Genomic DNA, 277,156 nt, shown 5'->3' with positions numbered 1-277,156 from the left:
TATGCAATAGGAAGAATCAATGTCGATATATATATATATATATATATATATATATATATATATATATATATATATATATATATATACACACACACACACACACACACACACACACACACACACACACCTGACAAGGAATCGGAATCAACAACAACTTCCATATCCATATTTCACAATCATTTATGTTTAAATTTAAGTTTAAAAAAAAATAATCATGCATCTTTAGAAAGTGTAACACTTCTTATGAGACAGATATATATGTTAAAATGTATTTGAATACAACCAATAGCTCAGATATATATGTAGCAATATATCTTCCTTAAAATATGTTAAAAGGCTGTTTCTCTATTTGAAACTAGGAGAATTAACTCCCACCCTACCCCCTCTTCATCAGCTAAGCTTTGCTCTCTCTCCACTGGGCCTAGAATTCCCAGGGGGGAAAAAGAAACAACATAGGTTCTGGCCCCTTTCTGAGCCACCAACAATAGGACAAACAATCATGAAACACAGGGTTGTCACGAGACACATGCACACATCCAATGAAAGAGAGAGTCGGAAAATGTCTCATAATTTCCCAAGAGAAACAACTTAATGCAAATGGAATTCTCGGCTACTGAATCAACAACCTGAAAGCTCAATTAGCCACAAAAACAAGAAATACCAGAGGGTTTTTATGGCTTCAGCGCCTTCTCTGTGACTCCATCAGTGGCATCTGTAATCAACCAGCCTGGCCTGCCATGCAAACATTTTTTTAAAAAAAGAACCATAGTTATTTTATCTTTTTATGTGGCAGGTATGCCAGGAAAATATCCTTTCTTTCATATAACCTCATTTTTTCCCTAACACTGTCCAAAGCCAGACTAGCCTTTTGTTAAGAAATGGCTGAGATGTCCATTTTGCTCCTTCCACTAGATAGACCGAGAGGGGGAAAGTTTGGTTATCTGTTTATAAAAAGTATCATAAAGTCCATACCTGGGTATTAAAATGACCTTTCAGCAGAGAAAGTCGGGAAGTTTCCAGAAATTTAATCCACAGCTTTAAAGGAAAGTAGGTAGTTCTTGTTTTCTCTCCCTAGATAGAAAAGCCGGGCTGGAAAGAAAGTTCTGTAGGCTGATGCAAGATGCCTTTGCGAGCAATTTAGCATTCTGAGGATTCCTGGAACCAGGCCAGAAATCCCACAATCCAACATATTTCACATTTGGTTTCAATTAGGAAATGAAAAAGGAGAAAGAAAATCGCCAATTGAAACTCAGTTCTGTTTGGAGGCTCTTTTCCCTCACTCAAGGGAACTGAAGCTAAACTATAATTTAGAACAAAGCTCATTCATTGGAGAGGGGAGAGCTATAGTGAACTGGCTCCAAGGATCTGTGTTTGCTTTTCAAACATGAAAAATATGACCCCTTGTTTTTATTTTTCTTCCAAGTTAGATAAACAATAAAAGCAAAAGAAATTCTGTTCAGTGTTGGAGAACAGGTCAGGAGGAAAGGTTTAAATTATGGAATTTAGTTTTAAGAAATACAGATATTGGCAAAAACTGGCTGGCTGAATTTTTCTCTTTGGTTTAAAGGCAGAAAGTTCACCCATTTGTTTTAAGATTACAAACTCCAACTCTGAGTAGCCGTTCCCCCCCCCCCTTTACCTACTTCCTAAAAATGAACAGAATAGAAACGGAAATAAACAGGAAGATACCAAAATAACAACAAAAGTATATCTTATAAATGTATTACATTTGAATTTGGTAGAGTGTTACATTTGGTTTGGTAGATTTAGTAAAGAAGGATCCAAATGAAACAGCCCTTGCCCTGACAAAATACTATTTGCCCTGGAAATTTTGGTATTCCTGAAAAAGTGAGTGAGTGAACATCAATTTAGGTAAAAGGGTTTCTCTAGAATGGTATTATGTCCCAGGAAGATCTGTGCCCCTAATGCTATAGTGACTCAGGGCAGTGCTATGCAAAATTCAAAGATTAGAAATTCTAATTATAAGCTACAACATTATGTTCTAGCTATCGATTATTGAGAAATAGCATTTGATGCAGTGAATATTGAATATTGTAATGCATTTACTGAATATTTGGCTGATATTGAAAGTGTTTCTGCCTTTTCAGAGATGCTTTTAGGGCATTGCCCTTAATTAAATAAATGAGAATGGCAATCAGGAAGGAAGCCTTTTTAAATTCATTGAAATCAGGCAATCTACTATTTAATTTTGACAGGATTGTACCCACCATTTTTTCAACTGCACTGGATTGATAAGATTGCAATATTTGCTCCAATTCTCACATTCACTTTGAAGGGATGATACTGTAAGATCCTCTATCTCAGGGTCACATTCTGTACAATGTGCACCCATCCTGGGACAGAGCAGAAATTTAGTCATCTGAATAAAGATGCAAAGATCAGTTGCTTTGATGTGGCATATATCAGCTGTTAGAGCGCCAATTTCATAGGAAATATTCTCTATAAATTGCCGGGGATGGATGGATGAAAGAAATGAATGCATATAAAAATCAACTGTGACTTTAACAAAGAGCTATTATCCTAACTATTTCACACATGCTGTCAGCTCTGCCATCTTCGGCTTGCTGCCTCACCAGCATCCTGCAATCAACTATTAGGGGGGAGGGGAAGGAGAGCAAATGGGCAATAAACATGTATGGGGCATTGATGGGAAAAAGGGAGGAGGGATGACAGTTTGATGGAAACCAGAGGTGCAGGAAACCAGCCTGTGCCAGTCTTCAAGGCTGAGCAGCTTGACAATGGAATCTGGATTGCTCCAAACATTGGCACGGTTCTCAAAACACCTATGAAGTTTACCATTGCCCAAAGGCAAATTAGTCAAGAGGAAAGGACCAGGACGAAGGGGAAAAGTTTGTAACCTTTTTGCATGGGAATTTTAGTTCTAGCCTGCTTTTACTGCAGCTAGCAATTCTTACTAATTAAGAACCTATCACTTTAACAAAATGGAGTCGAGGGTCTTTCTTTCCTAGAGACCTAGCTGGAGCAGGTCTGACAGATGCGTCCTCATTGTGGGATGTCTGTAACACTGCTAATTTGACATGACATAATTGCATATGGGCTTTAGTGGTGTAATATGGACACTCTGAGACATCTACAGTAAATTGAAAAAAGGTGGTGGTTAGAAGAACAAGAGATATCCCCAAAACAGTAGCAGTATACATATAGAGCAAAATTAAGAGTATTGTTAAAGAATGATCTCCATAGCCCATCTGAAGCAGCTCTTCTCAAGATGCCCTTCCATTTCCATTGTGCTCGAAATATTTTTAAGGAATTAACCTTATAACCAAAATAAGATTAAACGTCTATTATCAAATGTTTCATATATACTTACAATACTTGCATCTTCCTTTCTGAAATGGTTTTCTTTGTATTTTTAGGGAAATCCCTCAATTTATCCTCCTGCTACTTATTTTGCTTTCTGAAGTCTCTCAGGTTTGCTGCTCTGTAGAAATTGTGTGACTTGCCAGAAAATTGGGGTCTACCTCATTTGACTGACCTTCCAAGAAGTTTTATTGCCACTCTAACAACTTCAGGTTAGTCATTTCAAAACTCCTCAGATATCCTTTCCCATGTTCTAGTTCCGTGAAGAAATCTATGTTCTTTTATTTGTACATCTGTGGAACAGATGTGCTACAAAGGTTTTTTTCACTTTAGAGTGGATTTTCACCTATCGTTTATTTTTAAAAATGTCCACCACTATACTTATGGGTTCTAATAAAAGGAAATCTTCACTGTTGCCCTCTACAAAGCAAAAATATGTGTCTCAGATGTCACCCAAGTCCTTATTTGGGCTTGAATAAGACAAATAGCATATTGTGCATTGTAATATGCTCTCTCAAAATACAGCAGATTCTTCCAGGGTGGCTGCCTTGCTGGGAATAAAGAAGAAAACTACAACAGGTCTGCTTTGCATTTCTTGCAAATGGCAATGAGAACACACAAATGTCTTACATACTGGGAACAACTGGCTTCTTACGATCTGCCAACAAAAATTGTGCCTTGCAGTCTAATCAGCTGACTGGGAGGAAGGTGGATACATACTCACTTTTGCAGGCCAAGCAGGACGTTTTTGAGAGTCAGATAGAAACTGTCTACTCCAAGGATCCATCTGGGGTTGAATAAGCTACATTTACTTTCATTTCCTAATTTCAGCCTAGCTGGTTTCTTACCTCTGAAGGTAACATTTTAGCATGTGATTCCAAACAAACCAATGGATTTTTTTTTTTTTATTCTGCTTGCAACACCACAAATCCATGTCCACATATCAAATCTGCCTAACATTTCTACTATATCTATACATAGCAATTGAGAATAGTTTCCATTCCCCCCCCAAATTATTTATTCTTCCATATTTATTTAAAGAGTTTTCCGATTTCACAGGAAATGCAATTTTAAATATCCTTAATTCTTTACTCCAACGTTAAAGCAGATACGTTTTCACTCAGATAAGTTTCATTTGGCAAACATATCCCATGCAGGCTTGACCAAATTCTTCAGAACTGAATGAGCAATTCTGAACACTGCAATTTCATATTTTAATTACATGTCTGTGTAGATGAAATGGTTCTTGTCTGGTTTTTGCCCATCAAAATGTTTTGCCTGCCACTTGAATTCCATAATCATATCTTTGAATTGTAGATCCATATTCATATAATTGAATTGTTAATAAAAGTGCACAGAACCTGGCTATGTGAATTTATCTGCCATCAAACAAAACATTTTGGACATGAGATTTTATCACTAGCAGCAGGCAGAAAGTTAGAAGGACCAAGGAAGTTCATTTTAGGCCTATTGTCATGCAACCGAATGTATCAATCTTCATGGATGCATCACATCTAGTGTCCAAATTAACTAACTGACCATCCAACCCACCCATCCATCTTTTACAGAGTCTCAAAAGAGATCAGAAACTGTGTAAGGTCTGAGACTAACATAATTTTTGAAGTTTTGTAATTAAATTTCTTTTAAATGCAGCTCAAAATCAAACTGTAAAAATGAAAAGGGTTTTAACTTAACCGAACTGAATCATCATCATTTGCACAAATGCCAGCCTTATCTCTCTTTGGTATTTTTATGTCTGTCAGAGCAACCTCTGGAAATTAACATCCCACAAATAGCTGTCTATATTTTGGTTAAAATACCAAAATAATATTCCCAAGCATCTGGTGAAAGGAAATTTTCCAAAAAGAAATAGTTTTGGAGGGAGTGGGCAGAATATAGACTAGGCTTTCGGCACCCTCGTTATCTTTGCATTCTAACTCAGCTTGAGAAGACATTGAAGAAATAATGGTTGTTTCCTGCAATGATTCCTTAAACACAGTTTCAAGACAACGTTTGAGAGTCTGTTGTATCCTTGCTCTATATACAAATCTTGGGAGGAGAATGCATTCCTTATATTGAGTGCAGTGAGCACTTTTCACAGAAATACAGAAAAACATTTCAGTCTCTTGTTATCTTAGTATCTCATAGCCTCTGCCGTAACATAAATATAAGTCACGTATTAAAGAAGTTTCAAGAAACATTATGTTAGGAAAAACATTTTAATTCAATTGTATTACTTTTTTAGTGTTTCAATTGTGCAATTCCAGCAAGATATAATTATTCGTAAAGCATGGGTACCAAATGCAAAAATCAAACTTAAAAATAAGAATTCATGTAAGTGTCCCAACCTTCGTACCACTTAGACCATTTACAGGTGTAATAAAGAATTTGTCTTCAAACACTACAGCATGTAACAAAATAGGTGCTGCAATCTGAAACAGTAATCATTTAAAACATTAAAGAATTATATAAATAGTTATCTCCAAGATTCCAAGATAAAGTCATGTTTGCATTGTTTTCTTATTTGTAGCCTTCTACTGATTTTTAAGGAAACTCAATTTGAGTGAAGATTCTTCAAGGTGATAGTGAAACTTTTGTTTAAATACTCAGTCTGACAAGAAAGAATCATAAAATCCTGGACTAGAAAGATGATCTCTCCTGGACATTTCAGACACCATTCTTCACTAGCTCGTGGATCCCACTTTGGTCTATAATCAAAGGAGCATGGAATTCTTTGTCCTTGACCAACTCCACCAATCCCTAGGAAAAAGGAAACACTCAGAAACTTAGTCAGGATAAATTTAGTATCAGTACAGCAAATTTAACCATCAAATGTAATCTAATATACAATTTGGACTTTCCATTTGAGAGAATCAGTTTCAAGTTCCTGTTCAGATCGTACTGGCTGGCCTTAAATATAGCTTTCTAAATCCTACTTTTTAGGTATATGCTTTAAGGTATTATCATCCTCCATTAAGGATTATTATGGGGATGAAAGTCAAGTGTTAGGGGCACTTGATATATTCATGTTAAACCTTCAAGCTCACATGTCCAATTACTGTTGCATAATTATAGCATATGAGAACAGTTTTGATGAAAAATCCCTTATGATGGCTTGCAACAGTATTGTAATTAGCTGCTTCCCCAATTTTCTATGAGGCAGTTTTGTAAGAGTGATGTTCTAAAGCTGCATTTTTAGCTATTGGAGTAGGCTAGCAAGTTTAGCAGTCTAATTTACAATAGTATAAATATAATACAAATTCCAACATCAAGTAGGAATGAAGTAGTAATCCATAAATGTATTGTGTGCTATAAGTATATTAACACCAATGAGTCTATATGGGCCATTGAAATTTGTAATACAAGTGTTCAGCAACTAAACATCCCTGTCAACTCACAATTCAATGCTAGGGACTTTGCCATGAGCCTCAGGAATATCAACTTTCCCATTATTACATCACACTCCTTTCACAGAGGTTGCTTGTTTCAACTTTGCCTTATCATCTATATTCATATTTAGCAATAGCACTTAGACTTATATACTGCTCCACAGTGCTTTACAGCATTCTCTGTGTGGTTTACAGAATCAGCATATTGCCCCCAACAATCTGGGTCCATTTTACCAAGCTCGGAAGGATGGAAGGCTCAGGATCGAACTGCTGGCAGTGGGCAGAGTTAGCCTGCAATACTGTATTCTAACCACTGCACCACTAGGGCTTATTTATCTTACCATCGATAAAGCAGAATTTTTACTTTAGGGTGGGATGTTTAGGAGAAGGCAGGGGGCGGAGAAAAAGAATTCAGAATACCACAGCAACTTACTTCACCCCCATAGGAGACAAGAGGAGAAATCTCACACTGAATTGGTGAGTCATTTGCATCTTTCAAACTAAGGAACAATTATAAAGAAAAGGTGTTAGTTCACGATGAGAAATGCACCAATGCTCCTATAATACTTGTGCACATGGCAAACTCTTGTTGAGGCATGAATGTCTTTCTCTGCTCATCATGAAACTTGTTTTTAGTGCTGCAGAAATCTAACTAGTATTAACAGCATGTGAGGAGATGGAGTGGGGGAGGAGAGAGAGAGGGAGAGAGAGAGGGAGAGAGAGAGGGAGAGAGAGAGAGAGAGAGAGAAGCACTAGTAGAGAGGCAATATTTCAAGAAATAGCATTTTTTTCCAGCGAAAAAAGATAAAACATTGAAACCTAGGCAATTTTTAGTATCATACCTCAATTTTTAGTATCATACCGTATCTATACACTATTAAAACACTTGTGTCTGCTTGTAATCTTCAATTGTGCCAAGTGGTACATCATAAGGGCAACAATTTCTAAAACAGATTACCTCAATTTGGCTAATTTATAGATTGTGTCCAAAATTCAGGACCCATTATTCTTGTGGGATTGAAATTTGGCAGAGTTGTGGCCATTTCAGCACTACAACATTTTTTGCTAGCTTTCCATAAGAAAAGTCAATGGGGAAGCCGGTAGGAAGTTGGAAGTTCCAGGATGGCAGGCAGTTAAGCAGCTGCTGTTAGGTGGAGAAAGTGAGGGGTGGGTAGGGGTGCAGGGAAGGAACAATGTAAATTGGGGAGGATGCACAAGAGACACCATGTGGGCCAGGGAAGGTGCAAAAGGATACATGATGGTGCATGAGGCACCATGCAGGTTGGGCAGAGGCTCACAAGCATGTGTAAGAGGTACCATGAGAGCTGAAAAGGATGCGCAAGGTAGCATGAGAGATGCTATATGGGTCAGAGAGGGTTGCAGGGATGCACAGTAAATGTTGTGTGGGTCAATGAGTGTGTGAGAAGGAGTGAGAAGCATAGCATGAGTTTCAACTGCAAAAAGCAGTTTAGAAATCAGTACAAATACGGGGGAAGCAAAGAAGGTTTGCAGAGATACAAACTTAAAGTGTCAGTGTAAACCAATTTTCTTTTTTTTCCCTCTTATCATGTGCTTTTAATTTCTTTCACCCACTATTTCTCACTCTATTTCTGTTCTTTCATAAAGATGCTTGCCCATCAAGCTAGGTACATGTTTAAGAGTCAACTGATGAATTCCTAACAAGATAGTTGATTGAAAGGTGGATGTTCTATCCAGAGTTGCAGAGAACAGCGAGGTGGGTGGTATATAAATTTAATAAAAAATAAATGTCACTACAGAAAAAAGTTATAACCATTTCAGAAAATGCCAGCAGAAGTCTACCGTTGGGTCGAAACTTATTCAATACTCCCAAAAGAATATGTTATTGCTAGTGGTGGGTTGCTACCAGTTTGCCCCAGATTGGGCGAACCAGTAGTGGCGGCGGCAGGAGGCTCCACCTAACCGCCCGGACGCTTCTGCGCATGCTCTTTCAGTTTCTTTCAGTTTCCATCAAAAAACATCCATTGGGGAAAACTGATTCCTGAACAACCATGCCATTCGCTTAACAGCTGCAGCATTTGCTTAACAATTGTTGCAAAAAATATTAAAAAATCATGATCTGGTCATATGATGTCTTCGCTTATGACCACAGGGACCATTGACTGTAATTCCAGGTTCAATTAGACTCGTAAGTCGAGAACTACCTGTACCTAAAGATAGACCCTAGCTTAATTTTTACCCATATGCCTCGCACCACCCCATGCACCCTGGAGTGGTAGGGGTCTTAATTAGGGCTTATTTTTGGGGGGGGGGTTAGGATTTATATTGGGCGCACATGTAAAGATCAACTTTTACTTTGGGTTACTTATGGGATAGGTCTTTTTTTGGGGGGGGAACACGGTATTTGTACATTCCGGTAATTATACACATCTTTATAAAGTGATAAATAATGGGCCTGATTAGATCTCCAATGATCATAGATAGTGAAATTCACTTATTTACCAGGGAGCTTGGGTGGGATGAAAGAACACTATCTACCCTTTTCTTTTTTTGGTCCTGAGCAGTGCCAATTACCATACTTTTTGGAGTATAAGACACACTTTAGTTTTTGGGGAGGAAAATAAGAAAAAAGCTGACTGGCGGGTGGATCAGCCTCCCTGAATACCCCCGATCAGCTGTTCCTAGAGGTGAATTTTAGCAACAGGTTCGTTGGTTGTGAGCTCTGTGCCTTGCTTTTTTTTCTGCCTCTGAAACCCTCTGAAACAGAGCTTCAGAAAAAAAGCTTTTTTTCTGAAGTTCTGTTTCAGAGGCTATTTTTTCTGAAGCTTCCTTTCTGAAGCTTTTTTTCTGAAGCTCTGTTTCCTCAAGCTTCATTTCTGAGGCTTTTTTCAGCCTCTGACACCTCCATTTGAGCGGCTGGGTGGGGCTACATTCGGAGTATAAGACGCACCCAGATTTTCACCCTCTTTTTAGGGGGGAAAGGTGCATCTTATACTCTGAAAAATATGGTAACACTCAATGAATAACCAAGACAAAATGAGCTGCTTCTAAAGATATGGAACCTATACATTTGTTGACTAGAATTCTTGTATCTATTACCTCTTTCTGCAAGGCTGGCTTTCAGATAAGACAAAACAGTGCCATTTAGGATATATGTCAGAACAACTATAAATACAAAATAATCTCAAGGAATTATTAAATACCTATTCAATAACCTAATACCTATAAATAAGAAACCCCTCTATTTTGTCCTCAATCACCTTTGGATCGCCCCTTTACTCCCTCTTCATTCACTAATGCTCCTTTTCCTATGATCTCTTTTTCTTCATAATCTAGTCTGAAGATCTTTATATTTTCCATTCCCCCTGCTCCCAAGGTGAAAAGTAGAATTGAGTAGAATTTATGCAGTAAAAATAACATCCAAAGTCATACCTTTGCACAGACTTTCCTGCAAGCCCCAGATTTAAAAAAAAAAGAAGAACACTGCAGGTGCATCAATGGGGTGCCAGCATTATGCTTTAGCATCTCTTCTCTCTCCTATTCCAACAACAGTGTTATGTTTTCAGAGCAGTCCGCCAGCAAAGCTTGTTACTTAAATTTAGAAAGCCACAGATTTCATAGGCGTGAAAAAAGCTCTACACATGCAAACTAAGGTCTTCCAAGAAGTGAATCCAAGGTAGCCATTGGCCACTATTTCATAGGTCCCAAGAAATAAGTAAATAAGAATTGTTTGTTGTATTTAATACCAAATAAAAAGATGGAGTACCAAGACCCTACATGCTATGGAGAGGAGTGTTAGCCAGTACCCAAGCAGACCCATCACCATGCATTCCCAGCAGCCCGAGACAGTATATTTACTTGGGTTTGGCATCAGCTTGGATCACATCTGACCTTCCATTTGTGTTGCTGTCATATGGGGGAAAAAAAGGATTAATAAGCAGGGATAGAAAATTGAGGGGTGTGCCAAATCTAAAAAAGCATCTTTCTATGATATGGGAAGAATGGAGCGGTCATATTCTACCCATCTATTTAGAAGGAGGTTGGAAGCATACAGGTAGTCCTCAGTTTATGACCATTTGTTTAACAACAATCTGAAATTATCACAGCACTGAAAAGTGACTTATGAACTGTCCTTAAAGTTATAATTGTTGTTCCACTTTTATGGTCATGTGATCACAATTTGGGTTGCTTGGCAACCAGCTCACATTTACCATGGCTGCAGCATTCTTCAGTCACATGATTGCGATTTGCAACCTCCCAGCCCATTTTCTACAAAAATCAATAGCGGAAGCCAGATTTGCTTAATGACTGCACGATTTGCTTTACAAATGCAGTGATCTGCTCAACCATGGTAAAAATGGTTGTAAAATTGGGTCCACTCACATGATTCAGTTAACAATGACATTGCTTAGTGACTAAAATTCTGATCTCAGAATTTTGTGGTTCTAAGCTGAGGAATACCCAATTGAATGGCAGCTTTTTTTATCCAGAACTCTATTTTTAATGATTTTATTTTTATTTATAACCCAGTGTTATTTTTTATGAATAAGTTAAAGGGGCGAACACACACACAATACTCCTTCCTCCTCCTACTTTCCCCACAACAACCACCCTGTGAGATGAACTGGGCTGAGAAAGTGATTAGCCCAAGGTCACCCAGCTTAAGGTGGGAGTGGAGCTCACAGTCTCCTGATTTCTAGCCTGATGCCTGAACCACTAGACCAAACTGGATCTCTGATATCAATCTGATATCAGTATTGAGCAACATGTTGTTCTCTAGATGTTGTTAAAATGTCACTCCCAAAGTTGCACCCAGCCTAGCAATAATGAGGGAAGTTGCAAATTGTTATTTCACCAATATTTGAAGAGCAAAACACTGCCTTTCCTTGAATTTCAGAGATATTTCTTCAATCATGATCTTTTTTGACCTTGATACTCAACTCCAATATGTTTCCTGGGACATTTTTTAGAGCCGGATGAAAATTTGTATCACAAACATTCAACCTTTCTTGATATATAATAAAGGTGATGAGCCGTTTAACACTATACATGTCATCTGACATTTTCTTCTTCACTGTTCCTCCTACATCAAAATAAACAAACTACTGCCATCTCTCCCACAAAAGATAACTGAGGAGGCAAGATTCCAAAGTCAAATGCTTGGGAGCATTCAGGTACAAACAAATGGGGTTACTTTATACCACTTTAGTGGCCCATCTAGCTCAGCTCAGGAAGAGAAACCTTAAACTGAGACATAAACTTCCTGTAGTTCACATATACCAGTGATGGCGAACCTTTTCAGCACCGTGCCCAAACCGGAACGTGCATACATGTGTGTGCATGTACATGTTCCAAAGCACAGGAAACCCGAAGACCAGCTGGACAGTGCATGCATGCCTGGTTTTTCAGGCCATTTTTCAGGCTGTTTTCAGGCCATTTTCCAGGTCATTTTTCAGGCTGTTTTCAGGCCATTTTTCAGGCAAAAACCAGCCAAGAATGTCCTGAAAACGACCTGAAAAATGGCCCAAAAAAGGCCGGAAGTGGCACTCTGGCGCCCATGACGACCAGCTGACCACTGCGCATATGCATGCTGGAAACCAGAAAAGCAGCTGGTGATGGCACGCGTGCCCAGAGAGGGCTCTGCATGCCACCTCTGGCACGTGTGCCATAGGTTCGCCATCACGGACCTATACGGACATGCTATTTTGATTCTTCATTACTCTTTCATACACAAAGCTCCTTTTTTATTGTGATTTTGTTCTTCCAAAAATCTTTCTCTCTCCATGAGTACATGTTCAAACTCCGGTCTTGGACACGAAGCATACAGACTAGACCAGCGTTTTTCAAACTAAGAAATTTTAAGGTGTTGATCTTCAATTTCCAGAATTTCCCAACCAGCATTCTGGAACTTTGGTAACACAACTGTGTATGTTCTTTCAGTTGAATTGGAATTACATGCAGACTACACAAAGTGTTCTTATTAGAGATGGAAGGTAAAAATTAGGGGAAGGTCAAATTTTCTAACCGTGGAATAGCTGGCAGGCGTGTTCCATTTTCATCCACAAAGTGTCCACCAGCATTGAGAACCCAACAGTGATGCAGTGACATCAAGGAATGTCTCGCAGTGGTGGGATTGTCCTTGCCATTTTGGCTATCGGCATTTTTCAAAGGGGAGAATTCATCTTCTCGCAGCACTTCATAAACCACAAAGTTCCTGGATTCAAAATAAAGTTGAGATTGGTCAAGTGTAAAGATTTTAATCACTTTCTGCTTCTACTACCATGTTTTCCTGAAAATATGACCTACCCCGAAAGTAAGTTCTAGCTTGCTTTTTATACGTGCACCCAATATAAGCCCTATCCCCAAAATAAGCTCTAATTAATACCCGCTCACTCAAGGATGCACGAGTAAAAATTAAGCTAGGGTGGGGATGGCGGGGTGGAGCTGCCCTACTATTTACCTTTGGACAGTTGCAGCCAGGCCTCGCACACCCTGACACCTGCCTTGCCTGCCCATTTTTTCTGCAGCTGGCAAGGCTTTCCTGAAGGCCTCTGCAGCCGATAACAGAGCTCCAGTTATCGGGCTGCAGAGGCCTTCAGGACAGCCTTGCTGGCCTTGCCAGCTGCAGAAGAAGTTTCTGAAGGTCTCTGAAAGCGAAAAGGAGGCCTGGGACAATGCATGCAATTGAGGTGAGTAGGTGGACAACACCCACTCCCCAAAATAAGACTTGGTGCCTTTTTTGGTGGCAAAAAAATATAAGACAAGGTCTTATTTTTAGGGAAACACGGTACTATCAACTACAGATGGACATTACCAATAAACTCATATGCCAAGGAAAAGTCAACAGAGGGGAAGAAAACATTTCTACAATTATTTATATCTTCAGCCAAAACATTTTTTCAAAGCTTTCAAAACTAAAATGTATACCAACTTTATAGCAATTGCTGGAGCTAGCTATAGTCCTTCCTTTAGATAGGCACAAAGATAAATTGGCATTACAGACTCTTTGAAGAAGTTTGCCTTGAGCTTCAGTCTAAACAGAATGGCCACTGAGTATCTGCTTTCCCCTCTTTAAACCACATCTGTTCCTCCTGTTGCTTTTGACTGGTTCCCAAACCAGGGCAGGACAAATTATATTTCTCATTCTTCTGTAACACCATACACTTCCTACAAATGCCACAGAATCTAATCTGAATAATATATGTAGCATATCCCTTTTTGATCCATGTTTAACCGCACATCTTACTCTTCTATCTGCCAGCTTCTCATAATGTAGTGTATAATGTAGACAGCTCAGCTTCTTAGCTGCACTCAAAATGATAATCTCATACAATCAGGAATGGGGCCGGGAGGGGGGGAGAGAACTTTCAAAAGAAAAATAAAGCCAAGAGCCATACTAAGATGCACACAAAATAAGTCCGTCAGTCACTTGGGACTTACTTAGCAAACTGGAAGATATCAAATACAAATTTTTCCATTTTAATTCCATTTGGTTTGTCAGGCTTCAGAGCTTTTCCTGTGGTCACGTCTACATATGGGACTTTTTTCTGAGCTATGTGATGTTGCAGCCGAGGTTCATAATCACTGAAACATCAAGATAGGAGTCAGCAGAGTAAGAAACACACCGTGGTCTATAAATTGGTCTATCTTCATTTTTTAAATCCCATCATTCTGGCAGGCAAATAATAGCTATTTCAAAACTAGATACCTGAGCCACCTTTTTACTCCTGCAAGAAAGTAGCACTACTGTTAATTATTGTCAATTAGGGCTTACCACTCTTATAATCTCTTCCTGTCCCTTACCTTGTTTACAGCTCAGTGTAAACATCAATGCACTAAAATCTCTTGACACATTTTCTGAAAGAATCTAAGTTATTGTATGGATTTTGACCTTGAGCTCGGAACAATTCTGATTCTACATACCAGAGACTGTGCCACCTTATCACTTATCTTTTTCCTGTCAGGACATTACTAGCAATGTCCTATAATGTTAAACATATAGATGAATCAAGTGCCAAACTAGGAATCATTAATAAAACAAATAAACAAACAAACCCGAAAATTAAACTGAATATAAAAGCATCTTGGTTAAAACCTTGAAAATAAAACTGAATAAATACAATAACATCCTGATAAGTGCATCTCAGAAAGGACTAAGGAGAAAAAAGCAACCATGATCAGGAGACCAGAAGAAATCCTCAACAAAAAGAGACTACTACTTTGTACCTTAGAAAAAAATGGGTAAGGGGAAATACAGCAAAGGAAAATAAAATCACGTTCTATATATCCTAAAAGATTTTAAAAAGTTTTCTACCAGCAGCATTCTTTGCCTGTGCAATTTGTGAATGTTGCCTATATGATAAGTTTTATGGTATGCTAAACTTAAATAGTTTTTATTTCTTGGTTTGAACCATCCTGAGTATATAGGCTATGCCATAGCAAACATAATTAAAAAAAAGAACATATTTTAGCATGAAGAGCAGAAATGACCTTAGAACAGCATTTCATAGATCAGCATGATTTAAAAAAGTCCTTACTTGACAATATCTTTTAGAAACTCCATTGTGAAGTAGTGATTGGCAATGTTGCCTGCATTAAAAAGTAATCGGCCATCAGAACTTCTTTTCTGGGCTGTGGCCAGAGAAATCTCACTGTATTCCACCACTTTGTAAACACCATCTACTTGGCACACCACTCCAACTGGTTCTGTTGGATTAGTTTTTTCGACAACCTTGTAGTGGAGTAGGAAACAGAACTGTAATAACTTGAATTGACGTAAATAACTGTGATATACATTTTGATGGAATGTAATTCCTTCTTCAAATGCAATAACTGTTACCCTCAGTTTAATATATATTGGCATAAGGAAGAAAACTTTCAATGATGAGATCAAACTATGCAAATGATCTATAGCAATTCAACGAACATTGGCAAAACAAAATAATTTTTAAGTATTTTACCACATTGTTAAAATGCTTGAAATACAACAGATCTCGATAATGACAGAGTTTTCAATACCTTCAAATACTGTGTGTACTAATGGCAAAAGTATGTTTTAAAGCAAAACAGAGAGAGTTCCAAAACAGTTTAGTAGTTTTGGCTAATTCCACCACAAAAGTCATATTTTGATTGTCAGAGATGAATGTGGGTTGTGTTGAAATCTCTGCTTTAAGATGTGTAAGGGAAAACTGACCAAGAAACTCTTGAAATCCAATACTCATATTAACACCTCAAGTTTTCTGTTTAGCAGAGTTCAAACTGACTTTTATGACATTTCGTTTTAGCAACAGGAGCATGCATACCAACTGGCAGATGAAGAATATGATGGTTCTTCTGTCAGAAAGAACTCTTCTATCACATAAATAAAATTTCCAAACTGGCAAGCTGCATCAACCAAAAAAATCTCTGTAATATTACAAATGTTGCCAGCTCTAATTGCTTTATCTTTGAGATACTTTCTCTCTCACCACATGAGGGTGTTATAGCAAAGTAATCATAAAGGAATCCTCCTGCTAAACTTGGTCATTTCTGGTCATTGCATTTATGTGAATTTCTTATTACTATTATGGATATGGCTTCCAAATCTAACCGAGAAACTAATTTACAAAAAGAGCAGATATTGTATTACTAAATAGCTTGTGAATTACTAGTGAATCAAATCAACCAAACAAAACATAATTAAAACACACATCCATTCCTACTCTTATCTCAGAATAAAAAGTAAGCAACTCTGGATAAATTCTTTTTAAAAAGGTTATGAATTTACTATAATTCTATTCTACAGAATTCTGAAATCGGAAGGAAATTCTGACCCTGAATTGGTCTGCTAGGGGAAGGTAATAGATAGAAGGTAACTGATTTAAATAAAATCAAAGAAAGATGAAAAGAGAGATGTCAATATCCAAGATGATTCCTTGGAATACTTTAGAATATATTCCCCTTTAACAAGAACCTCTAAGATTAGAACTTGACAATTACCAAGTCAGAGAGCTACAGGAATGGATGAAATATCCACAGAAATATAGCAAAGAACAAAACAATAATCAATAAAACTTCTAACCAAAACGATGCCAGAAAATCTGGAGAATGATAGTGGCCAGCAGATTGGAAGAGGTCAATTTACATACCATTACCAAAGAAAGCCATTTTAACAATGTGTGCAAACTACTATACAATATCCTTAATTTCACATACCAGCAAAATAATGCCTAGGATAATCCAAAATGCGTACGATAATCCAAAATAGCTTTTGGATTAATTTTGCATCATCCAAAATTCCATACGTGGAAAGGAGATGCCAGATGCTCAAACTGAGCTTTAGAGAAAGCCAAGGAATACAAAACATTATAGCTGATGCTTGCTGAATAATTTAAAAAGCCAAAGAATACCAAAAATAAATCAATATGTGCTTCACAGATTACAAAAAAGTTTATGATCATGTCAATCATGTCAAGCTGTGAAATGCTCTTAAGAAAATGGGAATCCCAGAATATCTCATAATTCCTATGTGAAACCTGCAATCACAATCTGAATGGAATATGTGACAGATTGCTTCCAGGTCATCAAAGGAGTGAGACAATGCTGTATACTCTACCTTTATTCAATTTATATGCTGAATATACATATTGAGAGAGGTTGGATTAGGAAAATAAAAATGAGCTTTTAAAATTGGAGGAAGAAACATCCGTAGCCTGTGACATGTGGATGACATTTCCTGATAGACGAAAATATAGGTTCTATTAATGAAAATCAAGGAGCACAATGAAAAAAAAGGAATTAAGATTAAATACAAAGCCCAAACTAATGATAATAGGTACATCAACCAACATTAGAACGGACAATGAAAATATTGAAGTGGTAATTATGTTTTGCCTTTTAGGGGTAACTATCAGTAGTAAAGGAACCAGCAGTCAAGAAATATGTTTAAAATAATCGGCACAGTAGCAGCCTTGGTTATTTATTTTTTCCAATTTTTTTTAAATATAATAACTAAGAAAAGGAGGGGACAACTCATTCTCTTCAGTCACTTGTTACCTTTGCTCCACAGTCTGCTCCTTTCTGTATACAAAAACCAATGAACCGAGGGTCAGCAACTTTTACCAAAATGTTATCCACGCAATAGACATGTATGCTGCCAATTCCTCGCTGTTCCATGTCCTCTATAATATGATGAGTTCCTAAAGCTCGGTACAGACCCCCATTGCCATCTTTAGGGGAAAAAAGAAAATGCTACTTTATTGTTTCTTGGTTTGTTTTTAGCATTTCTGACTTTTTTCAAGCTAAATTTGATATACAGATGTAAAGGTTTGCAATACAGAATGGGGAACATTTTGTTCCTGGTTCTACAGGTAGCCCTCATTTAGTAACCTCTTCAGATAGTGACTCTTTGCAAATATGATAATAATAAACATGGTAAATGATAGTGAAAATTGATGTTTGCTTTAGTAAATGATAGTGATCATTTTCTGATCAATCTGCACGCTTATGTCCAAATTTTTGCACTTGACAACAACACATACTGTAGTAACAGTAATGCTGGCTTTGTTGCATGAGAATTTTATCTGAAGGAGATGGCAGCATCCAGCGATCTTCATAGCATCTCTCTGTCACATGGCTTAGTGACTATTTCTCTGGAACAAATTGTAATTGTTTGATGAGGACTACCTGTACTTGCTTACTATTGAATAAAGTTTTCAAATCAATATTATTTCCTATTTGTTTTTATGGAAAATTTTTAATACCGCTTTGTAGAGCTTATGGAGTTTTTCCTTATATATATAACTTTTTTGTTTTATCAATGTATAAAATGCAAATAAAAATAAAAATAGGAAATTAAGGAAAGAAAAAATAAAGGGGGAAAGAAAATATGGGGTACAGGGAAGAAAGAAAAAGGTGTTGACTTCCGACTTTTTAGCATAGTTCAAGATAACATTACAATCTCAACTTTTTATTTTTACACATTAGTATATAACTAGCCATTTCTATATGGGGACGTAGTGGCTCAGTGGCTAAGACGCTGAACTTGTCGAACAGAAGGTCGGCAGTTCAGTGGTTCAAATCCCTAGTGCCGTGTAACGTTACTTGTCCCAGCTTCTGCCAACCTGGCAGTTCAAAAGCACATAAAATGCAAGTAGAAAAATAGGGACCACCTTTGGTGGGAAGGTAACAGCACTCTGTAAGCCTTCGGCATTTAGTCATGCCGGCCAAATGACCACGGAGACGTCTTCGGACAGTGCTGGCTCTTTGGCTTAGAAACGGAAATGAGTACCGCCCCTAGAGCCAGAAACGACTAGCACGCATGTGTGGGGGAACCTTTACCTTTTAGCCATTTCTATAACAACAAATCTATCTAATCAGCAAAAGCAATTTATTTATGTATTTTATTTATGTATTTCTATTTGAACATAATGATCTTTATAAACTACAACCATTTATATTAACAAAATTCACTGTATTATTTCAGATGCTTTAACCTTAAAGGGGGGGAAATTCATTCATTTTAAAACACTAAGCTTTTCTTTAAAAACATTTCCAAAGTTAAAACATTCTAATACATCTTTTTTTTAAACTTTCTCTTAGCATACATACTTTAAAGTACTTTCAGACCAATAAAATTCCAACTAACTCCAATTAATTCATTAAATTTAGATGACTCCCTCCAAGTTACTCTCATAGAATATTTTTCTTCTTGTTGTATAAATCCTTTTTAAAGCTCTAGATTTTTCTTTAAGCTAACACATCTTTTTCGTTAACTTTCTCTTAAGGTAGTTTCAAATACACTTTCAATAATATTTTACAAACTTTAGGAATTACTTAAGCATTTTATATATAAGGGAAAAATACATTTTCAAACTTTAGATTAAGACTTTTTTTCAATTACAAATATCAAATCAATGAAAATTCATCTTAATTCCAATTGACTATGGAATGATATTTATTGCTCAAATAACTTTGTGTCCTGCTGATTTTATTATATAGATTGCTGCTAACTCCAATACGCAAAGATAATCAATCTTTTCAGAGCAATCTGATTAACTTTAAGTACCACAGGGCTCGGTACTCTCTCCAGTCCTGTTCAACATTTATATGAAGCCACTGGGTGAGATCATCTGTCATCATGGACTAAGATATTATCAATATGCTGATGATACTCAGCTGCATATCTCAGCTTGTGGTGAGTTAAGTGATGCCATGTCCTCCCTCTTGCAGTGCCTGGAGGCTGTTAGGGGCTAGATGGGGAGCAACGGGTTGAAACTAAACCCTGGCAAGACAGAGTGGCTCTGGATTTGGGGCTCATTGGCTCAGGGAGAATTACCATCTTTGGTCGTGGATGGGGTGGCACTACCACAAACAGACCCTGTGCGTAATCTGGGGATTCTCCTGGACTCACGAGCAGGTGACAGTCGTGGCCAGGAAGGCCTTTGCGCAACTCCGAGTTGTGTGCCGGTTATGCCCTTTCCTGGACCAGCAATCCCTACTCAAAATCACTCATGCCCTGGTCACTTCCCGTCTTGACTATTGCAACGCGCTCTACATAAGGCTGCCCTTGAAGAGCATCCAGAAGCTCCAGTTGGTGCAAAATGCAGCAGCCCACATGGTTTTGTACAGACTCCAGTGTGCACATCTATCACCTCTCCTGTGGGAGCTGCATTAACTGCCAATTTGCTTCCAGGTGCAATTCAAGGTACTGGTTGTGACCTTTAAAATCCTTCATGTCTTGGACCAGGTTATCTGAGGGGCCATTTCTTGCTGGTCACATCTATCTGACCCATTAGAGCGGGGAGGCAGGGAATGCTGCGTGTCCCATCCTCAAGGGAGATACACCTGGTGGGACCCAGAAGAATGGCCTTCTCCATGGCGGCTCCCTCTCTCTGGAACATCATTCCCCCAGAGATTAGAATGGCCCCCACTTTAATTCTCTTCCGGAAGGCACTGAAGACCTGGTTCTGCCAACGGGCCTAGGAAACCCAGAGTGGGAGATCGGCTGTTGTGGGGGTGGGAGGGATTTTATTACATTAATTTATTTGATTTTTTATTAGTTTTACTGTTTTTAAATGTGGTTTTTATATTCTGTAAGCTGCCTTGAGTTGCCATGGGCGAATAGTCGACAATATAAATTTAATAAATAAATAAACTGCCTATATCTCCATACTGTTAGCCTGTGGATAATTACCCAAAGAAGATTTTAAAGTTTGCTTCAATCCTGAGTTATTAATTCATTCCTATAAATCAAATAGATCTACATCTTACCTGGGGCCATAGAAACTTTGCCCTTTTCTTCCAGGAAAATTTTCCCACTGAAGTCCATGGCAGGCAGCATCCCTTGTTTGAAGAAGATCACATTTTCCTTCTTCAAACCAAAATATTTGTGTTTTAGAAAAAATTCTTTAGTCAGTTCTATTGTCCTGCCACTGGTCATTATATACCTGCCCAGACCAACAAGAGAGTCATAATTCATTAAAGTCAGACACATATACATCTAGGATATGCATTCATTTTGAAACGACAAAAAATTCTTACCATGGAATAACGCATTGAAGGCCATGTTGCTTTTCGGCTAGCTGCTGCAGTTTTAAAATACGCTCTGCTTGGATCTGAAACAGTGTTTTATGGGACAGTAACCCTACATCATACATTCCTTTGGGATACGAGACACCAAGCCTTGTCCCTTGTCCACCAGCTAACAGAAGAACAGCAACTTTGCTCTGAGAAATCTGTCGGAGACCTAAACCAAAGAGGAAAAATGAAGGAAATAATCTGATCCCTTCAAGTGCCACTTCATGGCAACAGACATTTTATTCTACTTTTGAATAGCATAAGAAATTGTACTGTAAGCACAGGGAAAAAAATCTGCATCTCTGAATGATATTACCATTATTGTTTCTAGATATTTGATCTCTCCCCCCCCCCCACCTTAATCACAATAAACTGGTTCTCAAGCAATATACTAGTTATATAAAGAACTCACTACAAGATAATATTTTATGCATAAACCTAAGTCAACATAGGATGGAAAACACCTGTTCTAAAACCAAAACTTTAATCTTTCTAACCACAGAATGCAAAAATAGATATTTGCCCAAATAACATATATATAAAGCTGTCAATAACACCTCTACAGTAAAATCTTCCTAGATAACTTCCTGCTTTCAACTGTGCCTGAAACTATTGAAGCATTTCAGTACAAGTGATTCCATAGGTAGATGTAAACAGATAAGCAACTGATATAATGAGACAGCAACCTTAAGTTTTTAACTTAATTTGTGCAGCACAGTAATATATATTGCAAGTGTTCAATGGCCTGAATGCTGTATTGTCAAAATCTCATTTTGTAGCATTTTAAATCTCTCTCAATTCAAACCATCAACTTGTTTGATCTGCTCTTATCCTGCAAGCAATGCAGGATTCTAATGGCTGGGGGGTGAGCTAAAGTTAAAGGTTTTGTTTATCAAGTTCAGTTGATTCAAGATGTAATACTAGTTTTTCTTCAAAGTTTCTTCAGTGTTATTGCTGATCATTCTTCAAAACACACTAAATTCACTAAATAATTATCATAAATCATAGAATATAAGGATCTTAGATATTATATAATCCAATGCTGTGATCAGTGCAAGAATCCACAGGCATAACATCTTCAGCAGATGGCCATTCAGTCTTGTTAACATCTCCAGCCAAAAACAGCCCACCCTTTTCCAGGGCAATCTGTTTCACTGTTAAATGGCTTTTGTCTTTAGGCTGATGTTCAAATAAAAACTGTTTCCCAATAATTTAAACATATTTCTTCTTGATTTCTGGAGCAACTCTGAAGAATTCTTCCTCTATGTGTTAGACTCTCAAATACTTGAAGACAGCTACTGTGTCACTGTACAATCTGCTCCTTTCTAGACTAATGATAGGCAGAACATTTTTCTTCCGTTTCTTATCATCTCATTTGCCCTTTCTCTAACATGCTCTAGTTTGCCAATGTCCTTTCCAAAATGTAATGTCCAAAAAGTATATAAAGTTGCAAGAAAAAGTATGTGAACCTCTTGGGATTACATGGAGTTTTGCATGAATTGGTCATAAAATGTGCTCTGAACTTCATCTAAGTCACAACAATAGAAAAACACAGTCTGCTTAAAATAATACTACACAAACATTAGATGTTGCCATGGTTTAATTGAACATAACATGTAAACATTCACAGTGCAGGGAGGAAAAAGTATGTGAGCCCCTAGCCTAATGACTTCTCCAAGAGCTAATTGGAGCCAGGAGTGAGCCAACCTTGACTCCAATCAGTGTGATGATATTGGATGTGTTGCGGACAGCTGTCCTGACCTTTAAAAACACACACCTGTTTTGGGTTTACTGGTTTCAAGAAGCACTGTCTGATGTGAACCATGCTTCGCAGAAAAGAGCTCTCAGAAGACCTACGATCAAGAATTGTTGACTTGCATGAAGCTGGAAAGGGTTACAAAAGTATCTCCAAAAGCCTTGATGTTCATGTGTCCACGGTAAGACAGACTGTCTACAAATGGAGAAAGTTTAGCACTGTTGCTACTCTCCCTAGGCGTGGTCGTCCTGTAAAAATGACTGCAAGAGCACAGCGCTGAATGCTTCATGAGGTAAAAAAGAATCCTAGAGTGTCAGCTAAAGACCTACAGAAATCTCTGGCACATGCTAACATTTTTGTTGACACATCTACAATAAGGAAAACATTAAACAAGAATGGAGTACATGGGAGGACACCACGGAGGAAGCCATTGCTGTCCAAAAAAAATATTGCAGCATGTTTGAAGTTTGCAAAAGAGCACCTGGATGTTCCACAGCACTACTGGCAAAATATACTGTGGGCAGATGAAACCAAAATTGAGTTGTTTGGGAAGAACACACAATACTATGTGTGGAGAAAAAAAGGCACAGCATACCAACATCAAAACCTCATCCCCACCGTAAAACATGGTGGACGGAGCATCATGCTTTGGGGCTGCTTTGCTGCCTGAGGGCCTGGACGGATTGTTGTCATTGATGGGAAAATGAATTCCAGAGTTTATCAAGACATTTTGCAGGAAAACGTACGACCATCTGTCCGCCAACTGAAGCTCTGCAGAGGATGGGTGATGCAACAGGACAATGACCCAAAGCATACAAGTAATTCAACAAAAAAATGGCTTCAACAGCACAGAATACGCCTTCTGGAGTGGCCCAGTCAGAGTCCTGACCAAAACCCAATTGAAATGCTGTGGCATGACCTTAAGAGAGCGATTCACACCAGACATCCCAAGAATATTGCTACACTGAAACAGTTTTGTGAAGAGGAGTGGTCCAAAATTACTCCAGATTGTTGTGCAGGTCTGATCTGCAACTACAGGAAACGTTTGGTTGAGGTTATTGCTGCCAAAGGAGGGTCAACCAGTTATTAAGTCCAAAGGTTCACATACTTTTTCCTCCCTGCACTGTGAATGTTTACATGTTATGTTCAATTAAACCATGGCAACATCTAATGTTTGTGTAGTATTATTTTAAGCAGACTGTTTTTCTATTGTTGTGACTTAGATGAAGTTCAGAGCACATTTTATGACCAATTCATGCAAAACTCCATGTAATCCCAAGGGGTTCACATACTTTTTCTTGCAACTGTAATATTCTAGATATAGCTTAAGCAATCAAAATAGAGAGGGAAAATTACTTCTTTTGACCTTGATTTAGTAATTCAGTTGGTATAGTCTAGATTGCATTTGCTTGTTTTTGCAGCTGCAACATGCTATTGGCTCATATTTAGCTTGTGATCTATTGAGAATCCAGATCCTTTTTGCATATACTGGTGCCCATTATGATCCCCCCATTATTCAAACCTTTGATTTTTTTCCTATCCAAATGCTGCAATTCATTTTGCTGGCTTCTGCACATTGTTCTGTTTATCAATCCCTAGCTACTGTAAAGAATTTAATAATAATAAGGAAAGCAATCACCTGATAATCAAGTGAAACTTATATCTAGAAGGTTAAATGTACAGCTTCATTAACCAGTTTATCTAGGCCAGCTTCTGCAAACTGGGTTTCTCCATGTGTGATAGACTAAAACATCTGGAGAACAGCTGATTGGGGAAGTCTTCTCTACACAATGTCATGTAATGCTGCAGGTTTACTTTCTTAAAATATCCTATGTGTCCTGTTGGATCCTTACACCTACCTTCTTTCTCCCATACTGGCAATTGAGCTTGGTCACGTGTTGTACTCCCAAGGACCTCACGTGGCACAGATTCCATCTTTGCATCAATGCTTTCCTGCCCTGGTAAATGGCTACTATCTAACATGGCTTTTTTGAAAGCCTGGTCCAGCTCCTTGAGATCCATGGTGTTTAATTCTTTATATAGTTCTTGTTTTTCTAGTTCATTTAATTCTTCCCAAAATTGAAGAAGATGGCTTTGTCCTGCTTCAGCCAAGCAGTGCTGGAGCATATGGATATTGATGTCCATGACCCTGCATAAGAGAGAAAAATGTATTTATGAAGCTCATTGTGCATGAGAGTTTTCTGCATTTTTTCCAGCATTCATTCATTTGTGGAGTTAACTCTAACATAACTTCATGGAGACCATGAGAAAAAAAAATTAGAAATTTGAACACTGCAGGACTCCTCCACTCCCATTACATAACAACAAGAATACTGAAAACAGTCTACAAGAGGAAAAGTAAATATAAATTCAAATATTGTACACTAAATTGTACAAAATACAGAATATAAATCTAAGGAATATTATGAATATATGATGTTAATTTATGAATTCCACTATTGTTTGCTTTAGTTCTGTCAGTGCCAACCATCTGCTGGAGAATGGATTCCTTTCCCTCCAAGAGATGTTGAGCACTCTTCAGAATGGTACCTGTGATAATTAAGTGAAAGGAGTATATAGGATTCTACAGGATTTCTCAAATCACAGCCAGAGCAATGATAGATTTTTCAAAGGCTTAGATTTGTACACAGAATTTTATCTTATCTCAGTTTCAGTACAAACAAAAATAAAAAACATAACCCATAAGCAAAAGAGACAAAAAAGAGATGGCTTTTTCAAGATATAAGCATTGGCAGTTTAGTGATTTCCCTTTGTCACTAGCATGAACATGTTCATTCATTTGTTAACAAAGCAAACTGAACATAATTTTACATATATATGGCATGGTGATCTGACAATCCAAAATTTAATCTTCCTCCACCCCAAATGTTCCTATTACCTCTACAATGGTTATGGTAGAACCATTCTTTCACATTTTTACATATGTAAAAATGGCAGAGATTCTACTGCACATTTTTTGACAAATAGTATAAAAATATTCTGGATATTTTGTTGTAATTCGCAGATCCATTGAAATGATCACATATACATTTGCTGGGTAGAAGCATCGAAATGATCTGGCTTTGCAACACCTGTGCATATAAATGTTTAACAGGGTTAAAGTCAGCTGTGCTGCAGCAACTTATCAGCATGGTCCTGTGTAAGTTCTACAGTATCCTAGTCGTATTCAATGCACCTTGCACTCAGGTAGAATTGCACTTGACTTATATATTTATTTATAAAGATGACATTTATATTAATGTTTAAGAAATACACAACCCTCAGGCTCAGTCATCTTTTCCTTAGGTTAGAATGCACGATACCATGTAATGACTTAAGTAAAATTAACTGGCGTAACCACAGGACATGTTTTAAAGACCAACTTTTAAACAGCATGCATAGAATTAGAAATGTAACACAATGACAGTATAATTCACCAGGCTCAACCCAAACGAACAATAAGAATTACAGACATTCTGGAAAGACACCTTTCGTCCACAATATAAATGTTCAATTAAAAAAATGCAACTCGCCCTCCCTTTTTCATAGGTCGCCCCAACGCTGGCTCTAGGAAAATAGCAAACCTCGCCTGTTTCGCCGGCCACTCAGTTGCGTCAGGCAGCCCCTTTTACAACCCCACTAAATCAGATCGGCTCGGCTTTTTCCTTCTTCTCACACCAACCTATCAAGAGCTCCTTCAGAACTCCGCCCCCCTCGGCTTAGATTAACCAATAACCAGGCAGGAGGAGGAACCCGCGGCTTCGGCCTCGTGCTCGCCCACTAACTGGGTGGGGTAATGACTCTGGAATGTGGCCACGTCATCCTTCAACGGAACGGACACGGAACGCTATTGGCTCAAAGCCAGGAGGAGAAAAGTTACCCCCCCTTAAAAAGGCAGGATGTGGGTAGAGGTGAGCTTGAAGCGGGAGACGAGCTCTATTTGTCGTGGCAAAAGCTTTCGCTGGCGTGGTGGTCACTGGGAGGAGGGGGGAGAGGCGGGCAAGTCTCATGCCTCCGCTTTCGTCATGTGATTGACATTGGCCCCGGCAATAGTCCCCATTACGTTCCGCTTCCTTAGGCGTGAGTGATGTGGCAGCGAACTTTGCTTTGTGGTTCCTTCTCTGCCCTTCAGTCAATCTCCCCTTTACCTTTTGCCTATGTTCGCTTAATGCTCTTTGCCCGTAGTTAACTGAACCAACCTCCTGAGTTCACACTTGTAACATAAGTGAGCCCCCAGACTAAACGGTGTATATAGTTCGCGGTAATTCTGTGGTCGTGTTAGGACAGCCTGACTTTGGAGAATCGCATAACCGAAATCCAAATTCTTTACACTGTAAGAAATAATGTATTGGTTTGGTGCAAAACGGCTTTCTAGTTTATTTTTGCTCAGAAGGAGTGTAGTTCTGAACTCCAGCCAGTGTTTTTTCTTGTTTGCTATTTTAACCTCACAATCCTTGCGAACTTGACAATGTACATACCGTTTCCTGCTTTTGTTTATTCTAATGAAGATACTGCCTGTGCAGATTTTTTAAAATGTCAGATACAGCTATCTTTGCTTTTCACATAATAAAAGCTATTTATCTGGACCAAAACTGCCAGCACAAAGAAACGAATGCTGGTTTTGGAGAGCTGGTCTCTTGAACAATTAACTTTTCCCTGCAAAGGAATATATTCTCTATAAATTAACATTCAGTCATGACCATATGAATTACAATAGTCTTCCCCCTTTTAAATTTGTCCAGGGACATTATTCCACCTCTAAAAAATTCGTTTTATCCAAGTTGCTTTATCAAATGTATGGTCTATAGTCTGTAGAACATTGGCTTTAAATACTAGCTTCATTACTTTTGCTGTCATACTTTGGGAACATAAAAGATGTAAATAACATGCTTAATTTCACTGATCAGGAAATAGGAATCATGTTAATTAAAATGAAGGTTATCTGACATGGCTGATGGGATTAGATTTCCTCTGAGGACCAATGTTGGCTTAGTAGTAAAAAGCATTTTGAGAGGGGAAAAGGTGATCATGGAGAAGCAATTTTTATTTTCAATGTGATCGAAACATTCTGAGGGTTGCACTTAAGAAATGGAACCATTCTATACGTTTATTCTATTAAAGTTCTGTCTTCAAAATATGTGATATTGGGCTTTAAAATTCCTTGCCGGAAATTACCATAATTTTTCGTACTATAAGATGCAATTGGGATCCTGAACCAAGAAACCCACCCGTGGCTGGTATTGCATGGCTATCACGTCTGCCCCCTTTGACAATGCAGTAAGGAACAGGGGAGTTGACTGCTTAGCAACAGAGGGGCTGGGTGCTTAGCAACACAGGTATTTTTCCGATGTAACTCTGCCAAACCATGACATGCCCTGCTTCTTGAGATATCCACCAGGCACTGAGTTATACAAAAAAACAAGATACCAGAAGTTAGATCACTGGTAGAAGCAAATGGCAGAGGCAATTCCAATTCTTAGCAAAGTAATTCTTACAGAAGCAAAACAGTAAGTCAAACCAATTCTACTGACTCTACCATTATATCCCACTAATTCTATCTATTCTATTATTATTATGTCTATTTTATTATGGATAATAGCTTAGAATGTAATGTGAACCCTGGCAAATTGTGGTTTTTATAATAAATTTAGTGTAATAAATAAATCCAGACATTGCAGTGATGGTGTTTTTTTCTTTAAGCAGTGTGAATATCACATTATTTAGTAATGGAAATGCATAGATTGTATTATTAGTGTATATGAATACAGGTAGTGCTCAATTTATGATCACAATTAACCTAAAATTTCTTTTGCTAAGCCTGACAGTAGCTAAGTGACTTTTCTTGCCACCATTGTTTTTTTGAACAATTTTTTTAAATTGTTTTTAAAATTCAAACAAATCAAACAAATCACTTATCTAATTAAACATTTGTGCAACCCCCCCTTCCCTCCCCCTCCCCCGACTTCCCAGAAGAAAAACAGGGTATAGGTTTTACCAAACATACGCTAAAATATGCTAAATTAATGCAAGACTTTAAAACTCTCTAGACCCCTTAACTCCCCTTCTACAGATTATTCATCAACCTCCCTTTAAACACAAAATAACATATAATCCTTTAGCCCTAAGAATTTTTTTAAAAAAAAAACAATAACAAACACTAGTAGATAATACATACTTAATCATTTGGCTATTCCTCCTGCTTTTGTTCTCAATATTCAAATATTTTTAACAATAACTAAACCTTAATTAATCATTAATTGAACTCTCAATTCATTTAGTTAATCATTGTAGTTAATCATTAATACATCAATAATTAGACCAGAAAAAAATAATCTTCCCTTCTTCCTTTCTTTCTGTATTTTTTCCAATCTTTCTTCCTCCCTCCTTCTTTTATTTTGAGGAGGTTTTGAATTTTAACTGGGGGTTGATGTATCTTTAAGACTTGTCCCTTTCTCAAAACCATTTCCTCTGGCTTAGAGCCCCCATATCGACTCTTCTTGCTTGTATAGACAGTCAGTTCATAGAACAAAGAATTAACTCGATCAGTTTGCAAAGAAAAATCCAGTTGCTGCATTTCAATTAATTGTGTGAAAGCCTCTGCCAAATCCTCCAAAACCTCGTAGAGCTGATCAGTTTCTTCTTCTTTCTGCTCCAAATTATATTTTTGAAAAGTTCTGTCAGTTAATTCCAAAAGGGCAGGAAGAAGGTTTGAAGATTCTTGAGGGTCAGCCAGTTCCAGCTTCTCTGTCTTGATCAAAATGTCTCCTGCATTGTCATTATGCTTTCCTTCAAAAACATCCTCAGTTGCTTTTTTATCTTCCACCACTTCTGTAAATTTTTGTTCCATGATTGCTGTAAAGTTATTAATAATTTCAATTTGGTTATTCATGGCTACCTTTATAAATTCTGCAAGGTCTCTAAAAAAAGCCTCCTGGCTCTGTGTTTCAGTTCTCTGTGTCATTTCTGACGCCATTAAGGAGCTTCCACTTTCAGAAACTCCTTCCTTGGAAGCAGGGCCGGATTTAGATGAAAAGAGACCCTAGGCTATTCCACTTATGAGGCCCTTTCACCAGTGGTGGGATTCAATTTTTTTAACAACAGGTTCTGTGGGCGTGGCTTAGTTGGGGGTGTGGCTTGGCAATCATGTGACTGGGTGGGCGTGGCTATGTGCATAGGGACTACTCAGAGGGCTGAAAAAAGTCATTTCTGACTGGGCCTCGCACTTTTGACCGGTCCTCACACTTATGACCATCCTCACATTTATGCCCGTGTAGCATTCTTAACAACCATGTCACTCATTTCACAACTGCTTCTCTTCACCATGGTGACAAGATAGGGCAAAAACGTAAATTGTGAGGACAGTCGTAAGTTCGAGGACTGGTCAAAAGTGCGAGGACCAGTCAAAAATAACTTTTTCAGCCCTCTGAGTAGTCCACATGCATAAAAGGATACAGCAATAGAGAGGGATGAAGGAAGGGAAGGGAAATTAGAGTAGGAGGGAGGGTAAGAGAGGGAGGAAGAGAGGAGGAGAAGGAGAAAGGAAGAGGAAGTAGGGAGGAGAAGAAGAGGGGGAGGAAGAGAAAGTAAGAAGGAAAGAAAAGAGAGAGGTGGTAGGTTTGAGGAGAAAGATTGCTGTACAATAAAAAAGATGAAAGGGAAGAAAGCCAACCCCAAACAAATATAAAGATATTAAGATAAAGAATGAATTGTTAAACTTTAAAGAATAAAAGAGAACAAATATGAAGAAATAACAATAATTAGAAACACACATACAAACATATAATGTATTTTCTTTGAACAGAGTATTTGGCCGGTTCACAAATTTAAACAGTGTTTAGTCATTTCAATTAAATTTACAATTTCTATATTTCCTTTTTGCCATATTTATTCCTCATCTATTTTTGTAAAAAACCAATATTACCCTTCATCCTCATCTCTAATCTTAATCAAATTCAATTTTTCCCTTCTATTCTATATTATACCCCTTCCCATTGTCATCTATTTTTATATCCATCCTCACATTGGTTAATTATGTAATATTAGTTGTTTAATATAAATTCAACATTTTAATATAAATCAATTAGTTATATAACTACCTTTTTTGTATATTAATCAATATGAACATGAATATTCCAATTATTTCCATGCAATCCAATTTCTTACAAATCAATTAATTATATTTACCAATAATAATAAACCAAATAATTTCCCCCATATATTCCTCCAAACCACAACTTAACCATTTCTGCTTTCAGAAATATGCAATTAATAATATCTCAATTATTACAATTCCCTAGTTAAATAGAGCTTTTTTTCTTTTGTGTTTTAAAATCCTGAACTCTCCTCTTTTTCCCTAAATTTCCCATTGTTTGCACCTACCTTTTTTGGTGAGGAAAAAGAAAAGAATTCTGCCTGCCTAATTTTCCAACCTTGCAGCAACAGCAAAGCAGTTTCAGTTTCGTTTCTCAGCAATGCTAGGGGGGAAACAATCAGCACTCTTTGCAAGGAAGCAGAAGAGCTCTGAGCAAAACAGCTGAGACAAATCAGCTGAGAGCCGGGAGGCTAATTAGCCTATGCTGAAGCTCCGTGGGCCAATAAAATTACAAAAAAAACACCGAACCCTTTGTTAAATTACTGGCTCCCCCGCCCCTCGCCCACCACTATTTATTGGCAATAAATAGTGGTGTGGAGGGGCGGGGCAAGCCAGCAATTTAACAAAGGGTTCGGCTGCACCACTGGCTCTAGGGCGGCCCTTTGAAGCCCCGTGGCAAGAATTTGAAGTTTTTTTTCCCTCTAGCCATCGGAGGCAGCAATAGATGGGGAGTGGGCGGGGTAAGCGAACGGCCGGCGATCCAACAGAGGAGAGAGTGAGGGTGAGTGAAGGCGTGGAAGCTGCTTTCTTCATCCTGCTCTCTTGCGTCTGGAGCCAGTGGGGAACCATGTGGCAGCCCACGTGGATCCCAGGCAGCGGAACTCAGGCTAGGGAAGGGGTGGGCAATTGTGGCTCTTTTACAACCTGTGGCCTTCAACTCCCAGAATTCCTCAGACAGCCAAGCTGTCTCAGGAATTCTGGAAGTTGAAGTCCACAGGTTGTAAAAGAGTTACAATTGCCTACCCCTGGCTACGGTAGACTGGCGCCGCACGGGTGGGAGGCGGAGCGGGGTGAGGGGCGGACGAGCCAGCAATTTAACAAAGGGTTCGGCCGAACCCCCTAGAACCACACCACTGTGTAGGCCCCTCTTGATCTTGAGGCCCTATGCTGAAGCCTAGTTAGCCTATAGGAAAATCCGGCCCTGCTTGGAAGCCATATTATTTTAAAAGAATTTTTCTTTTCAAAGCCATCAAGTCTCTCAAACAGCTTTCTCAGATTTATTTGTAGTTTATCAAGCAAGATAGTCTTTTCTGGACCCAGCTCTCAAATCCAGCAGTTTAAATCCAGTCTCTGAGCACAAGTCTATTAACAAGCACTTTCATTTCCTACTTTCACTTTCACACCCACAACAAAGACGCCATTTCCATTTCCAGCTCAGCAAAATCAAATAGAAACATTGTATCCCAGGAGTTAAGCATATACTTGCAAAAGCTTGTTCTCCTGCTTCTGTTCTGTCTGCTTTTTGAAATCAGTTGATCTTCTTGGCAGCAGAGTCGGTCACCGGCGTCTGGCTCCGTTTAAACGGAGTCGCCACGGATCTGGAGCTTCAGTGGGCTGAACGGGGAGCTCTCACCCTCCAAGCCCCTGGAATTGCTCCAGGGGCTTCCGGGGAGCTCTACCCTCGCCCACCGGCTCTCCTCTCCTTCTTCTCCCGAAGGAGAGGTTTTTAAGCCGTCTGACAGCTGATTAGCACTGTCAGAACGGCTCGAATGGAATCGTGGGGCTGGCGGTCCAAAAAGACCGTCCACGATGCTAGGCGGTGCCAACCGGAAGCCTCTTGCCACCATTGTTAAATGAATTACTGCAGTTGTTAAGTTAATAACACAGTTGTTAATCTTAAATTAATCGCCTGACTAGGTGGCTCAGTGGCTAAGACACTGAGCTTGTCGATCAGAAAGGTCGGCAGTTCAGAGGTTTGTATCTTTAGTACAGGTCTCCTGCGTAAGCAGGAGGTAGGACTAGATGACCTCCAAGGTCCCTTCCAACTCTGTTACTGTTAACCTGTTAATCTGGCTTCCCCATTGACTTTGCTCGTGAGAGTGTCACTAAAGGTGATCACGTTACCCCAGGACACTCAACCATCATAAATACATGCCAGTTGCCAAGTGTCTGAATTTTGACCATGTGACCAGGGGGGTGCTGCAATGGTCATAAATGAAAAGCAGTCATAAGCCACTTTTTTCAATGCTATTGTAACATCAGTCACTAAATTGATGGTTGTAAGTCGAGAACTGACTGTATATCATCTACATTTGCATAAAGAAGTCTAAAGAGGATAATATTTATAAAAATAAGTTATATCTTATTAGAAAATTTAATTAGTTTGTTTTCTTTCTTGCAAAGTTCATTTCTTTATTGCAAAACAGATTTGAGTTCTGAAGTAATGCTATCTCTGATGCTGAATAGGATGAGTCATTAAAAATCACTGCCAGTTCAGTCCAAAATAAAACAGAATACATCCATGAACCCTTAATGGAGAAAAGGACTGCGGCTTGACAGAGTTAACAGAACTAATCCTACTCTGCCAGTCAGATATTAGATGCATCACCAATAGAAACTGGAAGAATAGCAGGGAATCTTCTCCAACAAATCATATGGTTGAGCTGGCCAGAACAAATTCTAAAGTGATTTGGAGATCCATGGAGAGCTATGCTAGGAAACTTCAGTATTCATGTTATGATTGTTTATTGAGATCCAGCTCTGGTCTTCTTGCCTATTATGCCAACTATGTGGGCGGGGAGTTATCCTCAAGATTATAAACCTAAAATATTTTTCCATTTGCTTTCAATCAGTTAGTGAATGTTGCAATATTTTCAGGATCAGACTCAATAAAGATAATAAGAATTAGAGATTTAAATATATTTCTCTTTAATAATAATAGGCATTCTATATTCACTGAATATTCAAGATAGAAGAAAAGAAAATGGTGAGGGTGGCTCCTTATATATACAAGGGGTGGAGCCAGGAATGGGAGTGGTAAATTATGAATACATTAAAATCCAAAGAATAAGTTAACCCCTGATGTCCCATATATACATTATTTACACAATAGAGAATAAGGCATTTACATCTGACAAATCCCCCTCTAAATGCCGGTTCGCTATATAACACCAATTACATTCAGATTCAGGACAATATAATACATACAATTTAGAAGTTAAATATTTGTGCTGTTTAGAAGGTAAAGGCTTCGTTAATATGTCAGCTAATTGTTCAGAAGTATCACAATGTATTGCTTTGATGAACCCATCTTGAGATAATTGTCTCACGTGCTTAAATTTTATATCAATATGCCTGGACCTTTGTCCAATGGCATCGGATCTGGATATTTCAATGGCTGCTTTATTATCTTCATGCACAACAAAAGGTAATGCAGGTTTTTTCCAAACATCTGAGATCAAGTCATTGAACCATACAAGGTTATTTGCAGCTTTGGATAAACAAACATATTCCGCTTCTGTGGTTGAAGTGGCTACCAGTTCTTGTTTACCAGTGTACCAGTAAACTGGACAATCATTCAATAGAAAAATATAACCAGAAGTACTCTTTCTGCATGATGTATCACCAGCCCAATCTGCATCCGCATAACAGGTAATTTTTGGTTCTTTGTCATTATTAGGTTCTAATACTAAACAAAAATCTAATGTACTTTTCAAATATCTTAGAATTCTTTTGACAGCTTCCCAATGATACATGGTTGGTTTGCTAACATATCTTGACAATAAATTGAGAGGTAATGCAATATCTGGTCTGGTCCAATTAGATATATAAAGTAGTGAGCCTATAACTGATCTGTAAAATGTATTATCTTTAAATTCAGGGGAAGACTCATCAGTGTTTCTAAGGAAATCAGTTTGCATAGGAGTGTCACAGGTTTTGGCATTGTTTAAATTACATTTGTTTAGAAGTTCAATGATCTTATCTTTCTGAGTAAGTTTGAATCCCCTTCTAGTTTTGTTAATTTGTACACCAAGGTATTTATTCACTTTACCTAGAGATTTCAACGAGAAATGTTCGTTTAACTTATTTACAAAGATTTCTCTGCTCTCTTTGTGTTTTCCTATATATAAAATATCATCCACATAAATTAATACAAATTCAATGTGATCATCACTCTTTTTTACAAAGAAACAGTTATCAGCAGTGGTAGCGTTGAAATCCATGGTCTTTAGTACTTTTACCAAGCAATCGTACCATCTCTTGCCAGATTGCTTTAATCCGTATAGACTCTTATTTAATAACCAAATTTCATTCTTATTAGTGTATTGACTATGTGGTGCTCTTACATATATTTCCTTATCTAGTTTTGCGTGTAAATACGCAGTCTGTATGTCATATTGAAATACGTCCAGATTGAGTGCAGATGCTACTACTAGAGCTGTTTTAACACTCTCTGTCCTCACCGTGGGGGAGTATGTATCAGTATAGTCTTCTGGATATTTTTGTGCATAACCTTGTGCAACTAGTCTAGCCTTGTATAAAGTATTGCCTCCTTCTAGGTTCTTAATTTTATAAATCCACCTGGTACCTATAATTGTTTTATCCTTAGGTGCGATCGCAGGAGTGAATACATTTAATCCTTGCAAACTTTCCATCTCTTTTTTCATAGCTAGTTCCCATTTTTCTCTTTCTTCACGAGGGAGTTTTAATACTTCCTCATATGTATTAGGTGTTATTTGTTCTCCATTCATATGCATTATGTAATCTTTGTATTTACTTGGTATTTGATTTCTATTGTTTCTAATAGCTCTTTCAGGTTTGCTATGGTTGTCGTGCAAATATCTAGCTTCCTTTTTTGTTAATGTGTCTGTCTTTATTTTATGCTGACTATTTGTCCAAGTTTTGGTTTTGTTCTTATTTTTGTTAATGTTTTGATTTTCTATTGTCCCTTCCTCGCAAGATATCTCATCTTTGCATTTATTTGGAAATATTTCATTAAGGTGCAGTTTAGACCAATTGGCCTGCTCATGGAACACAGCTGTTCTGGAGACTATAAATTTGTTATTATTATCAATGAATCTGTACCCTTTGGTTCCAGTTTCATATCCCATAAATCTTAATCTTCTGGATACGTTTTCTCCCTTTCTCCTCAACTGCTTAGGTATGTGCACATCTGCAGTGACTCCAAATATGTGCATGTGTGCTAATTTAGGTTTCCTATTGTACATCACCTCATACGGTGTCTTATTCACAATACTGGACCAGGTTCTATTTTGAGTGTAATTTGAATAATGTAGGGCTTCTGACCAGAATTGTTTGCCTAAACCAGCATCCTCTAATGTGCATCTAATCATGGTTTGTAGTGTGGAATTCTTTCTCTCTGCAATCCCGTTTTGAAACGCAGAAAATGGATTGGACGTGAAATGTAGCATTCCCCTATCCTTTAACCATTGGGAGAATTCTTTAGACATGAATTCACATCCCCTATCTGTCATAATTTGTTTTATTTTGATATTATGTTGTGTTTCTATGCGTTTGTAGAATTCCTTAAATTTCTGAAAGGTTTCATCCTTGTGCTTTAATGTGTAAACAAAACCATAGCGACTATAATCATCCACTATTGTTAGAAAGTAACGTTTCCTATAGGTAATTGATGGAGTTAATGGACCAACTAAATCCATATGTATTAAGTCAAAAATATTGTTAGTTGATCTGTTAGATTTTTTTGGTCTGGGACTGGTTTTTAGTTTGGTGGATTTACATACTGAGCATTCCAAATAATTATTACAATTTTTTATTTTGATACCTTCTGCGTGTTCAGTCATTTTTTGAACTACAGGAAAGCTTGCATGTCCTAACTTCCTATGTAAGATGTGAGCACACTCATCATGAATTGGTTTACCTATTTTTGGTTTCTTCTCATTGTGTGTATTTTTGTGATCATGAGGTATTTTACATTCATCATTGTCACTGTTACTAACATTTTCATCATCTGCTTCAATACAATCTTCCATATTTGAATCAATGTTATGTAACCATCTTTCTTTTGTTATCAGATAGGGTAGACCTCCTTTTATCATCACAGTGCCTATATTTGTTTTGTCCTTCTCTAAAGTTGCTTTCCCCTTTGAGAAAACTATATTGATGTCAGAATCTCTGCTTAGTTTTATAGCACTTAGTATGTTATGAGGTATTTCTGGGATTAATAATACCCCCTCTATTTTACCTAAACCAGGCAAGGTCACATTTCCTCTGCCTAATACTTGAACCTTTTCTTGATTAGCTACTTTATCACAAACTTATCTTCTGTAAATGAAGATAATATACTTTTGTTGTTAGTGGTGTGATTGGTTGCACCAGAATCAATAAGCCAATTATTGTTCTCATTTTGTTGTGTTTTGGTGCTTTCTTGTTTGTTTAGTCCATTTAGTGACCCAGATTTTCTCTCTCTTGAATTTTCTCTACCCCCTCTACTTTCTCTGTAATTTGGTGGGCTTCTATATTTGTGTCTATCTGTGGAAGACTGTCTATAATTGTATTTGCTCCTATATTCTGGCCTATGTCTCTCCCTTGAGACTTTGGGACAGTCTCTTCTACTGTGTTCCCTGGATCCACAATTGTGGCATCTAAAGGCTTCATTATATTTTTCTTGGAAAGCTACTTTCCTAAAAGATTTGTGTTCTGTTTGATTATTGGAACGATTTTTTCTTGAATTGTCTTCTGCTATCAATTTGTTAGATAGATTTTCTATGGTTAAATATCCTAAATTAATAGTATCTAAGTGTGACATAAAGCTATCCCATGATGAATCAAGTGAATTGATAATAACACTTTTCATTGTTTGATCTGAAATCACTTCCCCCCTCAATTGCAGCTCAGCTCTTATTTTGTTTAGAGATATCAAATGCTCACTTATAGAAACCCCTGGTTTCACTCTAGAAGAAAAGAAATCCTTAGACATTCTTGTAGTTGTAGCTATGCTATCGCTGTGAAATAGATTAAACATGCATTGAATTATTTCTGACACAGTTAGGTTTGATTTGATGCTATGATACATTGCAGGAGACACGCTAGATATTATTATGAAAAATGCTCTATGATGTAAACAATCTATTTTTAAAGTCCAAGGTCTTCTTGGAGGACTAGTTATAAAGAATAGTAAATTTTCTTTCATAAAAACAACCTGAAGTTGTTGATACCACTCTTGTAAATTAATGCCATCAATTCTAAGTTTTGGGAAGTCACTGGGTAAGTTCCCCACATTATTTTGTCCATTACTTACAACCTGAGGCAGTCCGTGGTCTCGCAAGTGCAGGAAATTACAGAACGGCATGGGGATGCTCGCAACGAGTCTGCGCGGTTCTCTGGCCAGTTCAAGTCTTTCGGGGCCGTCTACGTAGCTTTGCACATGCGCGTTGCTCATTTCTTCCTTGGCGTCGTCGTGGAAGGTTCTCTCCATTTCAGCTCTCTCGTTCCGCTCCTCTTCAGATGAGTCGGTCTCTGGTTCGGTTTTAGGGGTTCTGGTGGTGGCGACAGCTCTTCTCTTTCTTTCGTGTGCGTTGGCACTTGATCCGGTCTGCGGTGTAGGACGGAATCGGCATGGCTCTCTGGGCTCAGGTGTCGTCGCCTTCGAAGTCAGGATGGGAGCGGGCAGGTCTCGAGTTGTCGGTTTGATCTCTTGCTTCTTCGTTGGTGCCTTGGAAATTTTCAATCTTGGCCCAAAAGCAGCAAAAAGCGTTTTTATTGCTGACTTTACTTGAGACTTTGTTAAATCGTCTTCACTTTCTGATTCTGGTTCTTCTGAAGAGTTTGAGTCTTCTTTTTCACTTTCGTCGTCTGATAGCGTTTTTCGCGCCAGAAATTTTGAACTGAGCGTTTTGATTGGCTCTGCTTTACTCTCTTTTGAAGTTCGTTGAAACCAAGATGGCTGCCATTCAAAATTTCGCGCGGGATCACATCTTTTCTTTTTCACAACGACTTTCTCAGTATTCATTTCACTCACAGTTTTTTGATCTTTGGGTTTTTCTTTAACGACGTTTTTCTCTCTCGCTGCTCCGTTGTTCTTCAGCATTTCTTGGAGGTTCGCGATGAGGCTTTCATCGTTCTTCTGGCTTTTTAGTATCTTCAATATCTCTGACCTGAGTTCGTTATTTTCTATTTCGATTTCTTCCTGGTCATTATTTTCATTTATCAGTTCTTCTTCTTCAGTGGTGTATTCTTCGGATTCTCTCGAAATCGCGTTAGTGGATTCGTTGATCATCTCTTGTTCAGTTTCTATTTCCTTGCTGTAGGCCCTGGTGTTGGGCCTATCTTTCTTAGACATTTTTAATTATTTATTGAGTCAATTAACCATCCTCTGCTACCAGCTTGTTGCAATATTTTCAGGATCAGACTCAATAAAGATAATAAGAATTAGAGATTTAAATATATTTCTCTTTAATAATAATAGGCATTCTATATTCACTGAATATTCAAGATAGAAGAAAAGAAAATGGTGAGGGTGGCTCCTTATATATACAAGGGGTGGAGCCAGGAATGGGAGTGGTAAATTATGAATACATTAAAATCCAAAGAATAAGTTAACCCCTGATGTCCCATATATACATTATTTACACAATAGAGAATAAGGCATTTACATCTGACAGTGAATACAAGTCATTGCATTATTTTGGATTGCTCAGTTCCTGCAGAGATACAGTCTATCCCCACAGGTGTCCTTTAAAGGTTTTCTACTGCACTTGATCAGTCTATGATGCCTGAGACCTGGGGTAAAACAAATCAGAGTTCTGCCAATTTTTTTCCCCTAGCTCAAGACCTTGACAACCATTACATTAATCATCTGGAAAACTGAAAAATTTCTTTCAAGATAAAAGATTGGGAAATCATAGGCAAAGTGATAAAAACTGCTGTCAGTGCATCACGCAAGGTCCTCCTGTTTCATCCTGCATCCCTCCTACCCAGAGGTGAAATCCAATTTTTTTTACTACCTATTCTGTGGGCGTGGTGTGGCTTGGTGGATGTGGCAGGTGAAGGATATTGCAAAATCTCCATTCCCACCCCACTCCAGGGGAAGGATACTGCAAAATCCCCATTCTCTCCCCACTCCTGGGGGAAAGATATTGCAAAAATCTCCATTCCCACCCCACTCGGGGGCCAGCCAGAAGTGGTATTTGCCGGTTCTCCGAACTACTCAAAATTTCCGCTACCGGTTCTCCAGAACCTGCTGGATTTCACCCTACCTGCCACCAGGGTTATTTTTTAATATGGCTCTGCTATATTTCCAGAAGAAAAGAATTAACTGTAGTGATTAATTTTCACTTGGATAATTTGAAAGGTGGCTAACGTTTGGATTCAAGCTGTGTGCCCATATTCATCCAAGATAGTCCCACCACTCTTCAAAGAGAGGGATTAGTAGTGTTTATTGCCACTGGTTGTGATGTTGGGTAGGAGGGAAAACAGAGCCTGGAAAAATCTACCAGGCACTGCCCTTAAATTGTCCTGCAATGGGCAAAAAATTTTGGATATACAATAGAGTTAGATAAATGGCAGCAACTATGGGAAAGAAACTATAAATTAACAATGACAACAGCATAGAAAGAGAATTTGCATAAAATGTTTTATAGATGGCATATGTCACCGGAAAGATTGGCAAAAATGTTTAAAGATAAATCAACTAAATGCCACCAGACACCGGGGTCGTAGTATCATATGTGGTGGACATGTACAGAAGCGAGAAACTATTGGCCAAAAATTCGGATTTGGTTAGAGAAAATGACTCAGCAACATATTGATTTAAAACCAGAGCTGTTTTTGTTGGGTATTTTACCTGAGAAAATTAGTAAAGAAAATGTATATTTGATTATTTATGTAATAATTGCAGTGAGAATTGTATTTGCACAAAATTGGAAAGCGGAAAAAATCCCTACAGAGGGAGAGGTAATTAAGAAAATATTAGAATGTGCAGAAATGAATCGATTAACATTAGCAATTCAAGGGAAGGATCGGAATATTATAACATATGGGGCAATTTTATCATTGGATAGAAAATGAATATGGATAAAAAGTGGTACAAAATTATATAAATTCGGAAGAAAAATGTCCTAATAGAAGATATATTAAATTGAAATGTAAAGAAATATATATATTATGATGATACACTAAATGATTAATGATATGTTTGTTTTAAAAGAAAAAATTAAAAACTATATTTAAAAAAAAAAATGTCCTGCAATAACTCTGTAAGGACAATACCATTTGCCAGCCTCATTATCGAAGCAGATTAGAGCTTGCATGTCAGGGCAGCGCAAGTTACCCCAGCATGTTTTTCTAGTGCCTCATAAACTGGAAAAAGCCCCTTACCTTAGCTGTGAAGAGGAGTTTTTCAAAAACAAATGATGAACACTGCAATCCAGTGGGGGGGAGGGGTGTCTATAAATGTGCCTATCTGTCCAGAAAAAAACCCACGATATTCTGGAGTCTTACAGAGCACAGTAAGGGGAAAAAACCTCACAGGGTTTTTTTTTTTTTTTTTACTAATTCATACCTAAAGTGGCAGCTATTTAATGAATAGACAAAGCCTCTTCATGACTAGGGTTGCCAGATCTGCTTCCAAAAAATAGCGGACAAGTGGGGTGTGGGGGTGTTAAGTAGTAAAAAAATTTAAAAAAAAATTTACAATTAAATTATATATTTTCTTACAAACATTTTAACACATATTAAAATAATCACTTCAAAACTTTACTTAAAATTCAAAACATCAAATATATTATAATAATATGTAAAATATTAAATTACATTTTACTTTGCTGTCGTGTGTATTTTTTATTTGAATGCGCAGCTTTGATCAATTCTTTGTGTTTAAGGAATAATTCCTTAATAATTTTAGGTCAGTCGACACAAGCTACAATACATTTTAAAAATGTGAACTGTACATAATTTTATAATATATTTTTATTTTAATCTCATCATTAATTTTTCCGGAGAATCGAGTTCAATGGATATTCGATCTTTGTCTCATTCTAACTTATGAAAAAAAAGACAAAACGCGATTCTCCTATCCTTATTCTTTTAGACTGTACAGCTTTAGATTACGTACCATTTCATCATAAAGCTTTTGAATAAAAAAAATGTCCACTATTTTGTGAAAAAAAAATAGTGAACATAATGTGAAAAAAGTGGACTGTCTGCTCAAATAGTGGACATCTGGCAAGCCTATTCATGACAGCTTCCCCCCCCCCATGTGTGTGTGTATAACATGCTCCTAAAATGGCTCAAGTAATTCTAAAAGGTTGATTGCCTCTGCATTAATACCATAGTATTTCTTATAGAACAAAGCCATCTCTTTCTATCTTATTCTCAGTCCCAGTTGAAGTACTGCTAACTTGTCAAAATCTGCTTACACTAAGATTCAGGTTGCAGGGGCCTCATTTCAACCACGGACTCAATCTTTATGTAAAGCTAAATCAACAAATTACTTGAAAGGCCAGTTTAGGGATAGATCATCTTGGAGAAGAAGATCCATCTATGTGGTCATTAGAAATCAAAAACAACATAATGGCACATAATCAAGAATAAATTATCTTAGAAAAAAAGTACTGGAAATTTCTCGCTAACTTCAGCATATGTTTCAAGCCTCAGCTTTGTAAATTTCTTAACAAGGATGTCGCATAAATTGGTGGTTAGTGAGTCAGTTCAGAGGGAGTAAAAACTGAATTTCCTAAATTTCACAGGGATTTCTTTTTTGTTATGGATACCACAAAACAGTCTTTGAGCTGGCTACTACATCAAATGTTCATTTTCCTTATTTGGATTGAGGTTGTTCTACTTACATACGTAGAGAATTGGGCCATCAGATGCTGTAACTTTTCTGAAGGAAGTATTTGAATCCAGATGCTTGAACATTTGCATCGTATTATGAATGACTGGGTTCAGCTGTAAAATAAGTAAAATGTTATTGATGCTTACTCATTACATGTAGGTACTTTTTATCCCCTTGGTAACTGCTATAAACACTTTGGAGAAAATAATATTAAGCAGAGTTTGGGAATAAGGCCAGATTATTCTTACTTTCACACCAAGCTTTTTTAAATTTTCAACAAATATTTTTAGACTGTTTAAAGAAATTATATAACTGGTCTGCAGCCATTTCAGCTATTGCCTATCCTCTAACCAGTTTTCCTGTGGGCTTCACATGAAGTCCTGAGAGTCCTTCTTGGCTCTAAGAGAAAAGAATTCAGGTGGGACAGCTAGAGAATTTTATTTCTTTGGCGGCAACTCTGCCTGAAAGATGCTTAACAATACTGTAAACAGAAAGGAAATCCTACCACTTCTTGGAAACTTTGAAGAATATGAAAAAAACTGATATTTTTTCTGCTGTTGCAATTGTAATCTTCTATCAGGATTTTAGGTTCTTTTTTGCATCCCGTTTTCCCAGATTACAGTATGCTTAGAGCTGTTTACACAATAGCTATTTAAATTCATATAGTATATCAAGTAACATTTGCCATATATTCAGAATAAATCAGATTATAAAAGAAGAAAAAAGTTGATTAATAATCTTAATTCCGAGACTCTCAACATAATCATAACACATTTTTGTTCAATGTATTATTAAATTGAATATTCCTGATCTGCCCCAAACAGGAAATGACTAAAAGATGCAGCAGAATAACCACAAAGCACAACTCCACCCGCTTTTTTGATGGATGTTGTTTATACTGGTTGTTCAGAAAACTGTTTTTTTAATTTGTACATCAGTGAAAAGGCAATTTTGTTTCTATAGCTAATAGACTAGTTTTTCCTCTCTGTCTCTGTTTGTTTTTGGGAAGTGTTTTTGTTCCTATGTTGAAGTAATTTTGCTTGCATGTGTATTAAATTACTTTGATTATTTCTAGAGCGTAGATATCTTATTCATCTTCCACAAATTTGATATTATGTTGCTTTTTGCGGCTTAGCCACCATCTTGGAATGTTTCTCGGTGTTGCTAGTTAGATAGTCAGTTAGTTATATACTACCTTTATTATTTTTACAAACAACTTGATGAATAAATCCAATATGCCTTCCTCCTATTTTTCCCACAACACAACCCCTTTGAAGTGGGTTCAACTAAGAGGGAGTGTCTGGCCCAAGGTCACGCAGTTGGCTTTCATGGCTAAGGTGGGACTTGAACTCGTCTTCTCGCTTGCTTTCTAGCCTGGTGCTGTAACCACCAAACTGGCAAGATCAAACATCATGATCAAACATCCTTTCTGACCAGACATGTTCTGGTGGCCATTATTTTGTAATGCCCATGTGAATTTGTCAGATTTCTAGTTGTTAGACTATTTTTTCTAACAAAAATCCCAGAACTACATATTTTCCATGTCAACCCTAAAGCTGGCCTGAGCGAGGCCATTTTCCAGCTTCAGTGTTGCCACACTGGAGCTGGGGATTAGAGAGGGGGGAATAGAGGGAGAGGGGATTGTAGCCAAAACAAAATACTTTCTCTTGGGAACCAAGAACATTCCCACAGGTGGTCAGAGAGAGGTGGAGTGACGTTACCAGGCAACTGGACAACACAATGATTGGACCATGTGACTGACTGTTTGGGGAAGGGGAAAAACTTTTACTTTTAACTTGGAGAAAACCGTGGGAATGTTCAGAGTCGGTTTTCACCAGCCTGTGCCAATATGATATTTCCAATAAATCAATTCTTTGAGGAATCTGCCTGCCTCAGAGTCCTATTTATCATGGGAGTATTACTTGGAACCCTGGCACTCCAATTATTCACATCTGTCCCCTAGGATTATTCATCATAAACCAAACTTTTGAACTGCAATGTTTCTAAAGTGTTATCTTTACCCTTTTATTTTATCCATAATTAGCCCTGTTATTGATTTAGGAACTAAAGTCTACAAAGAGGACCCTTGCGTAGGTCTTTGGAGATTCAAGATGTTGTAGGATGTAGTGCAGAAGAAGGCTGTGCACAGGAAAAGCCCTCCTAATCTCACAAATTTGGAGTATGTTTGCAAGGAAGAGTGGGTAAAGTTTCCCAAGGCAAGTCATGCCCTGCTGATAAACTCGTACCACAAAAGACTGAATGCTGTCATTAAATCAAAAAGTATTAGGTTAAGGGTGTACATCTTTATGTAGCAATGTTATTTTAAGTTTTTTTTGTTTATTTCCCCCCTAAAAGATTTCAGTTTGTTTTCAATTGAATTGTACAGCTTATATGTAATATTAAAGTGGAAAAAATCAGTCTGATTGATCTTGCATTTTAACAGGGGTGTGTAGACTTTCTGTATCCACTATATTAATACTACCAAGGCATATTTAGATGTCAAGACCTTTCTTTTATACATTCCACAAAAACACAAGGGAAAGAGGATGGAGAGGCTGTATAGGAAGGGAAAGGGAAGGGAGAAGGGAAGGAGAATGGGAAGGAAAATAAAGCCCTTCACCTTTCCTTTCCTTTCCTTTCCTTCTCTTTTGATTACTTAATAACTACAAAAAACTGAATAATTATCAGGCTGATGTACTGAAATCTTCAGGCATCAAACCAATCAGAATGCTGTCCTCTTCAGAAGGGATCCCATAAAGTTAGTTTTGTTTCCTTCCTTCCTTCCTTCCTTCCTTCCTTCCTTCCTTCCTTCCTTCCTTCCTTCCTTCCTAACTTAAAGCTTTGTCTAGATAATCATTATTGTTGATAATAAGTATTCATTGGTTGTGAATTACATGTTGCAATACCTTATTCCATTAGGTATGTCACTTGGTATGTCACTCAGTCCAAAATGGCACAAGAAGTTCTGCAAATCACAACTGAAGATACTTGCTGATATGTTTCTAGTTTGTTTATTTGATGAGTGTGATGCTAGTAGCACTAGAAGCAGCAGAAACAAAAGACAAGTCTACATGAAGGTTTTCCTGGGAAAATTGTATCCACCTCTGTATCCCCTTTAGCCGAAGAATTCAATTTAATTCAATATTTTATTATTACAGTTGTTGGGGGGGAAATGAAAGAACATTATCAACGTGCCACGTAGGAAACACTGTGGAAAATACATTTTTTTATTTGCAAGATGTGATCCAATTGAAGAGAATCTTTGTAGCTCAGGGTTGAAATGTGGAGTCCTTAGTGCTCTCTGAGCTAAGTTCTTTGCTTGAAGGCATTTCATTAACCAACATCATCATCACCACCATCAGTATGAGGATTTGATCCCTATTCATATACAGTACAAGTAGTCCTTGACTTATAACCATTTGTTTAATGACCATTCAAAGTTACAACAGCACTGGAAAAAGTTATTTATAATCAATACACTTACAACCATTGCATTATTCTCATGGTCATGTGATTAAAATTTGGGTGCTTGGCAATTGGCATGTCTTTATAGTGGTTGCAGTTCCCCAGGTCATATGATCTCCATTTCTAACAAGCAAAGTTAATGGGGGAAGCCATATTCGCTTGTTAATAACATTAAGTGTTGTCACTTAAGAACCATAGCAAAAAAGGTCATAAAATTGGGTGTGAATCACTTAACAACTGCCTTGCTTAACAATAGAAATTCGGGTCTGAATTATGGTCATAAATTGAGGGCTACTTATAATTTGTGGTGTTGGGGGTATAATTTTCTCCTTGGTAGTACCTTGGTTAGGACATTCTTTTCTGTTTGGTTGTTTGGTATTAATCCCTGCTTATCAGGGTGTAGGCTACTGGAGAGGATTCATTCTAGTCTTTTTGTTTCCTTCTTAGCCTTTTTTATTGTCTCTTTTGAATGATGTGTAAATATGATTTATCTCTATGTGTCTATTGCTGGCTGGCTCGATGTCTAGTGAAGAGAAGGACCAGGGAGACATGATAGCAGTGTTCCAATATTTTGAAGGGCTGCCACAGAGATGAGGGGGTCAAGCTATTTTTCCAAAGCACCTGAAGGCCAGACAAAGAATAATGGATGGAAACTGAACAAGGAGAGATTCAACCTGGAAATAAGGAGAAATTTTCTGACAGTGAGAGCAATCAACCAATGGAACAGCTTGTCTTCAGAAGTTGTGGGAGCTTCATCACTGGAAGCTTTCAAGAAGAGACTGGATTGACATCTGTCAGAAATGGTGTAGGGTCCCCTGCTTGGTGGGAGGGGGGTGGACGAGATGACCTACAAGGTCCCTTCCACCTCTGTTAATCTCTCAGAAAATCCCCTAGCATTTTTGGGTTTTGTTTGGCTTAGGATGGTCACAGTTTCTCAGTTGAAACTATAGTTGAGTCTGTGCATGTGTTGTATGATTAAGGACTTTTCGTGTGTATGTGTCTTCTGACTGCTAGTTGGTGTTTATGGATGCAGTCTGCCTATCTGTCCTACATAGTGGCTCGTGTTCCGCATGTTGTAGGTGACCTCTGGTTTGCCTTTTTAGGCTACTTACTTGGTTTGTGTTTTATGGTGATGCACCATAAACAATCTCAAGGAACAACTGGAACAAACTATGAACCCAGTAAATACAAAAATGTTGACACTGTCATGACTAAGCCAAAAAAATGAAAACAAAATTCCAAAGCAAACTACTCAAGCTAAACTCCAAAAACAAAGAGGCAAATGAGCCCAAATGAGTAGTTAACACATCCAGCTGATCATTCTCTACTGGAAACCACAATATGCCAGAAAGTCCTCAACTATAACATACATAATGCTAATCAGTCAAAGTTTTTTGCAGTTTTAGTACCAGTATTTGAAACCACAGAACTTTTTGCCATGGAGATCTATGCAAACAAAACGCAGGCAATTGTACCACAGACCAAAAGAACATAGAATCGGAACTTGTAGGAGTCTGCAGTCTGCATATGTGCAGGAATTTTCCTATCTTGGATGGCAAACCTCAGATAAGGAAGGTTATTTGCACGTAAGCGCCAGGAAATGGCATTAGAAGATAAGGCCCTAACTCTGTAAATAAGAGGAACAGGAGGAGAGGAAGTGGGATGTGTGTTAGATTTTAATTATAGCTAAATATTAGAAGTGCTTAAGCAAGCAGTAATGATTAACCTATGATTTAAGTTACCTGGAAGATTCTGTGAGCCAATGATATGCTGCCAAGTACGCTGTAACTTGAAAGTAACAAACTATATAATGTCACTATGTAAGGCAATAAAGTTACCACATATTTCCTCAACCCCTTTATGTGTGTGGTCATTTACAACAAGTGGCGCCTGAACAGGGACCCCTGCTTCGTCCAGCAAGGATTTGGTGCACCGTCAACCCATGTGGTATCTTCAACCTTTTAAAGGTTTCTGTAAGTACTCGTGGTTTCTTCAACCTTTTAAAGGTTTCTGTAAGTAATGGGGTCTTCGCTTTCTGGGGAACAAAGGAAGCATGCTGAAGAATTAAGCTATTTACTTAAGAAAAATCACACTGATGTATCACAATGCAGTCTCTTACGGCTGGTCCAGGAGATTGCGAATCCGTGTTTATGGTATCCTGAAAAGGGGTCTTTAAGATTATCTGACTGGGAAAAAAATTGGGAAAGTTTTACATACTAAATCAAGAGCTAAGGTAGAGATTTTGCAGGTATGGCATTTATGTCGCTATGCAGTGGAAAAATTTGGAAATACTGAACTGTCTCTTTTAACTTCTCCACCTCCATGTTACTCCAATGCTATTGTCTGTCCTCCTTCCCCCCCCGGCCTATCTGACTCTGCCTCCTTCAGCTCCTACTGACACAGGTCAGATTACTAAACCTTCTGATTCTGCTGTTCAATCCTCTTTTCAAAAAATGGTAGAATCCTGTAAACAGGATTCCTCCATACCTGGGGCAGAACTTGCTGAATTGTTGTCTGTATGTCCTGTACAATATCATCAGGGCCAATTGGCAGGACAGCAGATAGTGGAATGGGAAGGGTTACCTTATCAAATTTTGAGGGAACTAAAAAAGGCTGTTACAGAGTATGGCATCAGTGGTAATTTTACTAGAGGTTCTGTGAAATTTAAATTTCTCTTGGAGGTTAAATTGATTCCTTCTCAATTTAAAGGCCCTCTTCCCTCTGGTTTAGTGGGTCTTATCTTGCCTCGATCTTCAGTTCATAAAAAGGGGTGCTTTGTAGTCCCTGGTGTTATTGATTCTGATTACACTGGAACTCTTTTTATTCAGGCTTGGGTGAACCTTCCTTAAACTCTTCCTGCTCAATGTTCTATTGCTCAATTACTTTTGCTCCCTTATCAAGTCCCATGTTCTGGCACAAGGGCATGTGGGGATGCTGGTTTTGGTTCTACCTCTCCTGTGGCTGTACTTCAGTCTGTTACTTCCTTTCACCCTTTGTTAACTCTCTATTTGAATAAGCAACCTTTTCAAGGGTTGCTTGATACTGGAGCCGATGTTACTGTTATTTCATCTTTACAGTGGCCTGTGCAATGGCCTAAGAAAGCGGTTTCTTCTTTATGGGGATATCCAATTCTCTACCACGGCTGTTAAGTCCTTTGCCCTGCAACCTTATATTTTGGATATTCATACTAATACTAATTCATACTAATATTTGGGGTCGTGATTTACTTTCTTTTTTAATGCTCAATTGATTTTGGATGATGGCTCTTCCCCTTAAGTGGCTCTCTACTGTTCCCGTGTGGGTAGAGCAGTGGCCTCTTTCAATGGAAAAATTATCTGCTTTACAGCAACTTGTTCAGGAACAATTAGCTGCTGGTCATATTGAACCCTCTACTAGTCCCTGGAATACTCCTGTTTTTGCTATATTAACCTTTAAGTCCTTTTTGCAGAGACAGCTGCAGCATGAGTCTGGCCCATACCATTTGCGAAAGATTCAACATTTACTATCTGTTGCTTTGTTTACCTGGAATTATTTAACTCTTGTAGATTCCTTTTCAGATGTTCCTGTTAATGTTCATTTTCGTGCAATAGAACCATTGACAAGACCGCTAGTAAAGTATTGCCTTGCTCCTAATCCTGAGTGGCAAGGACCTGCCCGCCAATCACATGGGGGCAAGTGAAGGCCACAACATACCAAGCTCAACAGCAATTGGTTCAAGCTGATCTACCTCAAACTCCTGAAAATCTAGTTGCTGCTGTTTTTGCTATTATTACAGCTAATTCTGTCACAATTCTTTTTTGTATTCTCTTGTCTTCTCTTGGTTCTGTTACTGCTTTGAATGACACTGAGCCTATACAACTTAATCCTAATCTCTGGTTTCGTCATGCTCAATATATGTTTTTTATTCACGGTACTAATATCACCCTGTACTATGAGCCTCTTATGGCTTTTGGTCAAGTTGCTTTCATACCTGATTTAATATCTTCTTCTTCCTTTATTGTTTCACAATTGCAAACCATTCATTATTCTTGGTTGTTTTCTAAGCCACCAACTTAATTCTGTTTGTTGGCATTATCTTCGTACTAATCAATATACTAGAGGCTTATGTTTTTGCTGTTATGCTTGCCATACTTGGCTTAACAATTGGAATGATTATGCTAAGGCTCTACGCATTTTATCGAAAGTAGGGAATTATAGTTATTGTACTGATTATTATTGGCTCTGGGGAATCTTTAATTCTTCTTTGTATGGGCCTAATATTGTGCCTGAAATGTATCCTGATAATTTTCCTATTTTTAATGCTTTTGATATGACTGATACTGGATCCATTTGTGCTGGCTGGCAACTAAAGGACCCTAATATGTGGTTCTTTTTTGACAAATATGCAACCAACGTACACCCTCAGAACTATCAGTGTGCTGCTATTGGCTACTTTTCCCTACCTGTACAAATTGGCATTTCTTCATCTTCTTCATGACAACGACGTTCTCCATTAGGTCCTACATGTAATGATGAAGTTATCATTGATACACAACTGTCCTCTCTAAATACCTTTGGCCGTGCTGTAGCTAGAGCTATTACTGTAGTGATCACCTTAGGGGCTTACCCTAGAATAATAGCTCAAGAAAATAGACATTCTATCCTGGGCTTAACATGTCACCTGGAGAAATCAATTAATGCCACTGCTGCTATAGTTCATGATCTCCAACATGAAATTGAGGACCTGAATCAGGATGTGCTCCAGCAACGTTTTGCTATTGACTATTTGTTAGCACGACAAGGAGGTTTTTGTAAACTTGTTGGCCGTCGTGGATGTGCTGTTCATTTTCACTCTTTGAACAAAACCATTGAAGATGAACTTGCTAAACTCCAATCATATTTTCAGAATAATGTTCATGCTATTTCCTCTCCTTTTGACTGGTTGACCAATTGGCTTCCTGATTGGTCATGGCTTAAGCAGTTGTTTTTTTATGCTGTGATTATTATTGTCATGTTAGTTGCTTGCTGTTGTTTCATTCAGTGTATTCCCTCATTAATTACTATGTTTCAACCTGTCCCTCTCTCTCTGCCTCCTCCTCACCAAATGCAATATATACAAAAATCTTTGTTCCCTCAAAATTAAATAAAAAGAGAGGACATGTAGGAGTCTGCAGTCTGCATATGTGCAGGAATATCTTGGATGGCAAACCTCAGATAAGGAAGGTTACTTGCACCAGGAAATGGCATTAGAAGATAAGACCCTAACTCTGTAAATAAGAGGAACAGGAGGAGAGGAAGTGGGATGTGTGTTAGATTTTAATTATAGCTAAATATTAGAAGTGCTTAAGCAAGCAGTAATGATTAACCTATGATTTAAGTTACCTGGAAGATTCTGTGAGCCAATGATATGCTGCCAAGTATGCTGTAACTTGAAAGTAATAAACTATATAATGTCACTATGTAAGGCAATAAAGTTACCACATATTTCCTCAACCCCTTTGTGTGTGTGGTCATTTACAACAGGAACTCATTCAAAGTAGATGACAGAGCAGCCAAAAACATAAAGAAGGACCAAACTATTACCCTCCTCCCAACGAACTAAGGCTGAACCATGGGCATTGTACACAAAACACAATCCACATAAAACCCAAAGAATTACCAGCACCACTCTTGAGACTGCTTCTCTTTTTCTCTTTCTCCTTTTCTTTTGGATCTTTTTTATTTTGTTTCAGTTCATTCTTCCCAGCAAGTGCCTTTGTCTCTGCTTCCTGGCTGTTGTTGCTTCTCTTACTATTAGACTTTTTATTCCTAATATTTATGTCATTATGTCATGTCCTGTACTCTGAAACAATAGAGGTCTTGATTTTTTTTTTTTTTTTTGGTTTTAATGTTTTATTAAGAAATTATAATAATACAAGTTTTATCCATCCGGTTACATAGTATGGAAAAAGAAATAAATACAAATTACATATTGTACATATATAAATAATCTCTGCAGACCAGTTACATGGTATCAAAGAAATTGTGTTCTCATATCATTCTTGGTGTATATTTATATAATAATCTTTTACGATAAATTAGTAAATACATAAATCACGTCTTTTGCTTACCCATGTAACCTTTCCTTGCCTTATTATATTTCCTACCATCTGCAGTACATCTTCTCTTTCTTTTTCATTTAACTATTCGTTGTACTTGCTCTGGTCTTTTTCCTCTTTTTTTTTTTATTTCAACTTCCTCTTCTCTAACCACCCGTACCACTTGTCCCATACGCTATAATAATCAGAATCTTCTCTGTCATTAATTTCTAATGTTAATTTATTCATCTCGGCACATTCCATTATTTTGCCAATTACTTGTTCCTTAGTTGGTATTTTTTCCTCTTTCCATTGTTGAGCGAAAGCGATTCTTGCTGCTGTTATTATATGCACTGCCAAGTATTTCTTCTTTTTTGCCATTTCCGTCTTAAGAATTCCCAGGAGAAGTATTTTAGGATCTAATTCAAAGGTTTCACCTATTATTTCTGAAAGCCAATTGCAAATCATCTTCCAATATTTTTTTGCTTGAGAGCAGGTCCACCAGCAGTGGTAAAAAGTACCTTGCTGGTGTCCACACTTCCAGCACTTTGGGTTTGAGTTAGGGTAAATCTTGGCAATCCTAGCTGGTGCTAGGTGCCACCTATAAATCATCTTGTACTGGTTCTCCTTGTAAGTGGTTGCCTTAGTAAATCTTATATTGTTGTTCCATATTTGATCCCATTCTTCCAAATTTATATTCTTCCCAATATTTTTGGCCCATGCTAGCATTGGGTCTTTAACCACTTCTTCCATCAGGTCATATTCTACTAATATATTCTACTTCACTTAGTAGAAGAGGTCTTGATTTTTTAGATATAATTTTCCTTCAGGTATTTGAAAAGTATTATTATGTCTGCCTCCATTTCATCAATTTTTTAAAGACTGAATTATACTCAACTCTTTAAATTCTAAGAATCTGGAATCATGGTTTGAAAACAATGCTGCTGATGTAGGCTAAAATTACATTTTGCTTTATTTGGTGCCATATCATCTACACAGTCCCTTCCAACAGCCACAATGTGGGAGAAATCTCCCTGGAAGATCTAACTCAGGTCACATCACACGTAAACAAGGGCTGTCTGAATGCAGCAAGGTCCCAGGAGTTCCCTTCATTCATCATCTTCTGTTACACTCAAACTGTTACAATCAAAGAGATTTATTCCCCTTCCCAGTCAGATGACACAGACTGAATGCAAATTCCTCATTTATTGGGATCAGCTTGATTTTGTTGTTGGACAGCAGATCACACAGTAGTGATACCTTTTTATTTAAGAGACTGATGTGGACACCCATCTTTTACACAACATCCCTGGCAAGTCAGTGCATAATAATAAAATGTAAAAACTAACAAAATGATAGTAACCACAAACCGTACATCTGCAAATGTACAGTTTGGTATCTGCAAAACCATTCTTCCCCCACATCTTCTGGACTGTAGTCGCAACCTACTCCATTTATTGGGGAAAGAAAGAACCAGCTATTTGCGGTGTCCTTATCACCCAGTAAGGGGATGGAGGAAGGATGCTGGATCTCATCAATAATCTTCTTTCACAGGCAGGGCAGCTATGGGAAAGATGCACTCACTAGGTCTCACTGGGTGACAACATCTAAGTGAGGGAGCCTGGAGGGACCCACCCTATCTGACTTGGTCAGATGGGCATGTATCCTGGCTCTGTGCTATTTGTGGTTTGAAAAGTGATAACCAGCACTTTGTATTGTGCCTGAGAAAAAACCAGAAAGTCTGTGCAGCATGACTAGCTGTACAGCCTGTTACATGACTCCAACTGTGAAAGGACCAATTTGTGAGACTGTGAGCATTCCTCTTAGTCCAAGAATGGACACAGTTGATGCAGGAGATAGCTCTATACAAAGCCAGTTACCAGCCGCTCCTTGAGCAACAGTTGTGAGTCCAGAGAGAACCCAAATTGCACAGCAGCTGTCTCTCAGGGAGCGCTTACCCCACTTAGAGTCAGAGTTGAGATGGGTGGACACTATTTCTCCCTATCCTAAAATTCAAAGCCTTCAAGCACTGTGTAAGCACATAAATAGCATGGTCTGAGTGACCAGGGTTTGTTGCTGCTCCTTTTTAATACCAACAGTAGATGAAACCATTAGGTGAGGCCATTTGGCAGGATGTGGTGTACTACAATATTATGTGGTCCTTTGCATGCTCCTTTCTTTCTGTTACTAATTTCAAGGATCAGACCCAATAACGACATAGACTCATCAATGGTCAAACAGATTACTTTTTATTTACGTGGATCTTCTCTTTACAGGAATCATCAGCAAGAACATCTGGAGCAGCGTGGAACAACCTTAAATACCTGGGAGGTGGAGTCTGGGGTAAGGAGTGGTCTAGGGGGGAGGTAGATGGAGGGTGTGTGTGTGTTAACCCTTGCAGTCCTGAGTCATGAATGTCAGCTTGTATAGGTAAGGCATTTATATGTGACAAATCCCCCTCTGACCAGTGTGTGTGCGGTTTGTTGTCGGGGAAGAGTCCAGGGGTGAACGCATAGTTTGGACACTAGGTAGGCATGCTGTTTGCCCTGCAGAGGTTTTGTTAGGATGTCCGCTGTTTGTTCTTCAGTGTCGCAGTGTGTGGTTTTGATGAATCCTATTTTCGAAAGTTGCCTCACATGTTTGTGCTTGATATCTATGTGCCTGGATCTCTGGCCTATGGCATCTGCCCTAGATATCTCAATAGCAGCCTTGTTATCCTCGTGAATGATTATTGGGTATGCAGGTTTGGTCCAGATGCTGGTGAGTAGATCATCGAACCACGTCAGGTTATTGGCTGCCTTGGATAAACATATGTACTCCGCTTCGGTGGTTGATGTGGCTACTAGATTTTGTTTGCCCATGTACCAGTGTACAGGGCTGTTATTGAGGAAGAACACATATCCTGAAGTGCTTTTCCTGCTCTTTACATCCCCTGCCCAGTCAGCATCCACGTAACAGGTGAGGGTCGGTCCATCGAGTGTATCCGGCTCTAGGCATAAGCATGCGTCTGAACTGTACTTCAGGTACCTGAGTACCCTTTTGATTGCTTCCCAATGATATACGGTGGGTTTGCCTACGTGTCTGGACAGTAAATTGACCGGTAGGGCGATGTCGGGCCTGGTCCAGTTAGCAATATACAAAAGGGACCCTATGGTGGACCTGTAGAGTGTGTTGTCTTTGAATTCGGGTGCTTCGCCATACATGTTTTTCAAAAAGTCTGGTTGCATGGGAGTTTCACTTTGTTTGGCATCTGCCATGTTACATTTGTGTAAAAGTTCAATGATTTTTTCTTTTTGCGACAAGCGAAATCCCCTGAAGGTTTTACTGATTTGCACACCCAGATATTTGTTTATCTTCCCTAGAGATTTTAGGGAGAAATGTTCACCTAACTTGCTAGCGAAGGTGTTACATTTTTCTTTATGTTTGCCAATGTATAGGATGTCACACATGTAAATAAGCACGTATTCTAGAGAATCACCCTCCTTTCTGGTGAAAAAGCAGTTGTCTGCTGGTGTTGCAGCGAACCCCATTGCTTCGAGCACCTTGACCAGGCACTCGTACCACCGTTTCCCAGACTGCTTCAACCCATACAAGCTCTTGTTGAGTAGCCATGTGTCATGCCTATGTGTGTCCCTGCTGTGTGGTGCCTTAACGTAAATCTCCTTGTCCAGTTTGGCATGCAGGTATGCAGTCTGTACATCGAACTGGTACACTTCCAGACCTAGGATGGAGGCAATTACTAAGGCGCTTTTAACACTCTCTGCCCTCACTGTGGGTGAGTAGGTTTCGGTATAGTCCTCTGGGTATTTTTGGGCAAACCTTTGTGCCACCAACCAAGCCTTGTATAGTGTCTTGCCACCTTCTAGAGTTTTGATTTTAAAGATCCATCTGGTTCCTATTGGAGACTTATCTTCTGGAACTTTGGCAGGGGTGAACACATTTAGTTCTTTGAGGCTGCTCATTTCTTTTTCCATGGCTGACTCCCATTTTAACCTTTCTTCCTGGGGGAGTTTGAGCACTTCGTCGTAGGAGTTTGGGGTGATTGGGTTAGAGAGTATGTGCAGTACATAATCCTCAAGTTTTTTGGGTATCTGGTTCCTGCTTGCCCTAACTGGTCTGTTTGGTGTTGAGTTGGTGTCATGTAAGTACCTTGCCTCTTTCTGGGTGAGTGTGTCTATTCTTATCTTGGGGTGGTCTCCCTTCCACTCACTGATTCTGATTCCCTGGTGCTTAGGTTTGTGTCCCCTTTCTTTCTCGCTGTCTTGTGTGGTTTGTTTGTCCTGGTCCTGTATATTATGTTTTATTTCCTGCCTGGGGTGTATTTCATTGAGATGTATTTTGGACCAATTTGCCTGCTCATGGAACACTGCTGTCATAGATATGACGAATCTATTGTTGCTGTCTACAAATCTGAATCCTTTGGTGCCTGGTTCGTAACCCATAAACCTAAGCCTCCTGGATACCTTGTCCCCCTTGTGGCGTAGTTGTTTTGGTATGTGCACATCTGCAGTGACCCCAAACACATGTAAGTGTCCTATTTGTGGCTTCCTATTGTACATTAGCTCGTACGGGGTCTTATCAATCACGCTAGACCAAAGCCTGTTTAGCGTGTAGTTGGAATACACTAGGGCCTCTGACCAAAAATGTTGGCCAATCCCTGCATCCTCTAATGCGCACTTTACCATAGTTTGCAGGGTGGAATTCCTTCATTCCGCTACCCCATTTTGAAAGGCTGAGAACGGTGATGAGATGAAGTGTAGTATTCCCTTGGACTTGAGCCAGTGTGAGAAATCCCTCGAGAGGAATTCCGACCCTCTATCAGTCATTATTTGTTTTATTTTTGTGTTGTGTTGGACTTCTACTCTCTTGTAGAATTCCTTAAATTTCTGGTATACTTCGTTTTTGTGATTTAGTGTATATACGAAACCGTAGCGACTGTAGTCGTCCACGATGGTGAGGAAGTATCTTTTTTTGTATTTTATGGATGGCCTTAAGGGCCCCACTAAGTCCATGTGTACCAGATTGAAAATGTGGCTGGTGGTGCGCGTTGCCTTCTTTGGCCTGGGTTTGGTTTTTAGCTTTGAGCATTTACAGACTGAACACTCAAGGTAGTTTTCACAGTCCTTTACTTTTATACCTTCAGTACAGTTTGTCATTTTTTGAATAATAGGGAAGCTAGCATGCCCCAATTTCCGGTGTAACAGGTGGGCACAATCATCGTGGATGGGCTTGCCTATTGTGAGTTTCCTCTGACTGTGCGTGTTGTGTTCATGTGCGCTATCAGCTCTGTTTCCCTGTTCCTCTTCACCTACACTGTCAGTTTTGCCTTCTTCTAGTTTAGTGTCTGTCTTATCTGGTTCTGGTTCTATGCTGCCGTTTATGCTGGGTACGTTAGCATTTTTGGTGTATAGGTAGGGTAACCCTCTTCTAACTACAACCTTTCCTTTGTCTTTCCTGTTCCTATTCATAAAAACTTTTCCCCCCATGAAAGTTACTTCTATTCCAGATTCTTTGCTGAGTTTCAGTGCAGCTAGAATGTTGTGAGGTATCTCTGGGACTAGCAGTACCCCCTCTACTTTTCCTATTCCTGGTAAGCTTACGTTTCCTTTTCCTGTAACCCGAACATCATTTTGGTTGGCTACCTTGACTAAGTCCTCTTCTGTGAAAGAAGAGAGTAGTTGCCTGTTATACGTAGTGTGATTGGTGGCTCCCGAATCTATGAGCCACATGGTGTCCTCTCTGTCCTGGTTGGTCACTTGTGTGTGTTCTCCTATCCCATACAGCGACCCAGTTCGGCTGTCTCTGGAGCTGTCCCTGTTTCCCCTTCTATCCCTTGGATTGGGAGAGTCCCTGCGCCTGTATCTACTGTCTGGTGAGTGTCTCTCTGGATGTCTGACCCTGTGTTCATGTCTGTCCCTTTCTCTGAAATTTCTGGGGCAGTCCCTTTTATAGTGGTTCCTGGACCCACAATTGTAACATTCTGTTGTGTCCTGTTGCCTGTCCTGGAAACTTACTCTCTTTATGGGCCTGTGCTCTCTGCGTGGCAAGGGGCAGCTCTTCCTCAAATTGTCTTCCGCTATCAACCTGTTGGATAGGCTATCAAGCTGAGTGTATCTAGGTGTGTGACAAAGTTATCCCAGGTGGAATCCAAGGAGTTAATTATCACACTCTTCATGGTCTGATTGGATACAACCTCCCCTCTCAAGTGTAATTCGGCCCTAGTAGCATTTAACTCTAACAGGTGTTCGCTCATGGGAACCCCTGGTCTAATTCTTGCAGAATAGAAATCTTTAGAAATTCTGGTTGTGGTTGCCACGCTCTCACTTTAGAAAAGCCCAAACATTTTTTGCATTAGTTCTGACACTGTCAAGTAGTGTTTGATGCTGGGGTATATGGTGGGGGAAATACTGGAGATTAGTAGATAAAATGCGTTGTGGTGCAGGCAGTCCAGTTCAAAAGTCCAGGGTTTTTCTGGGGCATTAGTAATAAAAAACAAAATATTTTCTCTCAAAAAAACAACCTGGAGCTGTTGGCTCCACTCCAAGAGGTTAGACCCATCCATTTTTAACTTTGGGAAATCATTAGGTAAATTCCCTGTGCTATTTGTTAAGTTACTTACAGCAGGCGGCTGTCCATGGTTCTGAATGTGCAGATAGCCACAATACGGCATAGGAATACTTGCTGGGAGTTTAAAAAGCCCACTCTGCATTTTTTTTCCTTCTTTTCTTTCTAGGCGAATCTGCGCATGCGCGAGGTCCATTTCAGCCCTGTAGTCGTCAGTGGAGGTTCTCGTTGCTGCGGCTCCTGCGTAGAGGTCTCTCTCAGTCGGGTAGGCCTCAATTTCGGCTTTGTGTGTCCAGCGGTGAGTCGAAGGTGGTCAGGTCGTCGCGATCTCGTCCGGATGAAGATCCTGCCCACTCGGATAGACCTGTGATGTCGGTGAGTATCTGCTTCAGTCTCTGCGTTCTGGTGTTCGTGGCCTCTGCGATGGGTGGCGTTGCGCTCTCGAGGGGTGCTGCGATGTCGGTGGGTTTGCAGCGGCGTCCGCGTCCCTCGTGTGGGTGGCTCAGTGTCTCTCCATCCCTTGCCCCCCTTTGCGCTTTCGGTGTATTCTTGGAGATTTTTAGGTCGGAGCCGAAGGTGGCAGTGAGGGTCTTTATGGCTCGTTCAATCTGCCGCTCGGTTGGGGACATTTCGGGATCTGAGTCAGACCCCTCGTCCTCATAGAGTTCGTCTTCTCCGCCGGTTTGTGGGGTGCAAGCATTTCGCGCCGGCCATTTTGAATCCTGGCCTTCGATTGGTCGGTGGTCGGCCATCTTGGCGGGCTGCTCGGTCAAAGATGGCCACCATTCAAAATTTGGCACAAGATCGAGCTCTTCGGTGTCGGTTAGGAGTTCGGCTGGGGGTGAGTTTCTTACCGAGCCGTGGTCCTCAGGTTCTGGGTTTGGGTCGTGACCTCCTCTCGCTGCTCCATGGTCCTGGATCAGGCTTTGGAGGTTCGTGATGAGGTCCTCGTCGTCTGTTGGCGATCTCAGCAATCTTAGTATGTCCAGCCGTAGTTTGTTGCTCCCTTGAGCGTCGGTTTCTTGGCTGTTCTGGTCTCCGATCCCCTTTCCATCGTCCATCGTCGTGGTTTCAGGGTCGGTCTTGGTTTCGGATCTCTCTGGTGTTCCCGCTGGGAAGTTATCATGAGGGGACAACTGTGCTGCCATCCTTTTAGTGCGTGCTCGGGTGTTTGGTTTCTTCTTTTCTTCGGCTGCAAGTTGTCTTTCTGGCATATCTTCTTGTTATTGGGTCATTAAACCATCCTCTGCTACCATCTTGTTACTAATTTCAAGGATCGGACCCAATAACAGACATAGACTCATCGATGGTCAAACAGATTACTTTTTATTTACGTGGATCTTCTCTTTACAGGAATCATCAGCAAGAACATCTGGAGCAACGTGGGACAACCTTAAAGAAGAAGAGCTTGTAGTACAGTGGACTAAAGCACTGTTATTAACATCTGCTGCTTGCAATTACTGCAAGTTCAAATCTCACCAGGCTCAAGGATGACTCAGCCTTCCATCTTTTCAAAGGTAGGTGAAATGAGGACCCAGATTGTGGGGGCAATAAGCTGACTTTGTATAAATATACAAAAGTATGAAGGCTATTGCTTAACGCATTGTAAGCCGCCTTGAGTCTCCGGAGAAGGGTGGCATATAAATTAAAGCAAAAAAAAAAAAAAACCTGGGAGGCGGAGTCTGGGGTAAGGAGTGGTCTAGGGGGGAGGTAGATGGAGGGTGTGTGTGTGTGTGTGTGTTAGTTAACCCTTGCAGTCCTGGGTCATGGATGTCAGCTTGTATAGGTAAGGCATTTTTATGTGACACTTTCAGCTTAACCTTAATGGAAAGAACGGAAGGCTTTGCTGGTGCCCAAATACTAGCTGTCTTTGCTGTAGAATCAGTGAGCCTACCCAGAACTCTGGTTTCTAGAAAAATGTCTTGGGAGGAAGGCTGCTCCTGGCATGAAGATGATGTGCTCCAGTGGGGGGAGCAGAGTTTGGCTTCTTCCCTTACCCACAAAGTGGCAAGGGGCTCGTGCATCTCTCCAGCCTCTTTAATCAGGTGGGGAGATCACTGGGTAGAAAAGCAAACAAAGCTTCCTATCCTTGGCATGTGCCGCAATGTTGCTGGATGACTTGGTAGTGCTGCAGCCTGCTTTGGGCTGCCTATGCAAGGCCAGACCATTCTGGTGGTCCACCCCAGATATCTGATGGATACAGTTGATTTCTGGTGAGAGTCTGGTTTGCCAGTGATCTTGTTCTCTTGCCACAATTGCTTCTGAATAGTAAATTTGTTTAGGTGGCTCCTTTGTTTGATTGTAAATTTACTTTGTTATTGAAAGTAAATAAATCTGATATGATAAATCAGATACGTTTATGTGTCTCTGTGTGTGTGTTTTTCACCAAGTATCAGGCAATGGCCCAGTGGCTGGATAAATGGCTCTTTGGGAATCCAAATACAATGAACACCCCAATAAATGAGGAGATTTCAGGCTTTATTAAGTTCATGTAGAAGGCAAATTAAATAGAAGAAAACATCAAGACTTAGAAGATGTTTCCCTTCTCCTCCAAGAAGCTTCTTCAGCTCCGTTGGATGGTGGAAATGGAAGGAGACAGCTGGTCATTTGCATTCTGTTACAGAGTTGCTGAGGCCACTTGGAGGTTTGCCTGTGTCCTCAGCATCACCTGAGTTGTGACAATGGGTGTGGAGCCTTTTTGGAACTGCTGAAAGGGTTCTTGTAGTCTGCAATTTTTCTGGAAATCTGTTCATACTCCCACACCATCAAGTCCAGTGATCTCTCTTCAGCTGCTGGGAATCCCATTTCAAGCAATGGTGGTACTCTGAGGCCCTGGCTGTATAACCCAGACCGTGGACCAGACTATGATCCATAACTATCTGATGCACATGGAAGTCTTGAGAAGTTTCCTGATAAGGCATTCCTTCCCTTCCACATAGGCTGCATTGTTATGCTAGCAATGCTGCAGTCAGGGGAGCACTCCTGATTTTCGTTGATTCCTTTTCACTTTCAAAGCTTTGTTTGTCTGTACGCTACCATTGTCTATCCATTCTTGGCATTTTGGCACAATCATGCTTCCTGTTTGGCCCTTCTTTCCTTTTCTTCCTCTATATCAATGTCTCCTTTCCTTTTTCCTTCCACTCTCTTTCTTTTCTTCTCTCACCCAATTTAAGGCATCATCTAGATAACCACAATTGTTGAGGACAAGCGTTCATTGGTTATGAAGCTCATGTTGTAATACCATAGTCCATTAGGAAAACAGTATGTCACTCACTCCAAAAAGGCTCAAGAAGTTCTGGAAAACCAAAACAATAAATATTTGCTGATATATTTCCAGTTTGTTCATTTGGTCACCTTGATGCTAGTAACACTAGAAGCAGCAGAAATGAGAGACAAGTCTATACCAAAATGGGATGGATGTGAGGTTTCAGGCCCTTCCTCATGAAGGTGATTTAAGGCTATCTCAAGCTACTCATTCACATATCGCTTGGATTCTTCAGGACATTTTCTATGGATTCCTAGAGCCATTCCTCCAGATTGTTTCTGGCTTCTTCTGAGGATTCTCATCTGAGTTTTTTCAGAGATGTTTGTAGCCATGCTTGCATATCTGTTTTTGATGCAGTAGAACCATTCTTTCTGGAACTTGATAAAGATGTTTGAAGCTATCCATCCATTCATCGATCCATCCATCCATCCTTAAGTTTCTTTCAAGAGCAAGCAGGTTTTACCCAAATCACTCTCTCCTTCCTCTTTACTAGGGCCGGATTTAGATGAAAAGAGGCCCTAGGCTATTCCACTTATGAGGCCCTTTCACCAGTGGTGGGATTCAATTTTTTTAACAACAGGTTCTGTGGGCATGGCTTAGTTGAGGGTGTGGCTTGGCAATCATGTGACTGGGTGGGCGTGGCTAGCTGGTCACGTGACTGTGTAGGCGTGGGTAGCTCATCATGTGACCGGGTGGGCGTGGCTATGTGCATAGACTTTTTTCAGAGGACTGAAAAAAGTCATTTCTGACTGGGCCTCGCACTTTTGACCGGTCCTCACACTTATGACCATCCTCTCATTTATGCCCGTGCAGCTTTCTTAACAACCATGTCACTCATTTCACAACTGCTTCTCTTCACCATGGTGACAAGATAGGGCAAAAACGTAAAATGTGAGGACAGTCGTAAGTTCGAGGACTGGTCAAAAGTGCGAGGACCAGTCAAAAATAACTTTTTCAGCCCTCTGAGTAGTCCATATGCATAAAAGGATACAGCAATAGAGAGGGATGAAGGAAGGGAAGGGAAATTAGAGTAGGAGGGAGGGTAAGAGAGGGAGGAAGAGAGGAGGAGAAGGAGAAAGGAAGAGGAAGTAGGGAGGAGAAGAAGAGGGGGAGGAAGAGAAAGTAAGAAGGAAATAGAGAGGTGGTAGGTTTGAGGAGAAAGATTGCTGTACAATAAAAAAGATGAAAGGGAAGAAAGCCAACCCCAAACAAATATAAAGATATTAAGATAAAGAATGAATTGTTAAACTTTAAAGAATAAAAGAGAACAAATATGAAGAAATAACAATAATTAGAAACACACATACAAACATACAATGTATTTTCTTTGAACAGAGTATTTGGCCAGTTCACAAATTTAAACAGTGTTTAGTCATTTCAATTAAATTTACAATTTCTATATTTCCTTTTTGCCATATTTATTCCTCATCTATTTTTGTAAAAAACCAATATTACCCTTCATCCTCATCTCTAATCTTAATCAAATTCAATTTTTCCCTTCTATTCTATATTATACCCCTTCCCATTGTCATCTATTTTTATATCCATCCTCACATTGGTTAATTATGTAATATTAGTTGTTTAATATAAATTCAACATTTTAATATAAATCAATTAGTTATATAACTACCTTTTTTGTATATTAATCAATATGAACATGAATATTCCAATTATTTCCATGCAATCCAATTTCTTACAAATCCATTAATTATATTTACCAATAATAATAAAGCAAATAATTTCCCCCATATATTCCTCCAAACCACAACTTAACCATTTCTGCTTTCAGAAATATACAATTAATAGTATCTCAATTATTACAATTCCCTAGTTAAATAGAGCTTTTTTTCTTTTGTGTTTTAAAATCCTGAACTCTCCTCTTTTTCCCTAAATTTCCCATTGTTTGCACCTACCTTTTTTGGTGAGGAAAAAGAAAAGAATTCTGCCTGCCTAATTTTCCAACCTTGCAGCAACAGCAAAGCAGTTTCAGTTTCGTTTCTCAGCATAGTTAGGGGAAAAAAAATCAGCACTCTTTGCAAGGAAGCAGAAGAGCCCTGAGCAAAACAGCTGAGACAAATCAGTTGAGAGCCGGGAGGCTAATTAGCCTATGCTGAAGCTCCGTGGGCCAATAAAATTACAAAAAAACCACCGAACTCTTTGTTAAATTGCTGGCTCCCCCGCCCCTCGCCCACCACTATTTAATGGCAATAAATAGTGGTGCGGAGGGGCGGGGCAAGCCAGCAATTTAACAAAGGGTTCGGCTGCACCACTGGCTCTAGGGCGGCCCTTTGAAGCCCCGCGGCAAGAATTTGAAGTTTTTTTTTCCTCTAGCCATCGGAGGCAGCAATAGATGGGGAGTGGGCGGGGTAAGCGAACGGCCGGCAATCCAACAGAGCAGAGAGGGAGGGTGAGTGAAGGCGTGGAAGCTGCTTTCTCCATCCTGCTCTCTTGCGTCCAGAGCCCACGTGGATCTCAGGCAGCGGAACTCAGGCTAGGGAAGGGGTGGGCAATTGTGGCTCTTTTACAACCTGTGGCCTTCAACTCCCAGAATTCCTGAGACAGCCAAATTGTCTCAGGAATTCTGGAAGTTGAAGTCCACAGGTTGTAAAAGAGCTACAATTGCCTACCCCTGGCTACAGTAGACTGGCGCCATGCGGGTGGGAGGCGAGGGGCGGGCAAGCCAGCAATTTAACAAAGGGTTCGGCCGAACCCCCTAGAAGCCCCAGAATCCCACCACTGTGTAGGCCCCTCTTGATCTTGAGGCCCTAGGCTGAAGCCTAGTTAGCCTATAGGAAAATCCAGCCCTGCTCTTTACCATGCTTTGATTTCTTAGAGTATTTGAGATCCTGGATGCCCTTAATAGATGCTTCAAGCTATTCCTGAGTCCCTAGATGGGATGCTTCATGTCCTTCCTCTTTGAAGCTATTTACAGCTATTTCAAGCCATTTTTGGCATCTTGTTTGTATGTTTCAGGACCTTTTCCAAGTTTTTCAGGGATTGTTGAAGCCATTTCCCCAGAAGTGGTAGGGGTTCTTCAGAAAATGAAAAGCTTTCTAAGGATCCTTAAAGCCATTGTAATATATTTTCCACAGGTCCTTCAGAACATTGCTTCTTCAGGTTCTCTATTGATTTTTCAAACCATCTCTTCCTTAGAGTTCTTGTAATCTCTACAGTGGACTTCTGTAGATCCTGAATTCCTTTAATAGAGGCTTCAAGCCATTCCTGAGTATCTAGTTGTGGTGTTTTAGGTCCTTCCTCCTCACGATTTTTTATAGATATTTTGAGCCATTTTTTTGGCATCTTGTTTAGATACATCAGGGCCTTCCTCTTGCAGGTTTTTCAAGGATTGCAGGTTTTCGAAGCCATTTTTCAAGAACTGGTCTAGGTTCTCCAGAAAGTGACAGGCTTTCTAAGGATCCTTGAAGTCATTCTAATATATTCACCACAGATCCTTCAGGACATTGCTTCTTGAGGTTCTCTATTGGTTTTTCAAGCCATCCCTTTTTTCGGCTTCCTCGAAACTCTGACCTGGACTTTTGTAGATGTTGAATGCCTATAATAGATGCTTCAAGCCATCCCTGCACATCTAAATCACAGGTTTCTGGCCCTTCTTCTTCAAGATGATTTATCGATGCTTCTAGCCAACCGTTCACATCCCCCCTGGATGCCTCAGCACATTCCTGCGGGAGGTTGGTGGTGGATGCTTTAAGCCATTCTGGCAGGGTGTACAGTTCAGAGGAATCCTCTTTCAGGATTTTCAGCGATTGCTGAAGCCACCTCAGTATATTTGGCCCGGATTCCTTAGATGTTTTGATTTTGAGGCTGTCTACTGAAGCCTTAAGCCATTTGTTATTTAATTGATACCCCACCATTTGAGGCTTCATTTTGTCTTGAGCTTCTGTCTTGTTTTCCGCAGTGTCTGCACTTGTTTGGCAGACACTCACAGAGCTTCTTTTGCATTCACTACTGCTATGTCTCTGGTCCATCTGCTCTCTGCCTATCAATAAGGTGCAGCAGCCCTTCCTCAGTTGTGTCTCTCTGGAAAAAATCAGAATGTTAGCTGTAAATCTAGACCAACAACAAAGTATTGTTAGTTAAAAATGATGGGAATGGCTTTGATGTCAGGAAACTCTCACTCTGAAGGTATATAAATATTGTTGGGCCGTGGTGGTGAAAGTTGAAAGATCTCTCCTATACATATCTTCCCATTCACTTCCATGAGATTAACTCCTAGATTTCTATATGTAAAAGTATAATGAACCCATAATTCATTAATTTCTTTCTAAAGTAAGGAGAATGTCAGGTTTTTCCAAGCTTATTTCTCCAGCGTATTTCTGCACCTTGCAGCTGAGACTCTCATTCTCTCGTCTGAGTTTGTCCAGCTGCCCAGACTCATCTGAACTATTTTTTCTGTAAAATATCAAGAGCAGAGTGCGATTAACCCCCTTAGGTTTTTTTTTATTTTATTTTATTTGATTATTTGGGTTTTTTTAAACTTGTTTAAAATTAAAACTAATTAAACTAATTAAAATAGCTAAGAAAGAAAGGAAGAGAAAGGCAGGGTTGCTATCTAAAATTTTCTCACCTGCTCAGCTTTTCTTCATACTCTTCGCAGAGTTCCTCTTTTTCTTTGGCCAATTGGAGTGTCTTATTTATAAGCTCCTGAATTTTTAACTCCAGCTCCTCTTTTTCTGCCAACAGTTTTGACATTTCCATTGTCTTTCTGCAAATTATGAAGACCAGAGAGAAATTAGCCCCCTTAGGGGTTTTTAACTTGAATTATCAACCTTTTTATTCAATTTCAACACGTTAAAAATACCTCTGTGTGTGTGTGTGTGTGTGTGTGTGTGTGTGAATACACAGGAAATAATGCTTTAACCATTTATTTTTCTTTTTTTTATACATTCTACGAAAGGCACAAACAAATTCAAAATGATTTTCAAAAGCAAAGTAAAGTTATGGATGTAGAATAACTACAACTTCTCACAAATGCCTGTCAACATATCTCAACAAGTTGCTTCCTCAGTGATTAAGGCAGTACCTTAATCACTGAGGAATAGCATCCAACTGTTGCTATTCCCACCTTATTTCCCAAGCTTTACTAGAATATAATTTTCATCACTTGTTTGATAAAATGGCCAGTCCCATTGCCAATGTAGAAATTATGAATGTTGTATTGAAAGTATGAACTTAATAGGATTATGCAAAGATTTTGAAGGGAAACAATAATAAGGATATAATAAATAATGCTAGGATATGATATACTGGTATACTAGATTCTGTAACCATTAGGTTCTTGTAATACACATATGCCTTTGTATTTGTATCACATATATTATGCCTTTATATTTGTATCTCCTGTAACAAACATATTCTGTTATTAGGCCTGTAATGTATCTGGTATTTGTCAAACATATGTCCCTACCATTTGACCTGAACCCATATTAATCTTCTCCCTGTTTCTTTCTTGTGCCATCTAAGAGCATGGTACTATCTCAGTCTTAATTTATGTTGATCTGGATAGACTCCTACTTTCCAGGGCCAGGAGGCCTAAGTGGCCAATTGAGTAAACAAAGAAATGCTCAAGATGACTAATTGGGAAGTTTCTATTCCCCCTTGCAGGGCAACAAGGAATGCACTGGCCTGGATTGGGAGGCCAGAGTTGGGTACTAAGCTGACGTATCTGAGGGTATAAAAGGACGCCATACCTTCCCCAAGGTGTGGCTATCTCCTCGCATGCATTGTATCTGTATGTTCTGGACATAGTTCCACCCAGTATTTTGTTTTTGGCCATAAATAAAATCTGTTTTTTTGCAAGCCTCGTCTTGAGTCTCTCTCTTTGGCATTCTGGTGACTCAAGTGTATTTTGGGACCTTACATTTCGATGAACTATGCCAAGACTTACATATAACTCTGATCCCTCGCTCTCTTCAGATCTACTTCCAGTCTTTCAGTTTTTGTCTGAACAATCTAGAGAAGCCAAAATACATCACAAATCAGGAATATATTTCCTTTTTTTTTTTTAAGTTTTTATTAATAATAAAAAGAAAACAACAAAACCAACATAAATACATTGAAGCAACATACAAAACAAACACACATCAATTCAGTCCAATGACTGACTCTTAGAAGATATTTACAACGGTGGGTTATTTTTCATATTTCTATTTGTATCAATATTTACAGTCACCTATTTACTTAGTTGTATATATACATATATAATTGACTCCTTATTTACTTCTATGCATTTCTATTGAATACTCGAAAATCATCTTTATATTCCTATTTTTGCCTCCAGCCAGCTGTACCATCTTTGCCATACTAAATAGTAATCAGTATCATCTTTCTCTTGTATTTCTTTTGTGAGCTTATCCAATTCTGCACATTCTGTGATTTTAGCTATTATTTTGTCTTCTGTGGGTAACTGTTCAGATTTCCAATGTTGGGCAAAGAGTATACGTGCTGCTGTGAGGATATGGATGATCAAATATTTTATTTCTTTGGTATATTGTGTTGTGATTATTCCCAATAAAAAGGTTTCCGGCCTCATTTCCAGTTTTTGTTTCGTGATTTCTTCAATCATTGTTTTAATTTGTTGCCAGTATTGTTTTGCCCTTCAGCATAGCCACCAGAGATGATAATATGTCCCTTTCTGTGATTTGCATTTCCAACAAATCGGAGATGTATTTGGGAACATCTTGGCTAGGCGCGCCGGGGGGAGGTGCCATCGGTAGAACATTTTGTAAAGGTTTTCCTTGTAGGGTATAGACAATGTCATCTTGTAATTTATCTTCCACAGATTCTCCCACTTATCCAATTCAATAGTATATCCTATATTTTTGGCCCATATTATCATATTCTCTTTAACAACCTCCTCTTCTAATTTGTATTTTAATAGGTACTTATAAATTTTGGTAATCATTTTCTCATCTGTACTTTGTAATATTTTATCCAATTCATTTGGTTCATTTTGGAATCCGAATTGTGCCCGATCAATTTTATATCTTGATTCTATTTGCATGTATGGCCACCAATCAATGTCTATACCCTGATTTTGTAATTCTTGTCTTGTTTGTAATTTTCCTTCACTGTTCAATAATTCTTTGTAAGTCCTCATTTTCTCTATATCCATGGCGTTGGGATATATTAGTGCTTCCATTGTCGATAGCCATCGTGGGATCTTAGTATAGTGTTTCCTAATCTCTTGCCATGATTTGTACAATGATTCTCTGATAATGTGTTGCTGAAAGTATCTGTGATGCTTGTCCTTTCCCTCCCACAGAAAGGCGTGCCATCCGCGTTGTAAATCAAAGCCTTCTAGTGATAGCATTCTTTTATTCTTAAGGTCTATCCAGTCCCTTATCCAGTTCAGCAACGCTGCTTTATAGTATAACTCCCAGTCCGGTAGGCCTAAACCTCCTTTTTCCCGAATGTCTTGCATACATTTTATTTTGATTCTGGCCCTTTTCCCATTCCAAATAAATTTTGTTATTATTTTATTAAGGTCCTTAAAAAAGTTCTTTCCTGGCCAGATTGGGGTTACTTGAAAGAGGTAGAGTAATCTAGGCAGTATGTTCATTTTTATGGATGCAATTTTCCCTAGGAATGACAGTTGTAATTTGTTCCACATTTCCAGGTCTTTTCTAATTTGTTTCATTAATTTATTATAATTGTCTTCTCTAATTGTTATTGCTTTAGCAGTAAGCCAGATTCCTAGATATTTTATTCTCTTTACAATTTGTATTCCTAATTTGTCTTCTAGTATTGTCTCTTGTACCTTTGTCAAATTCTTTGTTAATATTTTAGTTTTTTGTTTGTTAATTTTAAGCCCTGCGACTCTTCCATATTCCTCTATCTTCGCTAAAAGTTTGGTTCCTGTTATTTCCGGTTGCTCCATTATAAATACCACGTCGTCAGCAAAGGCTTGCGATTTGTACTTGTTGCAATATTTTCAGGATCAGACTCAATAAATTTAGCAAGAGTTAAAGGTTTAAATATATCTTCTTTTATTTACATTAGGCATTCTATATTCACTGAATATTCACAGATAGAAGCGAGCAAATGGGTGCATACAGCTCCTTATATATACAATGGGTGGAGCTAGATATGGGAGTGGTGAATTATGAATACATTAAGAAGTGAAGAATAAGTTAACCCCTGATACCCCGTTCATATACTATTTACACATTAGAGAATAAGGCATTTACATCTGACAAATCCCCCTCTAAATGCCGATTCGTTATGCAACACCAATTACATTCAGATTCAGGACAGTACAAAATATACAACTTAGAAGTTAAGTATTTATGCTGCTTAGAAGGTAAAGGTTTTGTCAATATGTCAGCTAATTGTTCTGAAGTTTCACAATGCACTGCTTTAATAAATCCATCCTGAGATAATTGTCTCACATGTTTAAATTTTATATCTATGTGTCTGGACCTTTGTCCAATGGCGTCAGATCTAGATATTTCAATAGCTGCCTTATTGTCTTCATGCATAATAAAAGGCAAAGCAGGTTTTTTCCAAACATCTGAAATCAAATCATTAAACCATACAAGGTTACTTGCAGCTTTAGATAAACAAACATATTCTGCTTCTGTCGTTGAAGTGGCCACTGATTCTTGTTTACCAGTGTACCAGTAAACTGGACAGTCATTTAAGAGGAATATATAACCAGATGTGCTTTTTCTACATGAGGTGTCTCCAGCCCAGTCCGCATCTGCGTAACATGTAAGCTTTGGTTCTTTATTATCGTTAGGTTCCAACATTAAACAAAAGTCTAGTGTATTTTTCAGATATCTTAATATTCTTTTAACAGCTTCCCAGTAGTACATTGTTGGCTTGCTGACATGTCTGGATAATAAATTGAGGGGTAAAGCGATATCTGGTCTTGTCCAATTAGATATATAAAGAAGTGAACCTATGACTGATCTATAAAATGTGTTATCTTTAAATTCAGGAGATGATTCATCAGCATTTCTTAGAAAATCAGTCTGCATAGGAGTATCACAAGGTTTGGCATCACTTAGATTGCATTTGTTTAAGAGCTCTATGATCTTATCTCTCTGAGTAAGTTTGAATCCTCTTTTAGTCTTATTAATTTGAACACCAAGATATTTGTTTACTTTGCCTAAAGATTTCAATGAGAAATGTTCACTTAGCTTAGTCACAAAAGTTTCTCTTCTCTCTTTATGTTTTCCTATGTATAAAATGTCATCCACATAGATCAATACAAATTCTATGTAATCATCACCCTTTTTGACAAAGAAACAGTTATCAGCAGTGGTGGCATTAAAGTCCATGGTTTTAAGTACTTTTACTAAACAATCATACCATCGTTTACCAGATTGTTTTAACCCGTATAAACTCTTGTTTAACAACCAAGTCTCATTCTTGTTTGTGTATTGACTGTGAGGTGCTCTTACATATATTTCCTTATCTAGTTTTGCGTGTAGATACGCAGTCTGTATGTCATATTGGAATACATCGAGATTGAGTGCTGATGCTACCACTAGAGCTGTTTTGACACTCTCAGTTCTTACTGTGGGGGAATACGTGTCAGTATAGTCCTCCGGATATTTCTGTGCATAACCTTGTGCAACTAGTCTAGCTTTGTATAGGGTATTGCCTCCCTCTAAGTTCTTAATTTTATATATCCACCTGGTACCAATAATTGTTTTATCTTTTGGTGCAACTGCAGGTGTAAATACATTTAATCCTTGTAAGCTTTCCATCTCTTTTTTCATTGCTAATTCCCATTTTTCCTTTTCTTTACGAGGGAGCTTTAACACTTCCTCATATGTATTAGGTGTCGTTGACTCACCATCCATATGCATTATATAATCCTTGTATTTATTAGGCATCTGATTTCTGGTGTTTCTAATTGTTTTTTCAGGTTTACTATTGTTATCATGCAAATATCTTGCTTCCTTTTTTGTTAGTGTGTCTGTCTTTATTTTGTGTTGGCTATTTATCCATGTTTTGGTTTTGGTTTTATATTTGTTGATATTTTGCTTTTCTATAGTCCCTTTCTCTTGAGATTTTGTATCTTTGTTGTTACTTGGAAATATTTCATTAAGATGTATTTTAGACCAGTTGGCCTGTTCATAGAACACAGCTGTTCTGGAGACTATAAATTTGTTATTATTATCAATGAATCTGTACCCTTTAGTGCCTGTCTCATATCCCATAAATCTGAGTCTTCTGGACACGTTCTCTCCCTTTCTTCTTAATTGCTTAGGTATGTGTACGTCTGCAGTGACTCCGAATATGTGCATGTGTGCCAATTTTGGTTTCCTATTATACATCACTTCATATGGTGTCTTATTTACAATGCTGGACCAGGTTCTATTCTGTGTGTAATTGGAATAATGTAGGGCTTCTGACCAGAATTGTTTGCTTAAACCAGCATCTTCCAATGTGCATCTAATCATGGTTTGTAATGTTGAGTTCTTTCTCTCTGCAATCCCGTTCTGGAACGCAGAAAATGGACTAGATGTGTAATGTAACATTCCTCTGTCCTTTAACCATTGGGAGAATTCTTTAGACATGAATTCACATCCCCTATCTGTCATGATTTGTTTTATTTTGATATTGTGTTGTGTTTCTATGCGTTTATAAAATTCTTTAAATTTTTGAAAGGTTTCATCTTTGTGTTTTAATGTATAAACAAATCCATAGCGGCTATAATCGTCTACTATGGTCAAGAAGTAACGTTTTCTATAGGTGATTGATGGAGTTAGTGGACCAACTAAGTCCATGTGTACTAAATCAAAAATTTTGTTGGTTGATCTAGTAGATTTTCTTGGCCTGGGGCTGGTTTTTAGTTTTGTGGATTTACATACTGAGCATTCCAAATAGTTTTCACAATTTTTTATTTTAACACCTTCTGCGTGTTCAGTCATTTTTTGTACTACAGGAAAACTGGCATGTCCTAACTTCCTATGTAAGATGTGAGCACACTCATCATGAATTGGCTTACCTATTTTTGGTTTTTTTTCATTGTGTGCATCTTTGTGATCATGAGATATTTTACATTCATCATTGTCACTGTTGCTAATGTTTCCATCATCTACTTCAATACAATCTTCCATATTTGAATCAATGTTATGCAACCATTTTTCCTTTGTTATCAGATAAGGTAGGCCTCCTTTAATCATCACAGTGCCTATATCTATTTTATTTTTCTCCAAAGTCGCCTTTCCTTTAGAAAAAACAATGTTAATATCAGAATCTCTACTTAGTTTTATGGCACTTAGTATGTTATGAGGTATTTCAGGTATTAGCAATACCCCCTCTATTTTTCCTAGACCAGGCAAGGTTACATTCCCTCTACCTAATACTTGAACCTTTTCTTGGTTAGCTACCTTTATTACAAATTTATCTTCTACAAATGAAGACAATATATTTTTGTTATTAGTGGTGTGATTAGTTGCTCCAGAATCAATAAGCCAATTATTGTTCTCATTCTGCTGTATGTTAGTGTTGTCTTGTTTATTTAATCCATTCAGTGAACCAGATTTTCTATCCTTTGAATTATCTCTGCCCCCTCTATTCTCTTTGTAATTTGGTGGGCTTCTATATCTATGTCTATCCATGGAAGACTGTCTATAATTGTATTTGTTTCTATATTCAGACCTATGTCTTTCTTTTGAAGTTTTGGGGCAATCTCTTCTATTGTGTTCCCTGGATCCACAGTTATGACATTTAAATGTTTCATTATATTTTTCTTGGAAAGCTACTTTCCTATATGGTTTGTGTTCTATGTGTTTGTTAGAACGATCCCTTCTTGAATTGTCTTCTGCTATTAATTTATTGGATAGACTTTCTATGGATAAGTATCCTAGATTGATTGTGTCTAAATGTGACATATAATTGTCCCATGATGGATCAAGTGAGTTGATAATAACACTTTTCATTGTTTGGTCTGAAATCACCTCCCCCCTTAAATGCAGTTCAGCTCTTATTTTGTTTAAAGATATTAAGTGCTCACTTATGGAAACCCCTGGTTTTATCCTAGATGAAAAGAAATCTTTAGACATCCTTGTGGTGGTAGCTACACTGTCACTGTGAAACAAATTGAACATGCATTGAATAATTTCTGAAACAGTCAGATTTTGCTTAATGCTGTGATACATTGCAGGAGATACACTAGATATTAATAAGAAAAATGCTCTATGGTGTAAACAGTCTATTTTTAGAGTCCAAGGTCTTTTTGGGGGACTAGTGATAAAAAACAGTAAGTTTTCCTTCATAAAGACAACCTGGAGCTGCTGATACCATTCTTGTAAATTAATGCCATCTATCCTTAGCTTTGGGAAGTCACTGGGTAAATTTCCGACATTATTAGGTCCATTACTTACAACCTGAGATAGTCCGTGGTCTCGTAAATGCAGAAAGTCACAAAACGGCGTGGGGATGCTCGCAACGAGCCTGCATGGTCTTCTCGTCAATTCATGTCTTCCCGGACTGTCTGCGTAGTCTTGCGCATGCGCGTTGTTCATTTCTTCCCTGGAGTCATCGTGAGAGGTTCTCCTCGTTGCGGCTCGCTCGTTCTGCTCCTCCTCAGATGAATCGGTCTCTGGCTCGATCTTGGGAGTCCTGACGATGGCGGCTGCTCTTCCTCTTCTTTTGAGTGCGTTGGTGTTTGCTTCGGTCTGTGGCGTGGGGCGGTATCGGCAGGGCTCTCTGGGTTCGGGCGTCGGCGCTCTCGTAGTCAGGATGGGAGCGGGCAGGTCTTGAGGCATTGGCTTGCTCGTTCGCTTCTTCGTTAGCTTTTTAGTAATTCTTAGTTTTGGCCCAAATGCAGCAAAAAGCGTTTTCATTGCTGATTTTATTTGATTGTTTGTTGAATCATCTTCACTTTCTGATTCTGATTCTTCTGAGGTGTTTGAATCTTCTTTTTCGTTTTCGTTGTCTGATAATGTTTTTCGCGCCAGAAATTTTGAATTGAGTTTTCTGATTGGCTCTGCTTCGCTCACCCTGGAGGTCTGTTGAAACCAAGATGGCTGCCATTCAAAATTTCGCGCGGGATCACCGTTTTTCTTCTTCACAACAATTTTTTCTGCAGTCATATCACTCACTATTTTTGGGTCTTTTGATTTTTCATTAGTGATGTACTTCTCTCTCGCTGCTCCGCTGTTCTTCAGCATATCTTGGAGGTTCGCGATGAGGCTTTCATCATTCTTCTGGCTCTTCAATAGTTTTAATATCTCTGACCTGAGTTCGTTATTCTCTATTTCGATTTCCTCCTGATCATCATTTTCATCTATTATTTCTTCGTCTTCAGTGGTGTATTCTTCGGATTCTCTCGAAATCGCGTTTGTGGATTCGTTGATTATTTCTTGTTCTGTTTCCATTTCTTTGCTGTATGCCCTGGTGTTGGGCCTATCTTTCTTAGACATTTTTAAGTATTTATTGAGTCAATTAACCATCCTCTGCTACCAGCTTGTTGCAATATTTTCAGGATCAGACTCAATAAATTTAGCAAGAGTTAAAGGTTTAAATATATCTTCTTTTATTTACATTAGGCATTCTATATTCACTGAATATTCACAGATAGAAGCGAGCAAATGGGTGCATACAGCTCCTTATATATACAATGGGTGGAGCTAGATATGGGAGTGGTGAATTATGAATACATTAAGAAGTGAAGAATAAGTTAACCCCTGATACCCCGTTCATATACTATTTACACATTAGAGAATAAGGCATTTACATCTGACAGTACTCTTCTTTCCGTGTTCTCAAACCTTTTATTTCGGCATCTTTCCTGACTTCATTTAGTAATATTTCCAATGAAATTATGAACAATAGTGGGGATAAAGGGCAACCCTGTCTCACACCCTTTTGTATATCCAGATTTTCAGTCATATCTCCATTAATCATAATTTTGGCCGTTTGGAGGGAATATACTCTTCTAATCATATGTAAAAATTTAGCACCAAAGTCCATGGTTTCTAGTTGCAATATGAGGAAGTTCCAATTTAGATTATCAAAGGCCTTTTGTGCGTCTAAGAAGATTAAGGCTACTTGTTTGTCGATTCTTTTCTCGTAATATTCCAAGACGTTGATAATTGTTCTTATGTTGTTTTTGATCTGTCTTCTTGGAACAAAACCGTTCTGATCTGTATGTATGTATTTGTGAATAATTGTTTTCAGTCTTTGCGTTATAACCAACATGAAGAGTTTATAATCTACATTGAGCAATGAGATCGGCCTATAATTTTTAACTTGTGTAGGGTCTGTGTCTTCTTTAGGGATAAGTGTAATAATGGTTTCAGTCCAGGATTTGGGAATTTCTGCTTCTAACAGTGCATCATTGAGGACTTGGAGTAACAGTTCATCGATTGCGTTTTGACAGTTTTTATAAAACTCCGTTGGTATTCCATCCGGGCCTGGGACCTTGTTGTTTTTTTGCTTTTTCCTTGCTTCCACCAGCTCAGACATCGTAATTGGTCTATTTAATGCTTCTCTGTGGGACTCCTCTAATTTTGTAATGTTTGTTTTACATAAGTATTCCTTAATGTCTTCATCCCGAATCTCTTCTTCCTTGTAAGGATTTTGAAAAAAATCTTTGACTATACGTTTTTTGTCTAGGTTGTTATGGTATATTTGTCCTGTTTCATCCTGCAATTGAAATATTGTTCTCCTTTCTTTTTCTTTTTTCAATTTATACGCTAACCAGCGCCCCGTTTTGTTTGCATGCTCAAAATGTTTCTGTTTTGCTAATTTGATTTTCTGTGCGATTTCTGTCTGGGTAATCAGATTGATTTTATGTTTAGTAAGGTTTAATTTCTCTTTTATTGTTTTGTCCTGGGGCTCCTTCTGCAATTCTAATTCATATATTCTAAGTTCTTCTAACAACTTATTCCTTGACTGTCGTTTTTCTTTATTTTTTTTTGCCATATACGCAATTGTAAGACCTCTTATGTATGCTTTAATTGTGTCCCAAAGGTTTTGAAGCGATGTCTGTTCTTTAGTGTTTATTTGTAGGAACATTTTAACCTCTTTCTCAATCATCTGTATATATTCCTTATCTTTTATTATTCCGGTATCCATCATCCACCTCCTTTGCTTTCGATGTCCTTTCCATATTATTTCAATGGGGTTATGATCTGCCCAGGTATTCGCTGCTATTTCGATATTTTTTACCTCCTCTCTGAGGTCTGCAGTCATCCAGGCCATGTCGATCCTAGACCATGACTGGTGTGGGTTCGAATAATATGTATACTGTTTCGTTTGCATGTTTGCCTCTCTCCATACATCATGTAGGTGTAGTTCGTTGATCATATCTTTGAAAGGTTCCGGTAGAGTTTTCTTTCTGGTTTTACTTTGTTTATTACTCCAATAGTCTTTCTCTATGTCCATGATTGCGTTGAAATCTCCTACCATACAGATAGTTTCGTATTCCAGGTCTTTAATTATATTGTGTAGCTTTTTAAAAAAAACATTTTGGTTTCCGTTGGGTGCATATATGGATATTAATAATATTGTTTTGGATCCTGTTTGTATTTCTATTATTAAGAAACGTCCTTCTGTGTCTGCATATATTTGTTTTGTTTTTAGGTATTTCTTGACATATATTACGACTCCTCTCTTTTTTTGGTCTCCTAGAGCTGCATATAGTCTTCCTAATCTTTGGTTGTCCAATAGTTTTTGATGCTGTCTTTTGATGTGTACCTCTTGGAGTGTTATAATATCTATTTCTAGCTTTTGAAGTTTTGTAAATGTCTGTTTTCTTTTAGCTGGTGAGTTAAGTCCGTTTATATTGATTGAAATGAGTTTTAGCTCTTTTTCCATCTCTCTTTATTTATCTATCCGTTGTTTGCAGTCTTTTTGTGTTTCTAGTGATCATTTGCGTCTTTTCCCTCGCTCCCTCTCTCTCCGTTCTTTCTTTTTCCAATCTTCTCCCCTCTTCTTGGTCTCTTTCTTCTTTCTCTGTCCGCTGTTCCTCTTGCCTCTTAAGTTCCTCTTCTTTTCTGCTCTCCTGCTCCTCCTCCAGCACGAAGTGTTGGTCAAAGAAATCCTGTGCTTTTCCTACGCTATCGATTCTGTATTTTTTGTCTTCCCAGGAGATTAGTAGACCCTCCGGTATTAGCCAGCGGAACTTTATTTTAAATTTATTCAACTGTGCCGTTAAAAAGTTGTAGTTCCTTCTTTAGTCCCTTGTCCTTTTTGGTATCTGTTTGAGGGTTAAGATTTCTTTTCCTTTATACATAGCTGTATCCTCTCTCATCTTCCTATAGATCTCTTCTTTTAAAGATTTTTTTGTGAATCTGATGTGTATTTCTTTTGGTAACTTATTTCTCCGGGCGTAGTTCGTGTGAACTCTATAGATTTCGTCTATTCCACTTCGTATCTCTTCCTTGTCCCTCTGGGTCACTTCTGAAAGTATCTCGGTCATGATTTCTCCTAGATCCTCCTCCTTTTGCTCTTCTACGTTTTGAAACCTTAAGTAGAAGGATGCCTTCTCCATCTCAAGATATGATACCGTGTCCTCTAAATCCTTATTTGTGGCCGCTTGGTTGTATTCCATCTTCTCCATTCTCTTATTTGTATGTTCTATTCTCTCCTCCACCTTATAAATCCTCTGTTCATTTTCCTCTATTTTATGTTGTATCTTTCCTATCTTCTCATCCATGTTCCTAATATTATCCTTTATCTCTCCCACATCCATCCTAAGTTCCTCATGATTTTTCCTTGTCTCCTCATGGTTGTAGGCCATGGTCTCTTGCATTTTATTCATTCCTTCCTGGATCATTGTTAGTACGGAGTGTATGTTTTGCATACTAAGGGTGCGAGTTGCTTTATCTTTTTCCGTGGTTTCAACTGTTTTTTGTTGTGCTGGGGAGGCCATGAGTATCATCTGGCTTGATGGTATTTTCTTACTTAACTTAGAGATTGTTGTTGAACTTGTAGTTGCCATTTGTATTTCTTTTATTATCTTCTCCCAGAATCTCATATACTGATTACTATTTGGGCTGTTCTATTTCTTTTAGTATTTATGTTTGGTGGCTTTCAGTAATCCCAGTAATCCCAGTAATCCCAGGGAGATAAGTAACCAAATGAGTTCCCTTGTCACACTATCACTGTCTATATATAAATTTATCTATAAGTTCTATTTTTCACTTTTCAATATTTTACAGAGTTTTCCAATTCATGATGGCTATCTGGCCTATATTACTCTCTAAGCATGGGGTGAAATATAAGGGGAGGGAGTGAGGGAAAAGTCTAATACTTCAGCAATTCATCAGTTAGCTATCCTTATAATTAATTACTTACTATCTAATTTGAATTTATTATTAATTATTATTTATCAAATCAATTACTCTTAATTTCTATCCTAGATTCAATTAATCTATCTAATATAATTTTCCAAACCTAAACATACAAAACAATATAATATTTAACTACCGAGGTAAAATATAGCACTAAGATAAGTATAAATATATATTTAGAATAAATATGAAATTAAGTTAACAGTTATATATATAGTATATAGGATTATATATGAAATTTCACAAACAGTGCATTTAATATTAATGCTTTTTATGCTTTTTATGCTTCTTAATCACTAATTTGTTATCAGCTTTTAATACAATTAATTATACTTTACAGTTGATTCTTCTTCGTCTGGATCGCTCTCTTCTTCTCTTTTTTTTTTTTTTTTTCCAAATTTGTATCCTTCTTATTTATTGTTCAGAGTCTAGTGTCCCAATACTTTTAGATTGAATGTCCAATGTCCACCAAAGCTCCAAGACTCCCGAGTGTCCACCTTTCAACAACAACAAAAAAGAATAGAGGGTAGAATAATCCAAGTCCCAATGTCTAAGTCCAAACCTCCAAATATCCAAAGTCCAAAAGTCCAAAAGTCCAAGAGTCCAAGGAAAAATATTCCGCTTAGGTTGATTTGATTTGATTTAGCTCCAAAAGTCACTAACTTCCCCTTTAAACGGAGTTTTTCTGCCGCTCTCTCTTCCGGTATCAGCTGCTTGTTAATTGTCTCTTGTCGCCTCCACAAAGGGCAAAGTCCATCAAATTAATCCCTTTCTCTCCTTAAGTTCAGTCTCTCCTCTGTAGCAAAATATTCAAAATCCAAGTTTCTCTGGGATCACTTTCTCCTCCTGGGTTTCCCCTGGATTTCCTCCACTTTCGCCGGCTGCTAATTTATGCGCTGTCACTGTCAAAATGGAAGCCGTCTCCGCTTATTTCTCAGTCGCCGCTTGTCTAGCGAAGGTTCGCTTCTTAGTTGGAGTTTTATCTTCTTCCGCCTTCGATTCTCACGTTGTGGGTTGTAAATGTACCTTTTGAGCTCTTTTTCTTCCCGATCTTTCCACCGAAGTCTTCTTTATTTGATTTTCTTCCGGCGGTGACGTCAGCGTGTTAGGGACGAAAGGAACGGACCTCCGTTCACCTAGTCCCTAATATCTCCTATTTAGGAGCCGATTTAGGCACTATTGACCTCGGAGAGGTCAATAGAAAAAAGGGGAAACTCCGAGGACCTCGGGGAGGACAGCAATCCCCCCGAAGGTTCAGGAAATCCCCCTTAATCCTGATCGGGGAAAAACCAGCCACCCCGGCTGGCCAGAAACGTTGACAGCTGACTAAGAGGGAAGCGAAAATCAAATAAAGAAGGAATATATTTCCATATCAGCCCACTCACTATCCCCCACTACCCCATCACTCACACTGGGCTCCTTCACCTTTTGTTATGACATGAACTATTTCTCTTTAATGGACACTCAAAAGATTCCTCAGATAGGAGAGTGACAGATCTCTGTAGTGCTGTACTCTTGGGATGTGAAGATGGCCATAAATTGAGTGGATTGGAATTTTCTATTTTGGATTCTTTGACAAATGGATTACGTTTATGCTGAGCTATAAGGCAAGAGAACTATGGGATTGGGGCATGCAGAAGATCTGGCTGTTACCCCAACACGGTGATTGGAATTAATAATCTAGATGGAAGACATTATAGACGACACTATATGGAATATAAATATAAAGTCACTCGGGTGGTTTTTTTTATATATGAAAATATTTACTATTGATGGGGGCAGATGGTAATTGAAGATACCGAACATACTGTTGGAATTAGGATGTGATGTTATCCTAACATGGGTAATGGAATTAACAATCCATCTGTGAGACATTACAGAAGATATCATATGGATTACAAACTTAAAGTCAATTGAGGATTTTATATATATATGTAAATATTTTTTTTTTTTAGTGGAATGGGCAGAAGAATAAAGATATTGAAAATATTATGTATGTAGACCTGTAGGAAAGTGGGTGGAGATAGATTAGTTTACTGATTGTTTAGTTTAGGAGAAGGGATGTTATGTTATATCAATATACGTAAAAGATTTGAATTAAGAGATATATGTATGGGGGAGGAGGAAATGGATAGATTATGAGTTGAAATTGCTAAATTAGGATTTATTATATAGTTTTACAGCTGAAAGTTGCTTTGAAATGTATAGTATAAGGGGGATATAATGATATTGATAGAAGGATAGATTATGAATTGAATAGATGAAATTGCTAAATTAGAATTTATTATATAATTTTACATTTGAATGTTGTTTTTGAAATGTATAGTATAAGGGGGATATAATAATATTGTTAGAAAGAAAGGGTTAGTATATGGGGGGTGGTACAAAAGGATGGTAAAGTATTATATAATCTGTTATTAATTTGGGTTTTATTTTGGAGAAGCCACAGGGGGAGAGGAGAGGGAGGGGGGGTTAGGGTGGAGGGGGGGGGGAAAAGGGGGAAAAATTTGTATTTGAAAAACTTTTTCAATAAAAAAAAAAAAGATTCCTCAGATGCTAGTTTGCTTACCTGATGGGAACGCATCTTTAAACTTAAATCCTGGCCCATGCACATTTCTAGACGCCTGGAAACCTGGCAGTTCCGTGAAGAATGAAAAACATAAAATGAATTTTAGATGTTTGCTTGATAATTTTCTTCATTTCATGGTCATGAGAATAATTACATGAATTTGTTTTCCATAAATTCTCTGTCATGTATAAAGGAATGACTTTATATTTATGGACAATGTAATCACATTATACCATGGTGGCAGGATTGTATATTTTATTTGTGTATTTGTGTATAGAATATATTAATAAATTTTTTCTTTTAAAAAAAAAGAATTACATGAATTTGTTTTCCATAAATTCTCTGTCATGTCAGTGTAAAGAAGATATTAGTTGAAACTTCCTCTTTAGAAAAGAGTCTGGGGTGTAGACAAGCATATTTGTGCATATTAAAATCATGCATGTCAAGATGAGCACAAACATGTGCAACTCCCAATTTATTGCTGTAGATGTTCAATACAGGCAATAAAGATTATTCACGCTGGGATGGAAAAAAAATCTAGTTTTAGTTAATTTGTTTAGGAAATGTAAAACACAGTGGTTCAAACAAAATATATATTATCTAAATTTTATTTCACTGCTATTGGTATTGTATGTGGCCTAAGAAAGTAGCTAATGTGGCAAAGAAAGAACCAACCAAGAATTAGCATGAACTCTGATAATTGCCATTCTTTAATAAAAATTACAAATAAACTAGTTTGTATTGAATAGATGTGTGTGTATGGATTTCATATATGTAATAGAAATATAATGTCAACATATATACTATATAAAATATGCTGCACATGCATTATTAACAATTACCAATTGTGAAAAAATCATTTATTTTCATTTTTCTCATAAATATATTCTAAGGTGAGCTACAAGTATACATTATATACCTCAGCACGTCTCCGTTCTTCGGTGGTAGATGACAGAAGAGGAAGTCTGGATGTTTCTTCCTGCAATGACAAAATACCCCATTTAAAAAAACCAAATTGACAGTGATTAAAGTCACTAATTTTTCTAACAATAGCTCTATGTGACTTGGGTTGTTGTTAAACATAGTTTCATCTTCAAGTCTGAGGTGCCAACTGTATCTCTGGCATCTAATCTTTGAACCCTTGCCTGGAAATTCAACTACTGAATAAAATAAGATTTTGATATTCTTCCAGAACTGAAGAAACTTCTTGGATGAGAATCTAAATATCTTCAACGAAAACAAAAAGGAAAGTCCAGTTTCCTCTTGAAAAAGCATCTTGGGGATAGGAATGGGACAGATAGGAAGTCCTTCTACTATATCCCCAAACAGCCCTTTCATTTTAAGTGGAAAGTGCAGAGAAAACGAAAAGTACTCCTGCTAAAGTCAAGTAAAATCTCCATTAGCAACTTGACCTATTAAATATGTTAAATCAATCTTTACAATGACCTAAGGTAGCTCTGCAAGTTCATTGATACATTCATCCAACTTATATGGCTGCCCAACATACAATAGAGACTCTGGGTCTCTCTCTTTGCTTTCCTTCCTTCCTTCCTTCCTTATTTGTGTTTGATTCTCAGGGACTGGCTGGACGAATCCCTGCAGTTTTCTTAGCAAGGTTTTTCAGAAGTGGTTTGGTGTTGCCTTCTTTCTAGGACTAAGAAAAGGTGACTGGCCCAGGGTCACCCACTTGGCTTTGTGCCTAAAGTGGGGCAAGAAATGTCTGGGTTTGCAGGCTGATGCCTTAACCATGATACCAAACTGGCTTTCTTGGGTTGCTAATATAAGATAAAAATGTATTTCAAAAATAAAGTCCAAAACAAAAACCTATACTGGCAACTGAGGATAAACAGAAACCACAATTAATATTCTGTCTGTCTGTCTGTCTGTCTGTCTGTCTGTCTGTCTGTCTGTCTGTCTATCTGTCTGTAACTACCTACCCTATCATCTATCTATCTATCTATCTATCTATCTATCTATCTATCTATCTATCTATCTATCTATTTATCTACCTACCTACCTACCTACCTACCTACCTACCTACCTACCTAAAATTTCTATATGTTCCATTAAAAATTTACTGTGACAGCCTATGAACAAATGTTTTCTCTTACCTCTTTTTGGAGACGTTTCATGTTTTCTCTTAATTTTCTCAACAAATTGTTTTCCATTGCAAAAATCAGTGATGGAAACTAGAAGATAAAGTAATAGGTGAGAATGCAGAATAACTTTGATATTTTTATTTCAAAAATTGGAATGTAGACTTGAGAGACAATGTCTAGAATAGCACATATTTTTTAAATTATATTTGCCCTCCAATTCCTCTAATCTGATCCTTTAGGATAAGTGTTGAAAAACAAGTAACATAAAAAAAATATGCAAATAAATAATGTTTCTGTCCTAAAGGATCTAGAGAAATAGACACATAATGAAAAATTTGACTGGTAAATTAAAAATCCAAACCATAACAACCTTGGCCCCTAAAGACCATACTAAAAATAAGTGTTTTATGTATTTTATAAAGACAAGAGCTGTTAGCCAAATGCAGCTGCCTCAAGAGTGCCTTTTAAACTCTGGGAATAATGCAGGAAAAGACCATCTCCCATCTGCCTTATAGTTCAGTCTCAAGAGCAGCGGAGCTTCTGGGTTTCTCCTGCAGACCTCAACATCTGCTAAAATGCATTCTCTTGGGTAGTCAGGCTCCATAAGTCCTTCAAAAGGCAACTCCCATTGCCTCCCCTAATAACTGAGGGAGGCACAGTTCAATCTTCCTGGATTGCCTGGTTGCCCATCCCTCCCAAGGAGTTTTCCCTTTCCTTTTTTGTTTCAACTAAATATTTGGCATTTCTATTCCAATTGATAAGGTCCCACTAGCCTCAAGCTACTTTTCAATCTCCTATGAATTACAGGGGAAATTTATGATTTTTTTCATGAAAGCAGATGGTTAGCCAATTCAACATGTGGAAAACATTCCTGTTCCCCATGCGATTTCCACCTCTTAAATTGTTTCTAGAAGCTACAACCTATATAACTAAACTCCACAGAATTCAGCTTTCCTTTTCATATGTGGCCCATCTTACCTAAAGGCAACAATAGATAGCTAAATGAAATATGCCAATCTGCAAAGGTAGCCCAACAAGTTGCTTTCTCACAGTACCTTTTTTGTGAGGTTGTATGAGATCACAATTGTATCAATAAAATTTGTAATAGTGATGAGAGCTTCATATGAAAAACAAGCTCAACTATTGATATTTGCAGCTTTTTTTTCTCCAAAGTTTGATCAGAATGGAGGTCAACAAATAGCAGAGGTCTTCTTGGTACTCTACATTTATTCTATAATTTATCTGCCTTTAAAATGGGGATTGGCAACAGAATTTTTCAGACATCCACCAAGATGCCCCCCAGTTTCGATGTAAAAATTAAATACTGAAAGCAAACATGTCGTCAAGGCTTGGTGCAATGACATCTCAGTGTTTCTCTAGAAGTGTGACCTATGACCCACTGAGTCATCCTTCCAGAAGTGTGTCCTTACCAGGATCCTCAGGTCCTCCACACTTTAGCACCTCAGCACCTTCAGCACCTCCGCACTTCAGCTCCTCAGCAGTTCAGCATCTCCGCACCTCAGCTCCTCAGCACTTCCGTACCTCAGAACCTCAGCACTTCAGCACCTCCGCACCTCAGCTCCTCAGCACTTCCGTACCTCAGAACCTCAGCACTTCCGCACTTCCGCACTTCAGCACTTCAGCACCTCAGCACCTCAGCACTTCAGCACTTCCACACTTAGCTCCTCAACACCTCCGCACTTCAGCACCTCAGCACTTCAGCTCCTCAGCACTTCAGCACCTCAGCACTTCAGCACCTCCGCACCTCAGCTCCTCAGCACTTCCGTACTTCAGAACCTCAGCACTTCAGCACCTCCGCACTTCAGCACTTCTGCACCTCAGAACCTCCGCACTTCAGCACCTTAGCTCGTCAACACCTCTGCAATACAGCACCTCAGCTCCTCCGCAACTCAGCACCTCAACTCCTCAACACCTCAGCACAAGGATTGGGATCCTGGATATATATATATGTAGCAGTCAAGTCATCACAATCAGTGTTTCATGACATGTCCTATTATGTCTTAATCTTTTATCTAGCTGTGGATAGATGCTAGGGGTGCACCTTATATGCCCCACAGGAACTGTGCACATTTGAATATGAAGGGGGATAAGGGGTGCCCTCATGCCACCAAAATAGGCATATAATAGTTCCAATACCAAAGGCGAATGGCAAACCTTTACCCTAAAATCCCCATGGTTCCTCATATATGTGGTGGTCTCATCTGCTTTTTGCTGAGAGTTCCAGCTCAGAAATGGTTTCAGTGATTTTCAATTTGATGGGCGATCCGAATTCAGCCTATTTCTGAAATCCCAGATCAATCAATCAGTGGAACGTCTTTCCTCCAGAAGTTTTGGCTGCTCCATCACTGGAGGTTTTCAAGAAGAGATTGGACAGCCAGTTATCTGTAATGGTATAGGGCCGTGATGGTGAACCTATGGCACGCGTGCCACAGGTAGCACACGTAGCCATATTAGTGGGCACATGAGCTCAGCTGATTTTCGGGCCTTCTGGGCCCACCCGAAGTAGGGAAACAGGTTGTTTCCTGCCTCCGGAGGGCCTCGGGGTGGTGGTGGAGGAGGTCATTTTTCTCTCTCACCTGGCTCCAGAGCCTTTCTAGGAATCTGGGAAGGGCAAAAACAGCTTCCCATCCCCAGAGGTCCTCTAGAGGCCAAAAATGGCCCATTTGCCAACTTTTGGTCCCATCAGAAGTTGACAAACAGGCTGTTTCTGGCCTTTGGAGGGCCTTGTGGGGTGGGGAAGGCTATTTTCATAATTCCCAGACTCCTAGAGAGGCTCTGGAGCCAGGTGAGAGAGAAAAATGGGCCTACTGGGTCATCGTGTGCCAGGAGCGGGGGGAGCAATTGCATGCACATAGAATTATGGGTGTGGGCACGCCCGTGCGTGAACCCCCACCCCCTCCTCCTGGCACACGATGGCAAAAAGGTTAGCCATCACTGGCCTACAGAACAGACTTGGTTCCCTCTCTTCTCTTACCAGGAAAGGAGGTTTAGCTCAGATGTGATCCCTGTGTATTAATTTCACACTTGAACCCTAGACCCTTGGACTGGCTGACAACCTTGACTCTGCTCTTAAGCCTTGGACCAACTGTACTCTTTTGCATGCTTGTCTTTGGAAAACACACTTTGTAGAATGAAATTCCCCCGAACATCCAGTTTCAGGAAGGGTTGGCAGAAATTCTGAAAGAGTTAGCAGATACCGAGGGTCTGGGCACAATTCAACAATTCAGCTGTGCTTGCAGGCAGATGGGCACTTATAACAACAAAAGATCAGTCTGAAGTCACAAACCTGTTGTCATGCCTGTAACACCTCAGCCCATATATATTGTTGAAAAAAACTCTAAGGAGCCCATGCAGATTGGGGGTGCAGGGCCTCCATTGACAGAGGCAGAAAAGGCACAGAGATGAAGAGAGGGGCTTTCCTTGTGCTGTGGGGACCAGGGACATCTGGCAGCAAAAGGCCCTGTAAGAAATCCAACTGAGCCCTCTTGGAAAACCGTTTAGTTTTAGCTGGACTACTAAATTGGGGGCATGTTCTGGCAAACCAAGCCCAAACATCATGTCCTCCTTCATCAAAACACCTAGAGCCATGATGGCGAACCTATGGCACGTGTGCCACAGGTGGCGCACGGAGCCATGTCTGTGGGCACGCGAGCGTTGCCCTAGGTCAGCTCCCGCACGCATTGGCCCCTGATTTTCGGGCCTTCCGGGCCCACTGGAAGTCAGGAAATGGGCTGTTTCCGGCCTCTGGAGGGCCTCAGGGGGGTGGGGGAGATAGTTTTCACTCTTCCCAGGCTCCAAGAAAGCCTCTGGAGCCTGGGGAAGGCAAAAAACGGGCCTACTGGACCCACCAGTAACCTTTTTGCCGTCATGTGCCAAAAGCGGGGGGAGTGTGGGGGGTCGCACGCACATGTATGGGAAGGTGAAGTGCAGGTGCGGGGGTGTATTGAATTATGGGTGTGGGCATGCATGCGTGCGAACCCCCCTAGCTCCCCCTGCTTTTGGCATGCAACGGCAAAATGGTTCGCCATCACTGACCTAGAGGTTTCAGTGTCATGGCAGGTACTAGATACACCCTCCAATCTTAATGCTCAAATCAATCAATGGCTGCCACTATGATGATACTGGAGCTTGGCTACAACACCATTGAAACATTATTTCCTTTTTCACTAATTTCAAAACAATTAGAACACCTCAAAAAAGCTTGGCTGCTTATCAGGCTGGACTTTAGGGGTGCTTCTACTATGTCCATTATTACCAAATGACCTTTGACTCTGGAGTGCGATGGAGTAGAACCATTGCAGGGCACATAGTGGGTGAGCATCATAGTGGGTGGGGTCCTTTCTGCAGGGACTATCTTGAAGTCACACATTTCAACAAGTGTCCATCTACTGAAATGACCACTCACAAATGATTTCAAAAACTCTGATCATTTCTTATTTTCTAGCACATGTCTGCTTTGTTTCATCTCTCTGGTGAATTACCATCCAATTTTACCATCCTATTTTGCCTGTGGAGAAATCCTTGGGACACATCTGTGTCAGGAACACAACACTGGTTAATTTTCTCAAGTGGCAATTTGCCCATGTCAAGGGTGGAACAGATCTATGTGACTCTCTCAATTATTGGAACAGTTCAGCTATGAGCAAGGTGGCCGAAAGATGGTCATCCTGTCTTCCTCTCTTCTCTGTGGGGAGGCCTTTTAACTCTAGCATGAGGACATTGAGAGAGTTACTGATTAGTCTTGTAACAAGAATTTTAAGGGAAAAGAGAATTACTGTTTCCAGAAGAACCTGAGAGAGAGTTGACTTTTTCTCTGGTGCTTCAGAATGCAGAATCAAAAGATGGAAGGTTTTCAACTGGACATTAGGAAAACATTCTTCAGTGAAGGGAGGAAAGATTAGAGAATGAACTGCCATCATTTTTTTCCTCTCATCTTTGGACTTCAAAGCCTGTACTTTATCCTCCCCATGGGCCTGAAAAAGGTAGTTAAGCTTTAGGCAGCTTCAGAAGAACATTGGCTCTCCTTGGAGATCTTAAGCTAAGTCTAAGAAATTTTAGAATGGTGCCACAAAGAAAAAATTAAATAAACCACCATAGTTGAAAGAGAGTTCAGATCAACTGTGATGCAGCAGTCAAGGTATTAGATGAGGAACAAGGAGACTTCCAGTTCAAGTCCAACATGGCCATTCCTGGGCGATGTCATGATACTTTCAGGTCCCTCTTGTTCAATATTATTTACAGATATTTCAAGCTACTGTTTGGCATCTTGTTTAAATGCTTCAGGACCCTAATGACAACTGCTTTGTTAGGAAACTCACTCCAAAAGTATACCTCCATATACTTCACTTAATAAACAATGTGAGATTTAGTCCAACATTTCTGGACAGCACCAGGTTACCCACTCTTGTTCATGAGTTTTCACTTCCCCTTTTTTATTTGAATTAATGTTTACTATTTGTTATCCAACTGGTAGGATCCCAGGAATTGTAAGCTACTTTTCAATATCCTATATGTGAGATGAAAAATTTATGGTTCTTTAATAAAAGCAGATGGGTGAGCCAATTTCACCATGTGAGAGACATTCTTGTTTCCCCATGTGAAAGCCATCAATTTCCCAAGAGAATTTCTACACTACCTAGGGGGTAGAACCATGGATCTCCTGAATATAGATGATTTGGCCATGAAAATTCCTTGTGAAGTTATTAGTGAAGTCTGATACCCATCTGGGACCCAATGCTCTCTTCCAATCATTTACTACTGCTTTTATCAAACTTAAGTGTCTGGAAGTGAAAGTTTTCATGGAAACAAGACTTCACTAAGATCAGATAAAGACACCCTAAAAACATGGAGACAAGAATGTTTTGAACAAGTTGCAAAAACTTGCCTCTTATTTTCCCCATCTTGTCCCAGGCAATGTAAATTAACCCAGAATATTGTATAATGTATGTCCAGGGAAGGAGCTAAGAAGAATTTAATATGACATTTTGGAAAAGAAGATTGCTACCTAAAAATTTCTCACCTGCTCAGCTTTTGTCCAAAATCTTTGCAAAGTTCCCTTCAATTAGTTGGAGATTTTTGTGCAAAAGCTCCTTGTTCTTCAATTGGAGCGCCTCTTTTTCTGACAAGAGCTTTGAAACTTCCATTGTCTTTCTGTAAATTATGAAGACCAGAAAGAGATTAATCCCCGTAGTACTTTTACTTGAATCATCAAACCTTTTCTTCAATTAAAAAATATTTAAAATACTTTCATTTGTGTGTGTATGTGTGTGTGTATGGTTTTTTTTTTTGTAAAAAGTTTTTTTTATTTTTAAAAACATGAACATAAAATACATCTTTTAGAACGAAGCATTGATCCGGTCATAAATTGGTACAATCACTGATTCATCTTTAACAACATCTCATCTCCACTAATTATCATCTTATAAACATAATAAAAAAGAAAATAAAACAGAAAAAACCAGCTCACCATAACTCACTCAAAATAATTACCTTTCTATTTTTCACCTCAAATCTCAATTTCCAAATAACACAATTTAATGTTTAACACAATTGTTTCCCTAAATTCTATCTATTTTATAATCCCATTATCTAAAAACCCATTTAAATCTTTAAATCCTAACTCAATATCATTTCATTATCTTTTTCTTTTTATTTGAATGAATGTATCTTAAAAATATAAATCATTACTATTATCTTAAGCAGTATCTTAACAATTACTCACAGCAAATCATCTTCATTACTATTTATCTCAATATAATTATCTTTAATTCTTTATCACAGCACATCTTCTTCATCTTAGTTCTCCTCTTTTACTTTTAATCCCAACATAATCATTTTTATTTTTACTGTTAAATCCAACATAATCATTTTTTACTGTTATTTCCAGCAAAATCATCATTATTTTTAATGTTAAACCCAGTATAATCATATTTATTTTTGCTGTTAATCCCAGCATCATCATCTGAATCTTACTGTCAAACCCAGTATAATCATTTTTGTTTTTGCTGTCAAACTCAGCATAATTCTCTAAATTTTACTGTTAAACTCAGTATAATCATTTTTATTTTTTGATGTCAATCCCAGCATAATCTTCTGAATTTTACTGTTAAACCCAGTATAATCATTTTAATCTCAACATGTTTCTTTAATTTTACTGTTATACCCAATAAAATCACCTTGTTTTATAATCATTACTTATTCATATTCAATAGCATTCTCATTCTCATCTTTATAACAATTTAACATTGAGACTTGCATCTTATATCGCACACATTCTTATATGAATTAATAAATTTCTGTTAACATAGTCTGTTCCTCTTATAATTTCCCTCTTTATTTCAATTTTTATATATCTATAACAAATTCCTCTCTTATTCATATTCATTTTTACTCATCTATAAAAACCTCCTTTTTATTATTACTTTCCATCTATATATTGTTTTTCCATTTTAGTCACATTATTTTTGTCTTCTTTTTTTTCCCAACCATGTGTATCTTGTTCCTCATTTCCTTGTCTGTATCACATATTTCACAATTTCAATGTTCTCAATTTTAATTCTTCTTATATAAGTTTATTTTTTTTTCTTACAACTGTTTCAAGCAAATTACATCAGTTTTCTTCTTTTGTTCCTGTGCCATTTGGCTTCTTCTGCTCCTGTGCCAATTAATACCAATTATAACAGTTCCGTTATATTTTCCCTTTCTTTTCTCCAAAGCCAAGCCGCCTGCAGACAAAGAAAAAACATCTCCACCGCCAAAGCCACACAGTTTATCTGTAGTACTCACAATGTTCCCAACAAAGAGTTAGTTACAATGTTTCTTTTAAACCAGAAGGTGTCTCTCCGCAATCCACAAATTCCATTAGTCACGCAAGTAGCCATTTTATTTCAATTATGTAGCATTCCTCATTGTCTCTCTCCTTCTTCTGTGTTTTTAAAAATAATAATTCTTTTTTTCTTTAACAGCCCAAGTCAATTTTAAAACTTTGCTCATTTTTTAAACCAAGTCTCAATGTTTATTTTTCGGATTTGTTCTATTCAAACATCAATTTTCTGTCGGGTCTTTTCCTTTTCTTTTAAAAACTTACATCCTCAAATCTTCTATGCCCCATAAATCTGCAGCCGATATTTTAAGGCTAGGGGTCTTACAAGTAAAATCATTACTCCAAATGTGTTTCGCACCTGGGTTGGTTGACACCCACCCGGCTTCAAAAGGCATTGTTCCTTCCAGGTTTCCTCCTGCACATCACTTAGCCCGGTTTGTCCCAGCTTCGTGGCAGCCGCCATGGCTGCCGCTCCCCACCGCCGACTCACAGAGGGTTCCCTCTGACCTCCGAGGAACTTGCCTGTTCCTCTTGGTTGTCTGAGGTACCCCTCTTTCTTTCCCGTCCCTACAGGACAGTTCCGGTCTGAAGACCCATCGGCAGCGGTTCGGCAGAACCTGCTATTTCCCCGGCTGTCTTGCCGCACCACCAAACCGGACATCCCTTCATTTGTGTGTGTTTATGTGTGTGCAAGTAAATTCAGTTTTGTTATTTCTACTATAATAATCAGCAATCTCTCTTTACAGAAAACAATGTTTTAACCATTTATTGGGTATGTTTACTAAGAAATGCTCAGTAAAAGTGACAAATTAGTACATTTTCATGGACTTTATATATACCTCCATGACATTCTTAATAAATTTGTTTAACTACTTCAATATTAAAGTTTGCAACACCGTATAAGAGTTGGATTGCTTAAGTATAAGTTAATGATTTTTAATAAGGTATTTAGCAAAGAAAGTCTACACACCCATGTTAACATGCCAGATTTTAGAGATGTAAAAAAATCAGACAAATATCTTCAGAATTTTTCCCACTTTAATATAACATATCGCCCGCTTGCCTTCCTTCACCACTTGCCCAGATCACATGGCGTCCGCGTCCCAACTGCTCTCCCCTCCTTGCCTGCTTGCCTGCCTTCACCACTCGCCTGGACTACGCAGCGCCCACGGCCGAGCTTCTCTCCACCTCCTTGCCTGCTAGCCTGCCTTTGCCCTGGCCTACCATGCAGCACCCGTGGCCCAGCTGGTCTTCGCCTCCTTGCCCACTTGCCTCACTCACCTGCCTTTGCCACTCACCTAGTTTTTGGTAAGTTGCTGTCTCACATGTATAGGGATAAGGGGCTGGGTGAGGGCCTTCCTCGTCTCCCCCTTTTGGGCAATTTTAGAAAGAAAGAGCTGGGAACTTAAAGCCAAGCACCCCCCGCAGCCCCTGCATTGCCCATCCCCACTGGCAGCTCTGGCTTGGGCAGTGGTTCGGCTTTCCTAGCTGGCTGTGATTCCCAAACCCCAACTACCCTGCCCTTCCTGCCACAGCTCGTGGCAGAGAGGAAAGCAAGCCAGGCTGAGTCACTGCTGCTCAGCCCCCTCCCCAGCCCACATCTCATCCCCACCCGGACTGTCTGCCGCTGCTGGGCCTTGCCTGCTGCAGCTGCCAATGGCCAGGGATCACAAGGCTGTGCCGCCCACATCGCCCCTTCACCAGCTGCCCTTCACTCACCTGCCCAGGTTGTGGGAGTGCCTGGCCTCCCAGCTGCCCCCCCACCCTCTGGAACAACAGTGGCAGCACACATAGCTGTGAGAGGAAGAGAGGCCAGATGAACCAGACCCAGACGCTTCCCGGCTCCCCTTGTCCCAGAAGCACCAATATTGCACTCTCCCCTCTCTGCTAGCAGCTGGCCCCTTCTTCACACAGGATCACTCGGCAGCAGGGAGGGGGAGGGAGAAGGGGTGGTTGCTAGCAGAGAGGGGAGAGTGCAATAGTGGTGCTTCTGGGATGAGGGGAGCTGGAAAGCGACTGGGTCCAGCTCACTCTGTCAGCCCTCGAGGCCATCTTGTTCTTTGGATCTTCAGGGCTACAACACTTAGTGCTGTGGGAAACTGGGAAAGGGGATTGCATGGAGTTGCGGGGATATCTAGCCATAATAACATTGCTTTCTCTGAGAGCCAAGGACATTTGGCCTGCACCTGGAATGGCGTGACTGGGAGGCATCTCCAGTTGGGATGGTGCATTGATTGGACCATGTGATGGACATGTGTGTGCATGGGAAGGAACTTGGATTTTCTTTTGGGTGTGGAAAACCTGGAAGCTTTCAGTTTCGGGTTTTTCCAGATGTGCCAATATGACATCTCTAATAAAATGGAACTTTGAGAAACTTCTAGCCTTGGAGTCTTTTTGTGTTGGAGGTGTTACTTGGAACCCTGACATTAACCCAAATCTCACAACCGCCTAATACCAGCCCACCCAGCCTAGGTTTTGGCTCAGCCCACGTTCACCTTCCCGAGCTAGGGGACCACATTGGCACTGAGCACACTTTTCACTTGGCATGAAGTGGATCGCACCTTAGCCTTCCCTGTCGGGTCCGGTCTACCGGGATGACAGCTGCTGCTGGAGCCAGAATGGGGCAGCACAAGGTCCGTTAGGCCAATCCAGTCTGGCATTACAAGGACCACCATTGGGACTGCCGAGACCCAAAACACACACCCTCAGCCACCGGTCCTCATTTGCCTCCCGCCGACCAGATCCCCTCTGGCTGGGCCTTCTATCCCGGCCAGGGGTGGGTTCAGGACCAATGGACACCAGCTCCAGTCCCGCCATAGGCACCGGCCCCACAGCCAGTATTGGCCCCGCAACTGGCTCTGCCAGCCGCTCCCCCTCCACAGTTTAGAGTGACATTTGACGGGACCGCAGGAATGCTGGCCTATTTCCTCAATCGGGTTTGGTCCCCCATTGATCGCTATGGGGACCAATATCAGACCGATCGGGACATGATTTTGGCAATTGCGAATGGCATGAATGAAGGGGAGGCAGCGGAATGGATAGCTGAACTACACTGTAGTTCAGGGCCCCTGAAGATGAAGGGGCCCCAGAACTAGAAGATGTGGACGAGTTTGTCCAACTGCTCCGAGGCTGATTCGAGGACATGGACCACCAGCTAGAAGTCGAAGCCCAGATCAAAGCGTTGAAGCAAATGGGCTGGCCCCTGAAAGAATTAGTGTGGGAATTCCAGAGGCTGGCTGGAAAACTGAGACTAGCCTGAACGCCTCCTCGTCTACCACTTCAAAGAGGCTCTGGACCCGGACCTCAGACAAGCATGCGGCATCGGGAGTTCTGGAGCATATACAAGCCTGATACAACACAGCAGTAGCCATGGATCTCGAAATCCACCCCCATCGAAAGCCAACTGCAGAGAAACCAGCAAAAAGAACTCTAGGCCGCTGAACTCCGGTCAAGCTGACACACCATCACCTGTGCCGTCCGGGACAATCAAGTGCTACCGATGTGGTCAACATGGGCACAGGGCATCAGACTATCTGCCCCTTACCCTAGTCCCTCAGGTCCAGATCCCCTCCGCACCTCAGGGGAAAAGAACACCAAGGAAGCCACCGGACAAGGGGAGAATTGCCAAACAGGCTAATAAAGTTCCTCTCCTTCCAACTGGGAATGAGGAAACTCCAACCAGAGAAACCCATCCACGGTCCACCGATGGGAGCAGTGGAGATGATGACCCAGTGGTAAGTGAATCCATCTACCCCTTCACTATCAAAAACCTGGATTGTAGTGCCGGAAATGGGAGCCCAAGGGGAGGTAGAGGCCGTCATAGACACTGGCTGTACCAGGTGCCTAATCAGCCTCCCCATAGTCCAACAGCTAGGGATAAGCACGCCCCATCCATTTTGAGCAGGTCAATGGACGCTGATAGGCGGAGCCCCTGCCACCTTGGTCACAGAACTTGTTAGACTGGAGATGGGCCACCACCAAGAACTCATCAGATTCGTCGAAGCTCCCAAAATGACAGAGTCGATTATATTGGGCCTTGCCTGGCTAGACAAATGGGGACTGACCATCATGTGGGAAGATGGCTACCAAAAGCTGCTGCCCATCAAACCAGATAGGTTTAGGTTTTAGGTTTTATTTGATTTATATACTGCCCTACTCCCGAAGGACTCAGGGCGGTCAACAGCCACAAGATAAAACACATAAATACAAAATTTAAAAGCAAAATAAAACCGAATTAAACAATGGTGCTGCGAATGCAAAGATAGTTGCATTCACAGCACCATTATTATTATTATTATGAGTATTTGTTGCTTCAATGTTTTACTGGCTTTGAAAGCCACCCAGAGTTGCCTCTAAGTGAAATGTATGGCAAAGAAATCTAATAAATAAATAAGTAACAACTTCAGTGTTTCAAAATGCTCTAAATAGCACTGCTTCAGCAACACTGACCCCAAAGATCTAAAAGTATTTATTGTTTGGAGGAGAATTTTATTTAATGTTTGTTTAGTAGAACCTCTGACCAATACAGTTGATATTATCCCATGTTGCTCCAAAAATATGGCACAATATTGATATTGTTCTATCATTTAGTTATTTGATTTCTTCAATGCTGGTCAGATAAGAATCTCATACTTAGCTGTTACATAGAAATCATACATTGTCCTGGAAGCCTGATACAAAGGCAGCATCAAGATGAACTTTCAAACGGCAGCCTGAATCTGCCATTAAGGCAACTTCCTGTCTGAACAAGAACTGCTTGGCATTTATGATGCTTTCATAGCTTCTCAAGGAGATTAACAGATTAACAGAGTTGGAAGAGACCTTGTAGGTCATCTAGTCCAACCCTCCACCCAAGCAGGAGACCCTACACCATTTCTGACAGATGGTAGTCCAGTCTCTTCTTGAAAGCTTCCAGTGATGAAGCTCCCACAACTTCTGAAGGCAAACTCTTCCATTGGTTGATTGTTCTGTCAGAAAATTTCTCCTTATTTCTAGGTTGAATCTCTCCTTGATCAGTTTCCATCCATTATTATTTGTCTGGCCTTCAGGTGCTTTGGAGATTACTGCAATGTAGTGTATGGGATTATTTTAGAAGATGATTTAGACATTTCAAGTAGTCCAAAACAAGGCTACTGACTGGCTGGTATGTTCCCATGTAGCCATGGCTGGTATGTTCCCATGTAGCCAACACTTTATCCCTTGACTGATGGTCAGTATGCTTTAGGGCCCAAAGCAAAGTGTTTCTGCTGATCTTTAAAGATCTGAATGGTTTTAAGTTATGGTGTTTCTAAAAGGAAGGAAAAATCTTTCTCAGTTGTAGGGACCCTTACATACAAGACCTTCTCTCTTGGGAAAAAAACCAATGTGCTGATGACTTTTTAGCTTTAGACTAAAGGATTCTTCTTCTCCCAGTTTTAGATTTTATAAAGTTTCTGCTACAGGCACTTCTCGACTTACAACCAGTTGCTTAATGACTGTTTGAAAATGCAATGGCCCTACTGGGGAGGCTGCTTATGACCTGGATTCAAAATTCTGACAGTCAGCCTCCATGATTACATGACCAAACGTTTGGTACTCAGCAGCTGGGCCACCTTTACAGCTACTTGCAGTATCCCATGGTCACGTGATCTCATTTTACAATGAAAACTGGATTTACTTCTGGTTTTGGGAAAAGCCATACCCAGAGCATTCATTTAATGACTGGTGCACAACAGATCATTTTACAACCATCACAACCTATGACTGTGGTAGGCAGGCTACATTATGGTCATAAATTGAGGACTACCAATATTGCTTTAAAGAATCTACTTATTAAAGTTAATGTAACTCTTAAAATTAGTGGCATATATTTTGGGTTTTAAAAATATCAGATTATTTTAAGGCAGTGGTTCTCAACCTTCCTAATGCTGCGACCCATTAATACAGTTCCTTATTTGTGGTGACCCTCAACCAGGGGTGGGTTCTAAATTTTTTTACTATCGGTTCTGTGGGCGTGGTTTATTTTGTGGGCGTGGCTTGGAGGTCATGTGACCGGGTGGGCGTGGCTAGCTGGTCATGTGACCGGGTGGCCATGGCTATGTATATAGGGACTACTCAGAGGGCTGAAAAAAGTCATTTCTGACAGATCCTTGCCTGGTCCTCACACTTATGACCATCCTCACATTTATGCCCGTGCAGCATTTTTAACAACCATGTCACTCATTTCAAACTGCTTCTCTTCAACATGGTATAAGATAGGGCAAAAAACATAAAATGTGATGACAGTCGTAAATTCGAGGACTGGTCAAAAGTGCGAGGACCAGTCAAAAATAACTTTTTCAGCTCTCTGAGTACTCCATGTGCACAAAAGGACTACCCAGAGGGCTGAAAAAAGTGATTTCTGTCCTCGCACTTTTGACCGGTTTTCGCACTTATGACTGGTCATCATTTATGCCCATTGTAGCATTCTTAGCAACCGTGTCACTCATTTCACAACTGCTTCTCTTCACCATGGTGACAAGATAGGGCAAAAACGTAAAATGTGAGGACAGTCGTAAATTCGAGGACTGGTCAAGGTCATTTGAGGACCAGTCAAAAATAACTTTTTCAGCCCTCTGAGTAGTCCATATGCATAAAAGGATACAGCAATAGAGAGGGATGAAGGAAGGGAAGGGAAATTAGAGTAGGAGGGAGAGTAAGAGAGGGAGGAAGAGAGGAGGAGAAGGAGAAAGGAAGAGGAAGTAGGGAGGAGAAGAAGAGGGGGAGGAAGAGAAAGTAAGAAGGAGAGAAAAGAGAGAGGTGGTAGGTTTGAGGAGAAAGATTGCTGTACAATAAAAAAGATGAAAGGGAAGAAAGCCAACCCCAAACAAATATAAAGATATTAAGATAACGAATGAATTGTTAAACTTTAAAGAATAAAAGAGAACAAATATGAATAAATAGCAATAATTAGAAACACACATACAAACATACAATGTATTTTCTCTGAACAGAGTATTTGGCCGGTTCACAAATTTAACCAGTGTTTCAGTCATTTCAATTAAATTTACAATTTCTATATTTTCTTTTTGCCATATTTATTCCTCATCTATTTTTTTAAAAAACCAATATTACCCTTCATCCTCATCTCTAATGTTAATCAAATTCAATTTTTCCCTTCTATTCTATATTATAGCCCTTCCCATTGTCATCTATTTTTATATCCATCCTCACATTGGTTAATTATGTAATTATGTAATACAGTTGTTTAATACAAATTCAACATTTTAATATAAATCAATTAGTTATATAACTATCTTTTTTGTATATCAATCAATATGAACATGAATATTCCAATTATTTCCATGCAATCCAATTTCTTACAGATCAATTTTTTTATTTTATTTTTTTATTTTATTTTGAATTTGTATACCGCCCTTCTCCCTGAGGACTCAGGGCGGTGAACAGCCAAGTAAAAACATCAAGTACAAATATTAAAATACAGTTAAAATATACATATATAAATTTGGCCCCATTAATTAAAAACAATAAACAAAACACTTAAAAACACTTTAAAAATTAGGCCAGCCCGGCTTGCTGGAAAAGGAAGGTTTTGAGGGCACGGCGGAAGGCACCGAGGTCTTGGATTCTCCTTATCTCTGGAGGCAATTGATTCCAGAGGGTAGGTGCCCCCACAGAGAAGGCCCTCCCCCTGGGGGTCACCAGCCTGCACTGTTTGGCTGATGGCACCCCGAGGAGGCCCTCTCTGTGGGAGCGCACAGGTCGATGGGAGATCATCGGTGGCAGCAGGCGGTCTCGAAGATAGCTAGGCCCTATGCCATATAAATTAATTATATTTACCAATAATAATAAACCAAATAATTTCCCCCCTATATTCCTCCAAACCACAACTTAACCATTTCTGCTTTCAACACAATATACAATTAATAGTATCTCAATTATTACAATTCCCTAGTTAAATAGAGCTTTTTTTCTTTTATGTTTTAAAATCTTGAACTCTCCTCTTTTGCCCTAAATTTCCCATTGTTTGCACCTACCTTTTTTGGTGAGGAGAAAGAAAAAGAAAAAGAAATCTCTCTTCCTGCCTCATTTTGTCACGTTGCAACAGAGCCTGCTTTACTTTCAGTTTCCTTTTAGCTAGGGGAAAAAAATACTCCAGCAGCTTGCAAAACAAGAGCTTGCAAAAGAGCCTGCGCAAAACAGCTGAGAGCGAATCAGCTGAGAGTCGGAGGCCGATCTAATCATGCTAATTAACCTATGCTGAAGCTGAAAGAGGCTGTTTTTTTCTATTTTTGCAGGCACCGGTCTTCTCATTTGTTTTCTTTTAACACTGATCACCTGTAGGGCGGCCCTTTGAAGCCCCGCGGCAAGAATTTAAACAGTTTTTTCCCCTCTAGCCATCAGCTGGGACTCAGGAGGCAGCAATAGATTGGGAGTGCGCGGGGTAAGCAAACAGATCCAACAGAGGCAGAGGGTGAGGGTGAGTGAAGGCGTGGGGGAGGGGGCAAGAGAGGGCTTTGACGACCCCTGTGAAATGGCCGTTCAACCCCCAAAGGAGTCGCGACCCCCAGGTTGAGAACCGCTGTTTTAAGGAATTAACAGAGAGGTGTTAAGCTCACATGAGGCCAAATAATTATTTTCTAAATCTGCTTAGCCCTTCAAACTATCATATTACAAAGTCCTTGTTTATTGCAAAATTTGGTTACTGGTTAAATTAAAGCTACAATTTAAAAAAAGCATTTGCCTTTCACTTGTTTTTTTTTCCAATCATGAAAAATACAGTATTGAGCCAGGCTAAGATTCAATATTGGGATAAAACTCAAATATTAGAAATCCAAATCTTTGGTCAAGACAGAAGTGCCTCTTCCTTGCCAAGGTGCTGAGATGACAAACGGTATTTGACGTAGGTACAGAATTGTAAAATGGCAAACTGACCCTAAACAGATACATTCTGTTGTTTAATGTTTATTGCATCCCAAATGTCATGCATATCCCTGGATAAGGGGTGTTGCTTCCTTATTGCCCTTGAGGCGTCTTCTAGCCTCTTATCTCCTTTTGTTATGTCTTGAGCTCCAGAGCTGAAAACCTGAGCCTGTGGGAACAGGGCTGTTATGTCTTTCCTAGAGATAGATTAAAGGGTAGCTTCTACGTGTGAAATGCATCACTCTCTGTAATAATTTTGCCTTTAAACTGTATAAATACATGGCCAGAAGAAGCCATCGGCGTTCAGACTTTTTGTTTGCCTTTGGGCTGTTTGAACCGTGCACAATAAACTTTTTCCTGCATTGGAGAGCTTGGCCTAGTCTCGTTTCATTTCCTGCAACAGCTGGCGACTCCGGCCGGGACTAGGTGCAAGGCGATATTTCGCTGAGGACCGTTTCGACCCCTCGGGACCATCGGGAGATCGCTCCTGAACATTCTCCAGGTGCCACGGGGATACGTCTCCGGGAGACAGGAGCGATAGCCCTGTGGGACCGACGGTGCTCTGATCGAGTCCAAGAACCCTGCGGTGCAGGAAAGGTGGTCTGAACAAATTCCTAGCCAGGAATCTACGGAGTGGGAGCGTTTTAAGTGAGTATATTGTAAAAGAATTGTACCTGCTTCATTTGAAAGCAGACGGAGGGAATTGATCACTCCCTCGGACTCGGGGTGTCTACCCTAATGAAGTCCATGTCAGGTTGTGTGGGTGGTTAAGCCGTCGCATTTCTCATTAGTGGCCGTGAGTTTCCGGGGCTATGAGTCGACGGCAGTGTGGTAGAAGGGATGGGGTTCAGAGCGTGCCAAATACTCCGTTGGCATGCATGTTAAAAGGCTTTGACAAGTATTTTAGCAACCCTTCCTATCCGAAAGGATCAAAGGATCAATTAAAATTCTTATGTAAACATGTGTGGCCACAAAGGGAGATGGGCTGACCCCCTCCCCCTCAGGGATGGTTAAGGGAAGGAACAGTGGATAAGTTGTGGGGAGTGATTGTAGTGAATCAGGATAAATATCCTGATCAATTTCAATATATTGATCAAGGGGTGAGAGCCCTGTTGAAAAAAGCTGAGGATTTATTGCAATGTAGGGCTGAAACAGTCGGGTTATGTGTATCTGAGCAGGCAGGAAAAGTAAGGGGGCTGCTGGAGGGAGCGGAGGAGGAAATCAGAGGCGTATGAGTGATCCTGGCGTGAAGTCAAGGGAAGTCGTTCGCCTAGAGGTAGCAGTCAGAGTGCGGGAGAGGGGGATGAGGAGGATGATTTGGAGGCTGTGGGGGCTGTAGGTGGAGAAGAAAGAGCAGGAGGTACGGATGAATAAAAAGGCTGGTTTGTTGGCAGGGGCACTGCGAAGTGGGATGCAAGGGGGGTTTTCTCCCCCCCCCTTCCCTTGGAGGGGAGAAACAGAAAAAGAGATGCTTTTTGTTCTTTTAAAACTTTTTTTCTCCTTTCTCTCACCCCCCACCCCTCCTCCTCTTTCTGTGAAGCCTCTTTCATTAACATATGAAAGCTATGCAGATACATTTTCCTTTCGGCTCTGAATACGTTTTATTTTTATTTTTTCTTTTCTGGAAATTTTTGGAGGTTTAACAACGCTTAATTAAACCTGTACTCAAGATCCTGTTGCTTCGCCAGGCTGGGTTAGCAACATAATTTTACATTGGATGTTTTAAATTTCTGGGGTTTTAAATTGAGCCAAATCCATTTAATATTTTAATTATTTTAAATTGGTGTTTGTCTTGTTTTTTTTTAAACAAAATAGGCTGTACACCGCCCTGAGTCCTTTGGGAGAAGGGTGGTCTAGAAATAAAATTACTTGGGAAAAGGAATGCCCAAGACAGATGGTGAGAAGTAGAGGGATGAGAAGAGCGGATTTTGGTCAGGGATGCGTGGGCAGCTCTCTGGGAGAAGGGGAGAGCAAGGACAGAGGAGAGGTTTGAGTAGAAGGTTGGACAGACAAGTTCAGGTTGGGGTTTTGGTAGAGGATTTGGAGAGGGCGCAGGGCAGCAGAAAGCGGAAAGTATTGGATTGGCAGACATGACTTGGTCAGATTGAGGGGGACCAGGCTTGGAAGAACCCCCGCCTGAGCCATTAGTTACAATGAAAATAGGGGGTCAGTACAGAACGTTTTTGGTAAATATGGGAGCAGGAAGATCAGTTGTAAATAAGCAGATTGCAGTCCCTGGATCACGTAAAATCCAGGTTCAGGGGGTATCAGGACAGATTATGGGGCGGCAGGTCTTGAAATCAGAGATGTGTGATTTTAAGGAAGCTGAAATCCAGCATGAATTTTTGTACATTCCTGAGTGCCCTATTCCATTGCTAGGCAGGGATATGCTGAGCAAATTAGGGGCAACAATTTCTTTTGATGAAGATAGTTAGAGAATGACCATAAGGCATTCTCCGGAGGAGATTTGGAGGTTGTTTGATGTGCACTGAGGATAACCTGCCAGGTTTTGCAGCCCACCACCCTCCAGTGGGGGTGGAACTAAAACCTGGAGTGGCGTCTGTGAGTAGAAGGCAGCGTCCCATTTCTTGGGAAGCTATTTGTGCTATTTATGAAAGCATTCAGAGATTTGGAAGCGGGGTTTTTGGTGCCTATTTAGTCCTCCTGGAATACTCCAATTATCCCAATTAAACAGTCAGATGGGTCTTACCACCTGGGGCACGGTAACTTTACACCTGGCCATGTCAAATTCATATACCCTGTTAAGTTTAATTCCACCCCGGGCTGAGTGGTTTTCTGTTATTGATTTAAGGGATGCATTCTTTACAATTCCCATTCACCCCGTAAGCCAGCCACTGTTTGCATTTTGAGTGGGAGATTCCTTATACAGGAATGAAAATGCAATATACTGGGACTCGGCTGTCTCGGGGATTTAAGACCTCCCCCACATTGTTTGGAATAGCGGTAGCTAGAGACAGTATTATGTGCCTCAACAACCAGGAGACACAATACTGTAATATGTTGATGATGTTTGGATCAACAGGACTGACAGAGGATTTATGATGGGATAATACTAAGATGAATGCACGATGATGTTAGATTTGTTACTAGAGTGTGGTTATTGGGTATCAAGAAAGAAAGCTCAATTGGTGAAAAGGAAAGTTAGATATTTGGGAGGTCTTACTCAATTAGCTAGAGAAAGTGTCAAATCAAGGACATATCTTATGCAGAATAGGTTAGCCTTAGACTATTTGTTAGCCAAGGAAGGAGGGGTATGTGGAAAGTTTAATTTGACTAACTGCTGTATAGAGGTTGATGAAAGCGGAAAGGTTATTAAGGAAATAACAGACAAAATGGTTGAAATAGCTCATGTGCCAGTCCAGACTTGGAAAGGTCTTAGTTTACAGGATATGTTTTCAGGATGGTGGCCAAGGTTACCTGGCCTGCAGGCCATTTTTGGCCTGGTGGGGTTAGTAGCTGCAGGGTGTATTTTTCTCCCATGTCTCTTACCTCTGTTTGGTAAGACTATTTCTAAAAGTCTATCCTTGCTGGTGGAACGTAAGACAACTGCTCAGGTGATGGCTATGTGGGATTACAAACGGCTCCAGCAGGAAGAGGACCTGGAGGCGTGACTCGTCTGGATAAACAGATGAGTCACTAAGGGGGGTATGAGCCAGGCTAAGATTCGATATTGGGATAAAACTCAAATATTAGAAATCCAAATCTTTGGTCAAGACAGAAGTGCCTCTTCCTTGCCAAGGTGCTGAGATGACAAACGGTATTTGACGTAGGTACAGAATTGTAAAAGGGTAAACTGACCCTAAACAGATACATTCTGTTATTTAATGTTTATTGCATCCCAAATGTCATGCATATCCCTGGATAAGGGGTGCTGCTTCCTTATTGCCCTTGAGGCGTCTTCTAGCCTCTTATCTCCTTTTGTTATGTCTTGAGCTCCGGAGCTGAAAACCTGAGCCTGTGGGAACAGGGCTGTTATGTCTTTCCTAGAGATAGATTAAAGGGTAGCTTCTACGTGTGAAATGCATCACTCTCTGTAATAATTTTGCCTTTAAACTGTATAAATACATGGCCAGAAGAAGCCATCGGCGTTCAGACTTTTTGTTTGCCTTTGGGCTGTTTGAACCGTGCACAATAAACTTTTTCCTGCATTGGAGAGCTTGGCCTAGTCTCGTTTCATTTCCTGCAACAATATATTAATCAGAGACAATCAGCAATCAGTTTCAAATCTGGTTACAACAGAAAAAGCTATTAGTTTATACTAGCTGAAGTATTTTGGCAGAAAATATCCCAGAAAGAAGAGATATGTATTAGGAAACTGTCATTGGCAAAATGTGTGGTGAGGATGTGCATAATCTACAGAAACTGTCCTTTTTTTTATCAGAAGGAACTCTCTTATTGTGTCTTGAAATTAAAGAAACTATGAAGAATAAAAAAACAGGATTTTTCTGACAAGTTGGACAAGATCTAACACCATTTTATTAGCCAAGAACAGCTGTTCTAGAAAGCCAGAAACAATTTTTCTTTGCAATCATGCTCTTTTAATTCTACCTTAAATAAAAGCATGAACTCAATTGCAAATTGTTTCTTAACATTCTCCACTTTTATAAATGAGTGCGTCACAGCCACTTGAAGTGGGAAGTAAATTTTTTTCTTCCTTTTATTCTTTAATGTAAAGCCTGAATATACTTTACTTTCTCTTGCTACAATTTTGGCAGTTTTCAGAATTTTTGCCCCTCCTGGGTATTTCCCAACTCATCAATTCTTGCTTTAGGAATTACACAATAGAGCCTATCACAAGGGCCCAGAAACAATGCAGTGGAAATTTCTGTCTAGACAGGTGTCTCAAAAGATGATGCAAAATAAAAATAGAGGATTCTGCTTTGTAAAGGCCTCTTCCTTTGTAAAGGCCTCTTCCTTGTCCCATAAATGTCAGAAAGGGAGTCACAAGTATGGTGCAAGTGACTGTGTCATTGGAACAAACTCAAACATCTTTGTACAAATGATAAGACTTTCAAAGAGATTCTCTCAAATATTACTTTCCTATAAAACTGAAATAATTAATTTCAATAAGTTCTTTCCTTTTATAAATACTACAAATTCTTGTATTCAGGAATTTCACTTTCTGATAATTACTTTTCTTTTTCACTTTATCTTATATTTGTAACAAAATATAAAACAAAAGCTATTTGATTCTAAAGAAAGAGGTATTCTTTGTCTGTAGCTGTTGTAGTTTAAACATTCAATGATGACACAAAAGAGGCAAATCTAAACCAAGACGTTGCTCCAGAGAAACATTTTAGGGCACTTCTTCATCTCAAAATCAAAATCTCTCAAATGAAAAGGTTTCCAATTCAGCCACAAAGGAATGGGCATTTCCTTTTCCTTCAACTTTTCAAATTGATGGCCCATCATTGTACGGGATGCAAATATGGATCTGTAACTAATGTAACACAATACCCTCAGAATGCAGTGGACTATATTTCTTCTCTCCAACTGTAGCTGCAACATGGAATATATGGTTGTTCAAACCAGTTTTATTGTTTCCAGCATATCTGCCAGGATATAAGTACTATCCCATTCTTGCCCAGGTCGCTGAAGTGCCTTCTCCAAAATCTGAGCTTTCTCTTGAAGGTCTCTGGAAGATAATTTGACTTTACCCTCCTGCTGGCAAAAGATGATCTCATTTACTTCCCCTTCAATCTTCTGAGTATAAAGTACGGGGAAAGTCTCTTTGAGGGCAGCCAAAACAGACCCTTGAAGCAAGATATCTCGACATACCAGATTGAGAATAAAAATGCCTGCAGATAGAAAAAAATAAAATATTTTGGCTTACTATTACAATCAGTGAGGCTACATAACAAAGTATAGAATATTTCCTTCTGGTGGAATCCCCTTCTTGCTTTCTACATTCTTTTTTTTTAATATACAAAAAACTAGCTGTTTTCTAATCACTAGATAGTATTGTAGAGTATCACATATTAACGTTACATTCTGTTTTTAATGATATAAAAACTATTATTTATTTCGTTACTTTTGTTCTTTTGCCACATGTTTTATTACTTGCCTGACCACAGACAGACAAAGGCTAAAATCTCTAGCAATAGTTTTGCAAACCTTACCAATCTTATGAGCAAGGTTTTTCTCAGGTCTGCAGAAATCTCTTCTGATATAGGCATGAATCACTTTTGCAAACTGGTGTAATGAACAGCAGACCTGATGGTAGCAACCAATATAGTTTTATTCAAGAGGCATCTCCTTGAACAAGACTCTAGTCATCTTCTTGACTAGAATTTCTAATTCAATTCATCTCCTGAAAAGAGTTTATTTAATACATTATCCTAAGCTTTACTTATCCAATAAAGGCAATAAATGCTGACTCAATGTGTTTCATAAAAACATGACACAGTACAGAATTTTATGTGTTGTTTAACAAAAATCTCTTTTTCTATTAACAGGTGTCATTCTAATCATGTTATTGTCGTGGTACTGCAAAATTTCAAAGAATTTTTAAAAGTTCATTGATTCTAGAACAATTCATATCAGTTAGATCCAAATAAAAAGACAGGATAACTCCTTGAGGCAGTTCATCATTTTACTTTTTTCAGGCACTTACAACTGAGTAGTTCTCACCTTCTGTTTTCAAAAGCGTTCTCACTTTCTGAAGAAAAGTTTTCTCCACAAAGGCTGGTGGTGGACAGCTTATTCCCAAAGTTGAGTCCTTGCTGTCCACATCAAACATTATTACATCATAAGATGATGGAGCTGGGAAGGAAAGGGGGAAAAGTAGAGCATATTTCTCACAAAATATCAGTAAGGATCATTAGAGCTTACGTGTTGCCAATAACATTTGTGAAAACAATATATTTTGTTTTTCAAATCTATCTGCTTTGTAGTCTTACAGACATGAAAATAAGACTTTATGCCTAAAAAAATCCCAATCCATGGCAATCACAAGAGCTTCTAAAAAAACATTTTACTGAGTAAGACTGGCCCTACCCAGAAATGAACATGATGAACATCCTGTTCTTCAGAATATTCTCCCAATTACATCAGCTATTGAAACATATCCAGCTCAAGATCTCCCTCTTTAGATATTATCTATCACATTAGATAATCACTGCTGCAGACTTTGCTAAATAGAACCAAAGTCAAAGGCAATTGAGAAACATTTTACCTAAGTGCATTTAATCACAAATCCTTCTTTTTTTGTAGATTGATATGTTTATCTACTGACCAGAATTTCCCATAAAACGGACGTTGTCTTACCTGAACGTCCCTTTTAGGAGTGCTGCGACCACTGTCCATAGCCGGGATCTCCACTTCAGATCTTGACAGTAACTGAGTGAGAGCTGACAAAACTCTCCCTGTTAAGGCATGCCTCCAATCCCATGATCCTCCAGTCTATCACGAAGACACAGCAAGACTCCACAGAAAGTTCCAACGGCAAGTCCATAAGAACAGGTCTTTGGCCAGGAACCAAGGCAGACAGTCTGAAAAAAAAACCCCTGCAACACCAGAATAACAACAGGAACAAGGGAAGGGAAATGGACAGTGGTCGCAGCACTCCTAAAAGGGACGTTCAGGTAAGTCAACGTCCGTTTTCCAGAGTGCTGCTCCCACTGTCCATAGCTGGGACATACCCAAGCTCAAAGTACTAGAGCGGGAGACTGGCTGCCCCCGAACCCTTGTCCAAGACGACGCTCTGCAGGACTCGCCGCCCAAAGGCAGCGTACGAAGAAGCGTACGAGTCAATCCGATAGTGACATATGAACTGCGACAACGAGGACCATGTGGCAGCTCGGCAAATATCCTCCACCGAAGCTTGTGTTGCCCACGCAGCAGAGGTAGCCGCGCTGCGGGTGGAGTGTGGTAGAATGTGCCCCGGAACAGGTTTCGCTGACAATTCATATGCCAAGGAAATACACGCCTTGAGCCACCTGCCAACCGTGGCCGCGGATATCTTCTGGCCCATAGAGGCCGGGTGGAAGGAGACCAGCAGAGCCTCCGTCCGACGAAAGGTGGCAGTCCGGTGGATGTATATACAAAGTGCCCGTTTGATGTCTAACTTATGCCATCGTTGTTCGGTAGAGTTCCGTGGAGACGGGCAGAAGTCTGGCAAAGAGAGTTCCTGCGCCCGGTGAAAAGGAGAATTTACCTTCGGGAGAAACGTAGGATCAAGTCTCAGAGTCACAACACTATCACGGAACATACAAAGGTCCTCCCGAATCGAAAGTGCCGAGAGCTCTGACACCCTCCGGGCGGAGGTGATAGCCAACAGGAACGCAATCTTAAACGACAAATGTTTCAGAGTAGTCGACCTCAAAGGCTCAAATGGGGAAGACGTCAGAGCCTGAAGCACAAGCGGGAGGTCCCAGGTAGGGTACCTGTGGACTTGAGGTGGACACAAGTTCGTCGCGCCGTGAAGAAAGCCTCTAATAAGTGGATGGCGTGAGAGAGAGTCATAGGGAGGACACTTCAAGACGGTGGATAAGGCCGCTGTTTGATGCCTCAACGTCGCAGGAGCCAGGCCCTTCTTAAGTCCCGAATGTAGGAACTCTAAAACTTCTTCCACCGTCACCGAGGTGGGATCCACATGCCTCAAAGCCCCCCAGGCGCAGAAGGCCCTCCAGGAAGCCTCATAAATACGGCACATGAAAGGACATCTGGCAGCTTGTATAATCTCGACAACACCGTCCGACAGATGTGACTTTTTCAGGATGCCGCGTTCAAATGCCAAACGGCCAAGTGGAGCCACTGGGGCTCCGAATGACAAACGGTCCCTTGGAGAAGCGATACCTGATGGGGTGGAATCCACCGACTTCTTGAAATGGCAAAGCGCCAACCTGACCGCCGGCAGCTCGAGCAGATTTATGCTGCAGCGGCGTTCCGTCGGGGACCATTGACCTTGCGCCACAAGGTCGCCGAGGTGCGCCCCCCAACCCCTCAGACTGGCGTCCGACGTCAAGGTCAGTCTCTCCGGCTCCAGGAAGTCGCAGCCCTCCAGAATTGCCGGTGACAGCCGCCAGGTGAGCGACAGACGAGTCTGAGGAGGTAAGTACACCTGGTGGCTCGAAGCAGAGCGACCCGACCGTTGGAAGGGAAGAAGGAACCACTGCAATGCTCGTGAGTGTCTGTGTGCCCACGGAACGATGTTGTAACAGGACACCATTTTTCCTAGCAGTTGGGCAAGAAGCGAGAGTGGCACCTTCTCCAGGGCTTGAATCCGAAGAATCAGGTCGGTGATACTTTGAGCTCTGTCTGGGGAGAGGAAAACCTGTCCTTTGACTGAGTCTATCAAGGCTCCGAGGTGAATCAGTCTTGAGGTCGGAACAAGGTGGCTCTTCTCGAGGTTTACCGAGAACCCGTGGCATTGGAAAGTGTCTAGGATGAGGCTCCGGTCGTGCGATGCCTGGGCTGGAGAGGAGGATAGTATCAGGACATCGTCGAGATAGCACATCACTCGTACAGGATGTTGACGGAGTGAGGCAGCCACCACCGCCACGAGCTCCGTGAACGTGCGGGGCGCGGAGGACAGGCCAAATGGCATCGCCCGGTACTGGAAATGCCGTCCGTCATACTCGAACCGCAGAAATTGTCGGTGAACGGGGCGTACCGGAACATGCAGGTAGGCTTCTCTGAGGTCCGATTGAAGTAAGTCCCCTCTCCGCACACCCGCCAGGATCGATCGAAGGGAGTGCATCTTGAACCTGTGATACACCATCGACAGGTTCAAGAGCTTTAAGTTCAAGATACCCCGCCAGCCCCCTGAGCTTTTGGGGACAAGAAAAAAGGTTGAATAGAAACCTGATCCCCGTTGGGTCGAGGGAACCAGTTCTATAACTTCTATGCTTAGCAGATGGGCAATTTCCTGCAGCATCAGGTGGTGACGAACCGGAGATGATGGTACCGGGCAGGGAACGAAGCGACTCGGCAGGGTTCCAACAAATTCGATAGAGAGACCTGAAGAAATGGTGCGTAGCACCCAAGAGTCCTTGGTTGAACGGGCCCATTGGCGATGGAAAAGTTGAAGTCTCCCGCCGATGGGACCCGGAAGAAGTGAGTCATTTGCCTCTGCGCGACTGTAGTTGGAGCCACGAAAGGGGCGTTTAGATTGAGGCTGGAACCTGCTCCGGTCGCGAAAGGAATCCCGTCCTTGTGCCCGGTCTGGGCCTGAGAAGGAGGACCTGCGGGAGAAGGAGCCGCCCGAACCTTGAAAGGAACGAAAGGGCAGGCGCTGGCTGTATGGAGTGTATCTCCTCTCAGTACGGCGGTACGAAGTCGGAAGGATCTTTCTTTTGTCACAATCCTCTATCAGGAGCGGTTCCAAGGCAGGCCTGAACAGGTTCGGCGTCTTATAGGAAGCGGATGCCAACCTCCATTTGGCCTTCCAATTGCGAAGCCAGAACAAACGCCTGGAAGAGACTGTGGACGCTAGGGCCCGGGAGGCGAACTTCACCGAATTCAGGGAAGCATCCGCTGAGTACTCGGTGGCAGCCACAATCTTATTTATGTCCTGGTGTAATCTAGTCTCTTCCGGAGGCAACCTCTGTTGGAGTTGTTTCAACCATATCAGCGAGGCTCTATTAAAGAAAGAGGTAGCGGTCGCCGTCCTGATAGCCCAGGCGACCGCCTGATGTGACCTGCGAAAGGCCAGTTCCGCTCTGCGGTCCTCCGACTTAAGACCATCTAGAGGGTCAGTAGAGACTAAGGAGTTGGAGGCCAAGGAAGCCACAGGAGGATCCACGGTGGGAAGGGCCAAGAGATCCTCTAAGTCAGGTGCAGCACAGTACAGCTTCCTGTCAAGGGTGCTGGGCGATGTCAGAGAGCCGGGCTAGCCCCAAGGAGATTGAAGCACGTCCAGAAACAGGCAGGGGCACGGGATCACCTCTTTGTCGGGTTTAGCCGACAGAAACAAAGCATCATGGGGCCCCGTGGACGTGGAGGCGCCAGACGGGTCAAGACCTGGGGAGCTCAAATTGGTGGTAAGACGGGCCTTGTGCAATAACGATTTGAACATCGATGGGTGGAACAACCCCGTGAAGGCTGGGGAGTCCGGTGGTAAGTCCTCATCGTCCGAAAATTCGATGTCCTCCGGGCATTCTTCACCATGGTCAGAGTCAGCCCGGGAGGAAGAGGAGGACGGCTTCCTGGTGACCTGGGTCGAAGCGACCTGATGAGTCAGTTGAACAGGCTGCCCGGTGGAAGTAAGGGGTGGAACCTGAGACGCTTGATGAAGACCGGCAGCCAGGAACGAAGAGAATGCTGATGCGAAAAAGGCTTGCATGTCAGCAGGCACTGGAGGAATCGCCCCATCAGGACCACGAAGGCCAGCTGCAGTAGGGGTAAACGTGGCCTCAGGTAGATGACGAGAAGGCCTCTGTGAAGAGGTCAGTCCCGCTCTGGAAACATCCGGCAAGGACTGGGACACACTTTTGGATAGGTGTAAATGCTGGTCCTGTTGAGTAGCCGAAGGGGCATTCCGTTCGGGAGATGAGGCTGGGGATCCTGAAGACGAGGAGTCCCCCGCAACTGAAGCCGAAGCAGTGTGTTGAGTGGCACTCGTGCCAAGGCCCACTTCTGCCACAGCCGCCAATCTCGCTTTGTCCCACTGTCTCTCAAGGGCGTTATGGCGGCGCTGAGCATCTCTGTCCAAGCCCTTGGAAACTTTAGTTTTCCGTGAAGTGCGGCTGGAAGACGCGGACTGCTTCCTGGAAGACTTCTTGGCCCGCTTAGCTGGACTGTGTGGTGGGCTATGGTCAGGCTCAATGTCGGACGAGAGCGCGTGGTCCGCCATGCCACTAGGAATTGCCAAGCCCGACCAAGGAAGGCACGGAACCGGCAGGTATGTGGAATAGCCCTGGGTCACCAGATGCAGTCCACAGTCGCCAGCAATTTTTTTTTAAAAAAAAACTATTTATAAGCAATTATTATTATTAAATATATATATATATATATATATATATATATATTCTCAGGTTTTCGCGGGTGTTTGTATGTAGGTCTTTGGTTATTCGGGTCTTCTCCCACGTAAAATTGAAGGTTTCTTGGCGACGTTTCGACGAAGTCTCATTCGTCATCTTCAGGCTGGTGTTCTCGGCTTCGTGCTTCCAGGAGCAATGTGAGATTGCAGCTGTCTCTTCCTTTTAACTGCTAGTGGGGGTGTGAGCTGATTGGGTGGGGACTTGGCTGTGCTCTGATTGGATGGGGGGTTGGTTGTGCTCTGATTGGATGGGGGTGTGTTCTGTTTGGGTGGGGGCTTGGTTGTGCTCAGCTTAGTCTGAGTTGCAGGGGGATTTGAGCTGGTGAGCTGCGTTGTTGTTGTTTGGCTTCGTGTTTGTGGCCGTGCGAGCTCTTCATGGTGGGTGTCAGTCTGCTTCATGTATGGATTGGAGGGGTTTAAAGTGGCTAATGATGCAGCTGCGGTCTGGCTTCTGGTCCTTGGTCGTGGCTCATTATCAGTGTGGGTTTGAGTCTGCTTTCTGCGTGGATGTGTGGTGGTGACATCCTGTGTGGCTCTCATGAGTGTGGGTCTGGTGTCATTCGTCGTGTTAGGGACTCGTTTGTCAATAAGGGCGGGTTTCCAAATGGCTGGTAGGCGGGAGGTATCGTCTCGTTTGTTCATGCTGTGTGGGCGTTTTTCTATCTCGATGGCTTCTCTGATTATTCTGTTGTTAAAGTGTTCAGTTTTGGCGATAGTTCTGGTCTTTTTAAAGTCAATATCATGTCCTGTGGCTTTAAGGTGTTGGACCAGGGAAGAAGTTGGTTCCTCTTTTCTGACTGAGTTCTTGTGTTCTTCTATGCGTGCACTTATTCGTCTGTTGGTTTGTCCGATGTATGTGGTGGGGCAGGCGGTGCATGGGATTTCATATACTCCTTGATTTTCTAACTCAATTTTGTCTTTGGGGTTCCTTAGGATGGTGGATATTTTTCGGTTTGTGCAGAATGCTGTCTTGATGTTATGTTTGTGGAGGATTTTGCTTATTCTGTCTGTGGTGCCTTTTATGTATGGGAGGAGGGCTTTGCCGTTTTCTTGTTCTCTGTCTTGGATTTTAGTGGGGGTTTCTTTTTGGATTAGGTTGGTGATTTTATTTCTTTGGAATCCATTGGATGTTAGTACGTTAGTGAGAGTGTGTAGTTCGGTTTTTAGGTGTTGTTCGTCAGCTAAGCATTTTGTTCTGGAAATGAGTGTCTTGGCTACAGAGTTGATCTGGGCAGGGTGGTGGTGTGAGAGTGCGTGCAGATAGCGGTTTGTGTGTTTTTTTTCTTCTGGTAGATAGTGTGTCCTAGGGAGCCATTGGATTTTCTGTAGACTAAGACATCCAGGAAGGGAAGTTGGTTGTTCGCTTCTGTTTCCATGGTGAACTGTATTTTGGGGTGTAGGCTGTTGAGGTGTGTGAGGAAGTTGTCCAGTTTTTCTTTCCCATGTGGCCAGATTATGAAGGTGTCGTCTACATATCTGAGCCAGAGTTTGGGTTTGTGATCAGATTTTTCTAGAGCTTGGGTTTCAAAGTATTCCATATAGAGGTTGGCAATGACAGGTGAGAGGGGTGATCCCATGGGTGCTCCTTCTATTTGTTTGTATTTCTGTCCATTATAGATGAAGTATGTGTTGGATAGGCAGTGGTTGGTCAGATCTAAGATGTGCTTGGGGGGGGTTATATTTGTTTTGGATAACTGTCAAGGCTTCTTTGATTGGTACTTGGGTGAAGAGGGATATGACATCGAAGCTCACGAGTAGGTCACTGGGCTGTAAGTTTTGTTGCTTTATGATGTCTATGAACTGGAATGAGTTTTTTACGTATGAGGTGATGGATTCTGCATAGGGCTGTAGTTGTTTGGCGAGAAATTTGGCTAGGTTTTGTAGAGGTGAGCCTATGGAGCTGACTATGGGTCTAAGTGGGGTTCTTTCTTTGTGTATCTTGGGGAGACCATAAAGCTTAGGGCATCTGGATGATTTCTCTCTGGGAATGATTCTTTGCTGAATCTCTTCGCTGATGGGGGAGGCTTTTATTTTGGATCTGGTGGTTTTTTCCAGGTAGGTGGTGGGGTCTGTGTTTAGGGGTTTGTATATGGAGTCTTGGAGTAGGTTGGTTAATTTGGTTTGGTAGTCAGAAGTGTTCATAACCACCGTGACATTGCCCTTGTCTGCTGGTAGGATTATTATGCTGGTGTCTTCTTTCAGGTTAAGTAGTGCTGTCTGTTCCTCTTTGGGTAAGTTACTTTTGGGTGGCTTGCTGGTGCAGAGGATGTTGGTGATTTCGAGTCTGATTCTGTTTGCGTCGTCGGGGTTGATTTTGGTCAGGCTGGTTTCAACTCTGCATATAATGGTTTCAGTGGGGATGCTTTTGGGAGCAACTGCAAAGTTGAATCCTTTGGAAAGGACATTGGTTTCGGCTTTGGTGAGGATCCTATCTGAGATGTTATGCACTGTTTGTTTCATGTGTGGCTGTGAGGGTGGAGGGGATTGTTTCTGGCGTTCTTGTAGTCTTCGGAGTTTGTTGGTGTGTGTGTCTGTCTTGAGGGTGGTCTGTGTTTCGGCTCTCCAGACGGCAAGTTGTTTGGATTTGTCCCAAAGTGCGGGGTGGATCTTGTTGCTGAGTTTGAGGTGAAGTGTGAGGAGATCCTTGTTGATTCGGTCTAGGAGGAATCTTTTTCTGTGGAGTTCATTTCTGATTAGGGCTAGTTCTGTTCTTTTCAGAATGCGTTTGGTGGCTGCAGAGTTGGAGTGGAATTTTAGTTGGAAGCCTATGGGGATTAAATTTTGATCTCGGCAGTTGCGTAGGAATGCAAGGTCACATAAAATGGAAGCTCTTTGGACTTCGAGTTTTTCATAGGTCCTGGTCAGATAGTGGATTTCCTCCCCGTAGAGGTGCGATATTTGTTTTCTCAGGTTTTCGCGGGTGTTTGTATGTAGGTCTTTGGTTATTCGGGTCTTCTCCCACGTAAAATTGAAGGTTTCTTGGCGACGTTTCGACGAAGTCTCATTCGTCATCTTCAGGCTGGTGTTCTCGGCTTCGTGCTTCCAGGAGCAATGTGAGATTGCAGCTGTCTCTTCCTTTTAACTGCTAGTGGGGGTGTGAGCTGATTGGGGGGGGACTTGGCTGTGCTCTGATTGGATGGGGGGTTGGTTGTGCTCTGATTGGATGGGGGTGTGTTCTGTTTGGGTGGGGGCTTGGTTGTGCTCAGCTTAGTCTGAGTTGCAGGGGGATTTGAGCTGGTGAGCTGCGTTGTTGTTGTTTGGCTTCGTGTTTGTGGCCGTGCGAGCTCTTCATGGTGGGTGTCAGTCTGCTTCATGTATGGATTGGAGGGGTTTAAAGTGGCTAATGATGCAGCTGCGGTCTGGCTTCTGGTCCTTGGTCGTGGCTCATTATCAGTGTGGGTTTGAGTCTGCTTTCTGCGTGGATGTGTGGTGGTGACATCTATCTACCAGAAGAAAACACACACAAACCGCTATCTGCACGCACTCTCACACCACCACCCTGCCCAGATCAACTCTGTAGCCAAGACACTCATTTCCAGAACAAAACGCTTAGCTGATGAACAACACCTAAAAACCGAACTACACACTCTCACTAACGTACTAACATCCAATGGATTCCAAAGAAATAAAATCACCAACCTAATCCAAAAAGAAACCCCCACTAAAATCCAAGACAGAGAACAAGAAAACGGCAAAGCCCTCCTCCCATACATACAATCCATACATGAAGCAGACTGACACCCACCATGAAGAGCTCGCACGGCCACAAACACGAAGCCAAACAACAACAACGCAGCTCACCAGCTCAAATCCCCCTGCAACTCAGACTAAGCTGAGCACAACCAAGCCCCCACCCAAACAGAACACACCCCCATCCAATCAGAGCACAACCAACCCCCCATCCAATCAGAGCACAGCCAAGTCCCCACCCAATCAGCTCACACCCCCACTAGCAGTTAAAAGGAAGAGACAGCTGCAATCTCACATTGCTCCTGGAAGCACGAAGCCGAGAACACCAGCCTGAAGATGACGAATGAGACTTCGTCGAAACGTCGCCAAGAAACCTTCAATTTTACGTGGGAGAAGACCCGAATAACCAAAGACCTACATATATATATATATATATATTATTTTATTTTATTATTTTATTTTATTTTATTATTTTATTTATTTATTTATTTGTAACAAGGCAACTATATACAGAAAGAACTTCCAGCCGGAAAAGCCTTAAAGGCCTCTGAAGCGAAGGGCCAGTCCCAGAAATTAAATGTTGTAGTAGAGCAGTGGTTCTCAACCTTCCTAATGCCACGACCCCTTAATACAGTTCCTCATGTTGTGGTGACCCCCAACCATATAATTATTCCTAAAACTATTGAAAATATATGTTTTCTGATGGTCTTAGGTGACCCCTGTGAAAGGGTCATTCGACCCCCAAAGGGGTCCCGACCCACAGGTTGAGAACCACTGTAGTAGAGGGTCCCGTCACAGACCAGAGGCAGCCACGGCCTGCCGCAAGCACCAAACTCCGCCCCTTATGCCTCCGATGTAATGGCGGGCTCTAATAGTCCAGGGAAAATGGCGGGCGCCTCAAGACAGTCCACAAAATGGTATCCACTACTGCCGTCAGGCCGAAATGGTCAAATTGCCAACTCACGCCTCTGAGGGACAGCCGGAGCGGCGCTGTCCTCACCAGTAGAATTGAGGCCGAAACGGAGGGCGCACCTCTAGGATGACACTCCTCCGAAGCGATCAAACGCCAGCGTTTCAAATCGGCAGCAAGACTGCACGCCAAAGGGGCCTTGATCGGGACCGCCGCCCAGCAATCTGAGAACGCGGGGAGCGCACAGTCAGCGTGACGCTACCCCGAAGCTGCAGCCGACAGCCTGGAGGAAAGCGGGGAGAGCGACAAGCCTGCACGCTCGTCCCTTTCTTGCGGCCAAAATTATCGAGCCGGATCCGCCCCAAAGAGTCGGAATCCGGCGGCTGCAACCTGCAAAGCGTGGGTGGCCCGGGAGACAGAGTCAGCACACGCGATCAGCAGCCAGTAAGGAGTTCAGAGAAAAAAACACGAACCAAAAGGTAATCAAAAATAACTAAATGCCTAAACGATGAAAAGAAAACAGGGAGAGAGCCAAAGGTAGAAGAAATTAAGGAAGTTATATTCAAAAAAACCACAGCTCTGAAAATCACTTCAGCTCTTGTCAGTAACTGAGTGATAGACTGGAGGATCATGGGATTGGAGGCGTGCCTTAACAGGGAGAATTTTGTCAGCTCTCACTCACTTACTGTCAAGATCTGAAGTAGAGATCCCGGCTATGGACAGTGGGAGCAGCACTCTGGAAAACATCTCCCTTTAAAATAAATGATCCATTTCCCCAATTAATTCATTACAAATTAATCTAGAAAGCAGATGCATATTGTTTACATCAAAAAAGTTGTCATATCAAACTAAGTACAATAATCACTTATTTTAGCCGAGTACTTGAAAAAACAAGCTAAGTATACTTATGTTACTCAGGTCATAGTTCACTGAAGTAGTCTATGACAACTTGCCACGGCCAACTCACCACAGCCAACTTGCAATGGCCATCTCACCACAGGACAAGGGTTATACTAATATCAAAGAATTGGTGGAATAAAATCATTAAAGAAAAGATGTAGAAGGAGGGGCAGAATGAAATGTGAAGGGCAAAAATTAAAATAATTTTTATTTATTTTAAATAGTTAAACAGAATTGGTAAATTGTCCTGCAGCGAGTTGTCCCATGGCAAGTTATGCCGCAGTGAGTTGGCTATTGCGAGCTGGCCATGGTGAGTTGACTGCAGCAAGTTAGCAGTAGCAAGTTGTCCCATTCCCCACTAAAGTACCATATGTTCTGACCTACACTGTTACCATCCTAGTTATGATTCATACAAATACTGTTGCAGTTGATAACTTTTTCTTTTTAAAATGGGGAAAAATTATCAAAAGAAGTTTAACTCTCACTGTTGCTTCTCCACTTTAATTTCCCCCGAATCTCATTCTGTATGACATCAATTTGTTTTAAAATTATCTGTAACAATATCCACAATTTTCCCTTATGATCTAACACCAGAATTGTCTTGCTGGACCAGAGTACAGATCTATTTTATAAGCATTCAACTCCTCAACAAGACAATAAATAATGGCCTGCACATAGCATAGAGACATTATTCCATAACAAGACGTGGATTCTATAGCACATTCATATGTACATGTATCAGTTGGGGCACAGCCTAACTGCAAATGCAAGCTCTTGAGTTAAATAACCTACCTACGGTAGCATTGTGGTTCTCAAGGCTCAACATTTAAATAAAGATTTTTGACACTACAAGAGTTAAAGGCTTTTGTGTCTCTTGCAGGAAAATAAAACAGTTTTTGTGTCAGTACCTGATTTATAGCATCATAGGGCGTATAGACAGCGTGTATTACAGGAATTCTGATATACAGAGATATAACTGCTAAAACATCCAGAATAGAAGGGTGTTGTTTTACTTTTTTCTTCTTGAACCATTACATGCTCAAAATAACTCATTTTAATTACACAAAAGAGTAAGAGCAATACAGATTTTTTCAAGACTTCTGAAATACTTGCTGTCAGAAAGTCAAAGGACACAAACAACGCTAAGAGATGCACCATCCATAAATCATGACTTGGGCGTTGATTGATCTAAGAAGTCATTACCTTTTGCTGTAAGATTGGCAACATAAACTAAGCCATCTGCAATGTGAATTTTGAGTCTGTCTCCTGGTGAGAAACCAAACCAACGTGTAGCCACTTCCAGCATGGCAGAATCAATCTCCACTACATCAACAGAGCACTGCAAGAAGTAGTCATGAAGGAAGAGGGGAAGGCTGCCGCCACCCAGGCCAATCACAAGCATATGGATCTGGGCTTCTGAAAACAATACACAGAGTAGTTACAAATTGGAAGCACAACTAGCAGTGCCCTGCTCTGAAGAGGGAGTGTGGCATGGAGATACTTCTGTATCATAATTCTCAGTGTTAGGCTTGCAAAGTCCAAAATTTTGTTATAGTCTCTCTGCTAACTCAGGGGGCAATTTATTTAAGAGCAGAAAAGAAGTCAAGTCCATTGTTCCATATTCCAATTTTCTGAGGTGCTAGATACAGCTGCTGACAAAGACACCTCTATTTTTTTAAGAATCCCTCCTTGGAGGAATATATGTCAACACCCATACCACAATGCAGCCAGATCAGTTCTGTATAAGGCAAGCTGCCGCCCAGATGTAAGGATACCAGAGCTGGGATGAAAAATCAATATAATAGATAACAAATGTTATGGCAGGAAAGATATACAGAAAACTCTTAAGTCTTTGCTGCCACCTAATGACCATGTGGATGTTCAGAGTTCAGATCTGAACAAGTTTTGGTTATATGTAGAGCAGCCCTAAACACAGATGGATAAGAAAACATTCGGATGAAAAAATAAGATAATTTGCTGCACATTTGGGCAGAACCACTTTGGGGCTGGGGGCTGAACAAATTACTGCAGCTTTAACTTTGCGTTTGCATGCTTTTTCTTTCTTTCTTTTTACTATTTGCTCAGAAACTCAATCCAATTTAATCTGGCCAAATGAATTCTAGTCAATGGATATGCATTATATATGTCAGCACCTTTACAATCCTACTTCAATCTCCATTTTTACTGCTAATAAATGGATGGATGGAAGAGACTAGAAGCATAACCTTATTTACAAATGCCTCATAGAGAGACAGGAGACTGTGAGTTCTAGCCATGCCTTAGGCACGAAAGCTGTCCGGGTAATTTAAGTCAGTCCCTCTCACTCAATCCAATCCACGTCAAAGGGTTCTTATTGTGAAGAAAAACAGGTGGAAGAGGAAGAAGCATTTGTATGTTCGCCACCTTGAGTTATTTGTAAAAGACAAAAGAAGTTGGGACAAAACTCTAATAAATAAATAAAATGCTACTATTTAACTATGACTGACAGGGACCTGACATAAATTCACTTAATATTCATTGGCCAATTGGTTCTGTGGCTTCCTACTCACTTGGAAGACCTTCAGGGTTTTTCAGCAAGCACAGTCCTGCGACCATAGCTCTGTGGTGAGCGCAACACAAGAAACTTTTGTCAATGGCCGGACAGGCAACTTCAGCATCAGGTTTGAAATGGTCCCTAGGGGCCACTTTCTTCTTCTTCTTTGGCTTCTGCTTGTTACCTGGCCAAAGAAAACAAAGCAAATTTAGATGGACAAGCCGTATGGACTATCGTAACTATAAAAAGGGGGAGGGGTAGTCTAATTATTGAAATTATCTGGGATAGGAGACAACTACTCAAAATACTCCATCCCTCCCCAAAGGGACACTTCCCCGCAATGGGTCAAGATTGGAATTCTATCTCTTTCTCCCAAAATAGCCATTCTAATCATTTTGTTTTCAACAACTTATTAATTTCAAAGCAGGCCGGAATTCATTTTTGTTCACTAAATAGCTGTACATAGATAATGTCCACCCAGATGTTGCTGATTTATAACTCTTGACAGACAAGTAGTAGTCAGGGATTCTTAACAGCTGAACAACATTCAAAGGACCATAAATTCATCTGGTAGAGAAGACTGATAAGGATTTCCACATCTTAAAATATGAGGTGCTAAATAGGAGGGACAGCAATGCATATTGTACTTAATAATTCAAAACATTGCCTTACGGCTTGTGTTACCTTATTAGCCCGCTTCTTTCTACCATTTTCTTAAATTGATCCACAGAAAGCTGGAGAGAAAAGTGGGGCTATGCAGTACATGCCTCCCACCTGTACTAGGCCTCCTTGCAACCCCATTCTAAAGGACAGCAGCCCATAGTTGGTAGCTACAGCTTTAATTTCACCTTTGTGGGATACCCTGGATGAAAGCCTTGCTTCTGACTGCACTATATTCCTGTTGTTGAGGAAGATGAGGCGACGGAAATAGCAAGCACCACCTCCTTTGACATCTTCAATAACATACTCCCCACTAAAAGGACTAGTATCACTATGCTGGATGGTACGGATCCCAATGTCCCCATCCACAGACAGAAATGGCACCTGCAAGAGAAGGCAATCTAATGATGCTACTGTCCCACAGAGTTTCTTCAAAGATCAGGGAAACAGAATATAAATTATAAATATTATATTATATTATAACATATTATAAATACCATCTACTCTGCCTACCTGAACTATGATCACCACTTTCTAGGATCTTAGATTTGTGGTAGTCTTTGCTAGAACCAATACTGAGATGGCAAAAAAAAAAAAAAAAAAATTGACACTGTTTTTGCTATTCTTATAGGCACAAGGCAATGCCAATTTTATTTTAAGTATCAAGTTCTCTTCATCACCTAAACTTCCTAAAACGTTTAAGGTATCTGGCTTGAATAGACCCGTATTTTTCAATCACACACAAACTGAAGTTTAAGTACTAGGCCAAGACAGCTGATTGCTGTTCCTCCCTGCTCTAGCAGCAGCAATAGCCAGGAGGTCCTGAGTAGCCTTTGTTTCTGCAGAAGATAGATCATGGAACAAATTAATTTTGTTTCTGCTATACAAAGAGGTGGTCAAATTCATACAGCATTGCTCAAAGAAGCCATCACATCATCACTGAAAAATTCAAGGAGGAAAAAAAAATACCTAGAGCTTTTAATCACATAACTTCTGAATATTAGTTGCTAAAAGTATCAGCAAGAAAGCACTACTATAATTTCATCCTGCTTATTGGCTTCCCCTAGGTATTCAGTAGTCACTGCTAGAGAAGATTAGAGGACTAAACGGACCTACCTGCTGCTGGGCTGAAAGCCCAGCGGGGGCCAGTTCCATCACTTTTTCTGACAGTTCTGCCTGGATGGCTCCCATGTTGTCATAGTGTTGATTTCTATGTAAGGCCACAGTTACCAGACGCCAAAATCCTGCACTCACAGCCAACTGCTTCCGTCCCTCCTCCGTTCCAAAGAGCCACTCAGTTTCTCTGCCCTGTGGTACTGGATCAGGCAACACAAGGGATTTGTACCTCATCAAAAATATAGACCTTTCAGTGCACAGATTCTATATTTCAATTTCATGTGATATGTAAAGCAGAACAAATTTTCTGTTCTCATGTTACAGTTTATTGGTAATTCACTTTGTTAACCATGATTCTTAATATTTATCCTTATGTAAAGCTTTGATCACTACTTTCTTAGAACAATATATATTATATTCAATTATTCACAATTAATCATATATTGGAAAGATGAAAGTATGGTCACAACTCAAGATGTTTTATAAGCAAATGCTGGGAATATTAAAATATTTTAGCCACCAAAATAAGGGCAAGCAAAAATATTTAAAAATCATCATTTGTTAGAAACAGCAGCAATTATTATTTTGATAATTTCTATTTTGTGAGTTAGAATATCAAGCATCAGAAAATGAATTGATACTCAAAAATAATATTATGATACAGAATGTTAATCATTTTTAACTATTTTTTCCTGTCTGATATGAACTTTCTGATATGAACCTATTCAAAAGTTGCTAGTTTCTTCTTTGGGGATGAAAGAAGGTAAATTCATAGAGAAAAAAAAATCCTAAAGGCTACTTGCAAATTAGCACTGACAAACTCACCAGTTCCATAAATATTTGAATAGATTTTGCTACCTTCCTAAATACTGCTCTTCGGTATACCTGAAAAAAACTGCAAAATTTGCTCAACAATATTAGCAACGTTTGAGGAAGAGAATCTAAAGATAGAATCTTGGGTTGTTTGAATTGTATTTGATCTCCAATATAGTGGGCTGAATAAGAAACACATTAACTCACTGATAAAGATGGCAAATTGTTTGTCCTGTGACACTTTCACCTTTGGGTTATGCACTACATGTAAAGTATACCGGGCTCGGCCAGTGTCTTTGCTGCAGAGATCCAGAGAGATGGTCCCTACATTAGAGTTCTTATTGAGTTGATTCCACAGCAGAGAGTAGTGTTGTCTCTCCTTCACTGCATCAATTAGATGCTCACTGTTCTTGAACCGGGCAGGTTTCTCTTGTGCTTCAGTACAGAGCTCCAAAATACATAAAACTGAGCCAGGGACTGGTCTTATCTTTGTCATAACATAAACAAAGACAGGCAAAGCAAATTCCTGCTCTGAGGTGCCTGTTTTCTGGCCAGGGACTTGATGTACTCGAACCATCCAACCTTCCTGAGAGAAATATTCCACAGCTGCCTTCAATACATGTGCCTGAGCCAAGGAGACACATAGGTAACGCCCCCCGAATTGCAAGACACGACCAATTTCAGCAAACATTCTTTCAGCTCTTTTCAGAGTGGTTTCTTCTCCATCAGTCAGGAGAGCATCAAGAGTGCCTTTATCAAACACCACCTGGAAATGCTCATCAGGGAAATCCATTTGCAGTACATCCATTACCATGTAGGTCATTTTGGGTCTCAGTTGCATGCTGCGTTCCTGCATCTGCTTAACAACCCGCTCATTAATGTCCACACTGATGATATCGTGATAGCCTTCATCATAGAGCTGCTCACTTAGTTCTGAATTACCACAGCCAACAACAAGAATCTAGTGGAAAAGCATGGAAGAAACGTCACGTTCCTTTTAGGGATGTCAAAATTATTCCTTAGCATAGGGGTTTTTCAGGTAGCTTATACAAAGAGTTGTAGCATCTGGCCCTCAAAGTAAGTAAAACATACTGAAACTAAAATGAAAGTAGAACCTAGATAATTTGTATACACTTCACTAGATATTTTAAAATAAAGGCCATGAAACTAATGAAGAGAAATATAATCTTAGTAAGGTCAATTTGGAAAAAGTTGGAAGTTTACACCCTAACATATCAAAATGAAAGCTCTCTTTAGAGTCCTTGCAAAATCCATACTTTTAAATTTTAAAATTTAATTTTAAAAGCTTAAAGTAGGGCTGAGAAAGAAGTTAGCACCCATAATGTCTTATCCACATATGCAGAAAGTGGAACAGGAATAAAGGGATATTTATATTATATTACACTAAATCAATTGTACGTATAGATCACATACTGTAGATCAAGTAAGACATTTGAAGCAATTTTATATTTCAACTAAAAGACTTCCTGACTTCCTACATGATGAATAAAAAAACTCAGCCTACCCCTTGGCTTATAACTTAAAAGATATAAGGCAAAAGGTTATTTTTAACCCTTTATTATTTTAGTCTACATAGGTGTAACGACTGAGGTGGATGGAGAAGAAATAATATCTTTTCTGTGAAGACTGCAGTTATCCAAGAGATTAAAGCAGCCAGAGACATAAAACAGGCTGGCTAATTTATATTTAAGTGACTCGAATGTGGCTCCGAAAGTTGGTTTGACTGATCTCTCCATAATGAAAACTCCTCCGGAGCCAAGAAATGCCTCCACCGAATAAAGTTTATTGCCCTGCCCACGTGCTCTCCTTTCCCCTAACTTTTGTTTTTCTCCTCCGGTTTATCTCGTCTCACCGAGTCCCGCAGGCGCAGATACCGCCCCAAAGTCGGTCCGAGTCCTGACCACTCCCCATACCACTCAAAGGCGCGCTCGCCTCGCTTCCGAAAGAATCGGTCCCAATACTCCGACGAAGCGAAGTCTCGAGCGTCTCTCGGCAGCAACCGCAACGGCTCCATGGCTAAAGCCACGGGAAGGCGATCCCAGAAGCCGGGGGGGGGGGGGAGAGAACCCAAGCCGGAAATGCCCTCGGAGTCTTCATCCGCCCACTTTTTTTGTTCCTCTCCGAGTCCTTCCTCTACGTTCAAAGCTCATTGGTTGGCCAAGACTTCCATCTTGGCTTTTTACGTCCAATGGATTTGCAATAGGTTCCTCCCTTCTTTAGCGTCATTCATCGTATACCGTCAAAGCTTGCTTGCTTGTCTTCGGAGTGAAAGGCTGCGCAGGGGGACCTTGAGGATTTCTGATTGTTTAAGTTAACTGCGCAGGCGTCAAGAGCACGATGGCGATGATACCGGCGGCCGGCCGGAGCGTGGTGTTTGTCACCGGCAATGTTAAGAAACTGGAGGAGGTGGGTTTCTGCCATCGTTTACAAAGCGCATGGGTGATGGCACTGGCTAGTGTTTAGCTGTTTTTCTGTTGCTGCGAATAGTAAACTTGATACTTATAGGGCAGTGATTCTCAATCTCAGCAACGTTAAGATGTGTGAACTTCAGCTCCCAAAATTTCCCAGGCAGCGTTGTGGGGAATTCTGGGAGTTGGAGTTCACACATCTTAAATGGCCGAGATTGAGAAAAGCTGTTCTTCGCTAACGAATAAACGGGCCAGCCCTTGCAAGAGTTGGGATTTCTATGTATCTCATGTAGAACATGAGTTCTATTTATGAGAATTGGCGTTATTGATTGCTTCAGCGCTAAAACAAAATTCTGCAATGCTTGGATTACCTATTCTGAGTTACAAAAGTCTGGACAACCAAGACTTCTGTACCTCTTTATTACCGGTTTAGTGTTGTCTGAATATTTGCAATCCTAGCAAACACTGGTGGAAAGTAATGATGTTATAAGTCTAAGCCATCCGTTATATAGATTTAGCCATTAGTATTTTCAATTTGTAGCACACTTGTGTTTCCTCACTTTTATACGTTTAAATCCAGAAAATAATCCAGTAGGAAAACTTTTTTGATTGATGTCACTAGGAACTGTCAGTCCAGAAATACCATCATCTTCATTTAACGACCCCATAATCCCTTGCAGGGTGGAATCTGGACAACTGAATGGAGCTAGCTGTTTTAATGGCCGGATGCCCTTCCTGTCACCAATGCAGAGTTTGTTCAGTAGATATATTCTCAGTGTGCCCAGAGAGACAAATATCTGCCTCTAGGATTGAACTCACAGCCTCCTGATTGTGAGGTGAGAGCTCCACCTCTAGGCCATCGCACCACTCCTGTCCAGAAATACCATCCCCAGAGGAAAATGTCTTTATCCTATACTTGTAACAATAACTTGGCGGTGTAGAAGAAAATAAAAGCAAAGTAGAAAAAGCACCACATGCATAGAAGAGTGCCCACAATCAGTGTAGATGAATCCTTGATGAAGTTTTTAACAATTTTCTGAAATATGAAAAGAGAATGTGGCTTCTCAGAGTAACATAGTTCATAATAAAGGCACTGCTACATTGTCCAAGATATGGGCTAAGAGATGTAACTTGTGAAAGCTTATTAGTATTCAAAACTAACTACTTCTCTTTATCTTGCAGGTGATTCAGATTCTAGGTGACTCCTTTCCATACAAATTGGTTGCAAAGAAAATAGACCGTGAGTTTATGTTTCCATTTGTCTGGTACCTTAGCAAACTACTGATCACCACTAACCTTACTTTTCTTTAAAATTTTGTAGTACCTGAGTACCAAGGGGAGCCTGATGATATTTCTACCCAGAAGTGCCTGGAAGCAGCTAAGCAGGTTGAAATATTCCTTTAGTTAGCTCATAATGTAAGGCACTAAGAAACCAAGAAAGCCAGGAAAATTTTATAATTTATGCTCAGATAAATTTTGCTGTATATTCCATAGAGACGTACAAGCCGTTTTGACTCCAGAAAGAATGTTTAATGTTTGGCTAGGGTCAAAAAAGTACAATATGAACTCTTTATATTATACTGTTTTTGACGTGCATATTCTGATAATGTCTCCTCTTTTTATTGTCCATATTTTTTTAAAAAACATCTACAAGAAATCAGCAGACTATCATGCATTTTATATTTAATATTTATATTTATAATAAGAATTATATTTAGTAACTCTTAACTCCAATGACTCAATTGCATGTTTCAATTTAGGGCAATTGTAACACTTGAAAAATAGTAGAAAAATTTCAGTTACATATAATTATGAATCCCATGTAGCAGATTAATCTGCAATTTCTCTTGCTGCTAAGAGAACAGAGTTGGAAAGGATCTTGGAGGTCTCCTATTCCAATCCCCTGTTCAAGCAGGAGACCTATACCAGTGATGACTAACCTTTTTGCCGTCATGTGCCAAAAGTGGGGGCAGCATTGCCTCCCCGCGCATGCACGCTGACTTTCCCCCATGCACGCACACGCTCTCCTCCACATGCACGCGCGACCTCCCCCCACCCCGCACATGTGCGTGCGACCCCCTGTGGCCTATTTTGGGCCTAGTAGGCCTCCCTGAAGCCTCCTGGGACCAAAAACGGGCCACGGGGGGGGGTATTCCACACACCCCTGGTGGCCCATTTTGTGCCTGGCAGGCCTCCCTGAAACCTCTTGGGACAAAAAACATTTGGGGACAGGAGGGGGCGCTGCTCCCCCTATACATGCACGTACGACTACACACAAACGCATCTCCCGCATGCGCCCTGTGCCAGAGACCAAAAAATCAGCTGGCTGGCAGGAGGCACTCACGCATGCGCGATGGAGCTGAGCTGGGCAATGGCTTGCGTGCCCACAGAGAGGGCTCCAGGTGCAGTGGCACGCATGCCATAGGTACACCATCATGGCCCTATACCATTCCAGACAAGCCTCCAGTGATGGAGCATCCACAACTTCTGAATGCAAGCTGTTCCACTGGTTAATTGTTCTAACTGTAAGTAAATTTCTCCTTAGTTCTAGGTTATTTCTCTTCTTGATTAGTTTTCATCCATTGTTTCCTGTCTTGCCTTTAGTGTTTTAGAAAATAGGATGACCCGCTCATTTTTGTGGCAAATATTGGAACACTGGACATTGTGTTACCTCTGATTACATTTTGTCACAGTCATCTTTAAAAATGCTGAGCTCCAACTATGAGGCCATTCTGTTTATATCCATTTGGCATCTACATTATATACATTCCTAAAAGTGGTTTCTGCAACAAATCTTTAAATTATATTATTGCTGTCAGAGATTAACTTGGGATAGAAGTTGCCTAAAATTTTTAAAAAGCTTTATTTACAATATATGGAACTACTTCAAAAAATTAATTTAAGTTTTCATTGTTCTTTTGTAGTTTTATTATTATTTTTCTTTAACAGATTCAGGGACCAGTTATAGTGGAAGATACCTGTTTGTGTTTCACTGCTCTTGGAGGTCTCCCAGGGCCATATATGTAAGTTGGACTCCAGTAATTTGCTGAGAGGATAGCTGATAATTGGAGAAAAGAAAATACTGCAGGTTAGAGGTAAAACAGGTGAGAAGGAATATTAGGCATAAAGGAATTTATGTTTATCTTAATTATCTAGTTCTATTGAAAGTTCTATTGTCTTTTTTGCATCCCTATTACAAGCCTTTTAAAAAGGAAAGCAGAGAAAGCAGAGGTCTAGATATGTGTTGGTTATTTTCTGAGTGCTTTGATATATAGAACTATTAAAAAGCCTCCTCCCAGGGGTGAAATACTCCTGGTTCGGGCCGGATCACCCGATCCGGTAGCGATGGAGGCTGGTGGTTCGGAGAACTGGTAGCAAAAATCCCTGCCCCCCCCCCATGCCCAGCTGAGCCGCACAATCATCAGAGGCTTTTTTTTTTACTTTTAAAAGCATTTTTTCTACAACCTCTTCAGCCGAAAAAATGTTTTTAAAAGTTAAAAAAAAAGCCTCTGATGATCGCGCGGCTCAGCTGGAATCGTCAAAGGCTTTTAAAAGAAAAAAACCCTTTTTTTTTTAATGCCTCTGACGATCCAAGCCAAGTTGCCTGATTGTCAGAGCCTTTTGAAAGCATTTTTTTACAACTTCTTCGGCGAACTTCCCCAGGGAAGTTCACATCAGATTCGCAAGAAAAAAAGTAAAAGACATCCTATACAATATGGCGAGGGACGGACAAATAACATACAGAGGAAAAGAAGTGATAATATTAAAACAGATTCCAAGAAGAGTGAGGGAGGTGAGAAAGGAATACAGATTTTTGGCTGTGCAATTGAACAAAAGAAATATATTATTTAGATGGCTCTTGCCAGAGGGGATGTTAGTCACCTGGCAGGGGAGAAAAATAAAAATAGATAGCTTGAGCACAGCACAAGATTTTCTTGATCAGTTAAGGGGTGCAGAAGAAGAACAGAGCAGTAAGGAGGAAATAGAGGCGACAAATCTAGAAGAGGAAGGAACCGCGGAGGAGAAGAAGACCGAAGAAGAAACCAAAGAGAAAAAAACAAGACCAGTAAGAGCCATAAGACTAAACAAGAACTAAGACCGAGCAAGGAAAATAAGAATGAATGATTTGAAACTAATCTCAATAAATGTTAATGGATTAAACGATAGTAAAAAGAGGAAATTAACACTTACAAAACTAGCAAAACAAAATATGGATATAATCTGCTTACAAGAGGTCCATATAAAAAAGGACGAGGGTAAATGTTTGGAGTATAAAAAATATGGTAATCTATTTACCTCATTAGCTGAAAAAAGAAAGAGAGGGGTAGTAATCTATGTTAAAAAAGGAATTGAAGCAGAATTGAAATATAATGACACAAAGGGAAGAACCCTCATGGTTGAAATTACGAGAGAAAACACTAAAATACTACTTGTGGGCATTTATGCCCCAAATAAAAAACAAGGAGAATATTTTCAAAAGCTTCGGGAACAATTAGGGAAAATGGAATATAATAAAATTTGCATGATAGGCGATTTCAACGGAATCGTAGACCCAGACAATGACCACAAAAGTAATAAATTGAATAAAAATAAACGGGCAACTTTACCAAAAGCCTTTTTCGATTTGGTGGAGGAAATGAACCTAATCGACATATGGCGAACTTTACACCCAAACGAAAGACAATATACATTCTATTCTAATCTGCAACAGTCATGGTCGAGAATAGATATGGTTTGGGTCACCAGGACGTTGGGGTTAGAAATAGAGACAGCGGAAATTAGCCCAAATATCTGGGCTGATCATAACCCCCTGGAAATGAAATGGAGAACCATAAAGAGAAAGAAACAACAGAGATGGAGGCTCAACACAAAACTACTATGCGACCAAGAGTATGTAGAAAAATTGAAAGAAGAAATAAAGACTTTTTTTATAGAAAATGAGAATCAAGGAACTCCCCGCGAAATAGTATGGGATGCAATGAAGGCCTATCTAAGAGGGGTAATAATATCCTACTCAGCATATAAAAACAAATTAAAAAGGAAATCCCGGGAAGATCTTATTAAACATCTAGATGAAGCAGAAAGGAAACTCCAGAAAACACCTGGAGATACTGTAGCAAAAGAAAATTGGCTGATGTGGAGACATAAATTAAACATCCTAGATCAAGAGGAGTTAGCCCAAAAAATAAAAAGAACAAAACAGTACTACTTTGAGAACGCCAACAAATCGGGCAGGTGGCTGGCCTATAAATTAAAAAAGGAAAATGAAAAAGGGACAATTCAGACACTAGAAGACGCTGAAGGAAATCTTTTAAATAAAGAAGAAGAAAAATTAGAGAGAGCAAGAGAGTATTATGAAGCACTATACAAGGAAGAGGAGGTTTTGGAAGAAAAAATAGACCAATATCTGGCAAATGCGGAGCTCTCACAAATAACGGAGGAAGAGAAGGAGATGTTAAATGCAAAGATAACAACTGAAGAATTCAAAAAAGCCCTCTCCAAACTCAAAAACAACAAATCACCAGGCCCAGACGGATTCCCAGGAGAAATATATAAAAAATTGGAAGAAATCTTACAACCCAAATTAATGGAAATTTTCAATGAGGTCTTGATGGGCTCCAAAATCCCCGACTCGTGGAGGGAAGCACATGTTACACTGCTGCCGAAAGAAGGTGCCGACCCCCAAAAAATCCAAAACTACAGACCGATCTCGCTCTTAAACACTGATTACAAACTATTCATGGGTATAATGGCAGAAAGAACCAAAAAAATATTAAACAACTGGATCCATAAAGATCAAAATGGATTTCTCCCGGGGCGACAAATTAGGGATAATTTGAGAATTGTGTTAAATACTTTAGAATATTATGAAGAACACCCAGAAAAGCAGTTGGCCATAGTTTTTTTGGATGCCCAAAAGGCATTTGACAATTTAAATTGGAATTTTATGACCAAGCAAATTAAAACAATGGGATTTGGGCAAAACTTCGAAAAGATGATAAAGAATATTTATGACAATCAGAGGGCTAGCATTTTGGTAAATGGAGATAGGACAAGAACATTCCAAATCAAGAAGGGAGTAAGACAGGCTGCCCCCTGTCACCGTTATTATTCATCCTGGCCCTAGAAGTGTTGCTACGAAAGATTAGAAATAACGAGGAAATCAAAGGCCTAAAGATTAGAAAAGAGACTTACAAAACGCAAGCCTTTGCGGATGATGTGGCGCTAATACTTGAAGACCCATTAATATCCGGACAAAAAGTATTAGAGGAATTGGGTAAATATGGAGAGGTGGCTGGCTTTAAATTGAATAAATCTAAAACCAAAATACTAATTAAGAATGTAACTGAAACGCAGAAGAAAGAGATAGAAGGAGTTTTGGGCCTACAGGTCGTCCCAAAAATAAAATATTTAGGAATCTGGCTAACCAAAAGGTGTTCATCTCTAAAAGAAGATAATTATACCCCATTAATTAATAAACTAAAACAAGATTTGGATAGATGGAAAAAGATTAAATTGTCACTTATAGGCAAAATTGCGGCAATTAAGATGAACATCCTCCCCAAGATGCTATTCCTATATCAAAACTTACCAGTGACCTTAGAGAAAAAAATTTTTTTAGAACTAAATAAGAACATCAGGGAATTCGTTTGGGAGGGAAAAAAATCGAGGATCTCACTCAAATCTTACAGGAAAAAAGAAATGTGGGAGGATTTGGACTCCCAAATTGGGAAACATATTACAGAGCAGCAAAACTGATATGGATAAGGGAATGGATCACTTTGGAGAATAAGAGAATCCTAACGTTAGAAGGCCATGACTTACAGAGAGGGTGGCATGTGTACCTATGGGACAAAGACAAGAAAAAGAAAACCTACTTCCACAGGCATAAAATTAGGGATTCCTTAATTCAAACATGGGCGGGGATTAGGCAGAGATACTACTCAAAAGTCCCAAATTGGCTCTCAACGGCAGAGGCATTGATTTACCCCAACAGGTGGGGAATGGAGAAACTGTGCAGATATAAAGATATCATCGATGGAGGGGGAAACATTAAATCAAATGAAGCTCTGAGAGACCAAGGTATAATTTTAGATTGGTGGACTTACCTGCAAATAAAATCAAGATACCAGAAAGACAAAGATGAATATGGCTTAGAATTAGGATATAATGGATTAGACAAAATTTTGATGGGACCAGGGAAAAAAGCGTTGGCCAAGCTGTACAATTATTTATTAGATGAAGACAGAGATGAGGATATAATTAGAAACCAATTGAGAGCATGGGAGAGAAATATTGGACACAGTTTGAACTTTAATGAATGGGAAGAAGCTTGGAATAAAAATTATAAATTAACTAGAGCAGCCACGTATAAGGAAAATCATTACAAAATGCTTCATAGGTGGCATTTAGCACCTGCAAGACTCGCAAAGATGTTCCCCAATGCGCAGCCAAATTGTTGGAAATGTGGCCATGGTCATGGCACCTTCTTTCATATGTGGTGGACATGCCCCGAAGCAAAAAGGTACTGGAGCAAAATTCGGAGATGGCTGAAAGATATATTTAAAGAAGAAATCGATTTGAATCCAGAAATATCTCTCCTGGGAATGGTAAAGAAAGGGTATGGAAAGGAAAAAGTCCATCTCCTAATACACATAACTACAGCTGCCAACTAGCACACGCTCAATACTGGAAAAAGAAAGACCTACCACCAGATGACCTCATAATTAATAAAATATTAGAGTGTGCAGAGATAAGTAAATTAACACACGAGATAAATGATGATGAAAATTCCGATTATGATACTGTGTGGGGAAGATGGTACGAATGGATAAATGATAGAATTAAGGAAGGAATAAAAGGTGCAGAAATTAATTAGAAATGTATAGTATAAATGACACCAGACATTTACTCATGTATATATGTATAAACACTGCGAATCCGATGTCAAACAGAATTGTTACTATATTTTACTTGTGTAAAAAAATTAATAAAATTGTATTAAAAAAAAAAAGTAAAAAAAAGGCCACGCCCATCCAGTCACATTACCCCCCCCAAGCCACGCCCACAGAACCGGTAGTAACAAATTTTAGATTTCACCACTACCTCCTCCCTCCCTTGTACAGTTCAGTGTTGTGAACATTTCTGGAGGAAAAAACAGATATTACAACATTAGAGACTCAGTTTGGTAAAGGAGTAAAGGCACTAGGCTAGAAACTGGAAAAGCATGAGTTCTGCCTTAGGCACAAAGCTAATTTAGGTGACTTTAGCTTCTTTCTAAACTCTAGGATGACCACCATGGTAAATATTTTTTAAAAAAATTTCAAGGACTTGCCCAGGCAATTGCCAAAAAGCAGGACTGACTTAAGTGCACAAAAATGAGTGAATGACAAAATTGGGAAACGTATGAAAAAAAGGAAATCACAATTATTTTCCTGTGAGGAAAGACTATTCTGATTGTGGCTCTGTCATTTGAAATGAAGAAGAATAAAAAGAAACATGGAGTATATAAACGATGCATAATATAGATGGTATGGATAGACCAATGTTTTCTCCTCACCATATTAAAACCTGAGGTCATCCAATGAAACTAAATATAGGAAGATTCAGTACTGAGAGAAGAAAATGCCTTTGTACACAACACATAGTTAAACTGCAATGGCTGTTGCCAACTATTGTATTAATGGCAGCTATTGGACAGTTTTAAAAAGGAGTAGGCAATTTCATAGAAGAGAATATATCGATCCTTCCTGATACTGATGACCATTTACACCTACTGAATCATTGGCAACATGAATTAAATGTTGGTTACTGAGAAGCAACTGTCATCCACCACCCAGGCTTGTGAGTATCGAAACTGGATCCCATTGGCCAAAGTATGGCACAGAATCTTGAACTGGATGATCTTTTGCCTAATCCAGCTGGGTTATTAAATAAGAAATGCTGTGTTCATGTGCTTGCATTTTTGTTTTAGTTCCCATTGTGATGCAAGAAGAAAAGAGGGATCCACTATAAACTCTTGCCTTTATGTTTGGATTTCTTGTATTTCTGATAAGGAGGACAATAAAGTACAAGCACGCCGTTCCTGTTATCAGTTTTGCTGAACAAGAATTTGCTGATGTTTTCACTGTTAATTGTTATATTTTTGCTGTATTTTACTTATTATTTTATTTCTGTTCATTAGTTTTTATGAGATTTTAATAGTCCTACTTTAAACTGCACATTTTCTTGGAACTCTTGTACAAAAGTGGAGCTGTTATTTGGATTAACTATTTGGTAACTTATTTATTTAACAGATAATTTTGGTCTTGCCTTGCTTCTTGAATAATATTCAAGTGTTATTATTCTTATGATAGTGAAAAATATGATTTGTGCCTGTATTTGTGTTTCAGAAAATGGTTCCTAGAAAAGCTAAAGCCAGAAGGTAACTCGGTCTTTTCTTTCACATAAGCTTCCTTCTGGGATTGGGCTGTTTCCTTCATTAACTAGTCTGCGTTACTCAAATGTTGAATGGTGCTGTTTTGCCAGCACTGGCCTTGCCATAATCCATATTGATTATGCAATCGGTACATTTCTTTTTATTTCCATTTTAAAATAGGATTGTTTTATTCCTGATGATTTTACTTTTCAGTGTTCTATGTGCTACCATTCTTCCATCCTCTCTTCTTGATTTGTATTTGCAGACCCTTTCTGTCCTATTCCATTCTGCTTTGAATGATATTTTCCAGTAGAAAGCTAGGATAACTTGTAAAATATTAAAAAGGCTTTAAGTTTTTGTCTGATTTCATATTAAAGTATCTATTTGGCAGAATTGGTCCTAATGTTCCATATCTTAGATCTGATTTAGCCTTCATAAAGGCAAGAGTTTATAGTAAACAAATGATGATTTTAAATATTTTTGCTTGCCCTTATTTTGGTGGATAAAAAATATTTCTTCTGCCACAAGCATATATACAGGAGCAGAAAAGAACTCATTGAATTTTTAACTGGATTATGTCCTTTGAATAGAAAAGCTACTAGTCCTATTGGTTTTTGTTTGATATATATCAAACACATTAGACATATGGATTACTGATCAAATTCCAAAACATAAGAACTGCCACTTTGTGTCCTTCACATCTCTCCCTGCATCAAGCAAAATTTCCTGAAGAAGAAATTGTGACTTTTTTTTTCTTATTGCTTAGGTCTCTACAAACTGTTAGCAGGATTTGAAGATAAATCTGCTTACGCTCTCTGCACCTTTGCTTTCAGCACTGGAAATCCAGATGATCCTGTAAAGTTATTCAAAGGCCAGACTCAAGTGTGTATGACAATGTTTAGTTATCTGTGTTAGTAAACGACTTGAGGAATTGAACTCTATTTCCTTTTCTTAGCATAATAACAGCCACTTTCAGCATTCATACATAACATCTTAAACATAGTCCAAGTGCTTCAACAATGTTATCTCATTTTTGATTAGTGCCCATAAGTAGGCTGGTGCTATTACGTATGGGGAGAAGTAACGAAACTTATTTTATAGCAAATATAAAACAGTATAGGTAGGTAGGTGAGAAGGACTGAAGGAAGATAAGTTGGTTGGTTTGCTGTGCAAAAGTAATGTGATTGATAGTAGTGGGATATATTTCTATGTACATTTACAGCAGTGTCAGATATGCAGCTTCTTGTTTTCAAATTCCTGGTTTTAAATTAAGTTGTTTAATTATTGTCACTCCATGCAGCTGCCTGCTTAGTTATGGGTGTACTTCTTCTAGGATGGGGAACAGAATTATCACTGCTTGATAAAAGTAACTGTACTTATTAACGAGTTGGAAGTGAAAGGTAATGGTATCATTTGGAGTGATCCTCTCTGTGTCTGTTTTAATCCTGTGCATTCTCATTTTAGGGCTGGGTAGGTAACTTCTACTAGGTCAATCTCCTGAACTGTTGCAAAGGCTATCTGATGATGTTGCAAAAAGGGTTTAAATGAAAAATGCATTTCTCAAAATAGCCAGTTTTTTGCCAGTGTTTTTTTTTTTTTTTTTAGTTTTGCAGGGACAGATTAATATTTGAAAAGGAACAAAGTTTTCCCTGCCAAAATGGCTGCTTGTGCTGTTGAATTGTAGCTATGCATCTTAAATTTCTGAACAGTCACAAATGGGGTGTAGATGGCCACATAGACCGTAAACTGACTAGCCCTGATTCTGTGCACTAGTATTCATATCCTGCTACATATCATTTAATGGCAAGGTGGATAAAAATCAATAATTTTTTTAAAATAAAAAGATCAATTTTTTTATTTAAATTGGATTTTTTTAAAATTTAAATTGGATTTTTTTAAAATTTAAATTGGATTTTTTTTTATTTTTATTAAATTTATTTTAATAAAATGCTTTTGGAATAAAAATCTATCTAAAGATAGTTTGTTATTTAAGATACATTAATAATTTATTTTATGTAGCATGAATACTGTGCAGTCCAACCAAGCTCTTAGTCACTGTTTGGAATAGGAAGGTGACTGACACTCTGGATAGGATTGCACCCATGCGACCTTTCTCTGCCCCATGGTATACAGAGGAACTGAGAGGGATGAAATGCATGAGATGTCGTCTAGAGCACCGCTGGCAGAAGACAGGGGATGAACTCGATTGAACACGGGTAAGAGCTGTTACTAAGGCCTACCTCGTGGTGATTCGTGCGGCAAAGTGCAAATAGTTCTCCACACTAATTGCGTCCGCAGATAATCGCCCAGCGACCCTCTTTAAGGTGAGCCGCTGCCTCCAGGGGAAGGAGGTGATTGAGGTCCACCTGAAGGGGCGCGCTGAGGAATTTGCAGATTTTCTGGAAGACAAAATCGCTCGACTTCGTTCCCAGTTAGATGCCGGTGTAGTTGCTGGTCCGGTGGAAGCCCCTGAGGCAGGTTCTCACCCTGTTATCTGGGAACAGTTTGACCCTGTTGCTCCCGAGGAAGTGAACAGGATTCTAGGGAGTATGCGCGCAAGCACCTGTGTTTTAGACCCATGTCCCTCCTGGCTTGTGAAAGCTTCCAGGAGGTGACAGGCGGGTGGACTCTGTTAGTGATTAATGCTTCCCTACAGGAGGGGGCGGCGCCCCAGCACTTTAAGGAGGCTGTGGTCTGCCCTCTTCTTAAGAAGCCATCGCTGGAAAGGCATAATGATAAGGCAAGAGGATTACAGAATAAAGGCATTTGCAGATGATCTGGTTGTTACCCTATCACAACCAATGGAATCAATAATCTTGATGAACGACATTATACAAGACTATGGTAGAGTTTCAGGCTTTAGACTGAATTCAAAAAAGACTAAAATGATAGTAAAAAATATGATACAAGATCGTAAACATGAGCTTGAAAGGAGGGCAGGTTTTGAAATTGTACCTAAGGTAAAATATCTTGGAGTTCAGGTTGCAGAATCAAATATGAAATTGTTTCAAAATAATTATGAGGTGTTGTGGCGAGAGGTCCAGAAAGATATGGAGACTTGGAAAAAGCTGCAACTGTCTTTACTTGGAAGAATAGCAGCAGTTAAGATGAACATTTTGCCAAGATTTCTGTTTTTGTTTCAAATGATTCCGGTGCTTAAAAGTGATAAACAACTGAAAGTTTGGCAGTCTGGTGTGAATAAGTTTGTCTGGAACGAGAAGAAGCCGAGAGTGAAACTGAAAATTATGCAAGATGTTCCAGAAAGAGGAGGTCTTAAACTCCCAAACCTACAGTTATATTATGATGCTGCAGCTTTAACTTTAACAAGTGATTGGTTTGGAAGTAAAAAGACTGGAATACTGAATGCAGAAAGTTTTGATCTTGAATTTGGATGGCATGCTTATTTATTTTATGACGACAAAGTAGATAAAGTATTTAAAAGTCACATACTTAGAGACTCTTTGATGAGAGTTTGGAAGAAGCACCGATTCAAATGGGATTATAAAATACCGTTATGGCTGGATCTTGGTCATACTATGTGGAATACAAATATAATGTCACTCGGGGGGGTTTTATATAAAGAGGTTCTTTTTACAGATGCGGGCAGATGGCAGCTGAAGACATTACAGTCACTGTTGGATGAAGGAATTAATTTAACTTGGTTACAATATAATCAATTACAATTGAGATGGAAAGAGGACCAAAAAACTGGTATTATGTTGCATGAGGAAGAATTGGTTAGACATATAAGAGAGAAAGGTCCAATGCATATTAAAAGGCTTTATAATGTTTTGCTAGAAAGGGATTCAGAAACTGAATTAGTTAAAGATTGTATGATTAAGTGGGCACAAAATTTTGAAGAACCAGTGATGTTGGAAACATGGGAAAATATTTGGGTTCAGAATGTTAAATTTACACAGTCGCAGAACCTGAGGGAAAATTTCTACAAAATGTTTTATAGATGGCATTTAGATCCCAAAAAGTTGTCATGTATGTACCCTAATGTTCAGCCAAAATGTTGGAGATGCGAATGTTTGGATGCTACGTATTATCATGTTTGGTGGACCTGTAGGAAAGTTAAGGCTTTTTGGATAAAAATTTGGTGGGTCATGCAGAATGTTTTGAAGAAAAAAATTCAATTTTCTCCACAATTGTTTTTATTGGGTATAGTTAAAGGTTTTACACGGGGTGAAATAAAACTAATATTGTATATGATAACAGCAGCAAGATTGTTGATAGGTAAATATTGGAAGAATGAAGCTTTGCCTACTATCGAGGAATGGACTTTGAAGATGGCCAGTTTTGCAGAGATGGCGAAGATTTCAGCGTATTTAAAAGATTGTTCACAAGAGACTTATGAATGGGAATGGAAAAGGTGGATAGAATATGTTCAGAACAAATACCAAACTAGAAAGTATCAAATAGCTTTTATTTGAAAATAATGTATTAGAAATATTTTAATGTAAAGAGACAAAGAGGAAAAATTATATAGGGGGAGGGATGGGTTCAGGTTTATATATTAGTGTTATTAGTTATGAGTATGTAATAGGGAAGTCTGGGGGGGGAGGGTTAGGGAGGGTTAGGGAGGATGGGAAGTTTGGGGAGGGAGGTGGGGGGGTGAAAAAAGGGGTGAAAATGTAATTGTAAAACTTTTGCAATAAAAAAAAAAAAAAAAAAAAAAAAGAAGCCATCGCTGGACTCCACCCAGTTGGATAATTTCCGACCTGTCTCCAATCTTCCCTTTTTCGGGAAGGTTGTCGAGAAGGTGTGGTTGCATGGCAGCTCCAGAGGCTTCTGGATGAAATGGATTATCTTGATCCCTACCAGTCAGGATTCAGCCCTGGATTTGGGACAGAAATGCCATTAGTTGCACTTTTGGATGATCTCGGGGTAGTGGGATGGGGTAGTGCATCCATCCTTGCTCTACTTGACCTCTTGGCAGCTTTCGGGATGGGAGTGGGAAGCCTTGTGCTATCCTGGTTCACTTCCTTCCTCTGTGGCCGCTCTCAGTCAGTGTTGATAGGAGGGGAGAGATCCAGCCCTCGTCCATTGCTTTATGGGGTTCCGCAGGGCTTGGTACTCTCTCTGCTCCTGTTCAAAATTTATATGAAGCCACTGGGTGAGATCATCCGTCACCATGGATTGAAATATCACCAATATGCTGATGATACTCAGCTGTATGTCTCAGCCCATGGTGAGTTAAGTGATGCCGTGTCCTCCCTCTCGCAGCGCCTGGAGGCTGTTAGGGGCTGGATGGGGAGCAATGGTTTGAAACAACCCTTGCAAGACCAAGTGGCTCTGGGTTTGTGGTTCGTTGGCTCAGGGACAATTGCCACCTTTGGTCTTGGATTGGGTGGCACTACCGCAAACAGACCCTGTGTGTAATCTAGGGGTTTTCCTGGACTCACGACTCCTGCTTGAGAAGCAGGTGGTGGTCAGGGCCAGGAGGGCCTTTGCGCAACTGCGGGTTGTGCGCCAGTTACACACTTTCCTGGACCAACAGTCCCTACATAAAGTTACTCATGCCCTAGTCACTTCCCGTCTTGACTATTGCAGTGCGCTCTACATAGGGCTGCCCTTGAAGAGCATCCGGAAACTCCAGTTGGTGCAAAATGCAGTGGCCCACATGGTTTTGTACAGACCACAGTGTGCACATATATCACCTCCTGTGGGAGCTGCATTGGTTGCTGATTTGCTTCCAGGTGGAATTCAGGCTGCTGGTTGTCACCTTTAAAGCCCTTCATGGCTTGGGACCAAGTTATCTGAGGGACCATCTCTTGCCAGGCACATCTATCCGACCCATCAGAGCGGGAAGGCAGGGAATGTTGCGGGTCCTATCCCTGAGGGAGATACACCTGGTGAGACCCAGAAGAAGGGCCTTCTCCATGGTAGCTCCCTCTCTGGAACATCAGTGCCCCAGGAATTAGAATGGCCCCCACTCTAATACTCTTCCGGAAGGTGCTGAAGACCTGTTCTGCCAGTGGGCCTGAGAATCCAGAGCAAGATGGAGCCCATTAAATGGCTTGTGTGATCTGCTGTTGCTGGGGTGGGAGATAGGGGGTGATTTTGTTATGTTGTACTATATTAATTTTTTTGATTCTTTTTGTTAGTTTTTATTGTTTTAAATGTGGTCTTATATTCTGTAAGCTGCCTTGAATCGCCATGGGTGAATAGGCGGCAATATAAATTCAATAAATAAATAAACAAGGCTGTATATTCTGCAATATTTGGACTGTTGGTGAGTCAACAGCACATTAGAGGAGCCGCCACTGTGGGACAGAGATGACAGTTGCTCTTTAAAAATTTTGATTTAAATTGAGTTGATTTAAATCAAGCCTTTTTACTAGTAATTTAAATGATTTAAATTGTGACTTAAATCAAATCCATCCTGTTTAATGGCTTCAGAAATATTAATCTATTTATTTTGCCGATTTCTTTCCTTGTCAGGTTTCTTCCTTTGCTGGTTTGAATGTTGTACCTAATGCATAGGAAAAGAAACTTAATTAATTTTTAATTAATTGTGCTGTCCGGACATTTCTCGTTTCTAGGTTGGTTCTCTTCTTAATTAATTTCTATCCACTTCTTGTCCTACCTTCAGATGCTGTGGAAAATAGTTGACACCCTCTTTGTGGCAGCCCCTGAAATATTGGAACAGTGCTGTCATCTCACCCCTAGTCCTTCCTTTCACTAGATTAGACAAATCCAATTCCTGCAACTTTGTATGTTTTAGCCTCCAGCCCCCTAAGTATCTTTATTGCTTTTTCTGCACTTTCCACATTCTGCACTTTTATAAAATGGTCATCAAAATTGGATGCAGTATTCTAAGTGTGATTTTACTAAGGCTTTATAAATCGGTACTAATACTTCACGTGATCTTGATTCTATCCATTACTGCAACCTAGGAATTCTGTTGCCTTTTTTTGGGTTGCTGCTGCACATTGTTGGCTTATGTTTAAGTGATGATTGTCCACTAGGACCCCAAGATCCCTCACAGTTACTGCTATTGAGTCAGTTTCATCTAATCTGTACCTGTATATCTGATTTTTCTTGCCTAAGACTAAAACCTTATTTTTCTGTATTTTGAATTTCATTTTGTTAGATAGGGCCCAGTGTTCAAGTCTGTTGAGACCCTTATGTATCTTTCTTGACCCTATCTTTTGGAGCGGTGGCTCCAGATAGGTATCGCCAAATAGGTGTCATCTGTAAATTTGATAAATTCCCCTTCTTTCCCCTCATCTAAATTGTTTATGAAGATATTGAAGAGTTCTGGGCCTAAGACAGAACCTTGAGGTACCCCACTGCATATTTCCCTCCATATAGATACAGTTCCATTAAGGACTATATGTTGAGTGCAGCTAGTCAACCAGGTACTATTCTATCTGATGATGATGCTGTCTAATTCACATTTTTCTATCTTAATCTAGTAGTAAGTTGTGGCCTACTTTATCAAATGCCTCACTAAAATCCAAGTAAATTGTGTCCATAGCATTTTGCTGTTCCACTAACATAGTCATTTTGTCATAAAATATTGTCTGATTTGTTTTTGACAAACCTATCTCTGGTTATAACTGCTTGCCTCTGGGTGTTCACAGATTTATTGCTTGATTATCATTTGAGTCTCTAATCCAGAATCTTCCCAGGTATTGATATCAGCTGATAGATCTGTAGTTTCCTGGATCCATTTTTTTTTCTTTTTTGAAGATGGGAACCATATTAGCTCTTTTCCAGTCCTCTTGTGTACCATGGTGGTCTAGGATCTTTGAAAGATATGATTTGGTAGTTCTGAGATCACATCTGCCAGCTCCTTTAGAACTGTATCTTTTATGTAAGGCCCAACTCTGAAAATTCAACATTAAATATCTCTTTTCCCTATAGGGGCATATAGTTGAACCAAGAGGACCTCGAGATTTTGGATGGGATCCTTGCTTCCAGCCAGAAGGCTACACTGAGACGTAAGGGAATATTTTCTCATTAGTTATAATCGGTCAGTAAAATTACCCAGTCACTGTTGTACATTCAAGTATCAAAAAGTGCGCAAGCTCTGTTCTACAAAATACCAATTTTGTCTTAAATATTTAGGAATGTATTTGTCAGCAGGCATTTGGATTATTCTTTTGTTTTATTCTATTTAATAATAATGGATTTAGTACAGATGTTCCGTTGGCAATTCCCATATCTCCCAAGAATATTTGATCAAATCTTTCCTTAATTTAGGACTCAACATTTAAGCCAAGAAATAGAGAGTAAATTTAATTAATCCATTTATAATTCTACCTGCTTTAGATGAGTAGGTTTTGCAGTTTCTCATGGTGAAGTTCTAAGTTGTCTTTTGCAGATATGCTGAATTGCCCAAGTCTGTGAAAAACTCTCTCTCTCATCGTTACAAAGCCTTGAAAGAGCTGTCTACCTATTTTGTTCAACACCACAACTCAGCAGAGAGCCTATCTTGTCCTAATTAACCTACATGGATCTGTGAAATATTTTTTTTAAATATAAAATTGAAATTAAAGCATAAGCATGTTTCCTGTCTGTACAAATTATGTTCAGTAAATCTTTTTTTTTTTTAAGTGTGTTACTGTTCCTGAAATTTGTGGTGAAATACTAAGTTTTCAATCAGGATAAAAGATGAATTCCAGATGACTTTTTAAACACTTGTATAATATTCCATTTCCACCCTCCCCCCCCCCTACCAAAAAAATCAGCTATCATAATGCTGCAAACTGAATAGCTGCCCATCTCACAGAACAAGTGATTCTGGGCGGTTTACAAGTTAAAATGAATTCCTAAAAATCAATGATTAACAATTAAAAAATAAAAAAATATTAAAAACAGCTAAAGTAAAAAGTAGACAAAGGGATAACAAAGCCATTTTATTTGTTTACGTGTCTTCTACATTCATGGACTCAAACCAGTAAACTATTCGTCGGTATACAAGTGAAACCGCACAGCCGATTCATATACTGCACTACATCACAATATATTTTGCGTAGGTCCAAGTTACCAAATCCTCTCAATGCAGCTACTGTAGAAATGCAGTTCTAACATGTCACGTGAAGAAAATCGATCATGGCGAGTTCAGCAAACTAGGTTTACGGGATTAGTAAACCCATTTACCCTTAACGCAGACGCCGCCTTTTCCATTGGTCAGAAGGAAGATTACAGGCTATAAAGCAGGGGCCCACAAACTTGGCAGCTTTAAGACTTGTGGACTTCAACTCCCAGAATTCCCCTGCCAGCATAGCTTCCTTAATTTATTAAGCATAGCTGGCTGGAGAATTCTGGGAGTTGAAGTCCACAAGTCTTAAAGCCGCCAAGTTTGAAGACCTGCTATAAAAGAAAGACATTCAGTGTTCCAGACCTCACTCTCGCTGATTGCCCGCCCCGCTTCCTTCTGCTTCAGCTCCGCTCGCCATTCAGCAGGCGAGAATCGCTACTACGGTAGCCGAGAGGGCTCACGTCATTGGCGCCTTCATCGATATCCTGGGCGCTCGGCTCCACCCCTGAGTAGGCGCGCCGAGCGATCGATGGAGGAACAGCTGACGACGCCGACAACTCCTCCTCTTCCTCGGACCGGCCATTTCCGCACCGGCCTGAAAGGGAAACAGGTGAGCCGAGGAAATAAATAAAGGCGCGCGGGGGGCGGATGATAAGAAGAGGCCCTCGAGTTTGGTGGGCGCTGGCTCGTGGGAAGCCGAAGGTCCCTTTGGGAGGAGAGAAAGCAAGTATCCCGGCGGCGAGGCAGGAATGGCGAAATGGCCAATAGGGAAAGAAACTGGCAAGGCTGCGCAGCCCGGAGAGGACGAGTGCCTCGCGGAGGGGGGGGGCTTATGGGAAGAGCGGGGTGGATAGCTGGAGAACTAAGACTCCCGCGCGAGTGAGAGATGAAGGAAAGGGCTCATAGAGGAGGAGCAGTTTATTTAAAAGCCGGTGTCGAGGTGGGACACTGTAAGCTTGGGGAATTTTTAAAAGATTTTTTTTTTAAAAAAACAACATGTTAAAAGAGGTAGGATTGGATAGAAATGTAAGTAAAAGACATAGGAACGGCCAGCTTGTGTAGCCTTGTGTATAGAAGAATGATAGAAGTAGGTGTAATGGCGATTGGGCAGAAGCAGTAAGGCTGCATTCCATGCTGGCAGCGCAGATTAAGGAAGATGGGACTCCTGAAGCTACTTAAGCTTCAGATTGAAAAATGGGTTTGTCCTTAAGCCACCCTGCGTCTGGCCATTGTAGGTCACAAAAGCATACAGTATGTTTTCCTTTCCATGCTGAGATACCTGTGAGCAAATTACGGTGCTGTCTTTTCACTGAATCTAAGTATCCAAGACACTGTAGATGGTAGTAATGTAATGGTTCACGATATTTTGCAAATGGTATTTTGATGCAACATTAGAGTTTTGGGGGACACTTGAAATAGATCAAAGGCATATTCTGCACACAAAGGTCCATTACTTTCAGGCTTTGTAAACTTACATCTGACCATTTTTGAAAATGAAATTTATCAAATAATTTGATTGAAAAATAATCCTAGCTCAAGTGCTTAAGGGTGTCTGTGGGAGTACAAAAGCATAATTGGAACTAGTGGTAGATTGAAAAGGCTTTCCCTTTCAGTTCAGTATATAGAAAACCAACTTTTTTTTCCTAGCCAGCCCTTTGAAAGTCTTGATGATTAAAGAATTGTTGCATATTATCTTATTAGTGGGATAGAAGAAATTATTTTAAAATAACCTTTATATTTTCCATTCTTGGGACCAGAACCAAAACCTGTGATATTTTAAAATCTTTTTATCAAAACTTATTGTGCATGCATAAAAGGCTTTAGGAACTAATGGGGATTTAATTAATCCTCATTATATAGCTAGGAGAGGGATATGTTTTACAATCTGAACGTAATTAATCCTTGATTTGAACAATATTTCAGCAGTGGTTTAAAAATAATCTATTCATGAATTATTAAATGATAGTTTAAACTATACTGGAAATGCCCAGACCTCATATTGCTTTCATGTAATAATTTGTTTTGCAGTGTTAATGCAGGCATCATTGTAGCCAGTCATTAAATTCTTACAATTTGAGAACTAAAACCTGATAGAATGACTAGAATGTCTTTTTTTTCCTTCTAGGACAAAAAGATAGCACTGTTATGAAAACATGCCTCCAAAATTCAAGCGCCACCTCAATGATGATGATGTTACTGGGTCAGTCAAAAGTGAGAGGGTGAGTGCATAGGGGATAGTTATTGTGGTATGATTTAAACGTGTGACCTGATGAAATGGCTGTAGTAATTCCAAGAAGATTCTTGGAAATAATTGCTAAGAGTTGTATAATATTTAAAGAAAGCAGTTCTTTATCAAATTCAGAACTGATGCTATTACATTCGTGTCTAAAACATCTACCAAGTTGCTTCTGAGTTGTAAGGGTTAGCCAGTGGCATCACTGTTGCCCAGGTTATGTCCGAGGAGGCTCCTTTCATGTCCCCGTTATCTTCCCACTGAGATGGTACCTACTTTCATTTCAATGCTTTGTTGTTTCTCAAATTGTTGGAACTCAGATCAACCCCTTTCTGTATTCATGACCTTGATGATACATGACCTGCACGGTCCATTCAATCCTCCACTGGTTCAATGATGAAACCAGTCTTCACTTTAATATGAGACAGTATTAGGGGAGTTGTATACATTTTGTACAGTTAGATTGAGATAACTGTTGATAGTTCTCCCTCACCCAAGGATTTTTTAAAAAAGATCATAGGGGAAAAGATTGAAATTCTGGCAAAATAAACTAGAAATATTAAGCAAAAGCAATGAAACAGGTTATATATTATTTTAAATCTTGAGAACAAAACTATATAAGGTATTTGACAAAACCAAGATTGGCACTCTTAATTATTTTTACTTTTCAAAATAATTTTTCAGAGCACCATATACACTTGCAGATAAAGGATTTTAGGTGCCAACATACATTCAAAAAATTGGGTTTGGCTTATCTGTGAATGCACTTATCCATGGGTGTTTATACAGTAATAATTTTTAAAAGTACACATATTTCCCATCTATACTCACAAGTCCATCCACAAATAAATAAGTCCTCAGATTTTTAACCAAAATACCATGAAAAATGCAGTTCATCTTATCTATGGTGACACATTTTTCATGGCATTCTGATTAAAAATTTGAAGGTAGGCGTATGTGTGGATGGGCTTATTCACGATAACATGATTTATTCAAAAGGAAGACCTAATGATTCTGTCTTGTATTGTCTTTTTGTGGATATCAGATACCATATATCAGTGGTCCCCAACCCCCAAACTATGGACCAGTTACCAGTCCATGGCCTGTTAGGAACTGGGCCAGATAGTTGGAGGTGAGCAGCAGTAGGTGAGCGAGAGAAGTTTCATCTATATTTGCAGCTATTCCCCAGCGCGCACATCACCGCCTCAGCTCCACCTCAGATCATTGGGCATTGGATTCTCATAGGAGTGCAAATCCTACCATAAACTGCTCATGCGAATGATCTAGGTTGTGCACTCACCCCTCAACCCCAACTCCCGGCCCATGGAAAAATGGTCTTCCACAAAACTGGTCCCAGGTACCAAAAAGGTTGGGGACCACTGCCATACATTGTGTCAATGGCATTAAATTCTGACATTGATTAATGATTCAGTCTAGAAATATTCTTTTGAAATTTCTTTTTGAATGAAAATACCCATTAGTAGAAATATTCTTTTTCATAGATATATTAATCTTTTGTGTTTGCAGAGAAACCTCCTAGAGGAAGATTCAGATGAAGAAGAGGACTTTTTCTTGTAAGTGTCTCCAAACCAGAATAGAGATAACTATCAAATCCTAGGTCTCATGCACCATTGTTTCTGCCTGTTCTATGTGCTTTGATCTCAAGGGTTCCTTATAAATACCAGGCAAAGTATTGCACAACTTACTGTGATTGATTGTCAGTAATAGTTACTACAAACTCTTCAGTGTAAGGCTGAAAACTCTGCCAGATGTCTTTACATAGCTTCCAGGAGTGGGCTGTTTCTTCTGAATATATAATGCTTTCAAATTTCAAATATCTGTCTGTTAATCAGCCATATAATTTGCCACTCATCCTAGGAGATAACAGTAACAATTTAACTTTAATCATTTTGTAGGAGAGGACCATCAGGTCCAAGGTTTGGACCCAAGAATGACAAGATCAGACAGTAAGTACTTTGTGGCAAGTAAAATCTTTTTTTTTTTTTAATTTGATTTATATGCTGCCCTTCTCCGGAGACTCAGGGCGGCTTACAATGCGTTAAGCAATAGCCTTCATTCTTTTGTATATTTTATACAAAGTCAGCTTATTGCCCCCACAAACTGGGTCCTCATTTCACCTACCTTAGAAAGGATGGAAGGCTGAGTCAACCTTGAGCCTTGGAGAGATTCAAACCAGCAGGAATTGCAGGCAGCTGTGTTGATAACAGGGTGCACTAAACCACTGTACTATCAAAGCTCTTTTTTTCATGTCCCATTAATATAACTGTTCTGCGATCAGGTGAAATTATTAGGTGAAATGAATTACTGTTTCCTAGACTAGAGCCTGTTCATAAAATAATGAACATTGTCTTTTGGAAAAGTCAAATTTCTTTCAATACTTTAATATTTAAATATATATATCTTTTAGACAATGTCTCTCTATCTTTGTGCATAAATTCTTTTCACTATACAATTTCACAGGAGAATATAAATAAATAAACTCAAAGTGATAGGGAAAATTAATTAAAAATAGGAAAATAATAACTTTACAAATTATAGCGGAGTAACAATTGGAATTTATGCTGTATGCTTTGGCAAAGTCTTAATTAATAGTTACTTTTGTTGGGGATTAGAAAAACTATCCTACTTCATTGCACCTTTTTCAGTTTAATTCCCTTGAGCCAACATCTTATATATCTACTGTAACGCAGGACAGAATCCGTAGCCTTCTAGAAATACAACTACTGTAGTCCTTGTTTAGTTGTGAAAACTCAGTTATTAAGCGAAGTGACTGCTAACTGATTTGTGACTGTGCTTATGATCTTTCTTTGTTTTACAGACCTGCAAAGGTCATAAATGCAAGGAATAGTTGCAGAGTTATATCACTGTCATAACTGAACATTTGCTAAACAAGACAATCACTAACTGCTTTTCTTTGTTTCTTTTTTAACTGCTTCCATATATATTCCATATATATGAAAGGTATATATTTATTTTTACATATATCGGATATGGGCAAATATTTTATAACTGAAGTGGACAGCCTGCCTGTAATTCTTAGACTGTTCCAAATGCATAATTTTTATTCCTTCACTCTCAGTGATATATATAAAAAGGCAAAGAAAGTGCGATATTATGATGTATTCCCATATCACAGTTATTAAAGACAAGGAGCTCCACCCTGTCAAGAGTATTATCATCTTATTTTATGCTTTAGTTTTATTCTTTTCCCCAACATGCCAATAATCTCTCTTATAGTGTCAATAGAAGATGTGACACTCTAATTGCTAACACAGCTTTATGCAATGAGGAATACAGGAAATGAAGTAATGACCAATTATGTTACTAATTGCCATTTCCTTTGCCTGTTATAATCTTTGTTGTATTTGATGGGATGGTATGCAGGAAACAACCTATCAGTTTGGAATCTGGGTTACTAGACACTAGGAATGTGAATTTGAAGTGTCACATTTTGGCCTAGTTTTACCTTGACTGGTAGAAGTCCAATGAAGAAATGAATATCATCACTATATTGATGATCCCCAGCTCAGTATTTTTTTTAACGGATGCTATGTATGCTCTGAAAGTTTTGAATGTTGGATGCAATGATGAACTAAGTGTGAATTATTAAACTAAGTCTTCATGTAGGGAAACCCAAATGGGACACTATAGACACTATTAAATGAGTTTCTTTAATCTGGAGCTATTGCTGTTTTGGATGGAGCTTCATATCTTGTTAAGGCGTAATGAAGAGATTGATGTGCTTTTGGAGCTGGCATTGTGTCTGGTTAGGCACAAAGTTGTGAATGCCAGAAGCATTTTATACCGCTTTGACTGTTTCTTTGCCATTTTCTGTTGGTCAGTCATGAAAGAACAAGTTAATTCTTTACTGTATTTTGTGAAACTTACTTTTGTTAAAGAAAAAACTTCCCTTAGCCCAGTCTTGACTCTGCTCTTATCAAAAAGTACATTGGCTTCCAAATGTTTTTCCCCCCTTTCTTAAAACTGGCTGACAGTATTTTTTTTTAATAGTCAGAGATGAAGGAGGGAAAATATTGCAAAGACACTGCAAGTTCCTATATGTCACATCCATCTAACTCATTCTGCTTTTAAAAGGCAAATCATGATTTCTGTGTACCGGTATCTTCCTACAGAAGGCAAATTTGACCATAAATTTATTTAGATTGTTGCAGTATACAAAATAATAACTGGTTTGGTTATCAATGCTGTTTGATCAGTGTATATTAGCTTCACAACAAGTGTTGTGATGCTTTTTTTTTTTTTAGTCACAATTCGAGATTCTTATTCTTACCTACAAAGATGCCAGAATATCTACAATATTGCTTGTGAAACTTGTGGGCATAGATGTGCACTTGAGAATTCAAGAAAGGATGAGCAGTGTGGTTAGTGGGGATCTAACAAGTATTATACTTTGATATATTTTCTTTACATGCTTGCTTGCAATTTTTTCAATTCATTCAATAAGTTGAGTTCAATTCAAGTTCTGCCTTAAGCATGATTCAATATTGGATTTAGGCAGATAATTATCAATTCAGATGCCTATTTGAAAAATAAATTGACATATTGCTATTTACAGTACATTCTTTAACAATTATATAAAGAATGTAAAGACTTTGCACACTAAAATATTTGATATTAACTATATCACACTCAATTCAGACTCGGCGCTGTTGAATAAATTGGGCTACAACTCCCATCATTCCCACTCAGCATCTAGACTACACATGCAGGATATCAGTCAGTAGCATTTTCTGGTATTGATGGTAAATTCCTTGGTCATCTGATGCATCCTTATGTATATTTTTAAACCAGAGTTCAAAACCAGGTTGATGAAGTTATTGATGTCATGCAAGAAAATATCACCAAGGTGATAGAGAGAGGAGAGCGGCTGGATGATTTGCAAGATAAATCAGGTTGGTACTTTTCCTCTTCCCTTTTAGGAGGGGAAACTGAGTTCCAGGAACACCATGTCTCTCATATTACCTGATCTCAGCATACTTGGTTTTCATTATCTGTTCTTATTTCTTAGGTTCCCTGTTGCATGCATGGGATCCTGGGTACATAACAGTGATATTGTTGTGTCTGTTTTAGAGCTAGTTTGTTCATGGGAGATTTTTTTAAAAAAAAGCTCAGTTCACCATGCTCTCTAAGAAAAATGGCTCTGAATATCTCATAGATCTATGAAAAGGTAGTCCTTGCTGCTAAATGTAATGTGGAGAGACAAAAAACAGCTAATCATAGGAAATAGACTTCCCATTCTTGTGCTACAGATGAGTCATTTCTCTTGTTTGTCAGCGCTCCCTTACAGTTGCAGATTACAGCCTGCTAGAGGGCATCATGAGATTTACTACCTTGATTATGCCTTTTATTATTGGAATGCAATTCTGTAAATGATCTTTTTTGTTACATTCCCATCCACAGTAATTAAAAAATTCTTGGTGGCTTGTAATGTCAAGTACATTAAAATATACTTGTTATAATAATAAATATTGAAAATTAAAAATTAAAATGGAATAGATCAAAATCATCCACAATAACTATCAAGATGTGACAACCAGTAAATAAGTAGCAATATATCTTAATTCAAAAGTTCTACTGAACAACTTTGTCTTCATTTCCAAACATATAGTAATTACAGAACTAATGATTTACAAGAGAGCTTGTTAGTAATATATACATGTAGTCCTTGCTTGCCAAAGGTAATTGGGATTGAAAACTCCGTTGCTAAACAATGCAGTGGTAAGATGCAATGTTGCATGACCAGCTGACTTATGTTCTGGCCATCCCAGTTGCTCTTGTAGACAAATCCTGCTTGTTTGCAACATCCTGATTGCCATTCACAATCTTCTGCTGCTTTCCCCATTGCTTGTTAGAAGCCAGCACTGAAGGTTGCAAATGGCAAACACGTGAGCACAGATTTCTATGTTCTTGTAATTGCGAGCCAATCTCTATTCTTCTGAATTGCAGTCTTGTGACTGCAGGAACACTGAAAGTTGCAACCATGAGGACCCATTTTTAAATCCTACTTCAGCACTGTCCTAATTTTGAACGATTGCTGAACAAGAACTACCTAGAACTAACTTGGTTGTTTTTCTTGGATTTCCTATAAGGAAAGAAATTGTGCAGAATTCTCTATCTGTTCAAGACCCTTGATTGGGTTTTTTTTTAATCAGGGTAGAGGCAAAAGCTTTATCTTACCACTATAGTAGATTCCATTTCTCTGTCTCTTTATCTGATACAGAAAGCTTATCAGATAACGCAACAGCTTTTAGTAACAGATCCAAACAGCTCAGAAGACAAATGTGGTGGCGAGGCTGCAAGGTAAGGCTTATCTTGTTTCCTAAATATTGCAATTGTGGTTTATTTGACCAGTTCGGTTTATTTCTTTTATCTTTCTATACCTTTCAATTTTATCTTTTAAAATAATTTTTATTAAAAGTTTTAGTTAGAACAATAAAAGATAATACCAACTGAAGAAGAAAAAAAGAAAAGAAAAAAGATGCAAAAAAGAAAAAGAGTAAAAAAACCCTAAGAAAGTAACTTCTCACTCTCATCACAAGTTTCATAATTTCTTCACTTCTTAATTAATAAATATAAAACTCTTCATCTCATAACTCAAATCCAACTTTATGTTGCCTAGAAATCAGGCAACCCAGTTTTAACATGGATCTGATCCCTAATTTGAGGGATCCCTTATCTTTGCAAAGGAGCTTCTTCATCCACATGAAAATACAAATCAAGTAATATAGGCAAATATTTATATTTTGTACCATAGTTATTTATTAACAGGGAAAGTCAAAACTTTTTATAGTACAGAAACAAATGACATCAGGAAGCAGCTGATCAAATAATAAAAGACACTGATTACATGTGAGAATTGAACAATAGAAAACATTGATTCTAGATAACATTCCACAAGTGGCAAATTTATGCATTATGTTACATCCTTTCCCAGGTGGATTTGTATCTTTCTTAAAACTTGTAGGCACATTCAAAGACTTTCAGAATATACTCTATTGTTTAGTTCTGAAAAGGCAAGTTCTTGCGTACCAAAAGAAATTATCTTAGCTAAGAAGAAAATCATTCTTTCCCGAAATTAGAAAAGAGGCCTAGACTGCCACAATAAAATGTTAATAAAGCCTAAAATTCTAGATAGATCATTCCAAAACATCTTCTCCAGTCCAGATATCAGTGAAAAGTCCAAACAGAGCCCTATAATAATATTTATTTAAAAGGCATAAAATGATCCTGGTATGCTAGTGTAAACAAAAAAACTAAGGAGGATAGGAGCATTTCTCTGTTAAAAAAAAATACAACCTCACACATGCCCCTTAATTCTATAGTAACTGTAGGGGGAAAACTCCTTAAACACTACATTAAGTGTAGACAAACCCAATCCACATCATTTTTCCACTCCCAGGGAGACACATCATAGCATATAATTGATTCAAAGTTTTGGTGCAATATCAGAGTTTTAATATTCAAAATCCAATTTTCCCACATTTTTGAGCCCTTAATATGTTTAAAACTTTCTAGAGCTAAAATCTTGTCTTGCTTTTTGCTGTTTATTTTAAATTCTTATATTTAAATTTCTTATATAAAGTATTGAAGACACTAACATGTTTGCAATCTTGTCTCTTTGAAAGCATCTAACTTCTTCGAAGCAATTAATAGACAGCTTTTAAAAGTGTTTAGCAAGAGAAGTGCAAAATTCCATTAAAGCTTGTGTGCAACTATGGCAAATTCCCTTGCCTCCCAATTCTCCCACCCTCCAAAGACTGCTGACTTGCTGTCTCCTAGTAAGGATCAACTGTAAGGAAAACAGCTTGGGCAATCCCACATCCTCTCTTTGTCCAGAGAAGTTCAAAAGATCCAATCTACTCATTGTTCATGGTGCACACATCAGCTCTGCTTTTCATAGAGCTGTCTTCAGTCTGCCACCTTTCCTAGAAGCTCTATGTCTTGCAAATCTGTGAATATTCAGCAAAAAAAAACCCCACCACTTATGCCAAGAAACCACACACAAAAACTGTCTATACTCTTATCTTGTAATAATCAGTAGTACAATTGCAAACACTGGTTTACTGCTTAAAAGCAACCATGCTTTATTCATTTACTTCATTCAAACTTCAGAGCGTCTAAAAGTGCATTATGCCTGCCATGATCTCAATTTGAAGGATGCTTCCAAGTCCAGGCAAGCCAATGAGCACAGGAAAAGATACAGCTTTTTGAAATAATTGCTGCTTAGTATGATATAAGCATCTTGATATGCTCTGAATAAACTTTCCCCCTTCAAATCTAGATCGTTAAATAGCCTAATAAATATAGCTAGGCATTGATTAACTATGGCAATTGATAATGGCAACTCCGTCACTAAGCAATCTGTTCATAAAGTATGGCGTGTGATAATGACTTACAGTGGCAATTGCAGCAGTCCCAGTTCCCACCATTTGGTGAATCCCACATAGTCACAATGTCCTGTGGTCACGTGATCACAGCTTGCAACCTCCTTCCAGCTTTCTCATTGACTTTGTTGGAAGCCAATAGTTAATATCTCAAATGATAAGCGAGTGACTGCAGGACACTGCAGCGGTTTTAATTGCAAGCTGGTTGCCAAGTACCAAGTTTGCAATTACATGATTATGGAGATGCTGCAGCAGCCACTATTGCAAGGAATGGTTATAGGTCCTCTCATTCAGCACCATTATAACTTTGAACAATTGTTGAATGGGAACTATCTGTACCCACGTTCTGGTTTAACCTGATTTGACCCTTGAGGTTGGCCAGATTATGTTATTTTGAAGCTGTGTAAACACTTTGAATTATCTGAGCACACTCATTATTGGCATGCTATTGAACCAGGATTAAGCTGATCAATTGTGTCTACAATTGGGAATTAATTACTTTTCTGTGTGTTAATTTGCAGATGAAGGCAATTGTGGCTTTGGTTGCTGTTGTTGTCTTGCTAATCATTATTGGTACGTATTCCTTTCTGATATTCTTCTAAATACAATAAAATAAGTAAATAAAATGTTCTGCATTGATGTTACTCCTTTGAAATAGTTTGATGACATTCTTGATTGGTAAAAAGAAAACTTACCTTTTCCTTCAGCCTTTCTGCTTTGATATTTGGCTCCTCCTGTTGTTTGGCCATTGATGTAAAGTTTGCTCCAGATCTTTCGCTTTAATAGGGATACTAGAATATTTGGGACACTCCCAAATACATTACACTCCCTGTAATGTTTAGATGTGAGTTGTGTCTGCTTTAAAAATAAATAGGAACCATTTAGCCAGAATTAAACACTTTTTAGGAATAACTAATTAGGTTTATGTAATTTTCTTGTCTGGAGTTTATTAGGTGAATTTAGCTGCAATGCTTTATAAACCCGAATTTATTATTTATATTATGTTAACCTATTTAGTTATAAGTTATTAAGATAACTATAGTTAAGCAAGCCATGACTTACCACAGTAAGTAAATTCAATATTGTCACTGTAAAACAGTAACTAGAAGTGATAGGTGTTTTAGGGTTGAAACTAGTTAGTTGATTTATTTTTATAAGTGATTTAAAGATGGCGTTTTTCTGTCTTATGCAGTTCCCATCATCCTCAAACACCGCACTTGACTTGGAGATGAACGCCTTTGTAGACACCACTTCAGGATAACAGCAAAGCTAACAGCTGTATGATTTCAGTGGAATGTATTGTGTATATAGCTTTGAAGTGCATCCTGCTCTCAAACCCCAGGGAGGCACATGCACAATTCCACCAAGAGCATCCAGAGGGCCTGGCAAACATATGACTTTCAAGAATTAACTATACTGTCAATATCCGACCCAAAAACCTCATTGTTGCTCTTACGAAGGAACCTATATGGAATCAGATACTTGTCAGTATTTCATCTGTTTTTTTAAATAATGTATATATAAGTGAGTGTGTGCGTGTGTGTGTATATATATATATATAGCAAATTGATAATGTTATTTATAATTTAAATAGTTTCCTACAGCTAGTAGTGGAGGAAAGAATTATGGAGGGAAGAAGGAAGTGTATAGTCTATATCACTGTTTAAAAAAACATTCTTTCTTCAACTGAATTTAAGGGATTCTGAAGTTCTGTGTTGCTATTATTGCTCAATATTGTTCTATAAAAGCATTCCAGTAAAAAAAAACCCTATTTTTGACTGCAAATATGTAGCTCTTAGTAAATTACTAAAATAAAGAAGCTGCTAATTCAGTTAAGACAACTTAAGTTTTGCAAACTTTGAAACTATAGACAAAAAAGAATGCTCTTACTTATACAACTGCAGGCAAAGCAATATGATTTCTGCTTCAACAGACAAAAATGCATTTCTTTTTTACCTTTGAAACCCACAGTTGGCCTGAGGTTCTTCATCTAGGGCCTAGGCCTTTAGCAATAGTTTTAGGACTCCCTGGAATCTCTTTCTTCCATGTTTATTATTTGAGCTGCTTATTATCCCATTCTCTAGGAAACGTTCTTATGCATTACTGTGTGCAGAGGAATGAATATTGCTTTCTGAGTAGGCATGAATTTCAGTACAGAACTACTGGCATGAGAAAGAGAGTGCAGGAAGTTCTCAACCTGCAGCCATTTGTTTAGTAACCATGCAAAGTTACAGCGGCACTGAAAACAGTGACCTATGACCATTTTTCATACTTACAATCGTTGCAGCATCCCCATGATCAAAATTTGGATACTTGGCAACTGGCATGTATTTCTGACAGTGCCTCAAGATTATGTGAGTACTTTTTGCAACTTCCTGACAAGCAAAGTCAATGGGGAAACCAGATTCACTTAAAAGGACTACCTGTACCATGAAAGTATACTTCTGCATTTAATTTTCCAGCTTCAAGACCTAAATAACTTTAAATGTTTGTTGTGGCAAGGTATCATATTCATATGGAGGTGTGAAGGAGTGTGTGTATATATGTATATACATATGTGCATTAAAAATGTGTTTTGTATGGTTCATATGTCATTCCATGATACAAAAGGTTGCCAAAGCATGGAATATTTTATTGTATTAAAGTACAATTAAAATAAGGTCAATCACACAAAGCAAAGCAGCAAAATAATATCAGGGAACAAAATAAAAATGTCTTTGCACAATACTGGAAAACATTGCATCCTCTTCAAGTGATAATGTACCTTTTTCTAAAGCAGACAAATTATTTTACATGATTTGTAAATCACTATGGTAATTATGGAGCACAAAATAATGGTTTGAGACACAGAAAAAAAGAGTTCTATATAATGAATCATTTTTCTTGTGTAAATGGCCTGAGTAATATACTTCTTTTGGAATTATGCTTTGTGATACTTGCAAATCAATGTGTAGTCTTGTATTACTGGAGAGACTGGCTAATTTTCTTGATGGCTGCATTGAATTTCCATATTTTTATCCAACTGCTCTAGATTCTATTCATTCCAAAGCTTTCCTCAAGCTTTTAAAAAGAAACTTTTTGGGTTTTCCCCCTTCATGCTGCCATTTATTTTTTTTAAATCCTTTGTTGACCTTGGTTACACTCATTCCTTTCAACTGAGGAATTGTTTGACATTGATTGAAAAAGCTTATTTAAAGACAACTTATTTTTGTGTGAGGTACTATTGCTGCTATTGAGCCTCTTAAATTGATTTCCATATTGTTAACTTTTCCTGGTTTTCTCTCTGAACTTTTGGTAATTTTCTATTCCTATAATTTGCTATTACTGCATGCTTCTTTTTGATCATACTTTGGGGGGAGGGATCCCCCTTATTTCTTTTGCATTGCTACTTTACATTGATAACTGCTAAAACTTTTTGTTCCTATGCCTTCAATCTAGTTTTCCTAATTGTTTTCTTCTATATGTCCTGTCGTTTCATTCTATGAATAGCAAAGAAGTCATTCATTTTTTTTCAACATGTGGAGAAAAATTACCACTGATGGAGAAGATTAAGGTAACTGGCAAAATTTGGGGTTATACTGTATAATTTCAGTTATTTAATCCATTTCCGAAATTCAGTTATTTAATACAGTATGCCTTTCCTCCTAAAAGTTTGACATGTTATCACTATCTGATAAAACTACTGTAATCAAGATCCAAAAGACAGATATGGAAACAAAAAACATGAACTTGGGTTAACTTGTTCATCTGCCACAAAGAAAAGAAATTATTTGCAATTACATTATGTGCAAGGCAGCCTTTCCATGGGTGTAAAGTATTAACTGACAGAAATATGCATGATATATTACCTAAGTAAAGAGAGTTTTTTAAGTTCTGAGAAATAATATTTTGAAGAGACTCAGGCAAATTATTTGGGAAATAAAAGGGAGGAGAGGAGAAGCACAATCAGGTTTGCAAGGTTCTGTTATTATAGCCTATCTCAATAAAGTATAGTTCTGCTCTCCCTGTGGAATTGATTTTCTGGTATTCCTAGAGGGGCTGACAGTGGGGAACAGAAGCTGCTCCAGAACAAACAAGAAGAGAACCAGTCACCCTTACTTCTACAACATCAGGAAGGAGTATGAGAAGCTGGAGAAGTATCAGAAAGAAAGAAAACTAGAGAAGATGTGGAAAGTAAAGACCTAAATCCATGATGGCGAACCAATGACACGCGTGCCAGAGGTGGCACGCAGAACTCTCTCTGGGGGCACACAAGCCGTTGCCAGCTGCTCTTCGGGTTTCTGGCACATGTATGCACGTCAGCCAGCTTGTCTTCCCATGCACTGGAAACCTGAAGACCAGCTGGCCGGTGCACACATGCCTGTTTTTTGGTGGTTTTTTGGCCGTTTTCGACCTGGCTGGAGCACACATGCAGTCTGATTCACATGCGTGTGCCAGCCAGCTGGTCTTCGGGTTTCCGGTGCTCTGGCGCACGGGAAGACGAGCTGGCTGGCGCGCATGCCCATGCTGGAAACCCAAACACCAGCTAGCCAGTGCGCACATGCACATCAGCCAGCTACTGTTTGCGTTTCCAGCGCTCCAGCACATGCATGCACATGCAACCGAGTTCCGGTTTGGTCACCGGAAAGGTTTGCCATCACTGGCCTAAATGGTCCAGTGATGGTAGAATTACTTGGGGCTGAGATTCCTAAATTGGGAGAGTGGTTCCAACGTATTCCAGGAACAACGTTGGAGCTCTCTATCCATAAGAGTGCAGTGCTAGGAACTGCTAAGATAGTGCTCAGAAATCTCAAGCTCCCGGGCATCTGATAGACCAGAGATTAAGAAAGACACGTGCCTCTGAAAAGGATGACAAATGCAAAGGCTTTGTTTTTTTAATTTGTTCTGTTTATTAAGTTTATATGCTGCTCATCTCACTATTGAAGTGACTGGGTAGCTTACCAAGTGATAAAAAGGTAAGTATAAAAACAATTATAATTAATAAAAAATAGCGACTAAAAACCAAGAGGACATAGGATAGGGGTGGAGTCTTGTCACCCTGTCAGTCACTTCCAGCATGGAGCACCCCCATAATAGCAACAGGTCAACTGATAGAGCCAGGTTTCAAAGCCCTTTTGAAAGGCCAAAAGGATAGAGGTGGATATCGGCTCCAGTGACAATGGAGAAAAGGCTCTTCTAGACCTTCCCATTCGAAGTCCTCAAGGAGGTGATCTGCTTGATTGTGTCTGTATGCAGAGCCTGGAGAAAGAGGTCCACCCTTGCATGGAAGATCTGACTTTTAAAAGTTGTGGATGAGGCTATGGAAATTTCTACAGTTCTTGCCTTAGAAGCATCCAGGTTCAAGGGTTGGTAGAAGGAAAGAGTGGGCAATTCCTCCACTGTATTGGGGAGAAAGCTGAGATGAATAGCAACTACAACTCTCCCTCTTTCCACATTTCCAAATTACTAACAAAACTTTGCTGTCTTTTGATAGCCAAATCTGGCCCTAGGTTCTGCCTTGGTTTAACTTCCCAATAAGCAACCGAGTCGGAAGATCCTTTAAGAGCAGTTTATCAGGGGACCTGATAAAGTGGGATCTCTATGTAAAAGGAGAGAGAACCTTGAGCCCTATGTTAAGTTCCTTTTTATAGTTAAAGAAAAATGAAAGAGGAAAGTTGGTTGGACAAGATAAGAGTCCCTCCTTGCATAGTAAATCCACCACAAAGTTTGTTTGAATTTAGATAACCAGATGTTGGTTGACACTAAGAAACTTCTTATCAGAAGATATTATCCAGACATTCTTCTGTAAATTATCTTTTCAGTTAAGGAATGCTAAAAGCTATCTAATCAATCCATACAACCATAGAACAAAAGTTTTCAAAGATTCCAATATGTAATGAGCCTGAACATAGACAATAAATCAAATTAAAATACAAAATAACTCTTAATTAACAAATTACAAAATCCTTGTCATGTGCCCCTCACTTTAGTTCCTTTAATTCTTATACTAAGCTATGGAACTTGGGATATTGAAAGAAAATATCCTAGAATAAGAGAAAAATATCAAAACATTACTGTATTGGTCTTCCCAGAATAATCTAGAAAACATTTGGATATTACAGATTTGGCCATCTTCCCCTCAACCCTAAATTGTTTTATTCAATTGATCTCATTTTCTAGATTCATAAAATACAGAGTCACAAACTGCAGAGACTGAGTTCACATACCAGGCTAAGCTAAAATGAGATATACTACTTTTATGATGCCATTTGCTGTGTGACCTCACCCTAAATAAAGTGATGAGAGAATTCCTAGTGGCCATTCTGAATATGCTAGAATCCTGTTGGAAAAAGTTGGTGGAGAGGTCACTTTTGCCATGTCCGATTAATCTTGCTAAAGCAGAACTTCCAAAATAAAATTTTGGAAGCACAGAAGACTGCAAGAGAAAGAATCATAGTGTCATTTTTCTAGCCATAGAAAATAATAGAACCCCATCTATTTTGATGCACGCATCTATTTTCATAATAAAATTTATTTATAAAGTACCCAAAATGTATGTATGTATGATGTTACATCTTACAAAACAGAGTTTTTTAAATGGCTGTTAAATACTGTAGAGTAACTGTGCAGAATCCCAAAGAATAGTTCTCAGCCATTTCTTTTCTCATATATGCATCCACAAACATGTAAGCTGCTGACTTTATAGATGTATACAGCTTTCAGATCTGCCTCCATGAGCCAAAATTTGGCAGTTTGTCTTGTAATATTTTCTAAGAAAAAATGCTATTCCTTTAAGAGATTTTTAAAATTTGTAAAATGTTCTGTAAGTGCTGCTGCTTCTAGCCAACCTCTACTGCACCTCCCTTAACTCCCAACTCTACAAAACTGTGGTTTGCAAGCATTGAATTAATTTATCCATGTTCTGTTTCTCACAGAACTTGCTTCACTTTAAAAGAGAGAAGCTGGTGTGAAATCACAGGGATGCTGGTGACATGGTTGATTTCAGTCTGGATGGCATGGGGAACATTTGGGAGTAATGTCCATTTTCAAAAAAACAATAGCCAGGATGGGAGATGCATTTATTCCTTCTCTGTACCCAGTAAAAATGAAGACAGCTGTGCTGGCTTAAGTGAGGTATTAATAACCATTCAAGATCTCCAACGGGAAAGCAAAGCTCAGCAGCTGGAACTAGAGTCAACTAGAACTCGGCTTGGCCTTCTGGAGAACCAGGTGAATCAGCTACATGGGAGTCAAGTTAGGAGGACTTCTTTATCTACAGTTGGCTTACTTCAAAGAGAGGTAGAGAGTCTGAAGAGGGAACAAGCTCAGAGGGACATCCACATCAGCAGCCTGGAATCTACCATAAACGATCTCCTTCAAGACAAGTCAGCTTTGGAAGAAGAGAAGAAACGGCTGGAAGAAGAAAAGAATGAGCTGGAGAGAAGGTTAGAGAAAAGCATTGAGGAGGTGGCTCAGCTGAGAGTAAGCGATTGTCCTCAGACCAGAAAAACCAGCAGTGAGTTCCATCAAGGCTCTCAGGAAGGTAAATCTGGAGGCTCTCCAGCTAGGAAATGTGCTCTTAAAAATCTATAATGTACAATTATAAATTATTTATTTTTAATTAATCATTTTTAAAGAAAGAAAACAAACAAGTGAAGAAAATGTTATGAAAATAAGTTAGGAAAATTTATTAAAATTTAGCCATGAAAACAAAATACATTATTTCTACCAATAAAGAAGAGGATTTTTGAGTCTCTAAGTCCCAGAGTCTGCACCATTTGGTTATTTAAATATATATATATATTTTAACGAGCGAAGGAGAAGAGAAAAAAATACTTCTTAAAAACATAAGTAAATATTGGATCTCTAATTTCTCTTTTGTTATACTCTGACTGATATATAATAAGGTAGTAAGTTTTAAGAATCTGTTGATCGCTTTCTTCTACATGCCCAGTCACAGGATCTGGCTTTGATCTACCTACATTTATGGAAAAAGCTCAAAGAGTGAGAATAACAGCAGATCAGAATGTGGTAAACTCAGGCAAGTATGTAATTAGCTGGAGAAGCATTGTGAAAAACACTGATTCAAAAGCAAGTGAGAAAATAAAAAAATATATAAGTTGCTACTTCTAAAGCTGCAAAGGTTTCTTGAAACAGTAAAAAAAAATAGCTTGTCACATTGTTTATGATGCTAACAAGAGCAAAAGGCCTGTGAAGATCTTTATGGCAAGCCATTTTCTTTGGCATTTTTGTGATCTCTGGCTGAATTTATAAAGCAATCTGAAAAAGGCTAAAGATTTCCGGCTTCCCCTTTTGGGAATTTGCTTAGTCCAGACCCACTGGATTTTAAAAAGCCAGATGTTGGAAAAAAGAGTGATGAAATACTAGAACTTTGATCTGGTGATTTTTACTGAAAAATTTGGAGTAGAAAGCCTCATCTGATGCTTTTACTTTTCTTTTTAATACCTCAGGCTATTTAACGGTTTTAGTTGTAGGCAACTATTAAAAGATATTTTAATTGAGTAACCTGAATTAATTTAACCCACTTTCCTTTTTCCAGTAGTGACTAATTAAAAAGCTTGCAATCAGGGCATTAGTGGAAAACCCTCATTACATCATTTGCTTCCAGCTGATGGTCAGAAGTCATCTTACCCACTTTAAAACAGCTGCATAGCTACCAATGATGCTTCATACAAACAGCACTTCTGATTTGGCAGCTACTCTACCTTTCTCTCCCTAATAGAATTGCCATCCTGGAGAAATCAGAGGAAGGCAAAGAGGACCACTGCTTGGATTCTGTAAAATTTCATAGATTCAGACTATGACAAATATTTCTCAAAAAGATAAGTTAAGATGATTCCCCTCTAAAAAGTTAACAATACTACAAAGACAGAGAAAATTCGTACATTTTAAAGATGTCAAGTTTCATAAACATATTTTTATATTTGGCTTGACACTTTAGTATTATATTTTGTTTTTACTGAGTGCTTCTGTACTGGAGACAAATTCCTTGTGTGTCTAACCACACTTGGCTAAATAAAATATAAGTACAGTACACGCCTTCTGATTTCTCTAGGTTTGAATGACACAAACGTGAATCTAAAGCATTCCAGCAAAAGTTTGACTCCTCCTGGAAAGCAGTGAGCTATAGAAAACAGTATATTAAGCCAAGAATTGTCTGATGTTTGAGAAGAAACAAGGAAAAGTGGAATTGGAAACAACTAAAGGAAGGAAAGTTGGAAAAGCATGGCTACAAACTTTATGATTGCAAATGTTGGACTTTAACACAAAAGCAAGAAGAGAAAGAAGATGCTATTTACTAGTGGGCCAATTTGGAAAAGGCTGATGTTTTGGGTGTGGTGGGATCTGGCTTATTGTCTTTTGAGCAGAAAACGAGATAGAAAATATGACTATAAATATTAAAACAATTGTCCATGGGAAATGATTTTGTCAGAAGAGAAGAAATGTGGGAATTCTTTGGCAGACGGGTACTGTTTTTTTCTTAGCATCTGTCCTACATGGTTGTGAGGTATACTTGCTCAGTTCTTACAGGAAAATCTGCCAATCAGTGATATGACCCAGAGGATATTTTTTTAGCTAGCCTGATGCTGATTTGGGCTAAGGAGTTTTGGAAGAAATATCCAGGTCCAGGTCCAAGCCAGGAGAAAGGCACTGGAGACAAAATGGAGTTAGGGGCTGATTGGAAAGAGGGTCCATTTATTGATGAAGCAGAAGCACAAGGATAGTTCTGGGCAGCTGACCACATGGAGTTGAGAGGGAGAGGTATTCCTCCAATACCCCTCCCTCTCAATGGTAGCTGTCCATATGAGCAAGGTATTACTTCCTGGGATCCTCAATCATATGCAGAGCCTTCATAGATGGACCAAAAGCAATGAAAAGCCTTAAAGAAGAGCAAATCTGTTACTTTTGTATTGCAATTCACAAACTCTATTTACCATAGAGAAGTATTTTTGCCACCAATAGGATCTATCTACATGTGGAATGGCAAAACTAACATTTGTGTCTCATTTCTCCTGAATATGAGAAGTCACACCAGATTCATAGCTCTTGATGAGGCAATTCTGTACATACGATACCTAATTTATAGCCTACTATTATAAAGTTCCAGATTCAGATCTTATAGTATCAATTGAAGGCTTTTAGTTATACCATCTTCTTAGTATAAGATCCTCCTCTACTTGCAGTGTACCTGCTTTACAAAATAATTCAATGAATAATATGTCTGAAATGCTTTCTACACACTAAAGTGATCTTCACTTATAGTGAAGTTTTCAGATAAAGTCACAAACTGCTCTTTGATGTGTAGAAATTGTCAACACTTAGGCATACTGTAACATTGTTGTCTTCCTTCCATTTTCTCTGAAGTGTCTAAGTGGGATACTGAAAATCTGGGCTATCAGGAGCTCAAATTAGAGTTTGCTGAGGTTTCTTCATCTCATCTCATTGAGGAAGGCATTTCACCCTCACCACCTAGCATAGGCGCTGAAGAACCAGGTATTAAATTTTTTGTGTGTTCCTGATTTTTTTCAGCTCTATTTAGCCCTGAGTCTGCCATTCTCTTCCTCCAAGCTCACTAACTATTTTTTCCTATTTAGTACTTATTTTGCCCAGGTTTTAGCTTAGAGTTTGGAAATAGCTTCATTTTAGTCTAAAGACAGAAAGGGAATTTTTTTTTGCCTGCCAGTTTATTTTTTCAGAAGTGCCATCTAGTCATAAAAGTAAAGATATTAAAATAAGTTCCTAGTATTTTGCATGAGAGTCAATCTCATAGCATCCTGACCAATTCTGGAAGAAAAAAAATCTTTGAAATAATTGTGACACAGAGTGTGGCTCAGAGGCTCAATGAAGGGAAGACTAAAGTCCATTTCAGCCATTTGCTTGAACTCAAAAGGTTGGGGTCCACAAACTGGTTTCAAACTCCATATGTTTACCCAAATAGCCTGCAGGAAGGCTAAATTCATGGATAGATGAATGGGAATGCAGCTCTGGTATTGATGGTATTATTTTAGGAGCATCGCCCTGGTTTATGTGAAATAGCATTTGATAAAACTAGCTGCATAAAATACAAGAATTTTGCAAAGAGGACAGTAAATGCATATACTAGCCAATGCTTTAACAATGTAATCCTATGTCTTTGAACTAGAAAATAAGGCCAGTTGATCTCTGAAGTGCCTATTTTGAGAAAATGCATTCTTGGCTAACTATCAGGCACTCCTCCCCACATGTGTTTTTGGTTCTCTTTTATAACAACCAGACTATGTTTGGTTCAGTTGTTCCCTGGCTCTCAAGCAAGCTCTTTCTTTCCTCTTTCATTCCCTTTCCTTCCTATGGAACCAAGCCTACATTTCACGTGTTCCCGATCTGAAGTCCTACACAAAAGTTCCATAATTAAGTGAACATTTCTCCTGAATTTCATTTCTTCTGCATTTATTTCAAATGCTGGAAAAATGTGGAAAATATTAACCCTACATCCATTTCTCATTGTTCTTTTTAGAAAAAAAATCAAAAGGGTTATAACTTTGCTTTTGTCTAAGGATAGCTAACCTTTTTTGATATATGTTAAATCGTTTGGGCTAAAGTAGGAAGTACATTCTGAATTTAGGAATAGACAAATACTGTTACATACCCCAAAACTGCCAGTGTTGCAAATGGTATTCAGAATTTTAAAAAGTAAAGGCATTATTTGAAAGATAACTTTCATTAAAAAAATACTCCAAAATAACTTAAGGAACTTCAAAGACAAACAATACTATTAGCTGTCTTGATTACCAAAAGGTGGAATATAAAATATATTTTTTTATATTTTATATAAATTATATATATTTTTCCATTAATAAATAAAATGGAAGAAGCCTTTTCTCCATTCCTTATATTTTCTTGAATAGCAGAGCCAGAAAAAAATTAGCTTCAGAAAACTGGTACTAATTGGAATTAGACATGTTAGCCTAGACCAGGGCTGTCAAACTCCCGGTCCGCAGGCCAGATGCGACACGTGCTGGCCACGCCCATGCCCAGTTTAGCGAAAGGGGGGAAAAGTCCCAATACATCATGTGATGCCACCGTGACAATGTTAGTTTGACACCCCTGGCCTAGTCAGAGCAAGAGTCTGATTAATCCAGCTACACGTGTTCATATAGGCTGGTCTGCCAAATTAGAGGCATCCCTTGTTTTGGATTCTGTCTGGAGATCATCAATTTTTAAAGTAATAGTTCATAGCTACATATTCCTTAATTTGAGATATTAACTTCCTTGCTTATTTCCTGAATTAGGTTGTGGAACACTAGTTTGGGTTGGTGCACCAGTGACCTTTCACAAGGCTGACACCCTTACAGGAAAGTATGGTGTGTGGATGAAGGACCCACAACCTGTGTCTCCATATACCAATGAGACAATTTGGAGAGTTGACACGGTCAGTGCGGATGTCCGTCATGTCTTTGAATATGATGATCTGGATGAGTTTGTGAAAGGCTACCCTTCCAAAGTTCATGTGTTGCCCAGATCCATGGAGAGCACTGGGGCTGTTGTTTATCAAGGTTTCCTCTATTTCCAGAGGCACAAGTCTAGAATACTGGTGAAATATGACCTGAAGAATGAAGTCATTGCAGTTCAGAAGGAGTTGCCCGATGCTGGCTATCATGGACAATTCCCCTACTCCTGGGGTGGATATACAGATATTGATCTAGCAGTTGATGAGATTGGACTGTGGGTGATTTACAGCACTGAAAATGCCAAGGGAGCGATTGTGCTTTCTAAACTGGACCCAGAAACTTTGGAAATTTCACAGACATGGAAGACCAATATTCACAAGCAGTCTGTGGCTAACTCCTTCATGATCTGTGGCTCCTTGTATACCATTAGTAGCTACTCATCCCCTGAGACCACCGTGAATTTCATCTACCGCACAAGTACAGGAAGCAGTGCACCGCTGAAGATCAGTTTTGAGAACCGTTACAGATACAGCAGCATGGTAGACTACAACCCTACAGAGAAGAAAATAATGGCTTGGGATAACTTCAACATGGTGGCTTATAACATCAGACTTTCCAAGATGTGATTACCTTGGAGAGATTGATAATGGGAAATTAGGTAATGGAAATAGAGGTAGAAATTGAAATTAGATAGCAAAATTTCCTTAGATAGAAGTTAGATAGCAAAATTTCCTCCCACTAATTATCAACTGACATGATTTATCCAGAATTTCTCCTGAACTACCCCAATAGAAAGAAATAGCTATGCAATGTGGGATTGACTCTTGATCCTTTTAATGAGTATATACAATAAAATAGTGAGTGATTTACACTTCAAGGGTAATTTCCCACTCTGTTGTTTTTAATGGAGCACTGTGTATCTTCTTTAAAACATTAGCCTATGCATGCTGCAGCCAACTATAACACAAAGTCATACAGATTAACAGAGTTGGAAGGACCTTATAGGTCATCTAGTCCAACCCCACCCCCCTCATACACCTCTCAAAATGATATAGAGTCTCTTTTTTTAACAATTTATTTTTAGTTTCCACTCAATAAGTGGAATATTTTGGTTGCTAGGCAGGACTGAATCAATTTTGTTACATTTCATTACATTTACAGTATATACTGTACAGTGACTCAAATTACAGAGGACCATAGAATCATAGGGCTGGAAGGGTCCTTGGAGATTTTCTATTCCAACTCTCTGCCCAAGGTAGGAGTCCTTATACCATCCTGGGCAAATTAATGCCCAATCTTTATTTGAAAACCTCCAGCAATGAAGCATTGACAACTCTGGGAGGCAAATTGTTCCACTGATTAATTGTCCTCAATATCAGGAAATTTCTCCTTAATTCTAGGTTGCTTCTCTCCTTGATTAGTTTCCATCCTTTGCTTCTTTTCCTGCCTTCTGGTGCTTTGGAAAATAGGTTGACCCCCTCTTCTTTGTGGCAACCCCTCAAATATTGGAACACTGCTTTTATGTTTCCTCTAGTCTAGTCCTCCTTTTCATTAGACTAAACATACCCAATTCCTGCAACTGTTCCTTATATATTTTAGCCTCCAACCCCCTAATCACCTTTGTTGTTCTTCTCTGCACTATTTTCAGAGTCTCAACATCATCTTTATATTGTGGTGACCACAACTGGATGCAATGTTCCAAGTGGGTCTTACTAAGGCATTATAAAGTCTTCATGTGATTTTGATTCTATCCCTCTGTTAATGCAGCCTTAGATTGCATTAGCTTTTTTGGCAGCTGTAACAGACTATAACAGATGTAACAGACTGTGAAAATCCTTAATTGTATGACTTGGGACAAGATTAAATGTAGATGAAATCAAGTTAATTTTTATTCTAGGGGATTCACTGTTTTTTTGGGCCTGTTGCCTCAGTCCAGAAATAATTGTATTTTATACTTAATCTGTAGGGTGTATTCTTCCATGTTCTTTCATTGTTGATTGATCTTTCCAGCAAAACCGGTTTGGCTTGAGAAAAGCAACTGCTTTATAAAGAGCAGTTCAACTTCTCTATATAAATTGTGGGGATTTGGTACATGAGTGTGACATCATCAAAGGCTGCTCACAAGCCAATCAGAATAAACCACTGATGACAAATTCATACAAATTTCATTAATATGGCAGCAGGCTAGATGCTGCTTCTCTGCAGAGGCAACTTCTCTGAAGTTTTAACAACTAGCCTATGTGACAACAGAGATCAAGGTGTCTTCTCCCATTCTTGCCTGTATCAGAAAAAACTTCTCTGATGTACATAAGAATAAAGCCATCAAGAAGAGTAATCCAAGCAACAATCTGGAATGCAAATAAGTGATCAGAAAGGTCATCCACTTTAGCTGGAGGTTTGATACTATTCAGTGAATTTCTTTTTCTTTCAAAATGCTCCTTCATTATCCCTGCAGACAATTTAAACCATAGTAAGAATTTTACTGAGAACTACGTTCATATTAATATTGGTTTTTAAATAATTTGCTTAAAGGGTAACTGAGATTTTTCTAAATGCTAGCTTAGTTTGTCTCATTTGTGTTCCATGTATGCTTTTTGATTTTCAGGTTCCTCGTGTATATATTTTCCCCTTTCATATGTATATAAGATGTACCTAAGAATCTGATAGCACTAGAAATTTGGTCCAGTATCTTAGAGGGAAATCTTTAATAGAAAGCAAATGTTTTACCAGATTTGTGCCTTTAACAAGGCCGACACGCAAGTAGAAGAGAGAGAAAGCTGAGCTCCAGAGGAATATCAGATTCAGAGATAGAAGTGTTCTAGACCTTGTCAGGACCTTTTACCAATCTAGAATAGATAATCCAGGTATTCCCACCCATCCATCAAAAAATATGGCAACACTAGATGTAATAATGAAGAATCTCCATTTAGTTTCCTTAACTTGCAATCTTTTTGGGAAAAAATGGGATGGGATATGGGTGGGAATTTGAGGACTCTATATAATTAGCTTTTAAAGAAAAATACTGCAAGTAGTCCTTGGCTTACAACAGTTTATTTAGTGACTGTTCAAAGTTACAATGGCACTGAAAAAAGGACTTCAGACCAGTTTTCACAGTTAGGACCGTTGCAGCATCCCCATGGTCATGAGATCAAAATTCAGACGCTTCACAACTGGATCGTATTTATGACTTTCACAGTGTCACAAGTCCCCTTTTGCAACCTTCTGACAAAGTCAATGGGGAAGCCATTACTAACTTAACAACTGCAGTGATTCACTTAACATCTTTGGCAAGGAAGGTCATTAAATGAGGCAATACTTAACAATTGTCTCACTTAGCAACAGAGATTTTGGGCTAAATTGTGGTTGTAAGTCAAGGACTACCTGTATTGGTTTAAGTCAGTATCCAAACTAGAATCTTCAAGTCACTGAACTGTTTTACTTTGAATAGGTCCACATACTGTATTAAGCCACAATTTAGATCTGATTTATTAAATAGACCATACTTGACTGGACTGAGATGGCATACTAAGACTGAATCAATCAAATCATATTATATCTTAGCATATCATATGACCCAGCCTTCTGTCATAATTTATATCTCTTCTCAGCCAGCAACATATTTCTTGAGATAATCTATCTCAATAAAGTATAATTTCTTACCTCAAGGTTCCTTCAGATAGTCCTGTTCCTACTTTTTCATCTGGTTCAATCTTTTTATCTTTTTTTCACGCATAAACTCTATCTCTTATATTTCTTACCTTCGCTTGCTAATATCACCCACAAAATTCTAAACAGATGATATCAATTAAGAGACATAGGTTCATCCACATTACCGCATTTACTTCCAAAATAAAGTACTGCATTATGTAAGATTAAAAAAAAAAAAACAAATTATGGTGAAATTCTTCCAGACAAACTACTTCTAAACCTAAAATCCTATGGCATCTCCGGCCCCCCCATAACTGGATAACCGCGTTCCTGTCAAACAGACAACAAGTGGTCAAAATAGGGAGCCCCCTATCAAATCCTGCACCTGTTAATAGCGGTGTCCCCCAAGGCAGTGTTCTAGGACCAACACTTTTCATACTATACATAAATGACCTTTGTGATCATATTATAAGTAACTGCATTCTCTTCGCCGATGATGTAAAACTATTTAACACCACCAGCAATGCTGCTATCCTTCAAAAAGGACTTTGTGTCGGAATGGTAAAAAAATTGGCAACTCCAAATCTCAACTAAGAAATGCTCTGTCTTACACATTGGCAAAAAGAATCAGAACACAAAATACAAGCTGAGTGGGCACGACCTTGTAGATGACCCTCACTCTGTCAAGGACCTTGGAGTACTCATATCAAATGATCTAAGTGCCAAAGCCCACTGTAACAACATCGCCAAAAAGGCATTAAGGGTTGTAAATCTAATCTTGCGTAGCTTCTTCTCCGGTAATATCACCCTACTAACCAGAGCATACAAAACATTTGTTAGACCAATTCACAAATACAGCTTATTTGTCTGGAACCCACACTGCATATTGGACATTAATAAAATTGAACATGTCCAGAAATATTTCACAAGAAGAGTCCTCCACTCCTCTGCTTGCAACAAAATACCTGATGCCACCAGACTTGAAATTTTGGGCTTAGAAAATTTAGAACTATGCTGCCTTCGGTATGACCTAAGCATAGCTCATAAAATCATCTGTTACAATGTCCTACCTGTCAATGACTACTTCAGTTTCAACCACAATACACAAGCTCACAATAGATACAAACTTAAAGTGAACCGCTCCAAACTTGATTGCAGAAAATATGACTTCAGCAACAGAGTGGTCAATGCCTGGAATGCCCTACCTGACTCTGTGGTTTCATTCCAAAACCCCAAAATTTTAACCTTAGACTGTCTACTGTTGACCTAAGAGGTTTGTAAGGGCACCAGCATGCCTACTGTTCCTGTCCTAATGTTCTCTTTAATTGTATTCATTTTATGTATTCAATTCATGCTTATACTTATATATATTATCTAATACGTACTAGACAAAATAAATAAATAAAAATAAAATAAAGAAATAAACAACTGGTTTCATGGTAAGAAATCCTTTCTGATTCAGGATTAGTCTATATTAACTAAAAACATCTCTGACTTATGATAGGACAAAGTCAACATTATTACACCAGTTTAATCTGCTCCCACCATGACATCCAAATCAAGGTACATTTACATGTGTAAATTAATTATTATTGGTTAATGAGAATTTTTTTTTCTCCTTGCAGATCAAAATGTAACAGGTTTATGACAGTCAGAAAAAAATCTACTGGATAACTCAGAATAATAAGTTATTTGTTGCCAAGCCTTCAAATATGCTCGGATCCAGTTGGGCCTTGTATCCAGTTGGACTTTCTCCAAGCTTTCTGTCATCCTTGATCTAGCCATCAACATAATAATCTCATCACTACCATTGTCAAAATCAGCAGCTTCTTAGGGTTGTAATCAAAAGGCGAGGTGGCTCTAATGTTGTTCCAACCATTGGGGGCATTTTTCCATTCCAAAGGTCAGTCTGGGCTTTGACAAAATTATCTCCAGGGTGACATAAACCCCCCAAGAATCAGCAGGGTAATTATTTTATTCAGTCCTTAATCCTCACAGAGCTCTGAATTTTCATAAAATTATATTCCACCTGATACTGGCATGACCTTGATCACAGAAATATAGAAAGGGCCTCCACATTCTAGGTTATTTAATGCCACTCAGTTGTATGATCTGCTAGAATGAGTGGAGCCAAATATCCATTGGAACAGATTTCTCTGTGCTGGGGAGCAATGAAATGCTAAGTAACTCCAGGCAAGTTATAATCATTCATCTTCCAAAATCAGAAATCAGAAGAATTTTCCTGCAACATCCCAGAATTTCCATGTCTTCTCTGTCGCAAACACTCATTTTCATAAGCATACATTTCAAACTAGAAATCTGTGAAATAGAACCCCTAGTTGGAGTTCTTGAATCATATTGGACCACCACCCACTGTTGCACAAAGAACATGGGTTGGTAAAGATATAAGAGAGATATTATTCTCATCTTCTCTAATAAACTCCATAACATCAAATCAGATGTACATGTTTATCCAAGATTAGGTTTTGAATGATTGCTCTTTGCTCATTTATTGACATGGGAGCATCTTTAATCAATGTGCACTATCTTTGAGGCAACTCAAATTTTCTGTGCTTGTTCTCCTGCCTGCTATAATAAGCTGTTGCCCTGACAATAGCTGCTTTGCTCCCTATCATTCCAATTGTTATACTCTGTTTCTATTTCTCTGTTCCTTTTCAAATATATATTTCAAGGCACTAAGCCAGTGATGGCTAACCTTTTTGCCGTCATGTGCCAAAAACGGGAGGAGTGCAGGGGGTCGTGTGTGTGTGTGCCCACACCCATAATCCAATGCGCCCCCTCTCATGTATGCGTGCACGACCTCCCGCACTCTCCCCACTTTTGGCACGCGATGGCAGGGTGGGCCCCAGCTACGGACCCCAAAGAACACAGCACACAGGTCGCTGATGGGCCACAACAGCCCGGTAGGCCCATTTTTTGCCCTCCCCAGGCTCCAGAGGCTTTCTTGGAGCCTGGGGGGGGCGAAAACAGCCTCCTCCCCCTCCCTGAGGCCCTCCGGAGGCCGGAAATGTCCTTTTTGCTGACTTCGGTGGGACAGGAAGGCCCAAAAATCAGCCATGTGCGCCGGAGCTGAGCTAGGGCAACACTTGCGTGCCCACCGATATGGCTCCGCGTGCTACCTGTGGCACGCATGCCATAGGTTCGCCATCACGGCAGTAAGCAGTCATTTTCTAAATTGTACAGTGGTACATATCCACAATACAAATAAAATATACTTCTGCTATCTATCTGGAGGGCAAATCCAGGTACATTTAATGCAGTTGATGCATTGGCATATTTACAAGAAGCAGTGTGCTATAGTAGCAGATGGGATCTTCCACTAAACATCATTGGTTCAAAAATGCAGTTAGCTTGACCAAATCTTTCTTTCATTCACTAATAAATTTGGGTATGCTAACCTGGATAGAATTTCATAGCACTGGACAAACACTCTTTGCTTTAGTAAAGTAGCTAAACCTAAGGTCCTTTTGAATGACTCCCATTTTCTACCCATGTCACACAGGTCAAGCATCAATGCCAGATGATTTACTACTCAGAAGCTCAGAAGAATGGACTTGAGGTGTCACTGCACACCACCTTTAACACCACCCTTTTCAGATACCTCTTCCCATTTATCCCATGGGATCCACAATTTATCTCCTCATGGCCTTAGTAGAGGATTGCCCTGCAAGTACGTGGTCCACTCTGTAAGATCTCATCAAAGGTTGCCTTGTCCCTGCAATCAGAGCTGCATGAGATGTCTCCTAGAGAACCAGACCTTTTCCACCAATGATGATAACATATGCCCACATCTCATTAACAAAAGCTCTCCAGTCTGCTGCCAAGAAAACCAAAACACTGTCAGTCTTGAATCATGTGTCCATTCTCACCCTTTGTGGCTCTCAGCTCAAATAGAAGCGAGTAGGATACAGCCTTTGCTAGGTAGCTGGGCTGTGCTTTCCAAAGCTCCTGTGCAAGAGGCAATTGATCTATCTGAGCACCAAGCGATGCCTGAGAACTGCATTGTTTACTCCCTTAATGCAAAGAATTTAGACTCTACAGGGCAAAGTAGACACTGTATTCCTTCTGTACCAAAACATTATGCTATCTATTCATCACCCATTTCTTCCAGTTACCACTTGCAAAATGAAATTGGTCACCGATTCTCTAACAACATACCACCCATGCTTGTTGCTCTGTATCCCAGGGAACGGGGTTTGCCACCTTATGTAGAACAACTAGACCAAATTGATCGAACTCCCACACCTTCTCTGGCAGAGAGTTATCTGGCCTTCTCTGGCTAATAGACCATATGCCAAGAATACTGAAATTTTTGCTTGAGCTAAAAAGTCTGCAAATTCATCCAATCACTTGCTTAGTTTCATTTCACACTTTGCCCCTCGCTATGGAAGCTTGGCTTTGTTCATCCTGCTGCTTTGGACTGGCTGATCTGAGTGCTTAAGCATCATGGCGGAGATGGATTTGAACAACAAGAGGAGTGCTATGGCATACAATGCTGCTTCTTGAATTAAGGTTGGTGTGTAGGGTGGGTGCAAAAGTTGTTCCTTATGGTATATATCAGCTTTATTCCTGGATACTGTAATTCTATACTCTAGATAGCAGTAGAAATAGCACATAGACTTATATACCGCTTCACAGTGCTTTACAGACCTCTACGTGGTTTACAGAGTCAGCATATTGCCCCCAACAATCTGGGTCCTCATTTTACCCACCTCAGAAGGATGGAAGGATGGTCACTCTTGAGCCTGGTGATATTTGATCTGCCAAACTGCTGGCAGTCGGCCGTCAGCAGAAGTAGCCTGCAATACTGCATTCTAACCACTGCACCACCATAGCTCTTGGGTAGGTAATCCTAATTTGGCAACTACAACTGGGGCCCATAACTTGGTCATTAAATGGTCACTAAGTGTAGCCAGGACTGTGCTTATGATCTGCTGTTTTGCTTTGCAGACTTCTGAAGGTTGTGAATACAAGGATTGGTCACAAAGTTACTTTTTCATCTTTGAAAAATTGCATTGTAACTTTGGTTACTAAAGGGGGCAGTTGCTAAATTAGGACTATCTGTACTCTTGAATAATTGCAAATAAATTTGTCCAAGTCTTTACAACTAATTAACCCTTGTTTAACTTACAGCAAACTGAGATGCAGTATTCTGCTTTGTTCTTTTTAGTTTCAGCTTTTTTATCATATAAGCATCATACATGAATACTTTGAAAGGCTTTCTGATTAAAATTTGCCTTTTGACTAAAAGAATGTTAGTGCTCAAAAGGGCCTTAATATTTCTTCCATTTGTCATTCTATGCAATTTAATAGCACTCCCTGCTTGTTAAATGCAATTCAAATAGCTCTCATGACATCTATACTGTTCCTCACAATTCCTCAGCTGAAAACAAGAAACGGCAGTGACCACCTTTCTGGCAGGCTCCTCTACAAGTTCTTGGTTCTCACATGTAGATTACCTATGGGCCTTCAAAACAACTCCTTCCTTTTGCAATGGTTTTCTAAAATGGCAGCTGTTTTTTGCTAGAAATCTTTATGTTGCAATTAATTGTGTCTATTTGAGATATGTCAAGTTGCCCATTCATTAATTTGCATACATACTAAAGTTAGATGCAGTGTTTTAGTAGTAGACTCTCACACCTAAATTTCAGACTTAGTAACACCATTGTATGTAGTGTATTGTGTTCCTAAGTGGTCTTTGTGCCTAGGCCCGTGATAGAACGCGAGCGTTGCCCTAGCTCAGCTCCAGTGTGCACCACCTGATTTTTGGGCTTCCGGGCCTACCAGAAGTCGGCAAAAGGGTCACTTCTGGCTCTGGAGGGCCTCTGGGGGTGGGTGGGGAAGGTTTTCACCCTCCCCAGGCTGTTAGAAAGGCTCTGGAGCCTGAGGAGAGCGAAAAATGAGACTTCCGGTTCCACCGGAAGTTGGCAAACCGGGGGGGGGGGCGCATTGAATTATGGTGTGGGCATGCACACACGCGACCCCCTTGCTTTTGGCATGTGACGGCAAAAAGGTTAGCCATCACTGGCCTAGGCAAATACTTATTCTGCTGTTTGCTTGCTTCGCAATCCTTACTAGGAAACAGACATCCAATGCCTAATGTCACAGAGTTCCCCAGGGAAATATATACTGCTGTAGAAGTACAATTGTTTAATTCAACAGAGCATGTGAATGTAATGCTCCACTTTCTTTTCCAAACAGTTCTTATCCACAACCAAGGAATTAGATTACCATAGAGACTGGAGTGACAGTGGGCTCTCATGACTATAGGAAGGAATATTTGATAGTGGCCAAATATCAATTAAGCCAGTTTGATGTAGTGGATATGGCATCAGGCTAGAAACCAGGTGTGTGAATTCTAGTCCTGCCTTGGGCACAATTTATTTATTTTATTTTTTATTTTATTCAATTTATATACCGCCCTATTCCCGAAGGACTCAGGGCGGTGAACAGGCACAAGATAAAAATACATCATACAAAAGTTAAAAAACCAATTAAAAGTACATTAAATAATCTTGGCCCAAAAAACGAATTTAAAAACACCCAATTTATATAAAACTAAAAGCAATTTAAAAGGGAGAGTCAAGCCAGTCCAGCCTGCTGGAATAAACATGTTTTGAGGGCACGGCGGAAAGTGCGTAAATCTGGGATCCTCCGTATCTCCAGGGGGAGCTCATTCCAGATGGCAGGCGCCCCCACAGAGAAGGTTCTCCCCCTGGGGGCCGCCAGTCGACACTGGCCAACGGCACCCTGAGGAGCTCCTCTCTATGGGAGCGTACTGGTCGGTGAGAGGCTACTGGTGGCAGAAGGCGGTCTTGTAAGTATCCTGGTCCTAAGCCATGGAGCGCTCTAAAGATGGTGACCAAAACCTTGAAGCGCACCCGGAAGACCACCGGGAGCCAGTGCAGCTCGCGCAGGAGGGGAGTCACATGGAAGCGCCACATCGCTCCCATAACCACCCGCATGGCTGCATTCTGGACCAGCTGGAGCCTCCGGGTGCTCAAGGGGAGCCCCATGTAGAGAGCATTACAGTAGTCCAGGCGTGAGGTGACAAGGGCATGAGTGACCGTACGTAACGAGTCCCGATCCAGAAAGGGGTGCAACTGGCAAATCAGGCGGACCTGATTCCTCCTGGCCACAGCTGTTAAATGCTCTTCTAAAGACAGCCGTGAGTCCAGGAGGACACCCAAGTTGCGAGCCCTATCCGTGGGGGCCAACGACTCGCCCCCAATAGTCAGTGATGGCACCAATTGACTATATCGGGACGTCGGAAACCACAGCCACTCGGTCTTGGATGGGTTGAGTCTGAGTCTGTTTCTCCCCATCCAGATCCACATGGCCTCCAGGTACCGGGACATCACTTCAAGGGCATCATTGGGGTGATCCGGGGTGATGTACAGCTGAGTGTCATCAGCGTACTGGTGGTACTTCACCCCGAAACCACGGATGATCTCACCCAGCGGCTTCACATAAATGTTGAACAGAAGGGGCAAGAGGACCGATCCTTGTGGCACCCCACATACAAGGGGCCTCGGGGTCGACCTCTGCCCCCCTGTCAACACAGACTGCGACCGTCTATGCCAACTGGATGATCTTGGACCAGTCACTTTCAGCTCTAAGAAGGAAGCAAACCACTTTTAAAAAACCTTGCCAAGAAAACTGCAGGGGCTTGTCCAAGCAATCTCTGAAAATCAGACACAATAGAATGGAAGAAAAGAGACTAATTAAAAGTCTGTTAGTGCCAGGAAATTTCAATACATGCTCAAAGGTGCTACCTACCCCTAAGTGCATCAAAGTCAATCTCCAACTGTGAACTCATGTGTTGGTTCTGGATGCAATTTTTACTTTTTCTCCATGCATTAGTAGAAGCTTGATCATGAGCTCCAAAGTAGCACTTCTTCATATGCCCTTAAAAAAAATGTATCTATGTCTCCAGTGAACTTAAAAAGTATTCAATAAGTGCCCTTTAAAAATAGAGCCATTACAAGGAAGGCCTTGGTGGTAGCACTGACTGGAATTCTGATTGTGCAACTGCTGCTTAAGTGGGTTAGATTTTACCACTAAATAAAACACTTTTTGACCTGTATTGTCTCACTAAGTCAGGGGTGTCAAACTTGCGTCTTCACGGCATTGTCACGTGATGTATCAGTACTTTCCCCTCCCTTTGTTAAACTGGGCGTGGCTAGCACATGATGCATCTGGCCCGGGGCGCGCAAGTTTGCCCTGCATGAAATGCTTTGAGTTTGTTTTTTGTTTTTTTTACTACTACTATGCTGATTTATTGTGTTTTAAATTTTTCCCAATTCTATTTTTTTTATTACTGGTACTCAGTCCTGGAAATTGGTTGAATGTTAGGATATAGATTTTTAAAATAAGTAACTGCATAATTCAATTTAGCTATGTTAAATGAAGTAAAAAAAAAAGATTGCATTCTTATGAAGCTATCTTACACAAAATTGGTTGTGGTGCATGCCATGCAGAAATTCTTTTATGCAAGGATAATGATTAAGTGGGATGTTTTCTGTACAAAAGTGCTCTCACAGTATGCGCATATGTCCACTTTTAAGATCCCTCTGGAATTCTACATAATTTTCTGATTTATCACATGAAGGAGTTTTCAGAATTTCTCCTCTTTGGAATTAGGCTTGTAAGAACAGAATTGATAAAGAGATGGTTTCCCAAAACAAGGATTTTAAGTCCATGACTTCTTGGGACAAAATTTAAGTTCAAAACATGACCCAATATTTTATGTAGAGAATATTTTATTAGTTTCTGTAATCAAACCCATGTAAATAAGACCTTACATATTTAATACAGTGCGTTACCCCTGTACAAATGAAAAAAAAAGTTTAAACTTTTCTAGACCAATATGGCTGTTAATTTCTGTACAATGCCAACTCACAGTACAAGTGGATATCTTTCTCCAAAGCTGACATCACAGCTAAATTTCCAAAAAAATGCAAATTATAGTATTTATATAAAAAAGATAACCAACAGCATTTCACTAGGCATCAATAGCAGCAACAGACTTTTCCAGATTTTGCCATCATCTGAACAAAATTATACACATTACACTGTTTTTGATTCATTCTTTGTTCCAGAAAGGGGTTGGGAAAATTGTCAGAGAAAACAGTTCGGTATGATGTGCCATGTGGTGCCCTCCAATTGATTTGAAAAGTCTGAATAACTTCATTATACAGCTCTGCTATAGCACAATCACAACTACATATTGTAAGCAGGAATGAGATATTTTACATTCACAGAAGTTATCATACAGTACTTTTCCTACAGCTATACTACTAAAGGATACAATTAAGAAGGCATTATTTGACTTGATTCCATTTTCCAGCACAATGAGCAGAAAGAAAGTGTGATGCAGCTGATATAAATATCTGTTTTTTGTGGCCCAAAATCAATTGCTTGCTGCTTTATACTCACAAATGGAGAAGTATTTCAAGGCCAAAAGCTTTCTTCTCAAGCATTGTCTAGTTCTAGCTCAACGTAACTGGCAATATAAAAGGGAGCCTCCCAAAACTGCCATTCTGATATTATATTAACATGGAGAAGCAATTAGTATCTTTTTTTTCAGTTAAATTCAGCACCATAATCAAACTGTAGTAGCAGCCACCTCCTGCCTTTCTTGGAAATCTGACATCAAACATTTACAAAATGAAATGGTGTGTAATGGGAAGTAGGGGGTGATTAAGCTGCTCTTAATGACTTTATTCATGGTCAAAAATTCTCCTGCTCCATTTTGAAAGAACATCTTATTTGGACATGAGCAGCCCAAACTCAAACCCAGTGTTTTATCCCAGCATGGTCTTCTCCGATCTGCCCTTCTTCTCTAAATAAATCAGCAGCAAAAAGGAGAATGTTTTTACCTTTGGCTAATAAAATGCCTCAGGAGCATTATTTAGTTTTGCACCATTGAAAAAGCAGACAGGTGCTTCAATTCTGATTGATCACATTCATTCATGCAACAGCATACAAAATGTCCCATAGAAAAGTCCCACGATTCCAAATCTTTAGCACTCATAGCTGATCACATCTGTCTCTGTTTTTGCCACTCATAGCTTTGAACAGGTATGCCTTGCCCTCACTGGGCTCAAGGTTTGTTCGGCTGTCATTTCACGCTTCATATTTGTATGCAGACACATTGTTTTATGATTTTGTTTCTTCTGTCTTGATGGCCTGAGGTTTGATTGGACCAGTTCTAATAGGCTTGGGTGCTGTTGTAGCATTCTGTTTCTCTTCCACTTTGTCTTGACAGATTCCAGAGGTGGAGTCTGTCACTGCCTCTGGAGCTTTATTCCCATTGTCACCCACTTTCTGTATTTTGCCTCCAGGTGGCTTGCTCTGCTGCTGCTCAGAGAAAAATCTCTGCGTTGACTGAATGACTTCTGCTCTCTGCTTTGCCTTAATAAAAAAGGATTGTGACATTAAACAAAGCAGTCCAAAACAACCATAGGAACTTATTCTGCTCATTAAGGTTGGTTTTTTTAAAATCCCAGTAATACTTTTCAAAAATGGAATCTAGTACCATCTCTTGGGAATTTCCTCTATATGCTTATGATAGTTGCCTTTCATAAAATAGCAATTTTATTGCACAAAGTGACTAGATATTTATCACAGACAGTAAGTTGATACTTTCTTCAAATGTTTCCCTCCTCGGATACTATAAATTCATCAAGATAAGGACAGTAAGACTACTGACAGAAACATCTATTTTTGAGTCAAGCTCTGAAATAAGCATTTGAAGTTTTTGTCTGGAATTATCTGATACAAAAGGCACAGAAAGTATACTTAAGATCTCTTTTGTGGTCTCAGAAGAGATGGGGCAAAGAAAATTAGCTTACAGCTTGTATATGTAGTGTTAAGGGGCACAATGGGGCCATAATATGCCTCTTAACTTTTTACACCTGAAACCCCTCCCCAAAGGGGTCCTTGGGAAACTTGCCTGGTACAAAATGTATATCCTTTTTGTTTAGCCAACTACTACATTTATGATACTGGTTCTAAATAACTGTATTTATTCTAGTTTTATTAATCTAATATTCATTTAGCAACAGCAATAGCACTTACTTATATACCGCTTCACAATGCTTTACAGCCCTAAGCGGTTTACAGAGTCAGCATATTGCCCCCAACAATCTGGGTCCTCATTTTACCGACCTCGGAAGGATGGAACGCTGAGTCAAACTTGAGCCTGGTGAGATTCAACTGCTGAACGGCTGGCAGTCAGCAGAAGTAGCCTGCAGTACTGCATTCTAACCACAGCGTCACCAAACTCCTTTGTTCTCTTTACTAACTTAATACACAATTTTATGCTTTTCCCTAGGAACCAATGCTGTGTTTTGAAAACAGAATAGCACATACATAATTCAATTAAAAGTTACTTAAGATTAATTTATAAACTCAATACCCACCAACTAGGGCTTGGACAAAACATGAAGATTTTAACAATGTGTTGATAAATCAAGTGGTCTCACTCTTCTCAGATTAACACTCTTTCATGAATGAAAATAATGGAAAAGATTAAGCAAGTGATGCCATCACTTTCAACCAGATAAGTTCATCGATTTTAGATTCTTTCTGCTTTTATGACATCCCCACATGGACTTTGCAATACATCTCAATTTTAAGGGAAAAAGGTTTCATTGAAAAGAGTCTCCAAGTGCTTTTCTACCAATTTTATGGAGTGAAATGCAGCTATGGGTGGTTTTGCTTGAGTTTTAGACTTGAAGAAAGAAAAACACAGAGAATGAATACAGTTGACCAGATCTTAGACTGCATTACAAATAAGTAGGTGAACTTAAATCTATTGCTGGAAGCTTATTGATGGGTTCTACTGTTTCTATTTGGCCACCTCAGAGGGAAACCTGCATCTTAAACAAAGAATAGTATCTTGCCTTGCAAGTTGTTAAGACTGTACTGTGGTTAACACAGCATGGCCATCCAAAATACTAACCTTTATGTCTTGTTCAGCCTTCATCGCAGCCTGGGCCTGATTGCCTCTGACTCCAGAGAATGATCCACAAGGACCCCTCGCCACATGTGGCAAACGAGGGTGGCTCAAAAGACCTGTGGTCATCTGAGGTGGCATCTGACTAGCCAGTGCCACTGGCGGCCTCTGAACGGGTGCTGGGAAGGTGTTAGTATGTGGGGCTCTTACCAATGGAGGGACCAGGTTAGGCTGAGAGAGGATCTAAGTGGGGGAAAAAAAACAACAACAACAAAAAAGAGAGACATTTAGCTGTTAGCAAACTGCCAACCTGATCATATGGTGGCTTTTCTGCAGGGAGCATGCCTCTGTTATTTAACAGTGCCAAGTAATGGGTTCACTTTTTCTGTTAGGATTGGCTCTGTTTGGAAAATTCAATGTGGGAAAATCTTAAGGATACTGTGCTTAAAAACTGTAGTAGCACATCATGGACCAAGAGGGGAGAACAGAGGGGCATCCTCAAATATATCAAGATGCAGGAACTGTTAGAACATAGACTTATGCCTCTAGGCAATATCCAGCAGCTGCAAATTTCATATGCAATATCCAAGGCAGTCTCAAGTCAAAAGTATACACCTCATCTCTCCCTATCAGAAGCTTTACAGCATTTGCATTCTTTTAAAGAGGGATTGGTGTGGGAGGTTTTTTCCTGCCAACTATAGCTTTAGAAATTTACTTCACAGCTGCATTTCATGTAAGTGACTAAGGGAAAATAATCACTATGAGTTTCTGTACATTCTGAGTGAAATAGTGGAGGTTATGCAAAGAGACCTTTGCCCTCTGACAATTCCCATTCTTTCTGCACAGGAGACATTCTAAGTACATTATGTTGTAAACAGTTGCTGGAGACATGAAGCCCTTCTCTGACAGGCTATTTTGTCCTTCTCCCTTCAAATGATTAACCTTGGATTATAATGAGAGCCATGTGGGGAAGTCTGTGGTCATCCATTTGTTGTTCAATTTCTCAACTTCACAAGCACAGATTTAACTGAAAACAAAAAAGTTTCCTCCCAATACTAAAACACTCGCATTAATTGTAATTATGGAAAGCATACTGAATAAAGTATTTGACTTATTTCAGGATCGAAGCAGTCTTAATTCAAAACATAATCAAGCTAATGAATATCCCATCCCACTGCAGAAAACTAGCTGCTGCCCACCTGTGGTGCAAACTGAGGAGGAAATGGTTGAGTCATTCTCACAGCTGCTGATTGGAATTGCTTCTGGTAAATAATGGTGTTAATTTTATTGGTCTGATTGTTTGGACTTGTAGAGACGGCCCTTGAAGACAAAATACATTAAGTTAGTGCATCATAAATGCCATCAATTCTTGTAATCAGACATCAGTTCATTAGCCGGAGGAAAATATGCATTAAGTAAATGATAATTTCAGATTATGCAACGAAATGTACATTAACAGTATAATCTGCATCACTATGAGATTCATATAAAATTGCATTTAATATTTTTAGTCACATAATGAGAATATTAAAGCTTTGATAATTCTTTTGGATTCCAATGAATACAAATGCAAAACTCTTGCATGTCTTCAAACTAATCAAAGTTGTGTTTCTTTATGTTAGTCTACTGATGCTTACTAGAAGCAGAGTACTTGATGTTCACTGTATTTCTGAATGACACAATTGGGTTTTTGAACAATTAAGATACCACAACTGCTTATAACATTAATGACTAGCCCTAAATGCTGTTACATTAAAATATTAAGAATTCTTAATCCAACCAATACATATATTTGACACAGGGTCTTATTCTAACTAATACGTAAAATCTAGTGATCTCTACACTATATATCACCCTAATCCTATCCCAACTCTTCCATTATTTAACTCGGCATGCTTTTAAAATACAATTCTTCAGGTAACAGTGACTAGAATCTAATGAATTGTATATGCAATGAAAACTTTCCTGATAGCCCTACCAGACAGCTGTTTTTGTAAATTAAAATCTATATAAAAAAGTAGTTTGCAATATGGCAGGATGGTCAATAGTTGAAAGAAGAAAATTATTCTACAAGAGGTAAGAAGATCTTTGGAAGCCAGTTTCCTACTTCTTGCACTTCCTTTGTCTGCTTTCTGTGTTTCAAGGAAGCACTATATTCCAAAAATGTTGGCAAAACACTTGTCTTTTTCAGTTTTCAAAATGAGTGGCTTTTCCATTTTCACTTGTTCATAGGCTCCTGTAAAAATTAGAGCTTAGCATAACATAAGGGCTAACAAAATTGTCCATGTCCTTCCTTCAATCTAGTCAAATAAGAGATGCTCAGTAACTGTTTCATCTGTGTAATATTTGGAAATCAACCAAAAATATGATTACAGGTAGTCCCCATTTTACGAACACAACAGAGCCCAGAATTTCTGTTGCTAAACAAATAATCTGTTAAGTGAATTTTGCCCCATTTTATGTCACACTTTCTTGTCACAATTGTTAAATGAATCACTGCAGTAATTAAGTTAATAACATGGTTGTTAAGTGAATATGCCTCTCCCACTGACTTCATTAGAAAGTTGCAAGAGGTGATTGCATGATCCTGGGACACTGCAACTTTCATAAATATGAGGCAGTTGTCAAGCTTCCAAATTTTGATTATATGACTATGGAGGATGCTACAACAGACCTAAGTGAAAATCACTGTTTTCATTGCCATTGTAACTTTGAATGGTCACTAAATGAATTGCTGCAAGTCAATGTCTACCTGTATATAGACACAGCAGATAGTCAGCTTTATAACTGACTAAAAAAAGCCATGGTTAGTACTAGGATGAGACTACCAACACATTCCAGAAGGCAATGGCAAGCCAATTCTGCAACGTAACCAGGAAACCTGACCATTACTATTCTGTTATAATCAGTCAAATTCTAATCAAGGGAGACTTTACCTATATAAAATATAAGTAATGAAATGAAATCAAGTTATTCAATGCATACAAGTTAGAAATGCTATCAAATACTTGAGGCTTTCATTGGCAACATTTAATATCCAAATCACTATCATATTGGATCCTGATATTTACAATATGACACAGAAGTGAGTACACCCCCTCATATTTTGTAAATATTTAAGTATATCTTTTCATGTGACAACACTGAAGAAATGACACTTGGCTAGAATGTAAAGTAGTGAGTGTACAGCTTGTATATCAGTGTAAATGTGCTGTCCGCTCAAAATAACGCAACCACAGCCATTAATGTCTAAACTGCTGACAACAAAAGTGAGTACACCCCTAAGTACCCAAATGGGGCCCAAGTAGCCATTTTCCCTCCCTGGTGTTATGTGACACATTAGTGTTACAAAGTCTCAGGTGTGAAGGAGGAGCAGGTGGGGTAAATTTGATGTTATCGCTCTCACTTTCTCATACTGGCACCTCATGACAATGAATTCTCTGAGGATCTGAAAAAATGAATTGTTGCTCCACATAAAGATGGCCTAGGCTATAAGAAGATTGCCAAGACCCTGAAACTGAACTGCACAACGGTGGCCAAGACCATATAGTGGTCAGGTTCCACTCAGAACAGGCCTCTCCATGGTCGACCAAAGAAGTTGAGTGCCCGTGCTTAGCATCATATCCAGAGATTGGCTTTGGGAAATAGACGTATGAGTGCTGCCAGCATTGCAGCCTGTCAGTGCTCAGACCATACACCGCACACTGCATCAAATTGGTTTGCAAAGCTGTCATTCCAGAAGGAAGCCTCTTCTAAAAATGACGCACAAGAAAGCCGGCAATAGATTTGCTGCAGACAAGTAGACTTAGGACATGGATTCCTGGAACCATGTCCTGTGGTCCAATGAGACCAAGATAAACTTATTTGGTTCAGGTGGTGTCAAGCGTGTGTGGTGGCAACCAAGCGAGGACTACAAAGAGAAGTGTGTCTTGCCTACAGTCAAGCATGGTGGTGGGAATGTCATGGTGTGGGGCTGCATGAGTGCTGCCGGCATTGGAGAGCTACATTTCATTGAGGGAACCATGAATGCCAACATGTACTGTGACATACTGAAGCAGAGCATGATCCCCTCCCTTCGAAGACTGGGCTGTAGGGCAGTATTCCAACATGGTAACGACCCCAAACACACCTACAAAAGGGCCACTGCCTTGCTAAAGAAGCTGAGGGAAAAAGTGATGGACTGGCCAAGCATGTCTCCAGACCTAAACCCTATTGAGCATCTGTAGGGCATCCTGAAATGGAAGATGGAGGTGTGCAAGGTCTCCAACATCCATCAGCTCTGTGACGTTGTCATGGAGGAGTGGAAGAAGCAACCTGTGAAGCTCTGGTGAACTCTATATCCAAGAGGGTTAAGATAGTGCTGGAAAATAATGGTGGCCACACAAAATATTGACACTTTGGGCCCCATTTGGACATTATCACTTAGGCGTGTACTTACTTTTGTTGCCAGCAATTTAGACATCAATGGCTGTGTGTTGCGTTATTCTGAGAGGACAACATATTTACAGTTATACAAGCTGTATACTCACTATTTTACATTGTAGCCAAGTGTCATTTCTTCAGTATTGTCACATGAAAAGATATACTTTACAGCCCTCTTTAAACAATTTAGAGTCAGCATATTGCCCCCAACACTCTGGCTCCTCATTTTAGCGACCTTGGAAGGATGAAAGGCTGAGTCAATCTTGAGCCTGGTGAGATTTAAACTGCCTAAATGCTGGCAGCCAGCAGAAGTAGTCTGCAGTGGTATTCACCACCACCGCGGCTCATATAACTGGTAATATAACTGTAAATTGGGTATTTTTTTTCTTTTTTAATTTTGATTTATATGCCGCCCTTCTCCGGAGACTCAGGGTGGCTTACAATGCGCTAAGCAATAGCCTTCATTCTTTTGTATATTTATACAAAGTCAGTTTAAGGGTATTAACCTAACACTGTTTTATTTTCTGCAAAATAATATTGATTTTTCAAACAGATGTCCCTTTTCAATTGACAAATAGTTGAGTTTTTACTTAACATCTGATATGGTTTCTTTACTAGAGAGGATATATCAAAATACAATCTCAAGTGAACAATAGTAATGTCTATTACTGGTATTTTCTATGTATCTATATTTCTGAGCAAGCCAATGCATTCATTCTTAATCCTTAAAATTCCTATATACAATGTAAGTTCTCTTTTTCAAAAAATGAAAATCAAGGCAATTTACAAATCAAGGACGATTAATATTTGTAGAATTTCACATTTTTACAACAGCCTTCATCTGTTTGACAACACAGCAATGTAAAAACAATCTTGATGAATTGGGCCAAGCCCACCTCAGTGTGCTTTTCATGGCTGCCAACCAAATCTTTCTGAGGTGCCCACAAGCAGGTAACAGTCACACAGTTCTGCCATTTTGTCTTGCAACTGAAATTTGGAGGTAGGCTATGCTTGAACACAAAAGCAGCACTGAGCTGAAGATTGAGACTGAAATCTATTCTTTTATCTGAGCTTGTTATAAAGGCATTCAGGTTACTGGCCATCAATCTCATACCAATAAATTCCACAGGCCAAAAATGAGCACCATGAAAAAATCTTCTGTCTGTCCTAAATCTCCTTCCATTTTATTGAATGACTTGTGATCCTAATACCATGCAGTTTTGTACACCTTGATCATATTCATGTCCTACACCCAGATGCCTTTTTTTAAAGTTGGAATCTCAGAAATCCTGTCCTTTCTCATAATACAGACTCCCAATAATTTTGGTTGCCCACTTCAGCATCTTTTCAGTTCTATTGTATTTTTCTTCAAAAGTGGCAATCAGAAATCCATTCAGTATTTAACTGAAACTTACCACAGATTTGTGTAATGGCATTAGAATGTTGACAGCTTTATTTTCAATACTCCTCCTAATGATCTCTAGCATAGCATTGGCCCTTTTTTGCAACTATTGTATACTTGAGTTGACATCTTCACTGAGCTTTTCCATGAGTATCAAATTCCACCAGTGCAAATGGAACTGAACTTGCCATTTGGCTGACCAGAGAGATCCTTTTGGAGCTTTTTATTCACTTTGTTTTCTACCACATTAAAAAATTCCTGAACAATTTAAAAAGCACAAGTACCAATACAAATCCTTGAGAGACTCCACTCATTTCCCTCCACTAAGAGCATTGTTCATTTATTCCAACTATTTACTTTTTTAAAAATCAGTTTGCAATCCACAAAATAATAGATCATCTTATCCCATGCCAACTAAATATAATCAGGAGCTATTTGAAGAAAAATGTCAGATTTTTTTAAAAATGATCAAATATGCAAACTTGACAGGATTACTTTGATCGATGTACCTCTTTACATTCCTAAAATGCCTAGAAAGTTGGTGAGGCAAAATTTGCATTGTGATTTTTGCTGCAATAGGGCTTATTCTTTATGTCCCTTTTTTCGTTACCACTCATATCTATCTGCACACAATAGATGTTAGGATGACTGGCCTATAATTTCCTGTGACTCTTTAAAAAATGATGTCATATTGACTACCTTCCAGTTCTGTGTACTGAAGTCAATGTGAAGGACAAGTTACATAGTTCTGCTAGAAGTTCAGCATTCTCTCCTTTGAGTTCCGTAAGGGTTGGTGCCCTCATAACCCAATGATGTGTGGTTGCATAGTCTCTCAAGATGCCCTAAAATACCTTTATTGCCTCTGAAAAAGTCAGTCCAGGTTCAGATATTTCACTTACAATTTTAGTAGTAAAGCCAGTAGGTTAAAAAAAAAAACCAAACTAATTCAGTTTCTTTGCACGCCATATGCTATTTTTATTCCTCTATCAGTCCACTTGCTTTCCTGCCCAGTTCTGTGCTCTGAATATGTTTAAAGAAATTCTTATGGTTTTTCTTAAAACTTTTTGTCTTCTGCTTCTGAAATAATTTTTTGGCCTTGTGCTAGCTAGGATTTCTGGAAGTAGCAGTTCTTTTTATCCATGGAGGACATGGGGAAATTATATTAAAAATAATTTGCATTAACTATAATCTTCTCAACAAATAAAGTCAAATATTTCTTTGAATCATCACCCTTATTCATCCAGAATTCTTGTATTCCATTCCTGTTGTCAAAATGGCATTGCTATATTAAAGTTTAATTCAACACTAAATTTCCCCTCTTTTCTCTGCATCATAATCTATAAAGTTGACTTGTTTGAAAACACTTGTTTACCGGAAAGGGCTAGAAGTTGGGGTGGTGCTTCGTCCAGAAACTGGAGGTGTGCCTGGCTTATCAATGACACTTCCAAAAGCCTTTAAATCCATTTCTGACATCTGAAGAAAAACAGCAAGGTTATTTACATTACAAAATAAAATACTGATGGTTTTATCAGGTCTTATTCATTTAACTAGAGGAAGTTTATAAGTCATTTACTAAAATGGCAATAAAAATTGATGTCCTTACTTAAGCATTTCTGAACAAAGTACTCAATTATTTTATTTGGATACATCAGGTTGTTATCCCAGATGCATGCAATTCAAATGAATGAAAAAGTGGGGTAAATGGAACAAGAGATCACTCTTAAGTTATCTATTCAAAAGTAAAACCACTGATTTTGCAGGAATGCAGTTTGTACTTTATGTTTCTTTCAATAAGAGAACTACCGGTAAGTAATTTTTCTGTGCAGTGGTAAATTGATAATGAAGATCTGAGAAAAAGTAAGCAACAACAAATTTTCCTATGTGTGCAAGCCACCTAGAATGAGCTTGGAATACAACTATAATAGATAATGAATACTAACAAAGATTGAATTAGTTTAGAATTCATAAGCAGATAATGTATAGTTTAATTCCCAGTGACTGTTTCAATGTTGGCTATTCCCACGCTGCCCCTTCCTAAAAAAGTAAGAATCGAAAGCACATTTTCATCTATATCTTCAGATATATGGGTTGGAAACAAGAAAAAAACTTGAGTAAATATATATGCAAAGTTCCTTTTCTGGGAATAACATGAAGACAAACATAATTTTAAATCATCTTTTGCATAAAGTAAATTCCCTTGTATTCACTCTATTAAATCATACAAAGAATATCAGTAGCTTACACATTCCTGACATAATTTATTCAAAGTTGAACTGTTTTAACTCTAACTCTTCAAGAGAATTTAGAATGTTTCATTCTCTTCACTGTAATTTATCGACTCAGATCAATTTTAGATATGTAGTATCTGTAATAGGCTACTATGGAATTCATTAGACACACCAGAGGCCAAGTGCCACAATCTCCCTCTTCTAGTCTTCATCCATATTTTAGACAGGCAGAGTTAAGTTTTTAGGAAGGGGCAGGGGGTGGGAATAACCTACTTTGAAATAGTCACTGGGAATTAAAGTATAATACATTGTCTGCTTATTAATTCTAAACTAATTTGATCATTGTTAGTGTTCATTATCTACTATCATTGTAGTTCCCAAACCATGTGCTGTCGTTCCCTGGATGTTGCAGCAAGCTGCAGGGATATTTTACTATATAATGGAACTGTGAGTTTATTGCAGCACCCTAGTGCAGAGTTTGAGAACTGCTAGAGTGCTGTGTACTGATAAAAGTTTGGGAACCTCTGTGCTATTGTATGGCAAGATTAACATGAACATCTTTACCTTTCCAGTTATAATGCTGTGCTGAGTGCCAGCTGGAATTAGTCCTCTGAAAGGCTGGCCCACTTGTGTTGGCCGACTCAGGCTTTGAGCCTGAGGTTGTGGTGGAGTGTGTTGTAATGGAGGTTGAAGAGATTGTGGAAGAGCAATTAAAGGCTGGCCTGCTGATCCAAAGTTGGGCAAAGAAAGTTGTGATCCTGGTATAGGTACTGTCACCTGGAATAAGCAGAACCTTATTAACTGCGTTAAAATAAAACTGGCATGTTTGAACATAAGAAGAAAATATACATATGTATATAATACTGTTAATATATCCTGTAACTATTTTTTTTATGAATCAGGGAAGAAAAAAGTGTTTATATTTCTATCCTTTAAAATTGCAGAGAAAACTTTGAAATTAAACAGGCAGTAATTATTTTTCAGACCACAAGGTGGATCCTGTTCATTACAAATGAAATTGTTCCATTATTCCCCCATATTATACTTAATCCCTTCTATGTTTGTGAATCCTATAAACATACAGATTTTGGAAATAGAATATCAGTTTATTAGTTGCAAATGTACTTTGGAAGTTCTGAACTTGCAAAATCAGAGCAATCTTATTTACTACTGATAAAGGAGAATATTTGTAGCTAAGGGTTCCTTGGTGCTCTCTATGCTTGGTTGTTTTCTTGCAGATGTTTCATTACCCAAACTAGTCACTAGCAGTGGTAATGTTGCCTGGTTTGGATAATGAAATGTCTGCAAGAAAACAACCAAACTCAAAGAACATGAAGGACCCCTCAATCTTATTTACTTATTTATATTTTTCAAAATGGCTAGTAGTAAATAACCAGCTAAAATCAATTCTAATTGATTAGAATATTAAAAAATAATGAAAAAGTGATGACATTAACAAACACTGCACATACACAAAGCCAAGACATTAAATAGAACAATTGAAAAATATGAGCAAATATGGAAGTCTTATTGGGTGATACTACATCATTGTGCATCAATCACTCCACGTCAAAGGCACCTAGTGAAAGGCATCCGAAAAAGAATCATGCCTGCATATTCAGGTAAGAGAAAGGATTCTTCAACCCATTTGAGTTTGAGCTGGCATTGGGAAATGTGCTCAAGAAGTCAGTGCATCATTTACATCAACTCCAGGTTATAATCTAGTTGTAATATTTTGAACTAATGGAAATTTACAAGGGCCACTGACTCCATCGTAAATTGGATATATGATTGTGGCAAAGCTTTTTCCGTTGAGGAGGGCTTGCTATTGGCATACCAGCCTGAATTAATGATGTGTCACTTGAAACTATATGTGCCAGAAATGAAATTGGGCTTAACTTTATTCTGTAAACTTAATTCTGATGGGGAGGTAGACCCTTTCCAGGAGGAAGTCCACTTCTTACCTAAGGCTTATATTAGTAACTGGTTCAGGATTTCCATTACTTTGTTTGAATTAAATGAGAATGGAAAAAAATATGTCATGTTACTCTCAATTCTTGTTCATGTTAAATAGCATAGGAGACAAAATTGAACCCCATGGATTACCATATCCCAACAGTATTTCCATCTAACTCATTCTAGTATGATTGGAATTATTAAAGAGCAAATACTAATTTTTGACTATTGCTCCAAGGAGGACACTATGATTGTTGGTATTGTATAAGATGACCAGGAAAATTTTCAGGATTCCTATTCTCTTTCATAAATGACTCTCTAGATGAATTTGAGATTATATGCTCCACATATTGGGGAAATGATTGGATTCAGTGGGTGGATGGGCAAATACCTCCTTTAAAGTACTGGAGAACATTCTCTCATATTGTCAGGTTTTAATTCTTGCCATGATTTATTCATACTGTTCTTGCTATTTGCCTTCAAATCGGTCTTGGCTCCTGGAAACTACATAAGGCAGATCCATACAGTTTTCTCAGTAATATTTTGAGAAGTGGTTTCTCAGTAGTTTCTTTCTAAGGCTGAGAGTGACTACCCTAAAACCACCTAGTTGCTGCCATGGGAGGACTAGGTTTCCCCTTTCCTAGTCCAGAGGCTTAATCTCATTCACTTATTTGGATTTTAATCATTCAAACATATATAAAAAAGATTTTCTTATAATTATCTTAAATACTATCAACTTAATATGGCCTCTAAATTATTTTAAATGTGAAAAGTTTGGAAATTGGAAAGCACTACAGCAACACAAGAGCACCAAAACACTTTTCTTCTGCATCATCTCACTTGTATTATGCTAGCATTACTAATACATTCTCAGTAGCCATTTTCTGTTGGTAACAAATGTCTTGTTAATGAGAGCTGCTTTTAACAGAAGAGACAGTGGTTGCCTTGTCCATCTTTCATGAAACAACCAAATGCTGCAGCAGTGATAATAAAACTCCAAAGACTAATATAAATCTTTTCATCTGAGACTCTGAGCACAATTATCTTAATAGGCTGAAAATGTCACTAGGAAATGATCTGACCATAAAACAGTATTAAAAACCTATTCATATGTTCCTTATGCATCATTGAGAAAACAAGATTTAGATTATGATTCACTCTCTATTGAGTTTTCAATACATAAGGATATGTACTGGTGTATAGCATCAATTAAATTATAAGATGTTCCAGAAAACGCAAACTTGGTGAAGATGTTGAAGACTTCTTAAAAAGTTGAAGACTTTTTAAAAGGAACATCAAGACCCCCTACATCTTCACTCTATGATCACTGTAAGGGTAAACACAGTGAATATGCTTCATATTAAAGAAACTTCTGACAAGAGAATATTTTAATAATAGAGGGGGACCATTCCAAAAAATAAATAAATGTTCCTGCGCTAAAGCAATCTGTTAAAAAGGAGATATTATTAAAAAGTAATATTCCATGTTAAAGAATTGTTTTAGATTTCTGCTATATAGAGCGCTATCTACTTTGCACAAAATGGAATATTCTCTTGTCATTGAACTATAGTATTACATACAGCACACAGATATGGATAGTTAGAAAAATTGAAAGCAATTTACCATGCCATAGTTTACCTGCTGGAGAGTACTGGGAGACTGAGCAGTATTATAGAAGCTTGTCTGCCCTGGTTGCTGAACCTGTCCAGAATACAAATTTGAGGCCTGGGTAAGAGTAGCTCTCGCCTGAGAAGAAAGAGGTCAATATTTTTTGGGTGACTAAGTAAAGTTATGTTCACTTGGAAAAGCAGAACAAATATGAGTATTTTATTTTGTTGGTAATAATTCTGCTGACTGTAATATTTTACTATTTGGAAAAGTAGCTATTATAAAGCAAATATACCTTTTATGTATAAGCTGCCAGCTGAATCAGAAAAAAGCATTAAAACATATCTTGACTTTCATATATGTGCTTCTAAAACTTGCCTTATAACTAAAACTAATATATTTTGCTCTATTAACTCTTTGTTGTAAAACTAAGTGCTGGAAGATGTGGTTGAAATCTCAAAACTATATCAACCAAGTTACTAGGATTATTTCCACATTGATAGGGTTACAGTGCAGAATTGCCTTGAAAGTTCCCTTAACAGTGGGATTGCTATGGGAGAGTGGGAGAGAGAGGGGGGGGGGAGGGAGGGAGGGAGAGAGAGGGAGAGAGAGAGAGAGAGAGAGAGAGAGAGAGAGAGAGAGAGAGAGAGAGAGGAGAGAGAGGGAGAGGGAGAGGGAGAGAGGTTGTCAGCAGTCTCAGTATATTTACTTACAATGATCCCAACAAATTGTAATCCAAAAAACTGTAGACCTCACTAAGAGATATCTATGGAGATTCTCATAGGTCATCCAAGTCATATCCAAGAAACTTCTCACTCAAGCTTCTTGGATGAGAAGTGAAATGTCTTCAAAGAAAAACCAGAAAGTCCAGTTGCCTCTTGAAAAAGCACCTTTGGGACTCTCCAAGAGATGTTAGATCTCAGGCAGGGTAATCCAAATAATGAGCAGTCCTTAAGTTACATGAGAAGGTCAGATGCCTGATCCTGATCTTGTCACTAAAAGATAAGTTTTAGCAAAACATTTTGCTAAAACCTATAATATTTTGCCTACAGGTTGCTGCTGACTACCATAAACAAAAGAGCATGGATGGAAAAAGCATAGGAAAAAGTAGGTAACATATTTAAAGGGCATATCAATTTAATATGAGATACAGCATATATGCAAAAAGAAAAAGTGTGGAAAAATACATCAGTATCGAACCTGGCACATTACAAAGAGAAGGTTATTCCAAAAAATCATTGTTATTTTGGAGAGGGTCAATTTCTTTGTCTGCCAGGCAGCAAATGCAAAGACAACAAGATCAATGCTAAATATATTATGATTATAATTTATGCTTACGGAAAGTGGATGTAACTGAAGACATTATTTTAGACAAGCTGTTCTCAGGTTGTACAGGACTTTGTAAAAGCAACATCCTGAATCTGTCTGGTAATAGACCAGCAGTCAATGCAAATCTTTCAGCACAGGTATAATGTGAACACAGAGTCATCTTCCATTCAGTAGCCTAGCCTTTGCATTTCACGTTAGTTGTAGCTTCCAGACCAGCTTCAAGAACTGTCCACAAGGACTATAATCCAATCATTAAATTACCAGTTCATGAATCAGTGGGCAAGTCATAGCTGTTTATGAATAGGCACATCAGCCTAATGTGGAGGACTTTTTATTTATTTATTTGCTAGAGGTATATACACTATTGAATCTAAACAAGTCTCAGTGGTTTACAATGTGGTAATCACAAAAATATCAGACTGATTCGACAGCTGGAAGAAATGTATTATATGAACCTTTTCAGTCTTGGTTCAAGCCAGTATGGAACTGAGTCCATGTTGATTGCTTTTATGGATGATGAGAAGTGGAACTACAGAAAGGGAAAGTATAAACCTTGATTTCTCAGTAGCTTTTATTTATTTATTAAACACATTTATATAGCTGCCCACTCACTCATATGTGACTCCAGGCAGTTTACAACATTTTCCATACCTTTAATCCTTTTAATCCCTTCTGGACTGTCTATGGGAGGGCACTATCTGCAGTGGCTCTCCTCCTTCCTAAGTGAAAAATTGCAGATAGTGCTGAGGGGAGACGTCAAGCACTACAATCTTTGCTGTAGGGTGACATCAGTTTAGAAGGGATTTTGTTTTGTTTTTTTGGCCATTTTTAAACTTCTGCACAAAGATACCATAGAAGTACACTGATGGTGCCCAAATGAGCATTTCAACTCCAATCCAAGTAGGAAATGTGGTCACGGTTGTATCTCTCTGCCTAGATTATGTCTGGTACTGGGAGGGATGAACAGGTTTAATTTGACCATTGGATGAAAGTAGCTATGGGTGTGAAAACCCTCTAATGCCAGAAATAGTTATGCTTCCTGTGTGGATCTGTTTCTGGGACCCCAATCCTTTTACCTCTCACATCTGGGAAATATAAAACATTTACAGGCAAGTATATAGAAAAGGACAGTTTTACCTTGGAGAAGGCCCTGAAAATACCTAGCTTTGTAAAAACCGGCATTTTAGAAATCTACTGATAGCCAATGCACTGTTTGCAATTTAGGTGTTATATGGTTGATAGAGCTTTCACCTGCCACACTGATTCAGACTTAATTTCAATCTCTTTATCACATCTAGACCCTCAGACCACAATTTTCATGGCATCTTCAGCCTGATCCAGGATGGAAATGTGTAACTGGATGTGATCAGCACATGATGATACCTCACTTCAAACCAATGAATAACCTCCTTTAGTGCATGTAATTGTGGACAGTAGTAGATACAATATTAATAGTAATTTATGAACCGTTAGAAATATTAATAATTCTGCAATCTTATGATTTACAATGTAATCTGAGCTTTATTTTAATAAAGCTCAATTACATTGTAGAAATAGATTAAATATATATATAACTAAAAAGAAACTGGTTAAACCAACCATAGACACAAAACAATGTTTTGTGAAATGTCTTTAATACAAGTCAAAATTCACTGTCTTGTTGGGAAAAAATATGCAAAGTCTTAGAATAATCTTAAGAATGGGAATGATATCAGATGAATCAATAACAATCTCTTTAAGTATTAATGGGCCTCTGTTCACAATGTAAGTCACAATTTAGCAGGATTTAGCAGAAGTACTAAATTCTAAAAGCTAAACCTTCTCTTGGGACACTAAACATAAACATAACATAACATAACAATGTTTATATGCATCAGTTTCCTTTTGTTACATCAAAAAAGGCAATAATTCCAAAGCTTCAGAAGCCATGTTAGTACCCACTGTTTTTCTTACCTGGAGCAGATGTGTATCAATAAGTTGGGAACCTCCTAATCCTGAAGCTTGACCTAACTGGTGCTCATACAAGATAGGAATAGGCTGAGTGTTGGATGTTTGTTGAAATGCAAGACTTGACTGTGCTTTGGCAAGTTCTTGATGCTGCACTGTTGGGAAGTTGTGTAAAGCTGTGCCCGAAAGAACCACTGGAGATGGCTGAGACAAGCCACTTTGCATAAACGCCTGCTGAGATCTATTTTAAAAAATGGCCTAAATTAATTATTTAAATATTGTTAATTTATTAGAAAGCTGCCACAGCAAGAAAAGTTTAAAGCTGCACTGAAAAAACTGAGCAAAATATTCAAGCAAATACAACAGTTTGCATATAGTACTATGTCTATATTTAAACAACATAGTTGTAGTTTTATTTAAGGCAAAGAATTCCAATGTAAAGCATGACTGAAAGCTGGGCTTATAAATTCTGGCTTCTTTTAATATAATTTATGGCTGAATTTGAAATCTTGGTTTCTTTGATGCTCCTCAGGCTAAACTACTGTACAGTTCCATATTGTTTAAAACACAGGGCTTAAGTATAAACCTGATCTCTAAATAGAAGGGAAACTGATAACCAAAAACAAAACAAAACAAAACAAAAAGTATTCACCATGAAATATGTGCATAAAAACCAACAGAGCAAATGGTCTAGCAACCTCTTTTTGTATGTATATGGTGCAGAGGAAATTTTTTGATAGACAACTATATTTTTATACAGTATATGCATTGCCAGTATGCCTTCTTTTAAACTACTGCACTTACTCTCCTGCAAAAGAGTTGTGTGTTGTACTTTGTGTCAAGAAATATAAGGGTTGGTATGTGGTGGTGAGATTGCTTTTCTCTATCCTCAATTAGGAATTGGGTATGGTACAAAGTTTGTCATTACAGAGGATAAATTTAGAAAAAGCAAGAAATCACACATAGCTGAGTGACAATATCTTTTTATAGCATCAATTTATCTTGCATTAATATGAATCAGTAAGCATTTGAGCAGAACTCAAAGCTATTGAGTTCCATATTCTAAAAATAACAAGCCACTGTTAAATACATAATAGCTTTAGTCAATGTAATCATTTTTTTCTGAATTAAGGATATTTTTGCTTTCTTATTAGAATATTTGTAGGGTTGTGACATTTATTGAAGGGGCAGAACCAATCGCAGATAAAACTACACAAATATTTTTTTATTTTAGATTTTGTTTTTCATCTTATTTGTAAAACTTCAAATAAGTATTTGTAGACAATTAATTAATAATTGTACTGTATTGGTTTAAGTCACATGCCTGATTAGGAACTACTTAAAGCCAAATCTCACTACTTATTTGAAGATGCTACAAAGATACAGGATATCATTCATCTCCCTCCTCACAATTTACAATGCTCCAATGCTTGTGTTATAAAAGTGGTGCAATTACAAACAGCCAGTAGCATTCTGAACAAAGAAGCTATTTCATAAAATGCATGTACTAATATTCTTAAAAATTCCAAATTTTCTTTCACTATAAGGAAATCTGAACACTGATTTGTAACAACATCAACAACTACCACCACCTCAGTTAAATAAACTTAATTGATGCTATTAACTTAAAGCAATTTAAAAATATACTGCAAATTATCTTGTATTAATGATATGAATAAACTAGTACCACAAAAATTTAGAGCCATGGTGGCACATTATTTAGAATGCAGTATCACTGACTGTCAGCATTTCGATTCTCACCGGTTCAAGGTTAACTCAGCCTTCCATCTTTCCAAGGTCAGTAAATGAGGACCCAGATTGTTGGGGGCAATATGCTGACTCTGTAAACCACTTAGAGAGGCTGTAAAGCACTGTGAAGTGGTATATAAGTCTAAGTGCAATTTAGGAGAAAAAGACAGAAACCAGTATTTTCTGTTTCCTGATTCTATTTTTTTGTTTAATTTCAAAGACTTACCTATAGGGTTGCAGAGAAGAATTAAACAACTCTTGGGCCTGTGAGACAGCAGGTGCTGCTCCTAAACTCAGCTGAGCTTGATGCTGTCCTTGAAGAGGAGCATATATTGGAATTGGTATCTGCTGAACTGAAGTAGGCTGGAAGGAAGAGAAATAATTTAAATATCTATGCAACCAACTGACATAGGAAATTCTCCTGAGCTAAATCCACCCAGCTAATCCACTCATTCTTGTGGTGTTTCTCCAGTCTCTCAGCAGAGAGGTCTATTCTAGCCTTATGATTTCACATCCTTTAACTGTAAATTTAATTATTTATAACATTTGTATATTGCTTCTCATTTTAAAAACCATGTGAATGATTTACAATAAAATAATATATGAGACACACTGAATAGTGAACTGGACATTTTAATATGCCCCAGTAGCACTAACCTGTGGCACCTCAACCAATAATTGTACAGCTATTTCATTGTAAGACTGAGAATGCTACTGCTAGATTTGGTTTACAAGAATTCTGAACTGTCTCAGACATCCTAGTGTTCAATTCACAAAAATAATCTTGCATATTGGGATTCCTATGATATCCTTTGGATATAATGTAAAATATTTCAGTATAGGGAAGGCTTAATTTAGCATGTGCAACATCCACCATTCAAAATTTGTATCATTGGTTGATAAAATAAAGATTTCATTATATGAAGGCATTAGATTTATCAGGCAGATTTTTTAAATTTAAATATCGATAACCAGTCCTCCCCGTAATTCTTAAATCAAATGCAAATTCCCCCGCCCCCCATCAAGTCTGCATGCTAGTGATAAACACAATTCTCAAGCTGCTTCTAAGATAATTCCTCCTCTTTTTCCAATAGTATTGAGAGAATATTTTTGGTGGTGAATATTATCACCCCTTACTCTCTTTTACTTCAACCTATCACTTATACATTTTCACCTAGAATGATATACCCTGTTTCCTCCCAAATAAGACACCTCCTGATAATAAGTCTAATTGGGCTTTTTGAGCGCATGGCAATAAGGCCAAGCGCTTATTTCAGGGTTCCAAAAAATATAAGACAGGGGGTTATTTTGGGGAAAACATGGTAATTTCTTCACTAGAGTAATTAAAACCAACTAGCATCAATGCTAGCTTAATGTTTTATTGTGAGAGTGATAATAAAAAACAAGGCTGAATAAATTTCACGCTAGATTGATTTAATGTAACCTGCATATATTTGTAAACTGTTTCCCAATCTCACGAAATGTACCTGTGAGAGTCCTGGTTGAAATCCTTGCTGCTGGGCAAGTGAAGGAGGAGCCAAACGGGCATGTTGGGTATTGAATAAATGAGTTGTATCCATATAGAATGCAGGAATTTGAGCTACAAGACCACAAGAAAAGATAAAAATTAAAATACGAAGAGGAAAAAATAACTAATCCAATTTTCAGAGGAATTCCAATATTCTCTTGTATACTAAATTAGATTTATACGACTGGGAGAAAACAATACTGATGTTTGTAAGGATGCATACCAGAAAATAAGCTACCAGGAGAGATGAACTTAAATTTAATGAATAAATTTATCACATTACCTGCTGTTGATTGAGACACATAGACCTGTGGACTTTGCTGTTGTTGGGCGATCAGAGATGGCATACAGCTTAACTGGGAAAAATGACCAGCAGATGCTAAATTGCTTGTTTGTAATTGTTGTGGCTTCACTTTACAGATGTTGGGTGGATCAGAAGTTGTAGTGGTTTTTGTACTTAGTGAGGAAGTAGTGTATGTTCCAGCTCCTAAAATTAGAAATCAGCAAAGCAAGATTCAAGAGTTACTGACAAAATATTTCAGCATAATAATCAAAAGTTTGATCCACCTTAGCTGGTTGCGCCTAGTTAGATGAATCTTAATGCAAATTGCATTACAGCAATATTTCATTAAATATTCTTTCAATTTCAGAATATTATTGTACAAGGATACTGCTGTCTACAAAAAACGGCATGATAGTGAAACCTTAATGATATGCATAAAAACTATCTGACAGAGACATACTGTTCATAGCAGCTATTCTTCAACAATGACAATTTCCTTGAAGATATATTAAAGAACAATATGTTATCCTTGGTGTACTGTTTGCTAAACCAAGATTGTTTATTTCAAATGACAGCAACCTATCTCAGCTCTTTAAGACATTTTACATTATTTTCCTAGAAACAGGCAATATACTAGCAATATATAATACTCTATAAAATGAATTTAAGAATTAAAGTTTTAAGATTATCCAAAAACCAAATAAATTTGTGCATATAGATGAATTTCCATAAATATGACAAATAGTAAAGTTACAGAAAGGCACCAGGTCACCTGTTTTAAAGAAAAATCTGGCAACAGCTTATATTAGTAGAAATATTTTCACAGTAGACTCAGATTATGTCCTATGTGTCTAATATTTATCTGAACAATCTAAGACAGAGGTCCCAAAATCCCGGTGTCAGCACGTCAAGATGCATTTATCCTATCAGACAGCCTGAAAACCTGACACCTGGTCCGCGGTATGCCAGCAACAGGTCGTGCAAACAAGTGAAGCCCCATCTATGGGGTGCAGGCAGCACACAAAACCACGCCCCTTATGGTCTGCGGAAAAACCTTTCTCCACAGAACTGGTCCCTGGTGCCCAGAGGGTTTGGGGCTGCTGATTTAAGAGATTTTCTGTTTGTTCTCAAGCTTATGTTCATTAGGACCACACATTCAAAAGATCTAAACCTGCACCATGTGGATATAATGGCAGAACAATTACTATTATTCATTATTATAATCAAAATGTAACATTTAGAAAAGATTAATATTTTGACAGAATTAATTATAAGTCTTCTAGTACTCTTGTGTTTTATCACATCCATTTCTACTACTAAAAAAATCCTGATATACTATTATAATTTGATTAAGAATTATCCTGATAGTCTGCATCATCTGTTCATTCCAGACAGAAACTTTATAGAGCAGTGATGGTGAACCTTTTTGGCACTGAGTGCCCAAACCTGAACACGCGTATGCGCGTGTGCTCCTGAGCCCCAGAAACTCGAAGACCGGCCAGCTGGTCTTCGGGTTTCTGGGGCTCCAGCACATGGGAAGATCAGCTGGCTGGCGCACATGCACATACCAGAAACCAGACATGTAGCTGGTGACAGTGCGTGTGCCCACAGAGAGGGCTCTGTGTGCCACCTCTGGCACGCGTGCCATATGTTCACCATTATGGTTATAGAGCTTTAACAGAGCCGCTGGCAATGGCTGTATATATCGAATGTTTAACTGGGGTGCAAGATGTTTTTTTTTCTTTCAGAAACACCAAGTAATAATTATTTTAGAGCAGGGACGTCAAACTGGCGGCCTGAAGGCCGAAAGCGTCACTTGCAGGCCACGCCCACCCCAGCTCTGCAAAGGCAAAAAACATCACGATATGTCATGATATGTCACGTGACACAATTGAGGAATTATTTCAAAATTATTGGCAGTTTATTAAGTGATGAAGAGAACTGAATCATACATTGAAAAAATCATTACTCTATATTCTGTGTTTAGAAATATATATCAAAATTATCAGAGATGCTGTTATTGTGGAAAGGGTCTTAAAATTTAAGTGACTCAACATATATAATACATAACAATGTGTTTGCAAAGCACTTTTGTTTGGATACACACTTAATTAAAATTATACAGTTCAAGATCAAAACTTCTGCTCAGAATATATTGCATTTTAAAGGCTCTTATTCGTTTCTAATTCAAGTACAATTTTCTTTCCAACAGTTGATTGTATAAAACTTTTATATAACTTGTAAAAATTAATGATAGTTAATAATTTTTCACTGATTATCAATATAAAAAATGCATGAGCCTTGTTAAAGAAGAATAATTCAAAGTTTTTAGTTCTAATAATTTAGATAAACAAATTAAAAGGATACAAAATTAAGTGAATCAAACTAAAACATCATACACCTTGTTTTTTAGACAGGACTGAACTAAATAATAAGTAAAGAAACAAAGAGAGCTTTATTAAAAAAAAGTTAGCAAGTTATTCAGTCACATTTCTCAGTCATATTTCCTAAAGGTTAATACCTGACAATGAAGTTGTAGGTGTAACAGAAGCTACAGGAATGGGAGGCATGGATGCACTTGAAAAAGAGCTGTATGTACCACTGGTTGGTCCACTGCTACTGCTGCTGTTCCCACCTCCACTGCTACTACTATTACCACCAGTAACAGGAGATGCTGATGATGTAACAGGTGAACTCTTTTCTCCCACATTTGGTGAATTCTCCCACGCTTTGCGAGCAGATTCCATCTATTCCAGGGAAAAAAAGGCTTTATTTTAAGACTTGTACTACTTTTTCATTTCTATATTTTTGTTTCAGTTTATTCTAAGATAACTCCCTATTATTTTAAGTAAATCTTCAAGGAAAAGCAAACTCCCTTACTGCATTGCATATAAAGTATGTCAACTGTCTTTGTTTCTAAAATGAATCAACTCCTATAGATCTGATGACAGTCCAGTATGTTTATTGTTATTTGTAAAGCCCACCATTCATTCCTTTCTTGTATTACTTCTCTGAAAACTGCAACATAGATTGTGCAATAATCAAATCAATGAAAAGGTGATGTGGATCTAAGGTCTGCATCTCACATTATGGTTGACTTTCATAATTTAAGAATACAGAGTAAATCCTGATCATTTTCACTGTCAAGACATAATGCTATAGCTTTCAGATAAATTATATCAAATGCCAATCACTATGATACCACAATAAATTTATAGATATTCATATTTGAGCAATATCAGTGACAGATCTGCCCCAATCAGGTCCCTTAGGGAAGAAAGACCCTTGACTCCATTTGGATGAAGTGATAGGTTTTTTTGTTTTTTTTAAACTAAAGGCTCCTGGCTGCATTCCAGCTCTCCCTCCATGACCAGTCCGTCTTCAGCCAATGAAGAGCTGCATAGGTGTTTTGAGAAATGCTGAGATATTTGGGGTAGTCCACATTCTTTTCTCAGGATGCATGGCCTGTAATGCTGGCACAAACAGGTTCCGTGCTTCTCTGGTCTCTGTCAAACTGTCATCCCACCTCCCAATTTCCCATTTCATCCCCATACATTTATTGCCCATTTGTTCTCCTGTGTCCCCTCCCCCCTGGCCTTTGATGACAGGATGCCAGCAAGGCGCCAAGTTGAATATCAATAATATACTGATGAAACTGTTCCCAACTGCACTGTGTAAGATAATATATAAGCAAGTTTCTCAAAACACAATCAATTTTATGTAGACATTTACTGACAACCTCATGAAGACTTCGTTAAAACACTTTTTCTAGGATACAGGTAGCCCTCAACTTACAGCCACAATTGAGCCCAAAATTTCTGTTCCTAAGCAAGGCAGTTTCTAAGTGAGTTTACCCCCCTTTTATGACCTTTTTGTCACAGTTGTTAAATGAACCACTGCATTTGTTAAGTTAGTAACCCAATTGTTAACTGAATCTGGCTTCTCCATTAATTTTGCTTGACTGAAATTTGCAAAAAGTGATCAAATGATCTTGGGACACTCCAGCTGTCATTAAGCATCCAAATTTGGTCACATGACCATGCAGAAGCTGCAACCATTGCAAGTATGAAAAATGGTCCCAAGTCACATCTTCACTGCCATTGTAACGCTGAACGGTCACTAAATGAATGGTTATAAGTGGAGGACTACCTTGTATGAACTATCCAATCATAGAAAGGCCACCTTGGTGGAGTAGAGATTCCTATATAAACTCTTTTAATTGAGATACGTGGAATAAAGATATTAACTGGAAATTCAATTATTGATAATAATTCAGCTCTTATAGGATGACCAATGCTGTGTGTGTATGTACTTAGCATACTTCCTACAGGAAGGAAATTGGCTATATTTGACTGAATGTTTTTTTTGTCTCCAGACTCTCATAGATGATAATCATTTCACAGAATACAATTTGAAAATTGTTGCATTAAATCACTACATTCTTATTAGAAAAAAAGGCACACTACTTTGTCAGAACAACACTTCAAAACGTATCATATTTGAAAAGGTAAAAAAGAGATGCTTAAATATTTTTTAATGTAGAGAGAGGATTAAGCAGAGAGAGATTTTTGTAAAACTGTATATATACAGTATATTCTAAAAACAGCTCTTACGTCCAGTGTTGTTACGTCTGACATATGTTTTATAATGATTTTTAGGAAGTATTGAGCCTCAAAGTTTCATTTTTAAATTCTGTTTATGACTTCTATATGCATATATATATATACACATATATATATATGTAAGTTTTAGTGATGTATGCCAACAGAAAATATCTTTAAGAAATAATAAAATTCCAGGAGGAATATTTATATTAAATGTAGAGAAATTTCACTGACATGAGTTATGCAAAGCACAGATGTATGTATATATCTATATCTCGACTTATGTATGGATTGATGAATGGATAGATGAATAGACAAAAAGCTAAGATAGAAGGGTATAGAGATGTACTTATATAAGAGGTAAAACTAAAGTATCTCACATTAAAAGCAATCGATTTATCTACCAAATTATTAATATTAGAAAGCTCGTGTGTTTAGTAAATAATCAGAATTTCTGGTTTTAAATGCTAGAATTCTCCAGATATGCTTAAGATGAAAACAATGTTTGTAAAAAGTGGTTCTTTGATATAAAACTATATTATTCATCAAGATTGCTAAGATTTTTTTTCCTGACTCCTTCTTAATACTGTATTTAGCTTATTAAACTTGCTCCTGCTAATACAATTTTGCTCCTCTGAAATTAAAATTTGAAGCCATATTAATTAGAATCCTTTCTGGATTCTAATTGGAATCCAATTGGAAAGGAGGAGAGGAAAAGGAAGAAGCTCTAGCATTCTTATTGTTCTGAACAGAATTGATGTCAATCTCCAAATAATTCTTGTCACTTACTTTATAGAAAGTTGAAATGGTATCCAACCCAAATATATCTTGTCAATATGAATTTTGCCTATCTCCTACCTCTCATATCATCATCAAAAGAATGCAATTAACCACCAAAACAGTAATTATAAAGAAGTCGACAAATATTAATCAGTCCATTTCTCAATTTGATGCATCCTAGATCAGCAAACCAATATCCATCAAATTGCTATGTTCAACAATGTTAACACAAATCAGAAAAATGAAATTTAAAAAGCTCTGCAATACTAGATATAAGCACCTTTTCTATATGTTCTCTGTGGAAAGGGAAATCATAGATAAATCTCATTATATATTCTGATCTATATCCAATTATATATGGCAGAGAGCAGTTTCTTGGTGTTAAGTTATCAAATGGGGTTAAAAGAATTCAATGAATACTCTTTTTAAAGTTATTTAGCAAAAAAAAAGTGTGCCTCTCCCTAATCTACATCGAAAGTTTAAACCTTTCCCCGGCATGCAAGAAAATTACCCTGAGAGGGGCATGGTACATACCTTGAGGGTGAGGTCGACGGTAGCGGGAGAAACTGGAGTTAGGCTGGAGCTCTGTTGTAGAGTCTCCCTCCTAGGGAGGGGAAGGGTGTGGGGCAGGGGCACCTGAAAGGTAGGCAACAGAGGTCACATTCTAGCTGGGTCTATGACAAAAGCCCCATCAAAAGCAAGAGCTCAAGCAGCGCAACTGAACGAGGTAGTCTTCCACTTAAGTACTTGACAGGGAAGCATTCAGAAGGGGGGAGGGGAATCTGACAAATGGGAAATTATCTGATCATTTATGATCTTGGAATATTATCCATTTCTTTTTCGAATTAAAAAAAAATCAGGAAAATAAATTTCCTTTAGATTGAGCCTCAAAAGATTCATATAGATGTGATATAAATGTATCTTTGAGATACATTTCCTTCTATAATGCAACAAAAGCATAGAACTGTTGCAAATATAGCATGATTTTACTTGAAACTTTTTCAGTTGGATTTAAAGCTTAAGAGGAAGTATTTGAACTTGACTAGACACCTTAAGATTTCCCAAACAAGGATAGACCAACAGAACTTCTTATTCCTCATCATTTCCAGTGTACCAAAATCATCAACTTACATGATACTGCCAAAGAATGGAATAAAGCTAGTTTAACCAATAGAAGTATATGAATTTTTAAGGCATGCAACTATCAGGAAATCCAAGGCCAAAATTCAATACACCAGCATCTAAGAGTAATAAGGTGTTCTGATTGGATATCATTCAACTAAAAGCTTTACATTCTTATGAAAACTGTCACACATCAGAACACAGTATACTGAGTATCATGAGATACATTTAATAAGAAACAATTTATCCATAACAAATTCTTGAAGAAATATTGTAATTCCCTCCCACCACCACAAATACAATGATTTAAGAGATGGAATTGCAAAGCAAAAGAATAAGGCTTCCATGGTAAAAGTACTTTCAACTGCCAGATAACATTTGACACTTTGCAACATTAATTACAGCAGGCATGATCAAAATCACTCTTTTAATTAGCAACTTTTCTCTCCAAGGTTAAGATTATTTTGCATTCATAATTATTTCATAAATATATTCACTAAATATTTGCTTGTTTACATATTAGAGTAAATAATTAGACACCAGATGGCAAGGAAACATTAATAAAAAATCAGTATTTAAATTTAAACATATTTGCTTTCAGAATGTAATCCATATTCATAATAGTCATAAAACCTATCATTTAGACCCCATTGCACCCATTTCCCTAAATTATTATTTTTTTGTGCTACTATTTTTAAAGTCCTCAAAAAAAGAACATGCATGCTTTACAAACTTTTTCCTTACAATATTAAAGGCTGAAGAGTAGGAAGGAGTCATTTAGACAGCTAAATAAAATTCCTGCTCCATCTCTAATACAGCAGTAGTAACAGATTTTGCAGAACTAGTTTGATTAGAAGCATTTTCAGTTTCATGTATCTCTCTCCTAAACATTATTTTTTCTTTTTGCCCAGTTTTAGAAAATTAATTTCATAATTAAGCTCCGGCTGAACAATTCATCCAAATCAAAACATTAAAGTTTAAAACTAGTAAAAATATACATACATACGTATGTATGTGCGTGCGTGCGTGCACATGCGTTTGATAAGGAAACAAAATGACCTTGGTAAGAATGCCATTAAACCTTTTCAACAGTATCACTGTTAAAAGACGATCCAAATGTGACTGTGTGAAAATTCTGCTACATGGTAGACAATAAAAATATTTAGGGGTGGTAAATGTTCACTGTAGTGTAGATATGAAATACTAGTTTTGTTTCTATGTATATCAAATTCAATTATTCTCTGCTTCAGCTTTCTCCAGGTTTTATCTAGGTCCAGCATAAAAACAAACAGGTTGCTGTGCGGTGAACTCACAGTAAAGGTGGGATGTAGACTGCTCTGATATTACAGTGGGATAGAAGGGTATGAAGAATACATTATTTCATACATACATCTTAGTATTATAAAATAGTCAATTTGGAGAAGAGACAAAGGTTTTGGCCTAAAAACCAAGACACTATGAATTCTAGGCCTCCCTTAGGCATGATAGCCAACTGGGGTGTGACTTTGGGATAGCCACTCTCTCTCAGCACAACCAACCTCACAGGGATGTTATGGGAAATATAGGAGGCAGGAGCATTAGCTTTGTCACCTTGAGTTATATATTTAAAAAGGCAAGATAAAAATGGTAATAATCATCACCATGATCATAAAATGGTTCATATAAGGAACATGTTTTTAAAGAGAGATATAGCTACCTTGATCCTTTAAGGTAAGTAATTGTTTTCTTATAAGCACAGTTTACAGTTTGATATAGTATTAGATTTTGGTAAAATGGAATGACATTATTAACCAGTCCACATGACAGTATAAAATATGCGATACAATAACATGTGTTTAACAGTTCCTATGGCCTTTGTTCTTTATTACAAAAGTAAAACCTTAGCCCAAATGGGATATCTTTGTATCTTCCTTCTAAGACTTCAGTAGGAAGGGCATCAAATTGAGTCAAGGAGAATGTCCTCTGACATAGGTTTTAACAAATCTGAGGAGGATAATAAACAGAAGTAGGCCAGCAGTATATTGTTGGGAAAAGATACCAGAACTAACTATCAGTTCTTAATCTGCTGCCCCAAGAATACTAATGTACACTTGTATCTGAATGTGCAAAAGTTGGAATAATGAAATCCAAGGATGTCAGATCAGTGGGTGCAAAACATGTTTTGGCTGGATGTGTGAAGATGCGAAACTAGGCATTGGTCTTTTTGCAACTGATACCAACCTCATGGGAAAAAAGGATTTGAGATACAGCAGAAAACTGAAAGGGATGTGTTTCGTATATACAAGCTCTAGGACAGTGATGACTAACCTTTTTGCCATCCCGTGCCAAAAGTGCGGGGAATGCGGGGGGGGGGGGGTTCGCCCACGCATGTACCCACACCCATAATTCTATGCTCCCCGCCCCCATGCATGCGTGCACGACCCCCCATGCCCCTCCACTTTTGGCATGTGATGGCAAGGTAGGCCCGTTTTTTGCTCTCCCCAGGCTCCAGAGCCCACCTCCTCTGAGGCCGGAAACAGCCTTTTTCCTGACTTCCGGTGGGCCCACAAGGTCCGAAAATCAGCTGGCCGACACAAGCATGCATGCCAGAGCTTAGCTCACGTGCCCGCTGATATGGCTTCGCGTGCCACATGTGGCATGCGTGCCACAGGTTCGCCATCAGGGCTCTAGGATATGCATAACTATGTGTTCAACTGAACATCTATCATCCATCTATCATCCATCTATCTATCATCTATCTATCATCTATCTATCTATCATCTATCTATCTATCTATCTATCTATCTATCTATCATCTATCTATCTATCATCTATCTATCTATCTATCTATCTATCTATCTATCTATCTATCTATCTATCTTTACACAAATCACTGTTTTTGGATGTGCCAGATTTAAGAGTGTACTATGTAATTACCCCGAATGAGTATAATTTCTTAATTATTCCTTTAATAACCCAGTAGTAATAAGTGTACACTTCCTTACCGCATGGTATTACATGTTACTTTAATATGCAAAGAGCACATCATCTATCTTATAGCTATTGTTTCAACATCTAATCACTTTTTACAAGCTTTCCAGGATATTTTAATTGGGAGTATATATGTTAACATTATTTAAAAGCCACAATTTTATTCTCAGTAGATAAGAGAAATGTAGCTTATTTAATAATATTTTTCTACAGGTATTAATCGAAATCTAAAATAATTTAATTTTAAAATAAAATTAAATAGAGGAATTATATTATGAGATAATTAATACACCTACATTTGTAACTAAAGCCTCCTCCATCTTTGCACTGTTTGTTGCCACTGTACTCGAATGAGAAGATGGTGTTGTATAGTCTGTTACAGACTCCTGTAAAAAAAGTTCAACCAGTTTATCTAAATCATATACGTAACTTCCCTCAAAAATATGATTTGAACTTTGAGAAGAAAAGAATAATTTGTCATTTTTAAATTCCCAAGCTGAATTTCTCTTATTAGAATAACTTAAAACTGTTAACTTTACATATTCAGTATTTTTTTAAAAGTAAACCTTTGTTGGTTATTATTTAGAGTAAATTTAAAGAGCTATAGCCTGTCAATAATAAAAAAAATCTGAAACATGATTTTAAATTTCATATAACCACTGAGCAGGAAACGTAATATTCCCACTCATTTAAAATATAGAAAACACTAGCAACATATTTGATATTCAAATACCCTATCTCAGTGGTCCGAAACCACCGGGCCATGAAGTAGTACTGGTCCATGGACTGTTAGGAACTGGGCCACATAGTTACAAGAGAGCGGCAGGCAAGCGAGCGAAGCTTCATCTGTAATTGCAGCCGCTCCCCAGCATAAGCATCCCGTCTCAGCTCCATCTCAGATCAGGCATTGGATTCTCATAGGAGCACAAACCTTACCGTAAATTGCGCATGAGAGGGAGCTGGATTGCACACTTCTCTCCCCCCTCCCCCCCGTCCATGGAAAAATATCTTCCATGAAACCAGTCCCAGATGCCAAAAAGGTTGGGGACAGCTGCCCTATGTCATGTCATAAAAGCTGTGGATTGAAAGACTCTTTCCAAAAGTACATAATTTACATTATTTAACACAAGAAATAGTTCTCAAATATTGTATGTCAATCCCAAAATGAGTCAAGATGAATTGCGTCATATTGGACTCTTATGTATTTGTTATGACTCTAACAATAATCTGCATATGTTATTAACTAATATCAAAAATGATTAAGAGACTTTTGAAAAATTGGACATCCCAATAATTGAAAGGATAAGCATCTATAGAGTTAGGCTCTAGCTATTCTACAGTTTCACTAAATCACAATCCTCGCAATACATTTTCCAATATCACATTTTTCTATTATAGAAATAGTAGAACAGTAGAAAATAGTGGTAATAAATCTTACAACAACTAGTCCTCAATTTATATCCAGTTTACCAAACATTTGAAGTTTTGACAGAACCCCTAAAACAGTGATGGTTAACCTTTTCAGCAGAGTGCCGAAACTGGAGTGTGCGCGCTGAAGCACCCGAACCTGGAAGAGAGCAGCTGGCCAGTGCGCAATGGCCAGCTACTCTTCCGGGTTCTGTCACGCGCATGTGCGCCTGATTGGCTTTCTGGCGTGGATGTGCACCAGCCAGCTGCTCTCTTCCAGGTTCTGGTGCACATGTGGTCTTTGAACGAAAAAGTGCCGAAAAAGTTAACCATTGCATGAAGACCAGGAACCCAGAAGAAAGCAGCTGGCCGGTGCGCATCCACACCAAACCAGCTGTTCGGCATGCATGTGTGCGACGGAACTCGGAAGAGCAACTGGTGACAGCGCACGTGCCCACAGAGAGGGCTCTGCATGCCACCTCTGGAACGCGTGCCATAGGTTCGCCATCACAGCCCTAAAAGCTACTTACAACCTGGTTTCAAAGTTCTGACAACACGCACGCACGCACACCCGGTCATATGATCATAGCACTTAGCATTTTTGGCCATTTGCAACCAGCTGTGGTCATGTGACCAGGGTTTACAACAATTTTGCCAGAAACTGGTATTTACTTCAGATTTCTGGCAAAAACTAATCCACAGCAAACCGTAAATTCGCTTAACCACTGCAGTAGCTTAACAACCATTAGAAAACAAGCCAGTTGGTCATGTGACCTGCTTTATGACTGTCACAGTTTAGGACTGTAATTGCTAGGCTCAATTATGGTTATAACTTGAGAACTACTTACACTATTTTTTGAAATGGGGAGAAGTCAACTAATATCAAGATTGTCTTCACAACAAACAGTCTTACATTTCTTTTACTCTCTCACTTCAGAAAGCACCATAAAAGAATGTATTTGATAAAATTTGGGCAGGAAGAAATAGGCACTTCTACTTTCTTACTTTTTGAGTTGCTCCAAATTCTGCAGCCGACACTGATATCATTGTTCCTATTTCTGTACTAAGTTCATTAGTTGATTTGTTTTCTTTAGAAGTAATAGGATCTGAGCTTCTGACTGTATTAGCACTGGACTTTTCTTGCATCTCAGAATCACCCTGTTGAGCCTCCTTTACTTTTTTGTTCTTTAGGGATCGCTCTTTCCCAATTGGGCCAGGCTTGTATTCTTTGCTTTCTACTGGATTCATATCTGGAAGCTAAAAAGAATTAATATTTAATGTAAATATATGTATATGCTGAATACCAGAAGAAGGTATGGAAGTAATCAATCCAGTAACCACTGAGTTGTTTTTGTGGCTCATCAAAATTTGTATTTGTATAATACCTAACTACCTTGATTCCAAAACATTAAGCAGGATTGGATTCAATATTTGGCATATCAGAAAACCTGAAGGCTTTAGACTATATTGAGAAAGGCAGAAAAAAAATCCTGAATATAATTACGTAGTTATCAGGAGTTGAACATCATTCAAAGGAGAATTTATCTTTTACCTATATTCTATCGAGAAAGAGGGGAGATCATATGTGGAAAAATTCATCAGATTTTGCAGATTTCCAAATTCCAAGTCAAATTAGATTCAGATTTTGTTTGATTCTAAGGAAACTTCAGATTTCTATAAAGTAACCCAAACCAAATTAGGAACATTCAGAAATGTGAACTGTACTCCTGAGCACTGTAAAAAGCTACATAATTTTTAATAATAATAAAAAAACCAGAATGGGAAGAAGAGAAAGAGACAGATCTGATGATATATAGTTCTATAATCTACAATTCCAGGTTCCAACTACTTCCAAATTCTTACATTGTTTATTTATTCAGTAAAATTCCTCTGCAACAGTTATCTGTAATTGGCGAAGCTATTGCATCAGTAAAAAGCAACTAAAACCCAATTCTGGTAAAAATTCTGTTAAAGATAGAAAATAATTTTTTTAGACATGAGCAGCCTCTATTAAATTAAAGACGAGTCCTGGCTGTTTAGGCACCCTATAGACTGTATGAACTCAACAATTCCTTTTCCCCACTACAATGACTTCAATCATTAACTTCTCTTTCACAAGATCCAAAGAGAAATGGAGCTTTTTATTATACATTTTGTTTAAAATTCTTGGAGGATTAAATGGTTTCAGGGTGCCTCTCTAATTGATGAGAATTGGAAAATTTCACCCACCTTTTGTGTTTTTATAGGTCCTGCACGTGGTTGTTTTTGCCTCTGTTCTTTTGGTTCAAGAAGCTTTTCTGAGGCCTTATCTGAAACCGGCCCAACTTCACTATCACTCCCACTAGAAGCTGGAGCTCCAAATTGAATGGTTTCTATTCCCAAATCAATTCCACTTTCCTGTCCAGCAGGGGTTCCCTAGTAAAGGTACCAATTTTTTAAATTTATAACTCAAGTAGACTTTTGTGCTGTATTATAGCATTTAAATATTTTGGAGAAATTACACCTAAAAAACTTGTGAACCCATATTCATTAAATTTTAACCAGTTAAATCATGGAAATCAACAAAAAATATCCTGGTTGGGGAAAATAACTACAAAGTATCTATTTTACCATATTTTTTTATATTTCAAACCCACTGTATCTTTCTAATTATGCAGGAATGATAGAATTACTGAACAACTTTATACATGAGGGTAAAATGACACAGGTTAAGTTGTTAATAGCAAATCGAAGACAGGAGAAATAAGAATTCCAAATTTACAAATGCTATTACAATATAATACTATTGAATAGTAAGTTTGTTAATATAACCTTGAACAGTTTTCAAATTGGCTTAAATATGAAACTAATGGTTTAAAAATAGTTCAAGTTAAAGTATTATAATTTTCTAGTTGTTCATTCAAAAAGTTAGGTAAACCCCTTGTGGAAAAGAATAGGTAAACCAATATAAGACAGCATTTACTCTCTTGGATGCAGATATTTTTTTACAGCAATGTCACCTGTCCAAAACAAGTTGTAAACAGTAGGTTTGAAGCACATCTTCTTAAAAAAAAGTATTAAAGGGGAGTTTGAGTCTTTAATACAGGTAGTCCTTGACTTACAACTGTTCGTTTAAAGACCAAAATTACAAGAAGCACTAAAAAAAACAAAGCGACTTATGACCATTTCTTACACTTATGACTGTTGCAGCATCTCCACAGTCATGGGATCAAGTTATGAGTGCTTGGCAACTGGCATGTTTTTCCGATGGTTGCAGCTTCCTGGGGTCTTGGGACTGTCATTTGCAATCCCATTCTAGGGAGCTTCTGAGGAGCAAAGTCAGTCAATGGGAGAAGCCAGATTTGCTTAATGATTGCGATTCACTTAGCAACTGTAATGATTCACTTAACAACCATAGCAAAACAGTCATAAAAGGGGGCATGCCTCATTTAACAACTTCTTGCTTAGCAACGGAAAATTTGATCTCCACTGTGGTCATAAGCTGAGGACTATCTGCACTATCTGCACTTAATCAGACTTTGCTTATACATGGGCATTCTAGATTATTTAAAAATAGGTTAGAAAATAGACTGTTAAAAAGAAACACTGAGCACTGTATTAATTGATACTATCAATTACAGATAGTCTTCAACTTACAACTACTAAAATTTCTGTTGCTAAGCAAGACAGTGAATTTTGTCCCATAGTACAACCTTTCTTTCGACAGTTTTTTTTTTTTTTTAATTTGATTTATATGCCGCCCTTCTCCGGAGACTCAGGGCGGCTTACAATGCGCTAAGCAATAGCCTTCATCCTTTTGTATATTTATACAAAGTCAGCTTATTGCCCCCACAACTGGGTCCTCAATTTACCTACCTTAGAAAGGCTGGAAGGCTGAGTCAACCTTGAGCCTGGCGAGATTCGAACCTCAAGTAATTGCAGGCAGCTGGTCTTAATAACAGGGTGCTTTAGACCACTGTACTACCAAGGCTCACAGTTAAGTGAATCCCTGCAGTTGTTGAGTTACTAATGATTGTTAAAAGAATTTGACTTATGACAAGCATTGACTTTGCTTGTCAGAAGGTAGCAAAAGGTGATCACATGACTTTGGGATACTGCAACTGTCATAAATACATGCCGATTGCCAAGCATCCAAATTTTGAACACAAGACCATAAGGATGTTGCAATAAGTGTGAAAACTGGTCATATTTCAGTTTTTTCAGTGCCACTGTAACTTTGAATAGTTGCTAAACGAATGGTTGGAAGTAGGAGGACTGACTCCCTGTGTTAGTACATTCCTAATGTATTATGAAAGATTATACAGTAACAAAACTAGCTAATTGAATTATGTATTTAAAATTAAAATTAAAAAATGAAACAAGATGAATCTGCATACATCAGATCTTAACATAAACCACTAATTCAGAGAAAAGATGCTTTCAGGCACCTTTTGTGTCACTTTTCCTTTATACAAGTGAATGAAACAGTAACTCTAATCACTATTCATTAATTATGAAGAACAAAAGCATCCCAGAAAAAAAAGCAAGAGGCAAATGACATCGCATTCTCAGCAGAGATTTCCGATTCTTTGTCAGGGAGAAAGCTTTTACCCTTTCAGCATATCAGTTCCTTTGATTTGAATGTGAGATCCTTTGCTAAAAAATGGCTGAGATTGTTTTTAAAGATATCTGGGAGTGTTTTCCACACATTTCCAGCTATTTGTCAGTAAGGGGGAGTTTTTTCCCTATTGATGTCAATAGAACTGTGTTCGATAATCCCTTTTAAAGATTTAAACACTGCCTTCTGTTTTCTACTTTGTGTATCTATCACTTTCTATATGGCTATATCTGCCTGGATCTGTCTGTGCCTATCTCTCTCCAAATGATTTGCTGTATCTAGAGAGAGAGAAAAAGCAAAACTGTAGCAAACTCTAGATGTCCAATTTGTTGTAAGTGGAGGTATCTCCATTATAGCAAATTTGTAACAAATCATTCCATTACAAAGTGGCTGCAACACACCGCTTTTTAAAACTGAAACATGACCAACAATGCAGCTTATAATATATGGCTTAGATACAGGTTTTTCTATTTAAATATATATGCACGGCAAGTTTTAAATCAAAATTCAAACTATCTATTACCATACCTCTGGTGAAGTAGCTGATCCAAATGATGTCAAAGGCTTATTCCATGCACTGACAGAAGGTGGCTGTGGAGGACTAATAGGCCCCACTAAAAGTTCAAAGAATAAAGTGAATCAGAATTTTTGAAAGGAAAACATATTAGCAAAAGTTCTGAAAAGTGGTTTAAAGATACCTCCCATAAAGTTAAGTTCAGGACATTTGGAAAACAACAAATCACTTACTATAATGTACAACTGAAGAAGAAAATTGATAGAATTCAATTCTGGAATTGATCCAGGAAAAAGTGGAGGAACACAGCACGTGAAAGTAGTAAAGCAGTTCCCATTATAATTTGGGCAATATTCACATTTTCAAAGTTCAAATGATAGATAGAAAAATTATAATATTTGGAAGAGTCAGAGAAAAAAAAGGAACAATGATACAGATTTTAAGAGTGTGTGGCTGAACTCTGCAGTTTTAAGATCTAATTTTTACTCATAACAATATCATATGAGGGGCTGAACATTTCATGTCAAGAGAAACTGAAAAACTCAGGGAGAGAAGTTAATTCAACACTTTAAAGTACACATTTTTCTTTTCTTGTATATGTAACTAGATGGAAAAAAAGATCTCTGCTTACATTTTTTAGAGATGTCATTGAGGACGCTTGTAGGGGGTACTTTATTATCCCAAAATTCAGTTCCTACAGCATTATGGGCAGGTGCATTCTGCAGAGTTTTGCTTGTTCCTGCATAGTCTGTACAGATGTTCACTGCACAAGTTGCTGGTGTTTGTGCCTGAACTGAAGTTTGTGGACTTGGAATCTGAGACACACCTTGCAATGGGACTTGTGGTTGAGCCTGACCTTGTTGAGCAGCAGCCGCAGCAGCAGCAGCTGCTGCTGCCGCTGCAGTCGCCTGTTGTTGCTTTTTGGCAAACCTGGGTGGTAGCTTAGAATTTGTGCATCTTCCTTTTTCATTTGAATTCTTTTTGGTCCAAACCTGAGAAAGAAAATACTGTTGAGAGATGATCCACTAGGGAAAGATGAAACTGAAATGCTTAAAAGGCAAACTATGTTTTCCAAATGACATCCATATACTCAGAGAATATATGTTTGACTGATGATTAAAAAAATGATTAAATGAATTTATACAGCACAAGCAGACTGATAGATTCCTTCCTACAACTATAAGATTTTTCCCTATGGCCATTTTATCAACTATCAATCAGATAATGATGAATAATCTGGACTGAAGAGCTGCATACAAATTAATAAACAATTTAAAAGACACCATGTTGATCATTTAACAGAATATTGAACTAGTCAACCCCACAACTGAATCCAGTATGGTAATTCTTTTGGCCTGCAAGGAAAAATGTTCCGGGAAATGTTGCCATTAATTTCAAGTAGAATGTTCTGTGAATAAGGATGCCTAGGTACCATTTACTCCAGATATTTCTCAATTTCAACTCCTGGTCAATCCAAGGAATATGAATCACAGCAAGATATATGCAAACAGTTGTAGTTCAGCAACATCTGAAGAGCCACAGAATACCCAATATGTGGTGAGGGGGTAGAAAGTGATCAAATGTATTAATTATGTAAATAGTTTACAACATAAGATCAACTTATCCTGTAAGATTCCAATCCGAACAGGACATCACGAAATGGAATAAATCAGAATTCTTTTGCAGGGACTAAAGAAAGTGCAGAGTGTAATTGAAACTATCTGAGTAACTAGATATAATTCAAATGAATACTTCTTTCTACAAGGAAAAAGTAATGCTATGCATTATTTCAAACCTGCACTGTTTGTTCTTCTTTTTTTCTACGTTCTTCATCTTGCAAACGTTTTTGCTGTTTTTTTGACACTACTTCAGTAAAACCATCATTGCTCAAGCTGGATTGGGAATCTTCAATCACTGTCACTTCAGGATGATCATCAATAATGACAACGCCTATAAAGGAAGTCCAAATTTTAATTAGACCTATAACTAGGTACCAGTTTAAAGCAACAGTCATTATCATAAGTTTAGTTTATTCAGGGGAAAGGACCCCCCCCACACACACACCATTATTCCACTCAATGTTTCATGAAGAAAGTATTATATACAATCATAGAGTTGGAAGGTACCTTGGAAGTCTTCTAGCCCAACCCTTGCTCAGTGCAAGAATCCTCATGATTGTGGATAAATAGCTATCCAATCTTTTCCTGAAAATCTCCAGGAATGGAGCATTTATGAATCTTAAGTATCTTACAGAGATTTTCCAAGTACATACTTGCATAGTTATTAAGGTCAAACTGAGAGATTGCATCCACTTTCTCTTTGGGTTTCTTTGGGCCAGACTTGGATTCTTCCCGCTTCTTGTTGTTGCTATCTTTGGAACCTTTTGGCACAGCAGCACTGTTACCGTTTTCCTCCTGATACAAATTGCTGCTTACTGATTCAGTGCTAATCACAACAGGTATCTGTTCTTCAAATGGTCTGTACAAGAAATAGGACCAATTAATTTAGTAATTATAAATAATTAGTAAAAGCATAGCAATGGAAGAAATAATGGCATTTAGCACGTTATGGAACATTGTCCATATTTTAATTCCACATGCCTCATTTTATGTGGAATTTAGGTAGTCCTCAACTTATGGTTGTTTAATGCAGTCATGACAGCCTCAGAATGGGTGCTTTGGGCCACTGTAAAATGTTGCACCTCCTCCATTACATGACCACATTGCGATCATGTGGCCACCATTTGCAATCTTCTCTGCCAGCTTTCCCAGAAAGTCAATGGGGAAGACAGCAGGGAAGGTTGCAAGCACAGGAGATGCTGGATTTGAGGTATGTCCCCAGTATGCCAAAGGATTTCTCCTCCTCTCCATACAGGAACAGGAAAGCCTATTGATGACAAGAAAAACAGACCTCAAATCTAGCGAAAATGCTAGCGAACACAGATTTTGAGCCTCCAAGAACAATGGCATTTGCTAGCATTTTCATTAGATCTGAGGTCTGTTCCTCTAGCATACCGAGGGATTTCTCTCCCACCTCACCAAGTCCAGGAGGTCCGGGCCCTCTACCCAAATGTTCTGCTTAACAACCTCCATTATCACTTAATGACCAAAACTGGGAGAGTTGGGATTACAGTCATTGCATGAAGTGGTCACATGGAATCTCACATAATGACTGCTTTGCTCGATGACCAAAATTCCAAGTCCAATTGTCATTGTAAGTGGTCGACTACTTGTACTACAGTAAAGCTATTTTGTCCTTTCTTGACAAATGCAGAAAGTTTCTTTCAACACATGCCCAGGATTTTGGATTGGAGAAGGAAGGAGGAATGTAATGGACTTCCAACTATAGAGAAGTATCTGTCCTTATTTTGACAACAAATTTTACTTTTTTAAATTAACATTTGTGCTTTTTTCCCCCCAATTCAAAAATGTTGTGTGTACAGTAGAATCTCTGGTCACGAATGCTTCTGACCACGACCAAATTGGGTTTCCGGCCAAAAAATTCACAAAATTTTTGAATCTGTGGTTACAAACCCATACTCGGTGGTGATCAAACATGGCCATGGCCAATTTTCCCTTCCGCGCCATTTTTTTTGGTAAGCACTAAATTTCCTGTTGTTTTGGGTCACGACCAAATCAGGTTGCAACCAAGGTTATGTAATGAATTATGGTCGTGACCAGAGGTTCTACTGTACAATTAATCCAAACAGGAGTAGCAACAACATAAAAAGGGGAAAAAGCACGTAAACGAAAATATTTATTTTCCTGTCTAACATGTTTTGAATTGAATTAGTTCTGTTTAGAATTATAGCTATAGTATAAACTCAAGTCTTTCATACATGTTTACAACACATGAACACAATTAAGATATGCTGCAGTGCCTTAACCATTCTATGGATCACAAAATATACTGATTGTAGATTAAAATATACAGAACAACAATGATTAAATACTGAATTTGGTTAGCACAATCTTTCACTTTAAAAAAATATTTCAAGTCAGTGCTTTCTGACAAATCATTACAATTATCTGATAGAAAAAACAAAGCAGTTTCATATAGGAAATTTGTCTTTTGATAAAAATGCAGAAAAGATTTATGTAACCAGTTTTACCAAAATTGAGGAAAAACCCCCTTATTAAGGCAGAAATTAAATGGCAGTGCTTTAAAAAAACCAAATAAAAAACCAAGCATATTCCTATTAATTTATTCCAACATACTTCCAGGTGAAATGGGTCTCTAAGGTCAAAATGTCTGTTTTGGTTTTGTCCAAAACTCTTAATTTTTGGAAAGTAATTTCTGTTCCTTATTGAAGTGGAAAGTAAGGTAAAGTTAACCAAGGGGGTTCTTTGGTTCTATTATTTGGTAATTGTCTCTAAATGTGACAAAATGAAGGTACACAAAAAGTGCATAGACAGAAAAACCGTCTTCTAAAAAAAAAAAAGAGGGTTTTTTTTTGAAGCAATGTACTCAGCCTGAAAGTTTATAGATTCTGAGAAGGCTTATATAAGTCTGATTTAAAATATCAGGTTGCCTCTTTTATCCTGAGCCAATTTTTTCTTATGGCTGCAATTCAAGTGATGATAGCATGAAATGTAAACACTTCTATCTGTTCCAAAGAGGAATCTGTCAGCAAGACTTTCCATGTTAGTGAAACAGAGCTGGCTCTTTATTCCTGAGCTGCCTGGTGTGATCCTGGAAGCAGCCACTGTTGTTTGGATAGTTGTACTGAATTGTGGGTAATCTGAAAATGGCAGCTACTTCTGAGATCGTGCTATGTGGCCCAGGAATTGTGCAGCCTGTTCTGCTTCCTTAATGTGAGCCCTGGAGATCTTTGAAAGGTAAGTGTTAGATGAGTGACATGTGGTAAAGAGGAAGTTGTGCGGCCCAGTGGGATAGGAAACAGGGCTAGGCCCGTGGGGACCTCAAGGGGCAGAAAGTGGAGCAAGGGATACCTCAGGGAGCAGGCGAGGTCTTGGGAGTCCAGGGCAGGGTCTGTGTTAGGTCTCCCAGGGCCCCTGCACTCATCAGGTAGAGAAAAATGGACGGTCATAAGTGAGATAATCACGTGGTTGCTTCACATAATGGCCATTATGACTTCTGATTTTAATAGGCAGGCTCCATTATGATAATCAGTTAAGAACTAACTATGCAAGTGATCAAATATTATCAGGCATTCTCAGCTGTCAACTTCCAAGAAACTATAAGAAAAGAAACTGAGAGAGAAGGAATTATTCTGACCACTTTTGATGCTGGCTTTAACTGCAGTAAATGTATCTCTTCTCTCATCAATTTCCCCTCCCTCCTAGAAATATGCCCTGTAACAGGGATGTCAAACTCACAGAGTCACGTTGTCATGTGACGTATCACGACTTTCCCCCCTTCGCTAAACCGGGAGTAGGTGTGACCAGAACATGACACATCTGGCCTGTGGGCCGCGGATTTGAAACCCCTGTCCTATAACAATTTCCCTATACCTATCTTTTAAATGGAAGTAACTTTCAGAGCTGTACAAGTTTGGATTAATGTTGTTTTTTTTAAAGAGTTAGAAGCTTTGGAATGTGAACACTGCATGTCTACAACTCATTAAACAGACCCGGCAATATCTGTCCACAAGGTTGTGCACCTGCTGTGTTGAGAATTCCATTGCAACCACGCAACCTGGGAAACAGATGTGGCTACAAAATGAGTTACAGTCAAGGGCTGCATTCATGCTCCTACATGTTCTGAAACACCTATGAATAAAAATCTGAAGCATTAACATACTATTTTTAAAAATAATTTAAAATTAAAATCATTTAATTAAATCTAGGTTCTATAATATCTCAAGACTTAAAATGGACATCTAACATCAAATTTGTCATCAAAAAAGCACAACAAAGAATGTTCTTCCTGCGCCAAGTCAGAAAGCTCAAACTGCCCAAGGAGCTGCTGATCCAGTTCTACAGAGGAATTACTGAGTCTGTCATCTGCACCTCTATAACTGTCTGATTTGGCACTGCAACCAGTCAAGACAAATACAGACTTCAATGGATAATTAGAACTGCAGAAAAAACAATTGCTACCAATCTGCTTTCCACTGAGGACCTATATAATGCACGAGCCAGAAAGAGAGCTGTGAAAATATCTAGACCCCTCACATCCTGGACATAAACTGTTTCAACTTTTACCCTCAAAACGACACTGTAGGGCACTGCACGTCAGAACAACTAGACACAAGGACAGTTCTTCCCTCCATGCCATCACTCTGCTAAACAATTAATCCCCACAACTGTCAAACTATCTAGAAAGGCAGTATTACCATCATTATTCTCATCTTCCCTATTACCTATCTCCTTATCTTATAACTCTTGCTTGTATCTTACAATATATATTGTTTACTTAGTATCCTAGTATGATTTATGTTGATTGCTTATTTAGTATCCATGACTATCACTACGTGTTGTATCTAATGTTTTATAATGAATGTATTTTTACAATGACTATGATAATGATCTATCACTATTGTTGTATGTACACTGAAAGTTTATGCACCGGAGAAAAATTCCTTGTGTGTCTAATCACACTTGGCCAATAAAGAATTCTAATTCTAAATTTAAAATTCCAGCAAAATAAAATAACAGAATTGGCTTTTATTTGAAGCCTTCTACATTATGTTTTTCTAGGAAAAATACTTACCCCCTTTTTCCAGGTCTTATTGGAGGGCCGCTTCTCCTTTCATTTCTTGGCCCTGAAAAGTTTCGTCCAGATTTGGATGGGCCATTATTGCCACGGCGATTCTGCCGATCAATCCCAGGTCTCTGACTGGAAAAACTTCTCTTAGCTATTTCTCTTTTAGGAATTAGTGTGTTTTCTCCTGCCTTAACAGCTCCCTGTGCTGTGATGTCTGCTAATTTTTTTTCATCCCTCTCGCGTCTCTCGTTGAAATCACTACTTTCTGAAGCAGTTTCCCACTCTTCATTTGCCTGGTCTGAAGAGTTCTGATTGGACAAGTCAGGTGTCTTACTTCCTGAAACCTCCAAAGTAGTGCTTGGCTGCTCATTAACAGCATTACTCACTGCCACACTCGATGATGAACTAGTTGTGACTTCAATTATTTTTGATGCCGCCTCTCTTTCTTTTAATCGCCTAAAGCGTGGTGGCTTGTCTTGTCTGGGAGGTCGTGCAGGCCTTTGCCTTCGTGGTCGTTCCCTTACAGGATCAAATTTCCTCTCAAACTTTGCAGGAGGTCTTTTATCCAACTGTATAGGGCCATAATGCTCATGTCTTCGTTGTGGTTCTCCATCTTCAGCCTTGGAGATTTCTGTTTGTCTTGGATTCCACTGATTCTCTCTGTATCCTGGTCTCCTAAGAATAGATGGTCTAGGTGGGCGACCAACTGGATCTCTTCCACCACGTCTAAACATCCCCCCTCTGCCACGTCTAGAAGGTTCTCCTTTAGGAAGAAAACCTGGTTTGGTCTTATTTTCATCTTCTCTTACATATGTTTTATCAACAATTCTATGGTCCCCTCGAATGTTATTTTCAGGTTTGAAAGATAGCAGGGCTTTTGAAGGTTTTTTAACATCTGCCCTTTCTTCTCTCTTTGGGTGTTTGCCTTTGCTTAAGCTGTCTTTGTCTGACAGAAGAGTATCACTTGCACTTTCATGTACTTCACTGTCAGAGTCAGTTTCTGAGCCTCTTTGTCTTCGCCGTTTTGGAACAACTTCAAAATCAGAGCTCTCACTACGGGTTTCACTCTCCTCTCTCTGCCTAAGAGGACCAGAAGCAACATGTTCTACTCTAGGTTTAGTATCTCGGTAATGTGGATAATCTCTGTTGTGACCTCTTCCACCTCGACCCCTGCCTCCATAAGAACCTCTATAGCTGCGTCCCCTAGAGTAATATTCTCCACGTCCTCTTCCTCTGTATCCTTGGTCTGGAAACCAGTCCCTATTTTCTTTCCAGTATGTTCTGGGAGGTACTCCAGGCTCCCTTTTTACTGGTCTGGTTTCAATTCCCGGTCTTTCTACAGTTTGTTCTTTGTTAATTATTTTTTCTGGCTGCTTTTCTTCCTTCACATTTGCAGGATGTTGAACTGATAACTCTTGTACACTAAGTGATGGAGCCTCAACTGCAGTTTGTGGAGTGTTTGGCTGTGGAACTGAAGGTGGAAGTGTTTGGATTGTAGCTGGCGGCTGAGATACAGGAAGTACTACTGCTGCCTGTTGTACAATGACAGGCTGCTGAACAGTAGGTGTAATTATAGGTTCTACGGGGTTGTCTGTACACTCTGCAGCTTGTGATGTGTTTTGCAATGTTTTCTTATCATCTGTAGTGGCTTTCTCCGGTTCTAATCTGGAAATTAGCATCTGAGGCTGATCCCTTTTCTCAAGTTTATTGATTCTCTCATTTGTCAGTCTTTCTCCCTCCCGTTCTTTCTTCTGTTCACGTTCCTCTCTTTGTTCACGCTCTTCTTTCATATCACGAAGAATAGGCTTTTTAATGGGACCAGATCTTCTCATTGGTCTGTCACTACCTTCCTCTCTTCTACCATACCCTGGCCTTGGACCCCATCTAGTTTCAGATTTAGGTTTAAAGGGCTTTTCAGGTTTTGATCCCTCTAACAACCTACTACTTGTAAAGCCCTCCTTTTTTTGCTTGTTGTCTATTCTTTCCAGCAGTGGTTCTTTTGTTTCAGTGTGTCTGTTGTTTATTTTGGGAACATTTGCCTGTGTATTGCCCACTGGTTCTTCTGATTTCAAAGAATGAGTTGATCCATGAGAAATGCTTTTCTTCAGAGAAGAATTATTCTCTTCTAGAGGCACCTGTTGTTCTTTGGAGCTTTCTGAAACATTTCCTGCAGTTACTTCAAAACTTATTGCCGATGGACATGTATCAGATTGATGAGGCTGTGCATTTTCTAAAGAACTGCTTGAAGTCTGTATGTTCACATCCTCAGATTTTTTGAAGAAGTCTGTCTTTATATGGGGGTCTAACTGACCCTCTTCTCCTGAGTATACTGCTTGAACTGTTATTTGATCTTGGTCCAAAAGTTCTTCAGACCTAGAGGAAACAAGCCACATTTTCAGCTGAAGTCTTATCAATCATCCTAAACAATATTTTTAAAAAAACATGTTTAAAATGTGAGTTATTTCTTGTATCCTGGAAGGTATCTTATTGGTAACCCAATTAGTTTTGGAGATATTATTTGGGGTTGTAACAGATTTTAAATATTTAGAATACTCTTATATCTAAACATACAGTACATCTCACAAGCATCCCAATGGGCATGTATTCAGAAGAAACTGAAATATTGTAGCTACTAAAACAAACAGATATAAATATGTATGCAGGCAGTCCTCATTTAGTGATCATTCACAGTTACAACAGTGCTAAAAAGTAACTTTACAACTAATTCTCATGCTGAGGACCTTTGCAAGTCTGTAAAGCAAAGGTGAAGTAAGATCATAAACATAGTTGCAGATTCACTTTAATGACTGAGTTGCCAGTTCCAACTCTGGTCGCTAAATGAGTCACCTGTATACAGTAACAGTTTAGTTCACTATTTTTCGGAGTATAAAACACACTCCCTCCCCCAAAAAAGGCTGAAAATCTGGGTGGTCTTGTACTCCGAATGTAGCTTTTTCAAAGCTTTTTTTCAGCCTTAACACTCAGCTGTGCTTTAGAAGCTTTTTTTCAGCCCTAACGAGGTGCTAGTGAGTGCACTTGCTCTTCTCATTGCTTCTCTCTCTGAAGATCAGCTGTGCTTTAGAAGCTGTTTTTTATCCCCAAGTAAGGGATAAAAAGTGAACGTGCGCGCTCAAAACCAGCGAACTAATGTGCTGAAGCTGACCAGACTAAGGACACTAGCCAGATGAATACCTGGTAGGCAGATTTCCCCCCCTATTTTCCTCCCCAAAAACTATGCTGCGTCTTATACTCCGGTGCATCTTATACTCTGAAAAATACGGTAGTTCACTGTCAAACTATTTTAGCAATATTAATAGCTATTTATAGATGTCTTTTATACCTTATAGCTGACATTCAAGGTCAAAGTAGATAATGATGAGGGAGATGTGTGGATAATCTTTTTTTTTTAAGTAGAAAATAGTCCATAATAAAAATGAAGGACAATGTCTCTGCTTTTTCATTGCCAAATATTCATCTGTTAATTCTAACGGAATTGGAATTACATTTACATTTTTCTGTTATTTGTCCAAGAGACAATTGTACTGAAGAATACGGTTTTTATCTAAGAAAAACCACTGATTAGAAAAAAAATACGTTGATCCTTTTATATTCTTGAAAGTTAGAGGTATGCCTGAATGCAAGCATTGTAGAGAAGGAAGCCACATTATACATAAAAACCCGAAGTTTACCTTATATCAACAGTTTCTTCAAGGATTTTGGGAGAGGTACTAGTCTGTTGAGGATCTGTGTGAGTATATGGTTCTGACCCCCACATCATACGTGATTCTGTCAGTGGTATGGCATGTTCCCTCGCTGATCGAGTAACATGATCAAAAGAATCTGAACCAGCTCCCGTCCCCTCTATTTGATCCCTCCTCAGAAGTGGTTTAGGAGGTATAATTCCTGAAATGGAGATATTCAAATTAAGAAGCATAAGTGCTAGGATTGGCATCTGATTCTTCTGACTTTTAATATGGAGATATAAAACTGTCAGTCCTTCAAACAGATCAGACTAAAAAACCCAAAGTTATGAATGTTAATACTACTTTTATTACAAAATCAGAAGGGTAACAGAAACCCTTCTTTTATCTATAAGACACAAGCATTTTTTACGTGCTTGCGAACTGCACTGAAAAACTGTTTAAAATGTATAAACAAACACATCTTATAAATATATTTTGCTGTAGAAAGATATTTTTGCAGTTGGGACACAACCACAGAAGAGATCATAGCTATTCATTTATCCTCAAATAATGTCATTAGAGGAATGTTTTTAATAATGATATACTGTAGCTTTCAAAATACTTCCTTTGAAATAAATAACCCTTTGAAATGCCTAATCTCAGAACATTTATGATGATCTACAGCAGAAAGACAATTACGCCCAGAAAAAATGAGAAAATAAAGTTCAGCATACAAGTATAAAGCACACAGTAAGAATTATACCAGGATGCATGGGTGGCATATCCATAGTAGGTCTTCCTGACATCATTCTTGGATCCATGTAAGACTGCATCATGAGCCACCTTGGATCAAAGCCCATAGAAGCCAAATGTGGGGGGTGTGGTTGAACAGGTTGGTACAATGGTCTATGTGGTGGTGGGGGAACAGGACTGCTAGAAGGTTGTGATGGTGTAGATTGTGGTAAAACTCCTTGCTGCTGCTGTTGCCACTGTTGCTGCTTCATTTGCTCCTACAAAAAAGCAAATACAATAAACTTTTCCTCTATACAATTTCTTTCTTAGAAACATGTTATATATTTAATTCATATTAATTCTTTTCATCTACACGTGTTTTAGAATAGTATTTATTTAATGTTCTTGGTGTCCAAACTCCCAATTCTCATTATGGTGGGAACTTTGGTAGCATTAACTATGACAATGGATGGATAGATGAATAAATAACATAAAGTCAATTTTTACATTTACATATAAAATATGTAAATTCTAGGCAAAAATGGTACATAGATATAATCTACAGATGTAGAAAGAACAATTAACATAAAATTGTTATATTAAATTTGGATCATGGAAGCTATTACTTATTCAGTGGAATCTACAGTTATAAGCAATCTTTAGTTACTTATTTTTCTCCATAAAGGAAATTGAATATGTACTATAAAGCTTAAGATAAATCCATTACCTGTTGCCTCTGAAATCGTGGTGGCAATGACTTCTGAAACTGCTTTGAATAGCCAGAAGAAACAGCAGGACGAGGTTGAGTTCCAGAATCAGGCTCATTTTCATGTGAAGTGTCTTTTTCGTTATGATCGGTTTCTTGTATAGTGGAAACAAGTTGACAGTCTGTCCAAGGGAAAGACAGAAGAGTAGTGCTAGATATGATTTAACTGATAAAATGATGAGCAAAACAAAATATATAGTTCAGTGTTTTATAAGAAGTTGTCACCAGAGTAGCTTAAATTTCAAATTAGGCAAGCTGGTATTTAACCCAAGAATCAATTTCAAAATGTTCATTGCATATGTTCCAATTAAAGCTATACTGGAACATAAGGGCACTCTGCAGATTATTAGGGTACCAAGAATTTTCAAAATTATACTGTAGTTGACTTTCCAGGCATTATTTTGCAAGATTTCTATTTTAAACATATTTGAAAATGTGTTCTTCCTTACGAAATGCTCAATGCCTATTTCAAGATGTCCAAATTTTTTAAATCTAAATCTCGCTGAGATTCTAGTATTCACAAAATACTGCTTGCTTCCAATCTGAGGTATAGATCTTGCGCCCATCCCCTGAAATACTGCCAAAGTTCTACTTGAGTGAAAACAAGGAATGCTAAAAATTAAAGTATAACTATACTGCATGTGGATGAAAATTATACTTTACATTAACAAAGGAATTGATACAAACCTCTTTCTTCCTCACTGGTGGTTTCTTTTTCTTGTTTCTCTAATATCACTGGGGCAATGACAGACTCCTGAGGCTCAGAAATTTCAGTTTTAGGTTTCTCATCTACTTTAAGTTCCTCTTCCACTTCTTCTTTCTCCTCTCTTTCTTTCTCCTTTTCTACTTCTTTGCCTTTTTCTTCATTTTCTTTTATTTCCACATCTATCAATTTTTCTTTTTCCTTTTCAATAGTTGTTTCCTTTTCCCTTTCAACGTCTTTTTCTCTGATATTTTCTTTTTCTTTCAATGGATCTTCTCGAGTTGGCTTTGGTACACACCCAAATTTCTCATTTAAGCGTTTTAATTTCTCAGCACATGCAGCCTTTCTTTGTTCCTCCATTCTTCGCTCCTCCTCTTCTCTCCTTTTGCGGGCTCGTTCTACTGATGCAGATATTTCTGTCTGCTGTCTTCGCCTCTGCTTCCAAATCTCATCATCATCTGGTACTGGCCTAGGAGGAAAGGAACCTTGCCTTCCTGGTCCTGCCATGCGATCTGGAAGTGGATGCTAAAAAAGAAAAAAACCAACCAACCAGTAAATATCTAAACCGAAGATGTACTATTAAATTTCCTTTGCCTAAATACATGGGCAAAATGGCTCTTCAATTCTCTTTGGAAGAGAGACCTCAAAATAATTTGTCATATAATCTTGGGCCAGGTTTAATAAAAAAATAAGTAGTGCCAATTATAAATGAAAAAACACTGCTGGAGATCCTGGAATTTGATCTATTTTCACCAAAGAATAATCAAAATGTACACACATTTAAGAACGCTTAATCCCCAAAATGTACATACAATTTAAGGACATTTTCAGTGTTAAAAGATGCTTAAAATAATCCTTCTTCCAAAACATTAAGTATTTGTTTGCAAGACTTTTATTATTTTGAACTTGTGCATGAATTAATGTTTAATTCCTTAGGCTTACTGAAATCTAAAATTTAAGGAATAGCAGCCTTGTATTTTAAACTGTAATCTCCCTCCCTGAAATCTTGCCATGTAGTGGGACCTCAGAAGCATGATTTGTCTGCAGCTGCCTCTACCTTGGGGAACCCCTCCTGCCAGCAATTCAACAGGACCCCATTCTAGTATTTTTGGAAAACCATTAACACCTTGCTTTTTATTGATGTGCTGGCATTATATGGGTAAGAATGCATGGAAGTAGCTGAGCCTGCAGTGGAGCATCCCAAGGAGGATAATTAAGGCACAGGATTTTTGTTTATTGTTTTGTTCTTATTACTATCTCATTTATTGGTTTTATGGTTGTTGTAAGCCACCCAGAGTTGCTTACGATCTGCGGTCATATAAATCAGATAGATAGATAGATAGATAGATAGATAGATAGATAGATAGATAGATAGATTACTTGCTGCATCTAATATAGTGCAATTAGAAAAAAATGACATACAAATACATCCCACACATTCATTTTGGAGTTCAACCTATGAATTCAGCAAAGGCATTTAAAGGAAAAAATGTGCAAATTCAAATTCTTACAATTATTCCAACAGAAGCTATCAGCATTAAAAAAAAGACAGGTAAAGGAATATGTGTATATGAATCAGGGATTATTTCTGTTAAACAAACATTTTGATGATACCTGAAGAATTGATTTTGCATGAAGTCCAGAACTATTACTTCTCTCAAGTACTGAAGATTGTGCTGGTAACACTCCACGTCCCTATTAGATTTTAATAAAAAAACCTTTGTGGATATTCATATGAAATGAAAACTGAACAAAGTTAACCATTTCAAATTAAATTTTACTTAGAGGAAGAGTGTAAAAGCAGAAAAATTGAAATCTTTCCCTAATACATATCAATTTATCTATTTAAATATGTAAAATTATTTGTTTTTAAACATATGAAATTATTTGTTATTTTCAAGCTGATATTTTGATATATAGGACATAATAAAATTATACATACATACATTTCAAACAGAATTTAAAACAACAATAAAACCTAACTGATTTTAAATAGCGAAGCCAAGAACAAGCAAACATTAATCAAAAGTCATGCCAAAAAGAAATATCTTCTGCTTATGCCTAAAATGTGCAATCGAAATATATTTCAAATTTATGGAAGACAACTCTTTGCCAAAGCAATTAAACTTAACTCATAAATATATATTACACATATATTGCAGATAGCCCTAATCATAAAAGGCTACTGTTAACTTTAATGATCAATGGGAAAAAGATCAGATTTAATTGCTACTGGAAGAGAGACTGAATTTTTTTTACTGAAAATTTTCTCAAACTAATAAATAGAATTCTGTTTGGAACAATAAATGCCACTTGTAGCATGAAAAAAATGTGCACATTCAGACATTTTGCACATGTGCTTAGCTGAAGAGAAAAAATGTTCTTCAGGAACAATATGCTTCTAAAGAGATAGCAACAACACGTACCTGGTCGAATTGACTGCTTTTGCTATATGCTCCTTTTAATCCAACTGATGGCAAAGGAACAGATGATTTAGGTTCTTCTACATCTTTCTTGTCTACATCTTTAGTAGATTCATTACTGCATAAAACATATAAATGGAAATACTTCCGCATATAATCAAGTTTTTAAGGTAGCTGAAAATGGAACCATGAACCAACCAGCCACAGAAAAACAAAATTAACATAATGAGAAACATGCAGAGATTACAAATATACATATCCTGCCTTTTATTCAGAAGTTTAAGATCGCATACCTATTGCTCTCTCTGCCACATCTGAGATGATTGTCCCAAAATCATTGAAAGAGCATAGGATGGACAAGAACATCTCTCTGCTGCTAGCTCAATTCCTTAATCATTATACAATGCTAGTTCTCAAATGTGAAACAGGCTAGATGGATAACAACGACATACTCAACATTATTTAGCTAATGTAAATTCTATAGTTAAACAGATATTTACACCAGGTAAGATACCTGTGCACTATATCACATCAGCAAACCGATGCAAACACTATACACAGAACATAAAGACTAGCAGATGATTTTTATATTTTCTGTATCAATATGTTTATTACCTGTTTTCCTGTTCTTTCTGATTATTTCCCTGTTCATCATCATCACTGAAGTTCAACTGTTCAGTATAATCTACTTCACTTTGAGCTCCTAAATAACAAATTGGAGATTAGCATGGTGAATACTTTTTTTCTGAATGCAATTTTAGTTCAATGTATATCAAGATCTACATTGCTTACCAGCCCAGCCCTCATCGGCTTCAGCATCTAAATTATCAAACTTATCAAGTTCTTTGAGTTCATTAGCACTTAGGATTGATGGACGTTCTACAGTTTCTGAGTTCCGTGAAGAAGGCCCCCTTCCTCTTGGGTTTCTAGAAAAAGAGAAAACATGCAACACATTTGAATTTAAAACTTAGAAAATGGTACTCAATTTAGTTAACAAATGAGAGAAAATTATCATATTAGGCAGGATTATTTTCATACAGCATGTTTAAGCAGAGATTGGATTTATCTAAATCAGGGGTGTCAAACTCAAGGCTCGGGGGCCGGATTTGGCCCATGGGGTGTTTAGATCTGGCCCGCAGGGCCACCCTGGAAACAGCAAAGGACAGGTCTGTGTTGCCTCTGCCAGTGAAAACAGAGCTCAGGAGGGCCCTTCCGAGCTCCGTTTTCACTGGCAGAGGGTTGCAGGAAGCCATCGCAGCCGAAAATGAAGCTCAGGAGCCCGTTATCACTGGGAGAGTTCTCGGGCCACCACAGGCACCTCCGACACGAATGACATCGAGCTGGCTATACCCACCCCGGCCCCCCGAGGTCAAACACAATTCTAATGCAGCCCTCAATGAAATCAAATTTGACACCGTTGATCTAAATAGATGGATTAAGATTCTAGATAGATCTAAAGCAATCTATCAAGAAATGCTTTAATCTGAATTCTTGCATGGAGGAGGGGATCAAATGTCAATGGCTAAATGGACTCTTCCAATTTAAGGATTAAATGATTGGTTTGATGGAGGAATAAGCTAAAATTCTTGTACCAGTATATACAGAGTTCTCACTGTCTGCTGGGAGATTACAAATTTCAGCCACATAACGTACTGTAACTCCACAATGTCTAACTTTCTGGATACACGATTATACAATTAATAAGCAAATCTAGTATCTAGTGCAAGCTGATTTTGGAACAAAGCAAGCAAAGCAATTGGCTTTCTCACCTGCTGCTCTCAGGTGGGGCAGGAAATCTGCTGGGACCTGCCACTGGTGGATATGCTAGTTTAGGATACTGGTTAAGCATCTAAAGAAAAAAGATTAGATCAGTAATAACTAAATTTGTATCAAAGTTATACATAAAAATAGGTTACATGAATACATAAATTCTATGCACAATGCATAGAATTTATGTAATCTAAGCAATGATAAATTGGTTCCCGTATAAAATTTTAAACTAAGAACTATTTAAGTTTTTAAAAAGTAAAAAGGAATTTACTAATTTACATAGCAAAATTATGCAGAAATATATCATATATTTCAGAAAATGTATGGCTATATTTAAACAATTGCAAATTAGCTCAATAAGATAACATTAACAATTAGTTAACACATACAGTCCCTCTGGTCAGCCTTCACATATCCAGAAGAATCTTGAATCAGAAGACATTGATATATCATAAGTTCCCAATGTGAACAAAATTACCAGTTTAAGATAATGTCAGGGTGTTAAACCACACTATTATTTATATAAATATATTAATAATATTATAATAATATTCTAAATATTAATATTAAATATTTAATATATTATTTAAAAATATATATTTAAAATAAGCTAATTGTATTATGATATGTCACTGCAATACTGAATAGGCATGAAAACAGCAAAATAATATAGTGAAACTGGCAATTAAGTTACCAAGACAAAATACTCTCTATTTTAAATGGGTTCATTATTTATGTCCTATATTAAGTCTCAAAACAATGGTCATTTTGAAGGCAGTTTATACATTCATGTATTTATTTCAATTTTTCTAAAATTTCAGCTCCAACTCCCCTGAAAAACATATTCCTCCTGGAGGAACCAGAAGCATTGCGGTGAGACTGGTTGGAAAATAGCTGCTTCTGATGAGCCTTGCGAAATCCAGCCAGACAAACCGCTGTTGGGAGGGGTCTTCGGACTGGAACCATCTTGGAGGAATGGCAAAGGAGAGGTGCCTCGGATGACCAAGAGGAACAGGCCCCAAAGAGTCGGAGGCAGCTCTCTGAACTGGCGGAGGGGGTGGCGGCCATTAAAATGACCGCTCTGAAGCTATTTTATTTTATTTATTTTATTTTATTAAATTTCTATACCGCCCTTCTCCCGAAGGACTCAGGGCGGTGAACAGCCAAAAGATAAAACACAGAGATACAAAATTTAAAATAGATTAAAACAGATTAAACAATTTGGCTAAATTTTAAAAATATCCCATAATTAAACAAATTAAAATTAGTGTTTAAAATTTAAATTTAAAAATTTTAAAAGGGAGAAGATTTAGGCCAGGCCAGCTTGATGAAATAAAAACGTTTTAAGCGTGCGACGGAAGGTGCGCAGATCCGGGATCCTCTGTATCTCCGGGGGGAGCTCGTTCCAGATCGTAGGTGCCCCCACAGAGAAGGCTCTCCCCCTAGGGGCCGCCAGTCGACATTGTTTGGCCGACGGCACCCGGAGGAGCTCCTCTCTATGGGAGCGTATTGGCCGGTGGGAGGCTATTGGTGGTAGCAGGCGGTCCCGTAGATAACCAGGTCCTAAGCCATGGAGCGCTTTAAAGGTGGTAACAGAACCTTGAAGTGCACTCGGAAGACCACCGGGAGCCAGTGCAGCTCGCGCAGGAGAGGTGTTACATGGGAGCTCCACGTTGCTCCCATAACCACCCACGCGGCCGCACTCTGCGCCAATTGGAGCCTCCGAGTGCACCTCAAGGGGAGCCCCATGTAGAGAGCGTTACAATAGTCCAGACGAGAGGTGACAAGGGCATGAGTGACCGTGTGTAGGGAGTCCCGATCTAGAAAGGGACGCAACTGGCGGATCAGGCAAACCTGATGAAAAATCCTCCCGGTCACGGCCGTCAAGTGCTCTTCTAGAGACAGCCGTGAATCCAGGAGGACACCCAAGTTGTGAGCCCTTTCCGTGGGGGCCAATGATTCGCCCCCAATAGTCAGCGATGGCACCAGCTGACTATATCAGGACGTCGGAAACCACAGCCACAGTCTTGGATGGGTTGAGCCTGAGCCTGTTCCTCCCCATCCAGATCCGTACAGCCTCCAGGCACCGGGACATCACTTCAAGGGCATCGTTGGGGTGGTCCGGGGTGGAGATGTACAGCTGGGTGTCGTCAGCGTACTGATGGTACTTCACCCCAAAACCACGGATGATCTCGCCCAGCGGCTTTACATAAATGTTGAACAAAAGGGGCGAGAGGACCGATCCCTGCGGCACCCCACATATGAGGGGCCTCGGGGTCGACCTCTGCTCCCCTGTCAACACAGACTGCGACCGGTCGGAGAGAAAGGAGGAGAACCACTGTAATACGGTGCCTCCCACCCCCAACTCTTCCAACTGGTGCAGCATGATACCATGGTCGATGGTATCAAAAGCCGCTGAGAGATCTAACAGGACCAAGACAGAGGAGCAACCCCTGTCCCGAGCCCTCCAGAGATCATCAACCAACGCGACCAATGCCGTTTCCGTGCTGTACCCAGGCTTGAAACCCGACTGGAACAGATCTAGATACGACGTTTCATCCAGGTACTGGGGAAGCTATCATGCAACCACACTCTCAACAACCTTCGCAATGAAGCGAAGGTTGGAGACTGGACGATAATTAGCCAATACTGCCGGGTCCAGGGAAGGCTTCTTGAGGAGAGGCCTCACCACCGCCTCCTTCAAGGCGGCGGGGAAGGCACCCTCACCCAATGAAGCATTTATAATCCCCTGGAGCCAGCCTCACGTCACCTCCCGGGAAGCCAGTACTAACCAGGAGGGACACGGGTCCAACAAACATGTGGTCGCATTCAGTCTACCCAGAATCCTGTCCACGTCATCTGGGGTCACAGGATCAAACTCGTCCCAGATAACATTCTCAAGACCTGCCCCCGTCACCCTCACTGGACCTACCCAGTCGGAGCCCAGACCTTCTCGAATCTGAGTGATTTTATCATGCAGATATTGAACAAAGTCCTCGGCTCTTCCCTCCAAGGGGTCCTCCCGCGCTTCTTGGTGGAGCAGGGAGCGGGCCACCCTAAACAGGGCGGCCGGGCGATTATCTGATGACGCAATAAGAGCAGCACAATGAGTACATTTTGCTGCTTTTATCGCCACTAGGTAATTGGAAGTGGAATTTTGGAGAGGCCAAAAGAAAATGGTTAAAAGGGGAAGAATAATGGAAAGAATGAAGGGAAATAAAGCATTTATTAGTTGATTTAAGGGAACTGTGTTAATAGTAGAAATTGTATGTAAGAAGCAAATAAGATGAAGTATATTGTTTATTGTAAAATGGATCAGATCAGATGTAATATGAAATGTAGTTTGGTTTAATTATGAAAATAACTGAAATTAAGATATAAAATTGAAATGTTAGTAAATGATGAAATAAAATAATTAATTGATGTTAGAATAAGAAATTAGGAATTAAGGAAAATAAGAGGTGGAAGGTTAATTAAGTTAAAAGGTTTCAATGTAAAAACAGAATAAGATGAAATACATTGTTAATCAAAAAATGTGATGGGGATTTTGAGAAACATTCAATAAATGGAGAAAAAATTGAGGTTTCTCAGATACCATTTTGGAAAATATTGAAATGAAAATGAATACAACAATGGAGAGAGAACGGAAAGAGGAGTAGAAAGATAGAAGGAGGGGAGAAGAGAGGTAGGAGAGAGAGGAACAGAAGAAACGGAAAAGGAGAGGAAGAAAGGAGGGGAAACAAGAGTTGGAGAGAAGGGAGGAAGGAAGGAGGAGTGGGGGAAAGGAAGGGGAAGTAGAGAAGGAGTAGGAGAGGAGGAAAGAAGAAAGTAGAAAAGGATAGAAGAAGGGAGAGAAGGAAAAGAGAGGAGAAGGAAAAGAAGGATTGTTGTAAAATAAGGGAGATGGAATGGTAGAAGGGCAACCCCAAGTATGCTCAAACTTATTAGGATGAAGAAAGAATATGAAAGTTAAAAGAGAATATATATGATTAACAATGGATAAGATAACTAATTGAAATAATGTTAAGAAATTTGAGGGCGGATGGTGATCCTGTTTATATAAGTATAGAAGTATTAAGGTAAGATTAAAAAAGTAGGGAAAAGAATATTTTGACAGAAATTGAAACTATGTAAAGTGTATTTGAATATGATAAGTTGTATAAGATATGATTCGGTCAATACTCCTGTTCAGAATAGAAATAGAAATAGAATAGAATAAAATTTTTTATTGGCCAAGTGTGATTGGACACATAAGGAATTTGTCTTGGTGCATATGCTCTCAATGTACATAAAAGAAAAGATATGTTCATCAAGAATCATAAGGTACAACACTTAATGATAGTCATAGGGTACAAATAAGCTATCAGGAAACAATATCAATATAAATCGTAAGTATCCAAGCAACAAAGTTACAGTCATACAGCTGTAAGTGGAAGGAGATGGGTGGTGGAAACAATAAAATATGTATGTAAAAGAAAAAATCAATAAAACTTGATTCAAAAAAAAGTATTCCTCCCCAATGATTGAAAATCAATATACATTTTTAGTTCTATAATTGAGTTAAAAATTCTTCAATTTTTCATGTGTAGTGTGATACATGTCTAGAGGGGTAAATGTGAGAAGTTTCTGTGTTTGAGATCTGTTGATGTATGTGCCTTATATCATACTGATGTCAGCCTCAAGGCATTTAGAAAAACGAAAAAAATGCACTGGTTTCATTGCTGATTATAAGGATAGAATTAGTACTTTCTGCTCATTTGTTATAAATCAGGGCTCCCCAACCCCTAGTTTTAGGAACTGGGCCAGATAAGTGAGTGAAGCTTCACTTGCACATGATGTAGGTTGTGCACAAAATCATCTCCCCCCTCCCCCCGGTCCGTGGAAGAAATTTTTTCTTCTGAAATTGGTCCCTGGTGCTAGAAAGGGTTGGGACCACTGGTATAAATGATACTATTGATAGCAGAGTCTGGTACAATAGGAGTGCAGTGTGCTGGCTTTTTTAATTTGTTGTGTAATGGTAACCTACACTATCCATGCAATTAAACAGGAACAGCTCAGTTTTGGAACCAGCACAACTTCTTCCCATCTTGCGAATGAAATGTTCATATACATTTAAAGAAATCCTGTAGTATCATAGCAATGGAAGTGCAATAGTGTTACTTGGTTAGATTGGGATTCAGTCTTGGAGCAATTAATTTGTTATTAGAAGCTAAATAACTGCTAATTGAAGATTAATTCTGTTGTTCTGCAGTAAGAATGTTTTCTCTTCTATCAAAGCTGTTAGGGATTTCAAAAAATTTGTTTTTATTATTTTATTTTTTCCCCTTCTACTTGGGTAAATTGTAGCAAAAATCAGCATCTATCTGGTGGCCTTGGGTTAAAAAAATAGAGAGCTAGAGATTTGTTCTGATTTTCCATTATTTCTGATGGCCAGTAATTTGAAAAGATTTGAGTTTTGTTCCTTTGGAATGAGCTAATTTGGAAAGTTCAGGAGGAGGTGGAGATGCTCGGTTCTGAGGGGAAAGAGGGGTGCTAAGCTGAAGTAAAATATTTTTTGTTTGTTTCATGCATGCCCCAGGTAGTGCTCGTTTCAATTAATCTGATCACAAACCAAAAGATACCTTTTGAATCCACAGGCTATAAAAATTATTTCTCAAAATTTTATGTTTTGTAAGATTCTTTAAAAAGGTTTTTATTGTTTCACTTTGTCTACTGCTTAAATATAATCTAAATCCACACCAGAAATTGAAGAGACTTACTAGCAAACAGGCCATACTGCTCCCTGCGCTATAGGAATAATTTGCCCTCCACATTTCATTTTCTTTATAACATGACTCTTGGAAATGAAAGAAATTTTGTAAGAACCTGATCTATCAGACTTACATATGGTGGTATCATCCCTTTATACTGAGGAAGGATCCCTGGCTGTTGCTGGCCATTCATCTTAGGTGGGGGAGGTGGTGCTATCCGTATCTCCTTCTTTTCTGGTATCTTAAGGGCATCACTTTGTTCTGTTGGTCCAGGCATATTACCATCTTCTTGAATAAGAGGTTTTGCTTCTTGATCAGTTGGAGAGTTTGGAGAATTTAAACTTCTGCCTCCACCTTCTCTCCAGCTAGCAACATCTGCATTGGAAAAGGAAACATCAAATTCTGAAGTGCTGTACCAACACAGTAACCAGTTTTATTTTCTTCTTCCAAAAACCACACTTCCACTGCCTGAAAAAAGTTAAAGCAGCCCAAATTGGAGCCGTATAACCTAGACAATTGCCCAATGAAAAATTGAAATAAATTGTGTGATAGTTTGTTTTTCTTGACCACTATAAAGGGTGGGATCAGACTTACAAAAAGGGGTTGCCTCATCATACTAAGCATCTATCAGTATTTTTGGAACATTTCAGTTTTGGAAATCCCTAGTATTATGCAGTGCACTTTCCCAATATGAGACTGCATCAGCAGGAAAAAACTGACTGTCAGTCCTCAGAAAGCTGGAAATTAAAAATCTTTGCTAATCTACAGGTAGTCCTCAACCTATGACCATTTGTTCAGTAACTGTTCGAAATTACAATGGTGCTGAATGATGATTATGACCAGTCCTCAGAGTTCCAGCTGTCTCAGCACCTCCATGATCACATGACTGCAATGAACATACCTAGTAGTCCTTCCTATTTTCCCCACAACGCCACTGTAAATTGAGCTAAGAGAGTAACTGGCCCAAAGTCACCTGACTTTGTGTGTAAAGTGTGTAAAGCATGACTAGAACTCATGGTGTTCTGGTTTCAAACCTGGTGCTTTAACCATTAGGCTAAACTGACTTGCCAGTTATTTACAATTTATTAATGACCGGTTCCAGCATCCTGTGATCATGATTGCTCTTTGCAACCTTCCCTGCCAGCTTGTCCAGAAAGTCAATGGGGAAACCAGCAGGGAAGGTCACAAGTTGCTACGGTAATTCTCTCCCACCCATGCACCCTTCTTCAGCACCTTTGTGTTCGTGCCAGACTGGCCACTTATACACTCCCAAAGTCCACCCTTCAAGCACCCTCTCAGACCTATACTGGATCCTTGTGCTTCCTCTCTGATCCACAACTGCCTGCACTCCCTCCCCAATCCTTGCTGTGCCTTTCCATGGACAATCCCTAATTTGCACACTTGCTATGCTTCCCCCAAATCCATGCACACCCCTCACTCCCATCAAACACTAGCCACCTGCTGGCCTGGGACTTGCAACGTGCTGCTGGCTTCCCCATTAACTTTCGTTGTGGGAAGCAGGTAGAACATTACTTTGCCTAACAACCATAGCATTCAGTTAATATCAACAACTAGGACTGCAGGGACTGCCACTACTAAGCCATGCAGTTGTACTTTAATGACATTGCTTAGTGATGGAAATTCTGGTCCCAACTGCCATTGTTAAGTCGAGGACCACCTGTAGTACTAACCCCTAAATATCTATCAGTATTTCTAGAGCCATCTTTTGTTTGCTCCTTTTATTTGACAACCATAATAGGCATTGTTCCACATCTGAAGGCCTTTGAGCCTGCATATTTGAAAATGGACTACAATTTTGATTTCAGACTACATTTTACATTTTTAAATCTTTTCAGTTAAAGAACACAAGAAGAACACAAACTATTGTTCGGTATGAAGTATAAATTGTCTTTGTTCATCTTTGCTAATTTGGTTTATTTTATGTTAAAAGAAAACATCAACCACTGCAACCATAATGATATTCAAACCTACAACTCAAAATAGGAAATGTGATCAACTGAGTATCTTTTACAAATTTAGTGAGTAACCAAAAATAAAAAAGACAATATTAATTTGTAGATGAAGTTTCAACTAATGAAAGCAAATAGATTAAAATCCTTAATCCTAGATAGATACATCATCCCAGGATCTTATTTGCAAATTAATTTTGACATGAATCAAATGTGAATTAATACTGAATTCTATGAAGAACTTTTAAATTTATTTATTAGATTTGTTAAGGCTGTTCAAGTCTAAGACGACATGGTAAGTCTAGTACATAGATTAAAAAAACAGATTAAAAACCACATAATCCTAGACAAAAACAGCATTCCCCAAGATAAAAAACTCATCAGGAGCTCCACAACCACAACAATCTTAGGTTATTTTAGGCACACCTACTTTGTGGACGCAAACTTGGCCCAGGACCATAAGGCTCTTCAGGTGCATCCTTTTCTTTATTTCCCTTTTCTTGATCTCCAGCTGCCTGCAAACTAGGAAACTCTTGCTGGAAATAAGTATTTATTTGAACTCCAGGACCTGAAAGTTATTTTAAAAAACCTAAATCAATACTGCACATAATGTTCTTTTATTCTTATATTTAAACAAGAAATATATTCTATCACAATTCATATTGCTTCAGAAGATTTAGAATCACCAAATCATAGGGCTGAAAGGAACTTTGGAGATCTTCTAGTCACACCCTGCCCAAGGTGTGAATCCTTATTCCCTCCTAGACAAAAGGTTCTTCAACCTTTTCTTGAAAATCTCCAGTAGGCAAGCTGACAGCTATCCTATCCAATCTTTCTCATTAGGCTGAACATTCCTAGTTGCCTTAGTTGTTTATCGCGTGATTTAGCCTCCAAACTTCTTACATCTTTGTTGCTCTCCTCTGCACTTTTTTTAGGGTCTAGTATCTTTTTGGTATCATGTCGACCAGAACTGCACGCAGAATGAATGAATGAATGAATGAATGAATGAATGTGTGTGTGTGTGTGTGTGTGTGTGTGTGTGTGTGTGTGTGTATGCCTACAGGTGACACTTACGCTATTTGTAAACATACCTTAAACTGTTTTATGCTTTTATCATGTAGCTTTGGATCATTTTTCTCAATAAATAAATGAACAAATTTAATGTTTTTGACTTATTTGTTTAATTGGGTTCTCTAATTAGTTTTAAGAGATATGTGAAGAAGATATCACATTTAGGTCATATTTATGCAGAAATACTGAAAATTCAAAAGGGTTCACAAATTTTTAAGACCCGCTGTAATTTCTGTTGGACCAATTACCCACAGGGAGATGGCTAGATGAGATCAATTACACTAAGCCCATTTACCAACTCACTGGGTTAGCTGTCTCATTCACAATCGTGTTATTAGAAATTCAACCTGGAATTTAAAATCAGCATCCTAAGACCAAAATGTAGACTGGCCTGTAAGTCTAAAATTTTGCAAGATGGAAGAAGACTCAACATAAAGAATAACTTTCAAGCATGTAACTTGACATTTCCTTATCTGACAAATCCTTTCCCAGCTTCATACTTCCTACTATACGCTAGAGGAATTCTGTTCTCTCTCTACTCTCCCTCAAGGCCACAGAAGCAGCAGCAGCAGCCATACATATGAACGAACAATAAGACATATACATATACAAGACATAATGACCAAAATAGTTTTCCCTTAGCATCCTTCAACAGCTCCCTAAAGGGCAGTATCTCTTTTGCATCAACTATTCAGACACAGATCACACCCACCCAGGACTGAATCCCTTATAGCTCTAGTTTGGGGAGAATGAACTAAACAGAAAAAAATGTTTTTGTTTGTATCTGGAGCAAAATCCTTTCTAAAAGTTCTTCCAAATAGTTTCAGATTATCTCTTTGGCAATGTCACCTCTTTGGTGTTTTAGAATAATAGAAGCCTATTTATTTATTTTATTTATTATTTCAATTTGTATACCGCCCTACTCCCGAAGGACTCAGGGCGGTGAACAGCTATAGAATAAAACATAAATACAAAATTTAAAATAAAGTAAAACGAATTAAATAATTTGGCTGAAAATTTAAAACCCCAATAATTTAAAACCAAATTTAAAATTTCCATTTAATTAAAACAAAAAGTTTTTATTGTTTTTTAAAATTCAAACAAATAATATTTTCACTTATCTATTTAAACATTTGTAAACCCAACCTTCAACCCCCCCCTTCCCTCCCCGCTCCCCCGACTTCCCAGAAGAAAAACAGGGTATAAATTTTACCAAACATATGCTAAAATATGCTAAGTTAATGCAAGACATTGAAACTCCCTAGACCCCTTAACTCCCCTTCTACAAATTATTCATCAACCTCCCTTTAAGCTCAAAATAACATATAATCCTTTAGCCCTAAGAATTTTTAAAAACCAATAACAAACACTAGTAGATCTAAAAATCTCATAATACATCTATAGAATATTCTTAATTCATGTACTTAATCATTTGGCTCCTCCTCCTACTTTTGTTCTCAATATTCAAATATTTTTAAAGATCTTAATACAACAATAACTAAGCCTTAATTAATGAACTCTTAATTCATTTAGTTAATCATTGTAATTAATCATTAATACATCAATAGTTAGACCAGAAAAAGTTAATTTTCCATTCTTCCTTTCTTTCTGTATTTTTTCCAATCTTTCTTCCTCCCTCCTTCTTTTATTTTGAGGAGGTTTTGAATTTTAACTGGGGGTTGATGTATCTTTAAAACTTATCCCTTTCTCAGAACCATTTCCTCTGATTTAGAGCCCCCATATCGACTCTTCTTGCTTATATAGTCAGTCAGTTCATAGAACAAAGAATTAACTCGATCAGTTTGCAAAGAAAAATCCAGTTGTTGCATTTCAATTAATTGTGTGAAAACCTCTGCCAAATCTGCTTTATCCTCAGAAACCTCGTAGGGCTGGTCAGTTTCTTCTTCTTTCTGCTCCAAATTATATTTTTGAAGAGATCTATCAGTTAATTCCAAAAGGGCAGGAAGAAAGTTTGAAGATTCTTGAGGATCAGCCAGTTCCAGCTTCTCTGTTTTGGTCGAAATGTCTCCTACATTGTCATTGTGCTTTCCTTCAAAAACATCCTCAGTTGCTTTTATATCCTCCACCAGTTCTATAAATTTTTGTTCTATGATTGCTGTTAGGTTATTAATAATTACAATTTGGTTATTCATGGCTTCCTTTATAAATTCTGCAAAGTCTCTAAAAAAAAAACCTCCTGGCTCTGTGATTCAGTTCTCTGTGTCATTTCTGACGCCATTAGAGAGCCTCCCCCACTTTCAGAAACTTCTTCCCTGGAAGCCATATTATTTTAAAAGAATTTTTCTTTTCACAACCATAAAGTCTCTTGAGCAGCTTTCTCAGATTTATTTGTAGTTTATCAAGCAAGATAGTCTTTTCTAGACCCAGCTCCCAAATCCAGCAGTTTAAATCCAGTCTCTGAGCACAAGTCTATTAACAAGCACTTTCATGCCCACAACGAAGATGCCATTTCCAGCTCCAGCTCAGCAAAATCAAATAAAAACAATGTATCCTAGGAGTTAAGTATATACTTGCAAAAGCTTGCTCTCCTGCTTCCGTTCTGTCTGCTTTTTGAAATCAATTAATCTTCTTCTTGAGAGCAGAGTCGGTCGCCGGGGTCTGGCTCCGTTTGAACGGAGTCGCCACGGATCCAGAGCTTCAGTGGGCTGAACGGGGAGCTCTCACCCTCCAAGCCCCTGGAATTACTCCAGGGGCTCCCGGGGAGCTCTACCCTCGCCCACCGGCTCTCCTCTCCTTCTTCTCCCGAAGGAGAGGTTTTTAAGCCGTCTGACAGCTGATTAGCGCTGTCAGAATGGCTCCAACGGAATCGCGGAGCTGGCGGTCCAAGAAGACTGTCCGCGATGCCGGCGGTGCCAACCGGAAGTCCTAAAATTTCCATTTAAAAAGGGGAAAAACTTAGGTCAGGCCAGCTTGATGAAATAAGAACGTCTTGAGCGCACGACGGAAGGTATGCAGATCCGGGATCCTCCGTATCTCCGGGCGGAGCTCGTTCCAGATAGTAGGTGCCCCCACAAAGAAGGCTCTCCCCCTGGGGGCCGCCAGTCGACATTGTTTGGCAGACGGCACCCGGAGGAGCCCCTCTCTATGGGAGCATACTGGTCGGTGGGAGGCTATTGGTGGTAGCAGGCGGTCCCGTAAATAACCAGATCCTAAGCCATGGAGCACTCTAAAGGTGATAACCAAGACTTTGAAGCACACCCAGAAGACCACCGGGAGCCAGTGCAGCTCGCGCAGGAGAGGTGTTACATGGGAGCGCCATGTCGCTCCCATTACCACTCGCGCGGCCGCACTCTGCGCCAGTTGGAGCCTCTGAGTGCTCCTCAAGGGGAGCCCCATGTAGAGAGTGTTACAATAGTCCAGACGGGAGGTGATGAGGGCATGAGTGACCGTGCGTAGGGAGTCCCGATCTAGAAAGGGACGCAACTGGCGGATCAGGCGAACCTGATGAAAAATCCTCCCGGTCATGTCCGTCAAGTGCTCTTAGAAAAAGCAAGTACAAAGCAAAATGAGGGAATGAAGTTATCTCTTAATTCCCTCCTTCTCCACGGAAACTCCCACCAGAGTAACTCACTGGTCTGAGGTTCCAAGCTTCTTTTCTCTCTCCCACAGTGCAACATACTCCCCAGCCAAATTGGCCACCTAATCTTCCCAGTGTTTTCCTTCTTCTCAGATACTGCCATCAATGTCCTTGGCCCTTTTCTTCCTGGTTTCTATTTCCAAACTACTTCTGTCAGGAACATACTTTGATCAGGCACAGACCTTCCAAAACCAGATCTGTGCTCATACTAGCATTTTGGTGTAATCCCCCCAAAAAAACAATTTTCATGAACAATCAATCAGTGGATCAACTTGCCTCCAGAAGTTGTAAATGCTCCAACACTTCAAGTTTTTAAGAAGAGACTGGATAACCATTTGTCTGAAGTGGCGTAGGGTATCCTGCCTAAGCAGGGGGTTGGACTAGAAGACCTCATTGTCCCTTCCAACTCTATTATTCTAAACTTCTAATACTACCTTCTCATCCTTTAATACAGTAGTCTCTCCTAAGTTTTCCTTCAGAAGGCAACTCCTACATACTTGAAACTTTCAAAGCTATGCACCATCTTTCACCAAAGAATAATGATCCTACTACATCTCTAAGATTACCCAAATAAACAAGAAAATGAAAGAAATGATGAGTCTTAGAAAAGTGCAGTACAGAATTACTGGCTCAGCTAGACTGGCCCATCTTTCCTTCACTTACCATCACCCTGTCCACTCTGTTTGGTATTTGCCCAGGATTTGACAACAGGAGGAGGAGCTTCTGGAGGAGCAGGAACTGCAGGTTTTGGCTGCACCTGTGGTACTTCTGCTTGTCTAAAAGCAAGAGAAATTTGAAAATGCCTGAGACAAAATGGCTAACATAATGACTGCAAACCATATTTTAATGAAGAATTCAAAATTTCAAATCATTAAAGAAAGCTTTTATGATAAGAGCATAACAACTTATATGAACACAGACACATTTATGAATGCAGCTGTCAGGTTTCAAGCTGCCTTTACTCTAGTGCTGACAGCAGTTCCCAATAGTTCTCCTAGTAGAATTTATATCAACAATCTTATTTCAAAAGCTTTAATACAAAATAAAAGGGAAGAACTTCAAGAAAGCTTATCAAGATTTGCATGAAATAGTTTGTATCATATAATTTTTTAACTATATGAGACAAACTGTTCTTAGCATAAAAAGGGATAACATCTAATTTAAATTTGCATTCATTTATTTTTTCATAGTGGAAGTGAACAAACTTATAAAGCAAACAAAAAATTATCTGATGCTGCCACAAAATCTAGTAAATTTAATCAAAGATGAAATACTCCAGAACGGACGTTGCTTACCTGAACATCCCTTCTCGACGCGCAGCTGGAGAATCCAAAGCTTCGGGTTGTTCAGTAGTTGATAGCCTACACTGAGTGTGTTCCTTTAAGAGATTTCTCTTCAGACACGCCCACTTGCTCAACAGAGTCCCAGTTTTGTTCACGAAGTAAGGAGCAGTAGAGCGTCAGGAAGGAATGTCCAGCAGCCAAGCTGGGTGGGTTGGATTCTCCAGCTGCGCGTCGAGAAGGGACGTTCAGGTAAGCAACGTCCGTTCTCCAACGCGCAGCTTGGAGAATCCAAAGCTTCGGGATTTACCCAAGCAAGTTCAGACAGGGAGGGAACCCGGCTGCTGTACGTCGTCTGAAGAGTTGCATACAGCTTGGAGCACCCGGCGGCCGAAGGATGCCTCCGCCGAGGCAAAGGAATCCACCTTGTAGTGCCTGATGAAGGGATTCAAGGATGACCAGGTGGCCGCTCTGCAGATGTCAGAGATGGAGGCATTAGTGGCCCAGGCGGCCGTTGTGGCGGCGCTCCTGGTAGAATGTGGAAGAATCCTCTGCGGAATTGGTCTATTCCGAGCTGAATAAGCCTTGGAGATGCAGGACTTAATCCACCTCCCAATGGTTGTGGAGGATACCTTCTGGCCCATGGAGGAGGGCAGAAAGGAAACGAAGAGCGATTCTGATTTCCGGAAATGCTGTGTTCGTTTAATATACCTGCGCAGGGCCCGTCGGACATCTAGCAGGTGCCAGTCTGCTTCCCGAGGATGTCGAGGATCGGGGCAGAAGTCCGGAAGGATTAATTCCTGGGCTCGATGGAATGTGGAATTTACTTTAGGCAGGAATGAGGGATCTAGTCTTAGTACCACGCGATTTGCATGGAAGACACAAAGGTCGCTTCTCACCGACAGTGCAGCTAGTTCGGATACACGGCGAGCCGAAGTAATCGCGACCAGAAACGCCACCTTAAGAGACAGAAAGCGGAGGCTGATGGAGGCGAGAGGCTCAAATGGAGGGTGCATGAGGGCCTGAAGGACCAGAGTCAAATCCCAGGTCGGGTATCGATGTATCACAGGAGGGCGCAGGTTGGATGCCCCTCGCAGAAAGTCGCGAATCGTCGGGTCCTGGGAGAGAGGAAGCTTTGCAGAAGTTGAAAGGACCGTACTAAGTGCAGCAACTTGGCGACGAAGAGTGTTGGGCGCAAGGTGCTTGTCCATGCCCCGCTGAAGGAATCCCAGCACTTCGGGGACAGAAGCAGACGTTGGATCCAGGTGGGATTTAGCACACCAGGAGCAGAAGGAGTTCCAGGTTGCGTTATAAATGCGGCATGTTGACGGCCGTCTTGACGCCTGAATCGTGGGGATCGCATTGCTAGGCACGTTGGCTCGCCTTAGCAAGATCCGTTCAAGCGCCAGGCGGTCAACTGCAACCACTGCGGGTCTGGGTGCAGAATGACCCCCTGGCTGAGAACGATCCTGTCCCCTGGAATCCTCCACGGCCGTGCCACCGACAGGTCCACCAGATCCGCAAACCAGGACCTCCGAGGCCAGTGGGGTGCGACCAGAACGACGTCTGCCCTCTCTGCTATTATCCTGCGGATCAGACGAGGAAGGAGCGGTAGAGGGGGAAAGGCATAGAGGAGACCCCTGGGCCAGGGAGAGGCGAGGGCGTCGACTCCCTCCGCCTGAGGGCACTGGTACCGGGTGAAGAACCTGGGTAGGTGAGTGTTGTCGCGGCTGGCAAATAGATCGATCAGAGGCGTGCCGAATCTGCGGACGATCTCGGCGAACAGATCTGGGTGAAGTCGCCACTCGGCGTGGTCCAAGTGTTGCCTGCTGAGCCAGTCCGCTGTGATGTTCGTGGTCCCGGCGATGTGCTCCGCCACAAGGGACAGGACGTGCGTCTCCGCCCAGATCAGCAGTAGGGTCGTTTCCTCCATCAATGGACCCGAGCGAGTCCCCCCCTGGCGGTTCACGTGCGCCTTTGCTGTTACATTGTCCGTGCGTATCAGGACATGGTGCCCTGACACAATCTGCTGGAACCGTTGGAGGGAGAGGCGGATCGCACGGAGTTCCAACCAATTGATCTCGTTTAGGCTCTCCTCTGCTGACCACGTTCCCTGGGCAACGTGGGATAAAAGATGACCTCCCCATCCCGTCAGGCTGGCGTCCGTTGTCACTACCAGGCGCTGTAGATTCTGGAAGTAGCTGCCCTGATGTAGGCTCTGGGAGGACCACCAGAGGAGAGACCTTGAGACCTCTGGCGGGAGGGAAACTAGTGTGGGAGAGTTGCTCCTCCTGGCTCTCTGAAAGGGGAGGAGGAACCACTGGAGCTGGCGCGAATGGAATCTCGCCCAAGGGACGACAGACAGGCAGGAAATCATTTTGCCGAGCAGGCGGGACAGGAGCAGCAAGGTCACCTTCCGAGAGGAGAGGACCTGTGATGTTAATGACTGGAGACTGGAACGCCGGTCCGTTGACAGGAACACCTGGCCCCTTACGGAATCTATTATTGTCCCTAGGTGAAGGATGCAAGTAGTGGGCTGCAGTTGGCTCTTCGGAATGTTGAGGGAGAAGCCATGATGACGAAGGCAGCGACACACCACTTCTAGGTCTCGGGATGCCCGGGCCGGAGAAGGGGAGAGCACTAGGATATCGTCCAAGTAGCAGTGGAGGCGGACCGGATGTTGACGTAGATGGGCCGCCACTGCTGCCAGGAGCTTTGTAAAGGTCCTTGGGGCGGAGGAGAGGCCGAAGGGCATTGCTCTGTATTGGTAATGCCTGTTGTTGTAGGCAAAGCGTAGGAAACGACGATGGGACAGTCGTATGGGTACGTGGAGGTACGCTTCTTTCAAATCGATAGAGGTCATCCAGTCCGATGGTCGAATGGAAGCCAGAATTGATCGGAGGGACTCCATTTTGAACTGATGATATACTATAAATTCGTTCAGCCTCTTGAGGTCTAGGATGCCCCTGTGACCCCCGGATGATTTGGGGACCAGGAAGAAAATTGAATAGAAGCCGGTCCCGCGATGATGGTGGGGAACCGGTTCGATGGCTTGGATTTGAAGCAGGTGATGGATTTCTGCCTCCATTAGCTGGCGCTTGTCCAGGTTGGGAGAAATAGGGCATTGGACAAAGTGTGAGGGAGGTCTGGAGCGGAACTCCAGGGTAAGGCCAAGACGGATTGTTTGGAGCACCCAGGCGTCCGACGTCGAGATCTCCCACTGGGGAAGAAAATGAGTCAGACGGCCGCCAATGGGAAGATGGATGTAGTCACTTCCCTCTTCTAAAGGTACGGGAGCCCGTACCTCGAAATGGCCGTTTGGGCGCTGGGGCCTTTCGACCACGGTCTCTGAAGGCGGGTCTATCGAAGGAACGGTCGAATCCTTGAGAATAGGGTCTTGAGGAGAAGGACCCCGAAGGGCCGGAGTCGTTCCGAAAAGGCTGCCTGGTGAAGTAGGATGATGGTCTACGATCTGCCCTCTTATATGAGGATGGCATCACCTTCCGTTTATCCTTGTCCTCGACAAGGATGGGGTCTAAGGCCTCTCCAAAAAGACGGGAACCCTTATATGGAGTTGAAGCGAGGCGCCACCTAGACTTGGCATCGGCTCTCCAATTTGTAAGCCATAATAGACGGCGAGATGTGACGGACGACACCAGGGCGCGCGAAGCGAACTTCGCGGCATTGAGCGAAGCGTCCGCCGTATATTCAGTAGCCGCCACCAGTTTGTTGACGTCTTGGCGGAGGCGTGAATCCGCCGGGGGAAGGCGCTCGTGAAGTTGGCGGAGCCAGATTAAGCAGGCACGGCTGAAGAAGGAAGCTGAGGTGGCTGCCCTAACCGCCCAGGCGGCCGCATTGTGAGTACGTCGGAAGTTAAACTCAGCTTTTCGGTCCTCTGAGCGCAAACCGTCGGCGACGTCGTTGGAAATTACAGAGGAAGCCGTCAGATTGGCCACTGGCGCGTCTACAGTCGGTAACTGAAGGAGATCTTGGAGACTAGGCGCCGAACAATAAAGTTTTTTGTCTAGCCCCGAAGGAGCGGGCAAGGATGAGGGTGTGGTCCAGGATCGTTGGACCACCTCAGAAAAAAGCTGTGGACACGGAATAAAGTCCGCTTGCGCCTTAGGTGCCGTAAACAAGGCCTCATGTTGTTGAGAGGAACCGGGCTGATCAACTTGAGAGACTGGGTCAGCCATATTTGTGGCCAACTTGGCCTTGCGCAGGAGCGATTTGAATAACGAGGGTCTAAAGAGCCCAGAGAAGGCTGGCTTTTCGGGTGGCATATCTGCATCATCAGATAAATCCATATCCGACGGGTCGCACTCTCCCTCCTCCGAGGACGACTCCTCGTGGTGACCATGGTCCAGATACAGCTCGGACTCATGCGTCATAGCCTGATACTGGGTAGGGACCTGTTGAGGGTCCCGGGCCAGAGGAGGAGGAGGAAAACGTGGCTGAGGCCAGGCTCCATATGGTGCAGCCCGTTGAGAAGTCGCTGCCAGTGTTCTGGAAACCGTGTCAGAGATGATCCGCTGAATATCATACTGAGAAGGTGGAGGAGCTGCCTCCGTGGCGCGCAAGCCTGCCGCCGTGGGAGTAAAGGTCGCCTCCGGCTGAGACCGTCGAGGAAGAATGGCAGTGCACGAGAGGTCCACGGGCTCCATGCAGTGAGTCGATAACGCCTCAGGGAAAACTTCCATGTTTGGCGATGGAAACAACGGTTGCGAAGGTTGTTGAGGAGCCTGATGGACGGGCTGGACCGTAGCTTCGACAACGGGCGAGAGTGGCGTAGGTAAGTGTGCGAAAACAGCTTGTGCTGACTGGTTGCGCGCTTTCTCGAACTGGCGCTCCAGAGCCTTGTGTCTCCTGGAGGCGTCCTTGTCTGCAGCTGATGAGTGCTTTGTCTTTTTAGAGCGTGGAGCAGCCGATGAAGATGAATGTGAAGCGCGTTTACGGGACCGTTTACATTGCTTGGCCTGGTCGTGAATGCGCTCGGGAGAGCTGTTGTCCTCCAGATCGGATGAGAGAACACGTTCAGCCATGTTGTAACCTTTCCTTTTCCTTTTTTTTTTTTTTTTTTTTTGTTTAGAAGGGAGGAAGATGAAGATTCAGTAAGTATTTAATTTGTTGATTATTAGCCCTTTTATTTTTAATTTAATTTTATTTTTATTTTTTTATTTTTTTATTTATTTATTTATTTATTTTTTTTTTAAACAGGAAACAGTTGAAGAACTACTGAGTAAATGAAGATAGCCCAGGGCTAGCAGGTAAGACTTTTCTTCTAATTTTATTTTAGAAGTAGAGGCTGGGGGGAGGAATTTGGGGGGGGTATGGAAGCTGTGCAACTAGCCGATTGCTCCAAAGAGACAGGCTAGTAGGTCCCCCAATGCTTGCAGTCAGAAGACCGGCCTCTGCAACTCACTGCGCCTGCGTGAGGCTGTCACCAGGCAGAATTTGACAGCCGTTAGAAATCCCCTCTTGTCAGGCAGAGAAAATGGCGCCAAACAGGGCTTGCAGAGCGAGGGCGACAGAAGGAATGGGGGGGGCTGTTCGCGTCAGGAAGAGACCTTGTGGGGGGAGGAGGAAGGCCAAGGGGCGCGAGCTGCGCTGATCGCAGCTCCCAGCGCTGAGGCGAATAGGAGGAAAAGGCGCGCGCTTTGAAAGGCAGTCCAAGCGACGACGCCTAGAGCCCTTAGAAAGGTTGCAAGCCGAGAGAGAAAACAGCCGAAGGCTCAGAAGCGCTTCCCCGGCTGTCTAGATTGATGGGAGAGCGCTCCGGCGATGAAGGGGCGCACGTGGGGCGCTCCGGCGCTCGAGGATCGCTCCGGCGACGAGGCGTCTGTGGGGGAGGAGGCTGCAGCGATCCCTGCGATGGCGACGGCGTGCGATCACTCAGAAGTGATCCAAACGCCAGGAAGCCCTCAGGACAATTAAGGGAGAGGGAGAGAGACGCCGCTGAGCATAGGGCGTCAATCTCCAGCCGCCAAGGTGAAGTTTAGTCCAGACGGTGAGGGCGGCAATTTAAAGAGGGCAGTCAATATGCAAGTGTCAGGCAGATGGGAAGAAACTGACAGCTTGCCTGAAGCAGCAGGCAGACTCACCACCGGCAATTATAGAAAGGAGAGGACTGGAATTGGAGAATCCAAAGTTTCTGGAACAGTTCAGATAGTAATCAGAGAAATTTTCAGACAGTGTCACAGGCTCAACTGAGTGAACTAAACTGGGACTCTGTTGAGCAAGTGGGCGTGTCTGAAGAGAAATCTCTTAAAGGAACACACTCAGTGTAGGCTATCAACTACTGAACAACCCGAAGCTTTGGATTCTCCAAGCTGCGCGTTGGAGAATGGGCTCTTATCAATGCTTCAAAAGATACAATCCTTCTCATATCTGCACAATCTGGTGTCCATTTATAAAAATTATTGATGAGGGTTCTTTTATAATTACTTATTTGACATGACAGGGCTTCTCTGTTTTCATTCATCATACCCTGTATTAGCAGGCTGCGTAGTTCATTGAGCTCTTTTATATGCAGACATTATTATAATCGTGTCTATTTCCCAAATGGGGATGAGAATCAAATTGAGGGTTTTGATTTTTACTCCAAGAAAATACAGGTAATAAATTATCAGAAAACTAAAGTGCTAGTATTTGCATGAAATTCTTTAAAATTTATAATTAATGTTATTACTAATTAATTAATAATGGGCCTTGTGAAGAGTCAGCAGCTGCCCTTCCTCGGCAGGAGGAAGTTGATGGTGAAGGTCAGCTGGGGGGCAGAAGAGAAAGGCAGAAGTGGAGGCAGGATAGCCAAAAGTTGAGATATGGGAGGGAGTTAGGGAGATGGAAGAATTGAGATATATGTTGCAGTTGTAAATTTAGGCAGGTTGCCAAGCATCCAAATTCTTATCATGTGATTGCAGGGATGCCACACTTCAAGGACCAACCATAACTACTATTGGTTCATTGCTATTGTAACTTCAAGTGGTCAGTGAATGAATGGTTGTTAAGCAAGGACTACCTGTAGTGTTCTTTAAGACTCCTGCAGCATATGCTAAAATGTTTTATTAACAACAGGAAGGATGATTTGTAGTGCAACTTACTTTTCTTCCTCATGTTGTTCTTGTTTAGAAGCCCAACCTGTGCCATCCTTAGGCACAATGTTTATATTGGGATCATTGCCTTTGTTTTCTGCTTTAAGACTAGGGAGGTTAGCTGGAGGGGGCATTCTCCGTGAAACAGCAACTTTCCCAAGACTTTGTAATCCATGACGAGTTGCAACTATGCAAAAAAATAATTGTAAACTGTTAATATACATTCATGTTTCTACTCATCCTTATTTTTCTTGAAAAAAAATTCCTGGCAAAATACTATTAAAAATTATATTTCTGGACACTGAAAAACTAAGAATAAATTCCTGCCCGCTCACTTACTTGCAAATGGTGAAGGGGAAAAATATACCATATTTTTCGTTCCATAAGACGCATTTCCACCCCCCCCAAAAAGATGGATGGTGCTGGTCCTTTGGTGAATAGCAGCTGGGCTGCGGCAGCAGGGTTTGTTTACAGTGCTGAACCCCGCCTCTTCTGTCTTTGCCATTGCCCGCCTCTTCTGTCTCTTTTCCGCAGTACAGAGCTGTACAGGAGCTGGCACTTGAGAGGACACACTCTCAGGCTCCGCCTGATTTTTTTTTCTTGTTTTCCTCCTCTAAACCTAGCTGCTTCTTATGGTCAGGTGCGTCTTATAGAGCGAAAAATACGGTAACTCTTGGTTTCCAAATTAATATAGGGACAAGTGAATATAGCATGTTAAATATCTGATTATTCTTCTGTAGTCTTATTTTAAAAATAGTAAACAATACAAAACATCATTAAAGTCTAATATCTAATGTTGAGCTATAAGATTTATAGAGAGAACCTTTTTCCTAAATCAAGTATAAATTAGTTCTATTTTTGCTTATTGCTCTTTTAAAGAGCAGCAACTATGAAAGGAATTGTGCAATTCTTTTTCCCTTCTTTGCTTATGGAGCTTGTATTCACTGTGAATTTGTTGCTCAAGTACACATTTGATTATGGATGTAAAGTGTTTTTCATTAAAATATTCATAACAATGAACAATGTAATAAAATAAAATTTATACAAATCAAATACAAATATTTAAGAGATGACAGATGAAATCCATGGCCAGATAATCTGGCAAATAATACCAGATTATCAAAAGACAAAGCACACTGGTATTTACATACAATCTTGCCAGAAGGCTTTTTAGAAATAGTTCTTTTAGTATCATTATTTAAAAATATCTGAATATTAACTATAAAACTGTCAGGCATGTAAATTAATAAAGGTAACTAGGATGCAAAATTGAAAATCTGAAGTAAAAATGCCTTAATGATATTTCTGCACAAAATAAAATTACAACCAACCAAGTAAATTGGTAGGAAATGTTTAGTTTTAACTAATATACCTGTAGTTTTCTGTGTTTCCAGAGCCTTTCCTTTATATGTATTGAATAAACTAAGTGTTGCATACTTTGTTTTCCCGTCCTTTGCTTTTGTGCTCTGGCTTGACTTCTCAGACATTTCAGTTCATCGAGTCTGGAATCTCCTTGCTCACCCACTGAAAAGGAACAATAAACTAAATAGTCAAAACAATAAAAAAAAGACTCATCCGTGCAACAGATGTAATTATCAAGAGAATTGGGATATTCAGAATGTAGTGCAGCTGTGCTCCACAAAAAACTCTGTGGTAGCTTTCCAATATATGAAATAGCACAACAAATACTGAAACTGTTAAGTGTGTTCCAGAAATCCTGTTAAAAATCTGATTTTTAGTAATAATAAGACAAATATCAAAATTTAAATGTATTAAAGAGATGGGATAATCTAAAATGAATGCTACTAATATGCTCCAAGTAACTTTGTGCTTGATCCCATCTAAATTCATGCATATGGAGTAGTTAACATTAAGATTTATACATCAAAGTTCAGATAATCAAACTCTCTACAGATATAGTCATTTCTTAGACCAGGTATCAATCTTTGAGGCCAGGGGGTCAGCAAGTTATTGTCCACAACTACATCTGGCTCATCCCCTGCTTTTACATGATCTGCAGCTAAGAACTGGATGGAAAAGAGGGTAGCAGATCACCAACCCTGAGCCTCCACCAAGCTCCTGGGGTTAGAAGTGGAGCTGAGGATGGGGTTGTCCAGGGTAAGAGTAGTGGCCTTTCAGCAGCCAACTACTGTGGGAGATAGATTTAGCCATTTCCAAAAAACGTTTGCTGACCAGTGTGCTAGACTATAAATTCAAAATGTTTCTATGTATGGCTATTGCCATAAAGTATTTGAGATCAGGCACATTATAGTCTAATCAAACTATAGAAAACAGAAAATAGATTTTCACTCATATATTATGTCAATCTATCTAGCTTAATCTAAATCTGTGATGATGAATCTATGGCAGAGGTGGCACGCAGAGCCCTCTCTGTGGGCACATGCGCTGTCGCCAGCTTCTCTTCTGGTTTCCGATGCACGCCGGCCACCTGATGTTTGCGCATGCTGGAGCCTCTGAAACCCGAAGACCAGCTGGCCTGTGCACATGTGTGCACCGGCCACCTGGTGTTTGGGTTTCCGGCACTCCAGCACACACAAAAATAAGGTGGCTGGCATGCATGCGCACACTGGAAACCAGACGACCAGGTGGCCAGTGCGTGCATGCGTACCGACCAGCTGGTCTTCGAGTTTCTGGGGCTCCGGAAACCGCATTCCAGTTTGGACACTTGGTGCCGAAAAGGCTCACCATCACTGATCTAGATAGTTTAATTAATCTAACCTCAAGCAAATCTTTATATTTTCTGCATTCACGAGTTCCCATTCTTCATTGGTGAACAGCTTTTAAAACATTTAATTTGGAAGTCAAATTTAACATAGAAAGACTTGATTTGCATTAAAGTACATCGTGGGGTAATTTGTAAGGTCTTGCAACAAGTAAACAAGCATCAGAACATATCATAACACTGCTAGATTTAGAAGAGCATTTTATACATTAAGATATAAGATAAATATATAAACACATGCAAGGAGCAAGACCCTAGCACCATGATGGCGAACCTATGACACGCGTGCCACAAGTGGCACGCAGAGCCATCTCTGCGGGCACACGAGCCGACACCCAGGTCAGCTCCACTGCACATGCCCACGCGCCTCCTGCCGGCCAGCTGATTTTTGGGTCTCTGCCGGGAGATGCGTGTGCATGCCCAGGGGTGGGGGTTGCACGTGCATGTGTGGAGGGATGTGGTTAGAGACCTGCTAGCACAAAAACAGGGGTGCGCCCTCCCATTTTTGGTTCCAGGTGGCTTCTGGGAGGCCTGCTTGCACCAAAATGGGGGTCACACGCACATGTGCGGGGGGGAGCACCGGGGGTTGTGTGTGCACATACATGGGGGCGGGGCCTGCAGGGGGGCATTGCATTATGGGCATCGGCACACACGCATGTGCTGTCGCGCACTTTAGGCACCCAAGGAAAAAAAGGTTTGCCATCACTACCCTAGCACTTCCAGTCTGCAAAGAATCATTTATTCAGAGGTCTTCTCAATTAAGCTTAAAAAAAAGACACTTTTAAAAAAACTATAGTTGCAACAGCAAGCAAAACATCTCAGAAAACTACTGTATCCATACAGTGAATATAAGATTCTAGCCAAGCATTAAAATAGAATGCAGATACATAAAAATATAAAACTACAACCCTTTAAATTTCACTGTCTTATATCTTAGGACAAACTGAAAATAGCATATTTAAAATCTATTCTGCTTTTGTAATGTATAAACAGCATGCTAAACTCCAAATGGAATTCTAGGGAACATATACTGTGTAGTATTCTTAAGTTTACAGGAATTTGAAAATAGTGTGCTAACAACAAATACTCTATTACAGAACTAACTAATTAGGGATGCAGTTGAAGAAATCCCTTTATTAATTTATATAACAATATTGTTCTTATGTCAACCGTCTGCACTGATTGTTCTATTTTTTTAAAAAAGGAAAAGAAATTATAGCTCAATCATGTAAGAAACAACTGTAATTACTGAATGATTTTCATAGTATAAAATCTCTTTTAAAGTGCAAAAGTCTTAAAGAAAAACAAATAGCAGTACTAGCAGAATACTTACTAGCAGAATACCTCAAGGCAAATGTATACACTGTAATTAAACATTAAATCTTGCTCACTGTGAAACCTCAAAAGCCTTGAAAATACTTCTACGGAAATATAAAGTCCATAAAAATGAACTAGCTTTCTAATGTATTAGTCATTATCTGTTGAACATGGATCGCTTCAAAGAGGAACAAATTCTTTATATTACAGCAGCATTGTTAATTGGACTCTTGGAAGAATTTGTGTCCAAAGGGAAACACATATTTATAACCTTAAGCAAAGACCATTCCGTAGCTTAGCTGTAAGCTAAATGGATATCATTATTTCACCAATGTCAGCTTTCTCAGTACATAAATAAATAGTTTTCAAGTGTGGAATTTTACACATAGAATAGTACCTGACAGAGGGCACAGCCGAACAAACACATTCAAATACTTTGCTTCAGGCTATGAGACACAGGAAAGTATGTCAGCATACTATGCACCACCTTCACTGCCAATCCCTCTTGTGGCTTTGCAGGGTATCCAGCCTCTTTCACAGTTCAAGGCAAAATGGCCATCTAGGGCTGTAACCAATGATCGAGAAAGAATGGGCAACATTGCAACAGCATAAAATGGCCAGGTCCAAAATAGGAGTTGGCCAGGTCCTAATCCCTGATTGAACCATCAACTATATCATTGGTGATGAATTGTGCTGGACTGTTCTCAACAAAAAATGTGAAGAGAGGGAAAAAAACTATTAAAACTGGAACAAGCAATGGCAACTGCTTATGGATATTCTCAATCATCGAGGTCATGGTTGTCCCAAAGGCAACTAGACTTTCTTGGTTTTTTTCCTTGAAAACATTCTTACCCCAAGACGTTTCTTCAGTTCTGACTGAATGGGGAGGAATGGAAGGATTTACACTCTTTGCAGTCATCTGGTTACTTGAGGATTTATCTACATCAGAACTACCTGAATCAGAGTGCAAATAGGCGTGGAACCTTCTTGGGGCTGCTGAAAGGACTGAAACAGGAGAGAGAGGGTGTCATATCCCTCCACCTCTATTGAGAGAAGGCTATTCAGTTTTATCATAGATGGCCTCTTTGACTCCACTTTCAAATCAGTGGTCCTTTCTGTCCAGAATATGAACTTTGCTGTCTTCAAAAGAATGACCTTTGTGACTTCCAGTTGACGTCGCTGCAAACGGGGCTCCGTTTCCTGTGCTGACTTCTCCCTGTTTGTGGGCTCTGAGAGGAGCCAAAGCCGCCCTGTAAGGGCAGTGAAGCAAAGTGGGGCACACTGTGTGATTGAGGAGAGTCGCAGTTCTCCTGTCTGACCCGAGGTTCTTTTTCCCTCTCAGCCATGGCAAGAAGAGACAGCCTAAAGATGACTGCCACAGAACTGGGACAACCAAAGAACAACTAAGACTGGTGCTGGAGCAAAGTAGGTGAACTGTGCTGGAGAGGATTTCCTTTTGTTTTAAATTTAACCCCAAGGAACAATTTAGAACTATTTGTTCAAAACTATTTCTTAAAGCGGCGTCTAAGAATTCTGAGAGAATACCAGACCAGAAATGAAAGGCGCGCACGAGAAAAATAATAAAATTGAAAATATTCAGGAAATTGGACTCTTAAACTGGGAAGAAGTGGTACTAAGAAAGCATTTTAAAATGCTGGAATCATTTACTTACAAAACTTATTCTAGGACTTCCGGTGGCACCGCAGGCGCCAGCCCCGCGATCTCATAAAGCCGCTAGTACAGCGAAAATCAGCTGTCTAGCAGCTTGGAATCTTTCTCCCCGGGAAAAGGGGAGGAAGAGAGCAGACGGGTGCAGGTAGAGCTCCCCAAAAAGCCCCAGGAACAATGCTGGGGCTCGAAGGGTGAGAGCTCCCTGGAAGCCCAACAGAGCTCCGGATCCGGGATGTTTCTGCTTTAAGCAGAAGACGTTGTGACCACCCCTGCAAACAACGCTTGGAATAAACATCATTCGGAAGCAGGCTGAGCAAACTCAGGAGAGAATAGATTTGCAAGTACTGAACTTTAACTCCAAATGTGTATTACTTCCTTCTGACTCATTAAGGGGAGAAAGTGAAACCAAGATGGCGATTGAGGTTTAATGGGGCGTGAAAGTTAAAGTTAAAAAGGAAAGTTTCGTTTAGCGCTGGTAGTCCCTGTTCAAAATTAGAGATTTTTGCTTTAAAAAAAAAAAGATTAAAGGCTAAAAAGACTACAGCAGTGATTTTTTTTAAAAAAAGGGATTGATATTATTTAAAGACTGGGAATTTTTGGATTTGGTGGATTTGTTGTTCTGGCTGCTGAATAAATTCAAATTGGAAATTAAAAATGGCTTCAAAACAAATAGAGACTATTGTCCCCAAAAGTGCTGGGAGCTCGCCTGCTCAAACGTCCAAATTGCAATCTCTCTCTGTTCCAACGGAACCACCAATATTAACACTTGAAATGTTGCAGGAAGCCCTTAAAACACAAGCCTCTGTTACAGAAAAAAAAATTGCTTCAATGTTTGAGGATAAAATTCGAGATGTTGCTGAGGAGATAGTACAAATTAAAGAGATTATTCAAAAATGAAATCAAGAAATTAGAGAAGATATTATCATGGCAGTACAAGGTCTGGCAGGCCATACTGAAGCAATAGATGAAAAAGTGGAAGAAATTAAGCAGTCTAATGAGAACCTGGAAAATAAAATGGGGGAGTCCAGAATAAGATGGAAAGAGCAGAGGCCGATGTGATAATGATACAATATAGAGATATGGAATTTGCTTTGAGAATAAGAGGCCTCAAAGAAAATAAGCAAGAGAATTTGAGAGAGATTTTTTCAGAAGCATTTGCACAGATAATGGGAGACCAAAAAGCAAATCTTGAATGGCAAATTGACAAAATTTACCCTGTCAATTCATGGGTTGCCAGACAGAAACATCTACCAAGAGACATTGTAGTTTATTTTACAACAAGGAGAATACGCAATGAAATCCTACAAGTCACTTTTAAAAATAAACTTCAAGTGCAGAGGCAGGAGGTTTTAATACTGAAAGAAATCCCCCCCAAAATTTTGAGAGCCAGAAGGGATTATGGCTTTCTGGTGGAAGAACTGAGAAACCGTCAGATACAGTACAGATGGGAGGTTCCAGCTGGACTAGTAATGAACTATTCAGGAGAATAGTTCAGGAGAACTATTCAGTTCTCCTGAACTGAATTCAGGAGAATCGTCTTAACTCAGTGTGGAAGGCAAGAGATTTCTATACCAATGTACTAAAGGCTGGACGCCCACAGTCCCCAGAAGCTAGAAGGAAGACAGAAGCAGAAAAGGGGGCAAGAAAGGGGGAGAAGGAAGAATTGCTGGCACAGGCTCAAGGGGGAGCTTTGATTACCCAAGAAGACTTAATACAACTTTTGACTACTGCTCAAGCCTTGGAGATATGCGAAAAAATAGAAGAACCTAAGGATCAAAGACAGACCCGAGCGGCAGCCAAGCATCAAGAAGAATTAAGAGTGCAGCAACTCCAGATGATTCAAGAAACTACAAAAACAGAAGCAGTGGGAGGAGCAAGGCCAAAAAGTAAAATGCATGGAGACTTCCAGCAGATGCTCCAAAAGCTTCAGGGGCCCAAGAATGGCAACTAGATTTCTGACTTGGAATGTTAATGGCCTAAATTCACCACAAAAGAGGAGAAAAATATTTCATTATTTTAAACAGTTTAAAAATGATGTAATCTGTCTACAAGAGACTCACATTAGAACGACAGATCAAAAATATTTAATAAATGCAAGGTTAGGTATACATTTTGTTGCATCTGCTCCCGAGAAGAAGAATGGTATAGTTATATACCTAAAAAAAGACTTAATTGCCAAATTAATTGAAGCAGATGATCAAGGAAGATTTATAGCAATTGAACTTTTAATAAAAGGAGAAAAAATACTTTTAATTGGAGTTTATGCACCAAACCAACAACAGGAAAAATTTTATAAGCTTTTACATTCCAAGTTACTACAATGGGATTATAAATCATGTAATTTACTGGGTGATTGGAATGGAGTTTTGGACACTAAAAAAGATAAGAAGGGGCTCTTGCAGAATATTTCAACGCGTGCCAGATTGCCAAAATCGTTTTTTAAAATGATGGCGAGAGAGGAACCCCAAAGAAAAAGACTTTACCTTTTTTTCTGATAGATATCAATCTTTCTCTAGGATTGATTTTATATTAATTACAAATGATCTTTTTTCTAGGGTGAAGACGACAAAGATCTGCCCAAGAGTTTTAATGGATCATAGTCCAGTTTGGATGGAATTAGAGTATGGAATGGGATCTAAGAGGTCTTGGAGGTTAAATGAAAATCTGTTTAGATATGAGGAAAATGTAAAAGAATGTAAAAAATTTATGAAAGAATTTTTCATTATAAATATGCATAAGGGACAGAGTACATCTATGGAAATGGTTTGGGATGCAAGTAAAGCATATATGAGAGGTATTTTGATATATTTGAATAATAAACATAGACGTAAACAGGAAAAAAAAAAGGAAGGATTTAGAAGAGGAAATAAAAAAAAAAAGAACAAGCTTTGATATTGAACCCAGCAGACAAGAAAATAAAAGAGGCAATTAACTTATTGCAAGGTCAATTTAATATGTTAATGGCAGATCAGGTTGCAACTAATTTGCAATATGCTAAACATAATACTTTTTGCAATGCTAATAAACCAGGGAGATGGTTAGCATATTTGTTAAGGAAAAAACAAGTCACGTACCATAGAGAAAATAGAATATAAAGGTAAAGAGGTTTATCAGCAAAATATGATTAAAAATGCATTTTTAGAATTTTATACGAGGTTGTATGCTAGTGATAAAATTCAAAGTATAGATATAGATAGATACTTACAGAAAGAGAATATTCCTACAATTACAAAAGAGCAAAGGGAGGGTTTAAATCCACCAATAACTTCCGAAGAGATTATGTTTGCAATTAAGCAGTTGAAAGTGGGTAAAGCTCCTGGGACGGATGGTTTGACAGCTGCTTATTATAAACACTTGCAGTTAGAAATGGTGGGACCACTCAAAGAATTATTTACTAACATACAATCTGGAGGAGATGTACCCCCATCCTGGAGGACAGCTTATATGTCTCTGATTCCAAAGGAGGAGCAAGACCACACCCAGCCAAAAAATTATAGGCCTATATCACTTTTAAATACAGATTACAAGTTTTTTGCTAAAATACTAGCAAATAGGTTAATGACAGTCATGCAACAAATGATTCATAATGATCAAAGTGGTTTTATAAATGGTAGACAAATGAAGAGTAATGTAAGGCAAGTTGTTAACCTATTGGAGTATTTGGGGAAGAACAACCAAATCCCTGCGGTGCTGATATTTCTTGATGCAGAGAAAGCATTTGATCGATTGAATTGACAATTCTTATTGAAAATAATAGAAAAGATGCAGTTTGGAGAATACTTTACACAATCTATTAAGGCAATATACCAGAAACAAACAGCGCAAATAATAATTAATGGTAGTTTAACAGATACTTTTAATATAGAAAAAGGAACAAGACAAGGATGTCCTTTGTCTCCATTATTGTTCATCTTGACCTTGGAATTTTTGTTAAGTAAGATATGTGGGTCGGACAAAATAAATGGAATTAGAATTAGGCAGTATGACTACAGATTACGAACATTTGCAGACGACTTGGTTGTTACTTTAACCCAACCATTACAGTTGGTTGTAGGTTTAATGGACATAATTAATCAATATGGACAAGTATCTGGATTTAAAATAAATGCAGGGAAAACGAAGATAATAATAAAAATATGACTATAAATCAAACAGATGAATTAGAAAGACTAACAGGATTTGAAATTGTAAAAAAAGGTAAGTATTTAGGGGTCTATATCATGACATCAAATGCGAAATTTTTTAAGCATAATTATGATCTGTTGTGGCAAAAAAATAGAGAGAGATGGAAAATTGGAAAAAATTACAATTATCCTTGTTAGGAAGAATAGCAGCAGTAAAAATGAATGTTTTGCCTAAGTTTTTGCTTCTTTTTCAAATGATACCAATACTTAAAAAAGATGAGAATTTGAAGATATGGCAGAAGGGTATTAATAATTTTGTCTGGGCAGGGAAGAGACCGAGAATAAAACAAAAAATAATGCAGGATATACGTGAAAGAGGAGGTCTCAAAATGCCCAATTTAAGACTATATTATGAGGCAGCTGCCCTATCAGCAATGAGTGATTGGATTAACTCAACAGAAGAAAGAATATTGAATATTGAGGGATATGATTTGGTTTACGGGTGGCATGCTTATTTATTATATGATAAGAAAGTGGATAAGACTTTTAAAAGTCACATATTAAGGAATGCTTTATTGCGTGTCTGGAAAAAGTATAAGTATAAATTAAACGAGAAGTTACCAATGTGGGCAATACCCAGACACGCGATAGAGAATATAAGTGTAGAGCAAAAACAAGATGTGATTACATGTAAAGAGCTTCTTAACAAGGAAAGAGGTATGCTACAATTAAAATCTTTGAATCAACTAAGAGAAGAAAGGATAATTCAAACATGGTTTCAATATGTACAGTTGCAAGCTAGATGGAGAGAAGATCAGAAAATTGGTATTTCGCAAAAAGGGGGGGGGGAGAGGGATGGGAAAAATTGTTGTAATACTTGTTAAAACTTTTTAATAAAAAAAAACTTATTCTACTTTTATAATTGTTTTATAACTAAAACGAAGATTGACTAGTGGCAATACTGAAATTTAAGTGGAGAATGCCACCTGCTGACGAAAGGAAAAATTACAAGTCTGGGAATACCTACGTGAAGGATTGTGAAAATATATATTGGATTATTTTTAGCTACCCTATAACTACTGGAGACCCAAATATGAAAATAAGGAAGCTATTTAATTAAAGAGACATCTGAATGTTATGCTAGAAGATTGAGCCTGTAAAGGGGACGCAAAGAGGCTTTTGATAACCTCTGGGATTATCTAAATGGAACTGACTGTTTACCTATGGGATATAAAGAACTGGGACTAGTGCACTCCTTGAAGGGCAATTTAAGGACTGAATAAATAGTTCTTAGACTGCTGGACAAAACTTGAATTTTAAAAAACAAAATAAGATGCTTTATAAGGGAGAAATTAGTGGAATTTTGAAGATGGTGTCACTTTTTTAAAACACAAAAGATATCATGGAGAAAGGATTTAAGGAGATTATGGAAAAGATGGAAAATACCATATGAGGGTTGATGAGCAAAGACCAAGATGCCCAGGAAAGGGAGGAGTCAACAGAAGGAATGAAAGAAGAAGAAGACAAAAAGGAGGTAACAGTGAAAATAAAAGTGATTGATGAATCAAACCAGGGGGAAAATATATTAAGAGAGTTGGAAGATACGTTTGAAAAGGAGACAAGAGCCTGGGCAGAAATTTTGGAAACTAGGCAGTGGAAGAGGGTAGAGGTGGGAGAAATATCTAGGCTGAACAACCAAGAAGCATATGCAGACAGAGATAAAGATTCAAGAGAATTTGGGAGGCAAGTCAAAAAAAGCATAGCAATTAAAGTATTGAAGCGGGCAAGAGATGATGGCTAGATGATTTCTCTTTTTTATTGTACTGATTTGCTTTTCCTTTTTTCTCTCTTTTCTTTTTTTAACGTAGGTGACATGACTGGAAGTTGGATAGGATAGAAAGAAAACGGCTTTTAATAAAGGGTGACATGATTAAAAGTTACGAGTAAGTGATAGAAATAAGAGAAGGGGGAATACTAGTGTTTACACTTCTATATGAGGAGCCTGAGTGGCGTAGGAGGCTAATGCCTCCTACTAAGGCAGCATTTAACATCCAGCTGCCTGCAATTACTGCGAGTTCAATTCTCACCAGGCTCAAGGTCAACTCAGCCTTCCATCCTTTCTAAGGTGGGTAAAATGAGGACCCAGTTTGTGGAGGCAATAAGGTGACTTTGTATAAAATATACAAAAGTATGAAGGCTATTGCTTAACGCATTGTAAGCCGCCCTGAGTCTCCAGAGAAGGGCGGCATGCATATATATATATATATATATATATATATATATATATATATATATATATATATATATATACACACACACACACATACTAAAATAAAAGTAATAACAAGAGAAAATATGGAATAATTGAATAATGACAGATTGCAACTTAATATAAATGTGTATCATTATTAGAATATATGTTGATTGAATGTAATAACTATAATTTTACTAGTTTTATTTGTATTAGAATGTATGACACCCAGGTGCCACACTATTCACGCATTAATTTGATACATTTGTAAAAAAAAAACTTGGAAAAAAGTAACCTTTGTTTTTTTAGATGCAGATGGACTGCTGAATCCCATCCTGATGGGTTTGTTTTCCTGTGTTGCCATGCACTTCTGAAGTGCTTGTTTTGTTTCATCAAGGTATAGATCTGCACATGTATCATTGCATATACCACATTGCTCAATTTGTGACTGGGTTATCCTTGGGGTGGATGAGCTTCTGCCTTAGCGTATTCTTAGGTTTAAAGAGTGCATGTATGTTGTGTTGGTTGAAAATCCTCCTGAACTTTTCAGATATTCCTGCAACATATGGAATTACAACCTTGCTTCATTTGTTGTTCTCTTTTTTGTCTAGTATGGAGGAACTCCTGCTTGATCTTTTTCTGAATTTGATGGTAAACTTGTGGCATAGCCACAAGTTCTGAGGGATTCCTTGATGTATTTTGTTCTTTTCCCTCTTTGCTAGTAGGGGTGAGGGGAAACAAAAATAGCCATACTTTTCATGAAAAAAATAAATAGAAATGAAAGTCAACATATTAAAAAAGATACATTATAATCCAATATCAGGAATAATCTAAATACTGCAAGGTTAAGTGACATAAAGATGAGGACTTAAGTATATAAGAAAAAAACCTCCCAGCATATATCATGTTGGAACTGTTCAGAGAAACATTTAACTCTTAACTTTTCAACAGAGAATTTATTCAAGTTAGAGCTTGTATTTTTATATCCTAGAGATAAGGTCATTACAGGAAGTAATAAAATATTGTTATGTACAAGAGTGAATAAATGAAAGCTTCTTTAATATAATCTATCACTAGTTCTATAAAATTCTACTCCATATGAAATGTGAACACAATTTCAACTTAATTATACCAACACAATTATGTACTCACTATACATTAAATTGTAAAATCAGTGTGTTGCTAGATTACTTACAACTCTTTGAGATTTTACAATTACTTATCATGTAGGCTCGAACAGCTATGAACTTGGCAGTCTTGAAGCAAGTTTTTGTAATCTAGGTTTATGGTTAACTGAGTTGTGAGAACATTGTCTTATAATACCATGTTTTCCCGAAAATAAGACCCTGTCTTATATTTTTTTGAACCCTGAAATAAGCGCTTGGCCTTATTGCCATGCGCTCAAAAGCCCAATTGGTCTTATTATCAGGGAATGTCTTATTTTAGGGAAAACAGGGTGACATGTATCTCTGTAATCAAGATAACAATCGTATAATTATAATTTATTATTTATTTATTTATTTATTTATTATTTATTATTAACATTTATATGCCGCCCTTCTCCCGTAGGACTCGGGGCGGCTCACACAATAAAAACCACAACAATAAAATACTAAAAACCAATCAGAATTTAAAATCCCCAAAGTTAAAAACTTCATAGTTGGTCAGAGAATTTGCTGAAAAAGCCATGTCTTCAGACCAGCGTGGAAAGTGCGGAGCTCGGGAGCTGTCTGGAGCTTGGTGGGTAACCCATTCTAGAGGGTCGGTGCGGCCACAGAGAACGCCCTCATCCTAGGGGTCGCCAGCCGACATTGTCTGGCCAACGGCACCTGGAGGAGGGCAGCTCTATGAGAATGCGCTGGGCAGTTGGAGGCCGGTAGGAGGTGGTCCTGCAAGTACCTCGGGCCCATGCCATGAAGGGCTTTATAGGTAAGTACCAGCACCTTGAAGTGGAACCGGAAGGCCACCGGCAGCCAGTGCAGCTCGCGCAGGAGAGGTGTTGCACAGGAGTAATGGGAAGCTCCTGTAACAACCCGTGCGGCCGCATTCTGGACCAGCTGGAGCCTCCGGGTGCACCCCAAGGGCAGCCCCATGTAGAGGGCGTTGCAGTAATCCAACCGAGAGATGATGAGAGCTTGAGTGACTGTGCGGAGGGCATCCCTGTCTAGGAATCTTTTATTCATATCATTTTTCTCAGGGGTCATCCATCTATTAGCATTAAAAGTCCTAATTTACTGTTATATAAATGAGCCTTTCATTTGGAATATTCCTTACATCATTCTAGCTCACTTTGATCAACTTTATCCAAACTGAATGTGATTCTTTCAATCTAGATCAGAATATGATTTGCAATCTTACCTTGCTGATTCAGATTTAGCAAAAAAGAGGAACTACCTAAGTATTCAGGACAAAAGAACAACCAGATACAAGACCTGTTAATATAATATAAAGTTTAGTTTGTAGTCATGACTTCAATCAACATACAGGCTTGATTACCTGTTTTAGCAGCAAACTACATAGAAAAGGCAGTAGAGATCACTTATGTATATTGCATTCAGACAACTGATATTCAAAAATATTCATACAACAAAGCCACTAATTAAAGGAAATGAAAAAAGAATATATAATCTTCCTAAAAAAAATACAGAGAATCTTCTTCCTCAGGTTTTCTAATACTGCCATATTTATTATTAGAATGAAGATTCCTTCTTGTGGTTTTCTTCTTTACCTTTGAACTAGAAAAGGAGTATGGGCTGCACTGAGCTTCCCCCCACTCCACATCGCCACAAGGTAGAAGAGATGCCTTGAACATTTCATTGTTCCAAAAATACGGCCTTAAGATTTATTTACAATGTTTGTAATCTTGGAGATCTCAAATTACACAAAATATTACACTACACAAAATAAAATACATAATAAAACCAAAAGTTAAATGTGGCAGATGAATACCGAATCAAGATTTGCTGAAACAATACAGTCTTGGCTTATTTATGGAACAGTAATAAAAAAAAGTGGCTATGCATACTTCTGGGATGAAGAATGCTCCATTAAGTGTAGGCTACCATAGAAAAAATATGGTGCCTAACCCATACCTCATATAACAGAGCTCTCAATGACTAAACCAGTTAAATGATAAGGTAAAAGTGAAAAATTCAACTAGTTTACCTGGGTATGATTGTGGTTAGGACAATAGTTTTAAAAACTTGGGATCTTATATAATAAAGCACTTCTATAGTGATTCTTAATCATCCAGATTTCAAAGATGCTTTTTTCAGTTAGATCTGAAAAAGCTTCTTAGATGAGAAGTGAAACGTTTTCAAAGTAAAAAAAATACCAAGAAGTCCAGTTGCTTTCTTAAAAAAAAAGCACCTTTGGGACAACTGTCTAGGAGTCACATTTTGCCTCCTATACTTTTTTGGTATCACACAAAGGGAAAGCTAAACTTCCAAAGGTATGCAAGAATGACCTTGGAGATTAGACAATTGTTATGCAAAAGGTATCTCAGCACACAAAAGGAAAAAAGATGTGGGAAACATTTTGGAAAGATCTCTCCCTGGTTTTTTAGAAAGTAAAAGAAAAGGAGAGGAGAAATGCTTTCAGATGTAAGATGTTATTGTAAACTTACAATAAAGATGATAAAACACATGGTTTATGCTTGTCTGGGCTATCTTAAAGGGCTGATAACCACTTTTACACATTCATCCATGTGGCAGTCATCTGTAATTCTAGGAAAAAGCATGTCATCACCAAGGATTCATATCATAAAACTACCAAAGGGCTGAGAAAAACCACAGGAAAAATAAAACATGAAAGATATTGGAAGGAGTATTTCAACTGGAAAATAACTCTGTACTTTTCCAGAAAAAAAGCTTCTAATGATGACCTCCACATTCAGATAACCAACAAGGAGTATCTTATTTTCCAGTCAATCGCACACTATTTGATAACTGAACTGTTACTTTCAGATTGCTCTTTAACACACAATTGCCCTTCCTGCCAGTTCACTGAGGAGCAGTGATCTAAATGGGTTGTTTTATTAGATTTTAATCCCGTCTTTATTACTATCTAAAACTCAAGGCACCGAACATATATAATATTCTTTCCTCCTATTTTTCCCGTCAACAACCCTGTACTACCAGCTCAAGTCCTTAAAATTTTATCCTTTGCCTCACCATAAAGAAATTACTTTCAAATTTAGCACAAGTGCAGGAACAGCAGCCTTGAGCAATCTTAGGCCAGGCTTAGTCACATAAATTACTCATGTTCCCCAGAAGGAACAAATCTGAAAGGAGAGAAATGCCGGAAGAGGAAGGAAAGGTGAGAATAAAAAGAGTAATCGAGGCTTTTGGAGAATTAGGATTGGGAAAAATTAAGTTAGGAAACGACGCCGGAACCTTCAAGACGAAAAACCGGATGTTAAAAAAAAGGGATCTCCGATTCCTGCGGTCTTCTCCCCCCCCCCCCGCCCCTCCAAATTTCCTTTTGTCCTGAGTTAGGAGTAAAATAGGCAGCTCAAGGCGTGGATCTTTCTCCAGCTCATCCCTTTAGACCCAAAGGCGCAAGGGAGAAAAGGCGCAGGAAAAGGACGATGTTCTCCCTGCGAGGGCGCCCGGCTCCCGTCGGAGCTCGCCGCGGGCCACCCGACTCCCTCCGGCGGGAGATTCCCCCCTACCCGGAGCCTTTTAACGATCGCCGGCACCGTATTTCCATCCCCCCACTCCTTCTCCCCCTCGCCCTCGGCTATTTGCCGGGTAACGCCGCCTCGAGATCCCACTTACCGAGGCCGAAGCGACCGCCTGAGCTGCTTTCACACAGAGCGGGCCAAAATGGCGGGCGAATAGCCAAACCGGCGGCGCCTAAGAGCGTCTGACTTCAGCACGCACGTAGCGCTTGCGACCCACGTGACTGAATTACGGTGCCGGTGGTGGCGCCAGTCTCTTCGAAGGGCGGGCGCTTGCGCCCCCTACAGGAACCGCGGAAAAGGTAACGTGCTTCTCATACCCGTTGCGCCTCCGAAGGTACGTCAATTTACACAGAGGGAGTAAATTTTTCTCCGCGCTAAATTGTACAGGCGTATCCAAGAGAAAACTCTGCAGCTTGTTTGTGATGATTATATAGCGATGTATCTCCTAAACGGGCTAACAATCCTGTTTATTTCCGATGCTTTTATCACGATCCTCAACTAAATGTATTTACATCAACTTTCTCACAGTACTTTGCTCCATGCATCTCATAGTCGTCATAATCCACAAAATCAAAGTGAAGATAAATTTATTAAAACACTATCACAGAGCTCTGTGTTGTTTTGATATTTGTGTAATAGACTTACAGGACAGAGTTATCTGGCAGGTTTTTGTCCTCGGGTCCTCCATCTGGCAGGCATAACCTTAAAAAAAATATATTGTCTGGCATTTTTAGTCTCTTGCAGTTTGGCGAGGGGGAGGGAGCTGTTTGCACAACTGGTCATTTAAACGTTTCTGTATTGTCAACGATCCAGCGACAGGCATTCTTTGTTTCCCAGAGGTCTTGGGGCTGAAACAATCTCAAACTTTAAATAGGCAAAAAGTCTGGCTTGCTAGCCTGGAGCTCAGTGTGGCATGCAAAATGCCTAGAGGGCCACTTTTGGTAAACAGAATTTGTAATGTGGGGTGAACCAAATGCGGAGTTAAGGGGGCTGGTGCTAATAATGCTCATGCCTGAAAACGGTGTGAGGCCTATGGTGGAGGACCAGGTCTGCCAGAATTGGGTTGCTTGGGAATGCAGCCCAAAGCGGGTGGTAAATTCTACCTAAGGCTAAAGACTGGCACATAATTAATTTCCTGATTGGCTGTAATCCAGTGCCTTCAAATCTATGGTCATATAACCTATTGATTATGTGTCTCGTCATACATTTCTTTGATGAAATTGGAAAGTGCATCATTGTTAATTTTATATTATTACTAGCATGCGTTCTTGAAAATAAAGATTTGTAGGAAAAATATTGTAATGGGAAAACTAGTCTTTCTAATGCTGGAAAAAGTAATTTTACATACATGTGGTATTAAGTACCCTCTTTCCCCGAAAATAAGCCCTCCCCGAAAATATTTAAATGGAGAGCTGGAAATCAGGTAAGACGGCAAGAGAAGCCCCATCTTGCTCCACGCACCCCAAAATAATAAGACCTCCCCGAAAATAAGGCCAAGCGCTTATTTCGGGGTTCAAAAAAAAATAAGACAAGAGTCTTATTTTCGGGGAAACACGGTACATATTTTTTGCAGATGTTCTCAATTTATAAAACCAGTTGTTTTAAATGGTGAAAGAACTCATAATGAAATAAAATAAAACATAATGTGCACTTAAAACACTGGGATGGTGGTAGGTTCGATGGCTAATTCTAACAGCAAAATTCTGGCACCTGTCAGGGCTTAAGAGCACAATGCAGAAAGCACAAGGGAAAGAGCCTGAGTGGAACCCAACTTGCAAATTGCTGGAAATAAAACATGCAGCATCACAATAAGTTTAATTGCATAGTAAAGCTATTCTATTAATTCACAAACTTTATATTCTCAATCAATAGTATATCCAGAAGTGGAACATGCCATCAATATTCAGTAACCCAAGATAAGCAAATACTATAAAAACGATTACAAAATATTTGTACACAAATACAGTATATTGAATGCCAAAGCCTCCTCCCACTCTGGTTTTGTAATTTCCTCTTTTCCTGCAAATTATTCAGTTTGTAGGAAGGTCCCCCTCCCCAGAATAAAATAAAATAAGTACAGAAAAATTGCTGCAGACTGTGAAAATAGAGAACATTATAAAAACAACAGAAACAAAGGCAGAATATAAGGAAAAACAGCTGAATGACAGATTAAATAGATGGAAAACCAAAGTTTTGCATGGACAGCACTTGAAAAACATTGATGAAAATGTGATGACAACTTTACATGGGCATGGATAGGAACCACCAAGAAAGAAACGGAAGGTTTAATACTGGCTGCTCAAGAACAAGCACTACAAACAAATGCCATGAAAGCGAAAATACAAAAATCCACTGACAATCCAAACTGCCAACTTTCCAACGACAAAATCCAAACTGTTTCACATTTAATATGTGAATGCAGCAAAATCACATAAACTGATTACAAAGCTAGACATGACCGAGTTTATAAATTAATCCACTGGTCATCATGTAAAAAATACGATTTACCTGTAACCAAAAAGTCATGGGAACATAAAGTGGAAAAAGTTATCGAAAATGAGAAGGTGAAGATCTTGTGAAACTTTCGAATACAGACAGATTGTCATTTGGAACACAACACACCAGATATCACAGTTGTCGAAAACCGAAATGTACAATTTATTGACATCGCGGTACCAGGAGATGCCAGAGTCGAAGAAAAACTGGAAAAAATCACGACCTGGCAATCTAAACTACACGGCTATGGATGAAACATGTCACAGTGATACCCATTGTCATCAGGGCACTTGGTACCATGTCCAAGAATTTTATAAGATGCATCAACAAATTGCAGTTTCCTGCAATAACACCAACGGAACTGCAAAAAACTGTTCTACTTGGAACATCATACATCTTAAGAAGGTACTTGGTTGATATGTAGGATGCTGGCAGCAACCTGTATCAACAATTAGCCCCAGTCAATGGTATTTATGTGTTGCGATCATCCGGTGGGCTCCCCATGAGGGGTTCAGATTAGAGAAGACACAGGCACAGGTGTTTCTCGGGATGAGAGAGCCTCGAGCTGACTCCAGACCTCTCTTTTATTAAACAAGGGTATAGGGCGTATCAGAAGACATGATTACAGCTATACATTCTCATATTACATTTGTGATTAAAAGGAAAGTATTCAGTTACTACATTTTTACCCCATATATGGGCATAAGTTTCATATCCTACAATCCCTACAGTAAATCATATGATTTCTAGGAAAGCAATACCTAAAGCAAAAACAAAACTTAAACAGTGTAATGGTTCATGATCTCCAAATTATTTCGGTGCCAGGCTCCACATATGTGTTCCAACCAACCAGTCTGATCCACACATACACCATGGCTACCTCATTCCCACATTTCCTCTGTTTTTGTTTTTTGCAACAGGGTTAAAGGGAATTTTTCAGTTTCATCCCCGTTACTCTCCGTTCCGGGGATATTGAGTAGAGATCGTCGTTCAAGGTTCAGCTGTGTTGTTGTTATGATGTTTTCTTTACTTTTGGCAAATATGTTTGTCATCATAGCAAATGAAGCAGGAATACATTGGATACTACAACATACAGAAATAAGCAAAGCAATGATTATGAGTACAGTAGAAAATATGTTCTTCAGCCATCCGGTTTATGCAAATGTTTTTAGCTCACCCATCCTTTTATTACGGCGAACAAAGTTAGCGGAAAAGTGGCCAGGAGATGTCAAGCGAGGTAGGTTATCAAGTTTCTGAGTTGTATTCCAGTTATACATTTCCACAAATCGCTCGCACAAATTGTATTCCCATGCCGGTAGAACGAATGTATTCTCAGGGCGGGTGCCAGGCAGTGGAAGAATTTTTGTGCAGGGTCTGTAATGTCCGAGAGCTTCTTTGCGGCAGAATTATTCTGTTTGATGCATAATTCCGCAGGAAATGGGATAGAAAGGGTCACTGAGTAAGTTTTGTTCATAGTGGGATAGTTTGTAAAGTCATTTATTATTTTTTCTTTATCTGTGACAACTGAGGGGTGACCGAGGAGCCTTTCTTCACCTCATCTACATCAAAGAAGGAATGTGCCCGCCTACGTGCTGAAGACTTTTACAAGCATAATTTCTTTGGCACAATATTATGAACAAAGAGGGAACAAAGAGGGCCCTTTAGTGATAGAAAATTTCACTACGTTCTTATAGGGGTGACTACTGAATAAACACGTTCCAATAAACAAATCTATAATATAAAAATCCTAACAAAATATAAGAAATAAAGGCACATAAAGGGTATATATGATTGTGTGTACTCTTTTGAGTCTCAGGAAGATTCTCTCCATTATTCCCCTGGTCCCATTATCACATATGGATCTGACTCCGTATCTGTAAGTTCTTCCACAGGGTAGGGACCAAGTTGATTAAGAAAATGTTCTGTCAAAGCTAGTTCCTTCTCAATTTGAATCTCTTTTATAGCTCTGATTGATAATTGTCTAAGGATTGGTATCACACATGGGATGAATGCTAAGCCAGCTATTGCACATATGAACAAAAATATCATTTGTTTAATCCATCCGGATCCAGGCACCCAAGAAAACCACATGTCAGAAGTTTGTAACCTCTGAGTTATTCTGGAAGCCCTATCCTGCAAGTCCTGAGCACCTTCTCTGACCACACCTGATTTGTTCATGTAGAAACAACAATCTTCACCTAAAAATGTACATGTTCCTCCCTTTTCTGCTGTCAGGAGGTCTAAGGCACGTCAGTTTTGTAACACTACAGCAGCCAAGGAATCTATCTGATTTTGGACTTCAATTAAAGTGCCAGCAATTCGATTCAAACTTCCTTGCAGCTCCTCTGAGATTTGCTTAAATTGGATTACAGAGTGAGTTAGTCCTGCCACTCCTGTCCCTACAGCTGTACCCATCCCTATAAGCACTAATAGCGGGATGAGTATGGGGACCCTCTTCTGAACATGTCCCAGAAGGGGAACAGGGATAGAATGCTCTGTACTGACAACACCTACTTTAGGAAAAAGGTGGGCCAGTGTACACACACCTGTCCAGTTTGCTGGCAAACACAGATATGCATTTGTTCCACACAAAAAAAAACACTCCTTTTTCTTCCACGTATATTCCGATGTTCATGGAGAAGGCATGGATTCTACGGTTGTTTTCATTAGTCCAGACTCCCAAAGTCCCTGCTACAAACATTGCCGCTAAAGGTTGTAATGGGACTTCTAGTGATGGGTCCTTCTGTTTATCTCTGAGAATT

At 39.2% G+C, this 277,156-nt stretch overlaps 7 protein-coding genes across 15 annotated transcripts; 3 read left to right on the top strand and 4 right to left on the bottom strand.

Annotated features, from left to right (window-relative positions):
• Positions 1-5,603: 5,603 nt before the first annotated feature.
• UAP1 (UDP-N-acetylglucosamine pyrophosphorylase 1) lies at positions 5,604-26,688 on the bottom strand. 2 transcript variants are annotated; one of them, XM_070939205.1, is made up of 11 exons: positions 26,607-26,688; positions 24,882-25,171; positions 21,231-21,435; positions 20,961-21,136; positions 17,745-17,917; positions 15,248-15,441; positions 14,151-14,294; positions 12,736-12,924; positions 10,569-10,616; positions 7,165-7,231; positions 5,604-6,102 (listed from the first exon to the last, which is right to left on the bottom strand). In XM_070939205.1, the coding sequence occupies exons 2-11, from the start codon at positions 25,165-25,167 to the stop codon at positions 6,010-6,012; spliced, it is 1,575 nt and encodes a 524-aa protein (XP_070795306.1). In that variant the 5' UTR covers positions 25,168-25,171; positions 26,607-26,688; the 3' UTR covers positions 5,604-6,009. The 2 variants fall into 2 exon arrangements, with proteins under 2 accessions (XP_070795306.1, XP_070795307.1); XM_070939206.1 differs by lacking the exon at positions 10,569-10,616.
• A 39,865-nt stretch (positions 26,689-66,553) lies between these two features.
• On the bottom strand, positions 66,554-79,008 carry LOC139315021 (chromosome partition protein Smc-like). Its single transcript, XM_070941044.1, has 4 exons — positions 78,613-79,008; positions 68,188-68,252; positions 66,868-67,005; positions 66,554-66,692 (listed from the first exon to the last, which is right to left on the bottom strand). The coding sequence occupies exons 1-4, from the start codon at positions 79,006-79,008 to the stop codon at positions 66,554-66,556; spliced, it is 738 nt and encodes a 245-aa protein (XP_070797145.1).
• A 26,444-nt stretch (positions 79,009-105,452) lies between these two features.
• On the bottom strand, positions 105,453-125,678 carry METTL13 (methyltransferase 13, eEF1A N-terminus and K55). Of its 2 annotated transcripts, none has more exons than XM_070940913.1 (8): positions 125,470-125,678; positions 123,804-124,557; positions 122,784-122,983; positions 121,856-122,051; positions 121,024-121,191; positions 119,678-119,890; positions 107,625-107,756; positions 105,453-106,792 (listed from the first exon to the last, which is right to left on the bottom strand). In XM_070940913.1, the coding sequence occupies exons 1-8, from the start codon at positions 125,629-125,631 to the stop codon at positions 106,518-106,520; spliced, it is 2,100 nt and encodes a 699-aa protein (XP_070797014.1). In that variant the 5' UTR covers positions 125,632-125,678; the 3' UTR covers positions 105,453-106,517. The 2 variants fall into 2 exon arrangements, with proteins under 2 accessions (XP_070797014.1, XP_070797015.1); XM_070940914.1 differs by having other exon boundaries at positions 125,531-125,613.
• A 170-nt stretch (positions 125,679-125,848) lies between these two features.
• Positions 125,849-143,966, top strand: ITPA (inosine triphosphatase). The gene is made up of 8 exons (XM_070939203.1): positions 125,849-126,023; positions 127,208-127,265; positions 127,347-127,411; positions 128,975-129,048; positions 135,418-135,449; positions 136,210-136,325; positions 143,319-143,395; positions 143,779-143,966. Exons 1-8 carry the CDS (start codon positions 125,955-125,957, stop codon positions 143,900-143,902), a joined length of 615 nt encoding a protein of 204 aa, XP_070795304.1. The 5' UTR covers positions 125,849-125,954; the 3' UTR covers positions 143,903-143,966.
• Positions 143,967-144,995: 1,029 nt separating this feature from the next.
• On the top strand, positions 144,996-165,525 carry VAMP4 (vesicle associated membrane protein 4). Of its 2 annotated transcripts, XR_011600228.1 has the most exons (10): positions 144,996-145,048; positions 146,564-146,657; positions 148,199-148,245; positions 148,588-148,638; positions 151,505-151,605; positions 152,934-153,013; positions 155,619-155,670; positions 156,290-156,581; positions 158,587-158,650; positions 165,463-165,525. XR_011600228.1 is itself a non-coding variant. In XM_070940910.1 (8 exons), the coding sequence occupies exons 2-8, from the start codon at positions 146,592-146,594 to the stop codon at positions 156,316-156,318; spliced, it is 426 nt and encodes a 141-aa protein (XP_070797011.1). In that variant the 5' UTR covers positions 144,996-145,048; positions 146,564-146,591; the 3' UTR covers positions 156,319-158,563. The 2 variants fall into 2 exon arrangements, 1 of the variants encoding a protein (XP_070797011.1); XM_070940910.1 differs by lacking the exons at positions 158,587-158,650; positions 165,463-165,525 and having other exon boundaries at positions 156,290-158,563.
• On the top strand, positions 162,058-168,303 carry MYOC (myocilin). Its single transcript, XM_070939202.1, has 3 exons — positions 162,058-162,619; positions 165,463-165,591; positions 167,367-168,303. Exons 1-3 carry the CDS (start codon positions 162,058-162,060, stop codon positions 168,149-168,151), a joined length of 1,476 nt encoding a protein of 491 aa, XP_070795303.1. The 3' UTR covers positions 168,152-168,303.
• Positions 168,304-179,954: 11,651 nt separating this feature from the next.
• On the bottom strand, positions 179,955-272,045 carry PRRC2C (proline rich coiled-coil 2C). 6 transcript variants are annotated; one of them, XM_070940904.1, is made up of 35 exons: positions 271,993-272,045; positions 256,481-256,632; positions 255,118-255,295; positions 247,401-247,513; positions 242,499-242,636; positions 240,232-240,473; positions 234,348-234,427; positions 233,371-233,504; positions 233,194-233,281; positions 232,582-232,696; positions 231,770-231,850; positions 230,140-230,680; positions 229,414-229,574; positions 228,718-228,964; positions 227,961-228,174; positions 224,278-226,644; positions 219,875-220,080; positions 219,398-219,552; positions 218,234-218,594; positions 217,617-217,702; positions 214,721-214,906; positions 213,497-213,748; positions 211,381-211,470; positions 207,527-207,628; positions 204,130-204,355; positions 201,609-201,812; positions 201,285-201,397; positions 200,024-200,160; positions 198,055-198,289; positions 194,788-194,910; positions 191,773-191,985; positions 190,353-190,453; positions 184,356-184,476; positions 183,163-183,399; positions 179,955-181,610 (listed from the first exon to the last, which is right to left on the bottom strand). In XM_070940904.1, the coding sequence occupies exons 2-35, from the start codon at positions 256,593-256,595 to the stop codon at positions 181,356-181,358; spliced, it is 8,217 nt and encodes a 2,738-aa protein (XP_070797005.1). In that variant the 5' UTR covers positions 256,596-256,632; positions 271,993-272,045; the 3' UTR covers positions 179,955-181,355. The 6 variants fall into 6 exon arrangements, with proteins under 6 accessions (XP_070797005.1, XP_070797006.1, XP_070797008.1 ...); XM_070940905.1 differs by having other exon boundaries at positions 194,803-194,910; XM_070940907.1 differs by lacking the exon at positions 183,163-183,399.
• Between the last annotated feature and the right edge of the window lie 5,111 nt (positions 272,046-277,156).

The sequence above is a fragment of the Pituophis catenifer genome, unplaced genomic scaffold (genome assembly GCF_029215685.1).
Source record: "Pituophis catenifer annectens isolate HBS135680 unplaced genomic scaffold, rPitCat1.0.hap2 SCAF_3, whole genome shotgun sequence".
In the NCBI taxonomy this organism is placed as follows: domain Eukaryota; kingdom Metazoa; phylum Chordata; class Lepidosauria; order Squamata; family Colubridae; genus Pituophis; species Pituophis catenifer.
The sequence above is the reverse complement of the archived record's forward strand: the minus strand, read 5'-3'. Positions and strand labels throughout refer to the sequence as shown.

Bases quoted from the DNA above. Each gene is read 5' to 3' on its own strand.
- METTL13 (XM_070940913.1), bottom strand. From the start codon at position 125,631: ATGGAGCCGTTGCGGTTGCTGCCGAGAGACGCTCGAGACTTCGCTTCG. The intron at 121,192-121,855 runs GTGAAATTAAAG...TTCTTTGGCCAG, and splicing joins ATCCAGGGTATCCCACAAAG to GTAACAAGCAGAAGCCAAAG. The intron at 106,793-107,624 runs GTGAGAACTACT...TTCTATCTGCAG, and splicing joins AACGCTTTTGAAAACAGAAG to GCATTTTTATTCTCAATCTG.
- PRRC2C (XM_070940904.1), bottom strand. From the start codon at position 256,595: ATGTCTGAGAAGTCAAGCCAGAGCACAAAAGCAAAGGACGGGAAAACA. The intron at 233,282-233,370 runs GTAAGCAATGTA...TTTGTTATTTAG, and splicing joins AGCCGATGAGGGCTGGGCTG to GAGCTCAAAGTGAAGTAGAT. The intron at 218,595-219,397 runs GTTTGAAATAAT...TTTCTTTCTCAG, and splicing joins AAGAAGAACAAACAGTGCAG to GTTTGGACCAAAAAGAATTC.
- UAP1 (XM_070939205.1), bottom strand. From the start codon at position 25,167: ATGGACATCAATATCCATATGCTCCAGCACTGCTTGGCTGAAGCAGGA. The intron at 21,137-21,230 runs GTAAGAATTTTT...TGGTCTGGGCAG, and splicing joins CTTCAATGCGTTATTCCATG to GTATATAATGACCAGTGGCA. The intron at 14,295-15,247 runs GTAAGGACTTTT...TTGATGTTTCAG, and splicing joins TTTCTAAAAGATATTGTCAA to TGATTATGAACCTCGGCTGC.
- MYOC (XM_070939202.1), top strand. From the start codon at position 162,058: ATGCTGGTGACATGGTTGATTTCAGTCTGGATGGCATGGGGAACATTT. The intron at 162,620-165,462 runs GTAAATCTGGAG...TTTTCTCTGAAG, and splicing joins CCATCAAGGCTCTCAGGAAG to TGTCTAAGTGGGATACTGAA. The intron at 165,592-167,366 runs GTATTAAATTTT...TTCCTGAATTAG, and splicing joins CATAGGCGCTGAAGAACCAG to GTTGTGGAACACTAGTTTGG.
- VAMP4 (XM_070940910.1), top strand. From the start codon at position 146,592: ATGCCTCCAAAATTCAAGCGCCACCTCAATGATGATGATGTTACTGGG. The intron at 146,658-148,198 runs GTGAGTGCATAG...TTGTGTTTGCAG, and splicing joins GGTCAGTCAAAAGTGAGAGG to AGAAACCTCCTAGAGGAAGA. The intron at 153,014-155,618 runs GTAAGGCTTATC...GTTAATTTGCAG, and splicing joins TGTGGTGGCGAGGCTGCAAG to ATGAAGGCAATTGTGGCTTT.
- ITPA (XM_070939203.1), top strand. From the start codon at position 125,955: ATGGCGATGATACCGGCGGCCGGCCGGAGCGTGGTGTTTGTCACCGGC. The intron at 129,049-135,417 runs GTAAGTTGGACT...TTTGTGTTTCAG, and splicing joins GGTCTCCCAGGGCCATATAT to AAAATGGTTCCTAGAAAAGC. The intron at 136,326-143,318 runs GTGTGTATGACA...TTTTCCCTATAG, and splicing joins TATTCAAAGGCCAGACTCAA to GGGCATATAGTTGAACCAAG.
- LOC139315021 (XM_070941044.1), bottom strand. From the start codon at position 79,008: ATGGCCTACAACCATGAGGAGACAAGGAAAAATCATGAGGAACTTAGG. The intron at 68,253-78,612 runs GTTCACACGAAC...TGGCTTCTCTAG, and splicing joins GAATAGACGAAATCTATAGA to ATTGTTCAGACAAAAACTGA. The intron at 66,693-66,867 runs GTGAGAAAATTT...GATATTTTACAG, and splicing joins TATGAAGAAAAGCTGAGCAG to AAAAAATAGTTCAGATGAGT.